The 288358-nt window shown below is 36.7% G+C and overlaps 17 protein-coding genes and 1 long non-coding RNA gene across 31 annotated transcripts in view; 10 read left to right on the top strand and 8 right to left on the bottom strand.

The window, feature by feature from the left end:
* Nucleotides 1–6897: 6897 nt before the first annotated feature.
* On the top strand, nt 6898–16115 carry LOC136847355 (uncharacterized). The gene is made up of 4 exons (XM_067118951.1): nt 6898–7163; nt 13575–14307; nt 14635–14748; nt 15320–16115. Exons 1-4 carry the CDS (start codon nt 7149–7151, stop codon nt 16027–16029), a joined length of 1572 nt encoding a protein of 523 aa, XP_066975052.1. The 5' UTR covers nt 6898–7148; the 3' UTR covers nt 16030–16115.
* A 7428-nt stretch (nt 16116–23543) lies between these two features.
* Nucleotides 23544–38181, bottom strand: Rab7 (RAS oncogene family member Rab7). 5 transcript variants are annotated; one of them, XM_067118945.1, is made up of 6 exons: nt 38062–38181; nt 32283–32468; nt 31263–31481; nt 30184–30228; nt 27191–27380; nt 23544–25486 (listed from the first exon to the last, which is right to left on the bottom strand). In XM_067118945.1, exons 2-5 carry the CDS (start codon nt 32460–32462, stop codon nt 27207–27209), a joined length of 618 nt encoding a protein of 205 aa, XP_066975046.1. In that variant the 5' UTR covers nt 32463–32468; nt 38062–38181; the 3' UTR covers nt 23544–25486; nt 27191–27206. The 5 variants fall into 5 exon arrangements, with proteins under 5 accessions (XP_066975046.1, XP_066975051.1, XP_066975047.1 ...); XM_067118950.1 differs by having other exon boundaries at nt 38113–38150; XM_067118946.1 differs by having other exon boundaries at nt 38004–38136.
* A 12074-nt stretch (nt 38182–50255) lies between these two features.
* On the bottom strand, nt 50256–68508 carry LOC136847343 (eukaryotic translation initiation factor 3 subunit A-like). Its single transcript, XM_067118928.1, is given in 22 exon segments — nt 50256–51119; nt 51391–51891; nt 52109–52409; nt 52821–53090; nt 53280–53464; nt 53894–54132; nt 54550–54726; nt 57960–58007; nt 59202–59387; nt 60115–60195; nt 60337–60417; nt 60725–60910; nt 61027–61202; nt 61994–62139; nt 62352–62532; nt 63334–63586; nt 63864–64004; nt 65250–65375; nt 65810–65983; nt 66447–66569; nt 66571–66644; nt 68341–68508. Coding segments are annotated over 22 exon segments (3873 nt in total). The 5' UTR covers nt 68390–68508; the 3' UTR covers nt 50256–50944.
* Nucleotides 68509–73293: 4785 nt separating this feature from the next.
* Nucleotides 73294–103486, top strand: LOC136847346 (RNA-binding protein 25). Of its 2 annotated transcripts, XM_067118930.1 has the most exons (18): nt 73294–73415; nt 75794–75879; nt 81899–81943; nt 82204–82241; nt 82382–82664; nt 82843–82980; nt 83737–84011; nt 85033–85116; nt 93727–94064; nt 94758–94872; nt 95745–95911; nt 96401–96551; nt 96836–97070; nt 98616–98738; nt 99006–99065; nt 99330–99460; nt 99856–100002; nt 100934–103486. In XM_067118930.1, exons 2-18 carry the CDS (start codon nt 75801–75803, stop codon nt 101027–101029), a joined length of 2505 nt encoding a protein of 834 aa, XP_066975031.1. In that variant the 5' UTR covers nt 73294–73415; nt 75794–75800; the 3' UTR covers nt 101030–103486. The 2 variants fall into 2 exon arrangements, with proteins under 2 accessions (XP_066975031.1, XP_066975032.1); XM_067118931.1 differs by lacking the exon at nt 81899–81943.
* Nucleotides 103487–107431: 3945 nt separating this feature from the next.
* LOC136847330 (splicing factor U2af 38 kDa subunit-like) lies at nt 107432–117747 on the top strand. The gene is made up of 3 exons (XM_067118908.1): nt 107432–107600; nt 111700–111850; nt 116832–117747. Exons 2-3 carry the CDS (start codon nt 111711–111713, stop codon nt 117424–117426), a joined length of 735 nt encoding a protein of 244 aa, XP_066975009.1. The 5' UTR covers nt 107432–107600; nt 111700–111710; the 3' UTR covers nt 117427–117747.
* A 1580-nt stretch (nt 117748–119327) lies between these two features.
* LOC136847331 (DNA-directed RNA polymerase III subunit RPC7-like) lies at nt 119328–122732 on the bottom strand. Its single transcript, XM_067118910.1, has 3 exons — nt 122680–122732; nt 122018–122103; nt 119328–120473 (listed from the first exon to the last, which is right to left on the bottom strand). Exon 3 carries the CDS (start codon nt 120461–120463, stop codon nt 119792–119794), a length of 672 nt encoding a protein of 223 aa, XP_066975011.1. The 5' UTR covers nt 120464–120473; nt 122018–122103; nt 122680–122732; the 3' UTR covers nt 119328–119791.
* A 325-nt stretch (nt 122733–123057) lies between these two features.
* On the bottom strand, nt 123058–126464 carry LOC136847332 (uncharacterized). Its single transcript, XR_010855711.1, has 3 exons — nt 126195–126464; nt 125695–125772; nt 123058–123125 (listed from the first exon to the last, which is right to left on the bottom strand). It is a non-coding gene; the product is annotated as an uncharacterized lncRNA (long non-coding RNA).
* A 2821-nt stretch (nt 126465–129285) lies between these two features.
* LOC136847349 (trans-1,2-dihydrobenzene-1,2-diol dehydrogenase-like) lies at nt 129286–164406 on the bottom strand. Of its 4 annotated transcripts, none has more exons than XM_067118938.1 (8): nt 164269–164406; nt 135119–135324; nt 133469–133632; nt 132916–133043; nt 132534–132657; nt 130755–130880; nt 130364–130511; nt 129286–129869 (listed from the first exon to the last, which is right to left on the bottom strand). In XM_067118938.1, the coding sequence occupies exons 2-8, from the start codon at nt 135312–135314 to the stop codon at nt 129763–129765; spliced, it is 993 nt and encodes a 330-aa protein (XP_066975039.1). In that variant the 5' UTR covers nt 135315–135324; nt 164269–164406; the 3' UTR covers nt 129286–129762. The 4 variants fall into 4 exon arrangements, with proteins under 4 accessions (XP_066975039.1, XP_066975038.1, XP_066975040.1 ...); XM_067118937.1 differs by lacking the exon at nt 164269–164406 and adding an exon at nt 136470–136772; XM_067118939.1 differs by lacking the exon at nt 164269–164406 and adding an exon at nt 136441–136550.
* On the top strand, nt 138436–146349 carry Cox10 (Cytochrome c oxidase assembly factor 10). Its single transcript, XM_067118936.1, has 9 exons — nt 138436–138887; nt 139895–140167; nt 140872–141093; nt 141677–141842; nt 142434–142619; nt 143153–143338; nt 144140–144319; nt 144477–144611; nt 145113–146349. Exons 2-9 carry the CDS (start codon nt 139937–139939, stop codon nt 145301–145303), a joined length of 1497 nt encoding a protein of 498 aa, XP_066975037.1. The 5' UTR covers nt 138436–138887; nt 139895–139936; the 3' UTR covers nt 145304–146349.
* On the top strand, nt 148591–153804 carry LOC136847351 (isochorismatase domain-containing protein 2-like). Its single transcript, XM_067118941.1, has 4 exons — nt 148591–148847; nt 150158–150273; nt 152527–152657; nt 153444–153804. Exons 1-4 carry the CDS (start codon nt 148655–148657, stop codon nt 153652–153654), a joined length of 651 nt encoding a protein of 216 aa, XP_066975042.1. The 5' UTR covers nt 148591–148654; the 3' UTR covers nt 153655–153804.
* LOC136847347 (uncharacterized) lies at nt 156229–170850 on the top strand. Of its 4 annotated transcripts, none has more exons than XM_067118933.1 (10): nt 156229–156633; nt 163518–163558; nt 164276–164431; nt 165011–165444; nt 166202–166380; nt 166706–166868; nt 167266–168179; nt 168632–168851; nt 169631–169730; nt 170480–170850. In XM_067118933.1, exons 2-10 carry the CDS (start codon nt 163540–163542, stop codon nt 170632–170634), a joined length of 2340 nt encoding a protein of 779 aa, XP_066975034.1. In that variant the 5' UTR covers nt 156229–156633; nt 163518–163539; the 3' UTR covers nt 170635–170850. The 4 variants fall into 4 exon arrangements, with proteins under 4 accessions (XP_066975034.1, XP_066975035.1, XP_066975033.1 ...); XM_067118934.1 differs by lacking the exon at nt 156229–156633 and adding an exon at nt 156753–157165; XM_067118932.1 differs by lacking the exon at nt 156229–156633 and adding an exon at nt 156760–157650.
* Nucleotides 170834–178597, bottom strand: LOC136847352 (FMN-dependent NADPH-azoreductase-like). Its single transcript, XM_067118943.1, has 4 exons — nt 178382–178597; nt 172955–173194; nt 172361–172455; nt 170834–171850 (listed from the first exon to the last, which is right to left on the bottom strand). Exons 1-4 carry the CDS (start codon nt 178497–178499, stop codon nt 171713–171715), a joined length of 591 nt encoding a protein of 196 aa, XP_066975044.1. The 5' UTR covers nt 178500–178597; the 3' UTR covers nt 170834–171712.
* A 2749-nt stretch (nt 178598–181346) lies between these two features.
* Nucleotides 181347–189007, top strand: LOC136847353 (probable ATP-dependent RNA helicase DDX20). The gene is given in 4 exon segments (XM_067118944.1): nt 181347–181483; nt 186421–187184; nt 187186–187902; nt 187905–189007. Coding segments are annotated over 3 exon segments (2424 nt in total). The 5' UTR covers nt 181347–181483; nt 186421–186500; the 3' UTR covers nt 188928–189007.
* A 3154-nt stretch (nt 189008–192161) lies between these two features.
* LOC136846938 (DNA-3-methyladenine glycosylase-like) lies at nt 192162–194198 on the top strand. Its single transcript, XM_067118193.1, has 3 exons — nt 192162–192324; nt 192594–192757; nt 193986–194198. The coding sequence occupies exons 1-3, from the start codon at nt 192162–192164 to the stop codon at nt 194196–194198; spliced, it is 540 nt and encodes a 179-aa protein (XP_066974294.1).
* Nucleotides 194199–195511: 1313 nt separating this feature from the next.
* On the bottom strand, nt 195512–220145 carry LOC136847344 (exportin-T-like). The gene is made up of 20 exons (XM_067118929.1): nt 219924–220145; nt 212352–212467; nt 211420–211536; nt 210710–210829; nt 206393–206554; nt 206093–206209; nt 205659–205759; nt 205039–205207; nt 204704–204783; nt 203309–203450; nt 202921–203127; nt 202213–202395; nt 201358–201558; nt 200749–200881; nt 199538–199722; nt 198852–198995; nt 198103–198291; nt 197445–197654; nt 196855–197001; nt 195512–196087 (listed from the first exon to the last, which is right to left on the bottom strand). Exons 2-20 carry the CDS (start codon nt 212409–212411, stop codon nt 195818–195820), a joined length of 2937 nt encoding a protein of 978 aa, XP_066975030.1. The 5' UTR covers nt 212412–212467; nt 219924–220145; the 3' UTR covers nt 195512–195817.
* Nucleotides 220146–222613: 2468 nt separating this feature from the next.
* On the top strand, nt 222614–237029 carry LOC136847342 (uncharacterized). Its single transcript, XM_067118927.1, has 10 exons — nt 222614–222784; nt 224834–224925; nt 225875–226294; nt 226845–226980; nt 228269–228380; nt 228872–229062; nt 229758–229974; nt 230576–230701; nt 231687–231825; nt 232071–237029. Exons 1-10 carry the CDS (start codon nt 222653–222655, stop codon nt 232345–232347), a joined length of 1842 nt encoding a protein of 613 aa, XP_066975028.1. The 5' UTR covers nt 222614–222652; the 3' UTR covers nt 232348–237029.
* Nucleotides 237030–243312: 6283 nt separating this feature from the next.
* Nucleotides 243313–288358, bottom strand: part of LOC136847338 (uncharacterized) — a 290868-nt gene continuing 245822 nt past the window's right edge. For 2 of the 3 annotated variants that reach the window (XM_067118918.1, XM_067118919.1), the window contains 4 exons: nt 248719–248898; nt 246834–247625; nt 245717–245932; nt 243313–245490 (listed from right to left, as the gene is read on the bottom strand). In XM_067118918.1, coding sequence (XP_066975019.1) covers nt 244048–245490; nt 245717–245932; nt 246834–247625; nt 248719–248898 — 2631 coding nt within the window. In that variant the 3' untranslated portion in view covers nt 243313–244047. Of the gene's footprint in view, nt 245491–245716; nt 245933–246833; nt 247626–248718; nt 248899–257169; nt 257203–288358 lie in introns of all 3 variants that reach the window. The other variant, XM_067118917.1, reaches the window with a different exon arrangement.
* Nucleotides 259026–266186, top strand: LOC136847340 (uncharacterized). The gene is made up of 2 exons (XM_067118924.1): nt 259026–259368; nt 263510–266186. Exon 2 carries the CDS (start codon nt 263567–263569, stop codon nt 265733–265735), a length of 2169 nt encoding a protein of 722 aa, XP_066975025.1. The 5' UTR covers nt 259026–259368; nt 263510–263566; the 3' UTR covers nt 265736–266186.

The raw sequence follows: 288358 nt of genomic DNA, 5'->3' as shown, positions 1-288358 counted from the left end.
AGGATTTCTTTGACATGTAAAGGATTTCATTATCTTTACCTTGGCAGTCTCCTGTCCCAAAGTCCTTAGATAGTTTGGGCCTGAATCTAGGATATTTTGTTCCTTTAAACGGTAGCTGTTGTTATAGATTTAGCTGGTCTTATGCCAGCACCTGCTCTCTTTTAACTTGCGGACATCCACATCAATGACAAACTCAAGAAGACATTCGTGATTTACCTCAAACCAAGAGCTCAGTCATTTTGTTCGTAACTTATTTCTAATCAAGATCGAAGGAAAGCAAGAGGTTTCTATTCAAGATCATGGGACAGAACAGAGCCAGTTCCCTGGGTAAGTGAAAGAGGAGAACCCGTCTAAAAACGAGAGAAGGAGAGAGAAACCATTAAATCAACTTTTCAACAAGACTAGAGATTTTAAAACAACAGAATCCTCAAAAACCAACGAAAGTTCTAACTGACCCAGAGTCCCACGGGAGGAATTTGACAATCGCAACCCCAGCCCCCGCCTCGAAGGCTGTCTTTCCTTCCCGTGAGAATGCGCACATTCCTCAAGTAGCGCTTGTGTGTTTTAGCACCTTAAACAACAAACTCACTTAAAACAAACTATAGCTCGAGACGGAAGGTGGGCGGGAAATTACGAAGTTATTTTTGCGCGAAAACCGTCACTCCCACGAAGGGCGTGTATTGTATAACCCCCTCCCTCCTCCAGGATCCCCTTCAGGCAAATCGCAAAGGGAAATATACGTATTAGCGGTCAACACCTGTGGCCTTCCCTTCAAGGTTATCCGAGTACGCACGAGTGACCTCGTGCGCAGAGACGGGACAGACCATCACTCTTTGCGAGAGAGAGAGAGAGAGAGAGAGAGAGAGAGAGAGAGAGAGAGAGAGAGAGAGAGAACATTTTAACAGGGTTAAATCTTACCAGATCATGAGCAAATTGTATGAATGGATTATGAACAGGTCTGTCGTTCCCCCTTAGTTGCAGGCAATGTAACATATTGTTATAAACGGGAAACGAGATATCAGCCAGAGAGAGAGAGAGAGAGAGAGAGAGAGAGTTCAGTCCTTTCCCTTGAGTTATACATAGAGAGAGAGAGAGAGAGAGAGAGTTCAGTCCTTTCCCTTGAGTTATACATAGAGAGAGAGAGAGAGTGGTCTTGAAACTGAAATTGTTTACCAGGCGCCAATATCAATGCCGTATGATCAAGGGTAAGTAAGTTACGCTTCTCGCTCGGGTTATTAAACCACAACAGCGAATGGTAGCTCAAATTGGCAACAGATTCCACCGTTGCTTATCTGTATATTATTATTATTACAAGCTTGACAGGTTATTCAATTCATACGCATTCGTCCACACCACTGAACAAATCGTATATATGGAAACTCAACCTACCAGGCAATTCATATCAACATGTCTTGTAAAATCCCCTCAACCGGATTATAGGCCTACGGTAGACTAGAGAACTATAATTATCTTCGGTTGATCAATAATTAATATGTCCATCGCCCTGGAATTGAAAACAGCCTGAATACTGTAGGATTTTTTAAGATTTAGCAAAGGCCTACTGTCGCGTCTCAAAATTTCAAAATCCTTATACCCGAGTCAGCACATACAGTACATCTCAACTGGTTAAAAAAAAAAAAAAAAAACTACTCAACGTTAGCCTGTAAAAGACTAGGCCTAGTATTCTTTACACTTTTATGTTCCTAATTCTACCACATAATTACCAATTACTGATTGGTTAATTTATGTTCCTTACTCTAACAAAGATTTACCCCTTACTGACTGACTGACTGATTAACTGATTTATGAAATTTAGGTTGTCAAGCCAAGCACTGGGGCACTTTCAACCATTCAGCGCTTAACCTTACAAGAAAAAAATTAATTGTAGAGGTTGGGCAGAAAAATAAAAAGATCCCGGGAAGAAAGTAATAGTCATTAGAGAGGCTGAACAGTAAAATTGAAGAAAGGAAGAGGGAATGAAAGTTAAAAGTAAATCTAGCCATTGCAAAGTGGAAGGTTAACAAGAAACAAAGCTTCTCCCGCCTTGGTCTAGGTCTATAGGCCTATAATTTTAAGAACGTCCTCATTTCCTTGACGTGAATGAATCAGGTATATTTTAACCACTGTAGAGTGATATGCCACCGATAAACACAGCTTCTCGAGACTGGTCTAAATATAGACCTATAATCTTAAGAACATATCCATTTGCTTAACGAGAATCTGTATCTATAGGTCTAAATAAATGCGTATAATTGCTTAAAAGCTGATAGACCTCCTATAACAACAAAAATTGGTAAAAATTCCTTTAAAAATATTAATATAATTGAGTTTAGTCCAGTTTACGCCAAGGCTCATTTGTTCTTGACCAAGAACTTTCGTCGACCTTGTCGTAAATGAGGAAAAATTACATTAACAGGCGAAAGGGGGAGGGGGCGGTCGTTTCCCAGTGTCCAAAGGGAACATAATTGTCCGAAATCACAGAATTAATACCGACTTGGCCTTAGAAACGGGGCCGGAAGTTGAAATATCTTTTCGGAAGCATTCTTTGAATAAATAACACGTTTCGTGTTTGTTTATATCGGCGTCATCTAGAGGTCGACTTACATTTCTTCATGTGGGAATTTTCACACAGATATGATTGCAATTCAACGTCCTTTTTCCCCTTATGCTGAGCACAAGAAAGTTACAAGTCACTTTTCATACTTAAACTGACCCACGTTTTTACAGTACACTTTTTGCCGAATTTGATTGACACTGACTTACAAACAAGTAAAAAATGCGCCGAAGTTTCTTCGGCGCAATCGAGTTTTTCTGTACAGCGTATAATCAAGGCCACCGAAAATAGATCTATCTTTCGGTGGTCTCGGTGTAATGCTGTTTGAGCCGCGGCCCGTAAAACTCTCAGCAGGCCGTGGTGGCCTGTCCTATATCGTTGCCAGAAGCACGATTATGGCTAACTTTAACTTTAAATAAAATAAAAACTACTGAGGCTTGACGACTGGAATTTGGTACATTTGATGATTGGACGGTGGATGACCAACGTACCAATTTGCAGCCCTCTAGCCTCGGTAGTTTTTAAGATCTGAGGGCGGACAGAATAAGTGCGGACAGCAAAAAGTGCGGACGGACAGACAAAGCCGGCACAATAGTTTTCTTTTCAGAAAACTAAAAACTTGATGGGTCTCCTCACACTGTATTGGTCACTTTTATATTTCAAATTGACCCAGAATTTTACAACATACTTTTTGACGTGTGCGTTCGACACAGACTTATAAAAAGTGGATGGGCCCACTTACACTACTGGAAGCAATTTTGGGGACATACCGTTTAAATTATTTATTTATCTCTGGTTAATTATAAAGTTACATCAATTTTCCAAAAAAAATTTATGTAGATGTCCCCATTTCAAATTCATTTATTTAATAGACTTCTTTGCCTACTGTAACATGACTGAACTTATCATTATTATCATTATTAAAGATAAACCCTTGTTCATGTGGAACAAGCTCACCACAGGGGCCATTGACTTGAAATTCAAGCTTCCAAAGAATATTATGGAGTTCATTTGAAGGAAGTTACAAAAGGTAACAGGAAATACAGAAAGAAGAGATCAGTTATTGGAAAAGAAAATAAAAAGATAAATTGATAAAATGATAAATAAATAGATAAAAATATTTAAAAATTATTAAAATACAAGATGAACTGTTTGAGGGTAGTAATGCATTGCATCTTCATTTGAACTTTTCAGGTTCTAATTGCCCAAAATCCCTGGGAGACTGTTCCATCTTAGCAAATAATAATGAAATATTTTAAACTCCTCTCTCTCTCTCTCAACTTGCAGGGTTTGAATCCATTTCTCCTTTTCAATTGCCCTCTGTGTATCTTGACTTTAATACCACCTCTCTCTCTCTACATGGAACTTTGCATTTAAGCATACGAGCACGCCCAAACTTCATGGGAACAAATTTGTCGAGTTAACAGACAAATAAAGTTCTGTTGTAACGCACCATTACATATAGCAGAAGGATGAGCTCAAAATCATTTCCTTTTACTAAAAGTCATTTCCTTTTTTTTTTTTTTTGTATTTTCCAGTCGGCATTCCAGTGACTGGTAATTCCAGCTTCCACTTCCGCTGGATTTTCACTGGACGGGAACTCCCTTTTCGCTTTTGTTTGACTATAGTTTTATACTCGTGTCTAATTATCGTTTCCCTTCGTTTTCTATTTCTCAGCTGATCCCTGGTCCCCTTTTCCTGCCCAGAACGACCAGATTCACTGAACAGCAGCAGCAATATGCAGTAGATGTTCCTCGCTGTCGAACTCCTTAGTTGCATAAGTCCTTTATCCCTATTCTCCTTGTATTTTTATAATTTCTTTCTTTCTTTTTTTAACGAGGGATCTCTTATTTCCGTATTTCCCTTTACCTTCTGTAACTTCTTTCAAATGAACACCACATTCTTTGAAAGCTTGAATTTCAAGTCAGTGTCCCTCGTGGGCTTGTTCCATACGAATACGGTTCATCTTCTAAAATAATAATAATAATAATAATAATAATAATAATAATAATAATAATAATAATAATAATTAATTAAAATATTATTATAATAATTAATTATTATTACTTATTGTCCTTTTATTAACTTATTGTCCGTTGAATAGTTGTTAGCCGACATCATCCTTTCTTGTTCTATATCAGCAATGTTGACATCTTAATTACATCCCAGCAAATTAATTACACTGAAGAGTACTCAGTCTTTTATGGAACATGTATCCAAACATGTATATCCATGTCGTCAGCTTCAAAAAAGCGGCAAAGTATCTCCACGTTGTCAACTTCTCCATTTCTTAGCGGCAACAAAAGAAAAATTATTCTGGTATTCCTCTCCGCTTGGTCGCTCGCCCGCGTAAGAGTCCTTTGTAAAGCTTATCACACGATTACAAATAATGTTGTTACTCTTGTCCCTCTCCCCGCCCTCCCTTCCTCAAGCTTATAAGCGGATGCTATTCATTTTACCTGACCTTCAAGAGTAGCGGGACAGGTCTGACATAATCTGCTTATCTGTCACAAGATTCTCTTAAAATGATTATTACGTCCAGTAGTAACCACTCGAGGCCAGAACTCAATTCATCAGCTTCCTCTTGAAATGTGGCCTGTCCTCTCTCTAAATCTGGTCTGTCCTCTCTGGATATCTGGATTGTCCTCTGGAAATCTGTGATGTCCTCTCTGGATATCTGGAGTGTCCTCTGGAAATCTGGGATGTCCTCTCTGGAAATCTGGTTTGTCCCTTCTCTAAATCTGGTCTGTCCCCTCTGGAAATCTGGTCTGTCCCCTCTGGAAATCTGGTCTGTCCCCTCTGGAAATCTGGTCTGTCCCCTCTGGAAATCTGGTCTGTCCCCTCTGGAAATTGGTCTGTCCCCTCTAGAAATCTTGTTTGTCCTCTAGAAATCTTGTCTGTCTTCTCTTAGGAAATCTGGTCTGTCCTCTCTGGAAATCTGGTCTGCCCTCTTTAGAAATCTGATCTATTCCCCTGGAAATCTGGTCTGTCCTCTTTGGAAATCTGGTCTGTCCTCTTTGGAAATCTGACCTGTCCTCTTTGGAAATCTGGTCTATCCTCTCTGGAAATCTGGTCTATTGTCTTTGGAAATCTGACCTGTCCTCTCTGGAAATCTGGTCTATCCTCTCTGGAAATCTGGTCTATTGTCTTTGGAAATCTGGCCTGTCCTCACTGGATATCTGGAATGTCCTCAGCAAATCTTGTCTGTCCTCTTTGGAAATTTGGTCTGTCCTCTCTGGAAATCTGGTCTATCCCCTCTGGGAAATCTGGTTTGTCCTCCCTGGAAATCTGGTCTGTCCTCCCTAGAAATCTGGTCTGTCCCTTTGGAAAACTGATCTGTCCTCTTTGAAAAACTGATCTGTCCTCTTTGGAAATCTGGTCTATCCCCTCTGAAAAATCTGGTCTGTCCTTTTTGGAAATCTGATCTGTCCTCTGGAAATCTGGTGTATCCCCTCTGGAAATGAGGTCTATCCCCTCTGGAAATCTGGTCTGTCCTTTTTGGAAATCTGATCTGTCCTCTTTGGAAATCTGGTGTATCCCCTCTGGAAATGACGTCTATCCCCTCTGGAAATCTGGTCTATCATCTTTGGAAATCTGGTCTGTCCTCTTTGGAAATCTGGTCTATCCCCTCTGGAAATCTAGTCTATCATCTTTGGAAATCTGGTCTGTCCTTTCTGGAAATCTGGTGTCCCCTCTGGAAATCTGGGTGCCCTCTGGAAATCTGGTCTGTCCTCTTTGGAAATCTAGTATGTCCTCTCTGGAAATCTGGCCTGTCCTCTTTGGAAATCCAATCTGTGTCCCTCGGGAAATATTGGCTGTCGTCTTTGGAAATCTGATCTGTCCCCTCTGGAAATCTGGGTGTCCTATGGTAATCTGGTCTTGGTCTGTCCTCTCTGGAAATCTGGTTGGTCTGTCTCTTTGGGAAACTTGGCTGTCCTCTCTAAACATCTGGTCTGTCCTCTTTAGAAATCAGGTCTGTCCTCTCTGAAATCTGATCTGTCCTCTCTGGAAATCTAGTCTGTCTGTCCTCTTTGGAAATCTTGGAAACATGGTCTGTCCTCCCTAGTAATCCGGTCTGCCCTTTAGAAATCTGATCTGTCTGTCCTCTTTGGGAAATTCTGGAAACCTGGTCTGTACTCCCTGGAAATCCGGTTCTACCCTCTTTGGAAATCTGGCTGTCCTCTCCTCTCCTACCGCAAAAGACGTCAGCATCCCCGATTTTCTCCTGTGTCGCACCCTGCCTCGTCGTCGTCGCTCCTCCTCGTCGTTGTCCTTGGCCGGTTGCGGTCGCAATATAAAACCGACGGCTTCGGACGCGACTTAAGTTATTGCGATCGCGCCGTCTGGTGTTGTGGGTGTGGCTCTTGGTAGCAAGAGAGAGGACTCGCGGACGGACAGGAAGGGAACAAACAGTCTCTCGTTGATTGGACGCGGTTGGCCAGAGTCCCGAGGTCTATACCAGGCTTCTTATACCCACTTCAAGACTTTAGTACGCTTAGGGCAGGCAAGAGACCGTGCTGGCATAAGGCCAGCTTCATCTAGACCAACCGCCTATCAAGAAATAGGATTTGTTGTCGTAGGACCCAGCATCCAAATGAGGACTTTTAAGGTGCTTATCCTATTCGTTTAATTCTTGCTTTGTTTTCTTTGCATGGACTAATAAAGTGATTTCAGCTTAATTTACTTATGTAGCTGGTGGTTAATGCAAGCTAGTGAGTCGTAACCAAGATGGATTAATCATAGCATGTTATATACTGTATAACATATATATAATATATATATATATAATATATATATATATATATATATATATATATATATATATATATATATATATATATATATATATATATATATATATAGTTTCGTCCCCACTTCGAAATTAATCAGCATCATAATATACATACTGTATATATATATATATATATATATATATATATATATATATATATATATATATATATATATATATATATATATAAATTGTGTATAATATATATATATATATATATATATATATATATATATATATATATATATATATATAATAATATATAGCTTTTGATAGGGGAAGATTAATTTCCAAAATATTATTATACAATATAACTACCAGCATGGGCTAATCATGCTTAAATTGTGCTGACTTGAATTAATATTATTATTATTATTATTATTATTATTATTATTATTATTATTATTATTATTATTCAGAAGATAAACCCCAATTCATAAGGAACAGTCATGCAGAGGCTACTGACTTGAATTTCAAGCCTACAAAGAATACGGTGTTCATTTGAAAGAAGGAACAGAAGTAATAAGAAATACAGAAAGAAGAGATCAGTTATTAGGAAACAAAGATAAATTACATTCCCATTAACTGAAGAACGCATAAGACAAGTTTCTCCTCCAGTTTTTCGAATTACAAAATAAAGATTTTCGTTACCAAGATCTTTATCTTTTTTTCTAATAACTGTCTCTTCTGTCTGTATTTCCCATTACCTTCTGTAACTTCTTTCAAATGAACACCATAATATTCTCTGGAAGCGTGAATTTATAATCGAAGGCTTCAATGGGCTTGTTTCATATGAATATGGCCTCTATGGCTTGTTTCATATGAAAATGGTTCATCTTTTGAATAATAATAATAATAATAATAATAATAATAATAATAATAATAATAATAATAATAATAAATACTGTTGTGTTTTGCTGTCATTAAGAGCAAGCTGACCTTGTGACAGCACTGCTCTTGCTCAGAACAGTTGCCAATCAATTCTTTGAGTAAATACAGAAAAGGACAGTTTTTTAAAATTTAGGCAGAAATGATGGACGTGATCTACGTGTTCTGACTAGCTAATCCGGCCTTGTGGTAGCATAGGCTCTTGCTCAGAAGAGCTGCCAGTCAGTTTCTTGGAGTGAAATACAGAAAAGGGCAGTTTTCACGAAAAACTGAAGCCAAAATGATGGGCGTGATCTACGCGCCCTCCATGAGAAGGGGAAAGTTATAGGCCCTAAGATTCGACGAGATTTATAAATCTGCTGGTTATTTTGATGCATTTGCTTGAATGCGCCTCCGGAAAGAGTGGTACGCAGAGACAGGATCTCAGCTTCGTGCTCCGATGGCCCCGAAGAAAATGGAAAGCAAGGGGGAAGGGTTGACGACTTTGAGGTGATTCCCAGAATTCGACGATCGTTTTTTCCCAACTTTCTGACGCATAATAAATGGTCTGTCACCGTGTTACTGGCTAATTTCTACGGTAAATTAACATTTAAATAATATAAAGCTTCTTTTACTTCTTCGTAATCATCAGTGCTTTGAAGTTTGAGAAGAGTCAGAATTCATCAAAGGTTTAGCTCCGAAAGCCACGTCGATCAAATATGTCCCTTTCTGAAGATCTGCACTGTTCAAAGTATTGTTAATGATAGTCTGCAAAGCCTGCTAATCCTTTAGCTGACCATCAGTGTCTGAAGAAAGGAGCGCCTTAAAATGACTGTACTACGACCACTGGACGATGAATACAGCTTCTAAGTAATTTTCTATAATCCTACAACCAGACACATAATTAGATGCTTAGGTCAGGAGAATCAAATCAGGTTCTAGTCGGTTCTAACTCTCCCAAGATTGAACCCGAGGATTCTCGGCTTGGAGCCTAGAGAGAATGTGAGTAAGGGTTACCTCATCGAGGCCTACTGATTTTACTTATTGACAGATTCCATTCTGACGAAACACTGAAGACTTGAGTTAGTATTTCTCTCTCTCTCTCTCTCTCTCTCTCTCTCTCTCTCTCTCTCTCTCTCTCTCTCTCTCCACTAATGAACAGGTACATAATTCAGATTGTTAAGGTAAACGGAGATTTACTGAAATTAAATAAAAAAACGCCCAAACTATCCCTTTCTCTTTCCAACCCTGGGGATTACGGCCGAGAGAGAGAGAGAGAGAGAGAGAGAGAGAGAGAGAGAGAGAGAGAGAGAGAGAGAGAGAGAGAGAGATTTAATCCATCCGTCTACCATACTGTCCACTGGCAGAGCACTGACACACCTCTCTATACAAGCTGGTCCCACAACACGAAAAGAGGGACGGAACTATGGATCAAGGTTTACGATCGAAAGAGTTCAGAGTGATATACGACATCCCTCATTCAAATGCAGTCGGTCCTTAGACAAAGAGCTGGGTTCCCTCTGTCGGAATAAAACGCCCATCAGCTTGAAAACGGACTGACGGTGATAATGACAGTGCTAACGAGTGAGAACGGCAGTGATTACGCTGTCACCATCGCGAGCCAGTTAACTTTAAACTGGGGAGTCCGGTTCCTGATATTGGTTCCTTACATTTTCCTCCTGAACTGAACTGGAAACTGGAGAGAGAGAGAGAGAGAGAGAGAGAGAGAGAGAGAGAGAGAGAGAGAGAGAGAGAGAGAGAGAGTCTGTTTGGCCAAAGGAAGCGGGGTCGTAGGTAGATTACATACCTGTATACATAAAGAGGGTGACAACAAAGTGTCACCATGTCCAATGCCGTTTGCTTCCTGTTCCAATTCTTTTGTGTTCTTGCATATTTCTTTGGGTTGCATTTGACACAGTGACCCTGAAGATTTAGATAGACAGATAAATGGATAGACAGATAGATAGATAAGTATAACGACTGCCCCTAACAGGGGCAGCTCCCAAGAAAAGGAAGGGCAATGGTATATAGTAGATAGATAGATAGATTAGTATACAGGCACTGACCACAGCAGGGGCCATCTCCAATGACAGAAAGGACAATGATCACCGCCACATTCAAGCTTGTAATGCTGAATTGGGGAAGAACCAATGTGCAGAAAATTTCCAGAACATTAGCCCCTTTATATCCCTCAAAAGAAGGCTCACCAGCAGCACGTCAAATTCCCCTGCAACGTTGAGTCATTCACCTCTAAATATCTTTTCCGCACTCTCTCGTTTCCTTGATATCAGGGGCCTTCCCTTTCAAAATCAAATTCCTTGCTCACTTCCCCTAATACTGGCCTTCAGAAACATTGTTTGCTCGACACTGTTCATTCCATACCAGGAGATGCTCAAGCAATAAGGATCTAAGGATCTATCTACCACAAGTCCTTCACAGTTCCTGATACCTACGACGCTCCAGAAGACACGAAAGTCTGTAGGTGTGAAGGCTGCCATCACCAGTCTATCGCCCTCATGAGGGCCCACACATCCCTAAGCACCTTCACTGAATTTGAATAAATGTAATGAAGGCCACGACAACAAATCACTCGATTGAAAAATTACTAGTGACTGAAATATGGCAATGCTTAAGACTGGCGAGACCTTGGACCGGTCCACGCCCTCTGGGGTATTACTCATACGGGGGAACTTTCCATTTCAGGTGCACTACCGAAACAAAAGCCTTGCGCCGGAAATAAACTCGTTCCCGTCTCTGGAGACGTATTGAATGGCGCAATTGGCGGTAATGTTTCTCGCCTTATTAGTTTGGTGTTTGTAATCTCTTTGTCCGTGAGGAAGGATTAGTGACCAGTTGCTTTTTTTGGCTACAGGTGGCGCGCCACGGGCGTTGTTGGCTGATGTAAATGAGAGAGCAAATTGCGTGATTTAAACGCTCGTAACCCTCACGGTGAACTTGAAAGCGTACGAACTGTTTCCGGGTTTTCCCCTTCTTGCGCGAGACAGAGTCTAAAGAATAGTATATTCTAGAGAATATTAATATTCTTCAGAGTATAATCTTTATTATCCTCATCTGAAAGATATCCTTTGCAAGTGACTGCTGCTTCATCGCATGTCGAAAGTTTACACAAAATTTCATATCGGCTGCGTTTGAAGATAACGAAAATCTTCGTTATATTTTCGATGCTTCATAGACCTACAAGAAGGTTCATCAGTAGTGCGTAGATCCCCTTATACATTCCAAACCATTTACCTGTATTACGTGGTGGCCCGAAGTTGACTTAATAATAGAGCTGGCTAACCGTTGGCTTTAATGGTATATATCTTGGTACATCTTGTGGCTACCAAATTTGGCGGGGCGTTCTTCTCCATCACAAAACCCGCATGCACCCGAGAAAAGCAGCACTTCAACATGCGCAATCTCCTACACAAGGTTAATACACAACAACCTGTATCTCCCATGAATTCTCCAGCTTACAGAACATCAAAAGGTCCTTTACTTACTAGGCAAGCTTCTACAGAACACGTGCACATGACAGCTAACAAATTAAGAAATAGGACTCTACCCGAGTTTACTCTCAGATAGGAGAACTATTTCGACCCTATAACACGAAAACCATATCACAGAAGGTTATGGCACAGCCCAATAAGAGAATGTGACCCCCAAGTGACCCAGCTTCCACAAATAATGTTGCGAGGCTCAAAGGCCATTTTCTGAAGCTGATAAAGACTCAGGTGTCAAAATCAGCAATGTGAAACTTACCCAATAGAAGCAGATGTTGATTATCCCCTTCTGTACCTAGATGGGACTATGAGAAAGGCTTCCCTGATCTGTATTGATCAAGAATTTAGTGTAGCATTTTTTTTTTAACAAAGAAATGTAATGCATGATCTGAGGACCATCTGTATTTGGTTGTTCATGTCTCCAGAGTAAATAATAATAATAATAATAATAATAATAATAATAATAATAATAATAATAATAATAATAATAATATCGAATCTTCCACTATTTTGAATGACGATACATCATCAAATTGGCTCGATATTCCCTGGAAAACAAAGAACTGTTCATAATTTTCATTCAATACTCTATGAAAACAATAACAATCCGAGTTTAAAAACAGCACGAAAAGTGGTAGCCTACTGCCTGGATCACAAACAGGCTACGTTTGTCAAAATCCGGATATTCTGACCTACAACTCTAATTCCCGATACTCTTCTCATAAAATATTCCTGTCTGATCTACGAAACGTAATGGATCAGAAGTTTTCGAACTGTCCTCGCAAGTATTAAAACTCCGTGGCCTTGGCAGGGCTTTAACGTCCCTGGCTTTCGCCTTCAGAGCAGCTAAAGCGTCCCCCTTCGGAGGATTCGCGTGGCAAGGCCAGAGGCCTCTTCCAAATTTATTTTAAATATTTCTTTGTTTGTCCCTGAACTGATTCGAATACCGCAGCGCCAATTCCAATTCTATTTTTAATATCTTTGTCTTTGTCCTTTAACCGATTCTTCTTCTTGAATTTATGGACGTTCCCCTTTAGTCCCTTTTCAGTCAATTTAACCAAGAAAATAATGATTTTCTGCTTCGATGCTAACCCTACCTCGTACTCCCACTTTCGACTCGATTATACACAAAAGTAGGGTGGTCTGACTCAATATTCTTTTGTAGGAAAGGAAAAGGAAGGTAATCATTATGATTAGACTAATCTTTGTAACGGCGCGTCTCGGCGAAGTTTAAAAAGGAAGCCATTACGCTCCTGTGTGTCCTAGTTTCCATTTTTAAAGCTTGAAAACGTCGGTTGGAGATCGACGGAAAATACGACGCAGCGAGTAGCTGTTTTATTCTCTAAATCTCGAGTCAATAGTAAGGTTAAAATCGATTTTCTTATATTGAATTGTTACTAATTGTCAGTTCAGTTTTCGAAGGCGTACGACACTTTCTGAAGTATACAAATGGCGAGATTTGCATTTGTGACTACCTTCTCTCTCTCTCTCTCTCAAACCCAAACCTTGAGACTATGGCTGCTCTTCAAGGAAGGTGAAATAAATAAATAAATAAATAACCCATTAATATCTATTTCCATACGACTCACTAATGCACTCAGCCATCAACTGAGATAGCTTAAGTCACTGCCACCAATGTCCCAACCCATATTAGGATAGGTCTCCTTACCATATATAATTCCCTTCAGGTTATTTACAACCCTGTGTGGCAATTTCACATATATATTTCCCATGTTTGACAGTTACCAGTTCAGTCTGTTGTGTACTTTCCTTATAAGATGAACTTTGGATTCTAAGTCCAATGAATTGTTTTAGGTGTCTTTATGCTCTAGAAAATTATAATTATTTTTTTATGCAGGTACTGTGCCTCTTACTGGTAGCTCTGACAGTAAGAGGTACTCCTGTGACAGAACCTAGCCCAGAAGCTAAGGGGGGCACAGGGCCCAAGGCTGCGTCCAAATCGAGTCCTAGTCCATTGCCAAAAACTAGCCCTAATGCGAAATCCGTTACCACCGAGTCAGATGCAGAAATTCTGACTCAAACCACTACTGACCAATTAACCACAACTAGCCCTGATGCAACATCAGATACAGAGCCTTCCACTGATCCAGGCACAGATCAGTCTGAGGTCACCACCCCTAGTTCATCACCAAAACCAAGTGCTGGCACTACAAAACGCCCCAAGTCTTCATCGGGTCCACGTCCAAAAACCGTTGGAGGTAACAGACATCGTGATACTGGCTCTATTCCAACTACTTCTCCAGAACCTGATACTGATGTTCAGTCAGACGCCAAACAACTTTCACCTGATTCAGGCCCTAAACCAGACCCCAGTTCAAAACCAAGAGAAACATCCTCAACGAAAACCAGAGATGAATCCAAAACCAAGTCACCAGCAGGGCCTGAATCTAAGCGACCCTTACTGCAGCCACTTGTTAACAAACAGAAGCCAGGTGGGCCAAACCCTGAATCAAAGTCTCAATTTGGATTTGGGAATGGTTTTGGGTTACCAGGGTCAGATTTTCCAATAAACCCAAGGCCAATTTTGACAGGTGCAGGGGAAACTGGGCTCAATAACTTCCCACTCTCAGGTAAGACAACATTACTGTAGTTGAAATAATGCATTTTTTTTTAATATTCCAACCTTTACTCAATATTAAAATAACTATATTATAATAATTATTTTCTCAAATTCAAAATACAAATGAGTGTAAACTGTTGAAGTATGTATGTATTACTAGGTGCACATTCATTAATGATGTTTATACTGAAAAAGATCTACCTTGAATCTGAGAGAGAAACAGTCTACAATACCGTAACACACTAAACTTAAAAGTAATAGACACTGTTATGAAAATATTTACCTGCACTCTTATTCAGTCGCATAATCAGTTAATATAATTTCACACCGGCCATAGGAGGCGACCCCACCTTCGTTGAACTTCCTTTCCAAGATAGCTTCAATAATCGTCAGCCATCAAGGGGTAACCCTAACAGTTTACAGCCACGTCCTGTATCGCCTACTGGAGAAGGTATGGTTGATTCTGTTAGTGTTTTGTCAGCAAAAATTAAAATAATGCTGACATCCCATGGAAACTTTTTAATATCAGTTTATAAGATTTTTAATTGAATCATCAAACATTATAGAATTTGTCAGCAAAATTGGTTATAAGGTACAAGCACCAACAAACTCAGTAGCATTTCAACTTTCCAGATGCCTTGAGGTTCTGACTAACAGAATCTGTTAAGTAACAAAGACCCTATATTACAGGCTAGACTTAAATATTTTCTAGATATCTTACAACTAACAGCAATTCCACATAGATCCTAACCACAATTAACTTTTGCATTACACTTCACGTTCATTTTAAGAGATTTATTTAAAAATGTCAGATCTATAACAGCAGCAGAGCAAAATATAATGGCAACAATGTAGCTGATAACTACAGAAGTCCATTAAGTTCAGGTGTTAATTAGAAAGATATACAGATAACCTGAATTGTGTGTGCCTGTTATCACATTTATCTTTCAAATACTAGTGTATTAAATTCATCTGTACTATCCACAAGAAAACTTGATAGTCTGACCACAATTTTTATCCAGTCTTTCCAGGTGCATTCGGTGTCGGTTCCCAGGGTCAAGGATTCGAAATTCCAGTGAACACAGGTCTAGTAGTAAACCCTCCAAACAATGTGCCTCAGAACACTGGCTTATTCGGAGTTCCTCCAAGAGGGCCTTTTGACTTTGGACGACCATTCGGCAATCCTACAGTGCAACGGCCATTTGTTCCTGGTTCTTCAGGGTTTCCCCAGGGTACCACACCACAACCACCTCTATTTTTCAACTCGAGACCAGGAGGTACTACAGGGCTCTTCGCACCAAACCCATCCAGCTCTCCACCTTTATTTTTAAATCCAAATATTGACAACTCCTTTGCAAGACCAACAACTCCTCAGCCATTCCCTCCAAGACCCTCTAATCCTCCACCGTTGTTTCTGAACCCAGTCACTCCAAACCCAGCATCGAGACCTTCGGTTTTCTTAACCCCACAACCTGGTAACCTGTTTATACCAGAAGATCGCATTCCTTTTTCGTCAAGCCCAAACGACCTTAATGATCCTTCGCCTTTCTTCAATTCTCTTGGTGACACAGGCTCAAACGACTTATTCCCTGATAGGCCTTCGGTACTTTTCCTTAACCCTGACAGAGACGTGCTGCCACCAAGAGGACCACCATCCATTTTCTTGAATCCTGAGGATTCACCACCAATATTCACTGGTTCAAGACCCAGACCATCCTCAGGATTTCCCTAGGAGCAACAACACCCTCAGGATTTCCTCTAGGAGCAACAACACCCTCAGGATTTCCTCTAGGAGCAACATCACCATCAGGATTTCCTCTAGGACCAATTTCACCCTCAGGATTCCCTCTAGGATCTACAACACCCTCAGGTTTTCCTCTAGGATCTACAACACCCACAGGTTTTCCTCTAGGATCAACAACACCCTCACAGTTCCCTCTAGGACCAACAACGCCATCACCTGCCATTTTCCCGCGACCAACAACCCCATCACCTTTACCTCGACCAATCACACCAACACCATTCTCACCCGGACCAACAACACCATCACCTCTTTTTCCTCAACCAACAACGCCAACATCCTTCTCACCTAGACCAACAACGCCATCACCCTTTTCACCAAGACCAATACCAGGATCCTTTCCCTCTCGTCCAGGGATATCCATTAACTCAAACGGCAGTCCATTAACGCCTACACCATTTTTCCCTCAGTCAACTCTGAACCCATCTCCCTTCTTCCCAAGTTCAACCCCAGCCCCTGGAGGACGTCCAGTTTTCCGTCCAAATTCGTTCGTTCCTGAATCACCAGCTCTTGGCCCGACTATTATTGTGTCTGATGTAAACAACAGACCTGCCCTGGTCACTCCTGTGCCCGTTAACCCAGGGTCAAACAGGTCACCGAGGCCAGCGTTCAGCTTTGGAAATCAGCAAGACAACTTCCCACACGAAAGTATAGGATCAGGAATTGCACTGCAACCACCCAAATATAATTATGGTGAGGTAAGGTGACAGGAAATTCTTTGAGCTTATAAAAGACTTTGCTATGAAATCTCACTTGCCTGCCAGTTCTGTAATCTTTAGTGATATGTCAGTCCTTGCCCTTCTCAATAAATCACATATTTTTCGTTCAATAGCATATAATGCCATCTACCAGATTTAACTTAAGGTTATTTGCTGACCGCTTTTGTTTCACTTATAGAGACCAAAATTTCTCATGAGTGTTTGCTTGAATACTTTTTTCAGAAAAACCTAACTCACTTTCTCACTTCAAAACCTTGGTACTACCGTACTTTTCTTCATAGGAGCTCATAGAAAAAGAAATGTTTTTGGTCTTGGAATTAGATATGGAAGCCATAACCACTTAGCCTTGCTATGAGAACAAGCCAAGTTTACAGACAATCATTAATATATTTTCTCTTCACTTCTTTCTTAAACTTTAATCAAGGGCCCAGCATATTCCTACGGCTACGATGTCAAGGACCCAGCAAGTGGCAATTTCCATGGCGCAGAAGAGGAAAAAGGAGCCGACGGTGTCGTCAGAGGCTCTTACCACTTACTTCAACCTGATGGAAAAACCCGGGTGGTCAACTATTTAGCTGATGATTACAACGGATTCCAAGCCGATGTGAACTATCTACCGCCAGCCTACCGCTAATCTGAACGAGCGTTTGTTAGTCAACTACCTGGATGTGCGTTCCCTTTAGACAACTAAAGGTTAACTCATTTTTCTGACCTTGTAAATTTATGACGGACTTTGTAAATATCTTGAAGGAATGCATGTTTAAACTTTGATGCTGTCCCTCTTAGAATCTTATTATCTTTAAAGTATTCATTATGGTTTACGTAAAACAAATTACCTACATAAAAAAGGTGCTCATACACTGTACAAAAAAAGCTATGCTGGCGTATGACAGATACCTCACGATCATGTTAACAGACATAGCTTTTCATTTTACATTAAATTATATTTTACTGATTTCTATCACAGAATACTTGGTTTTATAAAGAATTACCTCATAATCTAGGAACCCCATTGCTAATAAGTTTCATTTGTAAATCCATATGAAGTAGCTGACAGGCAAAAGTGAACAGACCAGTTAGGTTGACTTGGTAAGTATGTTTGGTTGTGCTATTTATCTTTCCAGCAGCTTCTGAATGAAAAGTTGCCAAAAATAATAAAAATATTTTCTGTGCAATTGTTTTCAAACTTTTACATTATTCCTTGTTATTTTTTACTTTGTGACAAATAGCGCTCTAATGAAGGAGTGTTCTGTGGGGGGGGGAAGCCTCACCAGAGCCTTACATAAGGTTAAGATTGAATGTACCCCTGTATTTTGCTAGTTTTCTTATTCACACACCAAGAAACCTGGGTCTCCCACTTGGGTCCCCCATAATATCTAAATGTGTGAGTATGGTTCTTTCTTTCTTTCTTTAAGTATTCAACTGAAAACCCTTATGGAATGAGTCAACAAACTATAAACCCAAGAGGGCTCCAAATGAAAATCAGCCTGCAGAGAGATCAGTTTACAGGAAAAGGTGATAAATAAATAAATATGAGGGAACAGAAAATAGAACAAATGCACCTGAACTCAGGAGATGCCAAAAGTAAGCAGGACTGAATTTACTCCTCTCTTAAACAATTGGAGGTCAGAAGATTCTAAAACTGCACCTGACAACCTATTCCACATTTTAAGGGGGCCATCCCAGAGCATTGGTATTGAAAGATTAAACCCAGTACAGGCAAGAGAAACCAAACTTCTACTATCAATTAGTTACACTGGATATCAAAGGAGGCTAGAACACTTTAATGTGTACCATAGAAAAGTGTTAACCAGGAGGCCAGTCAATAATACAAGCAGGATAAAAGAATAGAGACTATATATAACATAGATTACAATGTGGCAACCATACTAGATCCAATGAATGAAAGCTAGCAGCAAAAAGGTTTAGCACCAGCTAATGTGGAGCTTCTTTAAATACAAGATAACTTTATTTTTTAATAGAATACCAGCTGAGGCTGTGACTAGCACTGTACCTCTGCAAATCTGTTCTAATGTAATCATAATGATAATAATGGTACATTGTTTGCTTGATTCTCATTCAAAAGCGATTCCTTGGATGAAGTAACCATATCCAAGTAACTTGAGGATCAATAACAGGAGACCACAGTAAAAGTTCACGAGAGTTGCTCACATTATTTCTGCTGGTCGCTGCCTGGTTAAAGTAGACCAAAGACATATTTCGATAGTTGTGTAACCTAACCCAACCTTCCCTTAATGTAACTTATCCTATGGAGTCATGACCTGACCTGGCCAGAAGGGCCTGGATCCCCACCATGACACCATGCATACCAGAACAATGTGCACAACTATCCTGCAGTATTACTCCGCCCCTGCTTGGCAAGCCAGATGCCCTACGTTAGGTTAGTAAGGTAAAACGATGGGGCATGAGACTGTACATGGATGGTAGAATCTTTTACTTTTACTCGATATTTAATTGGAGAAATAACAAAAGATATTAATCCTTTAAGAAAACCTTTCAAAAGATTGAAGCTTCATTGACAAAATGTGCCATACGAAATAAAATAATCATGTGAAGAATTCGTAAAATGTGTGTTGAAGGCAACTTTGAATCCAATATGGAGTCCTCCCAAATACTGATGCAAAATGAGTGGCGATTGGACACTTCCTTCCCAGCGCTCATTTTACGGTGTAATGAACACTAATTGCGTATACATGTAATGTTTATAGATATTACTCAAGTTTATAGTTGTAATCAGCACGCTAAAACAACACTTTATTGCCTATACTTGTGAAAATATGAGACATGGAATTCCCGTCTGTGTAATGTGGTTGAACTGAAATGCATTTTTACCTTTAATCCGTGGTTTTATCCTTACTGACATCGCAACAGAAGCTCCACGGTACTTATCTGATTATAATTATGCACATTTTGTTCTTAATTCACTCACAATACCACTTAAAATACGTGAGAATGTTTGTTTACAGTACTTTACTCCATCAAAGTAGCGAAACTGTGGCGGGAACAATTTTCCAGCTTTATTGTACATCTGGCTGCCGCACACATCCGAGAGCGGACGAAGCATTAGTGAATTGTTTACGATAAAAATGTAGTATTTTGTTGTTAAGACTTTTAATTTATTTACGTCCATATTACTATGTATACTTCTGAGACATGTAATGTGTACATATGAATGTTACCAGTTTGGCAAAAATGTAAGAAAGTTGAGTAAGACAATTTATTTACAATTGGTACGAGAGTCAAGATGCCACGACGTCAAAATACGGGACTGAAATAAAGGCTTTAAATCCAAAATTATTACTTAAAACACCATATTTGACAAAACTTGCACTGTGTATGCGATATATATATATATTACACAGTATGTAATATATATTAATATATAAAAAAGATAAGAAAACGCGAAAAATAGCTACATCGTAATGTTCACAATAAAAGCGTTGAAATTTGTCTCAGGAATCTGGTTTGCTCCAACAACAAATATTTTCAAATGAATTATAATGAACAGGTAATACATTTACTCAATTTATAATCTTATTCTGGTGTTTAGCTACCTAGTTATTTAAATGTTATCTAGTGCTCTGGCGTCCCGAAAATTCGCTAGAGTTCCCCGTCCAAGCCCCATAGGCGCCAGCGTTTACCACTGATGTCAAGGAAACGGTGTCAGCGTCTATGGGTACATATATTTTGCAGCTTTAACACAGGAAATGGGCAGTTTGTTTACACAAGTGACTCGGTAAATATCGAGATGGCTTCACTCGTCCACTTTTCAAGTGTTTTAAGTAAAAGTTTCGAGAGCGTCATGGCCGGTAAGTTAGCACCGCGCACGTCTAAATCTTAACGAACCTCTGTTTCATCGGAAATATGCCATTATTTCGTAATTTGGGATTAAACTGTTACTACGATAGAAACGTAGCGGTCTCGGCGTGCTGTATAGAGGGGGCACAAGTCTCACTGATGCTGTTTATCCTAGTCAAGCAACCGAGGCTGCATTCGGGTATCACTCTATAATTTATAGCAACATAGGTCACGTCTCAATCTGAAAAACTATTATTTTACATCCGCACTACCTATAACTTTGGAGTAATATTGACCGAAAAACTTTTTGTTACTTACCATTACCCAAGTCCACCAGAAGCGATGAGTCTGACCTGTTTCCTAGCCTCTAGGATCATTTAAATCAAACATAGGCAGTATTTGGCAATAAAAAAACACCACTTTTTGCACTATTGCAAGACTACCATGCTGTAAATGTACATCAAGTGACATTACTATTACTTAAACATCTATATAACTTCAGTTATACTACAGAATACACAACATAATTCACACGGAAAACGAAAAACACTGTGTACAGATGACAATCAGCTTAAAGTCTGAAACTGCAACGTCCTCCGTTCTCTTTTTAGTGAAGAGTCTTACTACTGTTAATTTTTCGAGCCTCTTCCGATGTAAAGAGAAGACTCTTACCGGTATTGTAGTCTTTATATCTGTAAAAGTGATCTCTAGATAATTATATACAGAGTTTAGTTTCTCTCTGGTGGAAATGAGGGATTTAACAATTCCATTATTGAAAGACAAGACGGATTTTCTGGTGGGATTGACAAATTCGACATTCAAAACTAAACGTTTCTTTCGTGGTTTTATCTTCTTCCGTCTATTTGCAGGATTATTGGTGTCCCGTTACACAAAATTATATTCAACTACTCTTATCAATGGAGATTGTTCCAGAACTTTACAACACTTTGAATAACGTAATTATTGAATTTTGCTAAATGTGGCGAGTTTCGTAATTCATTGCTTTTATATATTTCATTTTCTCCGTGATGGTCACTACTTAAGCTGTAGTAATGAGGTATTTCAAAAATTCATTATCATTTGCAGTACTTAGTTTCATGCACGTTAAACCTGACCTATTTAAGATAACAAATTAGGTTCCTATTGATAGTTCAGACCGTTTGTTTCAGTTTGCTTAAACTGAATGAACGTCACTCTCCATCGAAAGTAAAGGGGAATTCGTTTTAAGCTGCGTAATTATTCAATTACAGTACCTCATTCTTAGACATTATAAGACCAGCTGAGACCAAATTGTGGGATGATCTTCCTAGCTGAATCATTTGGTGAGCAGAACACAGGAGCCGTTTTTGTTTTACAAATGAATTTTTGTTGGGAACACGGGAGCTGTTTGCACGTTTTACAATCTCCCTTGCAACTTTAATTAAAATGGTGTAGAATTCACAATGGCAGTCCGGGCTTGTGCTGATTGACTGTTATTAAAACTCGCTAATTACCTGGTATGTACGAGTTCAGATACTTGGAAATACTTCGAGGCACTGATAAATCAACAATGTCTTTGAAACATTGCTTCCAACCTTCTTTATTAGTACTTAAGTTTTCTCCCATATGCTTTCTATGGCCTCATATGATTAAAGATTTCATCTCCTCCTTAAGATTTACATCTGTTTTGTCTTGCCAACATTTTTTACTCTTTCTTCAAGCTGAAGGTTCTGGGGCCTTGTTGGGTGATAGTTTTTCATTTTCCAACGATTAGTTAAAGGTTACACCACTCCAAACCAAGAGTATCAAAACCCTATCACCGAGCTGAAATGTAATCTCGTCGTACATTGATCACCGAAATCATTTTTGTTGTTTCTTCACAAGTTACTCATTGTAGTTTTCTCCTTGATGTTTATTGCACAAGCAATACAAAAGATGAATGCCAGCTTTGCACAAAACAAACAATTTCGTGCTCTCCAGTTCTAATTATGTACACTCTTGACCCATCAAAAGTATACAAAAGGGTTTAACATATTCCTTGTATATTGTAACCATATTCCTAATGTTCACACTAGTGCACATTGGATATGCATGGTTTATGTTATTTATATTAGGCTTTTTCTTGAGACCATGTGGTTAGTGGTTAGGAAGTTTGCTAGGCTTCAGGGGTGGTACCACTGTACCTGTTTAATACTTGGTATCTGACATTCTCAGCGGGGCCCCCCCCCAATTGAAAAAAACTGGGTTACTCAGTTTGTTCTTATATTTCAGAGGATGTCAGCCTTAAATGTGACAGCACTTGCTTCTTCCTACAACAATGCTACACTGAAAAGCACGTTATATACACAACAAGGCTTTTAGAATCTCACAGGTCATCAGCATCCCAAAACAACTAGGCTAGAGAACTAAAACAAGAATTAAAATTAAAATTACTTACACCCCAGACAAGGGGAAGGTATTCTTACATTGTTCTCACACTGTAAATTAATTTCATTACTATTATGAGACTCACCAGGATAATTTCATCCACGTGTGAAAACTGGAGCAAGGTTAAGTTAAAACGGCTAATCATCCAGATAAAATACAGAGCGAGGAAGTGAAAAGCAAAACCAAATAGCAATGCAGCTGGGGGCGTAAGGCCATACAGAACCTCAAAGTACCATTTACAACAGCGCATGCAAAGATCCCCAGAGCAGGACCTGAACAGGTGATCTCACACTGTAATATCCCACATACATTCTGGGTTAATTTTTATCTTGAAAAGGGAAAATTAATCTCCGGTTTGAAACCTCCTAAAATACCATCAGAGTATCAAACCCATATGCAAAACGTCTCTTTGCATTCCATATTTCTATAATGAAGCTAAAGCTTGTACCAAATAAAAAGCTCACTCCTTAAAACTATGGAGAAAATAGTAATGAAAACATCTTTGCCAGTATATTTATTTTAATACATATTACAGATCTTACCACAGTTTTAAGTTGATATATTTGTAAAACCAATATTATATCAGAATTTAAAGTTCAACTTAACTTGACATTGGGAATGGCAACATAGGTGTACCTAAAGATTTATCCAATCAACTGGACACTTTAACACTGTACACAAATCTCATCTGTTCCCAAAACTAATACACAGAGGAACTATCAAATATATACAATGCAAAAAAACCTAATTCCTAAAAATGATTTCACTTCACTTCCATGCAAGTAATCTGAATGATGATGATAATCAATCCTTGGGAGAACAAGTGAATGCATTTCTGTGAACATATTAAGGTTGGGACAAGTTTCTCAATTCCAGCAGACCGTAAGAGCGTGGTCATGACTCAGCTACCAAGACTTCTTCTAGCCGCTTATCACTACAAATAAATATCATATAAAACCGCAAGCCAATTTCCATGGCAGGGAAGCAAAATGTTATATTATTCAAGTCTTGATGGAAATCTTATTCAATACACTGATGGTGTAATTTACAGTTATTTACAAATACAGTATACTATAATAAACTCAAGATCATAAAAAAACCATTCTGAACAAATGTAAGTATAAAATAAATAATCATTACAGCGTTCGTGCAAAAAGACGAAGTTCATCAACGGGGCAGGAAAGTCGACTTTTTGGAATTTCTCTTTCTAGTTTTCCATATATTTTCAAGAATTTGGGATTGTCCAAACCAAAATTTTATACAAGGGGGCCCCTCTCGTGGCTGTCAATTTACAAATGACTGTATGGAAAGTTCAACCAATCGGTCCTATTAATTCACAAGAAGATGGACCAGGCATAATGTACATTGCTCTGATTCTTGACTAACCCTGTGGTCATAATATTAAATACTTTTCTCTGCACTTCATCCTGAGGATTTCATCACAGATTAAGTCTCATGAGAAACTGAGGTTTGTGTCTTTCCAAATTTTTTCCCCCTGTAAGTCACGTCCTGCCCCATTTTTCCTGTGGTAAATTTCTTGCAAGTAGCTGCTTCAAGCACCAACCACTAAATTCTGACAAGTGTAATACTCTGTACATGTACCGTTATATTACAATGAGAAATGAAACTACACAGGGAAATTTACATTTCTACAGGCTGATGATTCGAATAAAAAATTGACCTTTTCCATGGTGAGCTCCCATCAAGATTTATCAATTCCCCAAAGTTATTTGAACTTTAATCATACCTAATTCTAAATAGAAAAAAAAAATTGGCTTTTTTTTTTACTAGGATATAATATATATACGTATAAACAGCACAATTGTTTCATCAACAAACAGAAGTGATAAGAAAAGAAAATTTCAGACCATAAAAATTTGTAATATCCTATATAAATTCCTTTGCAAGCAATATCATAATGTAATGAATAAAAATAGTCTAGACAACCTCACACACGCAAGATCTCCTGAAGAAATTTTGAAAGGAAAGGCCTTCCAATTAAGTGGTATTGCGACAGTTTATTAAGATAGATATCTAGTTAATATAAAACAATTATGGAAACAAAATCAAGACAACAGTGAAGAGTTGGGTCTATACTAACCTTCCATTTGAAATGGATGAATGGAAGAAAAAAGCTCAAGAATATTCAATTCCAAAAAACCATCACCCGAAAGAGGGACATCGAGTGGTGGCAATTTTTCGTGAAAAACTGGAAAATTAATGGATTTAACAGAAGAATTGCTCCTTCAGTCTCGGGAATCAAGAGTGAAATTCTAAAACTTTGATATTTATCAATGGGTGCACTCGGCTCTTTTCTCCATCATCGCGCAAGTGCTGCTTCAGGAACAGGTGACAGACCCAAACTCTCGCTCTCCTCCTCCTCCCCGCTTGATCCTTCAATATCACAAATGGAACCACGTGCTTCCGCCGTATGTAGAAAAAATCTGCCGGTTAGGGATCATAATTAATTCTTGTTTTAATCACAAATTGTAAAATTTACATGTGATATGCGAAGAGCTATTATAAATCCAAGACTAAAAGAATACATAAAAAACTATTCAATATAATATAATAACACTATACTGCACTGCTACATGTGGTGCAATGCAATATGTTTGACATCGAAATAGACAACCACAGGAAGATTACCATCAGAAAAGTACACTTAGTAGATATATCAAGTTTTGTAATAGAAATCATTGTATTAAGGAATACAAATAAAAAAAGGGACTTCCTACTATAAATTCCCCAATAAATTATTAAGAACACTGTAAAATAAATTTAATTTGGATAAAACAATTTAGCATCATCATTATTTCATTAAGGAAAATTGACATGCAGGGTTTGTTCTCAAAAGAAATTTGCATGTTCTACTGTAACTCCTTGAAAATTCAATGACTGGATAAACTGCAATTGAAGAGTCTGACAAAGTTTTTCCAAGATTTATTTCCATTAATATAAATTTTAGACAAACTTGGACAATCACTACAGATTATGTTTAAATGTCATGATCTGCATTATCTGCATTCTGGACTTAGGTCATCGAGTTATTCTTCAGTTTGAAGCTGGGCTATGATTATTCAATGTGGTTTTGATTTTGGAGGAAAAATGCTGCAATCAACCACTACCGTACTTTTACTGTTTTCATTTATTGTTAGATTTATTCCACAATGCCTGTCATTTACTAATGGTGACAGGTTTTTGATAGTGAAAATTACTGACAGGCATTGGTATATATGATCCTGAACTGTCAGTGATTACAGCACTGAATGTCTAATCAGTCTACTCATTTCCTTTAAAGCATACATGACCACAGACCCATCATATTTTGACATTTATTAAGATTTCCTATAATTTGTAGAGTGAAAACTGACCTGTTAGACATATGGATTTTTAGGACAATTCTGAAGGGCTTCTATAGCACTTCTAAAATCACCTGAATTATAAATGTCTGCAGTGGAATATTTTATCACTATGAACTGCTCACTAACTGCAGACCATTCTTCTGTGACAAGATTCATTGCTGGGTAAAGAAAATTGCTAGGTTCATTCTAAGATTCTCCAGCAAATCCTAAACCTGAGGAAGATTTGGCTCCTGTACACACTGCATAATGTGGGCCTTTACAACTTATATGTTCTACTCAACGATAGGTCTAGACCTGTATTATTATTATTATTATTATTACTATTATTAAACACTGCCTTATTGACCTGCTATCAAACAAAACCACTTTGAATGTTTTTTGTCAACTTTCCCCTTCATGAGTTAGGCATGAAATTTCTCAACATTTTTTGTCCTGTGCTCTTATTTACTAATGCTTCTCTGACACACTGTCCCTCATCATATCCAAAGTATGTGAACCTTTAGGACCTGAGTAGCTTTGCAGCCTTCTGATACTACCACTATACAACACGCATATCCTTCTAACATGATCTTCCCCGCCATACTCCAGATAGAAATCTTAACATCCTATGGTCAAATCTTTTCAAAATCTCTATTTCCCTTGTTAGTGTTCAGTTTCTCAGCATAGTGTAGTCAAGCCTGTGTACGTTATGGTGCTCAACATGAGCAAAAAGTGAAATGATCTGATTAACGAAGAGCGCTACATAAATACGATGTCTGATGTCGAAAAATGAACGGAACTTACCATTATAAAGTGATCATTAACAAGAACAGGCGTCTTGCTTTGTCTTGTTATCATTCGTCAGTTTGATCTGGTCTGGGAATTCGTGACCAATATCTACCTCCGATTCTTGAGCCAAAGCATTGCGAGCAATTGTCTGGAATGCCAACTCCACATTGATGGCCTCCTTTGCACTCGTCTCAAAATAGGGAACCTGGAAGAGAGATGCTGTTAGTGAGCTTTCCTATTACAATACAGTACAAAAAGGCTTCAAGACTTATACTGACTACAATAGTCACTAGCAAGTAGCAATGAAAACCTACGTTCACAAATAAATACTTACCTTGCCTACCCATCCAATAAAATGGTGGTTAACCACACTTACTAAGCTGTTGAATTACTTATCTGTATTTTCAACTGCTAAATCAGGTAGATGATCTAATATATGGTATTCTGTTATTGTCAGTTATGGGGAAGATGGTCACCTGTTCGGAGAGAATGTCATACCAGCTTCCTAGGGCTACTGGCTGTCCTTCCATCTAAGAAAACTGAAACCTCCAAAAGGGACTCACATTTTGTTCGTCCTACACAATGTGACTGCAATGTCTTATGTAAAGACATTAGGCTCATGCTGAACTCCTCTGAAGTCAGTAATTGCAAACATGCTTCCACAATCCGGAAGTGGACTGGTTTGCCACAAGCAAGAACCATCAACTTCCAGTGTATGTCTCTGAACCTGGAAATTCAGGCACAGCAAGAGATGCACTCCTACAAGACTGGAACAAATCCAGGACGACATACCTTTTTCCTTCACTGTCCCAGATTTCAAAAGTTTTGAACAATCTACTGGCTTTCAACGGAACCGCTTGCCTAGCAGCCCTGAATTAGCCAAATGGTCATTGGTTCTTTATTTCTTCAACAACAGGCAAAAGAACAGATTCCATTGCCATCCGTTCTATCCCAGAAAGGAGGAGGGGGAAGTCGTCTATGCATCCTCCTTTCTGAGCCGTGACCTTCACATGGAATTTTAAATCTAGTCTACTGTGAAGATTATTGCCTAACATTGCTAGGTACCTATCGCAACATAGCAGTCCTTCTGGGAAATGTGGTTAGATTACCTACCCCAACAATGAGAGCCCAGTTGAAATCTGTCAAAACAATTTTACATTTTATTCTTTTGAGGTCAAGTGCCTTGCTACTTCAACAATCATGGCATACAAGGCAGCACTGGTGGAACCCTTGCCTTATGGTTTGGAACTTATTCTAATATATAGAGACTTAATTCCATTCTTCAGTCTTTTACACTAAAAAGGTAAGTTCCTGCAAGATTTCCCATTACCTGGTGCCTGAATGAGGTTCTTAGACTTCTGTCATCCTCTCGATTCATGGGCCCAATACAACTACAACTCATTCACCTAGTTATCATTTGCTGTTGTCTCCTTGCCTATCATTCCTGGCCAAAAATGAGGACCTTTTAAAAGGGAAAATCCCTTTTTCTAATAAAGGAACTCAGCATTTCATATAAAATATTATGCCTTGTTCAAGCACTCAAGGTTCACCTAGATGTCACGGCAAACATCTCAGATGGTCCTATTTTTCCTACACCTTAGCAAAAACAAACCACTCTCTCTACATGGGATGAGAATTATTTTGGTGGCCCTCATTAAAAAGGCACACCCTTATTCCTTTCCTAGGTTGGAATACATCCACAAGGTGAGTACATCGTTAACTTTCTTCAGAAATGTTTCCTTCGAAGAAATCTTCGAGTGTACGGAGTGGTTATTAGCGACAGTCTTCCTGCACTGAAGGCGCAATAATCCTGCAGCCAAACCCGACATAATTAGTTAAGTCTCTGTGGATCCACAATGGATAATACATTTATAGGTTTGTCTCTCTCCTGTTCTTTACTGCCAGACCAGATTGGGTATCCAGAATAAAAAAAATAAAACTGTTGACAACCTGTAACTTTACCATGAATAAAAAATTCCTGAAACACTATTGCCATGAGAGTGGTAGTCATAAAGAGATATTGCTGGTGAAGGCGCAATAATCCCACACCCAGACCCAAAATAATTAGGTAAACCACCTTCGAACCATAAGAATAATACATATATTGGCTAATGTGTTGTTTCCTGTTCTTTATTGCCAAGCCCTATGGGTATCCAGAATAAAGAAAATGGTTAATAACCTGTGGCTATACGTCAGAAAAATTAATCTCAGCTGTTGAAATTTATTTGTTAGGAGCTAAGTCATTTCATCACCTGTCAATTTCTTTTGTTAGCTCCTTTGAAGAGGAACAGTGGCTATGGTATCAAAAAACCGGTTCTGACGTAGGAAAAACTTATTTTTAATACCAGCCGCGAGCCCTCAAACCCACCCACTTACCCTGACGAAGAGGCATGGGACTGGTGTGAACGTTTACCTTGCACAGCCCCGGCATGTAATGAACATGGACCGACTATAAGAGAATTCTTTGTAATTGGTTGGTCTGTCTTGTGGACCATGAGTGTAACTCCTTTGAAGAAGGACAACAGCTACCAAAAATAGGTTTTTCCTACATCAAAAACTGTTTTTTAACAAGGTCTTACAGGAACAGCACCGCTGGTCTTTATATATAGAAAAATAAAAATCACTAATCTAGATCTTCAACAATGATCACATTTTTATCTATAGCTTTCTAGCACCAGGACCATTTTTCCTGTCTACCCCGGGGCCACAGCTATTATAAGTGATGCTTACTTTGTACACTGGAAAGTGAAAAGTCATGCTATGAAAACCATTACTGTGTCCATTTAAAACACTAAAGTATATTCATAAATTAAAGGGTCAAAAATAGAGGTTGACACATCAATAATTCAACTGAACCAAAGGGTTAACAAATCTTGATTCTAAATAATCACAACCGTAAATTCATCACAACCAAACCAATGGTTTAAGAAAGCTTAATCATAACTAAATACCCTATTAATATGACATCACTATCTAATAAAGATATGACCTCATGCAGAAAGGCTTACCTCGTTTTTACTGTGACACCACTGCTGCGCTCGCTTCGTTGAAACCTGTGAAAATGATGATAATTAGTTACCAAAATAATGTATTACCTCATTTATAAGACAACTTTATATATTTACTTGATCTTTTTGAAATATATCTGCACAAAAAAACCCTACCTAAGAGACAGAGTATCCCAACAAACCCTACAAAAAATGTCTGGATTTTCTTATCTATTTAAAATTCCTATAAATACACTTCCATCAGAGGTAATCATTACCCAATTACATAACAATATGAGCCTTCAGACACATTTATATGAGAGGTACTTACTACCAATGTGTTTTCATACTAAAACAGCTGAACTTGTGGGTACAACATTCTCTGCAGTTCTTAAATACCTAGTCTATTGCTGCCATATGATCACTTAACCCTCAAGAAACATGACCTTAATAGAAGGGCATGGTACTAATGCTACCTGGTTCTCTATCTACATGCCACACAAACAACATTCCTCAAATGAGTCAATCCCAATTCCTCCAAGCCTGACCAAATAATAATTCCTCTCAACCATGCAAAAAATTGTTAATAAATTTTGCTATTTTCAGGCTGATACCCCTGTAAGGTATCTTCAGAGCTCTACTTCCTAGCAGTAAGAGCATAAGGCTTTACGTAAATAACATGGAAAGCATTACATTATTGGTGAGAAAGTCTCTTTAACATGGTTAGTTAAAGAACTGATCAATTCAAACTACAAAGAACTGCTTTTACTTTCATTTTTTTATGTATACAGTACAGGTGTCGTCTGAGTGCCTTGCTTGTCTATTTTCACTACTCCACTATTTTTTATACTTTATACTCCTTAAAAACTGCCATACAAACCCGCATTCAACTGGTAAAGACATACAGTAATTTAATAGCTGCTCATATCACCTTTTTCTCATTTCCCATTAGCACATGACAAAATTAACCAAATCTGGTAAAATTCAATTAAAGAACTCTACACAACATTACGAAACATGTTTAAAACCATCGATAACCAGCTTAACACATCCTACACAGCTTGGTGCATAATGACCAAACAAATTGAACTCATACTTACAGCTCTGTTTTCTAAATCAATCTTGTTACCAAGGACAACAAAAGGAAAGTGATCTGGATCCCGGGGTGATGCCTGGATCAAAAACTCGTCCCGCCAGGAGTCTAAACTTTTGAAAGAATTCGGAGATGTCACATCGTAACATAAAACGCAACAGTCAGCCCCACGATAAAATGCAACACCTAAAGATTGAAATCTCTCTTGACCAGCAGTGTCCCAAATCTGGAAATAAAGCAAGGGGTTGACACACTTGGCAGGTGACAAATATTCATTTATTACCAATAAAACGGTAATCCTTATTGGCTGATTTCTTTGAATTATCCTTCAGTATTCTAGCAAAGGTCAACAAAGTTGCAATTACAGGAAAACATTTGAAAACCCCCAACAGACAATTGTCAACACAGTTCAAGCAAGTTTAATAATAAGGTATAAACACAGCTGCGGAAATGTAATAAATGAAGGCATTCTTATTTTCGTGCTCCAGATTTATCTTGCCATGAGGGATTGGAAAAGTACAGTATATGTTGCAAAGAGTATCATATTTACTATAAATCCTAACTGTAAGGTGAAAAACCACTGATCAGAAAACAGGGAAAACATAAGGAAATGGTTACTTAAAAGCTCATATATACCTTTTTTTTTATCTGACCAATCTTTATTAACTAAAAATACTATAAAGTTTTCAAACAATTAAGCCAATATATTTTTTTCGGTCTGATTGTACACTGCAAATTTACATCAAAAGTTTATTCAATATTTATAGGCACAAATATGTAGTCTCTTCTTTAATAACTACAATAAACGATCCATAATTTAATAAATGGAATATAAAATTTAGGTCAAAGGCCAAACACTTGCATCTAAGAGGTCATTCAGCAATGAAAATGTTGAAAATTGTTAGGAGTGGGTGGAAAGTAAGATGAAAGAAAATACGAACAGGGGTACAGTAAAAAGAATAAAAGGGTTGCAGCTAGAGGCCACAGGGACACTACAAAAAACAAACAAAAAATCCAAATAACTCACCTGCATAGTAACAAGTCTATCATCAACCATAACTTCTTTGGTGAGAAAATCTGCTCCAATGGTTGCTTTGTATTGGTTGGAGAATTTCTTGTTTACAAACTGGTTCATTAGAGAAGTCTTACCCACACCAGAGTCACCCAGAATAATGACCTTCAAGAGAATCTTCTTACGAGAAGCCATAATGATCTGAAAAATATTTTAATGATTTTAATAATTCAGAAATACTTTCATGGACTGAAAATACAAATCGCAATGTACACAAGGTTACATTTTTAAACATATTTCTCTATCCATCCTACAATTTGAAGGCTTTAGCAAAGTACATACACATAAATATAATTCTCTAGGCCATGTCATGTATAAATATATTTCATACACAATAGCATACCTTCATAAAATTAAAAAAAAGCAATGCCTGTATAGTTTCACTAATATATACCGCTTCTTTGCACCCCTAAACACTTATTCCCAAAAACTAAGCTGCCACCAAATTCTGAATTCCAAATTAACAGATAAGGGGCTTTCAAAACGTTTTTGTATTTTGAAGTATCACACATCCAAATAACTGGGGGAACTGGTATATCAAAATGCTATGCAGTACAGGGAAATTAATCACCAAATATAGATACCAGTATGCAAAACACTATATTGATAAATTATTAACCCAGTTCATTCACAGCACAATAACACAGAATGTCAAGTGACTAATCACCCACTAACGTTATTACTCGGCTTTAATGGAATGTACCCCACCCACTAAAAGTTGATACTGTTTCCAGCCACACTCAGATTTTATTACAATGTTAGCTTTGCATTGTTAATTTTTTCCTGATCCCATACCCATGGCAGTAAGAAGCCAATACCTTTGCAGTTTCATGTACGACTGAGTTGTGTAATGCATTTGAATCAAACTCCTTTGGGAAATCAAGAGCTTTCTTGTATTTGTTGAAAATAACCAGAAGGATATTCATATCCGAATATTCCTACTAGGAGTCAAATTCCTGACGACTCTTCCAAAAATCCTTGCAAATCATCAAAACTAATCTCACAGGCAGCCTCACATCAAAGAAGACCTTTACTTGCTTGAGCCCAGGGGGGAAGTTGCGGACACTGTCCACAAAATCTTCTACACCCCCTTCTCAAAGTTGTGTCCTTGACTTTCCACCAGAAATATCCTAATGGACTGATGCTCAAAACTAACAGTGGCTCTGAGGAGTTGAAACATCACATATCACTGGTAACATACCTTGGAATAGAATATAAAATTCAGGCTAAAAGCCAAGTGCTGGGACCTATGAGGGCATTCAGCACTGAAAAGGAAATTGAAAGTAAAAAGGTTTGAAAGGTCCAACAAGACAAAAACCTCACAGTTGCACTATAAAACAACTGTTAGCAGAAGGTGGAAAATAAGATGGAAGAAAGAAAATATGAACAGAGATACAGAGTAAGGAATGAAAGGGGTTGCAGCTAGGGGCCACGGGGATACTGCAAAGAACCTTACACAATGCCTACAATGCACCACATGAGGTGCACTGATGGCAATACCTCCCTACCAAGATATGCCTCAAAATAGATCACATCTTAGTATATGGGTTGGTGGAGTAGGTATGTAACATTATAGGGCAAAACATCACCTTTGCATTTTGAGCAGTATCTGTCTCAGATATACATAGCTTGAGGTGCTGTCCATCAACAGCAGATACTGCAGCTCAACTGACTGGTAGCCAGCAACTATGTCAGGATGAAATGACTTGTGGATCAAGAATGACTCAACTGTATATTGTCCTCATTACCACCCAATACAATGGTGAAGCAATCCTTAGGTGCACCAAGATTATAAGCATTATACTTTCTTTTCTAATAATTACATGAACATTTAGGCCATGCAAAACACACTCAAGAAAAAAGCTATGGAACACAGATGACAGGCATTACTAATATTATGTATAAAGCCCATGTACAGTTATTTTAGAGAAATATTTGTCTCTAGCGGACGAGTACTTCGTAAATCACCAGACAGAGAGCAATTCAATTTTGAATAACTTCCTTTATGTTGCCAAAATTTTCATATCTAAAATGCATAGGATTCTCATGCTTATTCTCTTCTTTAAATCTGCAGAGAATTTTCATGACCCAGGAAACGTGTGGGAATAGAACTTTTGACCCAAATCTAATAACTTTAACCAACAAAACAAAAAAATAAATGATGTGGAGTCTCTAACATGCATAACACTAAAATGAGAAAGTCCTTCATGTAAATTAAATATTTTCTGACAAATCAATTATGATTCCACTGGTCTACAAGAATAATTTGGCATTTTCCCCATAAAATTACAAGGCGTGAGACTTCACTCCCTCAAAATGGACCCAATGCTTGCAAGATGAACTAGAACTACTCTGAACACTGGAAGACATGATTATTCCTAATGTTGGGAGACAGCAGAAGTGAAGGTTCTGGAAACTATCAAGTACCAAAATTGTTCATTAGTCAGGGGTTAAATGTGGAAGAGGTAGAACAGTGGTATATGATTTCCAGATACAGGCAGTCCCCGGGTTAGCCCAGCCTCAGTTTACATTGTTCTAAGGTTACAACGCTCTTCAAATATATTCATCACAAATTATTTCCATGTTTCGGTGTATGTCTCGGTTTTACATCACCAGTCCGACGGAAGATTGGAACTTTAATATGTCTCCAAAATGGCAGAATAGTCAAAATTTGGAGGTTTTATTATGAAAAGCTCAATCAAAATTCATGTAACGTTGCTTTCAAGACACCTAAAGGATTAAAAGTAAGGTTTTCTTATAATTTTTGATGATGCCCTGGGTTACGCCGTTTTTCGGCTTACGCCTCAGCGCTAGAACCCCTGTTGTAACCTGGGGACTGCCTGTACACAGAATGCTACCTCAGAGTTACAACAAAGGCAGGAAAAGTCACTTTACAAATGATAAAAGGATAATCAATATGTGGGTTTGGTCACTAACCAGACAAATAGCCTTTGTTCAGAGAGCCGTTTCAAACAGAGATGTGGTTAATATAAAGTAATATAGTGTATTTAGACTACGTTCTCTTCTATATTTTTCTTGGTTCTGTCCAAATTCTAGCATATATTTCACTGGAGTGTAAGTTCTCTGGCATGGATATTGAAGTTTTTGCTGTGTACCAACAGCTTATCATCCAGGATTACTAAGTTCCTCCATATCTGACTTCACATCGAACATTAACGTTCAGGTGACACATTACAGCCCCACAGTGGGAAACCATGATCTCGGTTTAGGGTAGGTGAACAGGGACTGCCTATTCCTTTAGCAGATAACCAAAAGACAACCTACAGCCAAAATGGGACCAAGCATCCTAGGTTACATTGTTATGAATGCTATGTTAGGATAAATCACTATGTATACATCACATAACTGTGCCTTAGTTAGTCTGGGAGGGGACAGCTTCTGAAGCAACCACTTTAGGCACGGCACAGCACTAGGCTAGGGTAGGAAGTGTTCAAGTATCTCTGTTTTTCCCTCATCCAAAATTATTGTTTCCCTCTAAACAAACTTTTTTTTAACTACAAGTCACTATCGGAACACAAATGATTTTTAAAAATTGCCTTGTCATTAATATGACATGATATTAATTTCATGTCTTGTCAGGAAGATGGGGGTAGCTTAGAAAAAAAAAAAGATTCGTTCCCAAAGGAATGTTATACAGACTGATCTCTATTTGAACATGCATCAGTATGTGATAACAAGAATTAATGGTTTTTCCAATAAATTACTTACACATCATGCTTTATGCTTATTCAGTAATATGTTTAAGTGCTGAAATATAAGAAAAGCGTATTTGGAGACGCTTATGTATTGAAACTGGTGAACTCAAGATAATTGGATAGTAATTTTATATGTGAAATGTAGCTTTCCTAAAAGTTTACCATGTGATTTTAACAAATTTGACCTTACCCACCAGCCTACTTTATTTAACAACAATGGGAAATCAGATTCCTTAGGCCTTAGAAGTCAGACTGAAAGGGGGGAGGCTATCAAAGAGCACCAAAAATAAATAAATTTATGCCATCATAAAATGCCGTCTGAATAAACAACCTGACTCAATTAAGTGTAAAGATGAAATCTAAATATCAAGATATGCCCAAATTCTATAACTATGACCTTAATGATAAACAAGACTACAAAATGGAGTAAGACTGGAGGCTACTAATACTACAGCCTGGTTTTTGCCAGGGTATTTCTAAGTACAGTAATAGGTACACGGCGGGTATTTAGCGAGAAATGGCAGTTTCTTATAGTATTTTGGTTGCTTATTTGCAATTTAACATTATTTTTGGGGGGTCGGCTGTAATTAACCTGTAATTAACCCCCTTAGTCCATCCAGCAAGGGGTTTCTATACGCGATCTTCACAAGAAAGAGCACGGCTACGTCTGTTTCGAACGGTTCATATCCCGTCTGGCAAGTGCAATACCTTGGAAACTGGTTTTTTCTACACTTTTAGGGCTTCTGACACTGGCAGTGCATTTGTTTGTTGTCGGCCAAATGGAATGTCCCTTAGCCGTGTTTAGTCCTGTCCCAGGGGGGGCAGTACCCATACATTAACAAGTTATTGCACTTGCTGGACGGGATATGAACCGTTCGAAACAGACGTAGCCATGCTCTGTCTTGTGAAGATCACATATGGAAACCCCTTGTTGGATGGACTTCAGGGGTTAATTACAGCCGACCCCCAAAACAACGTTAAATTGTTAATAAGCAACCAAAATACCATAAGAAACTGCTATTTCTCGCTAAATACCCGCCAAGTATCTATTACTTAGATCTACCATATGATATTTAAAGTCTTTCATGTTTTTCTGTTCATACCCCAGGGGGTTGGTGTGAAACAGAGCAACCATTTTGCACATAAACTGGTAGTTACCGAAACAGAGGGGGTGCAACAGCCTAATGGTCCTTAGTTTTAAACAAAGTAGCATGTAATCAAATATTTCTAATTTATAACCATCTACCAATACAATACGTTACTGTGGGGGATGGGGTTGGGGGTTCTAGAAATACTAGAAATACAAAAGTCCAAACTCTCCCATCACACAAATTAAATAACTAAGAATTACTATTCCAAAACTGGTTTAGGGGGTTAGTAAGCATCAAAATTCCCACTACCATCACCCAGCCATTCCCATCACATAAGGGTGTGTAATGGGTCAACCAATCAACGAGAGATAAAAGTCTAATTCGTCATGATCACATGAAGACTTATCAGTAACCATTACTTTCCTACCAGGCTATTATTGTTCCGGGATTTAATATATGGCCTTATATGGCTATAAGAGGCTTGGAAGATAAATATAATTATATATTTATATATTAATGGCTGCGAAGGTTACGATAAGGGGCTATCCTAGCCTAAGCCTGACCTAAGCCTTTTAGGCTATTCCATAAGACTTTTAAATGACGTCCTTCACCGTAATCACAGGAATAAAGTCGAGGAAAGAAGACCCACACATTAATCTGTCCTAAAAATCTGACATTATTCTACCTACAACGAAAATCGGGACCACAAAATGGGGCAGGGAATAAAATGTCCTTGTCCTTTTTGTTGTCGGAACAGCTGATGATGATGATATTCGTCGTCTCCACGAAAACACACAAAGTGACTATCTCTATATCTCCATTTTCTCTTCTCTCCCTATTCAGACGGGCAAAACAACTTAAGCACTCACTAAACGTTATATTGGAGCACCTGAATTATAATCTAGGACGAAGTGGACGGTTTCTCACCTGTGGGAAAAAATAAACAAGTGAACACTCGACCAGAAGAACGACACCTACAGAGTCAATATGGCGTTTGCCACTGCGTAGTCACGGGAACAATGACGTCACGGCGGTAAACAAGGCCGCGTTCCTTACGTCTGCCATGACGGCACGACCATATGTTCGGGTGTTCGGCTCCGACTTACTTACGTTTTAAAAGATAAATTATTTTAAAATGGAATTAATAAAGTAGAATAGGTTAAATAAATTTATAATTTAAACTAATATGTCTTTTATAGTATAAATTTATCCTATGGAGGAAATATGTTGCGCTTTACAAATATATTTATCGACGGTGTAAGTCAAAGCCATAAGTTTTTCGAAGGCATACTTCAATTTTCAGCAAAACTTAGTAGAGAACTTCTATGACTTTTTAAGTATTAAACCTAAGGTTATAGAACATTCCCTAAACATTAATCGTAACAATTTCACTTAGAAGTTTTCTTTGATTTTCGATGTATCTCAAGATTGGTTTTCCTTATAACCTCATAAATTTGCATAAAATCGAGTAATTTTAATACTGAAAAGAAAAGAGCCATGTCAGTGGGTAAAAGAGCATTATTGGAACTTCGTTGGTGTCCATTTGTTCGAATTGGTGTGAGGTATTCATCTCTGGCCACGGCTTTAGCTTTATTTTGGGCTCCATAATGTCACACTGGGCCAAGTGCCAACAATTTTTCACACTATTTCCTTCTACGCCGTTCAGGTACATCTCTTACTCGGAAGACGCAGAAATATTTGAGTTAATCTGCGCGTTGTTGTACATTGGCTCCTGACGAAACAAGTGTGGGCAATCACTGCTGTGAGCAGTTCTGGGTACCCACAAGTAAATGACCTTGCAGGCACCAATCCTCCCCCAAATTATTGCGTAATAGGAACACGTACCTATTGTACAGTAGACAGTTCGTGGTTAGTAAAGATTTATTGTCTTAATATGGCTCCTGAATAACTTTACGTCTTCTTTACTAGTACAATATCGCATTTTAACTCTGTGATTACCATACGTTTGGGTATGTGAAAGTTTTCGCTGGGTTACAGATTTATCACTAGATGAGGAAGCTGTAATTGTGTTGTCTTTTACACATACGCACATACATACACATACAAATGTGTGTGTATATATATATATATATATATATATATATATATATATATATATATATATATATATATATATATATATATATATATATAATTTATTCAATTGCTGGGATCCTACAGGATTGAAAATTGTCTCTTGTGTAACAGACGCATCAGCAGTTTCAGTGAGAGAGAAAGAGAGAGAGAGAGAGAACACAAGCAAGTTGTAGAGACGAATGAATGAATACTGCATTGTGGACAACAGGGTTGGAGCTATTATGTGTGAAGTAGCTAATGTTGTGGAAATGTTCTACACAGTGTAGGCCTATAGGCAATATATATATATATATATATATATATATATATATATATATATATATATATATATATATATATATTAATGTACAGCACAGAGAAAAACACAATGAAGGCATAAAGCCATAGCATTTTAAACATTCCATTATAGCAGCCTAAGCTGCTACTTGCAAACACCTAGGCCTACAGGGTAATCCTGTCTAATTATCATAAAACTTTGATCAGCTTTTGCTGGGATAAATTGTCAGACAATATCAGATTCATATTTGATTCTAACGTTAGCAACAGAGCTCAGGTATTTTGTGTAGCCTTAAGTTTTTATTAGTTCATCAGTAACTGCTACGTATAGTTTTACGTAGGCTTAATACTTTTCGATGTTCCTTATACTCAAGGTTGGCGCTGCATGGAAAGGTCAGTTCAGATATTCCTTAAGAGATTACGATGCGAAATCATGGGCCATCAAGAGCCACAATTCCTTTGTTTGGCTGTATCAGTTCACCCTCTACTTAGGTCTACATTAACACATTCAGTGTTTCATTCCAGTCATTACTTGACATATCCTTCATTGTACTACCGAAATTAGAAAGGAGAGCGCGGGGTTCTGGTACAATCATCTGTAGCTGTTTTTCCCATCAGTTAAGTGTTTCGAAATTGAACTGAACTCTGTCGTTCCAGTCATAAATCTGAGGAAATTTTATTTGCTTTGAACCGCCTGTCATATTCCCGATTAACTTTGGGCCGTGATAATGACATAACTTTATGACCAGAGGCTGATGATTAATCTTATCTTCGAATTATGTATTGAGAGATATGACTCTCCAGGGACGAAATAGTCAGTTGTATCCACAACGTAATCATATTGATAATTGTAATAATTCCTATCATAATGTTTAACAGATAATATCTAACGGGAAACTAGAAAAAATCATCGTCATATTATTAAAGTATTCTTCAGTTATCTATATATCAGTTTATACTATATATATATATATATATATATATATATATATATATATATATATATATATATATATATATATATATATATATATATATATATATATATATATATATATATATATATATATATACGTCCAATTTTTACTCCGAGATATGGTAACTGAAGGTGTTAACTTTTCGACCCTTTGCACACTTTTGGCGGTAATTTTACTAGACCTATACCCTCCTACACACTGGAAAAGGCACACCACATCGAACTAACTACCAGGTACATATCTTACCCCTTAAGTCGAAAACCTTAAACTGATATTATTTTAACTAACTGCAATTAAGTCTAATTCTCAAACCGAAATGATGATCTTATTCTGAGTTACGTAACTATATTATCGAAAAATTTTGTTATTTAAAGATATTTATTTATTTAAAGATAAAATATTTAGTAATTAAAATACTTAATTATTCAAAAAATAAAAAAATGTTCTAATCACCCACTACAGTAAGTTGGTTGTCATATTACAAGCCTCGTACTACGAAAGGAAATCAGAGTTCCCCAACAGAGTTGTCAAGTATTCTTATTTTTTCATTCACTCCAAGAATGACTCCCAACCATTCACGTACTATACAAGTTAATCTCTCTCTCTCTCTCTCTCTCTCTCTCTCTCTCTCTCTCTCTCTCTCTCTCTCTCTCTCTCGTGAGACAATCACTCCGGAAGAACGGTTGCTTGGTGTGTTTTTTTGTTGCTAATAACAATTTTCATAAACGACAACAAAGAGACACTCGTTGAATTGTTTTTGATTTAATTCAACACTTTTGTCTGACACTTTTCTTCAAGAGAGAATATTTATTTGAAATAAAAATGTTTATGGGGACTTCGGTCTAAATACTTACCAATTAACCATAAAGAATTGCCAAATAACTCGGTGCTTAATGTTATTAATTATTTACCCCTGCAGATTTCACTGCATTTTATTATTCTTTATTCTAACGTAAACCATGCACAAGGGCATAGGCCTATAGGCCTTACAGCTTCATCCCATAAGTAATTCCTATAACTTTTAACATAGTCTGGGAGTCTGATAGGAGCGGTAATGGTCTACAATGAGGCCGAGAAATCAACAAATTAAGCCTGTAATTATTCCCCTTTGGTGTTACACAGGCCTGTCCTGTTTTCCAGTGAAAATAAAAGCATCTGTTAAACAAAATCAAAACACACACACACACGCAGACCTTACCTTACAGACCTTACAATTCGTTCGGGTTGCCCCAGGTCCCTCAGTGTGAGGCGCCTTTGATGTCTACCAGAGAGTTGCTAACGCATCTTCCGGTATATTTTGCATCTTCCAGTCTTGGATGGTCTGGGATGCATCTTAGATATTTGTCGAGCTTATTCTTAAACACATCTACGCTCACTCCTGTTATGTTCCTCAGATGAGCTGGTAGCGCATTGAATAGACGCTGCATTATCGATGCTGGTGCGTGGTGGATTAATGTCCTGTGTGCTTTCCTTAATTTTCCTGGTATAGTTTTTGGCACTATTAATCTACCTCTGCTTGCTCTTTTTGATAATTTTAGTTCCATGATATTTTCGGTAATTCCTTCTATCTGTTTCCATGCTTGAATTACCATGTAGCGTTCTCTTCTCCTTTCAAGACTATATAAATTTAAGAATTGTAGTCTTTCCCAGTAGTCAAGGTCCTTAACTTCTTCTATTCTAGCTGTAAATGACCTTTGTACACTTTTCTATTTGTGCAATATCCTTTTGGTAGTGTGGGTACCATATTATATTGCAATATTCAAGTGGACTACGTACGTACGTTTTATAAAGCATAATCATGTGTTCAGCTTTTCTTGTTTTGAAGTGCCGGAACAACATTCCCATTTTTGCTTTGCACTTTGCCAATAGAATTGCTATTTGATCATTGCATAACATATTCCTATTCAACATCACACCAAGGTCTTTAACTGCTTCCTTGTTTGTGATTGTCTCATTATTAGGTCCTTTATATGCATATAGCATTCCTACTTTATCACCATAGTTCATTGATTCAAATTTATCAGAGTTAAATACCATCCTATTTATCTCTGCCCATTTATATATTTTATTTAGGTCTCTTTGTAGCGCGTTCCTATCTTCATCACAAGCAATTTCTCTACTTATTCTTGTGTCATCTGCGAAACTTCTTACTACTGAGTCCTTAACATTACTGTCTATGTCTGCAATCATAATCACAAACAGCAATGCAGCTAACACCGTACCCTGTGGTACACCGGATATTACCGTAGCTTCATCCGATTTCTCATCGTTTGCAATCACTATCTGTTTTCTGTTTTGCAAAAATTCTTTTATCCATCTTCCTACTTTGTCAACAATGTTATGTTTTCTAATTTTTTTCGCTAATATATTATGATCTACCTTGTCAAAAGCTTTTGCAAAGTCTAGGTAAACCACATCTGTATCTTTTCATTTATCATATTTTTATATATGCTTTCATGGTGGACTAACAGTTGGGTTTGTGTACTTTTTCCGGTACAAAACCATGTTGTCCTATATTGAACAATCTATTTTTCATTAAATGTTTCATTATATTTTTTTTTACCCTTTCATATACTTTCATAATATGAGATGTCAGACTCACAGGCCTATAATTACTTGCCTCTAGTCTTGAACCACTTTTGAAAGTAGGAGTAATATATGCTAATTTATGCTCGTCATAAATCTTGCCTGTATCTATACTTTGTCTTAATAATATTGCTAAGCGGCTTTATGATTGAATGAACCACTTTCTTTAACAATATGACAGGTACTCCATCTGGTCCTGCTGCTGATCCATTTTTAATTTCATTAATAGCCTGCACAATATCGGCTTCTGTAATATCTATATCTGATAAGTATTCAGTATTTTCATCTCTTATTTCTGTATCATTATCTTCATTTTCAATTCTAGGTGTAAATTCACTCTTATATCTTTCTGCTAATATGTTACATATTTCCTTTTTTCATTCGTTAATCGCCCTTCAATTCTTAGAGGGCCTATTTCTACTCTTATTTTATTCATCTTTTTGCATATGAATAAAAAATTTTAGGTTTTGCTTGATAATATTTTGTAGTGTCATTTCTTCTAGGTTCCCTTTTTCATTTTCTTTTGATTGTATAATCTTTTGTTCTGCATTTTCTATCTTACTTTTTAGTTCCATCACTTTCCATGCATTCTTTTCTTTTGCAAGAGCTTTTTTCCACTTTCTAATTTTCTGGAACAAGATCCTTCTGTCTCTTGGAATTCGTGACTGATGATTACTTTTTTTCTTCGGTATATATTTTTCCACTATTTCCTCTAATATTTTATATAATATATCGGTATTTACCTGTATATCATCACTTACAAATATATTTTCCCATTCTTTGTTTAATTCTTCATTTATTTTTGACCAATTTATATTCTTACTATAGAAATTGTATTTTCCATATCCTTCCAATTTTTCGTTTCTTGCTTTTCTCTGTTTTCATATGTTCTGGAACGGACTGTTAGTTCTATGACATTATGGTCCGAAATACTCGTGTTATATACTATTATTTCTTTTAACATAGTTCACCTCGTTCACAAATACTAGATCTAAAATATTATCCTTTCTTGTTGGTAGGTGATTTATTTGCTGAATGTTATGTTCTAGTAGCATATCTAATAGCTTTTCAAATTGCCTCTTATCTTCTGCACTACTATTGCTCTCTTTTTATATGTATAAATACAACCACAGTCTCCTATTCGTTCTTTCCATTCTACAAAAGGAAAGTTAAAGTCTCCGGTTAGGAGTATAGTCCAGTCCTTGTGATTTCTACATATTTCATCCAATTTTTCAATTATTATGTCAAACTCTTTAGTATTAGGGGTCTATATATTACAATGTTCACTAATTTTTCATATCCAAATTCTACCGCTATTAATTCACATTCTGTGTTACTATATTTCTCACAGATTTTTCCCTTGATTGGCATCTCTCCCATATATCGCGGTTCCCCCTTGATTTCTATTTTTTCTATCTGATCTATAAGTTTGGAAACCCTTTATCTGGTCATCATTACCAGTCTCTTGGGAATACCAGAGAGAGAGAGAGAGAGAGAGAGAGAGAGAGAGAGAGAGAGAGAGAGAGAGAGAGAGAGTAATTTCCCATAGAGGCATTAAATCAGAGGATATCCACTTTCGTCCATACAATGAATCATAACATGAGGATGTTATGATTTCATACAACTTCCCGTAGACAACATTTTATGGCGGACGAAATGAGACTCATTTCCCGTAAAATTTCTTCTTTATTTTTTATCTTGTTTCACTGGAAAGTTCCCTCGATATATTCCGTTAATTCGTTACTGCGAACTTACGAATACTTGCGCGTACGTAAGAAGAGGCTGAAGACCTGTAGGCCTATGTTTAAAGCTGACCGAATCAGAACGTCCAGATTATGATGTTTGTGACGATAATGAGGGGTGACAAGATATTACCTATTATAAATTAAAGCATTTATTTAATATTTATCTTGTATAGCTAAACAGTTCCTGCAGTATATCCCTTTCATCCATTACTGTCAGCATACGAAAACTCGCACACATGTAAGAAGAAATTGAGGGTATAGGTCTATGTTTAACTTTGACTGAATAAGGGCGTCAAGATGATGATACTCATTTTAAGTAAACTATTTCTTTACTTTTTATCCTGTTTAGATGAAAAGTTCCCACGATAATTTCCTTTAATATGCAGCTAAGATGAGAAAACTCGTGCATACGTAAAAAGAAACTGGGGAATTAGGCCTAGGTTTAAAACAGATGATGATATTCCTTATTTTAAGTAAAAATATTTCTTTACTTTTTATCCTGTTTAGCTGAAAATATCCCTTGAAATCATTATTGTAGACACGAAAACTCGCAAAAATGTAAGAATAAACGGAAGACACAGGCCTATGTTGAAAACAGACCAAACAAGGGCGTCCAGATTATGATGTTTTTGACGATGATGCAGGGAAAAAGTGGCCAATCTCACTAACAAATACGGACCCGACGGAAATCATGTCACCACGCCCCGCTTTTTCTGCTTCGTCGTGGCTTCAGTGAAGCGTGAACACCGCTTCCAACCCGTTACCCCAAAACCTTCCTCTTGGTTCCCAAGGGCGCCGTTATAGGCTTTTCCAAGAAGCCTTAAAGTGTCTTCAACTACTGCTTCAACTGTTGCTGCTCTCAGGTGTCTGATTCCAAGAAAGGTAGAAGAGCAGATTATTAATATATATATATATATATATATATATATATATATATATATATATAGATATAGAGAGAGAGAGAGAGAGAGAGAGAGAGAGAGAGAGAGAGAGAGAGAGAGAGAGAGAGTCATAATCACTTCCAACACCGTGTGACACGAAGGGTCTCTGTGAAATTCAGCCGTTCATGTCTTCCCTGTAGTTTATCTTCCACAAATCTAGTCTCATATCCATCGTCCCTTTTAGAAATACGTTAAATCTAAGTAGGTCTGGGCATTCTAAGTCTTCTGGTGGCTTCAGGAACCCATTTGACACTATCGTATACTAGTCTCCAAGGTGTTATGCGGAGGACATGACCAAGCCATCTGTCTCCCTGCTATCATTATCTCAGCTGCATATGGATCTTCCATCATTAATAATATTCCCTTATGTTATCATTATTAACTCAATCCTGCCACCTGACTCCTATAATAATATTCTTCTTAAAGCTGTACTTTCTCCTAAGGATATAAACACGTACGTACAGTAAATACACTTGGTGGCCTGAAGCATCTATGAAGGTAAACATGAGTACATGACTCACACAGATGTATTATTTTGAAGACCAAAACAAAACGTTTCTTGTTGTTGTTGTTGTTGTTCTTCTTCTTCTTACTGATACAGTCGCCCTTTTTGGGCTTCAGCTCGTCGTATCACGACCTAAAATACCTTCACTGGTCATAGGGCAGTTGACAATTCATTACCTCACTTATTAGACTGAAGTTCTTTGTCTAATTTAAACAAAATGACGAGTCATTCGGTCCCGCTACATTGGTCTCCTTAGCTTAAAACTTTTATTATAATTATTTTCTGTAATTAACTGTTTTATTGGACATAGTCTTTACGCAGAAAATGGGAAAGTTCAAGGATAGGTCTATGGTATCACTATTTCAGAGAGAGAGAGAGAGATGATTCTGGTCAGCTTAAAACTGATGTAACAAAAACTTTATGACTAAACTCGATTTCACATAATTTTCTGTAATTTCTTGTTTCAGCGTTCATAGACATCACGTGGAATAGTTGAAAGTTCTTGTATTGGCCTAAGGCATTACCATTTTCAGAGAGAGAGAGAGAGAGAGAGAGAGAGAGAGAGAGAGAGAGAGAGAGAGAGAGAGAGAGAGAGATGTATATACATGGACGAGTAGACATGTGTTCTGGTAAACACCTGGTATATAAGCTTACACCACCTGGTATAGAGAAGGCCGAAAACTATACACGCAAGTGAATATTCTTTACTACATTTACTACAAAATACAAGACGCCACATTCTAAAACACATGACGTCACCATTTAGCGTAAATTTTTCCCACTCAAGATGGAAAACGACAGGTAAAACTCAGATATGGTACGTACTATATTCAAAATGAGAGTAACCATAGATCGTTTTACCTGCATTAGTAAAATTAGTCCAGATTTACCTGTACGCTTCCTAAACAAGTACAGACACGTGAATTTGCTCGTTCAAATGGGAGAGAATTTTCCGAAATAATGACTTTGTTCAGTTCCACCGATTTATATTTAATTCTTAATATCAGCTTATTTTATAAAACTATACATACGTCGTGAAATTTTGCTCAATACTACGGAAAATGAAACTGACCTATTTTAAAAAAAAAAAAAAACACTTCGTTAGGAGCCGAGGTCTCACACTGAAGCACATGAAGTTCAAGGTCGCCACTGCTGCTGAGCGAGCGTCCTTGGACGTTTAACATTCGACTTCATTCGTTGAAGGACGTGCAACGTGAACTGACGTTCTCGCTACATTATTAAGAAGATTGAACAGTTATTTATCTCTTATTTTTCTGTTCTTCTAAGCTTCTTGTATTAAGAAAAATTCGATACTAGAGCCTTTCAAATTAGACGCATTTGTACAGTACAAAGGGCTGAAAAGAATCACAAATAGTGACATTATAAGCACTGGATCGTTTTTTTTTATCTTACAATAAAACTTCGAGAGTGTGGGCGTAACTATTGCCGATTCCTCACGTTGTTAACTAGGGCGAGAGAGAGAGAGAGAGAGAGAGAGAGAGAGAGAGAGAGAGATCCCAGGAATAAATGAATCACGAAATTTAAGCTACAAAGCCAAGCACTGGGGCGCTTTCTGCCATTCAGCACTTCAAGACCATGAAAAAAGGGAATTGGAGTGGTTGGACAGCAGGATAAAGAGAGCCAGAAAATAAATGCCAATAGCACGAGGATCAAAAGATGTAACGGAGAGAAAACTAAGAAGTGACAGGGAGGTTGGACAGCAAGATGGAAGAAAGAAAGCAGGGACGAAGTAACAGGCACTGGCCCCTTCCGGGAAACTTGTATACTGTAGAAACAACGTCCCTGAAGTGTGACTCGCTTTTCACTGATGATCTCTGAGCAACTCAAGATTTCTAGTACTAGTGAGACCAAAATCTCAGCTGATTCTCGATTATCACCCATAGTAGACAAGGTTTTCAAGGACTTTGTGTTCACACCATTTACTAACTCTGGACAGATCTTATGGTTGTGTTTGTGTTATCTGGTCATTCATTTGTTACAAGTTCTGTTTTATCTATCTGACCATGGATCAGATTTAGTGAGGTGTTCATGGCCACTGTTATCTTTGCTTATTTCAGCTGCGGTCTGTGCGATGACGTAACACTCTACACCATGTGTTTCCTTAATGGCTACATCTTTTATGAGTAAGACCATGAGTTTTTAGCTTTACAAATCTCCATTTTTCTAATCCAAGGAGGCCTATGTCTTGTAAATCTTCTGGTGCCCACAGAACTCGAAGAATTATTATTCCCAGACCTCAGCTAACACCACATATTGTTCTCAACAGCGCAAGTGCAAAATCTCACTTACCTTTATTATTGTTTGACCTGCAGATTTTGTTTTCCACTAATTGCAGCTCAAGTCATATTTGATGTCATTATCTCAAAATATTCTGACAAACATTAATCCTTTCTTCATCTGTTATTTAATCCCTTTGTACATACTCTAATTATTTGTTTTCCTAGATTTATGCAAGTTCCATCTCTCTAGACAGGTATGTTACACCATTGAGGGGCTTTGCAGATTCTATGGCCTTTTGTTGATTAAATCAACATTACTTGAATATTCTGTCATCACTGAAAGGTTATTTATCCTCTGAATTTTACCTTGGCAAATTTAAAAATTATAAGTCCTCATCTTTTCATATTTCAGGAAGAATCAGTTCCTTGGTTTGGTATGTTCAGGTGTTATGCTTTTTACTTTACAAGTACAGTAGGCCTAAGTGTTTTTGAAAACTTGTAATTGTGCTTTTTTTTGAGGTGCCTCAAACACACACAGGTTCTTGTTACGTTCAGGGGGGATTTCCTTTGCAGAAGATATCCTGACCGATTTTAATACTTGATTAGGACTCTTGGCTAAAAGCTAATGCTGAAACGACTTTCAAAATGACTGGAGAATTTTATTTAAAATTCTCATCTCTTTCTTCAAATTACTTTGGCCTTTTGGATGTATGGCTTAAATGTGTACTGAAGCTTCAGCCTTATGCCTGTTGAGAAGGAAATTTAACAAACCAATAAAAAAAAATGTCCAGGGTTGGTATCAACCCTTCACATGGGTACTCTCATGACCCTAATGTATATCTGCCCTGGGGAACCCAAGTGAATCTACACCTTAGGCTCAATGGCACGAGGGTCGTCAGTCTGTCGAGACAAGACCTCATCTGATATTCCAGTTCTATGGGAGGAAAGGCTGTCCAACTCCACCTCATATTACATCAAGTGTGTAGTCATAGCCTAGTTGATTTCTATACTGGTCAACGAGATGTCAGTTCCACTGCAAGGGAAGAATGGAAAGAAAGATGATCTGCAGAGGATCAGTTCTTGTCAGGGTGCTCCGAACTAGCCTTAAAAGGTAGGGTTGCACTGAGGTAGAAAACCAACACTACAGCCATCACCCACTTCCTTCCTGCACCATGCAATGTCACAACGACCAGCCTACTCAACCACCGACGGGTTGGTGAGGTGGCAAAATACGAACTTATACTGCAACCTACTTGAGAATAAATTGGTTTCTTGATCTCAATGAAAGGTGTTTTAAGATACGGGATGAAATATTTAATTTCCATGATATTAAGCGTGTCAGTTACTTCACTATATGGGGGATGAGCTACCTCATAACAGCCAAACATGAGCATCACATTGTATCAAAGAATTTAAGTACCTTATCTGAAATTCTATAATAGTAATAAAAATTCTAGACCATTGCTAGTCACTTTGAACACAAATTTTCATATACCTACTGTATACATAAATCTGGTGATCTATAATTTGATACCCAAGAAACAAACTCAAATTTCTTATTTTCCTCAATCTCTATACCCTTTTTAACTGTGACTGTCTTTTTTTTTATCTTCAACTTTGTGGAATCTGATTAAGAGAATTTAATGTACACCATACAGTCCAGAGCACAGAAAAACGAAGAAAAATTTGGCAACACTACTTCAGAAAATGCGCGAACATTTTGAAACAAAGTAGGAAGGAAATAATACATGCCAAGGGACCAATACCTTTATTGATGTGTATGATGTAATTTATATATATATATAAACATGGCTGGAAAATCACTGCTTAAATGTCACAGCATTTCCAAGAAACGAACTGCAAACAACAATTTCAAGTATGAGGCTCAAGTTTAGAAGGCAAAAATTCCTCAATTTCTTGGAAATCTTCCATTAAACTTTTTCTTGCTGAAAATAGGGAAAAAATACCAGAGGTAACAGGAAATTTTCCAATTCCAGAAACATCTGTGAACCTATTACCACCTATAGCCAAGCATGATTAAAGATTATGACAATGACTCCAAATTCAAGCAAAATTATTTAAAACATTAACTTAAGATTCTACTTACAACAAACCACTGATTGCAGAAACTAACTAGTAAATCCCGAATACGGGCTATCAAACCATAATTCACTGGTTATTTAGATCAGAGTGATGAAGCAACGAAATACTGTAATGGTGATTTCTAATGAAAAAGAAGTCATATAAAAATTTTCACAGCAAAATAGCACCAAACAACTCTGATGTAAATAAAACACACAAAAGCCTCTCTCCAAAATACATGAAAGTTAATCTAATGGTTATATATATAAAACATACCCTCAGTCTGAAGATGGAAAAAAAAAAAAAGCTATGAATATTAAATTTATCAAACGTGAGCACTGAACATGACACTTCAATGAGCTTAACGCCTAACAGTAGTCCAGCCTTCTTCATCAGGCTCTTCACGCGGTGGTCTGGTCTTCTCTGGACGTGGCTCCTCCTTGCGGCTGTCTTCTCTTGTTCGCCAAGCACTGCGCCTTTCCTCACGCCCTTCCTCCCTCTTCTCGCCACCTCGGTCACGATCGTCACGAGGAGGACTGAGTTCGTACAACAAATGTAAGTTTCAAGCAAAAATATTTCACTGTTTTACCTAAAGCTAATTAATGTATTATGTCCACATTTTCAAACAAATACAAGTAAAATTACTGAGATTGTCCAAACTGTTTTTTCATACACTAACAGCAATGATAAGGTTACATATACAAGAAGCAAACAATACAAACGAATTACATTATATTAAGAAAAGTTAATAAAGCAAAATTTTATTAATTTTGCTTTCACTAATTGTCACATTTAGAAATATCTTACCGTTCCCTTGTTGTGGGAGGAGCAGCAGTCCGCCAAGATCCACCCTCTTCAGATCGCGAGGGTCCACGGTCAGCATCTCTTCTATCATCCGCATCCATTCTTCGGCGGCCAAAGTCCCTATCTCTGTCACCTCTTCCAAAGTCTCTGTCTCTGTCACCCCTTCCAAATTCTCTGTCTCTGTCTCTATCACCCCTTCCGAAGTCTCTGTCTCTGTCCCTATCACCCCGTCCAAAGTCTCTGTCTCTTTCACGATCACGATCCCTGTCCCAATTTCCTCTGCCACCAAAGTCACGGTCTCTATCGCCTCGTCCAAAGTCTCTGTCACGATCACGGCCGAAGTCTCTGTCCCCACCCCGCCGGAAGTCTCGGTCACGATCTCTGTCACCCATGTCCCTGTCCCCACGTCTGAAGTCCCTGTCACCTCTGTCTCTGTCTCTGTCCCTGTCACCAAAGTCTCTCTCAGGTCTTGAAGGACCACGCCTCCAGTCTCCACCACTGTCCCTGAATAAAGCAATAAAAAAAAAAGTATGAGATAATTATAAACAAATGGGAGGAGCTCACAATTATCACTGGCTGTTTATGCCTAGTGGACAAGTTGTGTCTGGGGGAAAATATGATGGATTGATGCTAAACATTCAATATAGAGTACAGGCTCACAATACTGGCACCATCTTGACTGCGTCTTCTCTTTAGATCTTAGATGGTATCAAATACCCACCTGTCCTCTCGTCCGCCGAATCGGTCGTCACGATCCCGATCTCGGTCACGACCAAATCGGTCATCTCTGTCCCGCCTGAAATCTCTTGGCGGCTCATCTCTCCTGATGTCTCGATTTCCACGATCCCTGGGTGGCGGAGGAGGTTCATCCTGACGGATATCCCTATTACCTCGGTCCCTTGGAGGAGGTTCATCCCTCACTGGTGGTCTACTAACAGGTTCATCTGCATTGGGCCTATCTTCTCCTTCATCCTTTCTACGCCAGGCATCCAGTTTTTCTCTTTCCTTCTCTCGCCATGAACCTGGAAAAATATTCCAAGCATAAGCTACAGTATAGGGTCTTTGTGACTTGCCAAATTCTGCCCTACATTAGGTTAGACAGAAAACCATCTAAACTGAGGTGCTACTGTAGTACTTGTAAAACAATTCTAACATCAAGTAATACTTATCATTCAATTCACTAAAATTCAGATACTTTTTGAAGAATTTCAGCACCAGCATCATATCTTTGGGTATTTGGTATTTTTTTAGTACAATTACTTATAATTCACCTATTCCACCACATGACAATAGCTCAATAGATTGTGCCTCACTGCAGCATAAGAATTTTTATGCACAAGTCACTTCAGTGCCCATAAAAATACAGTTACATCATGTGCAGGAAAAAAGAAAATGGTAAAGCTTAATTGGTAAAAAAGATACGTTAAACATACCTCCACCAGCTCTCCATACTCCAGAGCGTTCACCACCGGCACCACCACCACCACCACCACCACCACCACTGCCACTACCACCGCCACTACCACCGCCACTACCACCACCACCACCAGCTTCTGATGCAGGCTCCTCCTGATCAGGCCGTCTTGGTGGAGGTGGTCCTTCCCTTCCTTCCTCACGAGCACCTCCTCGGCGCCATCCATCATCAGCTGGACGCCGAGACATCATCTCTTGCTTCTGTTTCTCCTCAATAGCCCTTTCACGTTCTGAATTGAAACAATAAACTCATAAACCTAAGGAAAAGTATTCTGATATTCCATAACAAAATGATTACCATATGCATAATGTTGTAATAAAACATGAACAATGACCATCATAAAAAAAAAAATATATCAAATGTAGAGTAAGGCAGATTGGAAATTCATAGCAAAAGCATAAAATCTTTGACAACACACCTCTCTGTAGCTCAGCCTGACGGTCAAGCACAGCCTTCCTGGCCATGTACTCGGCTTCCTCTTTCTCTCTCTGCTCGCGCTCACGTCTCTCCTCCTCCTCGCGTTGCTTTTTGAGTTCCTCGTCCTTACGACGCTGCTCTTCTTCCGCTTTGATGTGGTAATATGTCTCGCGTCTCTCGCGCCGCCTTGAAAGTGAATAATTCAGGATTATATTCAGGATTATGCATTGCATCATACATTATTCTTTTTCCACTTAGCTGTCTACATTTTTTTACTTTAACCTTGCCCCAATATTTACCTCTAATTTATAATAAATAAAAGTCTTTAAATATGACTTGGAATTGGAATAAAAAATTTTGGCCAAAGGTCAAATGCTGGAATCTATAAGGACATTCAGTGCACAGAGCAACGTTGAAAATTACTATGTGAGGGATGGTATGATGGAAGAAAGAAAACATAAATGGAGGTTAGTAATAGGAATGAAGAGAATTGCAGCTAGGGGCTCATGGGACGCTGCAAAGAACTGTATGTAATGCCTACAGTGCACTATTATTTAATGAATAACTGAAAATAATAAATTGAAAAAAAGTTTATCACGACCACACGTAACCTACCTCTGCTCCTTCCTTTCAGCTAGTCTGTTCTTCCGCTCCACTTCAAGTCGTGCATTGAAATCGTTCAACTTCTTCTCGATTTCAGAGCGCCTTGAGGACTTCAACTGGCTCAAGAACTCGTCTCGGTCCTCGTGCATTCGGAGAAGTCGTTTGCTGTGCTCGAGACTAACCTGGTGTTCTTCTATAAGTTTCTTCACACGTTCCTCTTCTTGGCACTTCCAGAACTCCTTGTCTCGTTCCTAAGTATAAAAGAACAAAACCTCTTTTAAAATGTAGTAGATCTTCAACTTAACAGACACTTTGGAGGTCTGGCTTTCTGATAAGTAACACATGTCCAACATTATCGGCTGCTCTTGAATATTTTCTCAGCGTCTTACAACTAACAGCAATTCCATATACAACAGTTCCTAACCTAACTGAAGTGTACTTTACACCTCACTGAATTTAAGAGATTTATTTAAAAATGTAAGACATCTAAATTGGTAGCCAAGCAAAAAATAACAGTACTGTTGCTGATTAGTACAGAAGTCTGTAAGTTGAGGTGTTACCCTATAACTTGGAATATGGTATCTTATGTTTGACAATGAACGTAGATACAAACTCCTTAAAAGACTCCCATAGTTCTAGCCACCAATACAAGAACACCAATTGCATACCTTCTCCTTTTCCAACATTTCCTTCAGTAATGGAATTTCTACGAGCCTCTTGGCTCTCTCAAAATAGTCAACCTTCTTCTCCTGGGACCTCAAACGTTTCTGCAAGTCTTGTCTCTCCTTCTCCAGTTCTTCTACCTGCCGCTGGAGGATTTCTTCAGCACCAAGCGTGATCAGTTCCTTGAAACAAACAAACAGGAGATTAATTAGGTAACTTGCACATTATCATTCTTGGTTAAATGTATACAAAATTAATAATAACTTCAAGGATTTAGGACTTTTTTCTTATTTCATGCCTCCACACGTTACAAGAGAAAACAAACGTTAGGTTAATAATGCCAAACACTAACCACAACATTAGTTTTGTAAGTGTACAACAACAGCCAACATGAATCTATTTTCTGTAACCATGAACCCAATGCTGTGTGATGTTCTTACAAGAGAAGTTTGTATCACAGTAACCCACTATGATGCCTAAAACAGAATACTCATCTTTTCACAAAAACAAGGCACTAGTCCCAGAGGGAAAAATATACCTTAATTCATTAAAAAATAAAAATAGAAAAACTTGAAACATTATACACCTGAACCACAGCTGGAATATAAACTTGGAATAAATCTTAAATTTATACAAACACTGGATAAAGTTATAATGCAAATTTCCTAAGTACTCACACACAAACACACACACACACACACACACACACAGTTAACAGTATTTTACCTAACATTTTATGGTTACAAGATAACAATTAATTCAACACTGTGGTTACAAAAGTCTTGAGCACTGAAATTTGCTCAAAAACTAAGTTTCCGCAATTCAAAACAAGTTTTTCTTACGAACTCATCAAACATATTAAGATCACTGAAGTCTGTGACCTTCCCCAAAACTCACAGCCTTCTTTTCACAAAAGTGAAGTGATCACGCTACTGGAGTAGGACCCAAGAGAAAACAATGTGACTGGAGAAATAACAATTCTGAATTATGAGTACATTGAACAAACCTTGAAAATACACTGGCTTTGTTGCGAGTTATTGGGAAAATTGGATGGGTGAGCTACTTGTATACCAGCAAACTGTACAGATGTCACTTGCTCAAATTTCACTACTTACATTACTAACCACAAAATGTACTGAAAATCCAGGAAGGTATTTGCATAATAAAAACACATAGGGAGCACTCTGTCAAGCTGCAGCCAAGGGGTAAAGTGGCACTAATGTGCTGGAAATATGTGCTGCTTCTTGTCAGTTATGGGAACCAGGCAGACAGTAATGATGGGCTTAATATAACTGAAAGGCTGGAATGTACAATGCAATTATTACCCTACATCAAACAGTCTGCTCCAGCTAATTAACAATAATTTAGTAGCCCTCCACTACAAGAACAAAATATGAAATTAAGAATTTAAACCCAATATTGAAAGAAAAAAGTAGTGGTTAACTCTCAACCTACCTTACAAAAGGTACACTAAGATTCTTTGAATAAAAGTGAATAAACTAGAAATTATGTTATATCTGCAACACCTTGAGAATAGTTAGTCAAGCATTCATAATTAACTAACAGCTAAACTTGGATGCAGGAACTTATCAATGAGGTGGTATATGAACTATCAGTATAAGACAGCTTGAGGATATATAATAAACAGTCTGACTATTCCAGAAAAACAACACACTACTGCAGCTCGGTTGTCATCATATATTTCAATTACGTTAACCTTCACCCATCTACATGAGCTGTCTTGACACCATGAGGCTTCTCATACTTTCATCCTTCAACCTTTCTGTATTTTCCCCTCCAATCTCAAGTGCAATTGCATACTTATTTCAAACCCTTACATTTAAATCTTCATTCCTTGAAATTTTCTATTCTGCTACAGTTCCTGACCTCACTGGGTTTTGTTTCTGTATTTGCACTGTGTAAGTTTGTATGTTTAAGAAAATAGACCAGTGACTGGAGGAAAAGAGGTCAAGAAAACCTAACAATGAAAACAGCCATAGGTGGTGAAAGGAATGTTGTACGAAGTCCTTCAGTACCACTTGTTTGGATGGAAAAGCATGTGCATGTACATGGAAAGATGCGATATCTTTTATGAAGTTCCTACATCCAAGATAGAAGCTAGTGGGGGATAATTTATTGTAATGCAATTACAAAAATCAAACTTCATATCTTAAACACAACAAAATCAAGAATTAACAATCTCTAAAACAACACATTGGCACAATATTTCTACACAAAATTTTCTGCAATTACCTTGAACAGCCACTCATCACAAGATATCATTAAAAGCTTGAAACATTTGATATTAAACAAACATCCCCTGTTTTGCTGAACCTTTCACCAAAGACACAACAGTTATCCAACTTGCACTAAAGAAAGTGGTTGTATTTTCATATTCCTTATGGCCTGGGAGTGGGATTACGAATATTCAAAACATTAAAAAAAATTATTGTCTACAAAAATAAAATAGGCCTTAGTTTGATGAATACTTTATCACCATAGATAGGAGGAGATAGATCTATGTATGTTAAATGCTCAGCATACCTTATGTTAGAACCAGTATTTTCTTAAAATACGGCAACCAACAAAATTCCTGAGCAACTTCTGAGCACCAACAGGATAAAGCCAACAAAATTATTTCAACCAGAGCCACGTGGAACTTCTCACATAAAAGGATACTAATGCAACTACGAAGCTGTCAAACCACCACTCCTACTCAGTCTGTAATGTCCAAACTGGGCAGTATTGTTAAGTAAAGGCTTTGGACCCAAACATTTTCTGTGACAAATGTCAGACCTTGGAAGCTTGCAAAAAAAAAAAAAAAAAAAAAAAAAAAAACCACACACACACACACACACGGTTTCATTCAAGTAAAAGATAACTTGAAAATGTCATCCAGCCTGTTGCCCAGGATTCTGGCTTCAAATGTCTTACCAGGTGACCAACCACATTAAATATTATGACTGCTAAACACCCATCTAGCTTTCATGCACTATGCAAAACAAAACCATGTTTCCCTTTTATAGCCACCCCTACATGCAAGAACTTGGAGTCTAAGGCAAGAATCACATTTAAATAAGAAAACCTTCTAAAGACAATTCTAAGGTGCACTGATAATAATTAGAACTCGTACAACTTAACTTTGTGCATTCTCTTGTACTCCGTGTTAATTTTTGTTTTTCCTTATGAAAATCACCAAATCTTACAAAATTTTATCGTCCACAATAATTTCATTCAATATTTTATTAAGTGTTAATAAGTTACAGTACAGGCACTGAGAAGTTAGAACCTTTAGTCAGATGTTCAGATATTTAAAACTAGGGTCTGTATCTTGTGGTAACATCCAGGCATTAAAAGTGGGGAGATATTGTGCCAACTAGGAAAAAACCACGCACACATCTAACAATGTCACTACCATGTATGAAGTACTGCTGGGTTCTGAACCCGAATACCCAACAAGGTTCTGAAAGGAAAAAGATCATATATCGAAATACAGAATCATTTCACCTAACACAGTTTTCAAAAATACAGTACATTAAAAGCTGAATTGCAACAACAGAACAAAAATAAAAAATAACAACCATTTCCATACAAGAGGACATGCAATGAATTATACTGTTTTTTGCGGTTTTGAAAAGATGAAAAGATCTGAACTTCTTGGCCAAATTTGGTGTCTGAAAACATAAATCTAATCCTTTCCACAGAGAACATGCAATGGACTATACTATATTTTGCAGTTTTTTGACAAGAATAGAGTCTTATCTTGTTGGCTACTTTTGTCTTCTAGAAATATATATAAATCCTATACTCGTACCTATGCTGCTATTCAATAGTTTGACCAGCCACTTGAGAAGAAATTCCCCTCCGCCCTTACACAAAAATGACACTACTATAATATGAATTCGTACATGCAGTAACAGCTACTGAGTTGGGAAAAGCTTCAAAAAGGCATCCATCCCTGCAAATCATATATTACTAATGGATATAAAAAATTAAATACCTGAAAGTTTCCCAATGAAAAAACTTTCTAGACTATCAGCTAATACCCTAATTATCCTAATACATATTAGACCCTTCATCTCATAGCATATAAGCTTTATCTTAGAGTACCTTCACCTTAAAGTAAAGAAGCTTCATCTTACGGTACCTTCACCTTATAGTACCGAAGCTTTACTTATAGTACCTTCACCTTATAGTACCGAAGCTTTATCTTATGGTACTTTCACCTTAGAGTACCAAAGCTTTATTTTATAGTATCTTCACCCTATAGTACCGAAGCTTTATCTTATAGTACCTTCACATTATAGTACTGAAGCTTTATGATACTAACCACAATGGCTCAAACTAAGAAATCAACCCCACAAGAAGCTGCAATGAAAAATCAGTGAGAGGAACAAAGGTCCCAACTTTAGCAGGGACAAAATACCAACATGAATTCATAAAAACCTACGCTGCTCATTCCACAGTATACGAACCAGCATCCAGGGGTCATGAATCTACAAAAATATAAGGTCAAAAACCCAGCTCAGCACTTAAGGTACAGCTTGTTCTGCCTAATACCTACTGCAAATACTACCTAGATGACTGCTAAATAAGCACAGATAATAATAATAATAATAATAATAATAATAGTACTTGACATCTCCGTGAGACTAACCTCATCTCCAAACCTCTCCATCATCTTCTGACCAATGGTCGTGTTCTTCATCTGTTCCAGGCGCTCCTTTATCTGCTTGGTGTGGATGATCTTCATCTGCTCTTCCTGTCGAGCTTTCTCGCGCCTGCTTGCTTCACGTTCCAGTCTCAACTGCTCCTCTTCCCTTTGTTTCTTCAGTTGTTCTTCCTAACATGAAATAAAATCACAATGTTAATTACTGATGCAAAATCACTCGTGACGCTTTCCTTACAAACATGACAAACTATGCGTTACTGCGGTTTCCATCTTCTAAAAGCTCTTTTGTAAAAAGTTTCCGCCTCTGCCTGCCCTTCTCTCTGCCTTACACTTTTCCTTCATTGACCAAGACTTATCCCACCAGCTTTCAATCTCCTTCAACTGTCTCTTGCTCCAATTTTTACTTCAAGCTTAGATTTTGACTCCTAGGTCTCAATAATCTACTTCAAAATAACAACAGCTAAACAAAAATATTTTTTTTACCAAGATTATAAAATGGCCATGTGGTATATAAAATCAACAATATTACAGTACAATGCAGTAACTGCACTATTACACAAAATTTACAAGTATCAGAGTAAAAGATGTTAAATTCTGCATATCAAAAAATCTTCACTGTCAAAGAAAAAGTCAGCTTTAAAAACACATTAAATACTCTTCATAGATTATACAGAGTCCAGTATCCAAATTGTGGTGTTACATCCAAGACGGTCCCAATAAAAGAAAATATCTAAATTGTGGTGTTACATCCAAGACGGTCCCCAAAAAAGAAAACAAGTTGCTTGTAGCTTACTCCACTTGGCAGAGGTAAATGTCCTGAATCACATGTTTTTTACTTTGTAAAGTGCTACCAGTAACAAAAACATCACAGAAACAGGTCATGCAATTGATAACTTACCTGAGCACGCCTGATGCTCTCTTCGCGTTCCAAATTCTGATTTTCCAACATTTCCTTCCTTTCTTCTATGATATGTTGTCGCTGAAATATAGCAAAAATAGTTTTAAAAAGAGTAAATGAAATTTTTAAAGTAAATAAAACACATTTTCAATCTATACCCTAAACAACACTATCAAAACAATTACAAGTAGAAGAATGAGTAGTGGTATCACATTTCCTCACCTGTAAGATTTTCATGTGATCTCGCTGCTTTGTCTGATTGTAGTACTGAATGGTCTGTGCCCTCATGGACTCCATTTCCTTCTGCAGAGGCAAAACAAAAAAAAAAGTTAAGAAAAATGTACAGTATAACCTAAGGATGATCCTTTGCCGAGTGTGATACTAATATGTGCCAACAATACCAATCATAACAGTCGCTGCTCTACCTCGCTCAAGATACCAATGACTGATATCGATGCTCTACACCCACCTAAAATTTATGTCAATTAATTATTCTACCTTAAATATCCTGTATGAAAAAATGCTACATGAATGTGTGATTACAATTCATTATTATATATTAGTTAAATATGTCAACTGACATCTGACCATATTGCAAAGAACTTAATACCTTTTTACTATCAGGAACAATAAGGGCTAAACAGGACTGCAAGGCCGATCCCATCTGAACTAGCTGGCAACGGATGGTTTCAGATGGCAGAGACTGAAGCATTGGCCCTTCAGGCAAATCCTCTCGCTGAGATTCACTCAGGTCAGCTCCAAAGTGTACGCACTCACTTCGATGATCAACTCGTATCTGTAAATTTAAATGTGATTTTCAAAATGGAAAAAAGGAGAACTACTTAAAATTCAACATGCCAATCTCTAAACATGAGATTCACGTGACTCAATACAATAATCACTCGTAAATACCTGGAGATCGTTGTGGCGAACCAAATCCACAAGGATACGTTCCAGGTGGAAAGCACTGACAAAAATGCTAAGTTCTAGCAGCCTTTTGAAAGTTATGCTCTGATACAGCTGGGACACTTGTTTCACTAAACGGGTTATGGTCATTTCTTGCAAGGCTGAGACATACTGTGTCAAACCTGAAAAGACGGAAGAACAATTTATGAAAAAGCTTATTCAAATTATATAAGGCACAAGGGATTCTTACTTAATCCCTGGGATGCATTCCAAATTTACAGTACCTGTCCCTTTAGCAAGCACGAAGACAGAATACCTTTTGTTTTTTAATGTGAATTACCATTACCTGATTACACAACCTAATAATAGTAGTTCAGAAAAAATATACACAACCTAATAATGATAAGTTTAAAAAAATATACACAACCTAATAATAATAGTAAAAAAAAAAATACACACAACCTAATAATAATAGTTCAGAAAAATATAAGTACTTCGCCAAGGTTCATTCTTGCTCACAGCAAGTAGCCTGGGGTCAAAGACAGGAAAGGAATGAGGAAACCAAGCTAATCCACAATCATGCAGGCTAGTGTACATGTCTCTACAAGTTTCTCATTGATAATTTAATCTCATCAACCTTCTTCCACCTACTCTCTTGTATAAAACATGAAAGATTCTGTTTTTCCATAAAAAAAAAAAAACTGGAATGACCACACTGACTACTTTTTTGCCATTTTACTTAATAAATTATGACCTACAACTATGGTCAGATAACATGGAGGAGACCATCAGATAAAAGAAAACTCAGAGACTTTTACTCTTGCTGAAATACCTCACCACAGAACACTTTAACAGCACTGTCTGTCTTGAAGCTTCACAACTCTTGACCATTTTTTAAAAATATATTACAGCACTTCCACACACATTCTACATTAAGAAACGTTTAAAATAAAAGCCCTTTAGTGCTACGTACCTAGTTCAGGGTGCTCTTGAATCCACTCCAAATGTGTTTTCATCTTATTGCAGAGATTGAGAGGATCAAATTCAACCTCCATGAGCTTGTAGAGGTTCTGCAGCTCCTGAGGTACAGCATTAACTACATTGAACCGGATGAGGTCTCTGTCAAAATAGAGATTTGTAAACTACACAGATCTGGCATTTACGGTTATTACTACATTAACAACTCTTACAGAAACTTCCATGCCTACTATTTATCATTAGTTCAACTACTGGTAAAATATAACTAAAATACAGAATATCAGAAGTACAAATGCATCAATGTGAACTGAAGTTCTTGCATATAATAATAATACTACAAGAGAAAAACCAACCTTATCAGCGATGCCCTGGTAGGTGGCTTTGGGAGAGACAGAAGTGTTGCCAGTTTGTCAATTTTTTCCAAAGCAGACTTCTCAGTTTCAATAAAACGATCGAACTCTGGATGGGCCGATGGTAAAGGAATGGCTAGGCAAGCAAGTAGGACTATGGATGCCCGTTTACTAACTTCTTCGGCTGTAAATGGAATAAACAAGTAAAATCCTGAACTGTGGAAGTACAAACTGCCACTACAACTTTCATTTCAATACTTCAAGTTCCTTTACTCATTTTAAACCAAAAACCTTTCACAATACAATTACTCGGCTCATGTTTCACTGCCGCTGTATTGACAAAAAACTCTCTTATACTGATATCAATAGTTTTCCAGGAGTATGCTGTGAGTTGTAAATTCACTGAACAAGCTATAAAACAATCAACAGCCCTTGGGAAATTACACTGACAATACAAAAAAATAAGGTAGTCCCATCATTAAAAATTTCCTTACTCAATCTAAACCAGTCCTGGTCGTTTCAGCCATAAGTCACTTAGGCCGTAACATCCAAAACAATGTAAGACGTTATGTTTATGGTATTTACCATTATTTTTCATGTTTTTACCATTAAGGGGCTGGTACTAAACATGTTTTTTGCACGTGGCGTGCTTACAGCCTCGATGATTTCTGGCTGGGATCTAATCCACCTGACCAGCAAGTGGTTGCTCAAATATTTTTGTGTATACAGTTATGAGGTACAAACCATTACTTTTCAATCATTAAGTATGTATGTAATAAATAAGTAATCATTAAGTATGTATGTGATAAATATGTATGTAATAAAGAGAAAATGGTGGAAAGTGAACCTCAGCCGTGTTTTAAAGGGTCAAGCTTGTGCTGCCTACTACTGTACTGAGAAAGGTGCTTGCACAATCATTATGACCATAACACATCAAATTCACTACGGAAAAATTTAGCTGCATTTGTAACCATTAAATATATACCTGTGATATTCTTCTTTTGATCCCTGAGAAGCTGGAACAACTTGAAGAGAGCTGCAGCATGGAAAAGCTGGTTGCCAGCCTTCCAGAAGACCAAACTCAGCTTCTGATAATAGGAGGCCATAACGTGTGGCTTGGGCATCTTCTTGGACTTGTTCATCAAGTCTGAGATGTCTTCGATTGCTTTGTATGCTTCTTGCCACAATTCCATCTTGATTGCATAATTGAGCTGCTCTAGTCTAGTTTCAAGATTCATCTGGAAATGAAGAGTCAATAAATGACCTAAAATACACGACTGTTAGGTGAGGGTGAGAAGTAAGATAGAAGAAAACAATATGAACTGAGGTACAGTAAAAGGAATGAAAGGGGATGTGGCTAGGGCCCTAAGAGACAATGCAGAGAACCTCAAGTAATGCCTACAGTGCACCGCATGAGGTGCACTGATGGCACTAACCCCTGAGGGGACCATAACTTGTTGATAATTGCATATAAAATACAATTTAACAGGACAAAAATAAAAATTTATATCTCACCTGTTGAGTTTCTGGGTTATTCAGATTAACAGCAGTTGCAGAACCCTGCTGCTTCTGGATGTGCGAAAGATGGGTGCGCAAGTTATCACAAAGCTTCCTGAATTCAGTCTTTCGACTGTACTTCTCACAAAACTTGAATGCCTGAAAGAAATGTTTCTAGTTAGTAAAGATTTGCAACAAAGTCAGCAAACACCCCTCAATAACATTACTTCCCAGTGGCAACAAATTAATGATTTTAAATTGCAATTGTCATCAAAGCACATACCTAAAAAAATCAAAGGCAGATTTTAATCTTCCTGAACCTATGACATTCTGTTGACATTGCAATTCCAATAAAATCTAACATTCCAATGATATATTTGCAATCCTTTAATTTCAATGGACATGTTGACTCATAATAAAGGAATTATTTACCATGCTTATAAAATGCAACAGTACATCCTAAAATGTGTTACATTATATGCTCCCTGTACATAACCAAGTAGAGTGCTGAGCGCAACACATTTTCTGTGTATTTTGCATGTGATATTTCAATACTTTCATATATCAAGCTGCAATAATCTATAATACTGCACTGAATTCACTTCGCCTTGCAAAAAAAAAAAAAAAGTACAAAACAGGGAATTTTATAAGTGCTCCTACTGTAACCTGGATTTGAACCAGTTCTCTGTTACTGTGATTAATCTAATTGTGATGGCAAATGGTAGAAATTTCTGTTATCTGCTAACTTTAGTCATCTGTTCATTTTACTTTCTTTTAATGTTCATTTTTAAGTATATTGCCTTACAAATAAATTCTTTCATGTTCATTTTTAAATATAATGCCTTACAAAATAAATAAGTTTTCTAATGTAGAAACTAAACTCACTTGAGGAAATGAAAATACCTCACTGCATTTTTGGGCAAGGGGAGAGAAACCTGACAGCATTCACTTCACATCAAACAGCATAAGTTCACCATACTTATGAAAATGAATACATCTAATGGCAGAGTTAAACCATAATCAATCACTATTTCTGACAAGTACAGTAAACCCCCTGTATTCGCGTTCTCACGACTCGCGGACTCATATTCGCGGGTTTCCCTGTGGAACATATCGGGCCATTATTCGCGGAAAATTCGCCCATTCGCAGTATTTTCATTGAGAAATATTCACTAAAATTACTGTATTTTTATATAATTTTCATGAATAAATTCACTTTTTGTGATAAACCTATTAAAATACTCTGGTATAAGCATTTTTACAGGGGTTTTCTTGTGTTTAAATTATCAAAATGGGCAGTTCTAAGTGTTTTTAGAGGGGTTTTAAGTATTCATGTGTGTGTGTGTGTGTGTTTTTTATCCCCCGCGAATACGGGGGGTTCACTGTATAAGCACCATACTTTACCTGTTTAGCAATATCATGATAAAGACGTTCCACACGAGAGTTGGTCCTCAGTAATTCCAAACACTGACGATAAGACTCCCACAAAAACTTCACCCATGGAGTCAATATTGTCCTGTCACTACGGTCCTGAAAGATGATACGACAAGAATGCACGATGAATAAGCATCACTGAAATATTTTTTTATCCATTAACTTTACAACTTATAATCACTTTAACTTGCAAAATACTGTACTCAAGAGACAGGATGTCATATCAAAGGAACATGTGATTACTTCAATTATGTTTTCGAACCATTGTACAACTAATTATTTTAACTTCAAATAATGCTTTTGAACTGTAATCATGAATATTGTATACCAAATAGCTACTAGTACTTGTCTGTCACTAAGTAACCCAAAACAATCATGGAAAATGGGCTAGATGAGGATCTAGGCCTGACGGAAGTCAAGGCACAATGCACTGACAGAAGACAGCTGAGAAACTGTCTTCATTCAACCATAAAAAAGGGGAAGAGTAGATATACAAATAGGGTTTATAAACAAAAGCATTAATATCTAACCTGAGCATCTTCTCCCGAGACAGCTGAAAGAAGGATTTCTTCTGGAGTCGCCAGCTGATCCAGATCATCAATATCGACGACTGCCTGGTGGCTCTCTCTTCGTGCTGCCTCAGTTCGTTCCTCAGCGAGAGATAAATAATGACGTACCACCGTTTCCAACGAAGACACATTCACCTGTGATTCAGGATATTTCAATACCAATCAATTCTGTTTGCTGTCCATAGTGATTCAAATATAATTAATACACAATACTGACTTTAATCCGTACATAAACAAACCTTTCTAATATTACCCTTTCTTGACTAGGATTGAACTAGGAACCTCTGACTTCATGACAGATAATTTTACTTATGTTCATGTAGCGAATAAAGCTTTTTTGTTTTTCAAGGAAAGGGACTCACAAATACAAACCACATCAGCATCAAAAAGTTACAGTTAGCACAGTTGCACCTCAGATTAATGGACATCTATACTTTTCAGCTACATTATCATTAGTTTTTGCTCTCCTACCATTTCAGATATCATACATTTTTTTAATAAATCTTGAATTGAATGCCAAGTATAAACCAAAAACACACTCCCAAATTGCCAGTGGCAGGAGACAACTATACTCACACTGGGAGGCAATTATACTTACACTCTGAAATATGTTTCGGTACTGATATAGACCTTCCTTGGCCAAGTGTGATTTCTTGAGGTCCACACACAACTCGAGGTACTTGAACATAATGGGTTCAAGCAACTTTTCCTGAGAAGGTGTTTCGCATCTTCCCGCGCTTGATGACCTCATAGAGGACCTCCAAGGCACGGTTGGGTTTCCCAACATCGATAAACTCTGTAAGAAAAATATAATCATCACGACAATATCCATAACAGAAATGCATTCAAGTTTCACATGCTTTTCTGTGTAGTGTACTGTACAATTCATCAGTATTTAGAAGGAAGAAAACTACGAACAATGGTTTATGTTACAAAAATAATTAGGCCTACATCTAACAATGCATTTTGCCTACCAGTGTTAATACAGTAACCACTACTAGAGAAAATCCAAACATACATAAAAATATTTTCACCCAATATTCATGTTAAAATATTTAGTCCTATTGGGCCTACCTATCATCAAAATGTCTCAGCATATGCTAAACAATCATTCTTAAATGGTTATAAACCTAATTTATGGTATAACAAAAATTAATCCTAATTTCAAAAAGCCCTCATTTGTTAAGACTTACGGTAGTGGGGGGGGGAGGAATGTAAGTGTCAACCACCCACTTCAAGAGTTAGAGCATAGAACATTTCTCAAATGTTTCATCCAAAAAGTAACCAATAAAAAATCCTTCGGGCCAGCAAACTGGTAATCAGCTCAGTGGTCTGGTAAAACTAGTTTTACTTTTTGAAAGGGAACATCAAGTTCCAAAAATAAAAACAAACTCACTTTAGCATTACTGCATTAAAAAGTCAAGATCAGCACACACATTTTTACCAAATATTTATTGAATCATGGAAAACAATGAAAAAATGAACTGTTTACCTGCTTACAGAAGCAGAGATTGTATAAAAACAAAGGGAATAAAGGGGGAACATAAACAAGTCTTAGGGGATACGGACCCATATAATTTTGAGAAAACTATAAATCTCTGGTTCTATAAGTGGATAACTGCTCTATTTATCTATCAATAAGTGGATGCTGAAGAGCTGTTTGCAAATCTGTCAAAAGAAAAAAATAGGATAGAAAATCATACACATGGGCGCAGTGAATTTGGACCCCTAAACTGCAGGATTACCAACAAGCTGTCATAAAAATTATTTCTTTGTTTAAAATAATTGTAGATTTAAAATTGACCTTTGACATTTCTTCAATTAAGAGTTGACTCAAAATCGACACTAACAGCATACGTATCCTAATTCCGGCAATATTCAACATCAAAATTTATTCAGCAGACGTGAAAATAACTCCGAGATAAAAACATAAACGGTCTAAATGTCTTAACACGTAGGGCAGAACCCGAAAATAACCCTAAATTTACCTAAATCTACGCAAAACCTAAACCTTTCAACCCGGCTTTCAACTACCGGTCAACGGCAACCCCCAATTTTCGTTTCTCGTAACCAATAATGTTAGATACAACGAGGTACAGTATAAGAAATGGCCAAGAACAGAATATTTTAAAAGTATTTTAAAATGGCGAATATGTAAAGCAGGCTATGCAGGTTAAGATAATCTAGCCCTTGGGCCATGAAAGCCTACCCAACCTGTCAAAAAATTATCGCACGGTCACAAAAGCAAAACCATTTGGTTGTGAAAAATAGCTCCATATTTCGCTTAAAAATGTAAACAAACCCTTAATAAAACACTACACATTTCACGTACATGCATATGGATAGAAAACTGATAAATCCCAGCCATTTATTAATAAATCCCCATTGTCTTGAGGCGGATTCCATCGGCAAATCACTGTTTACTTTCCTCCTAAAAACCATTACAGCCAAAGGCCTGAGTAACATGAACACATTTTCACTCATTTACTCACCACTCGCCCTCTTGAGGGCATTCTCGGGTCTTTGGTAGGATCGCGACATCCTGATGGCGTAAAGGTTTCACATTTAAAATGAGTAGATGCGTAGAAATAGCGGAATTCAACCAAAGTATTCACTTTGGTCGACACTCCACATGAGGGTTACGGGTCGGCCTCTGGAAAGGAAGTGACGAATGGTGGTGGGTGGTACATCTTTCTAATGGTGAATATTTCGCTATTTCTTCATTCATTATTCATGTTATGCATTGAAATTGTAACTATATAACTCATTAACCAAATAAAAAGTAAGTATGTACAAATTTAAGCATGGAAACTGAAGTAAAAATACGCCATACCTCATTAATCTTCCGTAAAAAGTTACTTATCCCAATCGAAAATGACGTAACTTGCATATATTAATTAATTATTATACACAAAATTAATCAATTACAAAAAATCAATGCAGTTTTGATAAAAAAAAGAGGTTTTTGGTACAGTTATTTAGGTAAGACAGCTTTGCAAAATATGTACCACAATGGCGCGAAATATATCCACCTCAATTAAAGTACAACCCGGTTATAGCTGTCATGACGATGGGATACACATAATAATGCTTATGGGACGTTTTATTGCTGAAATCAGGGTTGGAGTTGGGCCATCTGAACCCTTCACCTCAGAAACCCACCCCCAACAAATACAGGCAATAAACAAAAGTGAATATGGGTTAACTATACAGTGGTAATCCCTTGGAGCGACCAAGTAGATGTATAACTAAATAAGGTGCTCAGCTTAATCGAGCTCCCTCGGAGGCGAGGTGGGAGTAAAAAAGATCGTTTCTGTAGCGCAATAGCTTTAAAAAAAACTCGGTTCTCACACCATTCCCTGCGACTAATGAGCTGATTATGGCCAAATAAACTGCTTTGAAACAATCATATGAGGGTTAAAGAATACACAAGACGTTATCAGAAGAAATCTCTATTGAAAATAAGGTAAATCCTTAGTTTACTCCCGTCCCTTATCGAAGACTGAGTCATCTGTCTAGTTCTGGAAAACTGGAAAACAATCTTGCCTCTAAAATGCCTCTAGATTTACAAAAGGGAAAGACTACATTATCGAAACAATCCAGACTTCCTCTTCCCTTGCATCGCACACTGGATGGACGCATGTAAAAAGAATCACCTATTTACAAAGAATCCCACTAGTTCCTGACCACAGAGTTCTCCCTGTTGTCTTCTCAAAACTCTATAAGGGGAAACATCTGCAAGGGCATGCAATGAGCTGGAGTCCCTCCTCATGCCGTCACAGCTCGATGCTGAAGGGCAGCTACAGAAGATCGACCTCGCCAGGGAGATTTGACTGTGATGCCCTCCCTATGACTAACCCCTGTATTGACCTCCCAAATGCTGAAGGCATGCCCATTGTGGAACTACTGGGCTTCACAACACACTGCCCGCAACATCTGCAAGGCCAAGCACAACAATGATAAACAAATCATTGCTGTGCACTGGCAGTTGCACAAAGCGCAAGTGGATCGGAGTGAATGACAGTAGGTTTTGCAACAGCTGCCCGTAAAACACGTTACCACTCACACCTTCAGCAGGAGGCCCATAACACACACATTACCAATCTTGCCTAAAGCAGGAGGTTCCTGATGGATAGAGGCACATTCAAATCGAGATTATCTTCATTGAATGATGACCATCAGTGCCCACCAGACTCCCTAGTGACCACACCAGAGACTGGCCCATAGCATCGTATAGCCATTGGCACTTCACCCTCCACGGAAATGGAAGGAAATACATATGGGGGTTCATCCAGATACCCTGCTTGCTACCGATTTCCTCAGATTCTACGAGCTAGCTGCTGGTTGGCGTTGCTCAGGCTGCTCCAGGATACCAACAAACACACACACACACACAAATCCTACTGCCATTAGTGCAGAGGCTTAACCATGGAGACTGCATTCATCGACAAGGGCAACTGCCCTGACCAGAGGGGTTAATTACCATAGATCCTCCATGGCCTACACACCATCTTGGAAGAAGATATAAATGCCAATCTCATTGAAACGGTGTGCAGCGGAACCATTTGTGCATCAGATTATGTATTTCTTCTGAGTTGACAATTATGCCTGTAAATCCACTCCATACGGGAGCATTACCCAGTCAAGAGGCATCTAGACAAAGCACTCAGAAAACTACTACACGGTCACAGACTTCAACCAGCCTGCCCAGGAGGCAATGACACTTTTCTCAGCACCCTTTCCAAGTTTGGGCAGCAATATAATAAAGTGATCGGTGCGGCTAACAACTGATCAGTGTAAAATGTGGGTATCTGATTAAACCTTTTACTGAAAAATGTCAGCATTCTACAAAATCATTCTGTGAAAAAATGTATATGATAATATTGTTTAGTAGTATGATCACTGGCGTTAAAGTGTATACCACTTCCTGTCTTAAGTAATGATATATTTACACCCTTGTTCACATCTGTTCTTAGCAACTCAGTAGCGATATCAGCACTACAAACTCAGAGCTTAGCAATGGTGTGGAGCAATTGCACATTTTATCGTCAAAAGAACAGTTAACTTTCTTAATTTATTTAGTAATTTGCACTGATATGCGATTTCCTTTTATTTATTCTTATCTATTCTTACAAAATTTGTCCTTCACTCCCGCTGATGTTAAGAACATTCTGGATAATCTTGATAGCTGGGATGGAGAAGATCCTGACGGTTTCTTCCCTTTGTTTTCAAGAAAGTTTCTAGTGTGTTGTCTCCCAAGAGAAGCAGAATCTATAGATTTTCGTGTCGACATACTATCTTTGCAGATGAGCGCATGCTTAGTAATACAGTGCCTGTTCCAAAGAATCGCATATCTACAGACTGCATAGCTGCAGGCCAATTTCTAGTCTCCCTGTGCTGTCCAAAGTTGCTGAAAAAAAACGTATTTTTAAGCCATAAGGGAACCTTGATAGGGGTTTTGAGTGGCGAGTACTTCAAATAGATATTGGTGATGCTGTAGATTCAGTGAATCACGAGGCACTTATTTATAAACTACAGAATCTTGGATTGGGTGGATATGTTTTAGGATTACTTCAAGATTTCCATACAGTCAGGCAGTAGCATGTTGCTGTGGACGGGATCTTTAGTGAACCAACACCTATTTTGTCTGGAGTTCCACAGGGTAGTGTTCTTGGTCCACTGTTATTTTTAGTGTATACAAGTGATATGGTTGTTGGCCTGGAAAACAATATTGTTTGGTATGCCGATGATGCAACACTTGTGGGTATAGTAAAATCTCCACTTATGAGAAATGAAGCTGCTCTCAGCCTCAATCGGAACATGGACCGGATTAGTGAATGGTGTAGTCGGTGGGGTATGAGACTAACTCCAGTAAAACAAAAACATTATTGATTAGGAGATCTCGTACAGATTTCCCACCCCATCCTCCCCTTCAGGTGGATGGAACTCTACTGAATGAGTCTGAAGCTTTAACTATTCTAGGTTTAACTTCTGACTCACTTCTAACTTTTGAGACACATCTAATGAAAGCTTCAGCAAATGCCACGCGAAAAATTTGTTATTGTTCGTGAGGCCTCATATACTTTTAACAGTGATAAAATTAGTGCAACTTGTTTTAAGTCTTTAGTGCTTCATTTACTAGAATACTGTTTTCTGGTATGGATGCCTGCTTCTTCTGTCAGAGATTTATCTCTTTTAGATACAGTGGTTCGTGGTGGTAGGTTTCTGTTTCCTAATAGTAGCAGTTATGACTTTGGTCTCTTGTTTATCACTTTTTCTCAAGTTGTATTTCACCTTACCTGCCGAGAGCAACCAAATTTGCTGAGCAGCAGCACCAGTATGCAGTAAATGTGCCTCACTGTCGAACTTCTCAGTTCCAGAGATCCTTTGTTCCTCACACCACTGGACTGTAGAACAGCCTCCCAGAGGATGTCGTGCAATTGGAACTTCAGAAGTTCAAGCGAAGATGCAATGCATTACTACCCTAATACTATTCTCCTTGCATTTTAATACATTTTTATCTATTTATTAATTTATTTTTTTTTTTTCCTAATTAGTAAGATCTCTTCTTTATGTGTTTCCCTTTGCCTCCTCTTACTTCTTCCTCATGAACACCATATTCTTTGGAAGCTTAAACTTCAAGTCAGTGGCCCCTGTAGACTTGTTCCATACGAATAGGTTTCATCTTCTACTGAATAATAATAATAATCCTTTACTTTCATCTGTTCCACCACATTGCAAACATGTCTGTGTGGTGCATAAACGCGTGTCACTTCTGCCGTGTATTCCATCTTCTTTTTCTCTTTTGAGAGGGGAGCCCTATAAGCTCCACGCTTTGTTGCCGAACCCAGGTTTAACACCCAAGTTCGGCAGACAATCATGGGCTACCCTCTCTACCTTGTGCTTGCGTGTCACCGTCATCACCTGGGTCACCTCTCCACCTGGTCATCACTGGGCAGATATATAATAAGATATTATTCAGGGCTTTCTTTAGAATGGATATTCCTATTGGATAAGACGTTTATAGCATGAAAAAAACATTCGCATATTCTAATTCAACCATCCATAATTCTTTAATTATACCTATGATGCCCAAACTTATAATATTATTTTACTACTCCTTCAAAATCCCGAAAGGAAAACAATTTCGCTGTTTAGGTAGTTCAAATTGATCGATAATTTGCGATTTTAAAAATTATCAGGTTGCTAAAATAAAGATATGAAATCTTAAAACCGATAGTTAATTTTATAATATTGATATCCATACGTTTATACTAAATTTATTATTATAATAAATGAAAAATATTGATAACTTGCGATTTAAAAAAAAAAAGGCAGATTGGTAAAATGAGCCCATAGAATTTAAAGGCCCGAATAAAATGTCATCATGATAAATCTTATATCTTCATTGCTAAGTTTTTATTATAATATGACAAAACTCAATATTTTTAAAAGTTCACAATCGCAGTGTACTTACTGTGTGACTGTGATCGGCCATTTTGCCCCAGTGCAAAAACATTCGTTGCGGTAAACACTATTTATTGACACTGTGAATGACATAGACCTGGTAAGTATGATTGACCCGTATTTCTCCCATATTAAGCATTCCTTTGTAACAGATAGAACTTCCTATAAGTCAGTAAAATCGTATTTATCTAGAAATATTGGAGTTTGTCTTTCAAAGCGGCGGGGTTTGTTTTGCCGTAAGCTTATTGACGTGGATGTTACCGTCAGGCCTGACGGTATATTTAGCTCATTTGAAGTTAACCGTTTGTTAGATAAGGAAATACGTCGTAAATACATCAGGCAATGGCTTAGAGGATTTTGTGTTTTAACTTTAAAAGCGAAATCAAGTAGACATATGAAGCGTCTATTATCCTAGACCTATCTAGGCTTATGCTACCCTTATGTATGTTCCGTCGTAGACTATTTATTGTAATCCTTCCTTTATTCTTTAATCAGTATTGAACATCGTAAAAAAATGTTTTCCAACTTTTGATGTCAAGGTGTTTGTTGCATTTGTTCGTTCCTTGAAGGATGGACGTACCGAGCTTCACATTTTACCGCACGCGGATATATGGTAGGCCTATTGCCTAGGCCTATTATGTAATGTTTCACCGTATTCGTAATCAACTATTTTGTTTAACTTTTAGTGAGTTTTAAGCTTGAATGCAAATTTCTCGCTTGTTTTTTAAATGTCATGGGGATCATTTGTTCCTCATTTGTTTCTATCAGGAGAGGCATAGGCCTACGGAGCTTCGTTTTTACAGCATGTGGGTAAAGCTTTAGGCTGTAATAATAATTAATTTTTCTTTTAATCAGTAGTGTTTACAAAATTCTCCCGTATTTTTGACTGCCATGATGATTGATTGATTGTTTGTTCCTTTGGTTGTTCAAAGCAGGGTAGGCCTACAGATGTTTGTGTTTTGCTGTATGTGGAGATAGCCTCTAGGCCTAAGCCTTAGGCTTACTTCATCATTAAGTAATTGAAGCTTTTAATTAACTTTGAATATGGTTATAAATGTATATTGTATTTTTGACCATCATGATAATTTGTAGGTCCAGTTATTGGTTCCTAGCAGGATAGGCCTATAGAGCTTCATATTGTACCATATGTGGATATATCCTAGGCCTATAGGCTTGTAATAATCTCTCTTAATCTTTTTAATTAAATTATGAATGTGTTTACAAAGGTCTAGCCTAACATTTTTTTACTGTTGAGATGATTATGTTTTTAATATGTTTGTTTTTATTTTGTTTTACATTCTTCCCCAAGAGGCTGGTACTAAACACGATGCCCATTTTGCACGTAGACTGGTCGTTACCAAACCAGGGGGTTGTGTTAGTAGTCTTCATTTTTGCCTGAGATTCATGGTTGGCCTTAGTTTGGTGAAGCAGAGGCATTCTCCTCCTCCGTGCCCTTCCTAACTGTTGATCGTCCATTCTGTGCTTGCAGGGGTTTGGCAGGTGTAGGGGATGTACATAACCAAGCCTGTGTGAGGATGTTGGTCTATCGTAACAGTGTGTTCTGTCTGTCCTTTCCCCATAGGGGTTTAGTGCTGTCAGTGCACTGCATGTGATGCATTATTTAAGGTTCTCTGCAGTTCCCTTTGGCCCCTAGCTGCAACCCCTTTCATTCATTTTACTTTAAAGCCTTTTTACTGTCAGTTTGTTTCAGCGTTGAATGACCTCACAGATCCCTACATTGGCCTTTGGCCAAATTTTGTACTCTGTTCTATCCGTCCTTGCTTAGTAGGGCAAGCCATAGGTTATGTAGCAGGCTTATTACTCATCATAGCAATGGTGATATTTTCTACCAACCGGCTGCTGCTAGCAGAGAACCCGTTCCTATTTTTCAGTGAAAATTGATGTTAAGACAAAGGGAAGGTAAAGCAAAACCCCTGAGAAATGTTCAGGAGACTAAAGGGTAATTCTTGGGGAGAGATAGGATATGGTGCATATGATGCAGTACAGGTGAGATAACATGAGAAATTTACTGAAATGTGAGAAATTTACCATCTTTTGTTTATGTTTTTGTGATCATCCTTGAGGGGCTGGTACTAAACATGGCATCCCACAGAGCTTTTCTACATGAAAACATAAACAAAAGAGGGTAAGTAATTTTTTTTTAAGTTTTTCAAATTATCTCAGCTGTACTTCATCATACATACCCAGTCAGAAAATTTTAGTAATAAACAATAGGTCTATGTCAGTGCAGAGGTCTTCCTTAGAATTACCTACTAAAATACAGTACCTGTGAAGGTAAAAGTGAAATGATAACTGGAAGCCAGTGTCTTGGTCTTAACCTGTTATGAATAAATGTTATTCTGCCACTTAAAGAACTGGATGTGGTTATTGTTAGTACAGTATTAATCCTGGTTTTTAGTATAATGCATTGTATAAGTTTTGTCACCTTTTATGAGATGAAATCCTTTCTAATTTCAGATGCAACATGGCATTTCCGCCACGTCCACCTTTAATGCCAGGCGTGCCGATGCCTACAATGATGGGCGCACCTTTCACTCTAGCAAGTATGTAGTTTAGATGGTTTTTTTACCCCCTCTCCCTTAGAATGGACAAGTTTTTATATTTTTCTGCGACTCCTTTAATCATGTGCATGGCTTTATTTCTCCAGTACTGATTTCAGTTATTGTATGGTTTTCTGTAACAGGTTATGATACAAGAGGTCTTAACTGAATCCTTCCCTGCTGGGTAATTCTGTGAACCCCAACCATATTGGTTATCCTTTTGTTAGTAATGACTTGCAATAATGGATACTTTTTGGATGACTTTGGGTTGATGTTATGCAAAAATCTGCCAAAGGTGGCACTTACTTAGTTGTACCCTGTGTGAGGTACTGTAGACATTTTGGATAAGATTTTCATCCCAGCTACATTTCTTTATGCCTTTTACTTTTCGTCCATTCATTCATTGTCTTAGGTATCTCCCCTTCTAGTTGTTCAGCTTTTTGAACTTTGTCTTGCTCAAATTTTCCTCCTTCATTGTTGATAGGACAGCCATGGGAGTGGGCAGACTTCAACACCTCCCAAGAGCCATGAAATGGAGAGTAAAATCCTCTGGGGTTTTGTTTTCCAAGTACAGGAATCTTTTGATTGGACTGTGGTGCTTTTGTCATGCCCATCCATGATTGGAAAGATTGTATGACAAAAATTGTGTATGGGGAAATGTTGAGATCTATGGCCAGAGGGTAGTCCCAAAATTATATTTTAAATGATTACGTGAAGGAGAGATGTGGTGTCCAGCACATGGAAAACAGATAGAAAACACAAAGTTAGGGATGGCTTGGAAACTTGGGAAGGGATAAAGACCAGAGTCCAGGAAGCAAAACGTATGGATGTAGCTGGAAAAAGGCCCATAAAAATACCCGGGAAATTATGTCGAAAATGCGATGATTAAGACCAGATGGGCTTGGAGTTTAGGAAGAAATTCTCTTAGGGAGGGAACGGAAGAATTCATATGCACAATTTTTAGAGGAGAAATATGACATAACAATCTTGGTAATGATTTTGTCTGCAGAAGTGACAAAATGTTAAAGACAGCAGTTGAAGGATCAAATTATTTACACCAGAGGCAGCATTTTTTTCTTAAACTTTTCAAGGATTCCCTAAATTTAGATGTCCATGTTTAAGCTCCTTTTATTGTTATCGATGTTGTTGCTATTTTGTCATTCTTGTTAACACCTGTCCAGCATGTTGCTGGTTTGGTTTCTGCAATACAGTGTATTCCAAAGTCCAGTTACGTAATTGCTGATAGCTTTTTATTTGGCTGATTCTGTTCTTAATTTCTGTAAATTATGCATGAAAAGGTTGGGTTTTAAAGTCTCTCTCCTCATTCCATTCTTCATGCAGGATAGGGGACCAGTAACCTTGGTCCGTTATCCTGCCGTATATGTTACTCCTCATATAGACCCAGCCTGATCCAGGTATACGAGGGTAAGTCAAAAGTTCCAGGAAAAATGTTGAATGATGTATTTACACAGAATGAAACAACCCAAATACTTGGTAAACAATTATCTTGATGTAATCCATATACTTGATACCTCAGTCATCCTCTTGCTACTTCTGCTTCAGAAAAGTAACACCCATGGAAATAAAAATTTTGAGATGAGAGCTAACATCAAGTTCCTGATCTGATTGGAAACCAGGAAAAATTATTGAAGTTTGCAACAAGTTTATGAGATTCTTCTCCATCTAAATCAGTTGTTTATGATTGGATAAAACGATTTAAAAATGGTCGGGAGGACCTCAAAGACAACCCAAGAGAGGAAGACCATCGACTGCAAAAATGAAAGAATTGTGGCTTTGGTGCAGAATCAAGTGGATGAAGATCGTCGGATTACTATCGATTAGCTAATGAAACTGGGATCTCCCATGGTTCCGCATTTTCAATTTTAAATGAAAATCTTGGTTTGAGTAAACTTTCAACACGTTGGGTCCCAAAAGCGTTGAAGACCAACTGCATCAAAGAGCTGAACTTTCTCTTGCAGTTTTAACGACAAATGAATCAGAGTTTTTGACCGGATTGTTACTGGAGATGAAACTTGGATCCATCAATATGACCCAGAAAGTAAAATTCAATCAGCAATGGTTACCAAGAGGTTCAGCTTTGTGAAGTTCAAAGTGGCGAGATCTGCCCAGAAGGTTATGGCAACAGTGTTTTGGGACTCCAAAGGAGTTTTTGATTGATTTCTTGAAGGACAAAAACAATCACCGAACTACTACAAAGGTGTTTTGCAAAAACTGAAGACTGCATTGGCTAAAAACGTTGAGGAAAGTTGCACCGCCAGAATTTTGTTCCATCATGATAATGCTCCAGCACATTCATCAAGGGTTGCAAGAGAAGTCCTCACGGAAATTTAGGTGGGAAACTCTTCCACATCCTCCTTATAGTCCTGATCTTGCCCCTTCAGATTTTTTTCCTGTTCCCAAAACTCAAGGAACACTTAAGAGGAGTCCGGTTTGAATCTTTGGATGCAAACATGGTTTCAACATGGTTTAATAGAAAGGCCCCAAATTTCTACAAAGAAGGGTTGCAGAGGTGGAAACAGCTGTATTTAGATGGTAGATATGTAGAAAAATGATGTTTGAATTTCCTTAAATAAAGTATATTGAATTTTTCCTGGAACTTTTGACTTACCCTCGATTTTCTGTAACAGACACTGTTATCTAACAAGATCTGATAAAAGGGGTCCAAGGCTTAAAAAAAAAAAAAAAATTAGGAAAACGAAGACATTCTTAATTTTACTGATGGGTTCACTGAAGGTTACTTCTGTTACTAGCAATTTGTAATTCTGGAATTGTTCTTTGTCCCACATTATGGTTTAGTTTTGTTTCCTCTTGCAGTCGCGCTAACGATATTTTGCATGGCTTTATTTTCCCAGTACTGATTTCTGTAATTGTGTGTTGTAACAGAGGACGATGCAAGGCTTAATGAATGAACCTTCCTGTGACAGGTTGGTTTTAGGACAGCCTTAACGTATTTCTGGGTGATTTTTGTAAACTAAACTGTGTTGAAAGTTTTAACTAACTTTTTTTTTCACACAAACCCATTGATCATATCTTGCTCTATTTTCATGACACAGAAATCCAGGTCTCACTGTGCTCATATTAGTCAAGATTCTGGAAATTCACACTGCGCATTCTCCATCTTGCCAGCTGGTACTATTTCCATTTTGTTCTCACTTTTTCATGGAAGAGAGTACTCTGTATACAGTTAATTTTTCAATGAAAAACTAAAAATTTTTCTACAGAACTCTAGTTTTGTTTCATCACAACATTATTACAGTAATCACATATTGCCTGAATTGCTAGTTCACAGGAGGGAAGCTTCATATCTATCCCCAGGTAAGAACAGAATGCCATAGGACCCAGAAGGATCAGAGGCTAAACAGCTTGCACACTCATGCAAATGGGCTCATTGCTTCACTTGTTTGGAGCTTTCAAAAATTAACTGTTAAGTTACTCATACATGAAAACTTGAAAAGGGTTACTGTATGCTCAAGAAATACATTATTTTAAAACAAACAAGAATAAGATTATTAGCATAAAATGAAAAAAATATCTTATACCAGAAAGATGAACTATTCTACATTACTAAAGTACTGGAATGCAAATGCAGAGGATTGCAACAAAAAATGAATCAGCATTGAAATCAGATGAATCTTAGTAAATGACTTGACAGGCACTGTTGGGGGCAGTTGTGATTGTGGGAAACTGACGATGATGACTACGAAGGATGCCGTGAGGCCGGGATCAGCAGACAGGATGAAACAATGAGGATTTTCTCAACCTCTGCTAATATTAGTCTGGTTAGACAGGGATTTCCAAATCTTGACAATAAGGAAATATATGATTAATTGGTTTGTAATGAAACAAATATAAGTGAGAGGAAAATTGCTGTTTCATTAGATTTTCAAAATGTATGGCTTAAAGTGACCCTGAGCCTAAGTCATCCAACATTTGATGCTTTATAATTAGTTCATACTACACTGTTGCCATTTGAATATCATAAGATGGGCTGCTGTTGTTTATAGTGTAATAGTGCATACGCTAGTTATTACCAGTACATTACTCGAACAATTTTCTGGCCGCCTTCGATGTATTGATAATGAATCTTCACTGAATCATTTTGCAGTTGTAGTTATAAGCAGTTTGCATCACTCAGTCATATAGGTGTTCATGGGGGATTTTAGTACTGCCATGTACATATTATGCCAAGTAAACTTCTTGCATGGTAAGGTACAAGTTAAAAAATCAGGGTAGCTTGATAATGGGATGTCAGTAATCATGATGTTTTTAGTAACTTTGGTAATAAATTTTTATTTTATATTGATAGAGCTTCGTAACCAATTTTAAGCCAATGGTATGTAGACTAGGTTAAGCATCTCGATGTTGCAGAAACAAAATTAAAATGTTTAATAAGCTGAATAGATTATTATTATTATTATTATTATTATTATTATTATTATTATATTCAGAAGATGAACCCTATTCATATGGAACAAGCCCATGTGGGCCAGTGATGAAATTCAAGCTTCCAAAGAATATGGTGTTCATTTGAAAGAAGTGACAGAAGGTAATGGGAAATACAGAAAGAAGAGGTACTTATTAGAAAAAGGAAAAATAAATTAAAAATTGATAAAAAATAAAGAGATAAATTGTACTAAACATGAACATAAACATGGCTACGAATAACTGTGTACTCCTTGGGAAGAAAGAAACTCTTTGGAATTGCAGATATACATGTATTTTATTACAGTATTTTGTAGCAGTTTTGTGATGTAATATTTGTGTTTGCTATAGCTTCTTTTGTGTACGTGTCTAAAATTAGAGTTGTAGGTTTTAAAAGGTATGGAATTCTAGATTTTTTGTCCTTTTTTGTAGCAACACTTCTGTTCATAGCAGTATGGGCAGGTGTTGATATAAGATGCAAAACATTATACAGTAATATAGGAGACCTTTTTTATTTTTTTTAACTAGTCACGAGAAAGTTGTTAAATTATGTTTTACCAATTTTAACTTAGTCATTTATTGATTTTTGACGCAAGTATACTTCTGCTTTTGACTTTTCGGCACACTGCTGAATATCACAGATTGTGACCGCCTTTCATCCACTGTTGAACCAATATTCTCTCTCTCTCTCTCTCTCTCTCTCTCTCTCTCTCTCTCTCTCTCTCTCTCTCTCTCTCTCTCTCTCTCTCTCATGACTGACAGGTGAAGTTTTTTCCAGTCCATTTTGCATCTCCCACCATAGTTCCAATGTTCCTTTTCTCCAGAGGCAGATTTTGTATATACTTAACATTGGCCCAAAACTTGCCCACTTGACTAGTTCAGTTTGTTTCATTCATTATTATACCTCTGCCTTTGAATACAACCAATTTTCCTGACATGTGGCTTAATGACATGTGATAAAAACAGAGCATCTGAAAAGTCATCACATCTACAGTGTCCTAGGATTCTCCAAGTGAGGTGGTCTTGGTCCTCGAAAGAATAGGCTCAATTGTTTATCTTGACAGAATGTTGATGGTTAAGAAAATGAGGCATTACTTTTATTAAAACTTCACAAATGCCATAAGATGCAGGTGTTCCTCTCTGACTGATAACTTACTGTTAGTGCATGATGTAGACATTCACTGCAGATTTTGATTAACTGTGCAGCTTTTTCATTTAATTAGGCATAGACACTTTTTCATTAACTACATGTTTTTTTGAATTTACTTTTTCTTGGTTAGAAATACAAATAAAATGGCATTTACAATTTTGAGTACTGTCTTTTGTCAATTATTGCAGCTGTGTTTTTTATCTTAGTTTGTTTACAGGGATATGCCTTCTGTATATGGTCTCTAGTAAAAACAATCAGCTTTTGTTAATCATTTTATTCATGGTTTTCTTTCCAAAGATTTTGTTTCATTGTCACAACATTGTATAATAGATAAACATGCCATTTTATTTCATTTTTAAGATTCACTCTTTATTAGAATTGATTCCGAGATGGGCCCATGTGGCGTGCCACTTTTTCATTTTTTTCCAGGAGGACCACTTACAGCCATTGAACAGCATCCTTTGTCGACTCTTGGTAAGCGAGAAGAGAAGTCATGTTATGCAATATACTGTACTCTACCATCTGTTTGGTTCTCTTGTTCATAGTTGCTCTTGTTAAGGAAATAAAGTGCAGAATTTCCTGTGCTCCAAGTGAGTACAACTTCACTTAGGAAAAAATATGAAATCATTTCCAGGGAACCAATTGGAAGCTGGGTTCTACATTTGTTATATAATTTATTGAGGGGTGATGAAAGTTATTTTATGATTTCACGAATGTGTTCTTTTACTTTGCAGCTAATATCGTAACACCGGTTGGCATCCCCATAACCCAGGTAGGTGTGAGTTGAGCATTTAGATTATTTTTGTATATATATATATATATATATAAAACATTCTCCACGTGCGCATTGATTGTTTATTGACGTTCGTTTCTTCTTTTTGCATGGCTGTTCATATTTCTTGTACTCTGCAGGCAATCTCAAAGATCCCCACTCCGTTACCGAGCCGTCCTCCCCTTCCTCCTCACAATGCAAATAATTCACTAGGTAGTAAGACTCCACAGACGACATCAACCAATCATGGAATCAAGCCCCCGAGTTACTCGAAGCGAATAGAATCTTCAGGGCCCGCTGTAACAGTTTTTGTAGGTAACATTACTGAAAGGGCACCTGATGTTATGGTGAGATACATTTTAAACACCTGTGGCACTGTCCTCAGCTGGAAACGAGTACAAGGAGCTTCTGGGAAGTTGCAAGGTTAGTATCTGTAAAATGAGGTATACTCCATTTCTTTAGTTTATGGAATACCTAGATGTATGACAGAGAGGACTTAGGAGTTTTATATCCATATATAGTAATTGTTCTTATTAAAAGGAAATACAGAAAGAAGAGATCATTTATTAAAAAAGAAAAAAATCAACTCTATTCCTCTCAGCCTTTGGTTTTTGCGAATTTGGCAATCCCGATGCAGCGTTAAGAGCCATCCGTCTTCTCCATGACTATGAGATTGCAGATAAGAAATTAGTCGTGAAGGCAGACGCTAAAACCAAAGAAGTACTGGATGACTATAAAGGTAAATTCATTTATTAATTTTTTTTCATTATTGCAGGTAATTTCTAGAAACGGTAGAATGTGTCTTAGGGGATAGTACGACTCATGTACTTGTGATTGCATTGTACTGTACTTCCACAGAACACATGAGGATCGATTGATTGAATACAGATTATTTTATTAACCCATCCATCTAATATTCTGTACTTGGGGATGGAGTATACATGTGCAATAAGAATTTTGTGTAAATGTTCTTGAACTTATGAGTTTTTTGCTCTGTCAAGTTTGCCAGTCAGAGATTTAAATTTATTCTTAATGCATTATACAAAATATGATGGGAGAAGGAATGACAAACGTATATGTTTAGTGTATTTTTATTTCTGAAGATTGTCATAGTTAGAAAACTTTGGTGATGTTTGAATGTCTGGAAATAATTTTAATGATGTCTTTATTTTTACTGTTATTATTATTTATTTATTTTTATTGTTTATTATTATTATTATGATGATTATGATTATTATGATTATCATCATTATTATTATTATTATTATTATTATTATTATTATTATTATTATTATTCAGAAGATGACCCCTACTCATGTGGAACAAGCCCACAGGGGCCAATGACTGTACAGTACAGTAAATTCAAGCCTCCAAAGAATATGTTGTTCTTTCAAAAGAAGTAACAGAAGTTAAATAATGGAAATAAAGGAAGATGATCAGTTGTGCTTGTACCAGGTCATTTTTATGCTCGGTGGTAATGATTCTGGATTTTCAGAGAAACGGAAAAAGGCCAAACACGGCAGTGATTCATCACCTTTGCAAGATGAACTAGAAGAAGGTGAAGATTATCTTGATGAGGATATGAGAGTCGAAGATGCTGCAGCTATGGAGCGCATTAGTGCCATCCTCTCGGAGCACACTAAAGACATAGTCAATTATGTACCTCCTCACAGCAGGCACGAGAGGGTGGAGAAGCGCATGTCGAAAGTTCAGGAGAAGTTGGTGGCCTTGTCTAGTGGAGCTGATATTGCCAGCATCCCTACTACAACAGTAAGTGGATTTTAGTTTTTATCTGAAATTTTAAATGATTTGGCATTTTGTCAAATTTGGTTAAACTCGTTTATTTTGTTCACCTTCGTTAATGTTGTTGGTGTGCTGTAAATACAAGATTGACTAGTTAAATTGTCATACATGGATCACAACTATGCTCTGTAGTTGGGGTAGTGCATGCGGTGCACTGTAGGCATTGCTAACAAATTTTGCAATGTTCCTTTGACCCCTAGCTGCAGCCCCTTTCATTCCTTTTACTGTAATCCTGTTCATATTTGCTTTCTTCCATCTCACTTTAAACCTTCTCCTAACAATTGTTTCATAGTGCAGGTGTGAGGTTTTCTTCCTGGTACACCTTTAAAACCCTTTTATTCTCAATTTCTCTTTCAGCACTGAATGACCTATTCAGACCTCATAGGTCCCAGCGCTTGGCCTTTGGCCTAAATTTTATATTACATTCTATCACAGCTATGTCTTGGTGACCAAGACAAGTTAGTCACCAACTTTGTCTCGGCCACTTGCTTGTAAACCCCTTTATTTTTCTTTGGCTGCATTGAAAGTGCATATCTGGAGGGCAACTCTTGGTGATGACATTTTGCTCTTGTTGTTTGTTTTTGCTCCAAAAACACTTTGTTACTGATCCTACTGGTGCTGTAAAGTCTTCCACTAACTCTGTGGCTCTGATAGAACTAGCTGATTTTTATGAGAGGGTAGTGTTTCTTGTCTCAACCAAACTTAATTTTTGCTTGAAGAATACTCCTGCTTAGAACCTAGATGTCCTAGGAAAAATGCTGTTAAGAAAATTTGCATTTTTCGTACCGTTATGTTGGATGTGGTATTTTAAATTCTACTCAGCACTCCTTTTTTCATTGCCAGAATGCTATTTTCCGTCCATAACTTTTTCAAGTTCATTCTGTTTTGTTTCAGTCTGTAATTTACATACTTTTAATTATTATTGTATATATCCATTATTTTGTAATGCTATGTTTAACATCTGTTTTCTTTCTTTCCCTGTGTTTAGAATCTCGATGACATGGATGATGTAGAGGAAGGGAAAAAAGAGCTCATAACTCGAGAAATTACCCAGTTCCGAGAGCAAATGAAGGTAAGCTTTCCTTTACTCTCTAAAGTTCGCACTTAGGACTCTGGTAGGTGGGAGACAGCTGGTTCCTTGCTTCATCTGACAATCTGAAGATAGGCTTGAGGTGAATTTCCTTTTATATTGTTTGTAACGTTTTTCTTTCATGGGATTTTAAATGTTGAGAGTAATATTTGTTCAGTCATAGCTGACCACATTGACTAGCCTGTCTCCTGCTCAAAGTCTGAATTGATATATACAGACTTCAAAATATTTTCCATGTCTTTACACTGCCATTATATACGACACATGAACTTATATCAGCCTTATGGTGATGAATCCTAGTTTGTCATCATGTCAAAAGTTAGTTCAGTTTCAGTAATGTAAGGCTTTTATAAGTTTCTCCCTTGGCTGTTTCTATTATTGCAAGTTCTCCAACACACTTGATGTCCTAGTCATGATAAAACAGTAATTGTCATTTTTTTTTTTTTAATAGTCAGTGTATCATACACCACTAAACTTTTGATTTCCATGAGAATCTGCTCAGCTCTTGGATTAATCCAATCTAGAACTCAAGCCATAGAATAATACTTGACAAGGAAAAATTCTTAAAAAAGGCTGCAAATCAGTGCTTCATTGTCTTGAATGTTTGTTTGTGTCATAGTTAATGAATTTCATTTAAGACCTGATTTGCTGAACAGTGATTTGCAGCGGCTAGTATGAATTCACACAGGACTGTCAAAGAACACAACTCAAAAAATGTCCCACATCATCTAATCAGTCTCCATGACTGTCCCCATCCTGCTGCCTCTCTATTGTCATTCATTGCTCTTACTACCATTATGCTATTCTTGTAGACCTTTATTTTTTTTCCATTGCTTTTACTGTATAATGTTAAATCTAAATATTTCTAGCAGGAATAAAAAAGAATTTTTGTACATTGTAATCATTTTCAAGACTTGTATTTTAAGACCGTTGATTTTGTAAAATTGATAACCTAGTGTTTTTTCGAAAAGAAGACACAAACATAATATGTAATTCTCAAACATAGGCAGTCATAGAGTTCACACGCGGGCAGACGGCAACTGTCATGTATGTTTTGTACCAGCGACGGTGAGTACTGCATCTAATAAAGCACTTTAGTTTGTAACAGAAACAAAGTTATTTTTTGTAAGGCCACAGGCAAAGCTCTACAGGCAACTTTGTATCAATGGCATGCTTAGAGGCTGTGATGATGAGTTTCCGTTAGGAAGGACACTTGTTCCAAGTGCAAAGTATGGTGTTTGGTACAAAGTTGACCTGCTGCTGCTGGCAGTGGTCCTATTTTTTTTTTTTTTTTCTCTCTCTCTCTCAGATCTTGAATATCTGATCTAGCAGCCAATGAGGATGGGCTCTTGTAACATAGGGTTGTAGCTATCTGGATCCTGAGGTGGCTAGTTATAATTCTGTGTTGTGACATCCTCGGAGGTGTTTATCATTTATATTTTTTTTTACTTTATTTTTAATTAAGCAGACGTGTTAACTGTAGTCAGTGATCTACCTGCTTGGTCCAGCAACTTAAACCTGCTATCTCCTTGACCAGCTCCTGCCAGCACACTGACGCATCTCTATAGTTTATTTCAGTTCTAAAGAAGCACTCAGTCATTTTCCAACTTTTGTCACTTTGTGGTTGAAAGAGATATTCATTTTATGGTTGAAAGAGAGATTCATTTTGAGCTCTTAATTAAATCTTGCTAGTTGTTGTGTCGCAAGATGCAAATTTCAGAAGTTTAATGGCTCGCTGCACTTCTTAACAGAGTGCAGTGATTGGAAAATTTGAAAGAATTATAAAAAAAAAACACTAAATATCACTGGAACGTCTTCATACACTGGAAAATGCTGTCATTTTTCACAGATTAGTTTTCTGTTAGCAGTTCTGATATTCACATATCTCCAGTCAGTTTAGGATATATCATTCATACTCTTCTGTTTTGTCTCTACTTCAAGTGTGCGTTACATGATTCATGGGTGTTTTCAGTGTTGAATTTCAAGACTAGAGCTTGTGCTCAACATGAGCCATGGGTGGTTGCAGCTCTCATTTGTTGAGCATTGACAGTATGCTTTAAGGTAAAGTCCATCGTTATCCTAAGTGAAATATTCCTTGGCAAGATACAAGATAGTTGTTGTTGTCAGGGAATCTTACCTCTGGTAACTATGGAGTCCTTGATTTTCATTATTTGATTCAAACTGCTCTTGTGTGAACAGTAACACTTTGTCTCTGTGGACTGCAGACTTATGATGCTTTGGACAAATTGGGATGTAACTACAGGGCTTTTGTGTGTGTGATCTCAGTTTTGGAATTCATGCTAAATTTCCATTCATGTTTTAAACCTCTCTCTCTCTCTTTTTACCCCTTAAGAAGTTGTAAGATGCATATCACATATATATCTGGGGTCCCCTTCTTGTCCTCTTTATTATTATTATTATTATTATTATTATTATTATGATTATGATTATTATTATTATTAGCCTTTAGGAATAACTTCGTTGGAGAAATCTGTCAGTGTGACTTAGTTGAAATGAGGCCTTGTTCATATGATAAATCTATTTGCAAAGCATTACCGTATAGTCTTGGAAGGTTGTATAGCACTTGAGCATTTCATTGCCTCGTATATTGTACAGTAACTGTGCTGTGTCGGTGTCATTTTGGGGGGACACGTTCCTATGAGTGGTGTAACTGGCAGGTAAGGATGGCAATTGATTTATCATTGGTATATCTGCTTGTACAGTAAAATACACATTAATATACTTATGTACAAAGACCTTATGTGTTGGGAAGGAATATGAAATATCCTTAAGGAATCTGTTAGAAGCATGTAGTTTTTGTTTTCCATTTCAAAAAGGTATGAGAGTATCAAGGTTGAATAATATCAAGCATATGGATGAATAAAAATGTACAGTACACTTTTGGCTTATTTGTAGGTAGTAGTTTTATGAACTCCTGGAAGTACAATATACAGTATATGTGGTGTAACCTAACCCCCCACCCCATAGGTTTATATTTGGATGGAGGTTAATGGTTGTTTTGTCACCTAGCTCAACCTCTGGACATTTTTGCATGACATATCTCTTCTCTGATGTATGATTCACCTGTCTCCTTTTAAGTTAACCTTCTTGTTTGTTTACATCTTAGTTTGGCTAAGTAAATAGTTATGTAAATTGAAATACCCTACTTGATTTTTGTTCTGATCATTTGAGTACGCAGTTCCTTTCTATAGAGTGATAGTCAACCCCCCCCTCTATGCTTGGTCGCAGTTTTTCAGAAGGAATCATTGCATTTGTAGGTTGCCCCAAATATATATTTGTAAATGTAGATTTTTTTTTACTCTTTTATTCAAAGGGAGTAACTGCTGGGCATATTGTAATGCCTACATAAATTTCTTGATCAGGGTAATCAGGATATTGGGTAAGTACAGATTTGTAACGGAAGTGTAAGCACATCCATATCTCTCAAACGATTGGGTTTGATGTTAAAATCATTTGAATAAGCTGGGACAGTAAGTTGTATAGACCCATAGAGCCCTGGTCATATATGCTGTTTTATCTAAATAGATTTTTGCTGTTCACATTTTTTCAAGTAGTTTTTTGAAGTCACGTACTCACTCATTACAGTATTATTGCTTTTTTTTTTTTTTTTTTTTTTTTTTATTCATAACCTTCCCCAATTTTAACTTCTAGTGTAGTGTTTGTGTAGTCAGAGATGTTAATATTATTAAAGTATTGTAGATCCTTATTTCAAATCGCTGTTGGAGCATTTAATTCTTCAGTTTTACTTTCTAATATTTGTTTAGTCCGAAATCTCTCAGCTTCAGTTTTGTTTTCTGGTTCATAAGTGAATTGACTTCCTAACCATTCTTTCTTTTCTGTCACTCACTTGCTACTTAGCTAATTCAGACATTAGCTTCAGTATCCTAAACATTTTTATTTTCATGTTTATAGCTTTTCAGTAAATTGCACTTTTTATTTTTCCACTCCCATGTTAGGTCAGTTTTGGTGTGTAGTTTAAATGACTAGCTTTGGTGTGTTTTATATAATAACTCTCGAGGTTTGATCTTCATCCATGAAAGCAATGTAGACACGAACTTGTCTTTAGATACTGTTTGTATTTATTTTCTTTAGATAATTCATCCTAATGCTTGATGTTGCATGCAAGGTAAAGGTTTCTGACGCAGGTGGATTGACGTTCATTTTACAAATCGCTTCCCGCCCTGTGTCTCTGCCAAGCTCTTGGTCGAAATCTTTGTGTGATTGGTAGCAGTATGTCGAAGGGTTCCAGAGACCATCAGCACAAGGAGCATAAAGGAGTTTTGTAGAGATTGTGATTCACATGGTGATGTAGGGTACAGTATAAAAGTCGAGGTATAAAACTCGCTTTGTTATTTTAACTTAGACCCACACAGCATTATCCTCTGTTGCTTAAATGCTGTAGTAAGTGTATAAAATTCTCTGCTTTTGGGTTTAAATTTGATGCGAATTTAACTCTAGGTTACATATGATTCTTCTTGTAATTTACTATCTGTAGTTAGAGTAGTTTATGCAATGTATATGCAGAGCGATACAAGTTCCCCAAGAAACACTTGATAAAAGTTCTATTTAAATTTTTTTAGTACAATTGCCCAAGGATAAAGTACAGATATCGTCAACCTTTTTTTTAAACTGCAGTGTGCATTAAGCAGTGCATTGTAGGCAGGAAAGGATCTTTGCAGTATCCTTTTATCCCACCCCTACATTGAGCTGAATTCTTTTCTATCTTGTACTTTTTATCTGAATTTTGTAGTTCCATCTGGCCAAGCTATCTGAATTGTTTAATTTGTTCTTGCTCCACTTTTCATATCTAATTTAGTAATAAAGTCATTTGGTCCAGCCCCACAATTGTGTCTCATTTGTCTGATAAGTTACAGTATTCTCTTTCTAAGATAGAAGTTATTGAGGTTTATTACTAAAATTATTTTTAAAGAGACCTACTAATGCATTTATGATAATTACTAGAGCATTTAATATCATGTGTTATATATGCTGTGTTGGGTAAAAAAAAAATAGTTGAATAGATCCTTCAGAGAACATGAAGAATATAGAGGATTCCATGTGCTCTTTGGTCACGCACAGTATAGGGTGGAACCTGGTAGGAGGTAAAATCCAGGAATTTCATCTCTAGGGAGGCACTGCAGTGTGGGCGTGAGAAAGAACTGCCCCTGCGTTGCCTCTCTCCATCTCCCCACAACCCTGGACTTGGCTTGCCTTGTCCTACCTGACATCGACCCTGCAGTTGAGCTTTCCGCCCTTATGCACAAGGCAAGTCCTGTCTGCCAACGGTAGCATCTTGTTCCAATTTGGGAAGGAACGTGGGTTGGGTAGGGCTGGGCTTGGGTGCAGTAATCATTCACTGATCTCGTGGGGAATAGTAACTGGTTTTGGTAAATTACTGATTAACTTTTTAAAAAAGGGCTTTTATAAAAGTTGACAAGAAGATATAAGTTTTAGTTTTTTTTTTTTTTTTTTTTCATAAAGACCTTGCAAGAGCTATTTTGAGTTCTTAACGTTCATGCTGACTGCATTTTTACCAAATTGCATGTAGGGGACATGGATATTTTTGCTAGTGTTGTACTTCAGTATTTGATGACTGCGTGATATCATGGGTCTCCTATTTTATAAAAACTTGACAGTCTCTGAGATGTAGTGGAAAGTGTTGTGACTGAAATCTGTTTTTAATTGTTGGGTTGTACACCTAGGTGTTTGTGCAATTTTTTTATTATGTAAGAGTGAAAGCACTTGCACTTTGTCTGTTGGGAAACTGCTACAGAATATATTTCCATTAAATATATTGCAAGGGGCAGTGTTTTGCTTGATCAAATTTAAATGCCATGCCTCACAACACAACAGGTGTGTAACCCTTAGATGCTGCTGCATGTGCTCTCTCTCTCTCTCTCTCTCTCTCTCTCTCTCTCTCTCTCTCTCTCTCTCTCTCTCTCTCTCTCTCTCTCTCTCTCTCTCTCTCTCTCTCCTTCCTTATTTTCCTAGATTTCTCTCTTGTAGATTTCCTTCCTGAATTCCCCTCAGGCCCAGTTAATTCTTTATGATCACATGGGCCTTCTTCCTGGGCATTGGTTGTCTTTGCTTCCATATCTTTTTACTTCTGTGACCCTTTCCCTCAACTTATCAAATGCCCAGTTTCTCTCAGTCTTTGAAGTGTTTTTCTTTTAACTTAAGGACATCATCTTTCATCAATATCATCTTTAGTAATATTACTCAAGCCGTGTGTGTGTGTGGCCATTTCATAGTCACATCTTTTCAAAATGTTCATTCAGTTTTTTTAAGTGTTAATGTGTTGTGGGTTAGTTATTTTTCTTTTATACACATTACTGTATAAGTTTTTGCTCTGTTAATAGGATTCTCATCTACCAGTAGTCAAGATGTTTGTTTCCATCGTTTTCAGGAAGCAGTATTGAGTTCGCGCCTGTACCTTTTCTACAACAGCATTTTGTCATTTTCCTGTCTTGACTCTTTCCTTTGCTTTCTTTCCAGTTACCAGAAGATTTGTTTTGCCTATGTTGATTACGAGACTTCTCTCCATTCCTTTCTCATCTCTTAAACATTTCCACTGCCTCCTCTTCATTCTGCCATTAACCCTAGGGCATCTAGTAATGTTAAATATAGTTTAACCTTTCAGCTCTGCATGTTGTTATCTAAGGGTTAAACACATTCTAAATTGTAAAAGATTGGTTAAAGTTAGCATTTTGCTTTATACCTAAAGGAAGTACAAATTGGAAGCACTCAAGCCACGACTGAAAGAAGTCATACATGCAGCTTGGTAGAAATGCAAATCTCACCTAGTTTGCTTTTCAAGTTTGTTTGTTAAAAATCATTTGAGATGAAGAAATAATTAGAAGCTTTTTCCTTTCTTTGCTGAAAATAATACTGAGTAATGGATGCAATTTTGCATTATCTTTCATTTAAAGAAAAGTTTTTTGAATTTTTGAACTGGCAGAAATTGTTTTTGTTTTTAAAAGGGTGGAAGCCATGGAGATCCAAGTGAATGTTGCCTTATATTTTTTTTTTTTTGCAGCCAAATTGCTGAACAAGATAGTTATTTCAGTACGTGTTATAGTACAGTATATACCATTCTTTCTATGTAAGAAATTGAGCACCATTTTCAAATGTGATCATGAGAAATTTGATTCAAGATTTTGGGGGTTCAGGGAAATGCTGATTGCACAGATCATTGCAGCATTTGCCAATGATGCTACGGAAAAAAAAAGATAAGAAAAAAGACCAGTGGGGGGACTGGATGTAATGGAAGAATAAAGTACCATATCTCTTGTTTATATATTATATATACGTATATGCAGTATATTTATATACATATATATACAGTATATTGATCTTTGTCTTGAAAATTTTCTTGAATGTTAAACCTTAAGCTGAGAACTAGTTTTGTTATTAATTTTGTAATATGTAGTTTCCTATTAATTTGAAGTGCATGTACTGTACAACTTTTGCTTCATAGTCACTATTACTTGATTGCCCTTGGGTCGTAAGCGTCTGGAGGAACAGTTGTTTTGTCGGATGATCGAGGCTGGATGCACAGGTTACTAGAAATTACTTGATTTCTTGTGTTTCTTTTGAAACATTAAAATGCTTTGTCAAAGTATAGAGGTCTAATTTCATTGTAGAATGTCTCCTTTGCTAAACAGGGTACAAGTGCACTAATGGCATTTCTACCATAGTGATTCAGATTAGCAGACATCACATTTCTTAGGCAAAATCTTTGTATTGTTTCTTGAAAAACAGCTGATTTTCATTCAGCATTGCTGCAAAATTAGTAATGCTAAAGAAAACTTTAGTTTGCCATCATTTATTTATTGCAATAATGTCCCTGAGCTTGATTCTTCTTTCATTTAGCGATAAATTTTTAGAATCTTCTGTAGTTCTTTTGTTTTGCCAGTTTTTGCAAACTTAATTTCAACCAGTGCCCATTGAATAGTTGTGAACTTGGCCAGTGATGTTTATTCCACTCTCTCTCAACATCCATAGATGTTATATTTATCGGACCATTTTGTTTTTTAATATATTATTACCATTGGATTACCTCGTAACCTGTAGCTTCTGTACTTAAGTGTCTCTTTAGCATTACATCTTCCCCATTTAGTTCTTCTTGGATTTTTGTTTTTTAATTAGATATGTTTAGTTTCCTTTTTAGCATGTTACTGAGCAAAACACTGTGATCATTTTTAGTATCTTGATGATCCTGCTACTCTGGCAAAAGCTGTTCTTTTTCTGACACTTGTGACCCACTGTGTGCAAGAAGGGATTGGCTTTCTACAAGCTAAGAGTTTGTTATTTTGTGTATTAACATAATAGGTAAATAGCCACATAATAAATCTGGGAAGAATATCAGTAATTGCTTCACCTTAGTCTAGGGCCAGCTCCATCGTGATGGTGTGTGTGTGTATGCGACAATATGCAGCGACTTCTGAAGGTCTTTGCCTATTGCTCTGTGCTCTTTGGCTTTTTTGTTAGACTCAAATGTCGATTAAATGTCCATTTCATTCGAGTTGGTGTTGCTGGTCATGTCTAATTCCCGAAACGACACCCTTACAGAAACAGGAAGAAGAAAAGGAAAGGGAAAAGAAGCTGAGGGAGAAGGACAGAGAAAGAGACCGCGACAGAGACAAGGACCGCGACAGGGACAAGGAACGGGATCGGGACAGAGAGCGCGAACGCGAGAGGGAGCGTGAAAGGGAAAGAGACAAGGAACGGGAGCGGGAGAGAGAGAGGGAACGCGAGAGGGAGAGGGAGAGAGAACGTGAGCGCGAGAGGGAACGAAGGGAGAGGGAGGAGAAGTTGAGACGACGATCCCGGTCAGGCTCCCGTGGGGCTCCCACCAGAAGGTCAAGATCCCAGTCTGCGGAAGTGCGCCGGTCGAAAAAGGAGAAAAGGTTTGGTATCATTTCTCCTGTTGTCTTTCTATGCTGAATCTTTTAAGACTTGAAGTCTTTAACTATAAAAATCTTTAACTATAAAAGATAGTGCAGGGTATACAGTAGAAAGTTCCTTTGGCCTTCAGGTCTCCCTGGTGTCTTGAACATAACTTAACCACTTATCTTTATCTAGCTTTGAATTTTCAACCCCTTATTTAAAAATTAATCCTTTGAGCCGTTGAGCCCAGTAAAAGTCATGAAATATGATTCTTGTCCAATTGAGAAAGTCGCTTCCTTACATTGTTAAAATGTAATGTATAAGAAACCCAGTTTTTCAGTTTTTACAAAAAGTTTATGTATTTTGACTTAGGGTCAGGTTAAACTGTACAGCAAAGGGTCAGGTTAAACTCTACAGCAAAATGTAGTGGTCAGATTAAACTCTACAGTAAAATGTAGTGTTCAGGTTAAACTGTACAGTAAAAAGTAAACAAGTTAAACTAAAAATGTGATCAGATTAAACTATACATTAAAAAATGGTCAGGTGAAACTTAAAAAAGTAGTCAGGTTAAACTAAACAGTGAAAAGTCGTCAGGTTAAACTATACAGTAAAAAATGGTCAGGTTAAACTAAAAGTTGAAAAGTGTTCAGGTTAAACCATCAGTAAATTAACATAAGTACTGCACTTATGAAGTATTTGCCCCCCCCCCTCAGGTCACCCTCACCTGTAAGGAGAAGTGAGAGAGACATGCTGCGAGAGAAAGAGGAAGAGGACAAAGAACGTAAAGAGCAAGAAAGGAAAGTTCGGAAGAAGGAACTACAGTACCAGGTAATAAGAGACCTTTGCTATTTATACCAGGTGTAGTGATGTTAGTTATATTAATACTGCATTTAACGTAGGAAGGCTAGTTTAACAATATGACTGACTTGGGCCATCTCCTACAAGCTTAGTCCCCCTTTGGAACTTCCATATGGCCATGTCCCAGTACAAAAATCTTTAAATTCAGAGTTGCTGCTGATGCAGGGGCAATGTTTTTTGTGGTTATCCCAAATTCCAACCACAGTGAAAAATCAGGTCTTAAAAAAAATCTTTGTAACTTAGCTCAATGGTCTGGTTAAACTGTCGATGTCAGAGTAACCTGTTATCTTGAGTGTCTGTGCCCTGTAAAAGTCCCTAAATCTAACTACCTAGTTGTCATTGATTTCCCTGTATTTTGAAAGTGTTACCTATCCTTCCTGTTTATGCTGTAAAGCTGTAGATCTACCAGCTTTGGCTTTGATTACTTGCTTTGTAAATTGATGTCTAGCTTCTCAGGGGTTTTTCTGTTTCATGAGTTGTTCTTTTTGACACATTTACCATAAATGTGTGCATTTTGAGTAGTATATATTATATGTTATATTGCAAATTTTGGTGCAGATTGTTGAATTTACAAAAGTCCTTTTGATAGATTGATAAATTGTTTCCCAGAGTTGTATGGAAAGATTGAGAAGGAAGGAAAGATATGAAAGAGTGGAAGAATGGAGCAACACATGTTAGTGTCAGGGGGTATTTTACTGACACTTGTTCTGCTTTCCAGTAAAATTTTAGGAGTAAGGTTGTCTACAAGAAGCTGCTTAACAGTACTTTAGTTGATGTCTGATGGCACGTAAAGGCTCAAATTAGTGTGCGATTAAAGTAATTAAAATTGACTTCAATTTCAGGAACGCTTGAAGAACTGGGAGACACGAGAACATAAAAAACAAAAGGAACTCGACAGAGAAAAGGAGAAGGATCGCCTGAAGGAGCTGGAAAGGGAGGAAGAGGCGCGACGTTTGAAGGAGTTCCTTGAGGATTATGACGACGAAAGAGATGATCCAAAATATTATAAGTGAGTTGTTTAGAAATTATTTAGTAGCGTAATTTTATTTTCAAATTTTTTCTCACTTTAGAATTGTCTGTACAATTACACAGGTCACAATGCAGGGGTGGGAGTCATAATCTATGGTAAAGATTTTTCAGTTTTATAGTAGGAGAGCAGTAGAATTACATGACTAAGCAAGAAAAATTAATTAGTTTTAAAAATAGTTGTATACATCCAAATGACTGTGGGTTTTTACTCTTGACATTTTAAATATTAAAAAGTTTTCCCTGTAAAGTTGTTTTTCTGAATTGTACAGGTTAGTAGAACTGGCCAGGCCCTGGAAAGGCCCTTGTAAATCATTCAACATACGTAGACAACAAAATGTGATTTCTAATTTTCATTTTAATGCCTATTACCAAATCATAATCTGGCAGACAAGGTCAGGATATCCTAGTGTTTTGGTGTTCTCTCAGTGGTGTGGTCTTTCAGACTTACAATATGGCACTTCCTTTTCAGGGGACATGCTTTCCAGAGAAGATTATTAGACAGGGAACAAGAAAAAGAAATGGACACGAGAGACAGAGTCAAAGAAAAGGAGGAGCTTGAAGAGTTGAGAGCCAAAATATTGGCGGAAGGTCACGACAATCCAGACGCAGCCTTCCAGAAGGTTTGTTAATAAGTTATTGTTTTTCTGAGGTCTGTATGACAAAGAAGTTTGTAAATTTAGAAAGGAAGTGTCAGTGCTTACAACCCCTTGCCTTACTCGGTATTTACAAAATATTCATACTCTTGTGATCAATAATGATTTTAATTTGTTTTGAAACCAGTTTATGTGTGCATGTAGGGAACAACATGAATAATGCTCGTAGGAATTCTTTTTATAGTGAGACCTAACCACCTTCACTGATTGAGGACTTTAGTGTACAAATACCCGACATTGACATATTCTAGGCATGTGCAGAGAGAGAGGAACAGTATCGTCCCAAGTTGTTAATTAAGCCAGCTGAACGGAAGATTCCTCCTGTGACCTCGGTTCCTGATGAACCTCCACCAGCCCAGCCACAAACTCCGGATCAGCCGCCGTTACCTGTCGCACCCCCTGAATCGGATTCAGATTCCGATGGCCACATGTCTGATGCTCCTCCAGAACCTATGCCCGATATGAATGATGATTCTCAGTCAAGAGGTAAGGGTTTTTCAATGATGATAGGTAAATATTGTAAGGTGTTAGTAAAATTATGCATGGTTCCAGAATACCTTGGTCTTACATGATCCGAGTTGCGCGAATTCAGAGACATGCGAACGTTTCATTGGAACCTAACTAATTGTCATATGTGATTTTTTCACAGACATGTGACTTTGCAAATCCTCAAGAAACCCTGCAAAAGTGTTTGTTTACATTTTATGCAATTGATAAGTTTCCAAGCTTTTATGTGTAAATTAAATAACATTAAATAAGAATAGTGTAAATTAAATAACATTAAATAATAAAAATAATTTCTCTCTCTCTCTCTCTCTCTCTCTCTCTCTCTCTCTCTCTCTCTCTCTCTCTCTCTCTCTCTCTCTCTCTCTCTCTCTCTCTCTCTCTCTCTCTCTCTCTCTCTCTCTCTCTCTCTCTCATAGTTTTACGACTTATTATTTCCCTGTACATCTTTACCTGTACAGTAGGTAGTTTAAATTGATCTAATTTTACCTGTACCATCTATGAACTGTCAATGTGCTAGTGTGGCAAATACATTCTAAAACATAGAGACATAATAACCAAGTTGTATTAGTCCAAGTAAAAAACACTGTACTGTATGTTCATGAAAAACATTTTAGAACAAAGAGAAAGAAACGTAGAATAAAGTTCTTAAAAACAAGGTTGAGGAGACTTCTAAAAATAGATTAATCAGAAGGGGGAGAGAGAAATTCTCTTCCAACTCTCTATTTTTATGTCAGTCATTTATTTCTGTTTTTAAGGGTAATGTATTAAGCTAACTTCTAAATGAAGTTACAGTAACTTTAATAAACATTTAAAAGTTGCTGAATACTTTGGGAGCATAATAAACATTTAAAAGTTGCTGAATACTTTGGGAGCATGATTAGGGTCATGTTTAGTGTTTAAACTCTAGAAATAACCTTTTACTAGCATTTTTAGAGACCGTGCCAAACTTACGCAAAAATTCGCCTTGCGCGTGGGGTTCTGGAACCTAACCTTGCATAAGTTAGGGGTATGACAGTATATATTTCTTTAGGTATTGCAAATTGTGAAGAATTTATGATTTGACAGTATATTGAGATGCCAAAAAATTCAAGAACCTGAATAAAGTTGTTTTTGCCATCCCAGTTTTAATGATGGTTCTTGCTTTTTTGCTTAATTTTTATGCATTTTTATATCCTGAATGATCTCATTATATGATTTTGTTCAGAACTTGTGTACAGTATTTTGATGTTGACTTTTACCTTTTTATCACTTTTTCCTCTATGGGGTTGTTGTTGCCTACAGTGTGCCACATTTGTTATAATGTCCCTTTTTCCCTAAGTTTTAGGTTTTATGTGTACTTATTTCGTTTATTCTGTTTCCTGCCATCCCTGAACTCCTTGCCACCAAACCTCCCCATTCATCCTTGGCCTTACGTGGCACCCTTTGACTGCATTGCCATATCAATTTGAATATTATCAAAAATTTTGTATATTGGTTTTATATTTATTCAGGATATTTTAGCTTTTTCATGTTTGTCTCTTACAGATACCTTCCCATCAGCAGATGTTACCCCAACTCCACCTAAGAGAAAGAAGCTTGACGTAAAAGATGTATTTAATCAAGATGACGATGATTTACCTCAAAAAAAGAAAAAATTACCTCTTCCAGGTATGTTGGTTAAATGGGTGTTCAACAAAAGTGGATTTCAACCAAACCACTCCAAACCAAAGACAGTCTATTGTAAACTGATATGATAAGTTAAGGACGCTATAAAATCTCAACCCACTTCCTGGTCCCAGCTTTGGTTCTGCTTGCATTTATAGCTTCTGTGTAAGGATAGTTGTTCTTTGACATGATTTAAAATCATGATTATGAAAGTTGAATCCCAGCTCCAAATGTAATTCTTGAATTTATCCTCTTTTGTAATCATTTCAGAACGAACACTATCAGCCAAAGAAGACCCTCTTCAGAAGCTCCTAAGAAATACGGAATCAGGTACCTGTATGATTTAAATTTTTATATAATTAGCGTTTCAGTTCTGTTACAAAAAGGAGTTTATATGAAGGTTCCATATATATATATATATATATATATATATATATATATATATATATATATATATATATATATATATATATATATATATATATATATATATATATATATATATATATATATATATATATTATATATATATATATATATGCAGACAATTAATAATGCTGTTTTTTTTTTTTTTTTTTTTTCTTTAAATTTCAGGAAAGGATAAGAGTGGGAAGGAGAAAGGTGGTGAAGAGAAACGCAAGCATATAAAGAACATGATTGATAAAATACCAACGAGCAAAGATGAATTGTTTGCGTACCCCATTGACTCATCCCTAGTAGATAACGTGAGTTTCTCTTACTCCAGTGGATAGGTGTTCAATTCGAAAACGTCTGATTTGTGTAAATAGTATGCTCAATTTAAGTTGGGTTCTGAGGCAATATATGCATGGTACATTTCAAGTGTTTTAAGCTTTTAATCTCATGAATAAACCTAAAAAGTTTATTCGTAGTGACAGAGCTCATTTCATGCAGTTTTTTTTTTCCCCTCTGTTTCAAACTTATGCAACAAATTGTTTTGATACAGGATTGCAAGCCACAACACTGAGAATTTATAAACTTGTAATAATTTTGAAATGTGTGGCAGTTGATTTGTATTTTATTTAATAGTTGCCAGTGAATCAGTTCCAGTTATTTTCCTACAAGTGACCATAAATATAGACAGCTTTCTTTTATTTTTCAGGTTTTAATGGAGAAGAGAATCCGACCTTGGATTAATAAGAAAATTATTGAATACATTGGAGAACCTGAACCAACTTTAGTCGATTTTATTTGCTCCAAAGTTCTAGTAGGATCAGAACCACAGTCACTCCTAAATGATGTACAAATGGTTGGTCATAATTTCTTTCTCTTGGTAAACATTCACAATTTGTAGATTTTCTCTTTTTGGTTTGTTTTGCCCTGGTGTTTTCAAAAGTTGAATGTAACTAAACATCTTGGTAATTGAATGACACTGTGGAGGTAACCTTGTGCTATGGAATTATCCTTAGTGATGGCCATGTCTTCCCTTCAAGCACTAAGAAGTGTAAGTGGGCTATGTGGACTGATCGTACACTAGTACAAGCAGTGTCCTTGACAAGGCCTTATATCCACCAGCATTTACTAAAGTAGGCCATCCATATAGAGAGAATAAAGGCTAAATGTGAACTACTGAGGTACACCAGTGATGAGGAGGATTTTTCATATCTTTTTTTTCCCTGACTCATTATCTCTTCTTGAAAGAGCCTGTGATGAAGTGGTATCACAAAGAACCTTGAGCACTATTAGAAGTGCTTGACTCAGGTGCACTAAATGGTCCTCCCCCAGGTGCTTAAATCCCATGAACATAACACATGAGATAGCTTGATTTTCAATAGAAGTTGTGTAAAGTTTTAAAAATATAATTTCAAGGTCAGCTGTAAAAGCTTGTTAGTTCCATTGTGCTTATCTGCATTATTCATTGTTTTATAACCCCGTTTACTGATTTATCTGTCAGACCTGTCAAACTATTCTCTACCTCTTTTCAAATATCAGAAGCTTAGTGAAGTGGTGTGTCTCTCAGTCTGTATGACTTTTTGGTTTCCTTTTTTTGTGGCTTACCAGCAAATTTAAGTGAAATATCTTTTGTGTAACCAAGAAATGTTTGAGTCATATTAATGAATATTGCCATAATATGTTGAAGATATGATAAAACAAACCTGAATGTTTTGTGTAAGACACATCATATGAATTTCACATTATTCATTTGGTAATAAATGGTCGTATTTTTCTATCTTTTTCAGGTTTTAGATGACGAAGCTGAGGTGTTTGTTGTCAAGATGTGGCGATTACTAATATATGAAATTGAATCAAAAAAATTAGGAACCAGTAAAGCGTAATATTTTTGTAATAGAAAATAAGGGATATAACTTTTCTGTTCATATGTTCAAAGATATTGTAAATTAATTTTTCTATGAATAAGGTACTGTTTATATAATTTTTGTCTCATAGGTAAAAATGACTCAAGTGTTAAATTATCTTCATGATTCCAAATCACTTGCAAGTGTGTAAGAGAAGCAGTTCAATCAATCGATGCAGTTTGGACCAAAATAAGCAAATGGGTGTTTGATGTCTCTCAGATGTGATGTTAAAAATTTTCTCTCTCCTTTTGAAATTGTACTTCATTACATAAAAGCATTACATGGGAGATGCTTGAGAAAAAGGATCTAGATAGGAATAATGGTCTCTGGAAATGGATTTCACAATAGTAATGAATTTTTGTAGGTGTTCTGGAAATGGATTTCACAATAGTAATGAATTTTTGTAGGTGTTCAAGTCTTTGCTTAACTACAGCTTCATTTGTTCTCGTCAAGGTATAATCTACCGAAGTACTTAACAGCTTGATTATCCTAAAAAATTTCTCTCTTTTTCCTCATTGGAAATGATTGGGTATGTTTTAGTTGTCTAAGTGATGTATGTTTGTCACAGCAAATTTTTGTTTTTATTCTTACCATCCTGATAGTTTTTTTTATTAATTTTATAGTGAAACATTATTTACTAGTCATAAACATGTTCCACAGAATAGTTAATCATCTTTGATGTTGACAGTGCAGTGGTAAGTTTATTATCTTTATTTCAAGCTTAAAGCACTTCCATTGCCGTGGTGTCTATCATATTAGTTTCAAATGTATTTAACTAAGAGTTAAGTTTATTTTAACTAGAGATGTGTCTGGTTAAAGAGAAAACGTTATTAATCTGACTAGTGTCATTAGTAATTTATTGATCAGTGATTTATGATTTAAAATGTGTGTGTTCCCTTCTCGTTTGTTGATCTTTGTATGTAGGAACCGAAACTTTGCCCATAACGTATTTGGGATCGTGTCTTCGGCCTGTTACAAGTTGTCAAGCATTTCTTCGTTCATAGTTGGTTTTGTCCAGTGTATTTTTGAAAATATGTTAAAATTACTGTATGACTATATAATATTTTTTATACATATGCATGTGCTAAGGATGGTTTTGTGAACAGGTTACATGTAAACTTAATTTTACGTACCCAGATATCAGGCTACACTGCATGGTTCCTTTGTTCTCTCTTGAATAGTGGTTTATAAGGTTACCATTACTGTTTGAAATGTTTTCAAGGTAATATTGTTTTGTACCCCCTTGTGATGTCTTTTTTTTTCATTTACAGATTTAAGTTGCACTCAAATTTGTCATGGTTGTATTTTCCACACTTGATTATACAAGCCTCAGCCAGCTACCTAACATTGCTCAGGAATTAATAGCAAGAAACTCTTTCATTATTTATTAAACATGAATATCTTTCCACCCAGCTTAACACATTATTTGAATTTGAGTCACTTGTCAATGGATCAAAGGGGTTTGACTTGGTTTCTCAGTTATTTTGGATTTGATGCCTAACTAGATTTCTGTAACTATCGTACGTATATCCAAATGGGTTCAAGCTTGCATTTTTGTGTACAGTATTTGAAAAATTAGCATTGTTTCAGGAAGAAAAAGAAAATGAGTACTTTTATGTATTAGGGAAAGGGAGCGTGTACTACTCTATTTCTGCATAACGCATGTTTTTCCAGATTTTTTTCAGTATTGTATAAAAGACAGCAGTTCAATTCATTTCATGAAGAATGCTCTTTTATATTACATCACATGAAGAGAAATGTCGCAGCCCATTGAGTAAGACTTCATAGGTGAAGACCTAAGACCTGATGGGCAACTCAGACAGAAAGCACGAGGGTAGGGAAGAGTGGAGAAGGAAAGAACTTGCTTTATGTCTAACCCCATGAAGGGAGAATCCAACATCATAATATTTACGACGATTGAGTGAGAGTTCGCAGTTCTTGAATTTGGATCTTGTTTCTTTTTTGACACAAAATCTTGTCTGTGTGATCTTCATTCCATGTGTAAATAATCACTTGCACAGTTTCATGTGTGAAACAGTACCTGTATTTTTCTTGTTATATTTATTCTTTTTTTTTTTTTTTTTTCTACAATAGGATAAGAACTTAAAGTGTTGAAAGGTGGCGATGAGTGGTACTGAGAGTTTAAATTCTCAATGATCTGTTTTTTTTTTTTTTTTTTTTCCAAACTGAAATTATGGTTGCTATTCAGTTCCCTTCAAGTAAGGTGTGAATCATTTTGTATTTGTGGAAGTTGAATATCGAGTGAAAGGTTTTATCACATTCGTTCTGGACTTTAATTACCTACAAAATACTTTTTAAAAAATCATTTAGTTGAAAGACAGATCAGTCATGGTGCAAAACTCTCCTGGAGTCTAAGTATGTCAAGTTTTGTTGAATGAAGTGTGCGTGTGATTGTAAATAAAGACCAGTTTCAAAGTGTGTGTTTATTATCCAAATAATTTTTAAATTTGTTTAGTATTTATCTCCAGAGGTTTGGCCTTTTGCTGTGGATTGGTGTCTAGAGGTAGGAATTTACCTTCATGCACAAGCCATAACATTCTCATTAATTAGAAGTGCCTTTTGTTACCTGGGAATATATTAAAACACAAAGAAACAATGAGTCCTGTAGTCTCATGGGAACAGCTGTTTATGCATCAGGCATCTGATATAAAAAGGAAATCGTATCTAAAGATCTATAAATGAAACTACAGCCGAATGAAGAACAGGTTAAGATGGTAATTACTGTGTAAATAGTATGAAAAACCAATGTAAACAATACTTTAAACTTTCAAGAATTACCCACGTGTTACCTAGGTTTACAGCGGGTAACTGATTAACCTGTATATTGCAACTAGTAACGTAGGCTGATAAGCAATATGTTGTGACCTTCAGCAAAAGATGCTGTCAATACATGTTAGTGTTGGTTTTTTGCAGTGTTAGTGTAATATCAGTTTGTACTGATCCAGACAGTCGGCATATGGCAACTACACAGTGAGATTTAATCCTTACCAAAGATATTTTATAAAGAGTTTTGATGTGAAATGCCACTAACCATAATTCTCTACTCGAATAGAAAACTATACAACTCCTGCTAGGAAATTTTATATCTGTTGGTAACATTAGCCACACAGTTGTTCTTCAGCACAGTGGTGATAGGTTTGCACGAGATCAATAAGTACTAAGCCAGGGATGTCGACTTTTTGACTCCACAGAAAAGTAACGGGAACCACTTCCTTAGAGACTTGTCTGATGTCCATTGCATATTCCCTCCTGCATGAATAAGGAAGAGAAGTGAATTCTCAAGATGGCTGAAGTTGAGGAATACATGTAAAATGTTATCATGGGGTGTATTATGCCACTACCTATGGGGAAGATCAAGTATCTTGAAAAAATTTTTACTGTAGTTCCCTTTTTCTTGACCGGATTAAAATGAGACGTGTATGTTGGTCATGGGGAATTTGATTTGACTCGGATAAACATTTTTCTGAGTTCAAGGTTACAACTTTAACTTAGAAATCCCAAATTTTTCGTAGTCTGAAGTGAACCCATTGGTGAAATTATTCTGATTTTATGGTTTAACATGAATCCCAACCTGGAACAGTACTGAAGAATTCTATTCCTCCTTTACAGTGAAATTAATTTACTCAGAAAATCAGCCCAATTTCAGGTAACATTGTCGAGTATTTTTAAGTACCAGTTTCCTTATACCGGGAAATTAGAGTGCTAAATTAACAGAAATACAAGGTGATAGTTTGTGGTGTAATTTGTTAAGGTTATAAAACATTTATTTTTGTAATTACTTAAAATTCTAGACACACAACTCATCGTAGGGAGGTAGTTCCGTCAGTGCAGAGCAAGCGGTGCACTATGGGCATCACTCTTACAACCATTGCAACATCCCTTTGGCCCCTAGCTGCACCCCCTTATATTTATTTTAGTTTACCTCTCCCGTAGGGGGTTAGTGCCGTCAGAGCACCTCATGCGGTGCACTATAGGCAGTACTTAAGGTTCTTTGCAGTGTCCCTTCGGCCCCTAGCTGCCACCCCTCAAGTTTCTTTTACTGTACCTCCTTTCATGTTCTCTTTCTTCCGTCTTACTTTCCACTCTCTCCGAACAACTGAGTGATAGTGCAACTGTGAGGTTTTCCTCCTGTTACACCTTTCAAACCTTTACCGTCAATATTTGTTTCGGCGCAGAACAACCTCATTGGTCCCAGTGCTTGGCCTTTGGCCTAAATACTATATTCAATTCAGTTCATTTTACCGTGCCTCCGATCATATTCTCTTTCTTCTATCTTACTTCCCACCCTGTTCTGACAATTGCTTCATAGTGCAACTGCGAGGTTTTCCTCCTGTTACACCTTGAAAATCTTTCTACTCTCAATTTTCCTTACATCGCTGAATGAACTCATAGGTCCCAGGGCTTGGCCTGTAACCAAAGTTCCATATTTCATTCCATTCCAGACCCCAACTTGATAAAGGATTATTGTGTCGCGTAGTTTTCTCAACTGAAGGAATCACAAATGAATGGATTGTAGCAATTGAGAAAACTGTCTAAAAATCTCTCTTCGACACGGGATGTCTCCCTAGGTACGTACTCACTCAGGTACTCACTGATCACATTTGACCTAGAAGCAAGTGACTCCTACGTGACTTTAATCCAAAACTGGCCTAAACAAAACTTTTATTACACCCAGTCATCTTGAACGTTTAAAAGTAATTTACATAAACCTTTTCTCAAGACTAGAAAATATTTTATCGAGAGCTGATTTTCTCTATAAATTAAGAGCGCGAGTTAATATTTTTAACTGTAAACCAACCCTGACGCACCAATTTGACGCGGGAGATTACATACAGTTGTCTTTGGTGTGGACCCAGCCCCATTAACATACTTTTCCTTTATAACTTTGCATTAGTTTGTTAAGATCATTTTAAAGCTATCTCTCCTCTAAGCGGAGTTTCCTTAAAATTTAAATCTGTAGTAGAAAAGGTTATAACTTCAGAATTTCCCCAAGGAAGAAAGAAAGGAAATAAACATTCTAGCTTTCGCTGCTAGGTGGTACTAATGTCATTAGAAAGGTTGTCGTTGCTTGGTTATTCTGTAGCTGTGCGTTTGCTGGTTTCTGTAGAAGCAGAGAGGTCTACTGAACATTGGAAGGGAGGATAAAGGTAATTATGGGGAACAATTCTACTTCATCTTCGTAGAATATTTGGAAAATATGGAATTTTTTTCCCACAATCGGGACATCAGAGTGATCAGTCTCCCCACAACAAACAGGCGGGTGCCTGCCTAGTGAAGTGAGAGCTGATCTGATGAGATGGCCTCGAAGAACAAGAGGAAATTTTGTTGTGAAACACGTAAACATTTAAAGCTGGTATGTTAAGTCTTACTACAACAAGTAGTTCGTTTATTTCCTAAGGTGCATAGAAAAAAGATTTTGGTTTTTGCCATTTTAAAGGATGATTTGAGACCCATTGCATGCTCTATTTCAGCTTTAATTGGTCTGCATATCTAACTGTCCATGATTTTGGGAACGTAGACAATATAATGTGACTTTCTTTTATACTTTTAGCATTAGTTGTGGTATATATGAATCCAGCAACTCTTTCAACCAAGTGTTCGCTGCCAAAACTGCACGTTCCAACTTTAATCGGTCTGTATTATATTACTTAGTAAGTCCAGGATTTTTGGAACGTAAATAAAGTCATGATAATCCTATAATAATGCGAATCAAACCACTTTTTTTTTCCACTAAACGTTCGCCGCTAAAAATGTTTGTTTTAGCTAAGGTCTAAACCGTGGTTTCAGCTTTAATTGGTTTGTATATCTTACTCGGTTAGTCAGTGATTTAGGGAACGTACTTAATGTAATGATGTTCCTATAATATAATTCTAACATTAATTATGAAATATATGAATCCAGCAGCAATATCTCAATCAAGTGTTCGCCACCCAAAGTGTTATACTGTAAATCTGTAAATCAAGCCAGCAACTCTTTCCCCGTAAAAAGTGTTTGTTTCAGTTTTAATCATTCTGCATATATCATAAGTCCATGATTTTTGGAACACCTACAATATAATAATATTCCCATAATATAATTTAAACATTATTTAAGTTATTACAAACCTAATAGAAACCCTGTTAACCAGGTGCTCGCTGCCAAGTATGTCTGATGTGAATATACGCTTGGTTAAGGTCATGTAGTCACCCTTACCGGCAACCGATTATGTCTTACTTAATAAGTCCGTGATTTTGGGAAACTATGTAATGTAATGAAATCCATATATTTTGAACATTGGTTAAGGTTTGTATATAAGTCCTGTAATTATTTCCAACACGTGTTCGCCGCCATGCGTCTCTGATGGGAATATACGCTTGCTTAAGGTAACTGTCGTCGCCTTTACTGTACGACATTTGTATATCTGTTGGCTTCGCTTTCCTGTTGATTGTGTATCTGCGTACGTCTCCCAACGAAGTCGGGTCCCGAACTTCGTTTATTTTTACTTGTTTTTCGTCGTTGGCCTCGGTATTCCGGACCCTGCAGGGCTAAGGTGAGATGTTTCACTTAAAATCAAATAACTTAGATATAATTTAAGCGGTAAATATGGCGATAATGAAGGTTTCAAGTGGCGTGACTGAATCTAGGGTAGGCTTAGACTCTGCCTCATTTACCGGTGCCCGAAATTAAAATTTTGCCTGTTTTTCGGCAACATTTGTTTACTAAATTAACTCTAGAGTGTGAGGGGAGTATTTTAGAGTTTATTTAAAGGTATTTTAGTGAGTGTATTGAAGAGAAAGCTGTAAAATTAGGAACAAAACAAATCGGTGTATGCGTACGCGTAAGGCATGATAAACAAGACTAGACCCTTCTCGTTAGGCCTACTATTAACGTTTCCTATTCCCATAAAAATGTAATCAGTAAAACAAGGCTTTGTAGGATAGAGCTTACATAATGATTAAAATTTACTTCATTATTTATAATTGCATTAATTAGGCTTGTTTGGATGATGGTCATCGAAACTTCTGTAGGCCTAGGCTAGGTGTAAATGGTTAGGTTAGTCTAGGCCTATGGGTGCTTGTAAGTAAAAACAATTTGTTGCAGTAATTGTCATCAAGCATACCCTAAAAAAAGAGAGAGCAAGTGTGAAGGTAATGTGTTTTTTCAGAAATTGGTTAAATTGCAGCATAGGCAAGGCCAAGTTGTGGACGTGTTCAGTAATTCTAAGTATTAGCTCCATGCCTGTTTTTACGTTTTCAACTGGTTTTTTGTACACTTATAGGGCTTCTGTTACTGGCGGTGCATTTGTTTGTTGTCAGCCAAATGGAATGTCCCTTCACCGTGTTTAGTACTGGCCCGGGGGGGATGGGTACCCATACGTTAACAAGTGATATCACTTGCCGGACGGGATATGAACCGTTCCAAACAGACGTACCTGTGCTCTCTTGTGAAGATCGTGTATGGAAACCCCTTGCTGGATGGACTAAAGGGGTTATTTACAGGTTAATTACATTCGTGCAACAAAAATTAAAGGTAAATCCATAATTAGCAACCAAAAACTGTAGAAAAAGTGAAGTTAGAAGGAAATCGCTGCCGCGGAGCTACTACTTAGATCTATCACATGTTCTGTGTAGGCCTTTAGTGTGTAAAGTGGGTGAGGGAGGAAGATGGGTAATTTGGAGAATGATGCTTAGTCCATTGACTGATGTTTAGGCGTAGTGTTACTTATGGGGTTCAATGGGAGGTGAAGCACCCCCCCCCTTCCCCGGCCAGGTTGGGGCATGCCGCCTTAAGTGAGGTTGGGAAGGTAAGGTCTGGTTAAGTAAGGACATTGCATTCTAAGAAAGGTTGGGTTTGTTTTTGTTTGCGAAACCCGTTTCTGTTATACTGCACTCACCCCAAGGAAGGATCCAGAGGGCACCGTGCCCTAGGATAGGTTAGGTACCAAAACTGCAGAATACTACCTTAACCCTCACAGTCTGGGCTAAATATATATTAAGCACCCCTAGACCAAGCTAAATTTAACGATGGCCAATTTAAAAAAAAAAAAAAAAACTGAATGGAAAGAGGAAGATACGTATATGCACATGGTATTAACAAAAGAAAAATAAAAAAAAATTCGGTACCTTCCAGGGAAAGTTGAAAGTGAATATTTCCAATCTGGTGCAAGGGTCTTTTCAAAAAGACACCCTTGAAAATGTGCTAATTTTACCAATTTATAAGTATTTTTTCTAATTTTTTAAAAATTTGATTTTGTAAAATTATAATTACAGCTCACACAATATCATAACAGACAAGAACTAAAGGCAGTAACAAATTCTGAATGTATTTTTTGTAAAATATTTTACGAGGCGTCATTGGATGGGAATTTTGGATAACGTTCTCCTACAACATATCAAGGCAAACTGATCCCTCTCTGCTGTACCGACTAGGTATTAGAGTTGGGGCAAGAATTGCCATGATTCATTTATGGCCCATGGAAGTGATCTAAGCACTTTTCCCGCAAAATTCTTACAGATTGTATGGCACAAAATCTTGAACATATATGTGTGTTTCTTGGACTCCACCACAAAGCTATATGTAAACATATATGCATGTTACCCGACCACAAGGGGTTAACCTCTAGTTTCTTAATTAGGCCTATTGGTTTATGAGCTAATTGAGCATAATGTTTAGTATAAGGGTAAATCCTCTTTAGTTGCGCCGCCTGATTCCTGCCAGTTGTCGACTGGGCAGCTTCCTCATACATAAATAGACATGACCTTTTCCTTGACCTAACCAGATCTTACCTACCTAACCTAACTTAGGGTGACATGCCCAGATCTGTCCCAGTCTGCGACTGGCGGGAATCAGGCCGCGCAACTAAAGTAAAGTTTTACCAAAAAAAAATTGTTCCAGTTAGTGATCGGCAGGAATTGGACTCTGGTAGTTTGCGATTTAACTGGTAAGCCAACCACAACCAGGTTTGGGCACAGTGCCGTAGGATAGGTTAGGTTAAGATGTTTCCCCTTTGTTGTAAAGCATGGCACGACTAGGGAATTACCCTAAGTCTAGGCCCAAAAGGAGCAACTCTTTGGCAGTTTTAACAAGCTACCATTATAGTGTAAAACTGCAGTCTACTAGTGTGGCTTGATTCCCACTAGTCACATGCCGCAATATTTACCTCCTTTTGTTTATGTTTCTGATTATGGTACTAACCATCTTTTGTTTGTTTTTACCTTCAACCCCAGGGGGCAGGTACCAAATGTGGCACCCATTTTGCACCAAAACTGCGAGTTACCAAAACCAGAAGGGTGTGGTAATTGTCTTCAGGGTAAAACTGAAGACAATTACTGCAGCCTGATTCCTGCCAGTCGCCAACCAGGATCTTTACTGCCTTTTAGTTATGTTTTTGTTCATGTTTATGTCTTTTGTCATTACCTATGATAATGACTGTCTTTTGATACTTAACACAGTGTCCATTTTGCATGTAAATGGGTAGTTGGTGAACTACTGTAGAGGGCCAGGGTAGTAGTGCAGTTTTACCCAATGGGTTTCAGAGACTTCAAATATAGTCTGGAAAATTTGCTGGGAAGATAGTATAGATAGGCCTTATTAGATTACATTATACTGATGTGAGGTTACTCTTCTTCAAGGTGCAGTCAAATTCACAAACTTCAGTAGGCCAATGTCTAGTATCTAGGTTGGCCCAACGTGCTCTCTGAAACTCCAGTTCTTTATGATAGACAAACTTTGGTACAAGAAACAGTGAAAAATGAAATATGCAATTCATATAATTAGTATGAAATTAATATCTACTTAACCCAAGGTTAATTCACCATATAAAATAAGGAATAAGTGGAGGTTAACGTGGGCTGTGTTATACAGTTTGGATTTTTTCAGTTAGTATTTGTCTTATAGTAATTAAGAATGCCTTGAGACAAGATGCAGTGGTGTATTCAAGTTAAAAACCAGAGTAAAGCCAAAGTGGTAAGTTCCAAATTCATTTTTGATCCCAAACAATCTGATGAAATTGTTAAATGTCACCATTTACAATCTTCAATGTGATTGTGTATGGATTATGAAGTACAGCTCTATGTTATTGTATTGTATTGATCATGATATATGGAACAATGCTTGGAAAGGTGTTGTTGTATCATGTCTGTTTTCTGTATTAAATAAAACATCAGTATACATCATTTATAGTATAGCAAAGAGAACCACTTGAATAGTTAATGCTCTCACCAAACACCTTTTAAGGATTAGATGCAGTAATGTTATTACTTATACAATGTGTTATGAATAATTTAGGTAATAAAAAGAAGCAACCTTATTAACTATTCCGGGCCCCTGGCATGTTTTATGACCCATTGATTGGGAATCATTGGAATAGGGTGAGACATTAGAAAGAGTGCAAAACACAAGGTGTCTGTATGTATGGGGTGTTTTTTTGTCAGTAGTTGCATGAGAAGGAATGAAGGCCATAATTGAGGCGATAATGAAAGTGTGTGTGTGTGAGATTTCTCATATACTGTATATATATATATTATTATTAATTTTTTTTTTGGTATGTTATTGTAGCGTACTGTTGTGCAGAGATAACCTGATATGATGCATAATTGTGCTGTGCAGTTATAATGTATTTTTACTATGAATTTTTTTTTTTATCACAGAATCATTGAAGATGTCTATGTCAGGAGCAGAATACCTTGCTTCCATTTATGGAACGGAGAAGGATAAAGTCAACTGTTCGTTTTATATCAAAACAGGAGCTTGTCGCCACAGTGAAAGATGCTCTAGGAAACACAATAAACCCCAATACAGGTAAGTGCTGTCATAGTTTATCTTTGTTTTCTTTTTTGCTTCAGATAAACTTCCACATGAGGGCCTCACTTGGTCTTTCCATTCTTTGAAAGTTTACTTGGCAAATTGATGACCTCAGAGCTCGTTATATAAGATTGTTCATTTGTGCATATTGGAAATGATCTTGACCTGAGATACTTGATTTGGAGAATTCCCCATATGTAGAATGCAAACCCCAACCATCACCAGACACAATTTAGAGCACAGCCTTTTCCCAGTGCATACCATACATTTAATTCTGGAGTGTGCAATATAACCTTTCTTTGTACTCAAGTGTATTTAAGATTTTACATTGGAGCAGTCTTGTTTATTTGCTGTCAGTTGACAATTTTTATAGTAAAACATGTCAAAAAACCATAATTCGTGTCATAAGCAGTTTTTCTTTAGCTTTTAGCTTTAAAGTGTCAGACATGGAATGAGTTCTCTCCTGTCCTCTGTCATTGTTATGCTCCTCAGCCTCCAACAGGTCTAGGTCTTTATATGTCCCCTTTTTTCACAATTCCATGGATCTTCCCACATGTCTGACCTGCTATGTTCATGTCTTGCTGTTCTGGCTAAATTTTCCTTATTCCTTTGCATCACTTGCCAGAACCATCTAAGTCTTTGAATCTGTTTTTTGACCTCAGGACATAGCCTCTAACCCAATTCCTCACTCTTAATATTATAATCTCACCTCACTCAGACCATCAATCATTAGTATTCTGTGACTTAATGTAGTACAGGCCTTATGTACCATTTGGAGGTCTTTGGGCTCTCTACTAATCAGATGTGCATTTGCAGTTGTCTAGCTTTATCCCAATTCCATTGGTTCTCTCTCTCTCAGACCTACCTATCTAGTTGTATCTTAGAGTAACATCACTAGCTTAACTCCAGTACCCTCTGCCTTTATATTGCCAAGCTAATTATTTGATAATTGATGCATGCCTTTTCAAGAGCCACGAATATGTGGTATCTCTGTCTTTTTTGCATGAAGCTTTTCTTGTAGATTACTGGTACCTTTTGAACCTTGTGTATATTGTTGACCACTGGTGCCTTTTCCTAATCATCATAGGATGCTGAAGCAGTCTTGGTTCTTTATAATTTCCACTGCAATTCATGTACTTTCCTTATGTACACCATTAATACAAGTCATTTCGTGCTCTACAGGACCTGTCAAATTATCAAAACAAGAATAGTGCTTCGTAGATACATTTACATTCCTTTCTTACTATATTAAGTTGTTCCCAATTTAATTTAGATGTATTCCAAGAAGATACCAAACTGAGTGTCTTGTTATTAACTTTTGCAAAACCCATGGAAAATATTGAAAAGAATGGGGGAGATGAGAATGAAATGTGGATGTCTGGTAGAACATTAATGGTAAGTTTTTCACATATTTTACCTGCTCTTCAGCCAATAGATCAAAGGTGATTGAAACAGTATTTTCCTACCCATCCAATCTTAATACTTTTTCCTTATCTAGATAAATTTTTTACACTCACATTGAAAGAGAAATGTGAATAACTGTCATGTGAGGATTACAAAAGCGGCTAATGCAGGGATAACTTTAGTATGTAGATGTTCATGTGAAGTACAAAGCCATGAGGCGAGATTCAAAATTCATATACTGTAGTCATACTGTGTAGCAGTGCAGATCATGTGAGGCATGTACAATTGTATTTTTGTATACAATTTCAGTTTGTTTGATTTCCACATCATATTCATTTGCCCATTTTGTATTTACATGTTTTAGCTTTCACTTAATTCCAACTCAAGAGGATATGTACTGGGTGTCAGTGTTCCAGCATTAATCCTTTTCTTCATGTGTTATATCATCCCCATCCATGAGAATTTTTTTTTTGGTTATTGTTGAGTCCCACCTTTGATAATTGTGTCCTCTTCACAAGTTTTGTAAATCCTATGGTTGGTTGCTGAGTAACACAGCATCATTTACTTGGCAAGTTTGTATTGTTATGCCAGTCTAAACCTCCCCTTTTATCTTCAGCCTCCTTTGTACATTATAAAATCCATGAAAGGGTAAAGTGATGGTGGCTCAACAGTCCCCCGTAGCACCCCACTAGTTATTCTAGATTTGCTTCACAGGATTAAGTTTGAACATTAAACTTTGCATCTGCTTTTTTCAAGATTACAGTAAGAGGTTTAATGTAAACTTTGCATCTGCTTTTTTCAAGATTACAGTAAGAGGTTTAATGGACTAGGTTAACCTGAACTTTGTGAAGTATATTTTACAAATATTTTATTGTGGAACCATAAAGCAGTGAAGTTAAACAATAGAAAGTCAGTCATGAAAAGGGAATTAGCAAATTTGGACCATTTTTGTAATTCAGAGTATCCAAAGGTAGTGTATATTTGTACTGTATTTATATTCTAAAACTGGTAAAACAAAAACTTTTTGTAACGAAGTGATTGTTGCCTAATACACAATGCAGTATTTGTAAGTAAAGCAGGCCACCAATTAGTAGGAATGGTTTGCTGACTGTTTGCAAGTCAGAGCATTTATTTCACAGAGTGCTAAATTGAATAAAACACTTTTATGGAAAAAAATTTTTTGTAGAATGTAGTATCAGCTGTTAACTTATGTCTATAATAAAATTTTAATTAATTTCATGTTAACCCTTAAACGCTGAGCCTCTGTTTACAAAAATGTCTCCCGTATGCCGGCAGCGTTCGGGAGTTAGTGCCGAAGCGGAAAAAAAGTTTTTTTCAAAAAATCACAGCACACCTAGTTTTTAAGATTAAGAGTTCATTTTTGGCTCCTTTTTTTGTCATTGCCTGAAGTTTAGTGTGCAACCATCAGAAATGAAAAAAAATATCATTATATATAAATATTGAAATATATGACCACAAAAAAATTTTTTCATATATAATTTTATACAAATCGCTGTGAGCAAAACGGTTAAAGCTAACGGGTTATTTTGTTTTTCTTTGTATTGTACACTAAATTGCGATGATTTTGGTATATAACAAATTGTAAAACGATCAAAGCAACACAGAGAAAATATTATCACAAAATGATGCATGAATTAAAACGCACGGACGTAAAAAAGTTTTTTCAAAAATTCACCATAAATCGAAATATTGTGCTAGAGACTTCCCGTTTGTTGAAAAATGAAGCTAATTGATTGAATATTACTAGACTGTAAGTGTTTTAGCTTACAATTGCAGTTTTGGACCATTCCGGATCGAAAATTAAAACTGATAAAGCTGACCGAAAGTCGAATTTTTACTATTTATCGTGATTTATATGAAAATATTTCAAAACTGATAAAAGCTACAACCATGAGTTATTTTTGCTGTTGTATTGTACATGAAATTGCGCACATTTTATATATATAAAACTTTATGTAACGACTAATGTAAAACTGTGCAAATATTACGACAATGTGACGAAAGAATTTCTGAGATGTTCGGCCGAGTTACCGTGCGCAGACGTAAGGAAAAAGTTTTTTTTTTTTTTTTTTTTTTTTTTTTTTTCTCTCAGAAATTCACCATAAATCGAAATATTGTGCTAGAGACTTCCAGTTTGTTGCAAAATGAAGGTACATGATTGAATATTACTAGAATGTAAGAGTTTTAGCTTATAATTGCGTTTTTGACCATTTCGGTCAAGTTAAAGTTGACCGGTTGAAATTTTGGCAGTTATCGTGATTTATATGAAAATATTTCAAAACTGATAAAAGCTACAACCATGAGTTATTTTCTGTTGTATTCTACATGAAATTGCACACATTTCCATATATAAAACTTTATGTAACGACTAATATAAAACGGTGCAAACATTACGACAACGTGATTTAAAGAATTTCTGGCGCGGACGTAAGGAAAAAATTTTTTCAAAAATTCACCATAAATCGAAATATTGTGCTAGAGACTTCCAATTTGTTGCAAAATGAAGGTAAATGATTGAATATTACTAGAATGTAAGAATTTTAGCTTACAATTGCGTTTTTACCATTTCGGTCGAGTCAAAGTTGACCAAAGGTTGAAAATTTGGCAGTTATCGTGGTTTATATGAAAATATTTCCAAACTGATAAAAGCTACAAACATGGGTTGTATTTTGCTGTATTTTACATGAAATTGCGCACATTTTCATATATAGAACTTTATGTAACGGCTAATATAAAACAGTGCAAAAATTACGACAAAATGACGAAAGAATTTCTGAAATTTTCGGCCGAGTTACCGTGCGGGCGTAAGGAAAAAGTTTTTTTTCCAAAAATTCACCATAAATCGAAATATTGTGCTAGAGACTTCCAATTTGTTGCAAAATGAAGGTACATGATTGAATATTACTAGAATGTAAGAGTTTTAGCTTACAATTGCGTTTTTCGACCATTTCAGTCGAGTCAAAGTTGACCGAAGGTTGAAATTTTTTGTAGTCGACATACGGTACGTCCACTTGACACCCAACAGACAATTTTAGTTGGCGTATGATACGTCCAGTAGGTGTTTAAGGGTTAAAGAAAGAAGTAGGTTGTCTGTCTGTCTTCTTGAATTAAAAGCCTGCTTAGTTATCTTAAATGAATAATGAAATAGAAGTGTTTTATGTGAAACTAAACATTAGATTACCACTCCAATTTATATACAGTATCAATCATCCCAATTTGCAATTAGAAACACATGGCTGCCTGCATTTGAGATTTAGTTGCTTTATTACGTAGATTTTCACACTATATTTACTTTAGTACCAAATCTTCCTCAATTTCCTGTGGCATTTGCTTATGAAAATAGTTTATCAGTTATTGTATTTTCATAGGTATAAAAGACAGTTAAACAGTTAATATTTTTATGTAAGTGTAAGTTTACTGTATTATATTCCATAGAATTCATCATGAAACTGACGTCATGTTGGCTACAGTGTACGTTACTTGAACTTGTACCCAGTATTTTGAAATGGGTATTTGCATGATCATGATGTAAATTTCTAATTTTTATTTCCAGCCAAACTGTTGTGATGCAGAACATGTATGTCAGTCAACAAAATTCTGCAAAGTCTGCTGATGGATCACACTTGGCTAACATGAGTGACCATGAAATTCAAGAACAATTTGAATACTTCTTTGAGGATGTATTTTTTGAATGTGAGGAGAAATATGGAGAAATCGAAGAGATGTGTGTATGTGACAATCAATGCGATCATTTACGAGGAAATGTTTACATCAAGTTTCGGCAAGAGGAAGATGCTGTGAAGGCAGCAGAAGACCTCAACAACCGCTGGTACATGTTCCGCCCAATCTACTGCGACCTTTGCCCAGTGGCTGATTTTAGGGAGGCTTCTTGCCGGCAGTTTGAGATGGGACAGTGTGGTAAGGGTGGCTTTTGCAATTTTTGGCATGTGAAGCCAATCTCACATCACTTGAAAAACCTCCTTGCTAGGTCATCCCGATCCAGATACAGACATCGTTCGAGGTCGCGCTCCAGGTCACGTGAAAGGCACTCAGACAGGTATGGAGAGGGCCAGAAGTATCGCCGAAGATCTCGCTCCAGATCACGTTCACGTGACAGAGATCGTAGAGAGCGCAAGGGCCGCTACTGAGGGGGTTCAGTGTGGTGTCAGCTCGGTTCGAGCAGATCTAACTGATTATTTTAGAACACTTTGGTAAGATTTAAGATTTAAACATATGCTAATGACAAGCATGTTCATGATAGCTTAAGATACATACTGTAATCCTGCAGTTTAATTTACCAGGTTTAGTCAAGCCATATAGAGTACATGAATATTTTGATGACCAATGTTCTTTGGAGTTGTTTTTTGGTATTTTTAATATTACAATACTGGTGTCAAGTTTAAGTACTAGCATCCCAATATTAATAGCTGTAATTATCTTACACCAATAAAAGTTATAGACATTACCAATGTTGTGTATCATTCTGCACTTCAGTGTTATCTTTGATTTGGTTTTTTGAAGCAGTGGTTTGTTTTGATAAGATTGTGTGACTTTATGTAACTGTTGTTCCTGTGAGAACATAAAACTTCCATTTCCATCTTTCATATAAATAACCTCTGGCGACAGCTGGTTTGGTCAGTAACCCAGTTGCTTCTCCAGCAGCCATCAAGTCTGGAAGTTTCTATTGCTTTGTGGGTCAATGAACTTGATTTTGAACTTTTTTTCCCCCCCTTTTAGTGTTTGTGGTTGTTCATTTTATCAGGGATACTTGGAAAATTGTTATTTATACACATTTTCTTGCTTTTGTTGTGTTTGTCATTGTCAGGGAGACTTGAGCGACAAATAATTTTCTCTTGGTTTGGTAACCATGGTTCATACTTGGTACTAAATTATCTTTCCGGCAAGACTTGGGTTTGCTTATTAGAACATCAAAAAAGGTCTTGTACTTTCTTTTCCAGGTGCGGATTGTTCAGTATTTCCAGAGGAGCACCTGAGTTTGGCTTTGACCTCCTCTCTCCTTCCTTCTCAAAAGTCTTTGGACTACTAAAGAATAAGAAGCCCACATGGAGTCATCCTCTCAGGGTTAGCCTTCAAGATTTCCCTCGAGTGTTGTTCTCATATGTAGAAGAAACAGTCTGATCCCTTCTTGGGACTGAAGCTTCAGGAAGAGCTGTAGTTAGTTGTTAGACTTTCAGATCAACTTGGCAGACTTCCAAAAGGTTAAGCTTGCTTTCATCCCTGCCTGTGGGACTGTTAATTATGGACCAATGTTCCACATCCTGAGGTAACAGGATGATAGAGAGCTAAAAGTGGTGTAGTGTCCATCACATGAGCCCTCTCACCCTTCTTCAGCCAGATGTTCTCTTGGCCTTCTGGAGGCCTCTTCTCTCCTAACCCTCCCGAGTTCCTTAATGTCCCAAGACGTTTCGTGAGCATCTTCCAGAGCAGTGTTTGTGGTGCACAATCTTTGCTGGTTATTGGACTCCTGCAACAACCAATGGTTCTGTTCTCCAGGTTTTGGGTTTTTACTTGATTTTCTCCAGTCAGCCTCATATACTCCTAATTTGTATTGTTCCTGGCTGCTGCTCAAAACTCAGTCTGAGATAGTTCACTTGATTCATATGGGGGCTGTCTTGAAAGCTGGTAATGTGCCGTCACCTTACACCACCTCATGACCGACCCCAGGTATATTTGCCAGTTGCACAATCTCCCCGGCTCGGACCGAGATGGTACACTTGGTTCATATGGGGTCCATCCTGACTACTTCTATCTTCTAGTGGATGAGAATCTTCTTTCGTATGTGGTATGCAGTCAACACATATCAAACCAATGTGTCGAGTACTGCAGGGCAATGGTTTGTATGCACAAAAAATAATAGCTAGGCCGACTCGGGTCACATGGCCCATAAGCCTGCCCGATAGGATTTTTTCCAGTTAGTGACAGCCACAGCATGCTTCAAGTGAGAAACTCCATTTATGAAACTGCAGGTTTGTATTCCTGTAGGAACAAAATAATATTACATATTTTAACTAGGGAAATATACAAAGTGTAGTGTTGTGGTATTTAATTTTAAAACAATGATTTTCCCAATTTCATTAGCTTCTCAAAAATATCCCTTGTACTTGCTGACAGAAAACATACACAGCAATATATTGTCAAAATGACGCTAATGTGTTATGGTATTACTATACAGTGGTTTGGTAACCAGAATACCAGGTCAATATACTCTTATAAGGCTGTTCTGAAGTGTTTGTTCTTAATATATTGGATCTATGCTGAAGACTGACAAAATTCCTTTCAACGACTTGTTTCCGATACTTGTACATTTAAGATACAAGTGAATGAAGCATAACACACAAACATTTGACCGCAACCAACTAACATGCTAAAATATAAATTCAGTATCACATTTCGAAGTCAAAATAACTGTCATAACTTCCCACTCTTCACCATGTGTGCTTCATCGCCAAAGTAAAGCAATTTTCGAGTATCCATAGACAAAAAATGACACCTTCAAAATACACCACCTTCTTCAAGAGCATCATCCTCTTCATCAAGGTAACTTTCACCATTGTCAAAATAGTTATTAATGTAGTCTGTACCATCATCTAATTCTTCATCCACTTCCAACTCTTCATCAACTTCTTCAACTTTATTTTCAACATCATCATCATCTTCCCCTTCCTCTTCCTCACTTTCATTCCCCACTGCAGCTTCCTTCTCTTCTAACTTTTCTAATGTTTCTTTCACATTAATATCTTTTACTCTAGCTTTCTTTACATTGACATTAACTTTTTTAACCCTAGATTTCCTCTTGGTGGCCACTGCTGGAGTAAGAGGATGAAGCTCTTTTGGAAAGTGTGACCAATTGAGCATCAGTCGCCCACGATGGCTGGTAAGCACCTGGTACCTATCAGAATATCTTTCAATGTCAGGACATTTTACTTCTGGCTGGATAAAATACTGAGAATTTTGCATATGTTCTTGGAATTCCTTCTTGATACACAAAATGTATTCCTCGACATTCTCCTTTTGAGGTGGGTGGCAAGGGCGAAACTCTAGAGGTGGATAGGTTTCTGGGGGACCAACAACATTGTCTGGCAACACTTCCCCTCTCTGAACTCCAAGCTGTTCCAGAGTCATCCCCCGCCCTCTGCCTCTTCCGCCGCGACCCCTTCCTCCCATTTTGCCTTTTCTGGAAAATAAGAAGAGTTACAGACCACACGTTCACTGAAAAATCATCGGAACCACCTTTTACTTCTGGGAAATAGGTTAAATCTATCACCTTTTTTATTCAGGACTAATTGTCAGTGCATGGGGAGTGGCTAAACAAATATCTGCTGAACACTTCCTCTTTATCTGTGTTCCCAGTGATTTTTTCCCATCAAAATCAATTGAGAACAAGGACAATCTGAGTATAAAAATAAAAATGTTGTAATTTTTTGGCATAAAATACAAACCTTAGTTATTTTTCTTCTAATAAAATACAAACCTACGTAATTTTTCTGCTTAATAAAATACAAATCAATTGTTATACTTATGCCATACTAACTAATGATAAATCCTGGCTTCATTACAAACTTGAGAAGACAAAGTGGTAACATTTCCCAAAGTGCTATGATCAGAAGCTGACAAGAGGGTACTGCCAACAAAATAAGTTGGCATTTATGAAACACTAAAATAATTTCAATGTTTTGTGTGTTCATACAACATACCAAACTCAAATAAAGACCCTTAAAACTGGCAATATTTACCTGTAAATTTAATAAGTCTCTGGTAACATAAGGAGTCTCATATACCTTTTTAGGTGCCCACCTTGGTTGTGTATGGATATCCCTGATTTGGTCACAAATTCCATGAAATTTTTTTCATTTCTATAACAAGTAAACAAGACTACCAATTGTGCCCAAATGGGTTTTTATGAAATAGGAACATATCATATATGGCTTCAAAATTTTTTTTTATAAAACTGAACATGTATATTGAAGATTCTGTTAGTTCTAATTTGAAGTACACAAATTATTCTTCACTTAATGTTGCACAGCAAACTTTATAATCAGGAATTGGGTCTTGAGTTGTATCTACACCTTTCTTTAATGTCTACACTGCAAAGACAGAGTACTGTAAAGTACTTATACAGTACTAGATTAATAAAATTTGTGCAAAAAGTAAATGGTATGTTGGTCAAGAAATTTTTTACCACCTTCATGTACTGTAATTATGGAAAAGTAACTGATATGATGGAGGGAGATTTTTTTTTGAGAAATGGTCACAGCATGGCAACCAAATCACAGGGATGTGTACAACAGTTACAGAGAAGGAATAAAAAAGAACTAACCAAAATTACATTGACTTAGAGAAAAAAAACAAGCAAAAATTACAATAAGAGACACACTAGAGAAAAAAACAAGGCAGCCCCAAACAAACAAATGCACAGCAGACGATGGTGGCTGGCAAGAGATCCAGACTCAACAGAATGGATGTGGGAAAGCCAATAAGTAATACTGCAAATGGCAATAAAAAGCAAATGTGCAGCTGCAATGAGAGCTCTAGAATTGGACACATTGGAAACTAGATGTGCAAATGACAACGAAGGGTCTCTCCTGTTTTTATAACATCTAGTAAACGAGCTGGAGTAGATTAACTGCTATAGTAAAGTGATGGGTGTGATAAAAGAATTTACAAATACTGTGCCTATAACTGTACTTTTTGAGAATGAACTTCACAGATGATACTTACAGAATATGGACAAGTTAATGTTTTTCTAGCAGTTTCTCCTTAGACGTTTTTACTGACTCCTCCTCTTCATAATTAACAAAATCTTCCTGCAAAAATCAAAACGACTAAATTAACAAACAAGGCAGAAAATTACAAAAATAAAAACATTCATCACAGAATATGACTAGTCATCAAAGTTGATAAAAATTTTAAATTAGCTCCAATGAAAAAGTTGGTTACTAATCCCTATGCCATTACACCTGATACTGTAATCTATTTCAAATGCATACTGTTCAAAGTTAACAGAAGTAATGATAGATAATGAGAACTGATTTGTTTCATTGGATATGGCAGCAAATCCTACACCTGATACAGTTTTGAACCCATCAGTAAAACTTGCAAAGCATGAAATTTGTGCCTTACATATATTTTCTATTAAGCATTGTTTATGATTAGATACACACTTCTCCCTTCCAATTCATGGGGCTTGAAGGAATGCCTTCAAGCATCCACAAAAACAGGGAACTGTGCTGCACATTGCAAGAATAATGAATTTCTGGAACAATATTACAGTATACAGTATATGGAATTTTAGAAGAAATGCCTTGTAATAAACAAAGACATAACACAACTATCAATAACAAAGAATAGCAAGTACAAATATGATTAAGAGATGAACTTACTGGATCATAGATGACTTTAACGACAAGAGAACAACTTGGACAGGTTGCAACTTCCTCTCCTGCGGACAATTCTTCTTTAGTAATTTGGAAACGATCTCCACAGGGACATGGGTAATAGTAGGAATCGGTTTCTGGGTCGTAATCGAAGTCTTCAATTTCAATTTCGTCGTGATAAACAGACATACCTGTGAAAGAACATTGGCAAAAATTTAATATCACTTGTACATAAAAGTACAGAACAACATTTTAAAAATACATAATATAAAAAAGATGTTACTTCTTGTGATATGTAATATAAAAAAAATACAGTACAGTGCTTAATTCTTCCTTTAAAGTAACAGTAATGCATTATTTCTAGTAAACTCAATTTTCCTACATACAAACTTTGTCTTATACAGGAGTAACTTCCAGGTAAGCAACTCGCCAGACTGATCCCTCACTTCTTCCTTAGGTTATGGAGAAAAACATTACATTGGTTAAAGGTTTGCATGTCCAGGAAAATTGCAATGTTACTTTACAGAAGAAATAGCAGTTTGTTCATACAATGTATACAAACCTTTGTCTTATTTAGGTTATGCAATCATATGGTACAACATAATAAATGTTCCACTACAAGGCTGTGGGGAGCTTTCAACATTCTGAGCACGAGCGTACGGAAAAATTACAAGCAGTGCAGTCACCACCTTCACATTAGTTTCCCAGTAACATGTGATAACAGAGAGTAATGGGTGACCACTCTCTACCGCTGAATATCTAACTAGGAGTACCAGTTGATAATCTAACTAGGAGTACCAGTTGATGCCTGACTGAGGGTGTTCGAGGGGGCTGCTAATGTGACCCTAGAAGAGCAACCTTGTTGTTGAGGTATATTGATTAACCATGAAATTTTCATGGAAAATAAATCTCAAATATGTCACAATCGCATAAAATACTATGAAAAAAAGTCCCACTAATTTTTATGGACACGATTATAGAAAACTAGCCTATAAAGGATTCTTTTACTTCTTGACTAAACATATAACCTCTTAACATTGTGAAAATGTAACACACATAGGAACTCAAGGTTACTATTTGTACAAGAAGTATGACTACATGGCAAGAATGGATGCATCATACAAAGTTATTCATATTACACAAACCTAAAGATAAAGTAGGGAAACTGGCAGAAGAAATACTGTTACTTCATAAACGGAAGCAAATTAGAATTCGAAAACAAGAGAGGAATATTTATCACGAGCAACATAAGTAAGGTATTTGAAAAAGTGAGGATGGAATTAACAAACGAAATAAATCAAAAGATGAGCCAATTCCAATGTGGTGGCATAGAAGGAAGATCCACAGTTGATCACCTGCTAACCCTGAACGCAGTGATTGACTACAACACAGTGCTAGGGGCCCCGACGTACATAGGGTTTGGAGATGCGTATAAATGTTTTGATAAACTAGATCTGAAGGACTGCATAAAAGAGATTGGGAAAATGATAGGATGGAAAGATGCTCTGTTGATAAGAAAGATGAATGAGAACGGCAAAGTAGTCATAAGATGCCCTGCGGGAGAAACAAACGCTATCGAAATTACAGAAAATGTAAGACAAGGTACAATTTACGGCCCAAAGCTATGCAGCATAGCAACAGACAAAGTGAATGAAATAAGCAGGAAGAACATAACAATCATAAGAAATATAGAAATAGAGTCCCTAATACTTGTTGATGATATAATGTTCCCCACCAGCAGGAAAGAAGGTATAGAAATGGCAATTGGAAACTGTCGTAGCCTGGAGCAACTGAAGAGGTTCACATTTAACACTAAGCCAAGCAAGTCAGCAGTGCTGGTAATAGATAGAAGAACAAAGGGCCAGGCAGTCCACATAAGAACAGAGTTTAAAAACGGCCCAATTAGTAGTGTAAGCGAATATAAATACCTAGGAGAGTGGTACACACAAAATGGCTCAAAAGAAACAAGTATTAAACCGAGAAATCAAAAGGTAGAGTACCTTAAGAGAAATAAGAAAATATGGAAACGTAAAGAAAGTTGGAAATATGGCATTAGAAGTAAGGAAAAAGATCTATGAAACAGTAGTAGTCCCAACATTATTTGCCAACATAGAGACCTGGAGCAACTTAACAGAAAACGAGTCAAATGCTCTAGAGCAAATACAACACAGGATCCTCCAAGGAATGCATGAACTGCCGAAGGGCACGCCATACTGGGGAATTATAGCGGAGTCCGACATATGGCCAGTAGCCTATAGAGTTGAACACAAGAAAATAATGCTATTCCACAATATTATAAATTCAGACAAGAAAAGATTAATCAAAGAAATAGTAGACGACCAGTTAAGAGCCCCCTACGGACAGTGCTGGACAAAAGGCGTAGAAAATATAAGTAACAAGTATAATATAGATATAAATGGAATGAGAAAATATGCCAAAAAAGGACTGAAAAAGGAAATTAAGAGAAGAATAAAGCAAGATGTCGAAACGACATTGGAAGAAAAGAAGAAAGAAATGAAGAAGCTGAGAGTCATTGATAACTTTGAAGAAAATAAGCATCTAAGGGAACTAGAAACAAAGGATGCATGCTTAATAATGAAAATCAGGCTGAATATGTTGAACCTGAAAGCTAACTACCAGGGAAGATATAAGGACGAGGTCTGTGATAACTGCAGACTACAGGAGGAGGAGAACAGCACCAAACATTTGTTCAGGTGTAAAACCTTACAAAAAATAGAAAACTTAACATTAGAGACCCTGAAAGCCCCGAACAGAAAACTAGTGGAATATATAAGAACAGCCATGAAAATAAAGGACGTCACCAACCCAGAAAGCGACGGCACCAGTTAAAAAGTAATAGTAACAAAAAAGGGAGGAGTAATAAAAGTAAATTCGAAATATTAAGTAAAACATCTGGGAGGTTAAAGGGTAGGGTGCTAAATTAAAAAAAAACTGTTAAATGATATATATAGTAAAAATAAAATTGTGTAAAATTGTATTCAAGGGAATAAAGCTTCACACCTCATGAGAATCGTGTAGTGTGCCCGCAACTGTGTTTGTGGGGTGAGCGCTTAGGAACCAGGAACCATACCACTAGGGCTGTAACACAAAAAAGAACAGGCAGCATTAAGCACTAATCAAACAATGCATATTCTATAAAACACAAGCTGAACCAAACGGTATGAAGAGGAAGAGTAATCAGCGCAAGCAAAAAGAAGAGCAGTCATTGAACAGGGCAACCTAAATCTCTATTAGCCTATTGGAGATTTCCATAGACCTCTGAATAAAGTAAAATGGGGTTTATGGTTGACAGGAAGGTATAAACTAAACGAAAATAGGTTCCAAGTTAAAAATAATAAGAGATACGTAACTTATTTTACGTACTGAGTGAAGAATGGTGTAACCTGATGAGGGATTGAGGTAATCAAAATATCTAAAATTGGCCTAGACTTTCCATGATACATGCAAATAGACCTAAAGGCAAAAATAATAAGACTAAATAAGACAGCAACGAATCTTACCCGAGGATCAATCACTCAGTTCAATTATGCAAGATTCAACTCCGACGTCAGATATCGTGGTCGTTTCGCATGGCACCTTAAGCCTAGTCTGGCCTAATTAATAAGAAAAATACAGAATACAAATTTAAAACAAAATATATGGGTACTATTTGATATCGTTGTCTATTTCGGGGATTAAAAATTCTTCGGTGTGTCTCACTTCACAAGAATGTCACAGTACACCACCACCCTTTGCAGCAAGGTGTAGGAGTAGTAGTAGTAGTAAAGGATACATTCCTATGAAACGGCTCTTTGGGGTCCCTTTTTTTCACAGGTCACTATTAATTTTTTTAGGCTCATTATCCTTTTGGGATAGGTGCAGAGCAAATTGACCTATAGTTATTATGTTAAGCGTAAAGGAGACGGCCACAAGATAATATTTATTACTGTAAATTATTTACTAAACGATATAAAAAAGGTTAAATATAATGCAGTATAGGTGAGATAATTTGAGAAATTTATCATCATTTGCTTATATTTTTACATTCATTATTATATATATATCTTCCATAAAAATTCTACTTCTATACAATTTTTATAAAGAGCCTTTGTTAGTGTTTAGAGTTCAGGTCTCAGCATCAAGCATTTACTTCTTTTCACACCTTACCACACAGAAGGGTTGCCTTAGGGCAAAGGACCCACCAGTATTGACTTAAGGAAGTTTAATACAAACAAACCTGTCAAAAATCCCACAATTTCATTAGTATTTTCTTAATCAGAGTGGATTATATGGAGGAAGGACAGACTTTTTGTCCTGCTAAATGTTCATATACATTTAAGGGTTCACTAGACAATCAAAACGTTTGTACAATTCTCAGCACCTCAGCAAAACTTACTGGTGCAATATACTGTATATTGGGAAGAAAATAACTTTTCTTTTAACACAATTCTGTGTCAATATTTGCAAGTAACGTTTGGGAGCCCTACATTTTCGTACGATTTTACTTATTTACAAGACCACTTGCTCTACTTTAATTGTGCTTATGTACTTCTTAAGCATCCCAAAGAAGGCATTCTATTTTTTCTCAAACTAGCATCCCTAGTTCCTTCTTCTGTATATCATTCCCCAAAGTATTTGTAAGTACTGTCGAGCTATTTATCTCTTCCATGCTTCAGTAACTGCCTCTTGTTCTTGCTACTCCTTTTCTACAAGAGGGAAACATACCAACAAATATATGTACCTCACTGCTGTCTTGAATGGCTAATCTCATAATTTGCTTTGACTAATGCTTTATGTACTTTTGCCCTTCCTGATTCCAACTCCCCCCCCACATTTACCTGGGATTGGTATTGGCACAGAGTTGGGCTGGCTTGACCCAGGGTAGCTAGGTTACCTGCTTTAATAAGCTGTTGCTCGACTGGGGACCCAAAACATTATGTCCAACATTTCCTTGAATTTCTATACGTTCCATTATTCCAGCTGTGCAATCAACCCCTTTTCTATTTCCATTCTTGCTTCCTTCCAGCCAGTCAATTTCCTTTTGGATTTCTCTATTCATAGATTTCCACTAATCTTTTATGCTGTTTCTTCTTTGTACAGGGATACGGTTTCCACTTCATCTCATTCAGTGGGTAATGCGCTGCTTTCTAATTCCTTTCTAAGCTTTCCATCACATATCTAGCAAGATTCCTTTGTTATTGCATGAAGACCTTGTCATTCACAAGTGCATCCTGTAATTCATCAGTATTTGCTATATCCTGACATGTTGACTCAACAATCTTTCATTTTTAACACTACATACTTCTGTTATTTATTCATGGTAGACTATTTCCTCTGCTTTTCTGTGTTCATCACTGCTTAGTGCATCCTTGGTTACAAAGTTCTTGTGCTTTCTTTTGTCTTCCATTTTCTCCTCTGGTGTCGCATCATTGTTTTTTCCATTCTACAGAGAAGAAAACTTTTTAATAAAGATCAGTTAACTCTTTTCATAAGAGGAAAATTATGCATACATTCAATGCTATGCATCTGAGGATGTAAAAAAAAAAAAATAGCCAAATCATCCATTATATTTCAATTCCAGATAGTGAATGAATAGTAAAGTCATTATTCCTAAAACTGTCCATGTGGTTAACATCTTGTCCCAAGATGTAAAGATACAAAGCCATATACGATCACGCACAGATCATAATCAAATGCCCACCTGGGGATTCCTAGGTGAATTAAGGTACAGTTGTAAAGTCACCACATCGACGCTGCTTCAGGCGTCATTAATGAAGTCTCCGCTGAGCAAGTTTTCTTTGGTGAATTCCCACTTTCTTCACACTCAATTCGTCACGCCTAACGTGCCAGGTCACTGCATTTTCTACCATTTCATCTTTATATGTATTTGTCCAACTGTCATGAATTATGTATCTTATGTTTCTTTATTCGCAGGCATCAAGACTGTATCCATATTGAAGTTCTATGTTTTTGTATTGTAAATTGTACTTGTTCGCTGCATATTATTGTTAATTGTTTTTGACCTCAGGTCACGCTCAATGTCATTGTCTTCCGTGGTTTGGCGCCAGTCGGCTGCTATATAAACTTCCTGAATCTGTAATAACCCAGCAGTAACTTTTACCTGCTCGTTTCTTTTGCACCTCTTATACAGTATTGCTTTTCAGCTGTTCAGTTTGCAGGATGAAGTAACTAATAAAATTTAGGATCCTGCATTACAGGTAAATCTTTTTTTTAGGGTTTAAAAATTGTCCTTGAGTGTCAGAAGTAAGGGATAGGTTACTGTGCTGTTGCACAAGCTCCCAAGGACTGAAGGTCCTTCTCCACCCAAGATGCAACTAGGGGGAACCAGGCAGTGCCTACTGATGACTCAATGTAGAAATTTGCAATTGAGACACATGGACTCTAGATGACGTCCACTGGTGTAGGCTTAGGAAATTCTCTTATTATCTGAAGCTAAAATGCCTAAGGAAGCTGGGTGGCAAACCCTACTGAGAGTTATTTATAAACTAGTTCTGAAGTATAAGGCTAACTTCAGGTAATGCTGTATCTTGTATGTTGGGAACACAAATTATCTGTGAGAAGCAAAACAAGGAAAATTAATAAATTTGCTCATTTCAATTACAAACTACCTTTAATTAAGGCTAAATAATAAAGACTGCTGCACTTAGAACAAAAATTGCCTACACTATAAAAATCACAATAGTCAAACAATTACATGGCATGAGACTGCAAAGAGACGTGAGCTCTTATGTCAGGGAAGGAATGAAGAAGCTTAAAATGCAAAGCAAATGCTGGTCAAAATAATCACTGAAAGTGTCTGAAAGACAAAGCACTCATTTCATTTCCAAAATATTAATTTCAAAGGGTAATCCAAACAATTGATTAATCAAAGATTAGTGTTCATCATTCAGCGGCTAAATGATTCGTTACAAAAATACATCTTATACCCATTTGGTCTACAAACTACATTTCATGAATTCATTAAAATATTCTTTATAAAAGTAACAAAACTATCAAGGTATTTTTGAGCTGGCCATTACTGCTCATGTTACAGCACCTCTTCAGTACTAAAAGTACTACAATACCAACTTAGCTGTCCTGGGAATACGAGACACCAACTTGCTTCCTCATAGCTTCCATGATTTCAGCCAGAGTGAGAGTTTCATCCAGTGACATTGATGAACTCTCCAGTAATCCTGCAATAAGTAACACAGGCAGTCAATACAACACATTAAAATGTGCTGGTTTCCTCTATTATTAAATTATCAAGGCTGGCAATTTCTCAAAAAATAATACATTAAACTACAGTATACTATGTTAGCATTAATTAGTTTAACCAGACCAATAGTTTTATAACAAAACTAACTTGTTTCACTGCAAAACCCATAACTTTAAAAACGCCAAATCTTAATCAACAAAACTCTAAAGAACTGTCACTATTAAGCAAATGTTTGGGACACAACAAAGAAAGCACTTGGGCAGAAACTCTTAGGTGCTGCTGACAGACATTAATCAGGGAATTCAGTCACAATTCGGTGACTCTTATAATGTCCAAATGACTGCTTAGTAAACAAAAGTTCTTGGATCTTCTTGTCTAGTTTGTCAAGGAATTTGTTTCCTAGTATTCAAACACGATACATGCATACAAAAAGACCACTCAACCAGACTGAACAACTACTGTACCACCAACCTTTTTTCAAGCATTCTCGAACTTCCATTGCTTCATACATTAACCCTTGGCTGTTGACAAAATTGAAAGTTCGGCCCTTTGGCAGAGGGCTTTCAAATTTTCCTGATGGCGAATCAAGCGATTCTGAGCACCACATGGGATAATTCACCTGAAAAAATTCTTAGTAATGTAACACTTTCAATTTTTATTGTAAAAGACCTGTTGGCAATTAACTAAACATGGTATATCTTACAATGACATGGGGAACTGTAATACTAAAAAAGAGAAACTGGGAGGAGGAAGTGTATCGTTTAGTGCAAAAGAGCCCAGCTAATGCCAAGTTAAACCTATAAACCCTCACCATATATGCACAACATGAAATTAGTTAATTATGTACACAAACTACACTAACCTTCAGAGTTCCTTTGGTGCCAACAACAACACCCTCACAAGGCATAGCACACCTTAAAGAACACATCAATGTAGCAATGCGGCCGTTGGAGTACACAAGGGTGGCACTTGTTGTTTCATCAATCCCCTGAAGATATATGAGAATTATATTCCACTAATAATATGCTGGAAAGATGTTAAATGACTATAAAAACAAGCGAGAGTATGAATACAGAGGATGATGAGGAGAAGGATCTAGGGCTGTAAAGTTTAATATACATTCACAGTCAGTCAAATATTTTAAAAATAAATGATAAAAAGCTCTATCAAAATCAAAAGGTACTTTTTTCAGTAATTATTTAAAAAAATAAAAATGACCAAAATCAGAAAATTATATAATAAAAACAAATGGAAAGAAAAGTTATGGACAGAAATGTTAGGAATTTAAGTTACAATAAAAGGCATTCCCTGATGTACAAATGCTTGAGGCCCATAAACAATAATCATGCCATAAATGAATTGAGGCAAGAAATATGATTGGAGCCCCTGAAGTTCTAAGGAGGAATCCCCAATAAAAATAAAACAACTTTCTCATTTCATCAGACACATCATCCCAGTGCACCTTTCTGGTTAGGCACTGCCACAACACTTTATGATTACTGTATCCCAGTTTACTCAAAAACTATCAAGCTCACTGAATTGGATACAAAGACCATTGGAATAACTTCATATGCATTATCAATTTTGTATGTTAACACTGTTATAACAATGTATTAATGCTGAAACTTATATAGAAAATGAAGTCATTCTTTGTTCACCTAAACCCTACATTTGGGTCATGTGTTGACAATTTTAAAAAATGTACAGAGGTACTGCCATGTATATGCAGCCTCTCCATACAATTATAGAAAGAAAAATTTATAATGCCTAAAAATATAGCAAAATCTCCAAAGCTAACTTGATGGCAGGTAAACTAGAGAAAACCAGAATTCCTACCATTAAAAATATAAACTAATCCCTGGAATATTGGCAGATTTTTAAGAAAATTCCATCCTCAAAATAGTATTATAAAATTATAAATATTTAATCAGATAAAAGTCATAGTTAACATTTCCATCAAAGCTGACTCTGAATCTGACCTCCAGACCCACCTGGAAGTGGAAAAATCCACACTATTTACAAAGAGGCCCCTTCAGAGATGAAAAATAATTGAATTAGAATCTGGCGATGAATCCCAATGCTTCAAAAACTCCCTCACCAAACACAGGCTTCCTCTCTTGAGAGGGAAGCAATGAACTTAACAAAAGTCCCACAACAAAAGTCCACCTCAGAATCCATAGGTTAATTTTCATGATACAGTAGTTCTACTACCATGAATTCGATGTTACAAAGTTGTGTCTCTTGCCTAATCAGACCCATTTTGTGGGGAGTTTTGCAACGTAATTGCTCGCTTGCTTCTCTCTCTCTCTCTCACACACACACACACACACACACACACACAAAAACACACAGACACGCAACTTAAGTACTCTAATTACCCCCAATGGGCTATTCAGTTAGTCCACCATACTTGAAGCATAGCAGTCAAGCCTTGCATATGAAGGACCTACATTAGTAAACAAAGCATGTATGCAGTGTATTTATAAAAGATCACTCAAAATTAATGGCATCTAGAATCATAATACAGCAAACTTTTTTTTTACACTAAACAGAAAAAGGTAACAGGTTCTTACAAGTGAAACATTACTTAATTTCTAAAACCTAAGGCTTACCAGTAATTATAAAATATTGTACACCCTACCTCTGAATTCAAATGACCACCACCCACAACCTTCACAGGTTTTTCTCCACCCATCACAAGGGATGCAAACTGAACACAATAGATACCCAAGTCTAGTGTAGATCCTCCACCAAGGGACTTCTTCCTGAAACAGCAAATATAGTAATAACTCATTAAGTTCATAATTTGTACCCCTTCCCTTAACAGCTGCTTATGAAATTAACATGGCTAGCTGCAAGGAAGTGAATGAAAATTACTGCTAATTCTATATCACAGTACAATTTCTAAATATTTACTGTAGTCTATCCACCCCAAAACCAACTTACAGTTTCTCTGACATGAAAAATACTACTTAGGTATTAACGACATTCTCAAATAATTGACAAAACCCAAGACTACTTACGTAATACGATCAATATGTCCTATTGGCTGCCCGAAACTGGCGATAACTTGTATTATTTCACCCAGTTCACCAGACTTAATTCGCTTCATCATTTCTTTATATACAGGAAGATACCTTGACCAAACAGCCTGCAAAAAATTGACAGAATTTCACAGTTAAATACAAAAACATGTCATAAGCTGTATTCTAAAAGGTCTCAAGACATATCTTGTCATACAAATATGGCCATATGACCAGTTCATATTTCATATTAACTTTTAATGCCTGTGATATAAGTTCCCACTCCTCCACTGGCTGTCCCTGGTTCATACATCTGGCTATGCCATTGCAGTAACCTGGTTTTTAGCCAGCCACTGAACTAATAACATGAGTGTTTCAAATATAAACTATTATTCAATCTCTTTATGAATCCAAACTGACATTCTAATACTGTGTGCCCCTAAAATTCACTGCTTACAAGTTCCTGCATTTTTTTACTACTGTATATGAGAGAATCATTAACCCTAGCCAGTAAAATGTAAATGCCAAACAAAATAAATGAAAAGAAATTCACCTCCATCAAGAAGACCTTCTTTTCTCGAGCCAAATCCACAAGTTGCTTTGTTTCCTTGACATTCATACACAGAGGTTTTTCACACAGAACTGGTTTACCAGCTCTAATCATCATAGATGAAACAGACAAATGATAAGGATGAATGACCCCAACATAGACAACATCTGTAATAATACAAAAATTTATTAGCAAATGCAGTACACTGATACTAAAATGGCCATGCAACACTGTATTACATGGAAAGAAAATTTAAAAGTTTTTAGGGACAAAACCTTTTTAGATAAAAACTTTCAATTCATAATTGCCTATCTTATACTATCAGCACCCCTAAAACACATGCCAAAAAAAGAAAAAAAAAAAATCCATCTAGGCTGGTATGCATCTCTTGGCCCACTGACTGACACCACAGGGCCTAACTTGTTAGCACCCTAAGCACCTGAGGTGTCAGGAAATACCAAAGGTCTGTAGCAGGGTGTGTGAGAAGCACTCGTACCAGCAGAGTCTCCTGTCTTGCTGTCAGTCCTGATCTGCTAAAAACAATCTGAGAAGGTAAGTCTTTGGGATCTGTCAAACAGAACAACTGCTTAGCAATAACTGGAAGGATTACAGCCTGAATCCACTGTATGGTACCAGTTCTTCCAATGATGATAGATGGGCCTCAGTTTTGTCCATACCTATGCAGGAAGAAAAACTTTTGACAGATATACTGATCTCTTTGAAGGACCAAGTATGATTTCTCCTAGTTGAGGAGAAGACCTAGACACTGATACAGATTGAGGAGGTACTTTGCAATCAAAGTTGAGTTCTAGGACCCATGAAGCAGCAATGGCAACCAAAGGAATATCTACAGCACTTTAACAACTTCAAAAGCCAAAACCAGTTGTTGACCGAGATACTCCCTTTAAGACAAAAGTTTATAAAATGTAAAATTCATCAGAGGAAAATTAATTTGGCGCAACCAAACTGACACTTAACAAGTATTAGACACTGGCATTTTAAACTTACCTTATAAATCAGCAACAAAATGACAAACTATGAAAATTACAAGAACGACTTGTAATTCATCAAAAAGTCAGAAAAATTACCCACACCTAAGATAATGACAATACCAATGAATAGTGTGTGCAATGGAGAACAAATATACTTTCAGTAGCAAGAGCTGCAACAACGTGACACCAACAGCAATACACTTCCAGCCAAAGAAGGAAACCATTTGCAAATGAAATCTTACAGAATCTGAGAGAACTCACAGAAAACTGTACATGACAATATCACAAAAGTTTAAATATTTAAAACCAATTAAAGAAAATTAGAAGAAAAGTGGATAGTTATGATTCAATAAGCGGCCAGTAATGAGTTTTCCAGATGTATACCTGGGCAGGTGGAAGTGTTCTTCATCTTCTCATTTCTTCTTGGAGTGTGTCTGAGGGGTGTAGACCACACAGGATAGTCAATTGTAAATTGATGGGGTTGTGTTTTTTATTTCAAAATACTTGGAGAAGGGAACATAAAGTCATCACTTATCAAAATGGACCTGCAGCATTTTCATTACTCTGACTTACAGCTCTTTACTTTCCTTCCCAGAAATGTTGGCATGACACAAATTTCTTATATGGAAAATACATAAGATATAAATTTTACCACACTTACCTACATCAGGATCCTTAGATAATTCTTCATAAGAACTGTATGCCTTCTCAACTCCATATTTCTTTCCAAACTCTTGTGCCCTCTCCAGCGAGCGAGCTGCAACGGCAACTACTTTGTGGTCTTTGAGTTCCTCCAGTGCAGTTACAAAGTCAGCAGAAATCAGCCCAGCTCCAGCAATGCCCCACCTCGTTGCCATTTTGAATTTCCTGAAAGAAATATCCTGATTCAATTTTGACCCCTTAAATCATGCACATAAATGAGTACATTTATGTGTATGTTCATAACTTTGGTAGTGTTTAATTTGCAGATCTGTATTGCTGTTCAATATATGAAGCAAGTTCTATTATGTATTTATCAAAAGGTATTTTTTTCACAGATTTATTGACATTACAATTTATCTGATAGCTGAAAGAAATGTGTGAATTAATCTTCTTTCTCTGCATCTTCTCCCACTTCAAATTCACACACAACTGTACAAATTCAATTTCACAAGATGGTTTTAATGCCATAAAACCATAATTTTAAGCAGTTTAAAATAATGGGGGATGACTGTAGGAACCATATCCATAAGACCAGGGTACAAATGGGGAGGGGAGGCAAAAACAAGCAAATAGGCTATTCTTGCTTTATGGAACCTAAGTCAGCTTAGGGAGAGAAGGTCTTAGGAAGGTGGGGGGGGATTTGGTTAGGACCCCATGTTCTAGGTTAGATTAGGTGCATTCCTACGTAGGCTTTGGAGAAGGTATGGGCCTCATTTGACCGTTTTCCTCACCCTCTAAGTCTGCACCCAGTGCCCTAAGGTAGGTTAGGTTAAGATGCATCCTTCCTCACTAGGCTAGTTGCTCAAGGCCCATTCTGAAACCCCAAATCAACCTATTTCCCCATTAGCCTAATGTCTGATTTAGGGGAGTGTTGGATTTCCAACATAAATAAATATTTAATTTGTCCAAAACACATAAAAAAACTAGGCCTAGGTAACATAAAACTGTATTGTACACTCGTATTCAATTACGCCTATAGGATTACGAGAGACCTAAGGTATACCGTAGGCCTACGTCTAAGATTTTATAATTCAACAAAGTGTGATTACTGCTATTAAGAAGTATCTATGGATAAGTATAAATTCTAGGTTGATACACAGCCTACAGCACATGGTATATAGGCGTAGTCTAAATATTCAAGACTGACACAATACAGGAGGGCAGGCGCCTAGCAACAGACAACGGTCCTGAAAAATAAGTTATTTTCAACGTTTTCTGTAAATAAAAGGTTACGTTTATATATGGAATATATATGCAAGGTGGTTTGAGCTCTAGACGTACTTAAAAAATAGCAAATTAGGCCTAATTACCTAATATATTGCACGTGGCACAACAGCACAAATATGTCCCACTTGACAATGGTCGAATGGGAGTTCGTTTTACGTGGCAAATGGATGTTTTATCGTTCACTTGGAGATGAAAGACTCTTCTTATCTTTCACATAATCTATAATATACTATGAAAAACGTCTTATCAATATGTAACGCCTTCATGTTTTCTTTTACCCTCTGTGGTGAGCAATGTTATGATGGAATGCATGGACATTTTGACAACTGAAATTTGAACTTCGAAGATTATTTGCCGGGTGTGTCAACCACGCTTGATTGACAACTGAAAATATATATATATATATATATATATATATATATATATATATATATATATATATATATATATATATATATATATATATATATATATATATATATATGTGTGTGTGTGTGTGTGTGTGTGTGTGTGTGTGTGTGTGTGTGTGTGTGAAATGGAAACTGATCATGGAATGCAACTTTATCTGAATTTTAAGGTCATTAATCGACAGAGCTGTGGTAGATACGGTAAGATTTAATATATTCATTAAACACAAAATGAGTTAAGTTAAAACTGGTTTGTATGTATGATGGCTAACCCTTTTATTAAGGATAAAAAAGAGAAAAAGCCTTGGATTATATAAACTGATGAGTACATAAAAGAGGCAGATCTAAACCGAAGTAACTAGTCAAAGAAAAACCACTAAAAATTTTAAAGAACTGTGATAGAAAAATTATTATGGAAAAAGAGGAGATTTGAAAAGATCATGAGAGAACTTTGCTGAAGTTGATAACTAAGGCTAGACTAAACAAGCTAAAATTAACTGACGAGAAAAGATTAAAGATTTGCTCCTGCACTAAAATGTGGACACATTACTTCAGCTTGTGCAAAGGGTAGGTACCTATAGAAACTGCATCTGTATCGACTATATTCTGCCTTAACACCTCTTCCTCGATACTTCTTTAACTGATGTTCCAAGTTCCTTCAGCTTAAATGTTTTTATTGCTCACCCCCTGAAGTCTTAGTCAAATATATGCTCTTTATTATCACATTATGCATAGTTAATGTCTTCATTCTTGTTTTACATGATTTTATTTAACTTGACTTCTGCATCTCTGTCTGTCTGTTTGGGTCAAATCTTGTAACTCAGTTTTCGACTTGTTCCCTCATTTGACAGACTTGAAATTTTGTATGGTTACTCAATCCCGGTGACAATACAACTTTACATGATCAATAGGCCAGCAGTGACCTCTAGTGACCCTATAGTGACCTCTCCCAGTATAACAGGATTTGTATGAAAATCTTCGTATTTTTTATACCGTATTTGACTCGGTGGAGTTAATATCTCTATGGATTTTTCAAACCTTCTTTGGCTCGGCAGGATATCAAGTTCCATTTTTTTTTTTTTAGCTACAATCATAAATTGGTTACAATTTCTGTCAAAACTGAAAAGTATAAAGCAAAAAAAGTAAAAAAAAATGAAACGATTTTATTAAAATGTACTAAAATGTACAAAATTTTTTGAGACACACCAGGATTTTCTTACAATTAATCATGTCTACAAAAATAAGAAGCGTGGGCATAAACATGGAAGGAAATGCTACAAGAAAAAAAATATATATATATATATATATATATATATATATATATATATATATATATATTTGTTTTTTTTTGTAGCATTTCCTTCCATGTTTGGCGCCCACACTTTGATTTTTGTAGACATGATGAATTGTAAGAAAATCTTGGTGTGTCTCAAAAAATTATTTTGTACTTTTTAGTGCATTTTAACAAAAGCGTGTTTTAAATTTTTTTTGTTATTCTTTTATTATATTTGTGTTTAGTTCCAGCATCATCATTACATCCTCTTTTTGGAGAAACCAAATGTTGTCAATGTGAAGTGCGTGAAAATTTAAGAAAATAAACATTTTATTGCCCAGCATTAGAATCAGATTTACTTTTATGCAGCAACTATGCAAAGAAGATAGATGTGAATTAAGACTGTGATTAATATTAAAATTTTCAAGATCTGTCTATTGATGAAATTGAAAATAAGAACAAATTTATTAACAGTATACGACACCACAGAGTACAGATTTGCTTTAATGCACCCACTATACCAAAAATATAAAGACGAATTAATAATGTGATCAATATTTAACTTTTTAAAGATCTCTCTAATGAGGAAACTTACAATATAAAAGAATATATCAAAATCAAATGACACCGAAGAGCACTAAACATCCACAAGACATGGACAAAGAGCCGTTTCAAAGATGAGACCTTTAAGCTACAACTACTCTTCCTCTGATTGCGTATTCCTCGGTGCATTGCCAATGGTCGCCGAATTCTCAAGGAAAATTTCTAATTTGAGCGACTTCTCGGTGCATTTCCTGTTTATGCTGGGGCTTCACAAAAGGGTAAGTATTGCAGTGGAGGTTAATTTGCGTAAATTTAGAGTTGCACAAAGGGCACAGACGAGCCTGGACTATGCCCTTGGCTTCGTGGTTCTTGGTATCCCTTTCGATAGAGGTTAGATAATCCTAGTTGTGGTGTTCAGTGAACACCAACACTTGAGACTGTTTAAAGCATACGTAGATTAAAAAATAATTAATAAATGACAATTAATGTGAGTTAGAGATTTGAGGAGCTTGTAGAGGTTGGGACGAGAACGATGGTACAGGTTCCACAGGCGTATAGGCTATATAATGGCTGAAGCTTAACGGTATTAAAAAATGTCATACTTTAAATTCCCAGTCATTACGGATTTAGAAACGCTGAACAACTTTTATTCTATACAATTTTCCACTTAGAGGTCGTGTTAAGGAAACATATCCCAGGCCGGGTCTGTGGTTTGGCAGTGCCTGTGAATTGTAACAATATGTGGCTCTTTATGTCAGGTAAGGTTAGGGTGCTTCCCTGTAGCTGACCTTGACCCATATTTAAGCAGTATAATATAACATGTGATTGATGCTGGTCATTTACATGAATCTTGTAATGTTTCAACTCCTTATCTCGTGATTTATGTCATTTAAACCATTTATGCAGGTGCGGTTAACTCTTTTATTTTTGCATACCAAAAAAATCTCAGTTTAACACAATAGTCCCCAATAATTGTTATATATAGCTGGCTGCACTGACAGTAATAGCCTGGTCATAAATGCATAAAACATAAGGTAACTGATGTTAAAGTATATCATTACCATATATAGTAAGAAATTACTACCAGTACAGGCAGTCCACGGTTTTCAAATGTACTCAGGTTTTTACATATTGTACATGTGCTTTTAAAAATATCTTTAGTGAGATCTAATTAGGTACCGATGACAATTTTGAATAATTTTGTGATAGTTGCTGGCTTAACCACTAACTAAAAGTGAATGGATCCAGTTTTAGGAAGTAATTAATTCTTGATTTTATCTTCCAGATATGATATAGAAATGATGCGCAGCAGTGAATAGTTGCATCTATGCCTGGACTGATGTGTACTGCTTTGGGCCCAGAAATCAACCATTTCAGCCGGGCATTTGCAAGAAATTCTTTATATAGGCATCATGTCATAAGAAGATACTTCTCTCTACATAAGAACCACAATTGTAGCAGTAAAGCTGCTGTTTCTACCAAGGGATATGAGACACAAACCAGAGATTTAACTTTAACCACGAACAATGGGGGTGATAAGCGTGCATCCAGAGTGAAGGTAAATACAGAATTTTAGTTTATATTGCCTACTAAGCAAGATTCCTATGGTTGGTATTTATTATTATTATTATTATTATTATTATTATTATTATTATAATAATATTATTATTAACCATTTCTTAGTCATTTCTAGGTGCATAGCACGGGTCTGAATGATTTGTCCTTGATTGCAAGATGAAATCTGAGCCAGAGAAAGTTAGAAAAGTGGGATAATTAAGTGGAAAGAGACCAAAGGGAACAGATGAAAAATTAAATGAAGTAGAGGTTGAAAGATGAATGCAGATGGTAAAGAACTGTAAGGCACACTGTAGTCAGGAGAAATGAATGACAATCAGTGTTAGATCATATGAGACCAGGCAACAATTACCAGGAAGAAAAGGCTAGCTAAACATCAGACTGGCTGACTGATGTATTTATGAGTAAACCTGATTATCAGCAGAACACCAAAGAAGAGGGGAAGAAGAGATGTAAACCCATTATTTTTATCCACTGACCTTCTCTTCCAGCTGGCACAAATCTGTTGGAAGCTGAAGGCATAGAAATAGGCTTTTCTTCTGCCTTTATACCACTGCTTCATTCATGGCAAGTGGCAGTTCAATTTTTAGGTTATATTTGAAGCGGGAATGACAGCTAGGAAAAAGTAACACATTTATATTTAGAACACCAATTAAAAATGTTACTCATTTTCTCATTGGTGCTCAGGTTATCCTCATGCAGAAGTCACTTGTTTTGAAATCGTTGATGAGCCATGAGGGACCAGTTGTACATGATGCTCTCAGTGGTGCTGTTGTTGATGTGAGAGCAGACGAAGTTGTTGGGAAAGATGAGCTGACCCCAAGAAAGAAAGAGGTTGAAGTGAAATTACGGGTGGAGCAGTTGCTCACAGATGCGAAATTGTCAATTAAGAATGCTCCAGATTTACAGGTAAGAGGCTATGTGAAAATTTGGCATTTTCACTGTGTCACTATGAATCACTGAAATATGTTCAGCATTTTTAAAAAATTTTTGTACAAAAGTAATTAATTTCACAATTTCAACACAAAATTTGGTAATGTTCAATTACTCTTTTGGCTTTTGATGCATTAAGCTATCAGCTAAAGTTATGAAACATCCCTGTGTTATTTACTGGCCCAGAGATAACATTGAGAACTATGGGGGCCAAGTCTTTGGTTATACTGAATTTTGGGAAAATAGAAATCCCATTAGAACTGTAGCCTTTTGTCAGTTGAGTTGGTTCCAAGGGGTGCATGAATCATAGAGTACCAGGCTTCTGTCTGTTAGATAGGAGACTTTGTCTGAAGATATTTGAGGCTGGAAATGTGGGTGTTATGTGGACAAATATGTGATTGTTATTAAAACAGATCTGAAGTGTCTTATGTTTGAGTGATGCCTTTGAAAATGATTGTTATTAAAAGAGATATGAAGTGTCTTATCTTTGAGTGATGCCTTTGAAAAATTGACAAATTTTGAGAAAGATTTTAAATCATCATCTTTTATTTTTTTTTAGCCCTACGAAGATGTTGAATACGTAGAAGATCCAGAAAACAAGAAGAAGGTAAAACCGGAATTAGTTGGAGCGCTCAGCCCAAATGCATTGGACTGGAGACTACAAAGAATTGATCTGTCAAAACTAGGCTCATACTATGCGTCTTTATCAAAAAGCCGACTTACAGGTAATATGTTGTCTTTGACACTTCTCAAAACTCATGTGCTTGCATCTCTTCATAGGTTCATGTGATTAGAAATTTAGAGGAGATTGACCAAAGCTATTATTTGAAAATTGTATTGTAATGGAGGAGATTACATTATTAGGTAGTTTACCTGTTGGTTTAGAGATGGAATGAAAAAGTGAGAAAAAGTTAAGCAGAAAAGCTGAGTAACAGAGGAGTCTGCATTTGAGAGTTAGATTGTCAGACATACAAAAAAGTTTGAATTTGGGAGAGAAAAATGGGTTTGGAAAAATGTTTAACAATTTCTTTGGGTGTGTAATTTAGGGAAATGAGTTACTGATGAAAGTAACTGAAGGGCAAATAGAGAATAAGTGAAAGAGCAAGATGTGAATTTCAAGGAAATACAGATTGGAGGTAATAAGTATCAAGGTTTTACCTGAGGGTGTAACTCTCTAACACTGATGGAAGTAACTAACCAAGATTCTTGGTTTTTGTTCCCTCATTTTCGTACTATCCTTCCATTTTTTTTCAGATATTTTAGTGACTGTTGTTTTAAAGTATGAAATATTGACTTGAAGCTGTGTTTGATTCCAGGTCTGGTAGTTTTAACAGCAATGGCAGGTTATGCTATGGCTCCATCCCCCCTGGACCCCATAACCTTGCTGTATTGCTCAGTAGGCACTGGTCTTACTTCTAGTGCAGCAAACACAATAAATCAGTTCTTCGAAGTTCCCTATGATTCTCAGATGGATCGTACAAAAAATAGAATCCTCGTTAGAGGTAAGTGTTTGTTTACTACTTAGCATATTTTGCGATGTTGATGATTGTTTATGCAGTGAGCTCATAAAAATTTGTCCAGTAGAACCCAAGAATTCTAGTTGATGGTTTCTCTCATTCTCTCTCATTTAGATTGACTGAATTATTATTATTATTACTATTATTATTATTAATTATTATTATCATTCTTATTGTTATTGTTATTGTTCTTATTCTTATTATTCTTCAAGGGGCCATTGGCTTGAAATTCAAGCTTCCAAAGAATATGGTATTCATTCAAAAGAAGTAAGAGAAGGTAATGAGAAGAGATCAGTTATTAGAAAAACAGAAAAATTAACAAATTAATAAATAAGTAAAAATGTAACCACACATTTTTAGGTGCATTACGGACACATTCAAAATTAAAGTTAATGAATAACATTGTCGAGCTTTGCAGTATTTGCTAAAAAAATGTGGTAGGATATTTCCTCCATTTAGCTCATTCTAAGGAACATTGTTCTATTTGTATATCTGGTTTACATTCAATCTTTTTTCAGGACTAGTTACCCCTCTACATGCAGTGTGCTATGGAATGACGTGTGGGTTACTAGGTGTTTCGTTGTTGTATTTTGGGGTGAACGAATTTGCTGCTGCTTTGGGTGCACTTAATCTATTCCTTTACACAAGCGTGTATACACCCTTGAAGAGAATGAGTATTGTGAACACCTGGGTTGGCTCTGTTGGTAAGTACACTGAAGTTTGCTGAGGGTAACTAGAAATAAATTAGTTCCATGTGAAAAGACTAATAGCAATCTAATGTTTGCTTTTTACCATAAGAAAAGAATTGAGTTCTAAGAGCTTTTGTACTATTTTGTAACATTTTTGACACATTGGTTTTTAAATGTTGCAAAGAAATAAAATGTGAAAATTTAATCATTATATTTGTCTCTGCGTCTGAGTGGGGTATTATCATACTGAAGTTGAATTGGTCTGTGTCAGATTGCTTTCTTATGCTAACTTTATGAATGCAAACCTTACTGATTAAGATTTATGTACTTGTATGTCATTCTTGGAATTCTGTATTTTCATATGAATATATTGTTCTACCTTCAGTGAGTTTTTAACTGATGAACTGGCTTAAGAAATTAAGGCGATTTCACTGATGAAAATAATGTTATCTACATGACTTGCGTTAATTAAGTACAGCAGCACCTTAACAGACACTTTAGGGCTCTGGCTTTCTGATAAGCAACAAATTCATTAAGTAACAGAGTCTATTATAGCCAGCACAAGAATATTTCCTAGTTATCTTACACCTAACAGCCACTCCACATAGCTCCTAACCTAAAATAACTTGTACTTTACACTTTACATTCAATTTAAGAGATTAATTTAAGAATATATGACATTGAAATGGTAGACAAGCAAAAAATAATGATAATAATGTGGCTGATAAGCACAGAAGTAAGTTAAGTATTGGTGTAATATTGGTACAAGTTGATAACAGTAAAATGCCATATTATCCTTGAGAACTTTCTTTTCAGTTGGAGCAATCCCACCCTTAATTGGATGGGTTGGCTGCTCTGGTGAACTTGAAGTTGGAGCATGGATAATGGCAGCCATATTATATGGATGGCAGTTTCCTCATTTCAATGCCTTATCCTGGAACCTGAGGGCTGATTATTCACGTGCAGGTTACCGCATGATGTCGGTCACTAATCCAGGTAATACAGTGAGCATAATTGAGTGTTTTTGTTTTTACAAATTGTAAACTCATAATCATGAACTTTTTTCTGATTTTCCCTTCATGGAGTTATTTTACAATGATTTATTAGACATAAGCTTAGGAATTTGATATTTTATACTTTTTCTCTCTTTCAGGCATGTGCCGCAGAGTTGCCCTTCGACACAGCGTGGGGATGATTGCCATATGCACTGCAGCTCCGATGCTTAATGTGACAACATGGACTTTTGCGATTGATTCCTTGCCATTCAATGGATATCTGGCATACTTAGGTAAGGTTTGTGTTGTGAAATTCCATTGCAGATGAATGCGATTTTGCAGTATTTTTTATGTTGTTTCCTTTATTCCTCCTCCACTATAGGCAGTGTCCCTTCAGCCCCAAGCTGTAACCCCTTTCATTATTTTTATTGTGCCTCCATTCATATTCTTTTCTTCCATCTTACTTTTCACCCTCTCCTAATAATTGTTTCATAGTGTAACTTTGCAAGGTTTTCCTCATGTTGCACTTTTAAAACCTTTTTACTTTCACTTCCCTTTCAATGCTGAGTGACCTCTTAGATCCCAGCGCTTACCTTTGATCCAAATTCTATATTCCATTTCCATTTTATTATTCCTTTGTACTTAGCACTTAAATTCACAAAGTTTCTTACTACTTAGTTACACTATCCCTGGATTTCATGTACTTCTTATAAGCTTACACTTTGGAGTCTATAAATCATTGCCCATCCTTTATCAGTAATTATAAGTCTATTTATCTGAAATTTCAATTCCAGCCTGGCGATTCTATCAAGATGGCGACAGTAAAAGCTCTCGAAAGTTATTCATGTTCTCCCTCATTCATCTTCCGGCCATAATGATGCTTATGATCATCAGTAAGAAAAATTACAGTAAGAAAAATGAAGTTGAAAATGTGGAAAAAGATTCAGATGTAGTTATTCATATACCTGAGGGAACTGTTAGGTGAGTGGAATTGACTGTGCAGAATGTTATGGATGCAAATAGGAGGTACTTATTGTACAGTTTGTGAACTGTACATCAGATGCATGATTATACAGTAGTAGTTGATAAAAGTCCTGGGATATATGGATGGTACAACTGGTGAACAAGAGTAATTCTAAGGTTTTCTACTCTTTCATAGGTTATGAAATTCTACCTCTGCAGTCTCTTGAATTATTTTGGAAACTTTCTTTTTGATGTAAAAAATGAGCCCCATATTGCAAGTCTTTTATATGATGTTTAACAGATTCGAAGATAAGCATACTTGCTGAATTGCAAAATGATCTGTTTTGTTTAAGTGTATGATACTGAATACTGTTGTCTTGCAACTGGTTTGTTTACAATTGCATTACCTTAGACCAGTGTGTTACTTCAGGTAAATTTGAGGGTGTTTATAGTACTGTATGATAACTTTAAAGTCCATTGCAACATGCTTTGTTACCAAATATCAAAATATTTTACATTTTGTTCTTTAAGGTCAGTGTTTATGAGTTGTATATTGTAATGGAAAGTTGTGATTTTTTTCAATAGGACGACTGTAATTCTTGAATTGCATTTTATCCGAGATTCATAGATGGGAGACTTTTTCCCAATATATTCTCACCTGATTGTGAATTTAACCTCTGATTCCTAAGGGATTGTATTTGAGATGAGTAACTGGTTATCTGACATTGAGTAAAGAAAATAAACAGCTTGTCATGTTAAAGGTTCTTCTGTAAACTTGCCATTTGTATGTAAATTTTGGAAAAAAGGAGTATTTATAAATATGTAATATTTCATGCAATTTTGTATGCTAAAAACATTCCAGACTGCTGTGTTTTTACGACCATGCCAAGATATTTTATGAAATTGAATGGAAGTCCTTTAATTACTGCCTATTGTACATAGACACTGTTATTTATGAGGTTTTACCTACCTTCGTTAGTTTATGACATTATTCAGTTGTTTTTAATAAAGTTGCATAAATTAACTGTGTATAAAATTGTACATTTAATAAAAGAGAATTGAAGCCAAGTCACTTGTCATTATTTTTCAAGTTCATTTTCGTAGTAAGATCTTGTTGGAGGTAAAGCATACTAAGTACTTTGTGTGATATACTCCAGGTAAAATAGAGGCTCTTTATAGAGGCCCTTCCACTTTCCCTACAGAGCTTTGCAGAGTCCCATTGGCCCTAACTATAGAGCTTTGCAGACTCCCTTCAACCCTAACTATAGTGCTTTGCAGTCCCTTCAACCGTAACTGCAAAGCTGTGCAGAGTCCCTTTGGCTCTAACTACTGAGCTTTGCAAAGTCCCTTTGGCCTTAACTACTGAGCTTTGCAAAGTCCCTTTGGCCTTAACTACAGAGCTTTTCAGAGTCCCTTTGGCCCTAACTACACAGCCTTGCAGAGTCCCTTTGGCCCTAACTACAGTGCTTTGCAGAGTTCCTTCGTAACTATAGAGCTTTGCAGAGTCCCTTTGGCCCTAACCACGGAGCTTTGCAGAGTCCCTTTGGCCGTAACTACTGAGCTTTGTAAAGTCCCTTTGGCCCTAACTACTGAGCTTTGCAAAGTCCCTTTGGCCATGACTACAGAGCTTTGCAAAGTCCCTTTGGCCATGACTACAGAGCTTTGCAGTCACTGTGGCCCTAACTACAGAGCCTTGCAGAGTCCCTTTGGCCCTAACTACAGAACCTTGCAGAGTCCCTGTGGTCCTAACTACACAGCCTTGCAGAGTCCCTTTGGCCCTAACTACAAACCTTGCAGAGTCCCTTTGGCCTTAAATACAGAGCTTTGCAGAGTCCCTTTGGCCCTAACTACAAAGTCTTGCAGAATCCCTTTGGCCATAACTATTAAGCTTTGCAGAGTCCTTCAACCCTAACTACTACATAGCTTTGCAGAGTCCCTTTGACCCGGACTACAGACCTTTGCCGAGTCCCTTTAACCCTAACTATAGAGCTTTGCAGAGCCATTTTGGCCCTAAACTATATTGCTTTGCAGAGTTCTTTCGACCTTAACTTTAGAGCTTCTCAGAGTCCCTTCAACCCTAACTACAGAGCTTTACACACTCCCTTCAACCCTAACTATAGAGCTTTGCAGAGTCCCATCAACCCTAACTATAGAGCTTTGCAGGAATGGAACAGTGAAAATTTTAAGGTCAAGCAAAGTAAAGTAAGCATATACTAAACAGTAAAAGAATTGCTAAATGGAAAATTGAGGATGCAAAGCAAATAATTTCACTTAACTAAAGATAACAAAAATGATAACATCACTAACATGTATATATATATATAAAAAAAAAAAAAAAAAAATATATATATATATATATATATATATATATATATATATATATATATATATATATATATATATATATATATATATATATATATATATATAAGAGACTATACACAAGATGATAACCAGATCTAAATAACATATACTCCGAGCAAGCTAGTCATACTTGTCTCCAGCTAGCCAAAAACTTTCCTGAATTACTTAATTTCAGTGACTCCCAACACAGTAATCTAAAAGAAACTGAGGCAAATGATTTCATAGCCTGAATAATGAACCTCAAAATAGATGAGAGTGTAAGAGGTGCAAAAAAACGAGCAGGTAAAAGAGAACTGCTACTTTATTCAAGATCCAGGCAGTTTATATAGCGGCAGATTGGCGCCGTGCCGCGAGAGATAATGAGATCGTGAGTGAACTGAGGTCGATAATATAATTAACAATAATATACAGCGAGCGAGTACACTTTACAATATAAAAACAAACAATTCAAATATGGACATAATCTTGATGCCTGTGAACGAAGAAATACAAGATACACAATTGACAACAGGTGAACAAATATATACACATTTTAAATGATTGAATTCTTGTGACCTGGCACGTTAGGCGTGACCAATTGTACGGGCGAAGAAAATGGGACGCCACCACGGAAAACTTGCTCAGCGGAGACTTAGCGAATGATGCGTTCAGTGGAGACTTCGCAGACGGCTCTGTAGGTGCCTTTACAAGAGCAATTTCTCTAAAGAGAGAAATGTGAACGCAATGTCCTAAGCATTTTTCATGAAAAATAAACAAACCCTGACAATTTTATTGAAAATGATACGGTTATTTCTTCTGCCTAAATACAAAAAGACTGTTAAAAATCTACACCAATATACTTGATCTGCGGTGTTAAACCCCATTTATGAGACAAGACCGGTTATTATACAACAGAGAGCAAAGGTCAACCCTGCGCCCAGAATTCTCGACCGAGATAAGGAAGAAGTCGCTCAGTTACCGTCTGCTTGTCGTCGGCTGCTCCACCAACAACAACAACACAGCCTCCAACATGGCCGGAGCAATCCCTCGAAGAATAGGGAAACTCGTCCCCCAAAATACTTGCTTATTACTGTGTGATATGCAAGAGAAGTTCAGGAATAGCATCCAGTACTTCCCCCAGATCGTCGAGGTGTCCAACAGGCTCCTGAGGGCATTTAAGCTGCTGGATTTACCCGTGGTTTGCACGGAACAATATCCCAAGGGTAAGCATCCCTCTTTATCATGTAACGATTGCCAGAGGGACGAGAAAATCTTGTTTCCAATTGGGGTCCTTCTGAAAGAGGGGTAGGGGAGACACTAACACAATTGGTTTACACTTATGCAGTGTTGGCAAGGAAAAATGCACTTTTCAATAATTTGTGGGAACATAGTATTCTAGGCCTGCAATAGGGTAGGCACTTTGGCTACTTCCCGTAAAGTAATTTTTAAAAATCAAACCATTCCACGATCTAACTTGAACTATGGTAAACTAAGGGTAAAAATGAAGATGCTACTGCGGCCTGGTTCCCGCCAGTCGCCGACCGGCATATTTACTGCCTCTTTTTATTTTTGTTTCTGTTTATGTCTTTGTATATATTTACGATATTTACCGTCTTTTGTTTATGTTTGTACATTGATCCCCAAGGGCAGTTTCTGAATCAGAGGAGCACAGTAGTAGTCGATCACTTTTACCAAACTAAGTTTCAAAGACAAACCATTTGCTCTACCTTTGACAACTTCAGCAACTAGGTCAGTTACCCTGGCCATGCAATTGTCCTTAATGTCAAGTTAGGTTAAGCTAGCTTATTTCTATTAGCTTAGCCTCCACATCACTATTTAGGGTAATGCTAACCTCCAATATGCAGGTTGCTGTCCAATCCCAGGCTATTCCATAGGCTAGACCTCTCCTTGTAGACCCTTGCTGTGATAGGCTACATGCTGTGTTTTGCCAAGGTTTGGCTTAACTCAGCGAGGGTCCTATTGCTCTGATTCAGACAATCTGACTTGGCAAGGCTGAAGTTGCTTACTATCTTTTTCTGCTCTCTGTTGCATATGTGTTAAGATAATTGATAAATATTTGGAAAACTAAAAATGAAATAATTTTCTGACTGAGGCTGTTATACTTTACACAGTAAACTTTACCAGGACAGTTTAAATTTTATTAAAAGTTGAGTCACTTGATCCTTGTCAACCCACACACTTGAGCATATGATGGTACTACTGGTTGTTTACAACATGGCTGTGCCACCAAAGTGGCATAGGAAACATGCAGTTATTGAACACTTTCACTCATGTATGGGAAAATATATTTTAATCTTAAGATCAAAATTCAAAGTACTTTACAAACAAAAACTTTAGCGGGCCTCTTATACAACTAGAAGAGAAAATTTGATTTTAGTAAACAATTATATGAATTTTATACTCTTTGATCTTGTATAATGCATGGTATCATATATCCAAATAAAGGTTAGGTTGAGCAATTGATTGCAAAGTATCGTATTTTTCCTAACTTCTTTCACTTCATTTTTTCCAGGTTTAGGAAGCACTGTACCAGAGTTGGGGGTCACAGAACATGATGTTCCAATTTTTGATAAAACAAAATTTTCCATGTGCCTTCCACCTGTTCAGGAAATCATCAAAGATAGAGAGGTTTGTTGACATAAGTGTTTATTTCCTTCAAATGGCTAATTTTTTCATTGAAGACACTGTATTGATGTACCAAAACAAACCTTTGTTTTTACTAAACTTCATGTTTTCAAACTTTGTTAGTGTAGAACAATTGGGTGTCATGCTTGATGCAACTCTTCTGTGCCTCTGTCAGGTTGCAGTGTCTCCACTGGAGCGCTGATTCCTCTCCACATTGCCATGCAACTAGAGGGCAAGCTTGGCATTTTTTTTTAGACTGTCCTTAAAACAGGCACTCCAGTCTTCTATTGAGGGAGAAGACCAAACTGGAGTTGCACCTAACTCATTCATGGAGGATTTGTAGGCTTCTAGACTTTTTCCATCCCCTGTAGAGGTTGCAGGTGCCTTCCCCCTCCTTTGTGAACTTCCTAGCTTTTGACATTTCAGCTTGTGTTCATGCTGGTCTGACTGGTGTGAGCGAGCTACATAACTGAGCAGCTGTCTGAGGGTGAAATGTACAATTTTTTCTCTCTTTTAGTGGGTGGGTGTCAGTTAGGGCATTATCATTCATCCTTGCGATGAAATTTGCTACATATATGAGACAGGGCTCCCCTGACTCCTTCCCAAAGTATGGTTTGACAAGGTAAACCAAATTGTGCCAGAGGACCTTATCAACCTCTTGCTCTGGTTACAGGAGGTTGTATAGAATATTAACAGGAACCAGCCTTTCCCTTTTCATGAACATAACCAGAGAGCTGGGCATTTCCAGATGAAGGTGACATGGAGCATCTTTTCGGTTTCTTGTCATAAATACAGATTGTATAGGATGTGGCAGAGGTTTATAACTTGTCCTGATTTCCATCCCAGTAATTGTCCCAGCTTGCCAACAGAAAAATGGAGTGGGCAATACCTTACCCTTTCAGTTTCCTGTCACTAACTACAGTGTTAACTAGCTTCAGTTATTGAACCAGCTTTGTATACTTGGGAAAAATACAATTTTTTTCGTAAAAAATTCTGATGTTAAAAGCGTAAATCGTAATGGGTGGTACAATTAATTAGATTCTTTATGACATTACTGTAATGCTGATTGCTTTCTTTTTATGTCCTAGGCCACAAATTCTTCCATTGTCATGTACATTTTGCAGTGGGTGAAACAGCTAATTGAATTATTTAGGTTCTCCAACATATGGTAACTACTAACATTAATGACACTCAAATAGTTGGATGTAAGATCTTTGAGTGGTGTAATTTTGCTCATTGATGGATTCTTAATTTGTTTCTTGGTTGTAAAGAGAGTTATGTACAGTACTTACTAACAAGGCTCAGTTGTTGGCCAAGTACCTGATTTGGTGTAATCATTCAGTATTAATGATTCTAAACAAGAATTGGTATATGTTTATGTGGGAAAAAAATTGCAGTGAACCCTAAAAATGTTAGTATTTAGATACCTAGAAAAGGAAATTATATGAGAAGTAACAACACCTTTCTGGAACTCACTGATGTCTTCTGGTATGGATGAGGAATATCCAATTGTTGAATCTTGGATTACAGTACTTTACTTAGTAAATTTATTTCCCCAGTTATTGGATGCTGCATCAGCATCTCTCAGTACAATACTTCTTATGTCTATAGGATAGATCACCAAGCAGCCTAGACCTCCTGCTCGATTATGAGATGCAACGTGCCTGACACCTGACTCTGAAGTTCAAATTTTTATGTTTAATATGCAAAGGCTGCCTGTCTCCAGCCTCCATTGGTTTATTGAATACTTTCATTCCAATACAGTTTGGACTCGATAATAACCTTGTGTTGGTTTGTATACTATAAAATATTAAGTTCATAAAATTTTATATACTTTACAGGCACTTTGTTGCGAAATTAATGAATCCCTGACTGTTTAAGATGTTGGTGAGCTATTTTCACTCAAGCTTAAAACTGGCTTGGGGATATTCTGTTAGATGTGAAGGAATTAAACAGTTTTATCATCATATTTGTTAAATTTGCAGCCAAATGTTAAATCAAGTTTTATAATAGTTTTTGTTCAGTTACTGCAATGGAAGTTTGAGAAGAAAAGAGACTTGAATATCATTAAAGGAAGTAATGTTGGTGAGGTCATTATATATAAACCAATTCATTCTGAATAGTTTGCTGTATGGGGAAAAAAAAAGTGTATCAAGTCCTGTAATGGTAAATCCATTCCTTATTTAAGGTCATGCATTCTGTGTACGGCATGTCAAGATATGTTCTAATTCTCATTTTTTTTTTTTTTTGGTACAGGTAAAAGCCATTGTGCTCTGTGGTATTGAATCCCATGTATGTGTGCAACAGACTGCTCTTGATTTCCTTGAGGCAGGGTTAGATGTCCATCTGGTGGTAGATGCTTGCTCTTCTCGATCCATGGTAGACAGGTATGTGAGGACTGTCAAACCACTATACAAATTTTTCATTGAGAATTTCTTGTTCGTGATTGTGGTAGTTGTTAGGTGAATTTGTAGATAACCACATCTTTTACTCAGCAAACCTGATGAGATTCATAAAGCTTGTGGCTGCTAATCATCTTCCAAGATTGAATGTCTACCTCGGGTATGTTCAGAGCCTTTTGGGCCTTCAGCAATGATGACTGATGCCTGTTTGCAAGTTACAAACTCTTTCAATCCATGGATGACCTGTTGTGACTTTAGAGGTGGGATGACACCAATTTAGACCTCCTAAAATAAGTTCTTTCTTCAGTGTATTACATAATTTTATTCCTGTTTGTCCAAATTAACAACAAAAGCAAGTCATCAGTCATGAATCAACTGATGCTTCCAAATTGTTTTCCTCTTCCCAGCTTGTATGTTAGCAGTCACATGTGGCAGAAAGGACAGAATCTTGTATTTTAGCGGTTTGCATAAAGTGAGGCAAAGGGAATTGCAAGTGAGGGCAAAATTAAATATTTTTCCACAACACTCAGCTGCCATCCTAGCTGGGCATCAGTGCCCTGGTCATTGTGCAGTGATGCAGATAGGGGTTGGTCCCCACTGATGAGGACTGCTTTGGCAAGAATCCATGACACCTTTGATCCAATAAAGGGAAGAGCTGACATGAACATTAATGACGACAATGACGTTACTAACACTGTTTTAAGTTAAGAATATTGATCTTGTTACACCCAAGAAAAACAGCCTTGAAATTCAGTGTTTTGTTTCTTTCAGGATGTACTCATTTGAGAGGATGAGAGACGCAGGTGCTTTCCTTACCACAAGCGAGTCTGTGATTCTTGGATTAGCTGGTGGGTCCTGTCATCCATCTTTCAAGGCCCTACAGAAAATCATTTGGGAATCCGCACCGGATACTGGTCTTCTAGCAGCCCGTCAACAGCCACTTGTTGCTGCCATTACAGATGTCTGTGGCCCAAAACTTTGATTTTGTTTATGATAGAAATTTACATTTGTTTATGTTGTATTTCTTAGATAAGGGATTCATGCTGTCTAACTGAACAGATTTTGCATTATAATTGAAATGTTAAATCCTACAATTATATATATTTGCAAGTAAATGTATTTGAAATCCTTAGTGTGGATTTTAGTTTATCTTCCCTTTATATAAAAGCACGTTACCTATGCCCAGGGGGTGGAGATGATTTTGCCTTCTTCACCTTGTGCAGTGCACTGCAGACAATTCTAAAGGTTGTAGGAAGCATATCTTTGACCCCCATCCTTTCCCTATGCTATCGACTATATACGTTCCCCAGCTGTACAGTAATGGACTTTGTTCAAAATACACTCGTAATCAGGAGGGCGAGATGGGATGACAAATTTTGCCTGCAAAACTTAACCAGTGTGTCAAATAGGACCCTAATGGTGGGCTTCATCAACTCACCGGGGTTGGATCATATGAACTCGGACAGCCTAACACAAGGGGTAATGCTCGGTAAAAAACAGTTTAAAGTATTCTTGTAGGAGCAGATCTCTGTCAAGTATCCATCCTTCTGGCTTCACAAAATCTGTTTGTATATCAAGCCGTAATACTGAGGAACTTAACGCATAGGGCCTCTGTGAAATTACCCCACTCATGTCTTTCCTGTGCTCTTACACAACTCTCGAATCGTATCCAAGTAGGTCTAGGTCTTCCAACTACTTTGGTGCCTAGCCAATCCTGTTATGGTACAATTAACGAAAGCTTTGTGCAAAGGAAGTGTCCAAGCCATCTATTTCCCTTTTATAGTTATCTCGTCTACATATGGAACTTCTGTAATAACCTTCATGGTAATATTTCTCTCCTATCCCCTGATCCCTAATAATCTTCCTCACTCTATCTTGTCATGCGATCCCAAATAATCTTCCTGAAGCTTAGTTTTCAAACTGACAAGGTCTTACAGTTATGGTTTCAATGTTCATATAGCAAAACAGATCGTAGTGTTATAGTCTTATGTAAAAGTATAAACATTTTTGTATGAATTTCAGTCTATTTAATTTTCAAATCTTACTCACCCTGCCCCTGTTTCATATGTCTTTTAGTCTTGCAGTAAATTCTATCTCAGGAGAACCTGTACTGGCAATGTTCCTAGCCTAAATGTCTTAAAGATTCAACCTCATTAATCCTTTCTCAGTGTTTTTCATCCCTTTGTATATATTCTCTCCCCTTATTACGTTTTCCGTAGATTTATTACGAAATAAGAATATAAGATTTTGGCCAAAGGGTAAGTGCTAGGACCTGTGAGATCCTTTGACACTGAAAACAATGTCGAAACAATTGTTAAGGGATGAAAAGTAAGATGGGAAGAGAATATGAATGGAGGTACAGTAAAAGGAATGAAAGGGGTAGCAGTTAGGGGCCATAGGAACGCTGCGAAGAACCTATAGAAATGCCTACAGTGCACCACTTAAGGTGAATTGATGACACAAAGTCCCTACAGGATAGATATGTACTGAGCAGTTTGATATTAAGCTACGGTTCTTATAAAGTTAAGTACATCTGGAAATCTAATAACTAGACGTATTTGTGAAACACGAATGCCCTAACAGCAGCTACGTTTGGCAAGAAGGTCATAGTCATGGTCACAGAGTTACCAATCTTGATTTCATCTGAAAGGTTTCATTAGTACAATATGCAGTTCAAAACTTCTGTGCGAAATTAAAGTTTAAATAAAAAATTTGCGGAATTTGGAGCCATAATCTCACCCTTTGGTGAAGTCTTCACAAAATAAGTGTGATATACACTTTAGGACAGACATGAATTCCCCTTCATATAGATTCATATGCAATATATTCTACTTTTGCACCAAGTTTGATCGGAATAAATTCAGCCATGTAGGAGCTGTTCCGATGAAAAAGTAAAAACGACAGCCATACTGATGAACAGACTGATGAGTCTCCCTTCAAGCAAATCTGTACATGATGTAGGAGGGGTTGTGATAACAAGGTAAGTAATGCAGGCACATTGGCAGGCTGACAGACAGACAGACACACTGTCAGAGAGAGAGAGAGAGAGAGAGAGAGAGAGAAGAAAAATATATTGATAGCAACCTGCTGTGTCAGTATGGAGTTAAACTGAATCTTGCAACCAAAGATTCCTGTCTCATGTACTGGTATTTGGATCTATCAATGCTCTCGCTCTGCATAAGGAATACCCAAGTTATTCTAAATTATGAGAGAGACACTTTGATGCATATTCATTGTTATGACTTGGACGCAAAGGCTTGACTCTGTTGTATATAAATAAAACGACTGGCTTTTCAAAGGGCATAAACAAACTATCAACGTGCACCACTTACTGTAGGCCTAGTAAGCAAGAAAAATTTATTGCTTCTTATATGAAAATAAAATGTTCTAAAAAGCAATGCTAAATTGATTTTTAAATAATCTCATGTCTATTTCCTCTCTTCCGTTCGTGTAATAAGTTTTAACTGTGTATGAAATAGCCTGAAGAGTAAACACGAAGAATTCGGGTGAATGTAACTGTGGTACATTTATCAGGACTATTATTAAAGTTCCCTACGCATTCGGTAATGATTACGGTCACTGGAAGGAGAATTTTCTAAGTAGAGAGAAGCAACTATTTATCCTTCCTTAAAGCTTCTATAAATAGAGAAACAGCCATTTTCTGCTGAACGTAATCGTAAGTGCTACTGTGAGGTGCTTTTTTCGAACTAGTCATGGATATAGAAAATCATTATCACCGTCAGCGGATGTTGTGATACACTATATCCTGTCTTAGAATATTTAGAGTACTTAACATTAGCCGTGGCACAATAGTACCATGGCGTAAGACCCAGCTAAAAGGCATAAAATGTAGCGTTTCAGACATTTGCAATGACGTCCACAACCGTTTGCACGCGCCCGCAAAATGGTACAAGATCTGACCTGATGGCTGGCTGGGAAATCCAAATTCTACCATAAATTAGTAAGTGCGTTGGCGACAGACATATTAGATTATATCTGAATTCCGACCCCCCCACCAACTCCAGCCCAAACAACAACCCCTCCCGCTCCTAACAAAAATGAAATCCTCTTGGTTATCTCGTCCTTCAGTCTGATATGCAGTTTAGTCACTCCAGTAAAATATTAACGGAGTTCATCACAGCAGCTCCAGTCCGTCCACACACGTTTGAGTTATCAACGAGTGACTTTGTGTCTTGAGCAAGGCGCGGTCTGAGCAGACAGCACATACGCTAGCATTCATTAATAACTTAAATTATTTCTAGAATAAGTCTGAAGTGAAGGGTGGCAGAAAAATAGCAGATAAAGGATCGATGTACCGTGAAAGTGCTTGAAACTACTCCGGACGTGTTTCTAACGCCAAATAATTCATCTAGAAATTTGTCAATCCTGCCTCAAAAGCACTTATGACAAATTTTTTTCAAGTGGAAGACAGCAAGGGAATAATAGATAATGGATTAATAAACAGTTAAAGTGCTCTAAATTGTTCCTAAAAGGTTTGTGCCAAATAGTTCCATCTTGAAACCTGTCAATCAATCTTAGCTAGAGTAGTGACCCGTGCTTGCTTAATCAGTGGTTCTCTTTCTTCGTACAAAGATGAAAAGAAAAAAATGAAGTGAAAGATAGCAGCAACATTATAAATAAAGGACGAATCTACATTGAAATTGCTTGAAACTGTTCCTAAAGCGTTGGTAAATCGAAATAATTAATCTTGAAATCTGTCAGTTAATCCTCGCGAGTGCGGTGATCTGTGCTTGCTTCATCTGCGGTTCATTTGACCTCGTATAAGGAAAGAAAGAAAGAAAAAAACCATAAACAGAGCTAAAATCACGGACGACCACTAGATGAGATTCAGTGCTCTTCAGTTATTCGTGTCGCTATATATATACGATATTCATGTGCTTGAAGGAAAAAAATGACAGCGCTGATGTGATCGTCGACTGCGATTTGTGACCGCTAGACCGAAGCCACGATTTATGATGTAGGTCTAATTTTTACTCTTAAACGAATGGCTACTTTAACATTTTACTCCTTCTCTTGAGAGAGAGAGAGAGAGAGAGAGAGAGAGAGAGAGAGAGAGAGAGAGAGAGAGAGAGAGAGAAAGAGAGATTTCCCTCGCAATTCCCTCCCTCCGAAGCGACCATCTATGGTGTAGATATAATTTTTACTCTTAGGCCAATGGGTACTTTCGCTCCCCCTCTTGCAATTTTTACTTAGACGAATGGTTGCTTTTACTCCCACAACCTCTTTTGAGAGAGAGAGAGAGAGAGAGAGAGAGAGAGAGAGAGAGAGAGAGAGAGAGAGAGAGAGAGAGAGAGAGAGAGAGAGAGAGATACAATTCCTCTACAGCACTTTCCCTCCTTGCTGTCGATATATGAAGTATCAAGCGTAGGAGTCTTCATATATTAAACCAAACAAACAAATTCAAGGATGAGATATAAGAGCCACTGAGCAAACTCTCACTCTCTCTCTCTCTCTCTCTCTTTACGTCTTTTAGTCCTGTAGTAGCGGCTAATTCGTACAGGCCTATACGCATTCAAAAGCCAATTTACCAGTCATGGTAGGAGATGCAGATGTTATATAATAATTTGCATTGGTGAATACATAGATGGAGTATTGTGGAACGGTTTGGTCATGCGGAGAGAATGGAGGGTCAATACGGCGATGAAAATTACTTATAAATCATAATTATCAGGAAGAAAGAGGGAGAAGCACCAAGAAAAGTGGTTATTGGTCTAATCTTAAACTTGAAGATATCATTTCAGTACTTCGGATAAATCAGATGAATCATCTCGAGAGCATCGGATTAGAGATACTTGACTATCATACTTAATCCCGTTGTGTTATAATTAATATCTTTGTGCTATAAGATCCTTGAGGTGGGATTCCCAGTCGAGTCAAAAGTGAACGGAGTAACATTCCCTGGGATTTCCACACAAGCTGTGTCGTAAACTACTGTTGGGATTTCCTCTCACGACTAGTGGTTTAAACCGTACTGCATCGTCGTCGAAACACACACACACACACCCACACATACACACATACCTCCACACATACAATACACACACCCCCACATACAATACACACAAACACACGTATACTAGGAGCGCACGAATAGGATATATTCGCTATTATTATGTAAAACCTCCCCTCTCTCTCTCTCATGTGGAGGAATAAAGGAATATATGACGGAACATATATTTCTCTTTCTCTCACCTATATGAAGGAATAAAGGAATACATATGACTGAGTACAAATCACTTAAGTTCCTTGATCTCTCTCTCTCTCTCTCTCTCTCTCTCTCTCTCTCTCTCTCTCTCTCTCTCTCTCGTAATGCATTCTTTTCTAGCAAAACATTTAGCAATTCCAAATACGAGGTATAACATATGTTCTGCTTGAAGAAGCAACATCACGAATTGTCATAATGTATTACCATTCACGCCATTTACTGCTTCGCAGTTTTTTATGTAATTCCGCGTTTTGTTCTGTAATGTTGCTTGTTTTTTTCTCTCAAGACTTTCATTTGCTTTATCGTAAATATCGGAAGAGGAAAATAATAGACCTATAAGGAAAAAATTGCAATTCACTTGCGCTGGATAATAGCCTACGCTTAAACAGGAATAACAGATATATATAGGTAAACCATACTAATTTTTCCTTTATTTCCAACAATATACTTTTACAGGAAAAACAGATAGGCCTATGTGCAGGTAAACTCTGCTAATTTTTCCTTTATTTCCATTTTTTTTAACGGAGAATACATTTTCAACAATATTTTTCTTATTTATGGATAATCTCTCTCGTCAGCCAGAAATTAATTAGGTCTAGTTGTTGAACTATTAAGTGTAGTGGTTTAATTTTTTTCACCCGTAAACATCGGACAAGGAAACTGGTAAGCCTATAGGTTAGACATTGCAATTCATTTGCGCTGATCGGAATTACAGGCCTACACAGTTGCCTATGTAGGAAAATACACATAGGCCTATATTCAGGTAAACTTTTTTTCTTTCATTTCCAACAATCAATATTTTTTATCGAAATTATAGGCCTACATGTTTGCCCGGGTAATAACCTAAGCTTGAGCAGTAAAAATATAGATAGGACTATATGCAAGTAATCTCTATTATTTTTCCTTATTTCCAATAATATTTTTCGTTTTATTTATGGATAGGCCTAATCTCTTTCGTCAGCCAAAAACTAATTAGGAATAGTTGTTGTAAAATGCTGTAACGGTTTATTATGCAAGTCGGTCTTCCAAATAGTCCGTAGACAGTACAGTTACTAACTAACTTTAATGCGAACGCTTACGAGCATCTTGATAATGTCATTTAGTGACGTAATACCGTTACGTAATACTGTTTCAATGTCATGAAAGTACAGAGCCAATGTGACCAGCTGAAGGATTACAATGACATTTTACTGTCATTTGGTGACTTCAGATTATATTTTAGGAGCTTTATATATTCCTCCTGAAAGATGCGTACTCTGTGCCGTAAATTTCTAAATCCTCGAATTACATTGAACATAATTGTTTAGAATACTTCTTAGTCTGTGAGGTCCATTTGCTGAATTACATTTAATATAACTTTTCAGAATACTTCGAGCAACTTCTAACCGTATCGTCAGCTTGGGTACATCGTAATTTAAGACGAGAATTACAATAAGAAAAAATGAATATATAATTCTGGGTTCATTAATTTAGCTCACCATCTCCCTACACTACCAAGAGTTGGTTGGTTCAAACTTGTTTTTTTATTAACTGTAGTAAACAACCTCTAAGTTATTCCTGCAAGTTCTCTATGTATATCTTACAGGGTTATATATATATATACATAATATAAATAAATAAATTATATATATATTATATATATATATATATATATATATATATATATATATATATATATATATATATATATATATATATATATATATATTATAAACCTTTATATTCCCTAGTACCACATCCGACATCAGAATGTAATTCATCCCTAGCACAATACTCCACATCCACACTATAACTTCATTCTCCAGTACAACAATCCTACATCAGAACGATAACTTCATTCCCTAGGACCACGTTCAACATCAGAACGACCACTTCATCCCTAGTACCCTGCTCAACATCGGAACGATAACTTCACCCCTAGTACCACGCTCAACATCAGAACGATAACTTCATTCCCTAGTAACGCAGTCAATATCACAACGAGAACTTTATTCCAGAGTACCACACTCTCACATCAGAACAATAACTTCATTCCTATATAGTACCTTCATTCCTAGTACGACACTCCTACAACATAACAATAACTTCATCCCTCGTTACTATCACACTCCCACTTCTGAACGATAACCTCTATCTTTAATTGTTACATGTTAATCTTACCATCCTTCTGGCCCTTCGAGAACAATAAACGAGAACAATTTACTGATAAAAAAAAACAGGTTTGGTTTTCCTTCAATAGTCCGACAACGATCAGTCAAATTCTATATACTCCTATAAACAAGAACCTCACAAATTTGATCTTTAAACGAAGAACTACTTTGATTCGAAACAAAGCAGCTCTAAAAGTGCTTTGAAATACGCCTCAAAGTAGAGACAGACACTTGTCGATAACTGGTGTCCGTCAGGTCACTTCAGCACTCGAAAGATATGATTGCCAGTTGAACAGAGATAAGAGCATATGAAAAAAAAAAAATTTACCGTGGTGGTGAAAATCTGATCTTCGAAATTAGCGGTTAGGTAATCCTTTCCATTGGGCGCACATGAACTAGGCTAAGACCTTGGGTACGCTCGTTTTACTTTAGGGTGAGGCTACAAGCTATGTAAGTATTTGAATTGACTATTTAAGTATTTAACTATTGAAACTGACTTTAAGAACAAACTATTTAAGCCAATTCGTCCCGTGTAACCATTTAATTAACTATGCCTACTATCTATCCCCTCATATAAATGTAAAATATCTTGCAAAGTAAAGAAATTGTACCTGAAAACGTGTTATAAGTCAATAAATAAAAAATCCAACCGTAGTTTGAAAATCAATAAAAATTTTTTAACTATCTTAATACTGGACTGGTATCAAAGTATAACAGTACTAGCTATTAATTTATAAACTGCACATAAATATACATATATACATATATATATATTATTATATAGATAGATATATATATGAACAAAGTATAGCCAAGAAGGAAGGAGTGAAACAATGAGATGCTAAGTTGCTGTGACCATGTCTTGGTAATAAGACGAAAGCGCTTAGCATCTCATTGTTTCACTCTTTCCCTCGTGGCTGTAACTTCGTTCGTATAATCATCACGTTTTTACCTTTTCGTGATTTAAAATCAAACATATATACATACACACATATATATTACACATATTACAAATACATATAAACGTGAATGTAACTAAACTTGTAAACTTATATGTAAACTTGTAATCGATAGAAATCAAAACCAGTCGACCGATCTAGACAATATTTTGCACGTAGTCCTCACTTGACCCAAAGAAGGTTTTCGCGTGGGTTTCAAACCCATACCCACGCCCTCTGGGGTTCCTTATTTACTGAGGGTCCTGGGAAAGACCAGGCGATGGGATTACATTTTGAACTGGTGTAAGTAAGTATACCTTAGTTTTACCAGACCACTGAGCTGATTAACAGCTCTCCTAGGGCTGGCCCGAAGGATTAGACTTATTTTACGTGGCTAAGAACCAATTGGTTACTTAGCAACGGGACCTACAGCTTATTGTGGAATCCAAACCACATTATAGTGAGAAATGAATTTCTATCACCAGAAATAAATTCCTCTAACTCTTCATCAGCCAGCCGCGGGAATTGAACTCCGGCCCATTGAGTGACAGTCTGAAGCTCAACCGACTCGGCCAACAAAGGGCTTTTTGAACTGGTGTGAAACAGTGTCGGGAACGTTAGTTCGTATACACTTTTGTATCGAACATACAAACTAGCGGGCAGACGTGTGACTCGCTCAGTAGTGCGAGTTAGAAAAATTTTCCTGTGTCTCCTTTGAATTCTATTTTTTTTTTTTTTGTGAAAAGTATGTTTACTAGCCTATCATTAAAAATGCCTTTCTTTCCTGTGACTAATAATTCTGTCTAGAATTCATTGCTTTAAATAAACATGTTAAAAAAATTAGCAAGAGTCCTGAAATGGAGAAGCAAATCCACAGTTATGTATATGTACATATATCTAAAGATAAATCTGTATATATTTAAAGAAATTTGTACAGCTAAATCTGTACAGAGAGATTTTGGGAATCTGCTTGATCCCCTTTTCAATCAAACTGATTCCCAAAAGCTCTCTCTACAGATTTATCTTTAAATATATGTACATATACATAACTGTGGATTTGTTTCTCCAAACATGTTAATCAAAACCGCACCCACAACACGTGTTACTTCCTTTCTAAGGTAAATGATTGACTGTCATTGAGTTTTCTCGGGCAGCGCCGGGTTGGTCAGCTTATAATATATATAAAACTTACCTTTCCCTTCCTAAATCTTTCTTACTATTTTTGTCCTGAACTTTTTAATTAAGTTAATTCAGGCAGTCCCAACTATAAGGGTAGTTTCATGCACGGTTTTAGTCACACTGAAAACGCTTTAAATATGTCAGTTTTAGCACTTTAATAGGCCTGTCATCCACTCAGAGCAAGAGGGATGCTAGGACAATAAGCCGTCAGTCTCACGGGCGTATATTTTAACGTAATTAGGTGATACATATCATACGTTTATTTAAAATTCGATTATTTAATAACATATATCAGTAGACCTTCATTTGATAGTTTGTGCCCTTCACGATTTCTTCCTTTCTTATTTTACAGGCTGTCGGTGCCATGCCCGAGGATGTTACGAAGGATAAAAGGTTAGGAAACTACTTTCCTCATTTTTTTCTTTGCGTTGTCTGGCGCTGTTAAATTCGATACAAAAACAAAAATAAGATATATATATAAAATATAAATATATATATATATATATATATATATATATATATATATATGTGTGTGTGTGTGTGTGTGTGTGTGTGTGTAACTGAATCACGAAAATATGGAACGTGATGAATATATAAATAAAGATAAAATTCACGAAGGAAACGGAAACACTGTTTCCGTTTCCTTCGTGGATTTTATCTTCATATATATGTGTATATATATATATATATTTGTGTGTGTATGTGCGTGTGTGTGTTTAACTGACAGAGTACGTATTTGTTCCAAACTAGAACAAATGAAAAATGCAGTGACGTAACATGCTGCTGCTCACCCTATCAAACCTACGCACTAAATAATGACAGCAACCTCTGAACTCAGTTCTTTCATGATTATCATAGTCTGTAAAGCTTATTCAGTTTCCTCAAACTAGTGATAAGCCTAGGATTACAAGTAGTAGTACTAGGAATTTGCCTTTGAAGCTATAAATCGATCTGACTAATTTCTCCTTTTTAATGCGCCTAGTCTAGCACCCAGCTCTGGAACAGGACAGCCCGGGTAAAAGCTATATTTCAAATTCTACTTCCTTCATTTGAAATAACTACCAAAATGTTCATTTATATAATTGACTGGTTGTTTTGCTTACCTTTCAGGGCGTGGCTCATTCGTCGTTCTCTGTGGCTCGACTTTTTTCGGCGTTTTAGTCACAGTGGTCTACATTTCAACGTTGAAAGAATCTGCCCAACGCTCAGCAAATCCTTCTTTGACTTTTAGCGTAGATAAGGCGAAGCATATTGCTGGAAGCTTAGGTAAAACTATTCTGAAGGGTTCTTTTTTTCCATTCTCTTCTACGGTATGACATTCCTACGTCTTTAGTTTATGATTATTGTTGCTGTTTTTATCAGAATTATTATCATTGCTCTGACTGATTTCACTTCATTCTGATCACGTAACATTTTTATTATGCATCTGCACTTTTTCATAATGTTAAACGTATCTGCCATTAAAGGAATGCTTTTCTTACTGGAAATACAAAATTTTATTCCATAATGATTTTACTTTTCATTCGGTCAACGAATCAGAGAATAAACAAACATTCTTTATCAGGTGAAACTCATGTGAATTATCTGAATCTCTTACATTCCTTCAACCGTCCTTGCTTGTAAAAAAAACTCGGTCTATTTAACAAAATGACCATTCTTTAACAGGTGAAACTCACAAGAATTATTTTAATTCCTTCCACTTGTTCAACCGTCCTTGCTAGCTCTCGTAACGAACTCGGTCTATTTAACAAAATGACTATTCTTTAACAGATGAAGCTTAGTGTGAATTATTTGAATTCCTTACATTTTTTCAACCGTCCTTGTAACACCTTGGTCTATTTTCAGATGGTGAAATCGGCTCAGCTGTCTTGATCATCAAGAATGCTAGCAGTTTATTCTCAAACATAGAATTAGTCGACAGAACCAACAATATGACCACCAACGCTTCCGAAAACACCAGCAGTAGTCCCACATCACGCAGTAACGCCAACGAGAGTAATGTAGCCTTAGGCCGAACTTCCAGTGACTGTAACACCAAACACTGTAACCTAACAGACAAAGCCATACCCTCAAAATATGACAAGGAAACCACAATCCTGACGAGGAACCTCGCCAGCGCCTCCATGAAGACGGGTGACAACAGAACAAGGTCGTTCACCAGTAACTCTACCAACAGGGAACCGTCCCATTACCTGATTCAAACTGAAGGATGTAATATATTGGACTTTCCCTTGTTACACCCAGACATCGTCAAATATACTTTCAAGGAAGTTCCGGAGGTAATTTCAAAGTTGGGAATTTAAAATATGTTATATAATATATAATATATATATATATATATATATATATATATATATATATATATATATATATATATATATATATATATATATATATATATATATATATACATATATATTTGTTTGTGTCATACTCATATTTTAAGAGCAATTAGCCCCCTTATAAACCGGCACAGTAGGCTACTAATCACTATTTCGAACCGTTTTGAATTACACAATTTTTTGCCCACTAAGCTTTTGTCATTCATTCCTTATACATGACCAAACCACTCAAAAGGTTCTAATTACCTTTTACCTTTTTACCATTTCTAAGTATCTCCTTATTTCTAAGCCTTTCATCCCAACAGCTCCAATATCTTCCTTTTATTAGCATTCAGCATCTTCACACCTCGCTTCCATAAAGGAGAGCTGGCTCAACAATCCAATCTTGGCTTCTAAAGGCACTCCAAAGCCTTTTATAATCTTTTTGCAAAAACCTGATATCTTCCTTGCTTCACCTGTTCTGTGACTCGCCTCATCTCTCATGATATGTTTCATTTACTCCTAAATATATCTCTCACACCCCCTGTTTGTGTACAGATAATGCGATAATCAATACATAGGGAATATTAGTATATAACAACAGTTATCATCACATGAACAATCTTTTCAGGAACTGGTAACAAATCATCCAGTTCGAAAGCAAATACATCACATAACTTAAGAAACGAATCCAATAATATTCTTTCCCATACAGCTCGTTTGTTCCAACACTCCGCCCCTAACAGAAGACTCAGGGCTTACCCTAACATTGAGGGAGGACCGGATAGCAGATTATGGGTTAACTAATACTTCCCTCTCTTGCCATTATCGAGGTATCCTGAGAGTGCAGCAGGATCCCAATAATTATAATATGGACTGCGACAGGAAATTCAGGTGGGTTCATCCAATACAGAATGCTTAGTCTTACAATTGTTTGTTATTTTTGGAATTTTTTGTCAGTTTCAGTGTCAAATGGTACATTTTAACCATTTACAGATACAATGTAAGGTGCATTTTATCTACCATACAGTGTAATTTACACTGTATTAGAGATGTAAAATGCAATGCTGAGGTTTATGATGAATGCAGTTAATATATGTTTAGTTATCTTTGAAGGAGGCTACACACAGTGCAGTGTAGCGTGTATGTGTTTAACATTTAAAAATAACTTTATCACTACCACAATGTAAACAAGCAAAAACTTTCTTTCAATCTTCAGGTTGAAAGAGGAGATACCAATCTCCAGCAGAGAAACTCACATAGACGAGGACGCCATTCTGGTCACCTGTCGAAAACGAGACACGCAAGAGAAGCCCGTCTATCAGAACGTGCACTTTTTCATTCAGCCCAGAAGAGCCCAAAAGAAACGGGAGCACCTTCAGGTATTTGTGATCAGATCTTATGCAGGGCGAATGTTTTTTTCTTTTTTTCGTAGACGTGGGCCTACTGAGAAACATTAGGCTTACTCATCAATTTGATATTGTGCGTCCATTTAAGTCCTTAGCATTTTTACTATTCCTTTCATTTACCTGTATTTTTTCTTCCTTTTTTATTCGCAGACTTAGTCCTACTGAGAAACATTGGAGTTAGGCCTACTGAGAAACATTAGCCTACTCATCAATTTGATGTGGTGCATGCATTCAAGTCCTTAGCATCTTTAGTATTCCTTTATTTATCCGCCTTTGTTCTTCTCCTTTATTTATTTTTGGTAGGCTGAAAGGACACGTACTGAGAAATATTACTCATCATTCTACTGTATATCTTGGTTGTTTTTGGTAGGCCGAGAGGACCACGAAAGGAGACAGACCGGAGGAGAAGCTGAGTGTCGTCATTCTCGGTACAGACTCCGTCTCGAGGGCCAACCTCGAGCGTCACATGCCCAAGACGTACGACTACCTCACCAACCGCTTGAACTCCATCAGCCTGAAGGGCTTGACCAAAATAGCCGACAACACGCATCCGAACATCATAGCCCTCCTGACGGGCCTCTCGACGGACGAACTACTCCAGCACAAATGCAGGAAGGGCAGGAGGAAATCCAAATTCGACGACTGCCCAATCATCTGGAGAGACTTCTCGAAAAAGGGTTACGTCACGGCCTACGCGGAGGACACGCCGCACGTCGGTTCCTTCCACCACAACATGCACGGGTTCGTGGAGCAGCCTACGGACTACTACAACAGGCCGTACTACATAGCCGCCGAGAACTTCACCGGGCACAGCGGGAACATCAAGGGCTCTGTTGGGTATCTGTGCCAAGGGGCACGCAAGAGCATCTCCATAATCCACAATTACTCGCTGGCTGTCGCCCAGGAACTGCAAGACATCCCTTACTTCAGCTATTACTGGACGACCTCCATGACTCACGACTTCCAGAAGGCTGCCCTGAGGGCTGACGAGCCGTGCTACACCTTTCTAAGAAAAATGAAGGAGAAGGGGTTCCTGAATCACACCATCCTCTTCTTCATCAGCGACCACGGGATGAGACAAGGGGAGTTTAGGTCTACGTACGCAGGGATGCTGGAAGAGAGACTGCCTTACGCGAACGTTGTCTTTCCAGACTGGTTCTTACAGAAGTACCCAGAAGCCATTAAAAACATGAGAACAAATACTAATAGATTAACTTCCACGTACGACCTTTACGTTACGCTTAGAGATATTCTAGATCAAAATTACAAGGATCTCAGTACAATGTAAGTTATTATCAAGTCTTGCCTAAATTCAGTACAATGTAAGTTATTATCAAATCTTGCCTAAAGTCAGTACAATGTAAGCTGATATTATGTCTTGGCTAAAGTTTAAGGAGATACAGAAAGTTCAGAGTACCAAAAGGCCTTTACAAGGTGATATTTTATCTTGTCCAGTTATTGTTTATGCTGTTAGACTCATACTGGTGTCACATTAAAGCAAAATGATTGCGATTTTTGGTGGCATGCTCATAAAAAAGCTAAAACATCAAATTTCCTGTTAAAATCACAAGCTTAAAAGTGCAAAAAAGGACACTTCAGCAATTTATAACAATGTCTTGCTGGACACGAAACATTTCTCTGTTCAAAAAGCCGTTTGTAGGAGGGAGCTACCTGATACAAATACAAGATCTAGACAAATGATAAACAGTAATTCAAATCATTCCGTCTGTTTCCAGTACCCCGTGGCACAAAAAAGGTCTCAGCCTGTTTCAGGAGATCCCGGGAAGCAGGACCTGCCGAAACGCAGGCATCCCTAACCACTACTGCGCATGCGAAAGTACGAAAGAAGCTGACATTAAGGACATTTATCTGAAAAGGGCGGCAAAACACGCAGTAGCAAAACTCAACGAAGGGCTGACGGCATTCCCAAACTGCTCACAACTTCAGTTGGACCAGGTATATTAAGTTCATGTGGGTTCGTTCAGCTTGGCGTCTTTGCTTGGATGGATCGGGTTTTTCAAAGCATTCCAAGCAACTCTTTGGGGCTAGGGTTGCTAAATTTGCGCTTAAAATTACATTCTTGTTTGTAAACTTTACTAAGGACAAGAAATTTTTTATAGTGAATACATATATCCGGTTATAATTTACTAAGGCTCCAAGCAATTCAGAAGCTTGTCAACTTAGGTGCCACATGTGTGGGACTAGTGTCACTGATCTTGAATTTACAATTACGTTATTTTTAACTTTACTAACGACAAAAAACAGTATATTGATATATGTATATATATATATATATATATATATATATATATATATATATATATATATATATATATATATATATATATATATATATATATATATATAAAAGATTCTTACAACAGTATCTTCCTATATAGGTAAAAATCAAAATATTCTTAAACTGGGCTATAATTTTATGAAACCAACTCCAAGGGACTATGGTCACTGAACTTGCCCTTTCATTTACTTCATTTGTAACTTTACCATAGAAGAATTCACAATATTCTTCAATAAAAGTCAAAATACCCTTGAACTGAGCTATAATTATTACTTTATAAATCCTAGAAAACATATTAGCATTGCAAACATACAATCTATCTTAATTATGGCATCTTCCTCACGTTGAAAGTTCAACTGCTCTAAATCTAATAGGATATTATGTCTCCCAGCTGGTAAACTCAAGAGATACCTTCATTAATTTCTCTTTTCTTAAGATCATGAGAGGACGAGTTGGAACTGCCAACAGAAATACGAAGCCTAAAATGAGGGAGACAGCCATTACATCTTATATCGTCACCTTTTCAACCGTGCCAGGTACGTAAAATGACTGCAGAGTTGCTTCCTATTTCAGCTCTACAAAATGTACTGAATTGACAATGTTATTACGTATGTGTGAGGTTAACGAGTTTGTCACGATGATGTGTATAGCCGTATTTCAGTTCTAGACGATGCCCTTGAATTTGATATACACAATTTTGTGCGTATAAAGTTAAACGGTTCTTTAAAATTGTTACGATGGTTTGTATATGTCTATTTCTCTAAGAACGTGATAAGTTTGACCGATATTATTTTGTATGTATGAGGTTAAATAGTTCTTTAAATTTACTAAGGTAGTGTATATAGGTCTATTTCAGCTCTAGAAAATGTACCGGAATCTGACAGATATTGTGTGAAGTTAAATAATTCTCTAAATTAGGTTTATTTCAGCTCTGAAAAATGTACACGAGTTTGACAATGTCATTATGCACGTATGAAGTTGAATAGTTCTTTAAATATGTTCGTAAGATATGTTAGAACATCCTCCCTGTTACCTCACGTGTGTAGGCTCGAATCCCACGGCCAAAGGTTTCAAATCCTATTGCAAAAGGTTTCGAATCCAACTGCACACGGTTACAGCTTCTTCATCTTTTCCAAACAAGGATTCAAAACTCTCGTGATAACCACATCCCAAAATATGCAAGGGAAATGGGAAGAAGCCATTGTGGCTAGAAATATACACATATATATATAACTATAAATATACATGAATATTCTCCCTGACGTGTGTATATACCAATTTACAGGTGGCGCCATAATGGAGGCGTCTGTGAAACGACGAAAAGACAACTACGAAGTGTCGTCTGAAATCTCCCGGATCAACATGTACGGGAACCAGAGCCATTGCATAAATGATGACATCTATCTTAAATACTGCTTTTGCAAAGATCTGTTGAGATAACGCAACTCCCCCCACCCCCCCCAACCAGATGGGGTTGCCGTTGGGGTTTGAGTGGGGACTTGGAGGAATAATAAGTTACTATTTCTCCAAGAGTTGGGAGAAGAAACCCCCATTACGTTTATCAGTCCATTGATTGCTCAATATGAAATATTCAACGTGTAATGACCTAGTTTTTAAGAGGATTTTTAAGCAATAAAGATTTATTTTGTACCTTTATTTTTCTTTTAATTATACCTTCTCAAGGACCGTGGAAGGGTTAGGTTCTCAGAGAGAGAGAGAGAGAGAGAGAGAGAGAGAGAGAGAGAGAGAGAGAGAGAGAGAGAGAACGTATACCTTAGTTTACTTTAGACCACTGAGCTGATTAACAGCTCTCCCAGGGCTGGCCCGAAGGGTTATACTTATTTAACGTGGCTAAGAACCAATTGGTTACCTAGTAACGGGGCCTACAGCTTAGTGTGGAATCCGAACCACATATAGCGAGAAATGAATTTTTGTCACGAGAAATAAATTCCTCTAATTCTTCAGAGAGAGAGAGAGAGAGAGAGAGAGAGAGAGAGAGAGAGAGAGAGAGAGAGAGAGAGAGAGATGTCGGGTGTGGTAAGTTCTTAGAAGGATGGATAATACCCTATTAAGCTGCTTATGAAACGGCTATTCGCACGGAGAGAGAGAGAGAGAGAGAGAGAGAGAGAGAGAGAGAGAGAGAGAGAGAGAGAGAGAGAGAGGTATCTCAAAGGCACAAACTCTGAAGCTTACACAAATGTCAGCCTTTAATAACACATTGCCTGACCTAAAACGTTCCAAAACAATAAAGATATTTTAATTATGATAAAAAAATGCACTTTCATGTTTATCTTTCAACATTATCATTAAAATTGATTCAAAAAAGATATTTATTTTTTTAAAGCGTGCTATTTATATATCACTAGATGCAATTCCTATATCAATATACGTGTACCGAGTCAGTAACTCCCCTCTAATGCAAATCACAAACAATTAAAATCGTCCTGAACGTTTTATGTCGTAACCGTACCGAACGACCATTTGCGCATGCGCGTTTTACACAACCATGCCTTCCCTTCTATGAAGGAACACCCACTTTGCTCTTCATCTCCTCGATGGCTTGCCCGTACCAGGTAATCTCCTTCACCACCTTCTCCAGGTTGTTCTGTATTCTCTCGTCGGTGCACTCTCCTTCGTCGGTGAATTTCCCAACGACCTGAAGGATGAAAGAAGGTACTTATGAAAGAACGCTACACTTGAAAGAAGGTACTTATGAAAGAACGCTACACTTCCTACTGAAGCGAGAAAGAGGATACACGTGAGAAAAAGCCAAGCTTCCTATCGGAGGAAGACGAAATGAATCAATATAAATGATAAATCTCAAAGCAAATGGAAAGGATTAAGATCTTAATCCTTTCTTTTTGCTTTGAGATAAGGATATTAGGCCTATAAATATATATCTCCATTAATGAGTTCAATGGACATTCGCTCTCACACCGGTGGCTCTCGGAACTCGTGGTGGCCCCGGCAACTTGCACCAGACCTCTCCACGTTCCCCTTTTGAGTGTTGCATCTCGCCAGTTATTCTCAGGATCCTCCACTCCCAATTCTCTTAGATCTCTGAACACATTATCTTTCCATCTAATCCTCTGTCTCCCCACCGGTCTTATCCCTTCTACTGATCCTTCCATAATGGACATTCGGCTTACGGGAAGTTCTAACTTACCTGTGGTATGACGCAGACGGAAGGAGTGGATACCATTCCCAGCTCACTCAAGAAGGGCCTTGCAAAGGAGGCTGCTCTTATCCCGCCAAAGCTGCCTGAAGATGATAAGGATTATTAAGAAAAATTGGCCTCCTTTTTAACAGTTTATATTCTTGAGAAAAACAGACCTACTTTCCTTACACTTATATTCTTAAGGAAGACAGACCTACTTTCCTTACAGTTGTTATCCTTGAGAAAAATACCTACTTTTCTCCACTTGATTAAAATATACTGTTTCAGTTAACTGAAATATATTGTTTCAATGAAAAAGCCTTAGTGCACATGGGAGTTGATAACATTCTCTTAATTAAATATCTAAAAATAATTATACTCGTGAAGGGGTACCACGTGCAGTTTCTTTTGAAACACTGTAAACAGTAGACAGTTGCACCCTTTTCTGCCTTGTAATTTTCAACTTTTCCCCTTTTCTCTTGCCTCCTGTAAGATGTCCAACTTTTCAGACTTTCCATTTGTTATTTAGGACAGTCTACAGTGCACCATGCAAAGAGAACAACAAGTGGTACCCCCTATGACTGGAAAATACAAAAAGCGCACCCATGGAATAGCAGACGATCCCGCAAGGCTTGTGTCTGTAGGAAGCAGGCGGGAAGTTGTCCAAGATGGAGGTAAGGGCAGGGGGTAGTCCGCAGTTATATTCCGGAGTCACAATGACGTAAGCATTAGATTCGGCAATTTTGGCGTTGGTCGCGACCATCCACTCGGGGACCTCGTTTTGGTCTCTGTAGAAGTGCATAGGTTGGTGGACGTGGCCGTCGCCCCCGACCGCCAGCGGATCTGGAAAAAAATTTAGTAGTTGTAAGTCACTATAAAAGGTTTCACTGTATACTGTATAGTGAAACCCTGATGTCCTTAGTCTAAAAGGACTTCATTAGTACTATACGCATGTCATATATAAAGTAATTTTCCTTTACACTTCAAAAGTTAAGAGAGTTTAAAGTTAGGTACAAAATCTATCGAATTTAGACCCATATTTTCAAAGTTATGTCTGAGGCTCAAGTTATGTACAAATTTGATCGAATTTAGACTCATATGTCCACATTTTGGCAGGCTTTTCATAAATATGTCTGAAACCCCAACTCCCTCCTCAATGACAAGGTAACCGTGACAAGATACACAGACAGGCAGGCAGATAAGGAAGGAAAACCTTTAGGCCTATAGTCCCACGATTTTATTGATAAGGTCCTAACATTTCAACTCCAGATGTTCTCCCTTACGTCAGGCTAAGTCGGTTATAAATAAACCTTTAGCCATTTTCTGCATACGAATGAGTATATAAATCGTATTCTCTCGAACGCTTAATATTCATGGTCATACAGGGTTATATTCATCAGGAATACACAACTGGAAATTTACGAAGTTGCTCTTATGCAAACCTGACATAACATGGGTCTACAGTATAATTGTTAGAGCAGGGAGCAGTCAACAGAAGCTTGCAATATGTATGAGATTTCTTACGACTGTTGCTTACTGATTGGTCATTCAGCAACAGAATTACATACGATCGTACCATTCCTTGATTGTTGTTCATATCCTTTGCTGTCAATCTTTGTCATTCTCTATCCTTGTTTCTTCTGGTCTGGGATACAAAACGAGATTAGGATGTCCACTAAACTGGTCTCAGCGACTAGACAAAGAACAATATTATTCCTCAACTCGGCCTTAAATTCTCATCCCCAAATCTTTTATAACTTATTGCAACCAAATCTCTCTAGTTCCTTTAGCCACAGGCCCCCCACCAAAAAAAAAAAAAAAAAAATCTGCTTTCGTTGTGTGTGATCTTTTGCGAGTGATATTTCGAAATGCCAAGGATATATTGAGCGCTTGCATTCATTAAAAGACGCTCTATCCTTACTCGGGTCTTAACACAAAGTATAATCGTACGCGCTTTTTAGAAAAACGAGAAAACAAAACAAACAAATACACTGATTTGTCCCTCAGACAGCCATTTCATAAACAAATCACTTCAGGAAGAAGAAGAAAAAGAAAGGACGCCAGCCAAGACTACAGTAGGTCTAGTCTCACAAGGAGAGCTCTTAAAACATGGACCATCTGGAGGGTAACGCTTAAAAAAAAAAAAAGAAAATATGGTAAAAATGGTCGACCTTCACGCCCATCTCTCAGAGGAGCAAAATTCTTTTGCCAGGATGCCGATTCATCGAGGAAATGACGATAAGTCTTACAGTCATGATGACGGAATGTGAATTATAAAATGGTTATTTGCATGCATGACATAAGATCCTACGTAATATTTATCTGTGTATCTTCACTTAGAATTACTCGGAATTACTTTGTAACAAAGAAAACTGGAGCTTTCAGGCAAGATCAATGTATCTTACTTCAGACATAGCATTGTCTAGACTGAAATTCCTTAAGTAGCCTAGTCCTTGTCTGTCAGATTTTCGGTTTAATGAAAAACATGGTCTTTCTGATTCTGTAAAAATTGTTTATAAAAGTAAAATAAATAAAGTTCCCTAGTCTAACATACTGTCAGTCTAGAGGGCTTGCTGTGAGACAATGTAAAAATAGTTTCGTGCTTTAAAAAAACGGTGTCAGGTAAAGATAATCAACTAAAGTTTTTAAAAAGCAACAAAAAAGTGCAAAGATCAAAACCTGACTTATCCTGGCACTAAGCACTCCTACAGAAATTGTTATGCTATAATATGTCAAGTTTTAGTACAACATAAGTAGGAAAACCTGTCCTAGTTTAGGCAATCAAGTCTGTTGGGACATCCAGACTTAATCGGTGGATTCAGGCACAACTCTAAGCTTCTTGCAACATCTTGTCATCTGCAAAATTATACACTGCGATTTTTCCAACAGTTGAATATTTATAATAATTCCATGAATTATTCTTTCGCCAGGAATGACGTATATTACTAAGTGGTTAGGGAGAATAATCAGGTGGGAGATTGAGTTACATTTTCGCATTCTTTGAGTTCCGGACTTAGCCTAAGTCCCTCTCCCTGCTTTCTTTTTTTCTGCCCTTCATTCCTTTGCCACTGCTTTTTCCGGCTTTCTGTTTTTCCTTTCTTTGTCCTTGCTTTCTCCGACTTTCTGTGCTTCCTTTCCCTATCCTTGCTTTCTTTAGGCATGTGCTGAAATAGTCATTGGGTTCTCCCGTCACAGAAGCATTTACTTAAAAAAAAAGGCGAATATATAAAAAAAAAATATTGGAACAAATATAGACCTACGTACCTTCTAAGACACATTATATAATCGTGATTCATGCCGCATAAACCTATCCATACATGTTTGTCCTAAGTTGTGTAAGAGAGTAGACTAAAATATTCTGGCGGTAGGGTAGACCATCAGGTAGACCAAGGTAAATCATCTGCCCTTGACGGCAAACCAGTTGGAAACGATTCAAGGTCGGGTGCCGAGAAGCATTCAAGTGCATCCTTCGGGTAACAGCCTTTTATGACTTACTTTCAAATGCCTAAGCTTGGTTTGAAGACCCTTGGTGTAAAATGCTTTTAATTCGTGACTTCCTGGAAGAGCTAGGCCTACCTGGATATGTAAAATGATAAACAAGAAGGACATATGTTGCTGAATATCACAAGGGTCCTTCGCATTACCGGCATTAGAGGCCTAATTGGTATGTAGCAGTGGGGGGACCTTATTGTATAGACTGTCCTAGGTACGAGAAATCGTACTGGCATAAAGCCTGCTTACTTCACGCAAACAACACTGGGATGAATGTAAACCCTCACGACTAAACTTAAAATGAACTCAGGCGTTAACTCAAACTATGTCGACTGTTTTCAGCATAATTACAATATAACAGTGGGAGGACTTTGATATAGACTGCCCTAGGTACTAGTAACGGTTCTGGCATAAAGCCTGCTTACTCTATACAAACAGCACCGAAAATTACTTTACACTCTTAAAACTAAACTAAAATCAAACCCAACCAATAACTCAAACAATGTCAACGGTTTCGAATATAATTACAACATGGACTTTATTGTATAGACTGCCCTAGGTACGAGAAACCGTACTCGCATAAAGCCTGATTACTCTAAAGTCTAAACAAACATTGAGATAGCTTTATGCCCTCAAAACGAAACTAATGTTAACTCGTGCAATGACTAAAGCCTGCTTACTCTACACGAACAACAGAGGTGACTGTACACATCCTTACAACTAAACTAAAATTAACTCAAGGGTTAACTCAAAGAACACAAAGTCATTTATAATAATAATAATAATAATAATAATAATAATAATAATAATAATAATAATAATAATAACGTCCCAGAAACCGATATGCACTTCCATAAGTGACTAGTATAGAAAAGCACTCCCTAACATGACCTTGTAAACATAGTACTCCCGTATGAAAATAAGTATTGTTTTCAATCTTAAACGCATTATATTGTTAAAATTTTATTACTGACTCAAAAATATACAAATTTAAAATGATACAGTGTCATAATTATGACAAACTTCTTCAAAAAGAATACTTGAGGAACAAATTATACTTGAAATTCATAATTAAACATATTTGACATGGATATTTATTGAATACATAAACAACAGACAAAGAATTTAATAATAATAAAAAAATACTGACTTGCAATCGTTCCACAGAATCTGAAATGTGTCGTTTTGGTTTCTTTCTTTCCACAGAAATTCATGCAAGTTTAAAAATTCCCTTCTACACCAGATCATCCGTTTGAGTCATAATTTGCGTTTATACCAGTAACTCTCGGCTGTTTGTGTACGAACACCAGTGGTTCTGTCAACAAAATTTCAGCGGTGGTTAACAGTACGGTGAGCAAATCCTAGGTCCCTTTGGATGTCGCAACATGCTTTTCACTTATCACTGTGGATAGTTGTTCCTGGCATCACTACTTTTCTGATTATCGGTAATGGTGTTTCAGCATTGCGCGAGTCGTCTCTCTCCATATAACCACAAGCTGGTGACGAAGATGGATCAACAATCCCAAATACCCACAAAGGATTCCGAGAAGCACGTACCCTATGGTGTTTTGCTTATGGCTACAGGACGACTCAAAGACTTGCACTGTTATCCCTGGCCCTCCAAGCTTGATAGTTTTTTTTTATGTTTCTCACAAATTTCACGAAAGAAACTGAACATATCAGTAACTGTCACTTTCAAAACCGCCAGTAACTGTGTGGCCTGCAATACATTCAATTCCTGACACCAGTAAACAATACCCTATATCCATTTTTGCAAGTAAAGTTCTGAGCGATAAAAAAACGAATCTTGACGAGCTGGTTCGTAGTGATTATATTTACTACATTCTTTAACTAGGCACTTCCAGACGTATTTATCTTGAACTGAGGAGCGCTTAGTTCTCTTCTCTGAAGATTCTGCTGCTTCCCCAGTTAACAGCGGGAAGCGGATATTCAACCAACAATGTTTTAATAATTCGTTCATATAGAGAATGGTCCAAGTTTGGGGATTATAAATGAGATATATTTTCCACAAACAAGCAATTGTTTAACAAGTAAAGATAAGCCCACCCTAATTTGAGCAAATAAAGATAAGCACTCATTGGTTTCTGGCGAATGCTTATCTTTACTTGATCCCCGAACGCTTTCAACGCACCATATATATATATATATATATATATATATATATATATATATATATAAATATATATATATATATATATATATATAAATATATATATATATATATATATATATATATATATATATATATATATATATATATATATATATATATATATATATATATATATATATATATATATATATATATATATATATATATATATATGTGTGTGTGTGTGTGTGTGTGTGTGTGTGTGTGTGTGTGTGTGTGGCGAACCAAACCAATCAGGCTAAAAAAAGAATAAGTTAAAAATAATAATGTCCCAAAAAAACGGACGCCTCCAGCCCACCTAAAAATTTAAAAAATAATGAATTCGAACCAAAGCAATTTAAAAAAAGGGAAGAATCACTACTCACCAATTAATTCCACTTCCTGTTCGGCTTCTTTTAACATTCTGACGACACATTTCGCCACGTTCTCTCCCATTCTTCCTTCCCGAGAGGAACCGAGGAAAACCAACATTCTAAGGGCCATTTTGAACGAGCTAATAATATAACAACGGAGGTCCTTGTGGGTATGTCCTTAAACAGGTAAGGTATGTTCCTTACTGCAGTGTCACTCGGGTGATAAATAGGTGCTTGGTACCTGTGGGAAGGGGGAATGTGCCGGATGTTGAGTTGCCAAGTCTGTATTTGTAATGTAAGTTAATTTCCTTTATGAAGTGATTCATAAATTCAGAGAAGATAAAATATAGAATCATATATTTTATATATTATATTTACATTATATAAAATGAGTAAATTCAAACCAATCAACTATGGAAAAATTAATAAAAATTAACTATATGCCAAAATTTTCGCTTATAACCATGAATCAGCACTCGGACCCTAAATAACAGCGCGACCTTCAAATTACCTTTGGGATGAAGGATTTAAATCCTAAAAATCCTATTTTACCGATTTAAAAACGCGATAGCATCACTGCCGTTGTCTGTAAGACAGGAATAATTACTGCGTTATTGCATTTTGATTATTTGACAGACTTAGGTATCGATACAGAGAAAGTATATAGTATTCGGTAACTTTTATATAACATCCTACGGGGTTGCCAGCGTAAGATAATGTCTTCTGAAGGGTTAATGATGGTAATATCTTAGTGATGACTACAGATGTTAATTTTTTTTGTAATTTCTGTAAAGAAGCTATTTGTTACAGTTAAACACTACGTAAATAAATCGTAACATTATAACTAGTAGTTTCCCGAAGACACTTGTCAGTGATTTATTAACTAAAATGTAAATGAAAATTATATATATATATATATATATATATATATATATATATATATATATATATATATATATATATATATATATGTGTGTGTGTGTGTGTGTGTGTGTGTGTGTGTGTGTGTGTGTGTGTGTACGCAATGTGTGTGTATATATATATATATATATATATATATATATATATATATATATATATATATATATATATATATATATATATATATATATATATATATATGTGTGTGTGTGTGTGTGTGTGTGTGTGTGTGTGTGTGTGTGTGTGTATGTTTGTATGTATGCATGCATATATATGTCTGCATTATCAAATTTCCAGTCAAAACTAACACATTTATATCAAATTCACTTCTCTTGAGAGATATAGCTTACGCCCAAGGGGAATTATAATATGGTAAAGTACCCCAATCCTGACAAAGGATTCGAAGTTAACCTGCATTATGTTTGGGTTTAGACATAGGTGGCAGTTAGTTTATGCCCTCAGCTATCAAGAGAGGTTCGAATCCTGGTCAGGGAAGTTTATTTATATATAATTTCCTATGGGTATAAGTTAATCCCTAAGTCAGGTGAATTCAATTTCACCGGGGTAATATACTTAGTATTAAGAAAAGTATCTTCTTTTGTTTTACTGTTACTTATGTGCACAGTAAATGTTAACTTATACTGTTAAATTACTATATATTAAATTATTTCAGTAAATGTCTTCAAAGATCAATTATCAATTTAGTCCCGCGATTCATCATATAATTGTTCCAATTTCAATAACTGAACTTCACAGTAATTAACCAGGATCTTCTTACAGTGCATTGTGTGAATTCGGGCACCATTTTAAGGGACCGCCCCATCCGACCACATCCCCTCACCATAGAACTTGCTTATTGAGTAAAGAAAGCGTTTACAATCAACAGGAACTTTATATCTTATTTAATAAAAGATTTCTATAGATTATAAACTCGAATTGGAGTAAGCTAGAGGTTTTACCTTTACTGAGAGGGTCAATAAGCCTAATTTTATTTATTAATCTATCAGAAATAAAAATTTTATGCAGATGAAGATATGAAAAACGTTTTTTAAAAATACGTCAGTTGACCTGAGCAAAACCATGTATAGGAAATCTTATCAAAGATAAATGGTGACGTTGCTTTGAATCAAATGATGGAATTCAGTAAATAAAACAAATGCTCTGCAATTCCTTGGGCGCTAACCGAAGATTAGTTGTACCACATAAGCCTAATCAAGTGCATAGACTTAAGGCTTCCATTTTTCCCTGTTTGTGTGTGCTTCTTTTGCTTTTAATCGGAATGATAAATTCAATCAATAAAATAAAATTCTTTGCAATTTCTTGAGGGTGCTAATCAGTGGCGAGATTGGTTGCGACATGGTAGGTCTAATCCTAGAGCTTACTGTACATGTCTCACCCATTTATGCATATTTCTTTTAAGGATAGGTTTTTATATAAGTAATATATAATGCAATCTTACTGAGGCATATTTGAGTCAAAAGTCTGATTTTTCTAACATACTCCAAGTCCTTTAGTGAAAATGATGTATGGAAAGCTGATGTAGGCATATGACAGGTTTTCACATGGTCCATATGTTTAATTTCATGCCAATTTGTTACTTCGAAGTAAGTTGACACTTAAAAATTTTAAGGTATTTTATTTTTGTTATTAAAAAAAGACCTGAAGAAGCAATTACCGCCTGTTTAATTATTGAAGACAGGCACACACAAAGGCTACGACAAGAAGCGCATTCCTCGTGGTGTAAGGTTTTAAAGCAACAGCCAAAGTCTTAACAGAGTTAAACTAAGTGTTTGAAAGTTGCAAAGTGTCAAATGTAATTTTGAAAGTAAAAAATATAAAAAAATAAGACTTGAGGAGACAAAGACAAACAAGCACAGGTTACAACCCGGCGCACATTCCTTCTGCTATAAAGTTTCGAGGAACAATCAAACAGTGTGAAATTAAGCGTTTGAAAGTTATAATGTAAAAAATTAAATAATATCAACCAGAAAGAAACAAATTAAGTATTGAAAATTAATTGGATTTCCTATCGAGAATTAGAAGAGCAAACGTTGCTTTATTATTGCAGCGATCAGCGTCTGCCTAAGCGAAGCTTAGACCTACGTCGATCAAATTGTCCCCGATTTTGTCGTAATTGTCGGCTTGTCGTTTTGGTTGTCGTTATGCCAGCATTCGTCGTACGCTGAAGGGAAGGTACGTTAATGTCGCAATATATGTGGTTAAATATATATTGTGTAAGCCTTATATCTCCCACAGGGAGCAAGATTCGTCTAGGCCTAGACTTATGTATACTTAGGCCTATACGTATCGTAATCTAGGCTTAGGGTGTTTTTATAAGGCGTTGCCAGGAATAAGACGCCTGATGTAGACCTGTGGACTCTGGCTTTCCATCTAAAATGAATTTTAGACTAGGATCGTAGGCTAGCCTGGGTAGGCTATACCCTACGTGGCATTGATTTTGTGGGGGTTTGGTTAGGGGGTGTTCCCACTAGTTCCCTGTACCCCCAACCTTAGCTTAAGAGTCTTGTTCTTATATTTACAAGATTGCATCCTAACCCAACCTGTATTGGTAGAACTGTATAGTAGCTTAACTTTTTCTGCCTAATGGTGGCGACTGCCTTCTAACTTAACTTTTCTACAGTGTTTTGTTGCACGATTATGGGATTTACCTTTAATTTTTGGCGCTCGAGTATAATTAACCTTTGTAATTAACCCCCTGAAGTCCATCCAACAGTTGAAAGGTAAAACCAGGCGGGGTTTCCATTGAATTTACGCAGACTTCACAACCCCTCAAGTCCATCGAACAGAGCACGCGATCTTCACGTCAGAGCACGGGACATCTGTTTCAAACAGTTCATATCCTGTCCAGCAAGTGCAATAAATTGTTAATGTATGTGTACCCCCCCCGGTCAGTACTAAACACGGCGAAGGGACACTCCATTTGGCCGACAACAAGCAAATGCACCGCCAGTATCAGAAGCCCTAAAAGTGTAGAAAAAACCAGTTTCCAAGGTAAAAACAGGTGCGGAGCTAGTACTTAGAATTACCCAATATTTTACCAAGCAAGCTAAACTTGGGGTTTATGTCACACTTCTCATGGCCCCCTAACCTAACCAAACCCGTAATTTCTGGTTTTGCTCTGTGCTTTTGTGTCGTTGCAGGCTGCAGGAGGTTTTAACTCTCTTAATTATTTACAATTGAAACAAATATCAGATGCATCTAGATCACTTCAAATTTATCTCTAAACTGTAGCTTAGTGTACCTAGGCTACAGTTAAAATTAAAAAAAAATATGAAGCATAGGCTAGGGTAAAAGCTGCTAATTATATCTGAAAAACCATGGGCTAGTTTATAGTTATAATTGTTTTCAGTTTAATGTATAGCCTGTGCTAAGCCTATGTGAATTACTGTTGTGTACTTGGCCCCATATGCATAATATGGCATTTGTAGTTGATGCTAATTTTCTGGTTGGCTGTGTCCCAATCTGATTAGCGTGATACTTTTTGGACATGACATCATAGCTGACGCTTGCATAACAGGACGAAAATGAGCAAAAATAATTGCAACGTGCAGCACAAGAATTTATGAGATCAGGATAATCTGAAACAGATGTCCCCCCAATGTATCTCGATAAATTTTTATATATGGGTTATTTGATATAGACGGTAATTATCCTGAACTTGACTGAATTACTGTACTCGGGCCTGCTGTAATGAGGTCATATGACTGTATAATTTCATGCTGAAATCATGAAGCATATAGCCAAGTTTAGCCTAAGCCAATAGGTTAAGACTGTAACCATCAGCACCTTGGCATGATTTATACCTGCTGATTTTCAGTTTGCACTTAACATTTGCAGCAAAGGTTCTTTTTCCCATAAAAATGTAACTCACGTTTTTTCTGGGAGGTTTGATGATATTCTAACAGTTGTCCTTTTACTCCCACCGTTGAATATGTTTATTAACTCGTTTCCCAATAACTGAATGAGAGCCAAATGGTGGGAATTAGGGGTTTAGGGTTGGGTATGAGTTGAACAGCAAATGAAGCATTTAATGACAGAAATGAAGGTGAAATGGAAATATCACAAATCCTAAGAAACTGTAGGTTAACTCAGCAATAGACCAAACCCAGCCTTTCCCTATATCTCACAATCATTTGGGGACAGGGTCCATTGTTTGGGAAACCGAGGATTTAGGTCAGGGAAAAATAAAATCATTCAGGGAGTGCCAGCTGTTGTAGTAATATATGCTCAGAACTTAGGAGAAACAACAAGAAAAATGTATGTTGGATGCACGTGTTATACCAAATTGCTGGGTTACAGTCTAACTTAACTCAGCCTTGGGTGCTGTGTCCTGCCATCCAGTATGGCTTCAACATTTTCTGTATCCCCACAAACTTGAGTAAAATATGGTCAAATGTTATGTATGAGATGCATCTTAACCTAACTTAGGGTGCCGCTTTCTATTTTGCCTGGATTTCTTTGTCCATCTAGGAATCTTAACACCCCACAACCTTTGGTAAAATTGAGTGCTGGTACTTTTGAGTAGTATATCCTAATGTAACGTACCTGAACCTAGGGTGCTGCTTGCTGGAAAACTATACTTGCCCATAACTGGCTAAGTTATTTTGTGACAGATAGAATTCTGAGAAGTACACGATAAACATATTTTAACTATGTAAATACGTATTGTCTTTTAAAGTCACCAGCACAAATGATTTGATGGAGACATTTTATTGTTTTTTTTATATAAGTTCAGGTATTTCCCCATTTACGATGTTTCATTTTATGATAAATTGAGTTTGCAATTGGATTAGCAGTTCCGATGGTTTCAAAGTTACAAAGCAATACTGATATGAAAATATTTTATATTTAGCGGCACCACAGGCACAGGCAGTAGTGTACGATATGGCGTCATGAATTTCTTGGAGTTTAATGTTTATGATACAGCAATTCATATTTGATGAAAGGATATTTATGATCAGTACTGAGAGAGTGAGAGATAGAGAGAACTGAGGCATGGTTACATTAAAGCCTATTACAGCAACACACACGCACACACTCTTACACTATTTTGTTTATATTTTATGCTATAGTATTATTGTTTGTATTTTTACTGCATTTTCCCTTTTTTTTTTTAGTTTTATAAACCAAATTATAAATGCAATCAAGTTTGTAGGTTACGTACTTATGCACACACTCAATTCCATGCCGTCGGTGAACTTGGCACAACCTGTTGGTCTTTGTCTTGCCTACAAATGAAATAAGGATTTTAGATATTTTTATGGTGATTAGATATGAAATATTCTCTTGTTTACTGTTATGTGTGCTAATCATACTTAGAATAAACTAAACTTGTAATAGAAACGGTACAGTAAATCAGGCAAAGCAAAAAAAATATATTGTCACGTACTTACGTATGCACGCTCTTGTTCGAAGGCATTGCAAAGTTCTTGGAGTTTGTTTCGTAATTTTTTGTTCGTGGTATAGTAATTCATATTTCATCAAAGGATATGTGCAAAACTGAGAGAGAGAGAGAGAGAGAGAGAGAGAGAGAGAGAGAGAGAGAGAGAGAGAGAGAGAGAGAGAGAGAGAGAGAGAGATTACATTGGTAAACAAATGAATTGGCAGGAGACAGCCGTGATGTGATTGTGAGGAATTTAACTGATTTTACATTTATCATAAAGTATGTTAGTTTACCTTTGTATACCCATTTTACATTTATGTTAAAAAATCATAATAATTCCATTAGTACACTTGTTTCTTATAGCATCTAAAAAGATTTGTTTCCTAATTCTTTTGGTAGACATATTATAATGATAATCAATATAATAATGCAGTATAAATGGACTCTGTAAGTAAAATATCAGTTTCATTACTGTTACCTTTATCTTAAATACAGCTGTAATAGCCTATTTGACTTTTGCCAATGAATACTGTGAGTGTAGCACCTGTGCTAGTCCAAGTGTTTAGTTCATACACAGCCTCCATATTTTTATATCTTGTATGGTTATACAGTATGGTAACAGCTGATAAGGAAGTTGCTGTATAAAAATACATTTAATGGTCACAAAGCAATGGTAGGCTGTGGGAATATTGTAGGCTAGCTACTGTATATGTATAGATTGTACTGTATACCCTAATGTAGGCTAGGCTTATTTCAAGTTGCATTTTTTTTTTCAAGTAAAAATGGGGTTTTTGTAACCTAGCCCCATCGTCGTGGGGAAATACCTGTAGTTAAATACATTTTGTTGATTTGGATGCGATTAAAAGTAAATTAGTATTTGTTAAAGAGTGGTCTGTTCTTCAGATGAATAAAAAATGTGTACACTGTTTATTTGCCAGAAATACTAGCTATTGTTTTACAAGAAGTATCCTACCTTTTTCCTTTCAGTTGGCTAAAGGAAACCATCATATTCTGCAGGTAGCTGGTGAGAGGAGGCCTCTTATAAAGTGAGCTGCTTCATTTACTATTTAAGCACTAATTACAAAGCATTTTGGTATTTAGAACTTTATCCAGGCCGCTGAGACCAGCAGAAGCAGCATATGTAAAGAGTAAAGACATTTTCTTTTATATGGATAAAATAATTTTAGGTTATCTTGTTTAGTATTCTTCATAAAATTCTTTCAATTGAAGATGGTTTTGGAATGTCCTGTATACAAATTAAACTGTGTGAAGCAGTTTCATTACAATATCTTGGATGAGGATAAATATGACCTTTTTCTTGAGAGAGAATCTTTTTATATTGCTAAACTGCAATGAAAATCTTTATCAAGTAGGAACCAGATATAAATAATATGTTTATGTAGAAATTTTGATATAGTTTCATTTCTGTAATGATTAGGAAAGTGGTCTCTGTAAAGTTTAAGGAATTTAAGTTTATTTTAACAATACACAAAGATTACACACAAGAAAAGGGTCATACTTTATTTGCTCTTTGAAGAATGTGATTGTTCTTCATAGGCGTCAGGGTCTTTGATGTTCTTTGATATTTGTGAACACAATCATATTAGCAGTGAATGTTACAGTTCAGAATTATAGTGAGTTTGATGAGAGGAATAAATTTTCTGTTAAGAGATAGTTTGAGAAAAACAGTTGAATAGTGTAATAGTGAGTTTCCTCATTCTTTCAGGTACCAGCCTGAGGATTTGTGTTGCTGTTACATTCTGAAGAGTGTTGTAGGCTGCTAGCCTACAGGAACTAGATGAAAAAATGGCTCAAAGGAAAGCTCACATTATTGATGATAGGGAAAGAACTGTGGATATTCAGACTGAGGAAAATGTTGACTTCAGAAGCATGTATTTATCAGAGCATGTACTCAATGGATTAAAAGCCTCAGGCTTTGAAAGGCCAAGTCCCATTCAGTTAGCGGCAATTCCATTAGGGAGATGCGGTCTTGATATGGTAGTACAAGCCAAAAGTGGCACTGGTAAAACGTGTGTCTTTGCAGTTGTTGCGCTTGAAATGATTAGTGTTTCAGCCTCGACAACCCAGGTGTTAATTTTGACCCCCACTCGAGAAATAGCTGTTCAGGTTACTCAAGTCATTAGTGCAATTGGATGTAAAATACAGGGACTACGAATTTCTACTTTCATTGGAGGACTGCATTTAAGTTTGGACAAAGCCAAGCTCAAGTGCTGCCACATAGCTGTGGGGACACCTGGTCGCATTACACAGCTGATTGAGATGGGACTTCTCCGCTTGGATAACGTGAGACTTTTCGTCTTGGATGAGGCTGATCAGCTTTTGACAGGGCAGTTTGCTGATGGAATTGCTCAAATAGCATCAGGCTTGCCTTTAAATAAACAAGTTCTAGCTCTCAGTGCTACATATACCGAAGATGTTGCTAAGGTAGCAGAAGGTCTGATGAGAACTCCAAATCATGTCCGACTGGGAAAAGGAGTCCCCTGCTCTCATTGGTATAGGTCAGTTTGTGAAATTACTTCCGTACCATCATCAGCCACATCGCAGACAACAAATTAAGTTAGAGGAACTCATGAATATACTGTGCACAGTGACCTTTAACCAGTGCCTTGTATTTTCAAACTCCCAGTTACGGGCTGAATCTCTGTGCAATCAGTTACGATCAGCTGGTTGGCCAGCGGCCTTTTTGACTGGTGGTCAAGCGCAGCAAGATCGTTTGGTTGCTCTTGACGCTCTGTGTTCCTATAAATGTCGTGTTCTGGTATCAACTGATCTCTCCGCTCGTGGTTTAGATTCAGAGCACGTCAACCTTGTGGTTAATCTTGACCTCCCAAGGGACCATGCCACTTATCTCCACAGAATTGGCCGTGCTGGGAGATTTGGTTCTCGAGGAAATGCTGTTACACTTGTAACTGAAGGAGATGAATGGCAAGTTATTCGAGCCATTGCAACCTTGGCTAATGTTCGTATTGCTTTGCTCCGTGGTGACTTGACCTCTGATATTACCAGCAAAGAGGAAGAAAACCAGGAGTTTGTGGATTTTTTATCAGATGATGATTTTGAAAATTATTTAAATGTTGCAGGTACACAGGAAAATAATTTCGGCAAGAAAGGAAAGTATAAAAATGTCAAAACAACATTCCAAATGGTAATAAGCAGTCAGGTGATAGTTGCACAAGTGAAGAGTATGTAGAAAACCTTGCTCGTGGTAAGAATAAACAAGGCAAAGGTAATACGAAAGATAATTTGAACGTGAAAAAGTCATCACGAAAGTCCTTGCAGAAAGAGAAGAAATTAGAGTCAGATAAAAAGGCCGAAGAGAAGGAAGAGGCTCAGCGTAAATCTTTAGCTAGTGTCGTTAGTATACTAAAGAGATTAAATTTAGAACATACTTTTTTGCCAGTGTCTTTCAATGAAATAATGACTGACATATCCAGTAGATATGACAGTATATCTGCAGATGATAATCCTTTAGTTAACATACCATCCTTGCCAGATGCAGTTGAAATGTCAGAGAAAGACAAAAACGACCTCCTGTCTCACTGGAAATGTTTAGAAGACAGTCTTCAGAAAGTCATCCTTGACTCAAATGATTCATGGAAAGATTTCATGTTCACCGTCGAGAATGGTCTTCACAGTAGGATAAATGGTGAAAAGAACCCAATTGAGGGAATAGACAGAGGAGAAACCGTAGATACTAAATTACAAAATGGAAGTGGAGCAGCATCATACTCTGGCTCAGAAAAATATTCAAGCTCAGAAGAAAACCAATATGTCTCTTCAAAGCACCCATTTAAGGAGTCTTTAAGCAGCCAAAAGAAAAGTTCAGTAATCAAGCAAGGAGCACAAGCAGAGAGGAAAGCACACAAAAAGACTAGTAGAGTAAATAAGAATGAAAGTGTGGATGAAAATTATCCTTATTATCCTGGACATGACCCATGGTCATATTATGGTGCATATGCTGATGAAGAGATTGAAAGTTACAGCAGTAGTGACAGTCAAGTTGACAATAACTGGGGTTCTGTGGGTGACATGAAAAATGTACCTGATCCTATTTATGCAAATGCCTCCTTTGAAAACTACATGAGATTCAACTTCAGTACGTATCAGAAATATCTTGATAATGTGGAAAAGTTCTCAGCTATGATGGATTATGTTCAGACCATGGGAAAAATTAGTGCTAGGATTGCTAGGGACTATCATTTTGGCTCCTAGGATTGTTTTGCTATATACAATTTCACTTATATTTATACTTTTTTTTTTTTACTTTGGAAATAAAGTTTACTCTTATAAAATATTCTTTCAATAGTTATCCTCAATTTCAGATAGACCAGAGTTGCCAGTACATGTGGGTGGGTAAGTAAGCAGTATATGAACATGTCTCTACTTGTATAAGTCATGTAGGCGATGATGCACAGGAAATATGAGATGCTCAGAATCTGCCAGACTTGGTACTTGGAGCAGAATGAAATGACTTGCCAGCAATACAGTAAATCTTGAAAAATCCATTATAGAGTATTGGTACCAATCATCAGTAAACCCATTAGTTGATGTTAGCTCTAGACTTGTGAAAACTTGAACATAAGAAGGTGAACATAAGGGGTTGCTACAATTGCAAAATTAACACTTGGGAGTTTGGAAACATAAATGAGTAGCACCCAGCTGCTATTGTATATTTAATGACGAGTCAGGATTGATGTGTAGCAGTTAAACAACCTTGCAATAGCTGCTGGTTTCTTCCACTTCGAGTTCTTGTTTCTTATTGACAAAGAATACAGGTAACACCCTTTTTGTCTTTTAATTGTATATCAAAAACAGTTAACCACTTTCTAACTTCTTTGTGGAAATGAGTAGGGCCACAGCTACTAATTACTAATGGACATTACTTACAAGTACAATACCAACTGCAAACTGAATCGTTATACGATTGTTTTGTCCTACAAAGGTGCATTGTCTTGTCTTGTTGAACATAAACACTAATTCATGTAATGAAAATCCATAACTGGTTAATTTACACTATAAAGAGTTATTTATGCCTTTTATAATGTAATTTTGCTAGAGGTAGGTCGTTAACTATTAAGAGATTGATTATGTAAAGTAATGATAATCGAAGCATCATAATGGCTGAAGAATACAGTAATGCATGCAGTAGAAGGAATGCTTACAGTAAACAGACAATACAGGTCATATTGTTTTGATTGTTCTGAGAAATTCTGGAATGGAAATATCTTATAAAATGGAAAATAAGAAATGAAGAGAAATATATATTAAAAAAAAGCAAATATTCAGGTAGGCACTTGATGACATCTTCAGAAAACATATGTATGGACTCTTGTATATATTCATTGAGCAAGTTTTCCTGTAATGGAACATCTCTGTTGAAGTTGCTTTTCATTTGTACAGCATTTACAAACATTTAATTCTCCTTTGTGTTTGAAGAATATTACTCTAGCTGATGCTCCAGAAAATTTAGTGTTGCAGTGATAATACATGAAGTTTCAGTTTCAGGGTGTCCTCTTCCTCAGTAAATACTGAAGAAGGATATTCATCTACCTTTCATCCACTTTCAGTTATGGCAAGCCTAAGTTGGAAAGAAATGTTCACATGATGGGCTGAATGGTATCTGCTTTGACTGTATCTGAATGCTCAATTGCATTGTTGCAGAGTGTACATCTAGCTATGAAATGACATCAGAGAGTCCTTGTTACAGACAGGTACCTTACTCAACTCTCATTTTGTACATACCACATGGAATTGGTTTCATTCATTCTGTTATTGACGTCAGATGATAGAGTTTAGTCAAAGTTTCATGTATAAACTAAATTGGAAATGTTCCCATAGAATTTACGGTACTGCATGACCTTGGGTTTATTGTAAATGGGAGATGAAATGGTTTAGGTTTTAGTTTATAAAACCATTTGTTTTTATTTGTGGAAAAATACTGATATCTTTAAAAGCAATTTTGTTAGATTTTTACAAGTTTTTGTAATTTTTGTAATTATTGAACATTATTTGTAAGTAAAAATTGGGTGATGGCCATTTGCAGGTGAATTTTTGCCATGTTAATATAATTTCATGAAACAAAGACATTCCACTAACTCTGCCTTTGAATGAGAAGTTCTGGTGTTCATATTTGTTTTACTTGGCATGTTATTTCAAGATTTGTTGAATGTATTTATTTGTAATTACCTCTCGATATAAATTGAGTTCTGTTCTGCTGTCTAATTAATATTAGTAGTATTGATTAGTTGTCTTTACTCCTATAATTTCACCAAATTCTGTTTTTACACACGGCCTAAAGAAGAGAATTAGAATAAGCAATTCTGCCAATATGATTACCCAAAATGTTTAAAAAAATGGGACCCTTGATACCAACAAAGTAGACATATGAATAGTGACTTAAGAATATGTAAGGAACAAGCTGAGCCGATTATAAAACTGGTTGTTGTGAAACAAATGAAATTTTATAAGATGAAAAATACTTAGTTAAATTCACTATTTGTTACCCTTGGCTCACCAAAAGAATTCCTATGTAAGCTTATGTGGTTGTCATGCTATTTCTCCATAGCATGTTATTTTAAATGTGTTTGTGGTTGTCAGTTTTTTTGGTGAATGACAGTTTGCTGAAGATTTGCAGTGCTCAAAAAGGCAGGTTACCTTTGCTCTCATAATTTGCATTTCCTTTTCCTTTTAAAGGTACATAATGGGTGACGTAGTTAGCCCATACTTTGGTGGTGCTGATCCCAGTTGTAGCACAGAAAGTAGTCAGTCATGTTCAGATGAAGTCTCATCTTGTGGCAAGAGATTAGGAAAGAGCTTCTTTGATAAGGAGTGCACCACTTTAGCAAAAGAGTTGCTTGGTAAGTTTGAACATTCCCTGTTGAATTGTGAGTATTGACGAAAGAGAAAGGTTAACAAATCCTTCGGATAAAGAAATCTGCCTTGAACCATGTCACTATGGTCCTTTTGTACTGTTAATTGAAATGAACAAGTTGATTCAAATGACATTTTGATAGTTAATACTTGAAAGTGTTCCATTGTTACTGAAAGCCTAAAATAGAAAATACTTTGTAATTATAATTGTTTCATTGAAGTATACTAGTTCTTTGACTTAAATCTTGGTTTGAGGTTTATATAATTATAATTGTTTCATTGAAGTATACTAGTTCTTTGACTTAAATCTTGGTTTGAAGTTTATATTTTACTGTACTCTTAATTTTACTTAATAATAGATCAAGAGATTTATTCTGGTATTGTTACATATAATTGATCATAGACAGCAATAATATTTCAGTTTACTTTAATGAAATGTACCTTTTAATTTTACTGAAACATGTACAGTATAACTGGCAGTATAAACAACTTTCTTTGGAAAACTAATACTGTATTCATTCTTGTATTTAAGGTCAGGTTCTTGCTCGGAAAGTCAACGGTGTTATTTTACGAGGAATGATTGTGGAAACTGAAAGCTATCTTGGGGGAAATGATGTGGCTTCACACAGCTACAATGGAAAGAGAACCTCACGAAACGAGCCCATGTACATGGCACCAGGAACGCTATATGTCTACAGCATTTATGGAATGTATTATTGCTTGAATGTGTCAAGCCAGGGTAAGTGTGAAGCTTAGTGTATAATAGTAACTTTCTCTTCCTTGATTTCATGAATATTAAAGTAGACTGCAGCAGACAATTAGATAAGTTACTTATCCCATGTGTTGTAAGTAGCAATCACATCTTCATAATGCAACATCTGCAAAGAAATCTTTCAGAGTAATGCAGAGTGATTATGTAGGTAACAGTCGTGAGTAGATTTGAAAAGGGCTCCCTTAATATTAAATTCCAATATTTTTAATTCTTTTATATACAAATTTCTCCCATAGGCGAAGGTTCATGTGTGCTAATTCGGTCCCTAGATCCTGTAGATGGAATAGACGAGATGATTGCTCGACGATCTGTCAAGCGTACTTCTAAATCTAAGCCATTAAAAGAACATGAACTCTGCAATGGACCCTCTAAACTGTGTTTGGCAATGAATATAACAAAGGTAATTTTTCTTAAAGATTATCCAAACTGAAGCAGTATTTTATGTAAATTTAGAGTGCTGAGTATCAGTGTCATATGTGCAGAAACTTTTTTCTGATTAGCATAAATCCTATGTGGGGGCTTATTATTGAACATTACACCAAGTTGTTGAACCCTTCCTGGATTGATCCCAGTGGTAGGGAAGCTCAAAATATATCTTATCTCATGAAATTGCATGACATTTTCTTTTACTTCTAATACTGAAAACTCTTACTGTATTAGATCTCTTTGAGGTACTTCAAGTTATGGTCACCTCTACCTTTGCGACCTCTCCAACAATTTTAAGTATTTTGCTACTTGTGGCTCTCATGTCAAATTTTTTGAAGTGGTCTGCATGCTTTTGTTATTAGTTCTCTTGTAATAATTATTTCTCTTGGTGAAGAAGTGCTGATGTACCCCTTTCAATATATGGTGATATGCTTGAGCTGTCTCTTCTAAGAAAAAAAAAAAAAGTCACCATTTTTTACCATTTCCTTTTAATTTAATCTTAGATGATAAGCCTTTCCTTTCATCTCAGTTTGTAGACTACCAATTAATCAGTCTAAAGAATTGAAAAAGGCCTTTCAGCTTCAAGCCTTTGTTTACCCTGTGAATTTGCTGATCACGTGTATATATGTAACATTTTCACTTCCTCTTTGACACTGGTATTCACCTGTCTTGGAAGCATAACTGATATACCTGTTACCTTGTTGGGTGAGATCTGTAACTCCTCCAGTCATCATCATAAGTATTGTTTCTGCTTCTTTTTTTGTGCAAACATAAAATTACTTCTCTCCACTTTCCTGTCCTGTGCTCTTTCTGCCAGAACTCCCATCAGGTGTAGGTCTTCACTTATCCCGCCATTTCACCAAAGTGTTTTAAACTCTGCGCTCTGTTCACCTTCTAAAACACTTGGCATCTTATATCCATCTATGATCACCTGTGTGGATTCCATTATACAGTATTACTTGATGATCTCTCCAATACTTTTCTTTTACTTTTGGGCATCCTTTCTCTGGGCCTCTGAAATTTTTATGTTGCTTCAGTTATTTCTTAAGTATTTAACAGGGTCTGGCACAAATGTAGAGTTCTTCAATCGTTACCGATTAGTAACTGATATTGTTAAAGTTTATTATAACTGTCAGAGTTAAAAAATAAGTATTTTAACTAGCCATGATGCATGAGCAATAACAAGTAAATTTCCTTTGCAGGATTTGTGTAACAAAGTTGATGCAACCACATCGGAGGATATCTGGTTAGAAGAGGGGCAGTCTATACCAGAAGGTGACATTGTCATTGCGAAGAGAATTGGCATAGAATCTGCTGGTCATGAATGGGCCAACAAACCTTTACGATATTATGTATTCAAGAATAAAAATGTAAGCGTGAAAGACAAAAAAGCTGAAGCCAGTCTTTGTGACTGAAAAAACAGTTACTTAAATGAAGGGTGGAACATTGTAAGTATTGTAAATCTGTGATCAAACTTCATGTAGCCTTTATGAATTAGGCTACTGATTGTTTTAGCTGTTGTTCCCCCATTTATTTAATGAATTATATTCAGGGATCAAGTTTTCACTAGTTTCCTCTGTTTTAATTTGTACATATATCTAGAATTCCAAAAAAGATTATTTTTAAACTATTATGAAATATAGTTTTTTGTTTCCCAAGCCTGGTAAATGGGGAGGGTTGGAGCTAGGAAGGGCATCTGTCCATAAAACACATCAAATCATGAAATGAGCAGTTCAGTGCTATTAGAAACATCTGGAACAGGTTCATTTAATTTAGTGACCGTAACTATGCATTTATTTCAAAGTTATGAATATTGCTGTACTAGATATTTTGTAATACCTCAAATAGCACGTTCTTGGTGTGAAGCATTTGCTTCTTTTTTGAGGTGTCATTTTGTTGCAGACAAGTACAGTGTGTCACCAACTTAAGGCGGGGGACCCGTTCCAGCACTGTGCCATAAGTTGATTTCTGCTGTTAGTTAGTTTTTCACCGTTATTGGCGCTTACGGCACCGTAACTTACTGCAATATCAAGTTATGGCACCAAGATCGAATCTGCTGTAAGTCAGTGCAGCACTGTATTTACGGTTCTTGTTTTTTATTCACTTTACTGTGTAGATCAGCCTAACAGTTTGGCGAGTTGATGGTCACATTCACACCCAATGGGTAGTTATATTATATATAAGTTTGCATTTTTTGCAATAACCGCAACAACTTTTGGTGTCCTTTCTAAACATAATGTATTTTTGCACAATAAACATTTATAGTTTTATATTTTCTTTCAGAGCAATAACTTTTGGTGTCCTTTCTAAACATAAAGTATTTTTGCACAATAAACATTTATAGTTTTATATTTTCTTTCAGAGTACATTTCTTGTTTCCATTCTGCTGGCTGATAGTCCATAATAAAAGCAGCCAGAATCTCCCAACTCAGTAATTTCAAGATCCTGATATGGAAGAGGTGTTAGCACAGCTACGAACAATAAGGAAGTCACAGGTGACTTAGTATTCTGATATGTAATTTGGTACCTCCCATTGACAAGCTAAACCTTATGTTAGTGGTTTGTTTTGCAGTCTTTCAATCTCTATTTAAGTAAATGAAAGTTAAAGCACAACATGCTTTTCCATCTTGTACATTTATCTTCTCAACTTGTATGTAGTGAGTTTAACGCTGAAAGGAGCTGGTTAAAATATATTGATAAAATGACAGAAAGGATAAAAATATAGAAGTGAAAAGTCAGTAACAATTTATGTAAAATGAAGAAAATATATGGTCACTGGAAACATACAGTTTAAAATTGATTCTGACAATATTTATACTTGGTGGTGTCTTGTCAATGAAAATGGAAAAAACTAACATTTAGCAACAAGTCATTAAATAATCTCAACTTCATATATGACTAGAGATGTCACTGATAATTTTTCCCATTTCTCTTTGAGTAGATTACACTTTACAGGGCACAGGTAAAGAAGCAAAACAGCTGTAACAAAATACAAAAAACAATATTCTCTTTAATTAGAGCAAATGATTTACCCTCATGATTTAGCTCTCTGGAAAAATAATTTACTATAGTTTCGGAAAAATTTTGCATCTGAGGTGAGAGCCTGGCAATATTCATCAATGAGTTCTTGTGACATATCCATCTTGGGAAGGTACTCTGATTGCAGGTAGGTTATCAGTTCTTCCCCGCGCTTCTTATAAACCGACTGCAAACAAGTCACAGATTCATGGAGGGCAAGAATTGTTTGTGCATCGTTAAGGTCAAACGTTGTCTTTAGCGGGGCCAAAAAACATGCAGGCACAACCTGGAAAGCAAAATATCTTGGTATATCAGTTAGCTCAAAGTTATTGACTACATTCTTTGCTGTGATGATAAATTGGGAACTAAAAGTTCTTGGACATTCTCTATGTTAAACACAGCATGCACACAGTATTTACCACTTTTTCATGTTCTTGCTGAGTGGTAACCCCCTTCTGGGATAGATAAAAAAAAAAAAAAAAAAGTGCATGAACCAAATTACAATGTCTGAAATGTTACTGCATCTGCTCCTTTCTGTTATTACCCCAGGCAAGGAGGAATTTCTATGTGCAACCTACAAAATGAATTTTCAAAGCTGTTCTACACTAATGGAATCACTGATTTGATTTTGATTTCATTTGATTTTATCCCTTCATTTACTGTTAAATAACAATACCGCATTTACAGAATGTGGCACTGTCCAGCTGCTTGTGACAGAAAATACAAATGTCTGCATTTGGGTAATTTTGCCAATGGCATGATATTTGCTAAAAGAAAAAATTAAAATAAAGAAATGACCAGTTTATAGGACACTATGCTAACTTCCTCCTAACATTGTAAAGGAGAATGCAAATTATTTACTTGGGTAACTATGTTAATTGTCTCCTGAGATAAGGTGGGATCTAATTACATTAATGTTTCACTTATTCCTTAACCTATCATCAAAACATCTGTGCTCTAGAAATCCTGATATATAAATTTGACCATACCTGTGTATAGAGGAGCTTGTCTGACCATACATGTACATAGAGGAACTCAATAAAACCATCATACCTGTGTATAGAGGAACTCGATAAAACCAGGAGGATGGTCGTTCTTGTCACACCATGCTTCTGTAAGTCGTCGTAAAATCACAAAACAGTTCTTTTGAGCCACGGGATCAGGAAACTCTATTGCACCTTGGACTATTGACATTAACACCTGAGAGAAAAGAAAAGTACAATAAAAAAAAAAACAAATACGCTTATGAGCAATATAAAATGATCTACAGTATAATAGTCAAATACATGACTGAATCTGAAAGAATGCAGAACCAACTAATTTCAAGACAAGGAAGCTGAAAGATAGTGAGGCATCTAATAGAGGCTTAAGAAGATTTGTTTCTAAGAAACACATTTATTTGGTTGAATATATCGAATATATATACATAAAATCTTAGGTAATTACTGTACATTTGGTCTCTGATGATTGTTGACACAGAATACTAATATTTTTTTTTTTACCTCTCACCTTCCATTTACATATTCTGACAGCCAGGTCTACATAAAAACGTGAAATCTATGGCCTCTAATGCATACTTTGCTAGAGGCCATAACATTAAACAAGCAATATGGTAAAAAATAAAACAGTATTACATTACTTACTTGATGCAAGATATTGGACTCCAATGCAGCAATCACATCTATTAAGTTGTTGGAAATTATTGTTGTCAAAAAAAGGTAGTAATTCCTTTGTAACAATGTTCGTGTCCTCTTTTCCTCTTCATCGTTTTCTTCGATTGCTTCAGACAAGGCAGCAAATATAGCAGATACCAAAGGGACAAATATACTATGGAGAAATACACTTATTTCATTCTGTAAAGAATAATAACCATACTTTTTAACAATAGTCTTCAGCAGTACAAATTGCATACTTATGTGTACGAGTAAAATAATTACTATAACTACAATGCCTTAAACTGTAATTCCCATACAGAATGACTTTCTTCAGTGATACTGAAGCATAGTACCATCTCAACTAGAAAAGACACTTTGAGTGTCTGGCCTTTCTGATAAGTAACAGCCTTTCTGATAAGTAACAAAGTCCATTAGGTAACTTATATATTTTCTAGGTCTCTTACAGCTAACAGTTATTCCACATAGTACCTACCCTAAACTAACCTGCACTATACACATAACATTCAGTTTAAGAGATATCTAAAAATATATCACATGTAAAACAGCATGGGGAAAAATAATCATAATATCGTAGCTGACAAGCACAGAAGGTTGCTAAGTTGGGGTGCTACTATAGCTTCCTCACCTGGAATTTTGTAATGATTTGATTAATAAGTGGCAGATATTCCGTCAGCACTACAGAGGACGGTGTGTGCAAAAGTGCTTGGGAGGCAGGTGGCAGCAGCGGAAGTAGGTTTCCTCCGTCTAAACAAACCACAAGCCTGTGCATAAGTTGTCGTACACCAGAGCCTATAAGTTCCCTTTCAATACCAACCTGCAGGAAAGTATAAGAATTCATGACTATTTATGCAAATAGAAAACCAATTACTTTAATGGTAAGAAATAAAAATATTTCCTACATCACAATGGGTCACAGATGCAGGATAATCTATAAGATTTCATAACTACTATGGCTTTTATGTCCTTTTTTTAAATAAATTATCTCATATCATCACTTACAATGATCTGATGCTCATAAGGTACAGGCCTAATAGCCAATAGAACACAGCTACCTTCATTTATTGTCACAAGTATCATGCAATCTATTGTTATATTGAACAAATTATTAACACAAGTTGATGAATAGATACACTGCCAAAAATGAAACAGTTACCAACATTAAATTTATAGTTGGTAGATAATTAACCTGTGAAATACACTTATCATTACAGAAAGCACTAGACTAGCTGAAAATTATATATGAAAAAAATCAATAGATCACATTTATGACTAGAGTGGATGTGAAACATCCATTTTACCCTAATAGTCCTCAGATCCTTATATTTACTGTTAGACAAATATTGGAATCAAAAACTACCTGTATACTATACATACATTGAGGCAATTAATAAAAAGCTGTAGAGCATCAAGATACAACTGTACACAGCCACAAGCGCTCATAGTGTTCTGGTTAGAGAAGGCCTTAGACGTACGTGCAGTGACAGACATGGCATGACAGATGCCCTTGGCATAACTCATCTGAAAAAGACAAAAAATACTTTATTCATATTAAGATTAGAATAACCTTTTAAAGTGTAAACTACATCTTTTCACAATTTTTTTTTTTCAAATAGCGATAGAAATGTGCCTCAATGGAATGTGAAATTTAGGCCAAAGGCCAAGCACTTAGACCTATGAAGTAATTCAGTGCTGAAAGGGAAATTCAGAGTAAAGAGGTCTTAAAGGTGTAACAGGAAGTAAACCTCGTAACTGCACAATGAAACAATTTTTAGGAGCAGGTGGAAAGTAAGATACAAGAGAATATGAATGCAGGTGCAGTAAAAGGAATGAAAAGGGTTGCAGCTAGGGGTTAAAGGGATGCTGCAAAGAACCTTAAGTAATGCCCACAGTGAACCGTGTGAGGTGCACTGACGGCACTATTCCTCCAAGAAATTGTACCATACGATTGATTTCAATTCTGTAATGCTGACAAAGGGCTATGCTTTGCCCTTTGGCCTTCTCTCCGTCACGCTAAAGAGTGAAGTCTTTCCCATAAAATTTCCAAATACAAATCAACCAACCTGTCTCACTGGATCTTGCTCTTGTTGCAGTTTTTCCATAAGAAGTGTAACTTTTGCAAAAACTGGGGACAGTAAATTTCTCATCAATATTTCCTTGTTTGGTCCATCGGAAGTTCCAAAGACTATCAGCATTGCAGCAGCTTCAAACAAATATAATTGGTCATCATTTGACAAGAGTGGTGCAACTGCAAAGACAAAGAAGGGAGATCTGTAAAAAAACATTATTTCACTTCAACACATCACACTGTGTACTCAAAGAATCAGAAAATCATCAAATGACTTGTCCTTCCTTCCTTAAAAATGTCATTGAGAATTAAATAAGATGTCTGTAGAAGTAATTCTGACGTTCATCCAATTCCTGACAATAATGTCAATCTATCAGCACTTTTAAGTAGTTTGAAAAAGCCTCTTAGACAAGCTTAAAGCATTTTTGCTTATTTTTTTTATAAAGGCTACACAGTTTTCTTCATTTAAAATCTGGTAAAAGTAACTCATTTTTAACTCAACATTAAAATTATAATTTTTTCAAACATCCTTATAAAACACAAATGTCTAATTTTTGACTTGAGAATTTAAAGTCAACAAATGATCCATTTGTCAACCTTAGAAATAGCAAGATACAGCAAATCTTAAGAGTGGCTGACATTGGACATTGTACAATATATGACAAATTCATCTACATGAATATTTCTAACACCAGTAGGTAGTCCTCTAGTCACTGTTAAGATAAACAGGGTGTGCCAGAGAGTAGTTACTCTAGGAACTTCATTTTCTAACTTGAATATGGCTGAGTAAGTGCTGTCAATGCACACTTGGAATGTTCAAATGCATAAGAAGTTTTATATACTTCATAACTATGCATGAAAATCATTATACATATATAAAGGTATCTTTATATAAATAATTGGTTTTTATATGCAGAAAAAATTGTCTTTCTAGGATGTACAGAAGAAAGTGTCTTTCTTCTGTAGCTAATGACTTTCTATGATATGTGGAAGAGAGCAATGTCTATAAGAGCAATAATTACATTGTAAACTGAAAATCAGTTCATATATTACACTTATCTCATTTTACAATACTAATATATATTCAATTATTCCAGCATTAAGAAACTACAATAACAGAGCAATAAAAAGGTAAATATCTAAAAGAACATTAAATTACATGAAGATGTGAAAAATACCATAATGAATACGAGTTCTAGCACTTACTTTGACCATTATCTGGCGGAGCTAAAGCAAGGAGTTCTGTCAACTGGCTAAGAATATCTTCAGTATATTTGATAATGTGATTTTTAAGGCAGCGCACAATGCGAGAAAACAGGTAACTTGTTCTACTTCGAACCTGAAAAGCATAGAAAGGCTGTTGACATTTTTGTAGTACTAATGATAAGTTATTATTATTATTATTACTATTATTCAGAAGATGAATGTTATTCATATGGAACTGACCTACAAGGGCCAATGACTTGAAATTAAAGCTTCCATAGGATATGGCATTCATTTGAAAGAAATTACAAAAGATAATATGAAATACAGAAAGAATAAGTTATTAGAAAACAAGGATAAATTACTAAATTAATAAATAGACAAAAGCACTAATACATTATTAAATGTACAAGGGGAATTGCTTTAGCAAAATGTAAATAATTTTTTCTGCTTCCAAGGAGCCTCATATAAAATCTTAAGTGACAAAAAACTTTTCCTTCTGTAAATGAATTCATAATTAGAATTGGAGTAATAATAACAAAAAAGTACAACCAAGGTAAAACACACTACGTAAAACGATAATTTCAGAGGAACTTTTGCACCAACACCTACTCTCGGGGTTTTGTTTCTCATGCCACGTGAGTCGAGAAAGGCTGTTAAAATAGTTGGAATGTATTCTGGTTCACATGTGAAGAACTTTTCGTATCTTGCCACGCACTCAAAGAACTGAAGAGACACTGCTGGATGGCTATGACTCGACACGCCAGAAGTGACAAGCAAGCGCATCATTTCTTGCATTGCAGAAGTTTTCAACTGGGTAAAACAAAATATATCAAGAGCTTAAAATTTATCAAAACTAAGAGTGTTTAAAATATACTCATTCTGCTCTAACATAAGCACACTTAAATGTTCAAGAAAGCACAAATTTCTGTTTGAAAGTACCATATACCAACTCCTTAGGATGTATAACTTTTCTCAACATCTTTATACATATCTCTCTTGTTGGTTTATTTATTTTTATTAATTTTTTTTATACTTTCATATTACTCTACCCTTCAACTTTTTTTTCACAAATAAGCATTCTTTGGGAGCTTGCTAAGCACTGTAATGTCCTTTTTGGCTTGTTAATAATAGATCATAAAATAAAACTACTTAGAACATTGATTTAAAAAAAGTTTTGCAAGTTAAAATTCCCATTTCTCTCCCAAAGGCATAAAGCTAATCAGTTCCTGTCTTCACATAGTTTCTCACTATAATAAAGATCAATAAAGGTCATGAAAAAAAGTATTCTTTATAGCATTAAATAAAAAAAATATGATCTTTCTCTTGAAATAAACCAATAATATACATGTCTTTAGAACAAAAGACCCATCAACAATGAGTTTCTAGTGAAACATTGTAACAATTATTAGGTACTTGAACCAGATCACTTCTAACATGTGTAACTAACTTCTAAATAAACCATACCTTGCATATGCTCCCTTGCTGGTCACTAATATCATTTGGAGTATTTGGTAATGAAAAGTGGTTCCCATGAGAGGCAGGCAGAGCTTCCCCTAGACTATAAAACAAGGAGACCGCAGCTTCAACATCTTCATAAGATGAGGCTTGCCACCTGCTTAGAGTTGTTATTACATAGTCCTTGCTCACCTGTAAACAGAATTAACTTTGAATACTGATAACTGCTACAGTACTTAAAATGCTAATATTTACAATGTAAATTTTACAAAGTTTCAATTTTCTCATCAATACTTGCAAAGGAATTTAATAATTTACGATAAATGTACTTTAATAGCTTAATCTGGCTTAGCATTTCATCAAATGAATGACCATCTTTCACTCCACAGCCTTTAGTTGATTTCACGTCCTGCAGTCTGGAGAAGTCAACAATTAAAATTAAACTGAAAGTTGAATTAGACCTAAAAATATCAGCAATACAAAAGGAAAAGCTTATCATTAACAACTGCAAAAATGTATTTTCAGAAAACAAATGTCAGGGTTTCAAGAAAAATGTTTAGAAATAAGCAAACAACAGAAATGATACTGACACTAACAGTACTTACAAGCAATGGCTAGGAAGTTTTTTATCTGTATTAACCATTCAACTAGTTGTACTAAAAAATCATATGCCAAACCACGATGAACACAGTAAGCAAGCATAAATAAAATCCTTACTTTCAAGACAAGTTCTGGTACCAATGCTGCCAAGTTGTCAAAGACAACTTTCAACTTCTTTCGATACTCGTCAAACATTGCTTCTTCTTCTCCAGCTTGCTCAAAATTGTAAGACTCGTCGTATTTCGTTTTTGTGATGACAACAAACAACATGTTTTCCAATAAACCTTGCTCAACATTTGATATGCTTCCAGTCTGTTTAATAAGCTGGAAAAGAAAGGAACATGAACAAACTTAACACTATTACTCTGAAAAGTCAACACATGACAGTATTTCAATTCACCATTTCAAGATCGTCTAATGAGTTCACTCAAACATGATTTAAATTTTAAGAAAAACATTTCTCAACTAAACCACCATTGCCCAAGAGCCAAGAGAAGACTCATACCTGAATGTAGTCTCGTGCAAAATCAAAAACAGCCGCTGATATGTCATCATAATCACTTGCCAGGAAGGTGAGAAGCAGTGTAACTTTATTTTCAATAGCAGCTCGCACCATCTCTCTCTTTTCGTTGTCAGCTTTATCTAACCTGCAATCAAAGAAAAGTCAATCAGTTAATTATATTTAGTACATTTTAATAGATTCTGTGGTCCATTACATATTTCAAAAATTAATTTTGTTTCACAGACTCAAAACTATCATACATATTCCCAAAGCCTTTCTTAATAGTATTAACAGGTCATGAAACACATTGCATTCTAAAGATTGCAGAAAAGGAAACAAGGATTCGTGGAGAGTGGAACTGATTGCATATGAACAGGTAGGATTTGACATTTGTCACTGCCCATCTCGTCAAAAAAGGAAGAGATTTTGAAAATGTGAGACTATGGAATGCTATAATTCATGGCCACAGTGCAGAGGAAGAAACTGGAGGGAAATGTGGCATCAAGTGACTAGAAAATAAAGTGAGACCTCATAGACTGAGATGGTATGGACATGAGATGGTAAGGCATGAGAAACAGCTAGCCATGAAAGTGTATGGAAGAATAAAGCAGAACCACTAGGAGGCCCACAAAATAAATGAAAAAAGACACGGATCAAAACCTAGACCAGATGAGAAATCAGATAGAAAGTGCAAAAAAGTGAAGAGAGTTTACAGAGCTAACTTTACATTTAACTAAACAGAGTAGGAATCTGGTGAAAGATACTAATGACGCTAAACACTTATGGGATGCAAAAAGTTAAGGGAGACACCTCAACCCTGTGCAATGCCACTACAATTATAGCAAGGAAGATGTAGCACCATCACTTACAACAAATATGGCCTGATTTGTTAAGTGTGTGTGTGACCAAGTATATAGTAACTACCTGAACCAACTCAGGTCACTAAGAGGTCATATCTTCTATTATCCATAACACACAATCACATATAATAACAAAGAATAGGTCCTTACTGGTTATATCCTTGGGGGAAAGCATCATTTTAACAAATTCCTTATGCACTTATAACTAAATCAAGTCAAGGTTAACATCACTAATGGTATACAATATCAATATTTTTGAGTAACAATTCCTATTAAAAACTCAAAGGGTATACTGATAGTCCTATATACAACTATACCAACTCCTACAGACATCTTTTTACCAAAACGTACATGGTACTGTAATTATTCTAAGCAAATCTTGCTCTGTAAAGTACCAGTTACTTTCCAAATGTTTACATTCCACTGACTTTTCTTGGAAATCCCAACAGTGTTTAACATGCCAGGTTTGTTTTTTAAAAGCACCAGATGACGAGCAAAAAGGATATTTCCCCATTGGCTAAAACATTTCAGTACTTACTTTTGCCATGATAAAATGAGCTGTACACCAATGCCATTAATCAGTCTTGCAAGTTTGACGAGAAAATCTGAATCATCATCCTGAAATAATTCACAGAAATTTTTAACAATACAAATTTTCTGAAGGAAATGTGGTTTATGAATAAATACAAGAGAAAAATAATTCAGTCTTAGCTATCATCCAATATCAGTAAAACGTCCCACTTCTATGGAAGTAGAGAACTACTCTATGCAGCATACACAGGCACTTAAGGCAGAAGTTTGTCAGGAAGATTAAACTAAGGATTATATGCAAAACCAACCATATTTAGCAAATCTACTACAGTGAAAACTTACATCAACTGGCTTCAACACCCCAGCTTGATCCAAAACAGTCACAAAGGATTCTATTAGCTGAGTTTTAGTGACAGGGTCCATGCCTTTAGTGATAATTTCATGGATACAGTCTGCAGCAGCTTCTCTGAGTAGTGGTTCCTTCAGATGGTCTACGAGCTTACAAACAAATCTGAGGAACAAGAAAGAATAAATAAATAAAAACTGACATTTAATTTATTTTACCATTAAACAAGGCTAAAGTGAGAGAATTTGACAGGTGAAACCCAGTGATAATCTCCACTTCACTACTTTAAATGTGATTACCATCATTATCAATCATCTTTCCATTCATTATGAGCATTTGTTAGCTTTTCCCTTTATGTGGTCAAACATGAAATGAGTTCTATCTGATGGGAGTAGGTCTTGGTTTATTCCCTCTACTGTATACTGTACTATGATTTCCTGGGCCTTCCTACAGGTTGTCAACCTGCTCCGTCCAAAGCTACAGCTTTTCTGCCCAACTGTTCCTAATCCCTTTTCATGAATCTTTGAGCACCTGGATATTCTCCACTACAGAAAAATAAGTACAAATAAAATTATGAAGTCTGTTGTAAATACATTAAAAATTGCAAAGTACTTACCTATCATTGGCAATGAGGGAGATGTCAATCCATGCTATGTAGGCACCAATGACTTCATGGCACTGACACACTAACTCTGGGTTCGATTTCTCATACTTCACCTGAAAAAGTGGTTACATGACTTTCAATTACCCTTAGGGGTGATTAAAAATATCTATGCAATAACTTCCTCCAATGTTGGATTGGATAGAAAAGAAGTTTTTCCCCTGCATAGTTCTAACTATTTTGGGAGATTCTGTGAAAAGGAAAGTGAACCTTTATTAAAGTTTGATTTTATACCTCAAAGATATAACTCAATGACAAAAGGACACATAGCACTTAGGGTTCAATCTTGCAATCAGGCTACTCAAATATTACACCTAAAGCTAAACTAGAGTATTTCAAATGTACATAAAACTGTCCTCTCCTTAAAAAATGCATACAAAAAACCTTACCAGAATATTGTACCAAGAATTAGTTAAGTCCACTACACACTGTTCTCGCATAGCATCTTTGATAAGAGTGTTCCGGTCAGTTTCAGCCTGTGTGTGGATTACTTCTCGATCAACAACCTGGAAACAATGTTTGATATTATCAAACTACTAAAAACAATGGCAGATTATCTGCTGCCTGAAAATTTAGAAGTGCAATACCTTATCTTACTTTATTCAAATTCAAACCTACTTTTCCTTATGACTAGATATGGTAATACTGTAGTAAACTGATCTAATAAACATTTTGCAAAAATGCTATACCTCAGTGTCTATGGCTAACAGGATTCTTAGATACAAGTTGACAGCAGGAGGACCCATTTGTAACACTGAGAGGAGATCAGTCATGAAGGTAGGCCACCGTGTTGGGTAATCAATAACAAAAACCAGAGCCATAATCTGAGCTGTCTTATTGAGTATGAATACCTGAAAATAAAAATAACCCTGTCAGTTCAAAATAGTGAAAATTCTTGGCAAAAGAAATTCAATATTGTACCTTTTTAATGTAAACCATGCATTAGAAACTTATTACTGTATACAGTAACACACATATGGGTGACATTAGCAATGGTTGCACACATGACTCACACTGGAAGCTATGTGGTTTAATCTCAGCCTACTCCAACCTACTTTGCTATTCCTCAAGGCATGTCCCCAATTCATTTGGTGGTAAGTTTCACTTTGACTAAATACATATATGTAATCCATGCATGACACCACCTTGGAATGTTGCTATGTAATCCATGCATGACACCACCTTGGAATGCTGCTTTCATGTTCAATAAGAAACTGATAAGGTGCTGATTTGAAACCAATTTTCTGCTAATATTCTTAAGAACCCAATCACTCATAACTTATTTGCTTTTAAAAAATAATGATTTTTATGATAAAATCAGTTTTCTACATACTTACCCTCTATCATTAGCTTTATCTGCGGCTCCTTGGCGCAGGTTCAACAAGTTTTAAAATTGAAATAATCGTAAACGAAATAATCGTTAATGAACTCTCCCTTTGGAGGGTGGGGGTAAGACAGCAAATGTTTTGGTTGTCATTCTTCTCTTAATCTCTTAAAAGGGGAGGGAGGGCTCTCAATGATAGAGGGTAAGTACCAAACAAATTGATTTTATCATAAAAATCATAATTTTTGAGGTGAAACTTACCCTCTATCATTAGCTGATTATAACACTGAATGCTGGAGGAGGGTAACAGATTTCCCTTATAACCAAATTATCACATATTAGAAATATCCTCGTCACTACTTACCTGATGTATACGATCGCATGGCAAGTCAGATGATTATCTTCATGAGGTGAGGTCCAGTATTGCAAGGAAGTGGAACGTGGACCCTGAATATAACCATTGGTTGAGATTGAAACCCCTGGCATCTAAGACATAGGAACCAAAGGATTCTTTAGTGCAAAACAGGTTCCTACACTGCTTCCTTAAAGGTTAAGATTGTATGTATAAATCCCTACAGCCCTAATGGGGCATCAAAGAAGCTCATCTTCCTCAGGAGTCTCTTTAAAGTGGGGATAGAGAAAACTCTTGGAAGAGCACCGGTCTTGACATCATCTTAGCACGTAAGGATGCAATAAAAAAAGATAGTTCTTCTACAGTATGTGAACACCCTACAAACAATTATATCACATGTAACCCACTAACTCTTTTGGCCAAAGCCAAGGCCACCAGAAAGTGTTCTATGAAAGAGCCTTGGCAGAAGCCTCTCTCTGGGGTAGAAAAGAGGACCCCTAAGGAGTCTTACACCAACAAATGGGTTCCATAAAAATGGCTTAGCAGAACCTTGAGCAATCCAGCTGAAAAGCATGAACAGTTTCGCCTAAGTCAGCATGGATTTATAGTCTTGATGGAGGAAACAGACAATTCTTTGGCACCTCTCAAGAAGTGTAGTCCCTTATACATTGTTAATACTGTAAAGTGTTGTTAATATTGGTGAGAAGACAGGGACTGCCCCTGGACTTGCACCATAATCTTTACAGCTCTCACGATACTGAACAAGAAATTAGTGGACTTTCCTCTTGTCATTAGAAAAGTTCTTAGATGACTTATAAAAGTATCTGGAGCTCAGGAGCTAGACGACAGTTCTATGCGGTTAGGCAAAGCATTTTGATATTTCAGTAAAGGTTCCCTGTCCCTGCCTGACGAAGCAGATTTGTCTATGGAGGTAATGCCCAGAACTCTATTGATATGTGGAAGGACTGGGAACCAATGCCTCCTCGGCTACCACTGTGCGATTAGAAACATGGTGGAGTTCCTGGTAGTCCTAAATTCTAGAGTAGCCCCCCTCTACAGCGGAAACATAGGGAAGGAATACACGAATAGGTTTGTCCAATCTTGAATCATATTGTCTACTGCCAAGGTTTGGGGGCCCGGCACTAGGGAGACATACAGATGGAGACTACGAGTCAGCATGACTGCAAAGAGATCAATGAGGTCTTGACCAAACACTCTCCAAATTGCCTTGCAAACTACAGGGTAAAAATCAATCGCTGGAGAGTACCTGTCCTGGATAAATTAATGTGTCAACCAAACATACAGTCAACCAGGAAACAACTGTGGCATATGGACATTATTCATCCCCACTGTCCAGTGGCTAAAGTCCTGGTGGCAGCTACCAAGGTTTCCGAACTCATGCAGCGAGCTGGAAAACTGGCCGATAAACTTTTGCAAGGTGGTTATGGTAATAGCTACCGAAGTTAAGGGCGGAAGCACTGCCCACCAAATCGGTGCACATTCAATTCTACACAGTTTACCTTTTGGCCTATGTAAGAGAATGAGGGGTGGTAAGAGGTGGGCAATTTATGTACAGACCTCAGGTTTGTATGTTAGAAAAAATACAAATTACTTAGAAAATTTGTCATTTGTTCCTACAAAAATACAACCTCTCGGTCTTTACATATGGGAGATCTACTCTTGGAGGGAGGATTCTGAGTAAATCTCTGAACTGACTGGTAGTTCAGCTCACCTGGGTACTATATTCCTGGTCATGAAAGAGCAAAGGAAGGAGACCATACCTCTGATCTATTGAACAAGAGAGATGTTCAACTGCCAGACATCTGGGCATTTTGAACTAATGGAATGTAATATCCTTGATTTGAAAAGGTTTGGATGAGCCTGTAGGGCCCACACATGGACTTTGCTCACACTACATCTTGCCGGCCGTTACCCGGTGACAGTGACCCAGTGCACCAAACACACGGACGAAAAAAACACAGCATTTCACATATGATGACTATAATACATACCTCTTCGTTATGATCATTGTCCTATTTCATGTGCAGGCAGTTGGTTATCGGTGGGGTTTCTGTTCTGAGGGTGTGATAATAACTGAAAATCCCTGCTAACTGAAAATTGGTGATTTTCGTGGGGCTTATTGGCGCCGAAAAGTGCCGATTTTCGGCTACTGGCGCCAATAAGCGGAAATCATTAATTTTTGGTGCCGAAAATTGCCTATTTTCGTCGCTAGACAAGCGCTGTAAAACCGGATCGCCGTTAATCAGGGACTGCCTGCATTGTTACCACTGTAAGTATTGCACTGCCAGCTTTCCAACCATGTATGTATGAACTTCAGCCCGATATCCTGTACCATTTTTTGTGTGCATTTCTCTCCGTTAACAAACACAAATGCTTGTACTTAATCCCTGTTTCTACCTGTCCAAGGTCAGAATCTACGTTTTGGCTCGCATGGGCCCTTGACCTGTGTGAACGTTCTGTGAATAGCTGTGAACTCCGAACTTCATTCGTACCTGCCCTCACAAACCTACAGTGTCGGAGACTATAAAGCTAAGAATAACCAACTGGTTTGTTCATAGTCAGTTGGACTCAGTCCCTCTCTCTCTTTGCTAGAGAGAAGGGAGGATTTGCACCTACTAGTCCAAATGGAGCTAGATTATAGATAGGATACTCAGTTATCTAGATCACCTGCATGCATGCCCATCCAGCACGTCATGGCTCGTTGAATCCATATTTCCAAATAGAGACCAAAATCCAAACAATCCATTCGATAACCAAGAAAACAAACCCAAATTTTACAATACTTGTCTAAACGGCTGGCCATATTTGCCGACAGAGAAGAATGACAACCAAAACATTCGCTGTCTTACCACCACCACCCTCCAAACGGTAGGGGTAACTATTGAGAGCATTCATTAATGATTATTTCAATTTTAACATGTTGAACCTAAGCCAAGTAGTTGCTGATAAAGCTAATGGTAGAGGGTAGAGAGTAAGTTTCATCTCAAAAATAATGTTTACAGTGTTCAATATTATTAGCATTCAAACATCCCATAATCCATGAAAAGGTGGTACGGAAGAAACTACATGGACAATATAGCATATTTAATCTGGGCCTTCTACATCCACAATTATAAATAATTTTGGACAGAATTGGGACTTGGAGACTGTTTTCATAGGTTTGCCTTACAATTGTGAAAAAAATGTTTAAAAATAGTTAAATAATATAAGTAAAAATTACTAAAAAAGGCTTTAAATACAAGGCATGCCTAAATAAAAGGGATTAAAAATAGTTATGGATAGCATGACGTGCTTCGCTAACATACGTACTTTCTCAGGTTCATTACACATAAAGAGGGTTGACATCCAGTGAGAGAGATGTTGTCGAAAGATTTGCTGTTCTTCAACGGAAGAAGTTATATATCCTGCACGAGCAAAATGTTCCATCACCTGCAAATAAATCTTGGTAAAACATTTTTACTTCAAGAAGTATGTTAGCAATGTTAAGAAACACTAAAAACTCCACTAATATGGCTGGTGGGCCCTGGCAATGATTTTATCATAGCAAAATAGGTATACAATCAATAGCTTAGGCTAATATCACATCCCGAATTGGAGAATGCTCATATGGAACAAATCATAATACTAATCTTAAATATAATAACAGGCAATATGACTTCTCTAAAATAGAATAAAATAATGATTATTAATGTACTGAAATACTGCCTGATTAACAGGGATGAAGAACTTGACTCAAATACTATCATGATTGGTGTTCCAAATGGGGCATTTTTTCAAGAAAGAGTAGTTAAATGATGAATGACTAAGCATCTGATAATTCCCCACAAACTACTGAGGATAGCTCACTTTGTAATCACTGAGTTGAATATATCTACTTTCTTAACTATTATCTGGTTAAGGTGATATACAGTATAATAGAATAATGTGGCTCTTGCACTGCTTGGAAACACCAATAAACAATAAATACACTATAAACTAAACAGAAGTTATCCTGCTAACTTCAACAACGTAGCACAGACCTGAAGGCAAACAAACTTGACTTTCTCATCCAAGAGAGTTCCGCCTGTATTAAGTGTTGCTCCACACATCTGCCATCCGTCTTTACTTTCGCGAAGTTTCTGCAGGTATTCAAGAGCCTGAAATGATAACGACACATTATAAAAGTAAGATGAAGAATCTTTAAGTTTTGTTTCATCATAACACCAACAACCTTGCATATGCCACCATTTATGGTCTGTAATGCCCCCAGACCTTTTCTTTCCCTCTTTAGGAGATACAAGTGGGACTGATCATTAAAAACTAATTAACCACTTTGAGCCAATTCAACTGGGTGCTCCCCAGCCTGTTTTCTGTGGAACTTTTTCTGTGGAATTATTCTTGGTTTTTTCTCTTCTCATTTTTAGTTTTATGCAAAAGAAAACTATTGAGATGGCTTTGTCTGTCCGTCCACACTTTTTCTGTCCACTCTCAGATCTTAAAAACTAGAGGTTAGAGAGCTGCAAATTAGTATGTTGATCATCCACCCTCCAATCACCAAACATACCAAATTGCAGTTCTCTAACCTCAGTAGTTTTTATTTTATCTAAGGTTAAAGTCAACAATGATTGTGCGCCTGGAAACGATATAGGACAGGCCACCAGCGGGCCGTGGCTGAAAGTTTCATGGGCCACAGCTCATACAGCACTATACCGAGACCGCAGAAAGGTACATTTATTTTCAGTGGCCTTGATTATATGGTGTACAGAAAACTCAACTGCACCGAAGAAACTTCAGCACATTTTTACTTGTTTTATTTGAAGACAAAGTTTCACTATTTTTTTCACTACTTTTTCTTAATAGCAAGATTAATGAGTGACAGACATTGTAGAAATATGAATTCTTTACACTTTAGCAGGTTTTACTCGCAATATAAAATAAAATGTAAATGCCTCGTAAATATTCATATACACACCCTTGTATGTTGTTCGTGGCTCTCTGGAGCCCACAGGCCTTGGAGCATATGGGCATCCATTTTGTCTGGAAGAGGTTGGAACAAACTCCTGTGATTACTTCATTTAGGCAGTGATTCTGAAAGTATAGAAGATTTTAAAACATAATTATTGTACTCACATTAGATAAAACTTTTCAAGATGCATAAGCTAATGAAAACTTACCATATACATAGTTAGTGGTTTTATGTCCCCTACAAAAAACAATAAACTACAATATACAGTACTGCATTCCAGTTCAGTACTTGTGCAACTATGAAAATTACCCTCTGGTGGGGGTGTAAAAACACTGCCATTGTAGTCTTACATATCGTAAAATTCAACTAAAAGGATAACTGCTGCCTTGCAGACTGACTTTTTTAGTCAAAGGCTTGGCTCACCGCCAATAACTGTGGTTGGCAACTGCAAGGGCAGGTGGTCGTATAAACCCTTAGTCAAGTCTTCAAACCACTCTGGATGCATTCAAGAAGACTGACAGAAGTAACTGGAGAAGGCAACCAACCGATTATCTAAGGGATAATGGTAGTGATGACAATGACTTGTATAACTATGAAAGCAGAAATGATGATTAACGCACACACTTGGGCTCTCTCTCTCTCTCTCTCTCTCTCTCTCTCTCGAAGAAGAAGAAGAAGAAGAAGAAGAAGAAGAAGAAGACGAGGAAGAAAAAGAAAAAGGTTATTTAATACTGAGTCATAAACCTAATAATTTTTTTTAAAGTGACAGCTAACACACTTTCTCTCACACTCATTCAGTACTAGTACTGACTGAGGAACTTGCATGTATGGAATGTCAGGACCATAGCTCAAAAGAATTTGATACAAATGAGAGTAATATGCAGCCACAGGAAACTACAACTAAATAATGGGAAACTGTAAACGCTAAAATATTTCACTGTCAATGGAAATGGCTGAGTAATTATCTAAAACAATAAAACATATCAGAATACATTTTTTTTATAAACCCCTCTTTATCGTACCCTTTGGCTGTGTTACCTCTATTCCAGGCTCTAAAGTACCCATATCAAAAGATAATTGGTAATTTCAAGTTTTGTCTGACTTTACTGAACAAGATGGAGGAGTGGGGAGGCACGAAAAAATACATGTTTGTTTGTAACACATAGGATATTTTCATAATAAAATTAAGTTTCATATATACTTGCCAAGTAATTACATAGCTATAGTTTCTAACTTGCACAGCTTGTATTTAAAAAATTGCAGTAGCACTTTCATTGTTTAGTGTAGGTGACAGGCCCCGCCCACTACCAGGAATGCTGGAAACAACTTAGCAGATAGCCTCAATGTGTTTGTGCCCTTATGCCCACCCAAGGGAAGGAGGGCAGGCTCTGATTCTGTAATTACTTGGTAAATATATACGATACTTAATTTTATTATGAAAATATCATTTTCATAAGAGTAACTTACTAAGTAATTGCATAGCTGAATCCCACATTGAAAGGAGGGTGGGATACATGGACATATTCTTATTTAAAACATTAAGGCATGGCAGGGGTGTAGCCAGGAATTTAGCAAGGGGGGGGGGGCTACTTTTGTGGAAGATGAAGCAGGTGAGTGCAGTGAGCACCTACAGCTGGGGGTCTGGTAAAATTCTGATGCACATGAAATGTATATTTTTGACATCTCCATGAACCAGTATTAAGTGCTTCATTTGGTGGAATAATAATAAATTATTGACAAAATCAAGAAGAAAGTATCACTCATTGATGTTGCAATACCATGGGACACCAGAGTAGACGAGAAAGAAAGAGAAAAAATTGATGAGTATCAAGACCTGAAAATCAAAATAAAAAGGATGTGGAATATGCCACTGGAAATTGTACCCATAATCACAGAAACACTAGGCACGATCCCAAGATCCCTGAAAAGGAATCTGGAAAAACTAGATGCCGAAATAGCTCTGGGACTCACACAGAAAAGTGTGCTACTAGAAACAGCTCACATAGTGAGAAAAGTGATGGACTCCTAAGGAGACATGATGCAACCTGGAACCCCACACCATAAAAACCACCCAGTCGAATGGATGACTGTGATAGACCAAAAAAATATATACAGTATATATATTATAAAATAATAATAATAATAATAATAATAATAATAATAATAATAATAATAATACAGACAAGAGGAATATATGCAGTAGCTGAACAATAGTAATTCTGAACTTTCAGTATACAAAATACTAAAAATAAAACAATGAAGACACATAACGTCAATCAGAAGACGAAGACGATTCTTATGCCCAACAAAATCATCTATCACTTTGTACACATCTATCGTAACATCATTATAAATCTCCATAAGTGCTGACCCTTCCAACCGCTCCTCACTCATTGTAGATCTTATGTCCATTTTTATTCTCCTTAGTGCTGAAAATGAGCAATCCATACAGCAGGTCGTCACAGGTATAGTTGCTAGAAACTGCAAAAGCTGCTTAACATTAGGTAGCTGTGTATATGCCTTAAAAGCACCAATGGCAGTGGATGGTCTTTCATGGGCCAAGCTGCTTTTCCACCTTGTTTCCCACATTATTAATTCACTGCAAAGGGAAGTTGGGTTTGGAAGATCTTAAGTATAAATGTTGGCTGAAGAAACAACGATTCAGTATTTAGATCTTCAATCACAGATGAAATTAACTGATAAAGTTGGAGAACAGGATGATCCTTTGGAAACCTTGTTCTCATTTCTGATAGAACACTTGTCTGAGAGGGTTCATTTGGTGCTTAGAGGCCAAGTAAGGTCGCTCAATGAATGGGAACTAAGGAAAGCAGGTATCCATTGGATGCTGGACCTAGGAAGAGACAGAGGGATTCAAAGCAAAGCTGCAGGAAGGATGTGGGATGCGGCTGGCCTTTTAATACCATTAGACAAGAAGCGGAGAACGGCAACCGTTGTCTGTGTGTCTCTTCAGCAGCCATGAAGAATGAAGAAAACGTTGGGAGCACCTCAGAAGTGGTGCCATACTAGAAGATAATTGGTGCACATCCAATAAGATGCCTTTCCAGTCGCTGTCTGTTGAAACCTGGGTGTGTGCAAGGTTCGACTGAGGGGGCAACTACCCGTGGGCAAACCCCACCGGCCTCCCTTGGACATCTAGTATGTCTTCTCCCAGGTTCAATCTCTTCGGGGTCAGTCGGGGCTGGGACCTTTGTCTGCCAGGCGAGTTTGAGTCTCCAGTGGGATGAAGAGTTCCACCCCTATTTCTGGTGACAAACTTCATTTGTCACTTTAATGGAAAGTTCGGTTCCAATAAGCTGTAGGTCCGTTTTAAGTAACCAAATGATTCTTAGCCACGCAAAATAAGTCTAATCCTTTGGGCCAGTCACTAGTAGAGCTGTTAATTTCAGCAAACCTAGTGGTCTCTAAACTGGCAAGGCATCAGGTTTCCCAGTTCATGGGAGCCAGGACTGGGACCTTTGTCTAAAAGTAATAGGGCTAGATGCCACCCCCTCCACTTGAGAAACCATCATCACTTGTCACTTTGCAGAAGGAATGGCACCATCTGATCTTCTTTCCCAAAACACCTTCTGAATTCTACCTAACTCCAACACTGTTTCTTGTCACTAGTAGGTTAATTTTTTTGTCAAACCTAGACTCTAGACTGGCAATGGCAAGGTTTAAGTACCTTCTAGCCAGGCATGGGAGTAGGTGGATTAAAAGTAGGAGGATTCTCCTACTAAAATTAGACTACATTTACAGTAAATTGTATGAGAATCATATTTAAGATTTGATTAATCTGGTCTTGCAACTTTCGCTAGAATAGCAAAACTAATGAACCCCAAAGAACTACTAATGAACCTCAAAGAACTAGAGAAAATGATTCTGAAAGCTTTTAAGGCTTGAAGGCTACTCAAATAAGCATTAATACTTCACTGAAATCCAGCCATATAACTGAAAGTCAGCAAACAAAAGGTGCAGCAAAACCCCGATATTACTCAAAAGTTGGCTATCTGCCAAGTCATTTCCAGTATTCCTGGTGGTGGACAGGCCCTGTCACCTACAATAAACAATCAAAGCGATACCGTGATTTTTAAAATAAAAGCTGCAGTGCGAGTTAGAAACTTATGTAATTACTTGGTAAGTTAATTATATATATGAAATGTATTGTTTTGTTACAAAAATCCGATGCTTTATGATAACCTGAGTAGCTATTTCAAACAGTTAACAAAAATGATAAAAGATCTGATTATGTAAAGTAGGAAGTCCAAATGACACAAACAACTAAAATACAAAAACTATTTTAGAACCTAAACTAAAATGAGTTTTTCAAAGTATACTTTCCTAAAATGATAGCACCTGCAAAAAAAAAAAAATTGGCATTAATCAGTCAAAATAAAGTCAAAATAAATAATTTTATCAAAGTACCATCACCATACGACAAGAAAAGAGCAAAAAATGCTAAGTTTTCCAGACAAATGCAATTTTTTGTTAAAGAAAAGGAAAAGTGTGTAATGGTTAGTTCTTTGCAGAAAATCAATATATCTATGTGCTATGGCAGACATATTTAGAACAATTTTATGCCAGTGAGGGTGTTTTGGAGCCAGTCTGGGTTCTTCTGAGTTTATGTGCCAAAATGAAATTTTATCTATCCTATAAATGCTAATGTGTACAAAGAACAGACAAAACAGGGGCCAGATTAAGCATTATTTGCCACAAGCAGCTAGAAAATATAAGGAAATGAATTTATGGGAACTGCAATTTTTTACTAAATTCCAATTTTCCTTTGTCTTATAATAGTGCTTCAGTTAGTTAACATACACCTAAGATGAACTCAGCCTTTTTACCATCAAAATTCTCTGATTTTTTCTTTGAATAAAGTAAAGGAATTTAAAATAAATGAGCTTAATGACTATAGACTAAGCTAAATTCCTTTGAATAGGTATGCTAAATTTTCTCATACACCATACATGTAAAATCATACATCCAAATAACTGAGCAGGCATTGTTAAGGTCTTTCCCAATGCAAAACTCTATGTTAGGTAAAATAGAATACATATTCCCTTATACAGATTTTTAGATTCACAAAAATGTTTTATAATAAACACAGCACTATTGATTGTGTATTGATCATTCATACACTCTTCAAAAAATAGGATTTAACCCTTTGTAATTATGACTGACAAACTTTCATTACTATTCCCTTTGACTTTAGGAAATTCTTTATATTTAGACATTATCAATAATGAGTTACATTAAAAATATTAGTAAGCTTGTAATAAAATTATTCTTAACTTTGTTTACCATGTAACAAAACATTTTGCAATGCTGAGAATATGTACATTTAGTTCCGTCATAAATGCTTGGTTAATCTAACAAATACATTCATATATCAGACTTGGAACACTTTTGAAAGGCCACTATTATAATGTAATGTTAGCTTAACGGAGGTTCCAGGGGACCCCATCCCTAGTAGGTTGGGGTAGGAAGTTTAGCTTACTATATATATTATTTCTCATTAATTTTTGTTCCTTCTTCTCACCTTAGAATCCTTTAAAATAGATAGTGAGCCATCTATTATTGTCATATAGCCTATGAAGAGGATTAAAAAAAAATTTCTGAATAAAATGAATATAAAATTTGATAATCACATTATAAATTAGCTTTTAGAAAGTAATACTGAATTGTAAAAATTAAACTAAATGTACACCTTAAAAATATACTATGGTACAGCATGCAGCAAGATTCGTGTGACCCAATTTCAGTGATTTTCATTCAAAAGTCACTAACTGGCAACTCTTACCTTCTTCACATTTCTAATGACGCTAAGCTGCAATGATGAAACATTTTGCAACTTTGCTAAAAAAATGACACTGTTCACTAAGCATGGCTTCGAAGTACCAATGCTATATTTTTCATCAAAATATCAGCTATATCATTCTAAAAACATTAACACAGTAATTTTTAATTATGGTAAATATGAAAAGACGTAAATACTTAACGAATTTGACTTTTTAGATACCACATTAATGTATTTAATGTAAAGAATGTATCGGAGATGTAGTTGTGGGCGTGGTCTAACCAGATGTCAACTGTTTAAATGGCTCATGTTTCCTCCCCTCACCTTACCTGTAGGCCAAGTGCACTTCCCTCTTCTCGATCACATCACTCTTGTTAAGCCTATAGGCCTATGAAGAAAATAATGATGGAAGCATACCACACCAAGACTGTGCAGGAATTTCACAAATCCTACTTTATGGTCTTACAGACACCCTTTATAAGTTACAAAGATTTGATGCAAATATATATTGTACCTATCTGAAATATAGCCTAGTATGTTATAAGGCCAATAGCACAGGCCTAGACTCCACAGCCATACTATTATTTTTATTTTATTTGTTGTTGTCATTCTCCAAAACCTGTACACAACAGGTGTGGCTGGTAATGTCCAACCTGATTACTGTCTTCCATTCCTAAAGTAAAAGTAAAATAATAAAAATGTGGAATTAATTGTATTCTAATGGCGAAGATTGCTCTCCACCTTGCTTATTTATTTATTTATAATTTTTTTTCTTCAAACTGAAGAAACCAGTCACGGGACTACACCTATGTAGCCTTGGCTATAGCCTAAGTTATGACTTGTAATAACTTATTGCAAGTATTGAAATCATGATCCTGGCTAACATTTGTTCTATACACAAAACTACAAAAGCAAAAAGAGGTAATAACTTTGAATTCATATCCCAAATGCATCAATTTTTATCAATAGACTATGCTCTGCTTAACTTTTCTTTTTCACTCCATCGCAACGTCCTCTTTCACAGTTTCATTGTATCCAGACTGACGGTTCCATGACTTACAGGAGTCACGGTGAGCCGAGGGATTCATGCTATGGTAACCTATTTAGCTTTCATTCCGAAATATTTTTGTAGTATGAAATATTTTTGTTTTTCATAATCCAATATATTTCATTGATAAGATTCTACATAACAAGCGACCAATTTTTCCTCATACACACACACACATTTACAAAGTAAAATATAAAATTTAATAATAAGTGGCAACTTGAGAACAACTCTTGTCCAGTACAAAAACAAAAAAGTCGCACGAATTTTGCCGCACAGTTTGCTGTACAACATCAGCATATCTGATCTGCGGATGCGCTTTAAACTATTAATGTGCTGAATTCTATAAACTATGAGGTACTACAGTGACAAATGGCTAAACTAGGCCCAAAATGAACCAGATCAGGCCTGGGCTACCTCTACCCGGCCATATCACGGCCTTAGCTTCGTCCACCTAAAATAGGAGTGAGTTACCTTTAAGCTGCCATTAGCCCCTGTTATCTCAGTCTAGCCCAAATAGGTCTACGGTACTTTCAAAATCCCCAAATCCCAAACTGTTAGTTGACAATGGCTAAAATTTAAGAACTAGAACGTCAAAAGGTCAAATATAAAATAAATATTAGTAATTTGACACTTGACAGCGGAGGAGGCCCATCCGACTTTGCATGGCCTAGGCTAGAAAGTTGGCCAACGCGACCCCTCCACTTTTCACACACTTATTTACATATAAACTCACTTATAACTGTCCTCTCAATGGCGCATTACACATCTTCTCTCACTTTAGAAGTATGTTACGGCGTCTCCTGTAATCCGTTCGGAATTTCGTGTGCAAAAGTCGCGGAGAAATCGCCCGGAGTGAATTCCTCCAGAACTTCCAAGTCAGGTTGTTTGTTTTCTTCTTCTGGACATTTTCTGCTCGAGGCCGGCCAGCCGTCCACGACGTCGAGAAGGAACCGTTGCATGGGCTAATAAATGCTATTTAATGATGGTCTGTAAAGTTTTTATAGTTTAATTAATTTTAAATTTTCGAGATTTTAGTTATAAATATCTAAAGGTATGCGCAAAAATATACAGCATAAATGCTATGTTTGACCTCGGTGAGGGAACCGTTGCAAAGGCCAATAAATAGGCCTACTATTTAATGATAGTCTGTAACTTTATTATTACTTCATTTGTAATCAACGAGATTATAGATAGATATATTTATCATTACGTACAGCAAATATGCAGTATAAATGTGATTTTTTTAACTTGACTCAAGTGATATGGATATAAATTATTAAAATTGTGGGACACCAAATTTTTGAAGTTTACTTTGCTGTCATCTCTTACTCGTTATGACAAATTTAATGGACACTTATAAATTTTTTCGACGAAGTGGGCAGAAAATTAAAAGATAAACCAATAAAAACAGCAGTTTAATTCATTCTTGAGTTTTGATGCAAGTTGTGATGGAAAGAAAATTCGTTATTGCAAAGAAATAGGGAAAATACCTGTCTTCACTCAATCAGACTACAGAGTTGGTCTTAAATAAAAACGACTGCTCGATCATTATAAAAGGAACAGGGCTTTGAACTCCACCATACGCCTACACAGACGGCTCGTTAGCATTTCATGAAACTTCCCACCCACATTGCATCATTCACACATATGTTGCACATGTTTTTGTAATTCCTGGATACTGACCCTGCCTCTTCGGTAACTATCTAACACTATCTGTCGAACCATTGTTAAGTGTTCCTCTCCTCCTTCCCACAATGAGTCTGAATTATACACTCTTCACCTGCCCAAAACTTTTTTCTGTTTATTTTCTAGGAATCTCTGCATTCCTTACCATATTGATTTGTTTGGAAAAAGGATTATCATCTTTATAAACCTAGCATTAATGAGTTTTATTGCCCATCACCCTTTGACACTAGTCAGGTGTGGAGCTTTAGTCTTCTACAGTTGGTATGTTCGTCTGTATTGCCATTCTATATATATATATATATATATATATATATATATATATATATATATATATATATATATATATATATTGTGGTTTCTACCACTGTGTATCAGTCCTTCAGTAATTTCTTCTTTTAAATAAATTTTTACATGTCAGGGTAAGCAACACCTTCTTTGAAGGACTTTGATTTTTCAGCCTCGATCGTTGATGTTTTAGACCCTGTAACGAATGTTTATATGTATATTCCCAGCTATAGCAGCGAGGAGAACATATGGGTCGATAGTTCGAGAAGTGCAAGGTGTCTGTTATGTTTTTAGGATGTTGACGTGCTAAGTAAAACACCCATTTGCTTTCACAGTATTACATACGTAATCCTGGGGTGTCTACACGGATAGCTACTCTCTGACCGGGTCGGCTTTGAACTCTTTCCTATGAAGTCTGGATTGCTGCTTTATTTATAATAAAATTTTTTTCAATTATCATTTTATATATATTTATATATATATTCAGTTATATATATATACATATATATATATATATATATATATATATATATATATATATATATATATAATGCCAAGAAGGAAAGACTGCTAAGTAAAGGACAGTAGTCGATAGGCCTAGCACTACTCTGTTATTTCTCTTTCCTATGTGGCATTGCCTTTATTTATATATTTAATTATCATGTTCCATGTTTCCGTGATTCAGTTATATATACATACATACTGTATATATATATATATATATATATATATATATATATATATATATATATATATATATATATATATATATATATATATATATATATATATATATATATATATATATATATATATATATATATAGAGCTACAAATCAAATTCACTTCACCTGGGCATAACTTGCAAATACTTCACTGAACTCACTATATTCCTCCATTGCAAAGGATAATGAAAACATTCAAGGCAAGTGAGGCATTACACAAAATGGTCTGCAAGGTTCAGAAATTGTTGCTAAATTTAGCGCCAATTAATAACAGACATGAATTGTACAACTTGTAAATATGAGAGTAACTTTAGTTGTCAATTGAGTTTGGGGGATGGATAGGATTTGGGGTGTGGGAACTTCACTCTGCGGTACCCCTATGGACTTGACTTCTTAACTTTTCAAATTCTGATTTAATGCCCAGTACACAAACTAGATTAAATGCCTGCAATGTACGAGAGAGACACAGTTTCATCAGAGAAACTCCAGCTTTATGAAAATGACCAAGTTAAATGCCATGAAATTTGAATTATAGGAGAGTTTAAATGGAAAAAAATCTGATTGAAAATGAAAATATAAAATTCAAGATATGGTGATGGTATCCCTGGATGAAGAGGTAGATAAAGCTATCTCCAAAAGTAATAAAATAAAGGGAAGAAGAATTAATGACAATATTCCCTAAATATATAAAAAAAGAATGGAAGAAATGTATTAACGAGCAGTCACAACGCCTCAGATCGACGTTTACTACTACTTACCTTGCTGCAATGGAGGAGACTGAATCCCCGTCTAAATTGTCTCCTTTAGAGAAAGATATTCGCAAAATACGTAAGAAATTGCGACAGATTGAATCACTAGAACTGGTAGATAGAGAACTCAATGAAGAAGAGCAAATTAAAGTGAGTAGGCTAAGCAAACAGACCAGGCCTAAGGCAGGTCGTAGCTTCAGCCGCTTCTCGTCTGTCGTTTTGTAGGCCTAAGGTAGAGTTGCTCATTAAGCCTCGATAGGCCTTGTTGTAGACTAACCATGTTTGCTGAACTTGTTTAATGGAATGTAAGTTAAATTACTAATGTTATGTAGACAATAGATTATTTGAAAGTGGTATGACTAATTAAAGTATTACCCACTAAATATGACGAATCTCCAGGCTACGTAGGCTCTAGTCCTGAATCAGAATAGACTTACCTCAGTCTTGACCCTAGTTGAATTTTTAAATTGATGGTCAATATAACTAATGTTATGTTGACCATGGGTTATTTAAAAGTGAAGGTTGGTATGACTACTTAGTATGAGTAACTATGACTACTTGCTATGATTAGGCCTGTGGTCTTGAATCAGAATGGACCAACCCTAACCCAAGCCCATGAAGTTTTCTGGTTTTCAGATGGTTATTTTATGGCTTGTGAGATTTAAACAATCATTCGAGCGGCTGACAACTGGTTTATGGGGTTTTCTTACTGATGACACTTTTAGCAATTAGCCAGTGGGGGAATAGGCCTAGCCTGGACGTAACCCTATAGTGGTTAAAGTCTCATGTATCTTATCATCATCATCGCCTCCAAAGCTGTGTGACACGAAGGGCCTTCATGAAATTCCACCCTCACATCTTGCCTGTGCTTTTCTTTCTCTAATCTCCACTTATCTCCAGCATCCATTCTCATAATTGTCATCCAAGTAGGTTTGGGTCTTCTGAATCCTTCAGGGGTTGTTCAAAGGACATGTCCAAGTGACTTGACCAAAGAAAGGGATTGTGATGATCAATTAGGATATAAATGCCACTTATCCTAGTCAAAGTAATACATCCTCATTCTAACCTAACATTACCTAGGATGTAGTTCCATATGCCATGGGAGTCCCCTGGAACCAGACTAACCAAACCTTAATAAGGATTTAGTTTCCTACGCACTGTGGTAGCTCCCTTGAGCCATAGACTGTCAACCTTAACAATGGTCTTCATGTATAACAGAAGGTACATACAGATCCTTTTGCTCTTTAGTTGATTTTGTCAGTTGCCCCATTCTTGGCCCACCCCACTAGAGAAATGCTTTCTAGGGCTTTGTTTAATTCTGCCCTTCTACCCATCCCTTATTAATACTTCTAAGATTACATATGAAATCTGACTTGAGAAGTTGGTGATCCAGCCTTCGCAGCAGTCTTAGAGGCTCATGATATGATTCGGTCCCATGTCATGTATGCAGTTGGTCATCCGTGGGAAGAGTCTGTGCTAAGTGTGTTTCCTAACTTTCCTAGTTCTTTAGAACTGTTTTGGAAGGTCCATGCCCATGCCTGCCATCATCATCATCATCATCAGGTGCCATATCCCCAAGGACATCGGCAGTCATGGCTCGGCACTCCTCTCTATTTCCGGCTCTCTGCAGCAACTGAGCTGCAGACATTCTTCCTCCAGTCATTCTCACCAATGCCTGCCATAAGTCTCATAAACCAGAAGTCTAACTGTCCCTGTGTTTGTCTGTTTTTTGCCAAAGGGAAAGTGAGAGTTGACACTGGGGAATGGTAGTATACCCATTCCTCACCTGCCTGTTATTACTAAACTGCCCTGTTAACAAGGTTCAGTGTCTGAACAAGCTAGCACTGAGGTATATCCATATAAAATATTTTATTTTAAAAGTACAGTAACTGTATCGGATTTCCATTATCACTATATTTGTAAGGTTACTCATTTGAAGGGTATCATTAAAATTATATTTGTTTTTGTCACTTAATGATTATTTTGTTATCTTAACTGATTTAATGACATATCTATCTGGGTTACTTATGAATTTACCTAATATTACTTTATTTAAATATGAGCAACAAAACTTAAAAATTGCAATAAAAAAGAGAATAGTTCCCCATGAAGTTATTAGGAAACTTTAGGTTGATGTATCTGACAAAACACAAGGTCCTAGAATTTCATAATTGATAATTTCTGTTCTTCAACTCACAGGTAAACAGTAAAACCAGCCTCCGAAAAGAACTCCGTAGTCTTTTGGAGAATATCCTTCCAGAAGATGATGACGATATAATGAAACGTCAGAGGTATGTCACACTTTTGTAAACCTATGGTATACTCTCTTATGCTTTTGTTTCAAGAGAATGTTACAACTTTTTGAACATTATGTCAGTATTATTAGTTTCTTGTTCATACACAAATACAGTCCTATATTTTAAGAAAGCCTGTAATGAGTAAAGCTACTATATATAGGTGACAATCAGATTTGATGCTTTTGCAGTAATTACCTCACTAACAGCACTGTTTGCTCCTCAAGTCTCTAGTGGTTTGAACTATTCTGACATTGTTTCATACACAATAGTGCAGTGTGGATAAAAATGATAAAGTATGAACTTTGAGTACTTAAAGTAGTTAATGATTATTGAATTAATAGGGCTTTTCATCTATAAATTAACCTCATATTTTATTTAGGCTTATCACTGTGTAAGGGGTTAGCCATTAGATATAATAATTTTTGAAAGAAATAAGTTGGGTCTCTTTCCAGTTTGATTGTCAACAGCTATTGGAACCCCCTCTACCAGACATAACTACTTGTAATTCTACCTGTAATTCGTTTAAAAAATGGGAATACAGCTTACTTCCAATAATATTTACAAAAGACCTCTGGAACAGTGTTAATATACAAAGTGAGGAAGGTCAAGAGGGATAAATTTCTCTATTATCATTATCATCTGTCATACCCGTTTTATTTGTCTTTCAGTTATTTGATTAAGTCAGAGGAACATTGTTAAAGAATCTTGTATTGTAGATACCAATGCTGTACTTTTTGTTTTTTGTATTAATCTATTGTAATGTGACATGGGTGCTTGTTGGTTTTCTTCTGCAAACAGCTTTTATAATTTAAGCACCTTTGTGTACATTGCATAGGTTTGTGTTTGTTTGATACCTAAGAGAGGTCTTTAGTGAACATAATTGTTTGTCTCCTTCTGCAAGTCAGAATTTACAACAGGTAGTGTATTTATTTTTTATTTACAGTCCTTGTGCTGATTATTCAAACATAGCAGAAAAGAAAGCCAAAAATACTGTGGTTGTGAAATCAGAAGTTCCAGATATTACAAATCCTGATACAGGAAGAAAAGAAGAGGTTACCACCTTAAATACTAACATATCACGTGCTGATAACTTGGAGACATCAACAGCATTACGAGGAAAAGACTCCACTAAAAAGAAACGTGCTCAAGAAAATATTCCCATTGGAGTAAGTGAAGCACAAGGGAACTCTTTGTCTATCAGTGTAAAAGGAAATCCTAACCAAGTGAGACAAGAAAGTTTAACAAAGGCAGCACAAGAGAAGTCACTATGGAAAGATAGCAGCTACGAAGTGTATACCTTGGAAGGCCACAATGATATCATACTCTCTGTGGACTGTACTGATGAATTCATCATCTCTGCCAGGTTGGTGCAACTTTTTGGTAATCGTTCTCCCTTTTCTAATTTTTAACCCAGCTGTGCACAGATGCAAACCCTTGATATACACAATAATATGCATTCTATATTTGCACTCTTTACAAAGTTAAATGTGCTTGTGTTGTACTACAAGCTCCAGTAAGTTTTGCATTTAAGCATTCCTCATTCTGCAAAATTTCACATGGTTAGTTTTTGATAATTATGTTTTTCGTGTATGTGAACATCGAAATTGCTAAAAAGTGTAATAAAGCTTTATACAGAACTCTACTTTTTATAGTAATTTATTGGCTTTCATGATTTTTATGTCAGAGTGAACTTAAGCAAACCTTGATAATTGAGAAAGCCTCAACAAATTAGCTGATAGCAGTAATCACGAATGGCTTAGTTGTAATGTACAATATTGCAAATGTCAAGATTAGAAATGATGAGGCTGGATGTTTTTGAGAGCTTTTTTAGCTCCCATCTTCAACTAAAGATGTTGGAATAGTATGATTATTATAAATAAACAAATAATGCACCCGTTTTCTTTTTTTCTTAGCCGAGACACAACTGTGAAAGTGTGGCGAGTCTCTGAGACCAAAGAAGAACGGAGTTTGAGAGGGCACACAGCATCAGTTACAGCTGTGGCATTCTTGCCTGTGGAACTAGCATACTCTTTGCTGAGAAAATTTGAGGTAAATGTAGCTTTAATTTTGAGTCTTCCTTTTGAGCAACAGCTACTTGAGTTCCTAACATCAGAAGTGTTTTTACTCTTCGTAATTCAGGAGAAGTGTACAAATTATCTTTGCAGGTTGAATTGCTTGAAAATATTTTTGATAACAATATTGTTACAGTTTAAGTAGTATTGTTTTTAATTTCTTATCTGCACCAGTTACTAAACACTGGGAACTATTTTTGGTTTCTAGAGGTGCAACTGTATAATGAAAAAATCTGTATTTGCCTTTCTATAAATTCAAACCGTACCTTGTAGTTATTTCAAAGGAACTGGTATCTGTTGGCCTAAAAGGGAAACAAATCTCATCATGTTGACTTAAGATACTGACATAACTGAAGTTTTCATTGTTTACATTTCTGCATGAATTGGTTATGAGATTTTTGTCACTTCATATAGAATTAGTTAAATGTATCATGGGTATTACAGTATTTAAGCAAATGTTTTTTATTATGATTGAAGTGTAGTTAGAAACAGCTTAGGAAGGAGTTGTTTTGTGTATGACTCTAGCCATTGCTTAAGAAAACCTTGTGCTTAAGTTTGAAAGGAGTGAGTGTATCTAATGAAAACTATTGGGCAATGGGTGCCTTTGGTTACATCATTTTCTTCCTGCCTTCTTTTGTGGTGTGCTGTTTCCATCCATATTAATCTCAATATTTTCATTGGTTTCTCTTTGTCTTTGTATACTACTTAATGTATGTTTAATGTGTTTGTAGATATTTTTCCTTTGGTCTGTCCTGCAAGTACCAGAAACATATTCCACGAACTTGAAGTACATTTACATTCCTTAGCTGTGACCTATGATTACCATAAATATATTCCAAGGACACAAGACACATTCACATGCTTTACCTGGCTTCCTGCAATTACCATAACTACACTCCATGAACACGAAGCACACTAACCTGCTGTATGTGTAGTCTAGCACTCATATGATGTAGGTTATCTCTTGACACACATTTGAGATCACTGTACATTGCTGGATAAATCTTTAATCCTGTTTGAGTGTCTTTAGTGAAGATTTATGTAGTTTTCCTAGCCATGAATTAAAGAGGCTGGACCTCCCTGCTAAGGCATAGCTTGTGCATGCTTTTACATCTTTTTCATTTGTAAGTTCCTTAACATAATTTTCTTAAAAATCTTTAAATTACCCAACAGGAAGGACTGTCTTGAGAGACATGTTTACCGAGGATTGTTTTACATTCATTAACTATTTCTGATAAAGTAAAGAAAATTTTCTTTCCTCACAGGATGATCCAGAATCGATGCCATTTTCTTACAGTAAAGGATCTCCAGACTGCAGAGTTTTAGCTGTTTCAGGGAGCCTAGATTGCACTTTGAGAGTGTGGGATATTTCCACAGGTTAGTGAGAGTGTGGGGTATTACCACAGGTTAGTGTGATGGATGCAAATCAAGTTGTAAAAGTAGCCCAATATGGAGTAAGCGTAGAGAGATGAAGAATAAAACATAAATGTAATAACAAAAAAAGTGAATGAAACTAATTTGAGTGACTCAACAAAAAAGGTTTGCTCCCAGTCTGAACTGAAGTTCCAATGATGCAATGATGCTGCCAAGATCATCATTCCATGATTTGGTTACACCTTGAACAAAACTTGGAGACAATTGTGCTATTGGGCCTTACCAACAAAAAACCAAGACCTAAAATGAGCTGCACGTCTAGTACTGTATGGTAGATGATGTAGTCTGGGAAGATCTGGATGCTACTTTGGTTTGAAACTTCGTGAAATACACATATTAAAAACAGGTCAATTGTACTTCATGTATGATTAACACCGAGTTACATGGTTATATGTTGTCCTTAATAAGTTTTATTTGCTTTATTTCCCTCGAAGGTGAAAGTTTTGGCTCGATATACACTTACAATGGTATTACTGTGATGCAATGTGCAAACTGGGGTGCTGTTACTGGAACAGAAGGAGGAAAACTTGAAGTGTGGTGCCTTGTTAAAGGAAACCGTCATACTTTCACCAATGCATTCCAGTGCCAAGTCACAGCGCTTATATGTGAGTTCTTGCATTTGACAGTTTTCATATTTTCTCCATTAAATTTTCAATGTCACTTCTTTACTTTAAATTGTTTTGGAGATCACTCTCTTTGGCCATCTGTACCTGACAAGATTAAACATATCTGTCTTGGTGTTCTTACTCAAATACAGATCCTGGTATTTTGCATGTACTTTATATGATGCTCTGATTATTATTATTTAGCAGTTTAATGAGGCAAATGAAGGTTTATTTTCAGGTGGAAAATTGGTAAAGTGAAAGAAGTTGAACTTTTATTTGGAAAGAAACAAGCTGGAATAAATGAAATGTTTAACTTGTTCACAAATTGATGTCATTTTAATGTGGATATCATGATGGAAAGAAAGCACGCTTTTAACCAGAGTTTAGTCATTTCTTAATTATTGCTTGGATATTGTTCATCTTATTTTTAAAACCTCGAATTATGTAATGTATGGTGGACCTATTTAATTATGCTGCCTTTCTTGTTGACATTGAATATGATGTACTGGTCACTACATAATGTACTCCATTTGTTTCTAGATGCATAATGGGCAAAAGCCTTAATTTAACTCACGATAGGATACAGCTTATATTTAAGCACAGTATTTCATGATTAGGAAGTTCATGATTTATGTGATGCAAAGTAAAATCAAGATATGACACTTAATATTCTTGTTAGAAACCACATAAGATAATTTTTTTTTTTGGTTTGCAGATTGAAAATGATCACATTTATGCTGGAAGCACAGAAGGAGATATAGGCATCTGGCAATATAACACATCGTCCAGGACTTTGAGTGCTGTTTTTGTTATGGAATTAGAATCCGAGGCTTATGTTCCTCTTAAATGTCTCTCAACTCTAGTTGGCATTGGAGGGGTGCTGTTTTTGGGAGACAGTGGACCAAACATTAAAGTTTTGGATTGGAAAAAAGGTTTGTGATGACAAATACTTATTTTTCTTATCTTTTAGTGCTGTATTTCCATTATACTGAATGCTAAATATGTTCATGCAAAAATATAAGCTTCTGTTTTACAAGTATCACTGCAAAAGCTTATAAACAAATTGAGATGTAGTACAACTACCTGGTGGTACTTAGTGCCTATTGCTCTGGTGAATATCACATTTTCTTTTTCAGTTTACCATCAGGGAAAATCCCTGCTTCTTCCAAAGATTTTCAAAATTTGGTTATCTTTGAATTGTCAACTTAACCATGTGTTTCTGCTACAGAGTTCCCTTTTTTTTCGTTAATAATTGTTAATTTAGACAGAAAAGATCCATCTATTAATCATTAGAGGCAATGGGGACAGATGTAGATCAGAGCACCTTGGTCTTGGACAGATACTGATTTGAGTGGGAGCTTATAGAATTTTTAGTGGAGAAAGAAAGAATATCTTCAAGAAATTGTATATTTTTATTAAAATAAATCTCTTACTGCAGTTACAGATTTATGAAAATGACACAAAGTTGGCTGGTTATTTGTATTTTTTTGCCGTTGATCTATTTTAATTAAAGATTTACCCTTCTTTTTACAGGTAGTGTTACTCGCCTACGTAACCATAGAGGAGATATTGGGATGACCGATAGCATAGCAGTAGCAGCAGATGGACACTTACTCTCATCGTCTTACTGTATTGATACTGGACACTCTTCCATAAACGGTTAGTTGGTGTGTCTAGCCACATACAACTACCCATTCGCAAAGTGGCAAGGAAGGCTTTTTATCTTAGAAACAAGCTAGAAAAAATCAACTCATTACAGGCGTAGATTTCTGATGTGCTCTTTCCACCCTTTTACTATCCTGAGTACATTCACTCAGCATTCCCATACTGTTTGGCAATAGAACCCAGATGGAGTTAGTGACCCTGCCGCTAGTTCCAAACCCAAGCTATTATGTATTGTTATTATTTAACAAGATCAAAGTGTCACATTTGTAGACTCATAGATCTCCTTCATAAGATTTGCTTTTAAGCGAGAGGTGAAAATGCAAACAAGTAAATGTTCTACTGTCCAATCCTTTTAATTTTAAGACTAAAGGACATGTAATCTATATACTTCTGCAATTACATATAAGTGCATTAGGTTACTGCCTCAGACAGTTGTTCCAGCAATGCCTTGCCATTATTAGAAGATACATACAGTAGTTATTTCAAATACTGCATGAATCCCATGTAATTTTTCTATGTAGCTGATGTAGAACGAGGATGCAGTTAATTTAGGATGAGTGGGTTTGGGCAGTAACAAAATGCTTTTGGTAGGTGAGGAAGTCAGGATGGTGATTTTATCATGTGATTTTTTGGATGAACTATACTTTCTGTTTGGATACCCAGGCTCAACTCTTCATTCATTCCTCCAGAATAGTGATAGATGCCACATACCAAAGCTTCTGGAATTTTTTTTATATAAATTAAGCTTGAAGGATTTTTGTTCTAATATTTCTTTTTCTGTGTTAAACTCAAACAAGCTTGAAGGATTTTTGTTCTAATATTTCTTTTTCTGTGTTAAACTCAAACACTTTAAAAGTTAAAAGTAGTGTTATGTGTACTTAAAAGTGTAATCAGTAGTGTTACGTATACTGTACTTAAAAGTGTAATCATGCATTTGGCTTTTTATTACTTTATTAATAAATTTGTCTATATTTTTCAGTGCGGAAATCAGCGACAGGAAATTACATTTGCTCTCTTGTTGATACGGATGAAGGCCGTTACCTGGCCTTGAGATGTTCTCCTGGGATTATAGTAACTGGAGGACACCTCCTTAAAGTGTGGATACAGGGAGAGAAGAGGTGAATCTGGGAATTTTTGCCTTATACCCATTTCTTTTGGCATCTACCCACATAGTTGTCCATGTCATTATTCTGCTGTTTCCAGATGAAATTTTGAGAAAAGTATGAAGTATATGAGGAAGGAAAACAAAATTAAGACAACATTTATTAAAGTACTGCATTAAGTATCTTTTATTGTGTGGAGAAAGTCAAACCACATGGTGCTCAGATTAAATTTATTTTTTATAATTTTTTTTCCATTACAGGAGTGGGCAGAAGACTCATGGAAAGGAAGTTATTAATCCTAAATTTTATCAGAAACTCTCTGCCAAGGCAGCAGACTCAGCATCAGAAGATGATACAGACTGGGCATCATCTAGTGATGAAGACAGGGACCTTGATGAGGATACTTCAAAGACTGTATCAAGTGATGCCTATCAGCCTGCAAGTAGTTGGTGGTGCAGTATTTTTAATTTTCAGGTATTATTGTATATGTCTATCACTGCTTTTATTACTTGTAAATATTTTCATGTCAGTACCTGAAGGTATTTGTTCTATGAGACATGTAACTATTTTTCAAGGGAAGTACAGTATATGCAAGTGAAGGATTAACACAACTACTCAACTGTAGTTGACAATTTATCAGATATTCCTAAAAATTATTAAATCTTTCAACATATGAATGTCTTGGGTGTTAAACAGTATTTTCCTGAGTCCTTGACTTGATGTACATCATTTCTGTATACTACTTGCTCAAACTAACCTGCCATTTTGGTTGGCTGAAAAAATAAAGAAACATTTGAGCAGTGTGTACAGTATAATAATTTATAGAACAAATTTATAAAGAAATGTTTTCATAACATATATACATAAGGGACTCAAGTTACCTTTGACTAAAGTTACCTTTTAAGGGAAAAGCACTCAAGATCCAGATATGAATTTTAGAGACTACAAAAACAGTAAGCACCAGACAGGGCTGAAATAAAATCATCTTCAGTTACTAACATATAAAACTAGTAGGAGCCATTTGCCCTCATTATGAGCTAATTAAAAGACAAAATTCTGAAGCCAGTCTTTGAGCCGGCATTTGATAATAACTGGGAATCTGTTTCACTGTATCCCCACTATTCATGTATGCCCACATTTGTGGTCTTCAGTTGTCCTCAGACTTAGAAGTCTTTTGTCTAGCAGACAAAAGAGTAGTAGTAGTAGTAGTAGTAGTTGTAGAATGCATGTCCCACCTTTCCATAAATCTGAAGTGTGGTCCTCAGTGCTAGGTTGCCATTATTCACCATCATTCCTTTCCAGTGCCTGCTTCCTTGCTATCAAACACTTCTACCTGTTACTTTTCAGTTTAACATGGGAGCTTTCTCCTAGTTCTCTCTTTAGGTTCAAGTACTTAATTTCCTTTATTTTCTGGATCTCTATCTTGCCGTCTAACCACTTCAACTCCTTTTCACTGTTGTAATGCTGAATGGCCAAAAGTGTCTTAGTTCTTGGCTTGACAACCTAAAGTTTGTAAATCAGATCAAATTCCTTTCCAGTCCTCTCCTCTTTCTCTTAGAAAGTAAAATAAATATGATTTTCCACATTTATCAGGTACTTATCCATCCTCAGTGCTTACCTCTGACCTCAAGGTGTGGATAACTGTGGTAGTTGAAATTTAATTATCCTGTGAACAGATATTTCAGCATGTTTTTCATTGATTTGTGTGTATTTTCATTTGCCTGGATTCTGTAGTTTTGTGTTTTGTTGCCAATGGTGATGAGGGGAAGGCAGCTGATAATCACCCTCAGCCCCTTAAACAAGTTCATGCAGCAGACTTCCTTCACGGTGGAAACAGCAGCTTTGATGTGGTGATTTAACAAGAGGGGGGAGTTCCTTGCATCCCTGGTCGTTAAGAATGCATGCTTCAATGTCCCAGTGCATCTTGCTTTGAGGAAATACCCTTTGTTTCAGCAGGGAAGGTGTTTCAGATACGAGTCCTGTGTTCAGCAGGGAAGGTGTTTCAGATACAAGTCCTGTGTTTCTGCATAGCAACTGCTTTGCAATCTTGTTCAATTAGAGGATCCTAAGTGGCTGAAGGATCTCAGCCAACTTTTATAAGTTCAGTTGGACCTTCTATCACTGGAGTATCTGACATTCACAGACACGTTGAGTCGAGGTTGGGGATAAAACCTACTAGATCAATTGGTAATTTCTCAGGAAGAGAGGCAGCACAACTTGAATTAAAGGCTGTTGTTATAGACCTCCAAGCATTTGCTTGGCTCTACATGGAAGGTTGTAGGTCTGGTGAGTATTAATTCTAAAACAGTAGCTTGCTTGAAGATTGGGGGTGTCACTAGATCCGAAGCACAAAATCAGATGATAGTGGACATCAATTATGGACAGAGGTAAGCAGTGTTGGCACAGTACCCCAGTCTGTTCCAGGGAAGCAGTTTCCTCCATAAGAATGTTTTCTGCTTCCAAAGATATCCAAGACTGTTTGCAATAGGCTGCAGTTGCAACCTACCAGTATACATACCAGCCCAGTTGAACCTAGCAGTCTAGCAATTAAATGCAATATTGCATCCCTTGGACAATCTGGATGAGTATGCCTTCTCACAAGTGGATTCAGTCAGGCTCTAGAAGAGCTCCAAATGTCCAGGAATGTGAAGTTGACATTGAATGCTCCCCTTTGGTTGCAGCAGAAATGGTTTGCATGAGTTGTACTACTATTGCTAATCTTGTTCTATCTGTTATACTAACGAGTCTTTGAGCACAGTATTCAAAAACCACAAATGTGAGCATATATTATGAGTGATGGGTTTTTATGAAATAAATAATTTTGTATTATAAAAACTTAGATTTCATGTATTACAGAAGGTAGAGGATCAGGTTATCCTGCATAGTAATAGATTTCAGAGTACTGTATTTGTCCAACCATATGTGTTTATCAGGTCACTTGGATATTATTTGTAACCATTACTCAATAAGGGTTAATATGTACTTCATCAAAGTTTGTAGCAACTGCAAGAGCAATAACTATTTACCGATATGTGCCTTAACTTAATGACATATTTTAACTATACAGTAAACAGAAGTAGCCACAATAATTGACACCTTGAGATTATTTCTCTGGCACAGAAGTGGTAGATAATTATTGTTAGGAAGTAGAAGTATTGTTTTTAAATAAAGAAACCTCTTTTGAGCCTTTCTGAATGTAAAATTTGTAAACGGTGTTATTTAAAATGAGTACTTGCTGCCAGCAAAGTTTTTTGTCCAACAGTAGCTTCAGTAACAAAACTTCCTGCTGGAAGTATTGATGCTAATGAGTGGTTTTTGTCTTTCACTTGTGAATGCCTGAAATTGACTGGTTTGGTATAGCACACTCAACATAGGCAACAGCCTCACTAACACTGTTTTAAATAACTTAAAAGCATTTGTTTTAGCCATTGTATGGTTGCACATAGGTCCATGAAGCCGTGGTGTTTCTCTAATATTGATTATAGTAAATAACACGAATTTATCCATTTTAGTGTGGTTTTGGAGTGTTGGGCATTCAGACTACGCTGTAATAGTATGGTATGCATAACCTTCTAGTGCTGATATACTGTAGATGGTTTTTTAAAATGTATTTGTAATGTTTAATTGACTTATCATTTGTAATGTTTAATTGGCTATTTAAATTTTTTCTTAATTCTTTGATTTTAACTTTTACGACAAGGATTATAAGCCATTGCCAGTAGCAGTAGGTGTACAGTACAGTGAAACCTCTCTTTAATGGACTAGTAGGTGGGGAGAAGGTTGTTTGTTAAAGTGAAGCATTGTTTTTTCCTGCCCTAAGTGATGTTTATCGGTAGGCCAGCCTCGGTCTAGGTGTGATAACCACTGACATGTATGAAAAGATTCACATTATGAAATAATTGATAATAAAGGTATTAAACCATTTTCACCTTATATATTATTGGCATATCTTCATAATAAATAGCCTATTCAAGATATAATTCAATGTCAGTGAAATCAACTTTTATCCATGAGAGGCCAGCTGACAAAATGTAAATGAGTTATATGGTTGCGTTCACAGCAACCTTTATCTTTCGGTAACCTTTCAAAAATTTTAATGGTAGTGTAATTATAGTAGTAATAACATTTAGGATAACATAATATTCATTTTTAATTAAATTTCTTTATCATTTTGGTGGTAAATAACTTTTTAGAACAATGCAGTCATATGAACGATAATTATCATACATTATCGCATTGTTGTTTGTGATTGGCGATGAAACGTAAGCATAATAAAACCATTTTTACCTTATATATTATTGGTATATCTTCATAATAAGTAGCCTATTCGAGGAATAATTCCAAATCAATGAAATAAACTTTTATCTATGCAACGCCAGCTGACAAAATGTAAACATCGAATTGTGGTAGCGCTCACAACAACGTTATCTTTCGGTATCCTTTCAAAATTTTAATGGTAGTGTAATTACGGTAGTAATAACGTTTAGGATAATATTAATTTTTCACTAAAATTTCATCATCACTTTAGTCATACGAATGATAATTATTGTACATTATCGAATTGTTAGGGGTTTGTGGCTGGTGACGAGACATAAACAAAACAGTGTTTCCCTTTTAGGCGACATGTTTAGAAAAAACATGATATAGAACTGGCTTGTTATTTTGTTTATTTTGAATTTCCAAGGATACAGTAAGTAAAACTGCAGGAAAATGGCATTTGTAATATCTTTACATAACCAATTTTTCTTAAGATACCTGTTGTTGCAAAAGCTAGCCTATACACAGAGGGTTTTGTAATTTAACAGTCGTCTTGTACTACCCTTGACCGGATTTTGTTTGTTAGATCCGATGTCCATTGGTTCTGGGTCCATTAAAGCGAGGTTTTACTGTGTACTGTACCTCAAATTATCTATTTACCATAAGTTATTTGTCAACACTCGTATTAATATATTTTTGATGTATAATTTTTTATACTAAAATGCCTATATATTTTGAAACATGTTTATTCCTCTTATTACTTACAAATTCTGTAAATTATCACATTATTATCCATATCTATGTCCATAACCAATGGATATGCATTGTCCAGCTAAAGTACCTTGTTCGCTCTCAAGTCATTTTTTATACTACTTGAAATGAATGAAAGAATCTTCACCTATTTAAATAATCTTGTAGAGATCTGTATTATTCTTGTATAAATGCTTTACTTTTTGTTTTTATGAATTTTGTTTGTTTTTCCTCTCGACTAAAGGAATTTTAATCCAGATATCAGGTCTTAGCCCCATCTGGATTTTCCAGATAATTACTGAAAAGATCTGGAACTGGAATTTTAACATACATATTATTGAATATAGTTACATTTTTACTATGTCTGTAAGGAATTCTGCTACATCTACAAGCACACAAAAATTCAAAATTGTATATTAAGGACCGTGATCTCTTCATCTGCAGTAATGATGTTCTATACCAATATTGTCAATTTGATATGATACTAAGTATTTTATAATTCAGTATCAGTAGTACGTACTTGTGTACTAATATTGGTTCTTTTCAGTACTACTTTGCTAATATTTTTCTAAAAGCATATAAATTTTGATTCTGTACTGGGTTGTTTTTCCCTACTGGGACCTTGGGCTCGCAGCATTTTGCTTTTCCAATTAGGCTTGTAGTTTGGCTTGCAGTAGTAATAATAATAATGAGAAGCCTTATTTGTGTTTTTCTGTAAAAAAATGCATCAATCGTAACCAGCCCAAACTGCATCTGTGATGCCCTCAAAATGCTACTTCTGTTTCACTTGCTTTGCCCTTTTTTGCTCAGTGTTTCAGTGGCTTCCTCAGCAATGGCAATTCCCATACCTAACTCTCACCTGCTGTGCCCTTTGAGGGACTTATGGGCTCCTTTGTGAGACTGGAGGACATCCCACTCCAGGGGCCTGATTTCTCAGGGTGGGAAAGACTACTCAAAGCTCCTTATCAGCATGGAGAACTCCACTAAGATGAGAGATCCATGGCTTTCAACTAAGACATCTGGCTCAGGGTTGAGTGGTAGCCCTTCACTGCAGTACTAGAGAGGAGCTTGTCTTGCTGCAAGATGACTGGGGAGTAGGTTATGCTACCTCTTAAAGAGTGGCTCCTATTGGAGAAAAACCTCACCCACAATACCAACCACAGATCTGCTGAGGATTTGACTGTCCCCAACATCTACAGTACAACCCTGTACAAAAAGTCTCTCTCACAGGAGTTATCGGACAGTCACCATTTGTGACCCATGGGAATCTCTTTCGGTGCATTTGCAAGAAAAGCTAACAGAATGGGGTACCACTCAGCTTCAGGCCAGTGAGGAGCCTCTAGGATCACTGTGAGCCATGGGATGACCTACACTTGGCTGATCACCCAACGGATAAAGTGAGACCTATCACAAATGAAGAGAGGGGATTGGTTGTCCATGGTTCTTGATAAAAATTTGCTTGGAATAAACAGCAAGGAGGGGGGTCCCATTGGAAGAAGTTAGAGTCCATGTAGATGGCACCAATAAAAGGCATAAGAGTGAAGGGATGTGTTATCTTCTAATGACACCAATGGAGTCTACTTAGCCCTCTTCGACATAAGGACCATACTTCAGCTCCTAGAAAAGTGACCAATCCACAAACTCAGGGCAGGCAAGATTCCTAGAAAAAAAAACAGGGGTCTGCAGAGATAAACAGGTACTGTATAGCTACATGAAGCAGCCACATGTATGCTCTTGGCCAGCACATCTATACTGCACCGTTCTACCTTGCTTCCCATCATTGCATAAGCAAAAACAAATACCAAATACATAATAGCAGCAAAAATGAATGTCTGAGATTAAGAATTCAACAACTACAATTAAAGTTCCACAGAAGCATTAGAAATCTGGTAACACCAGGGCAGCCAAAAAAAAGTAGTTATGCAGCAAGTACAAGGGTAGGTACTTGTCCCAATCACTCACCTGCTACCACTTAACTGTAACTATCTTGTTAACAAACTTCATTGACCAAACCAGCTTAAGCCAAAGATGTTCTTATACAGGCCTCAATGAAAAAGGTTTGTATTCCCACAAGAACAAATGATTGTTGGGTTTTTGTAAAAAAATGTTTCGTTACAAAAATTTTATTTGCAGAAACCTACAATAATAAAAGACAAAACTCTAAGAGTACAATTAAACAAAATGTTTTAGTTGAAAATTATGAAAACCCGTCGATAATTCATTTCATGTTTAGAATTTTTTAACACAAAGACATAAGATTCTAATATTTCTTCACTAACTTCCAAATTATTTCGAAGTACTTGCGCAATCTAACACATTCCCCTATTATCAACAGACCTGACCAATGAGATAGCAGCAATTCCTCCCCTCTCACTGCCATCAACCTTTCTGAGATAGGACAACCCAACTCTACAGATGAAACAAGCTACAGTATTCTAATCCCATTTGAATATACAGTAATTACAGCAGTGGAATTTGCCAATGAAGTAAAAGGACTGCACTCAATAACTTATCTGTATCAATACACCTCAAAAGGGGAGATTCCACCTGGAAGTATGCAGTGAAAATAATACTTAAACTAACACTGAATAAACCCCATGATTGCAGAGACAAAATAAATCCAAGACATGGATATGATGAACATTACAGTTTGAAACAAAGCAGGTACTCAAGAAACCTATGGTATAGTGACACCACTGGCCCAGACGGTAAAAAATACTGACAATGCCACTGGCCCAGAAGGGAAAAAATCCTGACAACACCACTGGCCCAGAAGGTAAAGAAAAATACTGACAAAACCACTGGCCCAGAAGGTAAAAATTACTGACAAAAACAACATTCACCAGTCGCTGCAAAACACCATGATAAAGGAGAGAACGCAACAAGTAATGAATGAATGGGTCACATTACAAAATGCAATAAGAAGCTAATTCTTGGGGGAGTAGCTAAGAACCTGTCTGCACACAACACAACCATTCTGAGGAATGGCATCCCCTGGGAGAGCACAGACTTTTATTTTTAATTTTACCCTCTTCAAATTTGTTTAGTTTGAGAACAAAGCCCTTGGGCAAACCCTATGCTAGAACAGCAATGTGAATTAGAGGTCATGTTAACAGCTTTGTTATAATACTGTAATGCATTAACAGTTTCAAGTTTATGACTGGTACTTGCAAAAAAAGACCATATTACATAAAGAAAACTGAATTTTCCTATCTCGAAATACTGCAGTAAATTCCTAACCACCAGGAGATTTCTACCAACCTGTATACAGTACAATGCATTGTATAATGAAGCCCAGATTATCTGTAATCATTATACTAATGTTGAACATACATTCAGTACTCTGTAAAACTGATGCAGTATACAACTGTGCAAAATCATCCATACAGATACTCTTAGCTCCAAATAACATTTGGCAGTTGATGTAATTTAATACCTAGAAGAATTGAAGGAATATTGTCCATGTGACCTTGACCTCTTAGGCCTTATAAAGAGCTTTGAAAAAACTGACCTTGTATATCACAGTTGCACCATGATTTCAAGGCAAACCCCATTGTAAAACAGCATTCCCTTAAGAATTCCAAGCTTTGAATATTACTCTCGTTGCACAAAAATTTTGTCAGACAATCTCATAATACACCAAGGAACATTTGCTCCACAGATACTATGACTAACTTGACTTGAAAACTAGCCTTCTGGATGTTTCCATGTCATGCACATGTAAAACAAACAAAGAGCTTGTCAGAGAGACAAAACATCCCTAAAGCCACCTGTTGGCTACAGGAAATGTCATAATTATGAAAAAGATAAGACATGGAACCACATATAACTGTGCAACTCCTGAAAAGTCGTTGCAGATATTATAGGATGGAAGAAAGACAACAAAGCTGCATTGAGGATGAAAGACCACATAATACCTATTCAGCCACTCAGTAAAATTCCTAGACTTAATGTCTGAGATAACTCTCGATTGGAAAACTTGTATTGCACATGTAAAATCTATAAGAAAAATGCCCAAACCTTAATATTATTGTTATTCAGATGATACCTATTCATATGAAACAAGCCCACAGGGGCCATTGACTTGAAATTCAAGCTTCCAAAGAATATGGTGTTCACTGGGAAGAAGTAAGAGGAGGTAAAGGGAAATACAGAAAGAAGAGATCCCACTTATTAAAAAAGAAAAAAGTTAATAGGTTAACAAATACTGTACATAAAAATGTATTAAAATGCAAGGAGAATAGTATTACGGTAGAAATGCATTGTACCTTCGCTTGAACTTCTGAAGTTCCAACTGCATGACATCCTCAGGGAGGCTGTTCCAAAGTCCAACGCTAAGAAGAATAAAGGACCTCTGGAACCGAGAAGTTCAACAGTGAGGCACATTTACTACATTTGCGAATCTGGTTGCTCTTGGCAGATAAAAAAGATTCGGGGATCAATTGTGAATGTGTAAGACCTCTGTTGAAATACAACTTATGAAAAAAGAATAAGAAAAAATAATTTCACACAACTTGGGGTGCTGAACATTAATCCTAAATACTCTTGTACATGCAGTTAAATCAGTAGAGATTAAAGGAGGTAACACACCCTTTTCCTTAAGCCACATACAGTACTATTTGGAATACAAAACCGATGCAACTGACTCATATCCCGGAAATTATTTGACCTGAAGGATGTTTTCACAACCACTTGTTGTCAGTTTGCCTCTTACCAAAGCAAATTCATTAACTTAGCTTTAGGTCTATGCAACCACCCCTTCAACTGGTGAAATTCCTCCTTCTACAATAATGCATAAAATCTGAATACAGTACCTTGATTAGGATACTGTACATCCCTGTCATCCTCCCCAGCTAAAGTTCCGCATGGTGGGAAGGGGGATGTAGTGTGGTAAACATGCACTTCCAAAAGAAATTGTGGTAATTTTTTTCTACACTTTTAGGGCTTCTGATACTGGTGGTGCATTTGTTTGTTGTTGGCCAAATGGAATGTCCTTTCGCCGTGTTTAGTACTGGCCGGGGGGGGAGGGGGTTACCCATGCGTTAACAAGTTATTGCACTTGCCAGACAGGATATGAACCATTCCAAACAGACGTACCCATGCTCTGTCTTGTGAAGATCGCATATGGAAATACCTTGTTGGAAGGACTTCAGGGGTTAATTACAGGTTAATTACATTCGTGTAACAAATATTGAAGGTAAATCCATAATTAGCAACCAAAAAACTATAGAAAAAGTCAAGTTAGAAGGAAATCACCGCTGCGGAGCTACTACTTAGATCTATCGAAATTGTCAAATTAGTCAAACCCACTACAAATACTATTAATCAAATCTAAAGTATATTTTAAAGGCGACTGCAGAACTGTTGGTAGAACTATACAGTAGCTCCGCGGCGGCGACTGCCTTCTAACTCAACTTTTTCTACAGTTTTTTGGTTGCTAATTATGAATTTACCTTTAATTTTTGGCGCTCGAGTGTAATTAACCTGTAATTAACCCCTGAAGTCCATCCAACAAGCAACAAGGGGTTTCCATACGCAGTCTTCACAAGACAGAGCACGGGTACGTCTGTTTTGAATGGTTCGTATCCTCTCCGGCAATGCAATAACTTGTTAACGAAAGGGTACCCAATCCCCCCGGGCCAGTACTAAACACGGCGAAGGGACATTCCATTTGGCCGACAACATACAGATGCACCGCCAGTATCAGAAGCCCTAAAAGTGTAGAAAAAGCCAGTTGAAAAGGTAAAAACAGGCACGGAGCTAATTTATAGAATTACCAAAAACTCCCCCAAAACTAAATATATTCTAAGTTAATGTTCCCTTGACCTAACCTAACCTTGGGCATTGTGTCTTCACTTTGCAAGAGTGGGGCTAATGGCCCCTATGCTTCTATAATATTTTCAGTCATTTCTGAGATAGTTTACACCCCTTGACTGCAGTAAACCAGTGTTATTCAATCATTTCAAATAAGTTAAAAGTAATAGTTGCCCTAGCCCTTTGAACTGTAAAGAATTTACAGTGCCTAGTTTGTCATTACTTTGTCAAGAGTATATATATATACAGTATTATACTGTTTATATTTTGCTTCTAGCCTAGGCTATGCAAAAGGAAACATTTTTCCTGTTTTTGAATGAAAATGGGTTAATAGTCACCAAACTGCCACGTATCCTGAAATACTGACTGTATAAAATAACCAAATCTTGCCTACCTTAAAATACCGGTGACTTAACACACACTGCATGACATAAGATACGGATGTCTACGCTAATGAGTTTGTTTACATAGAAAAACTCCACCTGTTATGATCTGTAAAAAAAAGTGTATTTTTCAAGCAATAGTTTCTATCTATGACAATTTTAATCGTCTCGTGAAATACAAATTTATATATTTAAATTACATACGATTTTTTTAAAGAGTTAGAGAGTCGCATCAAAATTAGAAGTAATGTTTACGAAGTCATGTTGACGCGAAAGGACACTAAAATAAAACACCGTAGCCATAGAGATGTTTTTTTCATACATAAAATAGTACATTACACAATTGCGGCAAAAAAAGGTTTTATTCATCTTTGCACATCAATGAATTTCATTGTTATATTTTGTCAGGTAACTCATGAGTATTTTCCAAATGAAGGACTAGACTGCATTGAAAGCACCACCTCACGATGAAATATATTCCAAGTTTTTTTTGTTAATGTTTCCTTGCGTTTAATCTTTTCAGAAGGAAGACTTCAAAAAAGAAAATGGCATTTTTGATTCATAACAATGGAAATATACTAATAAATGGTTAGCATGAGTTTGTAAATTGAAGTTCGGGCTCTGGATCTTGAAGGAATCATCATTATTTGACTAGTTTACACCATTTAGTAAAGGATTAATGAGCATATTATTAGGTTTTTTACATAGTTCCGGTCATGGAATACATCCGCGTACATTGCAGTGAAAATGAAGTTACACTTCCTTAAGTTATCGACTCGTGGGCATCAGTAGATTCCACCTGAAACCATTTTGAAATAAAAAAAAAGTTTTTCTTAAACAATAATGCAGTTGGCAATACATCATGACACGCGTGCAGACATGAAACACAAATCCTTAGGATTAAATTACAACTAGCATCTTTTTTTGGTAAAACAACTAGAGACTCAGTTCACAGTAAGAACTATTATTCATGGGAATTATACATCGTTCCGAGGGAGAAACACCAGTGTGAGTTTTAAATGACTGAGTTGGGCTACGTGTCCATGGCGCCACTAATGCTCTTCGCCCTCGGAAGCTGTTTGGACCCAGCCACTTCCACTGAGAGGCCGTGATAGGACCTGTTTCTCATCATGCTGGAAAGCCAGCCCTTCCCTGTCCTTGCACATTTGCTTTTCTTATTCTCGTCTTTTTTACGCAACATTTTTGGTAGGTATCTGTAAAACTCCTGAGTTAGGGGAGAGGACTCGTCCACTGTTGCCTCGTGTTTTCGAGGCTGTTTAGGAGTTTCCTCCAACCTCACGATTTCACTCTCTTTTCTTATAGCATCACAGTTATTGGTACTTTCGTATTTACCAGTCGAACTCGAGGTAATGTTGTCGTCAGTCCCGTTGGGAATCTGAGACATGTTTGTTTCAGAAGCTGCTAATCTTTTGCCGCTGCTTGAGTTTATGGAATGGTCCGTTCCATTTGGTTTGTTTTCACGTGTCAAGCAATTTTGACTTAACGTTGATTCACTAAACTTTTTGCCATCATCAGTAATACTGCGTTCAATGTCACACATATCATGGTCTGATAAACACTTGGCTGGTCCCAAAGGGCGTTTGTTTTCACTGTCTGCATTTCTTCCTACAGGCCTATTGTACATGGCCTCACTTGTTATATTTCTTGAATAAAATGAAGTTTCATCTCCACCAGATGCAGAACTAAGTTCAGTGGAATCAGCACTTTTCTTTACAAACTCCAAAGAACTCTCTGCTGTTAAAGGGGTCGTTGAATTTTGAAAAGCATCTGAGAGAGGAGTTATGTTTCCAGGTGGCAACTTGGAATCATTTAGCTGGAAGGTAGGAATGACTCCCACGTGTTGATCAAGTGAATCATCTGTGATGACAGACAGCCCATCACTGTACTGATCAAAACCAACGACAACTTCGGTGGGGTCCGTGGCACTGAAATTTATAGTTACAGCATCTGATGATGAAGAAACTGTTTGGTGCTCAGTGATTTCGCCACCACAAGAATCGTGAGTTAAAGTCAGCAAGTTGGACGCTGAGAGCAAGGGCTTCTTCAGACACGCCTCTTCTGCTGAATGCACAGAGGCTGGCGACGTGTGTGAGGTAATGGTGGCCGCCCTCGGTCGAGACAGCGGTTCATCTTTATCCTCTGGAGTTTTACCCAAAGACGTCGTTGAGGACACGCCTTTCGACTGCAACCAGTGCCCGTAGCTACCAAGAGTTGACGAACGTGACCTGATGCCACTTGGGGTCCCAGCAACTGGAGATGGCGAGCTTTGAATTGGAGTGTTGTGTGTATGTGGGGTGTGGAAGTTTGCGAGCTGTGGAGAACCACCGCCCACAGCCACACGGTACAAAGTCGAATGGTGAGGGGACACCAAACTCCTATGGGAAAGGGGCTCAGAATGCAACCTCCGTCTCAGTATTTTCTCTAGGATGAACGCCTTCAGAGCGTGACGAAAATCCTGCTCACGAAAGACAAGACATATCAAATGAAGGCTGTGAACATACACAATGAATTTCAGAAATCTAGTCTGTTTCATTCAGGTACATTAGATCTCAAGTAAGTATCAGCACTATTTACAGATCATGCACAAAAAATGACAATAAAAATTATAATTCATGTGACACAAGACACTTCTTCAATGATGCAAAAGTAATGTGCTTGCCAACGAAACTTCTGTCACTGACCTTCATGTGATAAGCGTAAAGGAAAGGATTGACAGCCGAATTGACATGTGTCAGGATGATGGTGAAGTACATAAATTCCGGCGTAACTGGACACGTTTCGCAGAATGCCTGGACGCAGTTGATGGTGTACAGAGGAAACCAGCAGATCAGGAAGAACAGCACTATGATGCTTAAGCTCTTAGCAGCCTTCACCTCACGTTTATTGGCGTGGGTCACCTGGAAGTCAAACAAAACGTTAGACATCTTGAGCTTTGCATAGAAAACTGGGACCTGTAAAGATTCATTCCTAAAGGAGATGTATTTTTAGATATAAACTCTTATTAATTAATTCTAAGCTCAGGGACAATAGGAAGCTCCTCAGATAATCAAAGTACAAGGTCACAGGTCAAGACTTAGAATGACTGGAGTTCAGGCAGAAAGTGTACCTATTCCTAAGAAAAGTCTGATCACTGTACAGTTGGGAAATTGTAATCCTTTCTATAAAAATCAGTTATTATAGGATTTACACGCATGAAATATCATACTACAAGAGGTTATTGTGGCTATTGCTGGTTTTACTGTATTTCCATGCTTGCTTTATTGTTTTTCATCAAAATTTAAAAAAAAAAATAAAGGGCCTTACCTTTAGTCAACCAAGTGTAGATAACCAAAATATTTATTACATGAAAGAAATTTCCGAATAACAGGACCATTGTCATGAAAGCAATTTTAGCTGAAGAGTCCTCGCCAATCGCGTTTAGATATTGTCATGAAAAAGTTAGTAGAAAAGGCATTCAGACTCCCAAAGATTTGAAACCTGAACTGTATCCAATAAAAAAATAATGTTTAGATAGTTCTAGAACTGATTAAAATTAGCAAGGATACTCCATAGCATTTCAAAAATCAAAAAGTAAAAATCTTTGTCAATACTTGAAGAAAAACCAAAAACAACCAGTGACAACCAAACCAAAGTAACATTCAAAACAAACCTGCCACCAAATGGGTAAGTAAAAATAGCTCTTTGGTTAATTATTCAATTCCTTTCCTTTTATTTACCGGAGCGTCGTTTGTCATGTTTGTTTCCTTTAATTACGCTTTCGGAGACTTTATTTAGCTCCCTTTGGTGGGTCCTACTGACCTGGTACAGTACGTATGACAGTGTACTGCTTCGACGGGATCCCGCGTCTTCGCTCCTTCGGGGACCTCGAGAGCCATGGTGGTCTTTACAGGCAGATGACTTCTCAGGAGTTCGGTCGGTCAAAAATCTCTTCGTGGGCTTGTCGTTCTTGAAAGGTCTCGCTGAGGTCAGGTCATCTGAAGGGGTTCCCAACCCTTCAGCCTCTGGTTTTACTTTGCTTATCCTGATCATGGGTGTCATGGCACAGAGGTCCTCATCTTCCTCCTCTCCAGCATCTTCATCCTCCTCACCCAACTCCTCCTCCTCCTCCTCCTCCTTCCTACTCATATTCCCAGAGGACTCTTGTGAGTTCGACAACAAATACCTTCTTTTCTCGGTCCCGTCGGGGTTCTTTGCTTCCTCTTTTCTGAGAGTTGTTCTCTCGTCCTCTGCTAACGTCCTCGTGGACTTGCTTCGTAATTCCTCGGAGCTCCTCTTCAGAGCCCCTTCAAAATTGTGGCGGAGCAGGCTGTGGTGGAGACTCTCCTCTTGTTGATTGCGTAAATCAAAGAGCGATGAATGTTGTTGGTGGTGGTGGTGGTGGTGATGATGATGATGGCGATGGTTCGAGTGAAGGAGGGTTTGACAGGAAGGAGAAGTGGTACGGAGAGTAGTGTCGGTGGTGCCCTCATCACTGGGTGATGTAGGGCCCAGGTGACGCAAAGAAGTGTGCTGGAAAAAGTCTAGGGGGTGGAGACAGCGGCGGGTGAAGGATTTAGGGGGCCAAAGTTTGGAAGTCCTCGGGATTGGCAGCTAAAGAGAAAAACAAGCAAGACAAGCAAGTCAGAAGCTGGCATGAGTTGAGTGCGTCAGTTCGTGGATGGTCAGCTCGCTTCAAAACATCCAGAGGTGCAAGAAACAATACTCATTAAAAGAGCTCAAAAATACTCCACAGCACAGCATACAACTGTACGGAAAAGTTATATCGTTTATGCTTGTAGCCGTTACACCTTCTACCGGGAATCTTTTTAAAAAGGAGTAGTTATTACATAGTCCCTTTATATTAAACAAAAAATACTAGGAAGGCACTGTATTAAGATGTATTAAGAACTAACTAAAGGGGAATTGCAAGAGCTAAAAAGGGTTGAAAAAGTGATTTCCCTTGCAAGCTGAGCATCCAAGAGCAAAAAGCATGTTTGTGGCGTTAAAGAACACTTAATTTTCAGCATTCAGCTTTTATTAGCATAAAAAAAGTTACAGGAAAAAAGGAGATATAGATGATTAGCTATGGAAGAAATAGCTGAAGTCTGTCTTACGTTCCAGCAATTATTCAAAGATCTACTTTATCTGACTTTGCTTTCAAAGCTTTTTTTTTTTACAATGTTAGTTTTATTTCATTGGTGATTAGACATGTTTTAGAATACCATGAAAATCTAAGAGGACATCTACACTGCAGTAAAAAATGTCAGAGAAACTAAACAAACGGCAGCAAATCATCTTCTACATATCACAAACAAGTTGCATATAAGTCGCAGACTGTAGATGTGGGCGAACTTTAGGCTGACAATGGAAAATCCATATGAAGCACTGGTTAGCACTACCAATAAGTCATCGACTAGTATTCATCATGTTTGTGATGCGTGTGCAATAAGTTACCAACGTGTTTACGACATGTTTTACTGTGGTGTGGACGCACCATGAAATGACAGCGGGAAAGCGAAGGTACGAAGAGTCACAGGAGCATAGCATTATCGGTCTAGCGACAAACAAGTCCTAGCGACAAACAAGTCATTTCACGAAATGATTACACGAATGGTGACCTCTACAGTGACAGATACAATGCATGAAATGACAATGATAAATGTTTACAACAGATAAACAACAATACTGTCGAAGAGCTCCTCACCTGGTGGACGATGTTGGTCGAGGTACTGCACCTTCGGGAGTCACACCTGTTGACCTCAGAGTGGGAACGGCTCTGGCTTCGACTGATGAGGAAGTGAGGCCGCTGCCTCTGGCTGCCTCCGTGTTGGGTACAGACCGATCCAGCCTCCGACTGAGGTTCCTGGGCCGCTATCTGTCGAAGCTGTGGAGGACCAGAAGAGCAGGGGGAGAAAGAAAACAAAAATATAAGTCGTGATAGTGCTGCGTTTAACATGAATATTTTGTCAAATGTAACTAGACTTCGGAACTTCTCCAACACAAAGGGTACGAGAAAGTGACATCATAACTAAAAAGATTTGAGAAAGGAATACACACATTAGCTTGGAAACGTAGCATTCACTGTTGTGTAGGGGGAAACGAAAATCTAAAAACCCACAATGGTGCTTTAGCAATACAAAACCGTTAATTTATGTACAGGCAAACGTTAAAATATTGTTGAGAGTCTTCGTGAAGGCTTGACTAATTTCACCTACTTCTGTATTTTTTCACTTTTCACACCATTGTGAATTCGTGCACGTAACGACTGTGCGTGTAATTTTTAAGGGAGCCACAGAACACCAGAAACATTTATAAGATTTACAAAAGGATGTAATGTTGAGTTTAAACGGAAAATAAATATTTATCATTTACCCAACCCCTAGTTACGCATGAGGCGACAAAATCTCAATAAAACCTATTAAACACTGATATATCAGTACTTTAGAGGACCTATACTAGCTAGCTATAAATGTAATTTATATATATATATGTATCATATATATATATATATATATATATATATATATATATATATATATATATATATATATATATATATATATATATATATATATATATATATATATATATATATATATACTATTCATGCACTTGGAGAACAGCAAAGAACAAATCTAACCAACAAAAAAATGTTCTAGAGCAAAAATTGACTGTAAATCATCAGAAAAAATATCTTGACAAGAAATAATTCAGAAGTATTTGAATGAGATTCTAGAAAGCTGAATTAGAAACCACAAAATCTTACGAAACTGTTTTTGTACATTTGTGCTTTGCAAATGTACCAAGTCTGTTTATTGAAAAAATCCTTGGTGCATCCATTGATCTAAGAGGTGGATTATGTATCTGCAAGTTAGATGATTGTGGCTGGTGGCAGCCATGTTGCAGAAGGGCACGAGACGATTCACCTCATGCAAAAAGAACCACTTACTAAGGACTTGAAAATTAATACCTTTTGAGGCCATCCCTTTAAAGGGGGAAGTAGAATAAAATATGTATAATGACCTTACAATGACCTTAAAACCTCTCAACTTCCTATTATTGTTAAATACATTTTCAGTGAGTACCTCGAAATCTGAAATGGAAAATGAAATGAAACTTTCCTTTCATTCTAAGATTCGAACTGAGGTTTAGGGGCAGCCAATGTGTTAAGCTTGCTATCCCTAACTTCAAATTAAATCCTAAGGTGAAGGAGCTTTCTCATACTATTTCATATCATATTTCAAGGTTTCCATTGGAAAATGTATTAATATAATGAGAAACCAAGAAGTTCAGAGTTAACTGAATGGCTACTGTATTTACATATTTCTGGTGAACGTGACAGATTCTTATGGGCAAGAATAGCCACAAGAAACTGTAATAAACAGCTCTTGTGTTTGTTTTAGACTGTACTGAGCATGATGGGAAATGTCAAGTGGATTTCGACTGGGATGGAAAGCAAGAATGAGCAACTGATTCTCATATCCAGGAAGCCAATGTGGAGGGATAAGCGACTGTACTTTAGAGGGTGGGGAGAATACAGCAACCTTACCGAACCTAACCTTAACTTACCCACCTGGAAAGGCCCTCCGAAATCCCCAATTTATGTCATGTGCCCTCCCAAACAAACTTGACCTAAACTAATCTTACCCACCTGAGAAGTCTCTCCGGAATGCCCATTATAGGTCAAATACCCTCCCAACCAAACTTTACTTAGACTAATCTACCCTAACCTAACTTCCCCCACTTGAAAAATCCCCCGCGAATCCCTACTGTATGTCAAGCGGGGCACACCCAAACAAACTTTACTTAACCTAACCTTAAATTCCATCTTCTTAGAAGTCCTTCTTGAATCTCTACTGCAAGCCAAGGTTGACACGCACGCAGGGTGGCGTACAAACCCAAACGAACCCTACCTAAACTAACCTCACCTCAACTTCCTCCAACCGAGAAATCACCCCTAAATCGCCACTGGATGTCAAAATTAAGGAGGGAAATTGCACTGCACTCAAAGCATCCACATATAAAAACTTACGAGTACAAACCACAGAATTAATAACCTAGTTTAGTCTCTCAGGAAACTTCTTTTTTTACAGCTGTACGGCGATTTCAAACTGTCAATTCCTTCAGTCAACTTGCGTTCATGTGTCTATTTTGATTTGTTTTCGTGTAAATACATTGTTAAATATTTTTGTGATATGTATATGAATAGCTTAGTTGGCGAATTTTTTTTATTCATGAGATACTTTATAATCTAATTTAGGACATTAATCAAATTCACGAGATTCTTTATAACCTCATTTAGGACATTAATCAAATTCACGAGATTCTTTATAATATCAGTTGGGACATTAATCAAATTCACGAGATTCTTTATAATCTAATTTAGGATATTAATCAAATTCATGAGATTCTTTATAATCTAATTTAGGACACTAATCAAATTCATGAGATTCTTTATAATCTCATTTAGGACATTAATCAAATCATGAGATTCTTTATAATCTAATTTAGGACATTAATCAAATTCACGAGATTCTTTATAATCTCATTTAGGACATTAATTAAATTCACGAGATTCTTTATAATCTCATTTGGGACATTAATCAAATTCACGAGATTCTTTATAATCTAATTTAGGATATTAATCAAATTCATGAGATTCTTTATAATCTAATTTAGGACACTAATCAAATTCATGAGATTCTTTATAATCTTATTTAGGACATTAATCAAATCATGAGATTCTTTATAATCAAATTTAGGACATTAATCAAATTCACGAGATTCTTTACAATCTAATTTAGGACATTAATCAAATCCACGATATTTTTATATTCTAACTTAGGACATTAATCAAATTCACGAGATTCTTTATAATCTAATTTAGGACATTAAAAATCAAATCTAATTTAGGACATTAATTGTTTTTATAATCTTATTTACAAATCATAATTCTTTATAATCTCATTTAGACATTAATCAAATTCATGAGATTCTTTACAATCTAATTTATGACATTATTCAAATCCACGAGATTCTTTATAATCTAATTTAGGACATTAATCAAATTCACGAGATTCTTTATAATCTAATTTAGGACATTAATCAAATTCACGAGATTCTTTATAATCTGATTTAGGACATTAATCAACTGGTTTTGCGAATAAGAAATAAGATTTCTACCAAAAACTACTGCTGATACCACCATCTACAGATCTGTCGACTCATTCTGTACCTAAGGGTTAGTTTGGGTTTGCACTCCACCCTGCGTGTGTATAAACCTTAGCTTACTGTAGAGACTCAGGAAGGACTTCTCAGGTGGAGGAATTTAAGGTTAGGTTAGGTCTAGATCTTGTATATGATTTACAAAAATTCATGTCTATCAGTTTTACCCAGAACAATACCGTCGTATTTTTAACTAACAAAGTGCAGCTTTTAATCTACCCAGTTAGTAAAAGGACAATGATTTACATAATGGCACTGAAAATGAAGGTAAATTATGAATATACCGTTTACATAGCCCCACTATAAGTAATGGATAAGGCACTTAAACCTGTCTTGTTTTGAAGGTGATACGAACGGAATGGAAGGTAAGCACAAAAGTATTTTTTTAACAAATTTACGGTATATGTGACAAATATATGCAGACATTTTTATTTTGTTACTGTTTGAAAATACAAAGAACAGGTCTATAAAATCACATATCTCACCAAAATCAAGTCTGCTGCCTAAGCTTAAAATCTTAACGAAAAAAGAATAAGTTATTCCGTGTCAGTTGGTCTCACTGACTTCCACCATACTTTAGAATTCTCACAAAAATTGAGGCATTCAGAACAAACCACAAAAAATTCTTTTAAATCATAACTCTGGAAGCAGACTTATAATACATTACCAGTAATCATACCAATTACAGGTACAAGGGTTTATTAGCCATCACTCAAATAACAGTTTAGAAAAAAAAAACCCTGTGTCTCCATTTGGGTTTTCCATTTTGTCGTCAAGAGCAGCTGAAACTCAAGTTTCCTTTTAGAATTCTTGTTCATGCACATTCTCACGATACAGTTTTTTTTAAAAACTTTTTTTATGCAAATTTGTGCATTTCTGACGATCCAGGGACTTTCAACAAGATCACCACTGGCTTCCAAAATAAGCTTTTTACTGGAATCAGGACACACCACGATGCTCGATTATTTCACTTCGACAAGACAAGACAAAGTGACTTCGAATCTCAAACGTGATTATGCAGAAGAAGAAAACTTGAAAGTAACAAAGTGTCATGTATCGATATCTTGATGAGAAAAGTCATGCAGCAATTTGCCTGAGAAGAAGAAGAAGAAGAAGAAGAAGAAGAAGAAGAAGAAGAAGAAGAAGAAGAAGAAGAAGAAGAAGAAGAAGAACCAGTAAAATAAGAATTGGAAGGCAAACATTTTGTTAACGTTCTCCAGAAAAAAAAGTGAAGAGAAGAAGAATGTCTTGTTTACATTTGAGTCAGAATGTCTCTTGGATGTCTATCAGGTTTCTTGATACATACATACATACATACATACATACATACATATATATATATATATATACATATATATATATATATATATATATATATATATATATATATAAATATATATACACACATACATATATGGATATAAATATCATCTCGATACATATATAGGCTATATATGCTGTATATATAAATTTTTTATGTAAAAAAATAGAATATTCCCCATGAAAACAATTATACCTTTTTCCTATATCATGAAACATTTCACTCTAAAACAAGGTCCATGAATAAGACAAAGATTTGACCTTATGACCTGACACATTCAAATCTCCACAAGAAGATTTATTTCCTAATTGAAAAATACTTGATTCGTCCTACCCTTGAGTGTAACGTTTTATGGGTTTTTTGAGTTATTTATTAATTATTACCGCGTTTTTGGCACCTGTCGAGATTAGTGTAAATTGTATAAAGGTTTCTTGGTAGCTAGAAATGGTCACAAATTTATAAACTTTCTTTAAAACAGAATCATGGAAGATAGAAACGATGGTGATAAGTCCCAAGTTTTGGGTGTAACTTCATATGAATTACTAGGAGCTTTGAAATGCCCTATTCTATGCATTTTTAAAGTTATTCATTAGTTACTATCGCATGTTTGGCACTCTCTGAGATAGCATCAATGATATAGAAGTATCTTCATAGCTAGATTGGTCACAATTCATTTACAGACGCTTATTTTCAATGAGTTACAGAGGGAAGAAATAATGTGATATATCCAATCTGCCTGTGATGAATCTGTGGTCTGAACACATCTCGACCTCTTTCTTGCTTTCTTAAGTTTGCTAAATCCGATTTTTGGACAGCAAGGACCAAGAAACCGGGTAACCTTATGTCTTTTTGTAGCCCAGGCTCGTAGAATATAAGAAACAGGAAAGAAAAGGAAGAAGAGTGTGGATCTAAGCCACTAATTAGTGAAAAAACAAAAGAAGGAAAGAAATTCTGAAGCTTAGCAGAAGAAGGAGAGAAACAGTCCTATGAGGGTGACTGGTTTCCCCGGAGTAAATACGAGAGGAGGTGTCCTGGCAGGTGATACAATGCAAGGTTATTTGTTATGAGGGTAAATCAGTATTAACGAGGCTATGCCATAACCAGTACGGAATCTAATTACTGGAGAAAAACGAATAAAAGTTTGTTTGATTTTCCAAAAGTGTCTATAACGAAGATTCTCTCTCTCTCTCTCTCTCTCTCTCTCTCTCTCAAAAAGATCTAATATCATTTAAGAAGGAAAGGTGTACCATTTGGACGCTATAATGAAAAGTGATGTACCTTACATGTTGCCCAAGAAGCAAGAGTCAGTGTCATCATGTACCTTGCTTAAATTCCAGAATTTACCTGACTTAAATTCCAGCATTTACATAACTTAAATTCCAGAATTTACCTGACATAAATTCCGGAATTTACCTGACATAAATTCCTGAATATACCTAACTTAAAATCCAGCATTTACCTAACTTAAATTCCAGGATTTACCTGACTTAAATTCAAGCATCTGCCTAACTTAGATTCCAGAATTCACTTGGCTTAAATTCCAGCATTTACCTGGCTTAAATTCCAGAATTTACCTGCCTTCAGTTCCAGTATTTACCTGGCTTCGATTCCAGTATTTACCTGACTTAATTTCCAGTATTTACCTGGCTTAAAAAACAACAACAGCAAGTGATGTATTTATGCAGTACTATAGTCAAGGAACGTGATTGAATTCTACAAGCGGAGAACTTTCGTAGAAATCAGAGACCAGACGAAGGTGACGTAAGAGAACGTAAAAGAGGAAAGGCTAAATCATTTACTTTGCTTTCTGTACAACTGCAGACGAGGAAGTCATAAAGTGCTCAAGTGCTTAAGTGCTCTAAAACTGCCTAAATAAAAGAACAGCAAAATGATAAAACACTAAATGTAAACGATTACTCTGCTTCTGTCTATGGCTAAAATGCAACATGACAAACAATCGAGTGGGCTACACAAATTTGAACGTGACAAAAGGACACAGCTTTTGACTGATAAGCAAAGGTTATCTGAAGCGAGGGAGAGAGGCCATATATATATATATATATATATATATATATATATATATATATATATATATATATATATATATATATATATAAACAAATCTAATAAAAAGACTACTCACTAAATTCTAAAAACAGTGAAATGCAAAATGGGAAATGCTTTATACAAACAACTACGTGTACAAATTTGGCTGTTATTACAAAGCTTCAAAATATAGAAAAAAATAAATAAAAAGGCCAGTTAAGAAAATTAAAATTAAAAACAGCTCGTTTTATACCATAACTGTAGCGGTGTTGGCGTGATCTACACCTCTCCAGGTATACAGGAGGGCGATCTACACCTCTCCAGGTATACAGGAGGGTGGTTTACACCTCGCCAGGTATACAGGAAGGCGGTTTACACCTCGCCAGGTATACAGGAGGGTGGTCTAAACCTCAAAAGGGTGCACAGGAGAAAAAAAAAGCAAGATAACTAGAAGAATAAGCCAGTTCAAATAAATCAGTTCATGTCAGTTGTCAGGGACACGAATACGTCAATATTTTATATATAATAATATGTAAAAACAGAAAACGAAAAAATTAATATGAGGTTGATTTACCAGAAGAAAATAAAGGAAGAGAAAAAGCAAATCAGTAAAAATCCGAGAAACAATACAATTATGAAATAAATAATAAATAAAGATAAGAGAAACAAAACCAATTTGAGATCGTATTTCATGAGGTGTCCATTTAGGTCTAATGAGTCAGTCCAAGATAGAGGAAAATCCAATGAGGTCGATCTATTTGAAAGAATTATGGATGAAATGGAGTATTTGTTACTATGGAATTATCTGATGGATAATATTTTCATTCATTTGTATGAATTTTAATTCTGTACAAGACATCATACGGAGAGAAGTTTCAATACATTTAAATTCTAGTCTTAAATGTTCACTCTAGTAGTGAGAATATAAAAATAAGTAAATAATAAAAGCACGAAACCCCTTATAGCATTTGTCGAATTTAAATTTAATTTTTTAAAATATTACTTAACTTATTATGAATTTTAAGATACCTTTTTAGTGTGGAAGCATGAGTAAATGTATTTATTGTGTGCATGTGTTACAGTGTGAGAACGTGTGCCTATGTGGTATTTTGTTCTAATCCTTCGGGCCTGCCCTATGAGAGCTGGAAGTTAGCTCAGTGATCTGGTTAAACTACTTTAATATTACTACTTCACGTCATTCGTAAGTAGAGACAAAACAAGTGAATCACGTTTCAAAACAAAAGATCAGAAGTCAGACAGAAAAAGCCAAGAAGGGGAGATAAACTGAACGTAATACAGGAAAAACATCCAAGCAAAATAAGAACGTTAAGTGTCTCTATGAAACCTGCAAATAAAGACAAATAAATAAGTAAAAAAAACAAAATTCTTTGGTGTAGAGGAATCGGTACATGAGGAGGAAGGGGAAGGGCTTATTCAAGGCCCCGCCCCCCTCGCGCATTCAACAGTGACAAACATTCCGGAATAATAATACTGGTCAGGCAAAACTCATCCTTACGAAGTCATACATTAAGACTCACTGTCTTTTTTTTTTCTTTGGCTTACCGTCCCGTGCTCCGATTTGACGGAAAGTTTCGTCTGAAATTATGAACAGCAGAACTTGAGGATCGACAAAAAAAGGGTAGTAGTAGTAGTTTTGCAATACAGAAACACAGAAACATAAACATAATCTTAGGGTTCGCCTTCGCCTGTAAATATCATGAAATACTGAGCTGACGATGACGCCATCTGCAAGGGAATATAATTTAGAAAATAATTAAGACAAAGCATTATTTTCACCAGGCTCTGATGGCTAAATTTAGTTTGATCAATTGCGACCGATATCTTTGTCGAAGATGGTGACGGACGCTGAAGCTTCACAAATCAGTCAGGTTCCTGGTTTTTATGTATTATTAATTCTAGAACACATATCCATACTGGCCACTTACAGACATTTGTGGAAAGCATCTACGTTCTCTCGGGAGGGGTAGTTGAACGTCAAAATCAAGGTGACAAGAAGCCCCCCAATAAATAAATAAACAAACAAATAAATAAATAAATAAATAAATAAATAAATAAATAAATAAATATATGAAAAATAAGTAAAATGGGAAACTGAAACATAACTTGATTAATCTATAAATAAGATGACATATTATATAACATATTACGAATTCACCAAAGCTAAGCCACACAATAAGTCTAACTTCAACAGATCAGACCTGTGGAACACAAAAGTTCGCCTAAAACACACTGACACACACGTCCCTGCTGGTTTGAGAGTCCAGAAGTCTACACCAGGTCACTTAACCCCTTCAACACCTTTCCACACCTGACAGGCCTTCTTAGGGTATTGGCCCCTTGCTGGCATGAAGCCTGCTGAATCTAGATACCCCTAATCATTTTACAATATAAACTGGGAAATCACATAAAATAACAGAATTTCAGTTAAACAAACTGAGCAATAAATATGAGAAATGAAAATATAGAAAAAATGAAAATGAGAAAAAAATTAAAATAAACTGATATCAATATATTAAACCCAATGTGTAGCGTAACGTTCATTTCTACATGTTACACTGATTGTCCACGGGTAACAAACTCCACATTTAGACTTGCCGTCGTCCATCCCAGGGTCAGCCGTTCTCCCAGTGACCCGTAAATATGAATTTAGACCAAAGGGACCTTGTCCAAGCATTAGAAGAGTACGTAATGTCTCTTTGGCCAAGACTAGCCCACTCGACTCTCTCTTTTGTTAGCGTCGTTTTGATAACAGACGAGGAGGTAATGAACAGATTATGATAAAAGAGCAAGGGTGTTTTCAAGTTTTCTGTATTAACAGAAAAACCTCAGACTTTTCACATTTTTCTGACACAAACTAAGGGATAAAAACCTCTTCTTGTAAGCCAATGATGGGAATAAGGCCACTAACCAAAAGCAGAAATAACATAGGATTACTTAGGAAGTTAAGACTGAAAAGTCTTTGGTCGACGTTTCTTGAAACGAGTTTCAGATCCAGGCGCCTATTTGGTTTGCTTGCTGTTTCAGGCCGTTTCGAAACGAAGAGTGCTTTTATTCTTGAGTAAACAAGGCTGATACTTAATAAAAAAAATGGTCAGAACCCGATTCTCTGTGGAAATTATTTCTCCTCTAATAGTAAACACAGCTGATATTCCATTAAAAATGGCTAAATTACCTTAATATAATATAATATCCATTTTTCCCGCTCAGACATTCATCACGTAATAAGGAACTGTTAATTGATTTCTAAATTCTCAGAACCTCAAAAAAAAAAAAACTATTTATAACTCAGTAAGGTTTTCAGTGAAGTGTGTGCTAGTTGGTTTCTTCATATCAAGGAAATACCTCTGACGATCCTCTCTTATCAACGAGAGATTAAAAAGATAAGGTAACCTCAACCTGCAATAACCAGGGTTGATAAGGACACTGCTGGACAAAGACTGCGGCCATTACTCAGTACTCTAAGTGACGACCCAAGTCCCCAGTACAGAGCAGACATTGAAGAAGAGTGGAAAGGAGCCACTTTTGCCGCCCCAGTACAGAACAGACTGTGAACAGAGTGGACAGATTCCACAACTGACAGATTAAGAGTGAGCAGTACGGAGCAGACAGTGAATAAGAGTGGACAGAAAACATCTCTGCTGCCCCAGCACGGAGCAGACAGTGAATTAGAGTGGACAGAAGCTACGGTCTTTCGTCGACTTTAGACAGTGGAAAATAGCCGTTCATCAGCGCCATGACGAGGTAACCATCTTTGAAAATAAATCATACTATATGTGGTGGAGTGATTTTTCAATGTTCAATGTGAATATCCTGGCTAGAGTCTAGCCTTGCGAATGTAGAATTCATTAGTGAAAATAACTAGCCATTGGTATTATTTGGTATGTTTATCATCAATATAGCAAAGAACGTTAGTAGGCCTGATCAAGTTTTCAACGCACAGTAATCATTGCGTTATGTGAAGATATAATGCCTTTCAGAATAACACAGATAGTTCTCCTGTGTATATAGTATTATATCCGATAATATACTGTTAATATCAATATTATTATCACTATGCTTGCGCAAGATACAAAACAACACTGGAATTACAGAAAAATGGTTATCTCATCAACGGTAAAGATATTGATAAGAACATTGCACCCAGTCATTTCAAGCAGTGACTGCTAAAACAAAATGGAGTGAAGAGGAAGGCATCCTTTTCAAACATTTTCATTGTACTCTTCTCCACTGAATAAGTATTTTTTAGGGGAATATCTATATTCAGCATTTGAATGTCAGATGATAACATCAGTAGTAAGAATTTCCCGCCCAGTGAGTATTTGCGGGGCTTTCAATAACTTTTTTCTTCTTATCTGTTGCTGATAACCTTCCTGGAGTTGTTATTTAGTCGTTCTAAGATATCAGAGTTTTATTTGGGAGGAATGATCAAGTAACGAAGGTCATTTTTAAATTTGTGAAAAGGTTAAGAAATGAATTTCTTGGCAATAAAGGAGCACCCAGTCTCTGAGCTGTACTGAGGTTCGTTACTCACAATTCCAAGCTTCCTTTTAAGCGCTGCCAGTGCAAAAGCAAGAGCACATTTTGCAGAAAATCTATAGAAAAAATATTAAAACGTGAATCCAGAATCCTCATAGACTTGCTCTGAAAGTTAAGACAAACTTAAACCCTAAAAAAGCGGCAGGACAGTTCATGAAAAACAGACGAAGAGAGCCATGTCCCTCCTTTCAGGCTGCTCCAGAAGCAAGAACCCGCGTTGGTATAAGGCCAAATAAATCTGCAACCACAACAACAACAATCTTGTTCTTGAAACAGCGTCTGAGAGACTGTGAATCCTGATTAGCCACAGCACAGGAATCGGTGCAGGCATAAAGTCAAGAAGTTATCGAGAGTACAGGTGAAAGTAAAGTCTTACAAGAGAGGTGATGCGAGTCCACACTGGATTTAGAAACAGAAAGCCTTAGACTTAGAGTGCTAGATAAGAGAGCAATACTACACAGACATATGAATAAGTCTGGTATATCATCTGAACGCGTTGCTCCAGAGGTGAACAGGCGCTGCCTGAATTTACAAAGGACCTTTTGAGCTATGTTAATCATTCCGTCAACTACAACAGGAATATACTTGACAGGAAATAATTATCGACTGTCAAAAGCCATTAAATGCCTCAAGGAGGGATAGTTACTCAGGAAAGGAAGAAAAGGTGGTATTACTACCCCTAAAAAAAATAGTTTTTAGGCAGTACAGAGGAGCAAAAAAAAAAAAAAACTTTTGCGTTCTCTTTAGGATTAAAAAATTAAGAAGCAGAGGCCTTTTGCAGAAAGACGCCAAAATAACTAAAGCATTGGTCCATGTTACGAGCAACTTCATGCATTTTTCTTGCGCAGGTCTCATGGTAAAGAAAGAAAGGATTCAGGAAAAACAGACTCAGGAGGAGAAATCCAAAGTTTGAAGAAGAGGGAATGAAACGGGCGTGCCAGTGGACCGTGTAATCTCGGGGATTACTGATGTCCATAGCATGATATAAACTCATGACGTAAACTTAAATCATGAAATAAGGTAGCAAGTTCCACAACGGAATAATAGTTCTGAAAACGAACTTCGATTGGGAATCCTTGCTAAACGTAACTTCCATAATTCTGATCTTCATATGAACACACGAGCGACCTAAGTGAAATTTACTAGTATTTTTTCTTTTAGCACTGTCTATAATTAATGATCAAGCCTGCCTAAAGAACTGGCGTTATGCGTCGCAGAAAAGAGACTGAAACTGGAAAGTTTAACATGAGCGTGATTAACTTGCAAAACCCATTCTGCAAGAACTTAATAAATTAGAAAATGCGTAGAATGAATCAAAAAGCATTTAACAATCCAGCAAAAAGAGGCAGTCAATAACTATTTTGAATGCGGGAGAGAAAAACTTTGTAATTCAGAAGTTGCTCGACGGCGATAAGATAAGCACTTACCACAAGATAACATTTTGTGTGAGGACAGGTCTTTGTAATGAGCACAGCGCATTTACAAGGCTTTTATAAACCAGCTAAAATGTTAGTTTACTCATTAAAACAATTAGCAACAGAAGGCAAAAAGGAATGCTGTACGAATCTTGCTCGGAGAGACATGTGACATCATGTTTACAAGGGGCCTGACATATTTACCAAAATCTCGGAGAATATGGTCGTCTAGGCCTATTCGCTTCCTTTTAGGCACAAACCAGATAAAACCAGTCGTAAACTTATAGATGGAAGTTGTAAATACTGACGGGCCGTCATTTTTAGGCAGATAATAGTTGTTTTGGGCCTAATTTTACATCTTGTTTACATAATTCCTCAAGAAGGGGAACAAATGATGTCAGTGGACTTACAAGAATGAGTTTATTTTTTGATGGATATAAATTGGCCTCCAAGTGAATCTATAAAAGACAAGACTTTTCTTTTAAATTCATAGTGAAACTCTTTTTCTTTGCACGATTTTGATCAGAAGGAATTTTATAAAAAAAAATCCCTCCTTGATGTCTGAGCAGTTTTAGTTATCTGGTTCCAAAAGACTGATTACTTATCAACAAAATGAACTGATAGCTATGTTAATGATCAACACAATGAGTCATGAAACTACTCTCTCAAAAATGTATATAAAAAATCTGTAATACCAACTGCCTGTAAAGTTATTCACATCTTGAAATGAAATAGTGAATCTAGTGTCTCATGCTAATTCAGAAACTCCCAAAAGAGTATTTTTCTGAAAATGTCACTTCCAAAGCCCTACTATAAATCTTTTGACTTGTTGGGAGGTGTGTGTGTGTGTGTGTGTGTGTGTGTGTGTGTGTATGTATGTGTGTGTGACAGAGTTCATCTAAGAACTAGGTACCCAGTGACACACTTTCAATATACAACAGGGCTAGCAACTTCATCCTATCTTTACGGATTAGGCTCTCTGTGATGTGAGAAATCATGGAAAGGACAGTAGATGCAGGTGTAAAGTTGGACAATACACTAATTGGGGATAGTGAAGAGAAACCTCAAAGATTAATGACAAGACTCGAAAGTGTTTACGAAAGAAGGAAGTCAAGAGCAAGCGTGAGCAAGAGTAAGAATGGCAACAGCTGATTTGTATAAATATTAAGGAGTAAACACGATTGATGACGGTAAGATGAGAAAAGGAGCCATAGAATTGGCGACGTAATAAAGGCAGCATTGTGCATCGGTGCACCAAAGCACGACTGTTCGAAGGGATTTGTTGAGCCAACTCCTCTCCAGCGTAGCTGACTGTTCTAGAAAGAAAAGCCGTTGAAGCAGTTGAGATGAACTGTTTATGCAGTATATTTGGTGTGACAAGAAATGATAGGGTGAGAAATGTGGACATGTAGAAATAGAAAGGTTGGCGTGGGTAAAAGGATGGATTTTGAGGTGGTCTGGTCTCCTGGAAAGAATGGATGACGCATGCAAGATACTGATGCATGGCGCAATGTGCATAAGGAGGTTCGATGCAGTGCTAATGAGCCTCCTGCATAGGTGCATGAAACAGCCAATGGTGAGTTAGTTTTCTTGCACAGGGGTTCATCCATCTTCAGCTCTTAAAGTATGCATATGAAAGCGATTTTTGTGTTGTTTTTCCCTAGTGCTAACCCCTGTCAGGGGAAAGAACTCAATGTTGAAAAAGATGGACTATACACTATTTCTAACTGTCTGTAAAACATAATTCATAAAAGTAAACTTTGTTTCTCACATAACAGTTATACTTTCAATATTACAAGGTGATGATATAAAAAGCGAAATTCTAAGATACTGATGGAACGAGCAATCAAGTCTAAATTTAGAGTTTTTATTTTTAAGACTAATTCTGTCTTAGTCAAAACTAAAAGGACATTCTCTATCATTACTAACAGGTAACAGCATGATGGCAGAAGTCGCAAAGCAGAAGTAATGCAGCTTTCAGCTGTATCATGGGCTGTGGAAAGAGTAGGCATCCGGCACTGAAATCACTGGGAATAGGAAAAAAGAAAAAGGTTCAGAAGTTATCAGAGCTATTCCAGCCAGCAAGGACTGATTTTCGATCATCATTTTCAGATGTGGAGCAATACACAAAATCTCTCATAGGTCAGGACACTTTGCCACTTTCCAAGACCCTTCAAACTTCTGCTGAAGAAGAGCAGCATTTATTTGACGATTCTAGAACTGAATCCAGTAGTCTCAAGTCTCAAAAAGATCAGGAAACGTCTGAGAAAGAGGAAGTAATGGAGACTATTTACAGGTCTCAAAGTATGCCAGTCCCTGGAAACCAAAGAATAACAAAACCTCAACAACCAGTGACAAGCACCACGAATAATAAGAAGACAAGAGAGGAAACAGAGAAAAAGGAAGTGGCAGACAGTGTTTACAGGTCTCAAAGTATGCCAGTCACTGGAAACCAAAGAATAACAAAACCTCAGCAACCAGTGACAAGTACCACGAATAATGGGAAGACAAGAGAGGAAACAGAGAAAAAGGAAGTGGCAGACAGTGTTTACAGGTCTCAAAATATGCCAGTCACTGCAAACTACAGACAAACTAAACTTCAAGAAACGGTGACAAACACAACGATTTACAGAAGGGCAAAACAGCCAGAGGTAGAGGATTCTCCAGTTCATAGCCAATCCAACAGCCTCAAATCTCTAAAACAGGACGACACTTTAGGGAAAGGGGAACTAGCAGACAAAATTCATAGGTCTCGAAGTCTGCCAGTCACTGCACACCACAAACAAGCTAAACCTCAAGACCCAGTGTTAAATACTCCGATCAACAAACAGACAAGAGAGCCAGAGGTAGAGAATCCCCCAGTAAATGTAGAGAAAGCATCACAATCAGCACATCATCACACAGAGACCCCTAAAGCAGCCTCTGACATAAGTTTTGTTGCTAATGGAGACTTGGAAGGAGATGAGGACCATGATGAGTTTGAGGTGAAAGAGAAGCGTCCGGTTCACCGAGGGAGGCGGCTGAAGGGGTGTCGCGGTGTAATGGCTCGCAAGTCATCAGATATTGTTGTCAAGTATACGAGAGTCTATGGTGAAAGTGATGGGGCATACAAAAACGACTCTACACCTAGGGGTTTGGTTTTCATGGTCAACTTCACCAATTATGATGGGGACAGCTACAGTGAAAGAGAAGGTTCTATTAAAGATTTCAACAACCTGCTAAATCTCTTTCAGCAAATGGGCTACGAAACCAGCCACAAAACTGCCAATTACTGTAAATCAGGGTACATAACAAAACACAGATTCTTGAAAATGCTCAGGGAGTTCAGTCAGGAGCAAAGACATAGAATGCTATGTTCTTGTGTTGTTATCATCATGAGCCATGGTTCGGGACCAAAAACCTTTGTTACCTCTGATAACCAAGAGGTTGATCTTATGGAAGTTTATGCCCTGCTTGACAACATGTCCTGTCAGAATCTTCGAGGGAAGCCCAAAATTTTCATCCTCCAGTTCTGCAGGAACACCCCGAAGACTCTAACAGATTCACTCAACTTGACCCCAAGCTCAGACCAAAGCTTTCTACGAGCTCTGATTCGACAAGAAATTCACATGGCCATTGCAGAACAGCACGAGAATAAAACTAAGTGGGGTGATATTGACGTACGCAGCCCAAGATTCAATAGTTTACTGCTGAAAAGTGAGAACTCATTGACTTCGTTCAGGTTTTCAGAGAATCACGCTGGCGCACAGAATAATGGTGACTCATGCTGTCAGGGAAACAGTGACGAGGACTCTACTGACAGAGAATACCAGACAGACACCAAACATGTTCCGTCGCCTCCTCCATATGAAGGGATTCAGCGTTTCTCTGACATGTATTCAATCTTTTCCACAGCCTCAGGAGAGCTCTCCCACAGAGACCCCAAGAAAGGCTCACTTCTGATCCAGGCTATCTGCCATGTCTTTGCTGAATACGCTTATCAAGACGAAATAGACATTCTCGTGAGGAAAGTATCTTTGTACATGACGAAGACATTGCAGAAGGACGATCCAATTCACGTGCCTCGACAAACTTGCGAAAGGACCAACAATGGACTGGATAAATATTTCTACTTTAATCCTGAGTATATACCTCACTGCAGACATGTAACTATTTGAGAATAATGCGTGTGTAGATGGTGCTCGGTGCTTTTGCTAATCTTATACTTGATTTTCCATGGCTGAGTGGTGATATATTATCGGGAAGAACAGCATCTTGACGATTCAAGATGTAATTATGAAACCGGCTCTGTTGGTGCATGGACCCTTTCAACCTTCATCCAACAGAAATTTCGACTGAAATCTGGTTGTAATGTGAGATGTGACTTCTTGAACGATTTGTTCTGAGTCTCAGCATGACAAAGACTTTTGCCTCGGCGAATACGTCACGATTGGTGTTTTAAGATACGTGCGAGGTGCAATTCCTCAGTCTAGACTCTTGTCTGGTTAATGTACTTCATAAATAAGAATGTCTTTCAGGATGCAAAACTCTGGTAAGGACAGTTTACTAGTTTACTAAGTTAATTCTTTGTTATTGTCATTTCGTTAGCAATAAATAGAAGCCAATGGATAGTTGGTTTTCGTAACCAAAGCACTTTCGTTTGTTTGCGGTTAGTCATTTCGTTAATCCCTTAATATAAGGATAAAGGATATACTCTGGATGTCGGCTTATCGCTGGACTACAAAAAATGAATATTAAGTGACAGTAAAAAAAAAATTGCCTTGTATCTCAAGATGGTTTGTCATACAAGATATTTTTAGAGGATCTGGGAATATATTTAGCTCTACGAAAAAAAAAAATATATAGTTTTCTCATGCCAATAAATACTATTTTTCTAACGACGGGGCAAAATATGGAAATATTCCCTGCTCCTAACCAAACCTAAAATCATTTAAGATTTTAAAGACTATTAAAACAAACAGCACTAAAAAGAAAATACAATCACCTACACAGAAGTAGTTCCCTGCCAAAAATAATTTCAGAATTCAAGTGCCACTGTGAAAATGATCCCCACAAGCAATAATCCGTGAAATTGGGCAAAATCGTCTTCTATTACTCAACGTCTGGAAAATAGAAGACGCCCTTCATGATACGAAGGAAAGCTCTGACTCTCACAAAACTTGCATACTGTGAATAACAGGAGACCCAGTAAATAATATTACGAAAATTATATCTTTTTAATAAGTGAGATCTCTTCTATTTGTGTCTCCGTTTACCTTCTCTTACTTCCTAGAGAACACCTTAATATTCTTTGGAAGCTTGAATTTCAAGTCGACGGCTCCTGTGGTCTTGTTCCATATGAATAGGGTCCATGTTCTGAATAATAATAATAATAATAGGAGCCGGGCTTGTTCCATATGAATGGGGTTCATCTTCTGGATAATAATAATAATAATAATAATAATAATAATAATAATAATAATAATAATAATAATAATAATAGGAGCCGGGCTTGTTCCATATGAATAGGGTCCATCTTCTGAATAATAATAATAATAATAATAATAATAATAATAATAATAATAATAATAATAATAATAAGAGGAGCCGGACTTGTTCCATATGAATGGGGTCCATCTTCTGGATAATAATAATAATAATAATAATAATAATAATAATAATAATAATAATAATAATAATAATAATAGGAGCTGGCTTGTTCCATATGAATAGGGTCCATCTTCTGAATAATAATAATAATAATAATAATAATAATAATAATAATAATAATAATAATAATAATAATAATAATAGGAGCCAATTTGAATAGGGTCCATCTTCTGAATAATAATAATAATAATAATAATAATAATAATAATAATAATAATAATAATAATAGGAGCCGGGCTTGTTCCATATGAATAGGGTCCATCTTCTGAATAATAATAATAATAATAATAATAATAATAATAATAATAATAATAATAATAATAGGAGCCGGGCTTGTTCCATATGAATGGGGTCCATCTTCTGAATAATAATAATAATAATAATAATAATAATAATAATAATAATAATAATAATAGGAGCCGGGCTTGTTCCATATGAATGGGTCCATCTTCTGAATAATAATAATAATAATAATAATAATAATAATAATAATAATAATAATAATAATAATAATAATAATAATAATAATAATAATAGAGCCGGGGCTTGTTCCATATGAATAGGTCCATCTTCTGAATAATAATAATAATAATAATAATAATAATAATAATAATAATAATAATAATAATAATAATAATAATAATATTAGGAGCCGGGCTTGTTCCATATGAATGGGGTCCATCATCTGAATAATAATAATAATAATAATAATAATAATAATAATAATAATAATAATAATAATAATAATAATAATAAGAGGAGCCGGGCTTGTTCCATATGAATAGGGTCCATCTTCTGGATAATAATAATAATAATAATAATAATAATAATAATAATAATAATAATAATAATAATAATAATAATAATAATAATAATATACAGGAGTAATAAGCTTGCACTGTCGCAAGCAACGCCGTACTTTGGAGAATTACGATAAAGCCTTATCTTCGTTATATTTTTCCTTATTTTTATCTACAGGTCGAAGGTGAGAGACTGCTGAGGGAATCTTTAGTAAAGTGAAGCAGTTTACGTTTGTCGAAAAGTCACATTGGCATTTTAGTTGAGAATAAAATTTCCTTTGAAAATGGTCTGTTTAATTCTAGTATATCTTCGGGATGAAGAATGGACTTCATTTTGGTCAGTTTTCTCTCTCTCTCTCTCTCTCTCTCTCTCTCTCTCGGTAGATAGATAGATATCCCAGCTTCAAGTAAAATCACTTGAAGATTTTTATCAACTTAAAATGAACCATTTTCTCCAGGAAAGAAAAAGTCTCTCTCTCTCTCTCTCTCTCTCTCTCTCTCTCTCTCTCTCTCTCTCTCTCTCTCTCTATATATATATATATATATATATATATATATATATATATATATATATATACATACACACAGTGTGTATATAATGACACGCTGTTCTCCGGTTTCGTCATCCTCGTCTCCCAGGCTTCGCTATCACTAGATAGGACGCGTATCTGAGAAGTACTTCTGTTGTCACTTTCTGAGGGCTGCAGTCTTATCGCTTGTCATCCCTGTTCTACGAAAAATGACCAGTTCAAATAATGTTTCTGTGTTTAAGTGCGTTAGTTTCCATCTCTGTGTTTTGAGAGTTTAAAAGTGGCTGCCAAAATAAGCCATTATATCCATAACTCTTGCTTCCGGCCAAGAGTGGACTGGTTTCTATCTCTGTACAGTGGGTTCTACTGACATAATTACATGATTATTTTGGCAGGAGAATTGCAGAAAACAGCATAAATATAAAGAGTTTATTCATCTTCACTATTTGTACTAAAAATAAGCAAAGTAGCCTGATAAAAATCTTGGGAAATAAAAGAAACTGCGAAGTATATGCTGAGTTTACAGCAATTTTCCCTTTACCGCCTTCCACTTCCTAATGAGTACCATATTCTTTGGAGCTTGAATTTCAAGTCGGTGTTCCCTGTGGGCTTGTTTCCTATGAATAGGGTTCATCTTCTGAATAATGAATGAAAATCAACCTCCGTGAACAGGGCATTCGCTCGCTGCAGTCACTTGACATCTACCAGAAAACTGTGCCTGAATAACTGGCACTGGGACAGCTTGTCATACAGAAATGGAAGTCTAGACTATTGCTAATACTAAGAACCTGGAAGATGCCAATATAATCTGCCCCAGAATACACTAGAACGCCACTTCCAGGGAAGAAACAGAAGCATCAAAATTAGATCTATAACTTCTGGTGCCCCAAACGAAAAAATGTATCCAAAAATCGAATATTTTGCTCTGTTTGTAACTTCTGGTACCCCATACGAAAAATGTATATCCAAAAACTGAAGATTTGATCTGTTTATAACCTCTTGTACCCCGTGCGAAAAAATGAGACCCATACTCATCACACAACCAGACTAGACGTCATCTATTGCATTAGGAAATAATGTATCAGGTCAAAGAGTTATGGAATTGACGAAAATCCCTCAAAGTCAGGCACGTTGACAATGCTACCACAACTCGAGACGTCCACATTTCTACAGAAAATTGCACACAACGAATGGAACGTAGTAAAACAACTTATACAAGGAACTCCAATAATTCATATAAGGTTAAGATTTGACTTTCCCGTTTTACAGCTGAAACTGTTTTTTTATTAAATTGGATATACATATATATATATATATATATATATATATATATATATATATATATATATATATATATATATATATATATATATATATATATATATATATATATATATATATATATATACACATATATATATATATATATATATATATATATATATATATATATATATATATATATATGTGTGTGTGTGTGTGTGTGTGTGTATATACAAATATACATACATTATATATATATATATATATATATATATATATATATATATATATATATATATATATATATATATACATACACATACATACATACATACACAGATATTGAAAGGACATACGGGAAAGGCCTCGAAAACGCATGACGTAACTTCCGCTAACGCAATGGCGCCAAACGACGCGTGAACATTCCGACAAATCGCCGAAGTGACGTGACAAATTACAGGTAAGTTGACGAACAGGTGAGCCATTACCCGGAAGCCCATCAGATAAAGAGAACCATAAACGATTTGGCGTGATAATGCTCGGCGCGATAAGGAATGTCCCTCCTGACGGTGGGTTAATTTTGGCGTCGCCCCCGAAATTCGGATATCCGGGTGGACGAGGTCATACCCAAGGAAAGAAAGTTGGGTTGAGTGAGTGATATCCCTCTGGCGTCGCGGTTATGGGGTTACTGACGCTGGGTAGGGGAAGAACGTTGCTCAATGAGCATATGAATGAATGAATGGATGGATGACTTCCCTTCTTCATTCATAAAAAAGAGACGAGACGGTGGCGATGTGTGGAGATCTTTAAAAGTGAAAGCACAGGACAGGAATGATTGATGGAATTTCACAGAGGCCTCTTGCTTTGCCCGTTTCGAAGACAATATCGTGTGATATTTTTTAATCTTATTAAGTCAGAAGCTCAAAAACTAAAAAAATTTCTAAACTACATAAAAACTTTGAGTCAAAATATACCAAAGATATATTTTCCCTCACGGTAAAACAAAACCTACGTTTTAAGAACCAAACATCTACAAAGATTAAAAAAAACAATACGAAAATAAAAAATAAGATTACTACAGTATAGAAGTAAGTGTTGGATTTACGAAAGATTCCATAATTAAAAAAAAACTTTAATTACATATAAGCTTAAAGAACCAGACCTGTTTTTATTAATCATCCTTAATCCCTTAATGCAGACAAAATCACGAAAATGTTATCTATCATGCAGTGATGAGATAACCATTATTAGTACTGACTATTTTGCAAGATAATAATGTAATAATGTAAATACATGGTATTCAACTACTCACAATGACTTGCGTCACTACAGAGAAAATTACAGACAATGTCGTTGGAGTGATTAAGTTCTAGCAAAGCACATAACAAGACTAAAGACTGAGTCACGAACGCCAAAATCAACATTAGGCATAGTTCGGATACTTCACTTGAAATATCAAAAACAATACCTCATGTTGATTTCAGGGCTCGTGTTCGTCCTTACTTACTCTTGTTTAAGCTTTGTCAAGAACTTAATATCTCAAACGACATTGTCCGTAATTTCCTCTGTAGAGAGTTAGTAACTATGAGTAACTGAACAACGCATACGTACATCATTGCAAAACAGAGTCAGTTCTAATACTGGTTATCTTATCACTACATGACAGATAACATTTTTGTAGTCTTGTCTGCATTAAGGGCTAGGATGATTAACAAAGTTAAGCTGATTCTTCAAGCTTAATGACGGCCTTATTCGTCCATGTTCGGGGAACTGCTCACAAAAATATGAAAAGGGATGATTTTAAAGTCGAGTGGGATTCATGATGAGTCACTGACCTTTGGTGAATGACCTTTGCTAGGTCAGGAAATGACCGCAGGGTTAGAATGTACGATTAAACGCAATAAAGACCACAGGAAAGAACAAACAGCAAAACAATGCTGAACGAGCAAAAAGCAGAGAAAGAAGTCATTGCAAGCAAGCAAAAAGTATTCTTGGAAAAGGCCTGTAAAGTAATTATTCCTAATCAACGCCTTTGCATCCCACGACGTACAAAGAAAACCTCATTCTTAATTCAGCGTATTTTCAACTTCAACATAATTTTTGACCAAAATAGGTCACTCTTAACATTCTTGGGGTTATCCCCTAACACAGTGGTTCTTAATCAGGGGTGCTCGCACCCCTATGGAGTGCGAATCCGGTTCCTAAGGGGTGCGAGGATGGCTATGAATAATTAACACAAAATATATTTTTATATCCGCATGTTATTTTTTTTTATGCAAAAATTAGAATAAAATATAGCAAAATAAAAATAATAATAATAATAATAATAATAATAATAATAATAATAATAATAATAATAATAATAATAAGGACTGAAGGGATAAAGCTACAAGATGGGAATAGCATCAAACACATAGATGAGACAGGATACAAATACCGGGGAATAATAAAAGGAGAGGATATAAAACACCAAGAGATGAAGGAAACGATCAGGAAAATATATGCAGAGACTTAAGGCGATACTCAAGTCAAAACTCAACGCCGGAAACATGACGAAAGCCATAAACACGTGGGCAGCACCAGTAATCAGATACAGCGCAGGAGTAGTGGAGTGGACGAAGGCCGAACTCCGCAGCATAGACCAGAGAACTAGAAATCACATGACAATACACAAAGCACAACACCCAAGAGCAAATACAGACGGACTATACATAACACGAAAGGAAGGGGGGAGAGGGCTACTAAGCACAGAGGACTGCGTCAGCATCGAGAGCAGAGCACTGGGGTAATACCTGAAAACCAGTGAAGACGAGTGGCTAAGGAGTGCATGGGAAGAAGGACTGATAAAAGTAGACGAAGATCCAGAAGTATACAGAGACAGGAGAATGGAAAAACAGAACAGAGGAATGGCACAACAAACCAATGCACGGACAGTACATGAGGCAGACAAAAGAACTGGCCAGCGATGAAACATGGCAATGGCTACAAAGGAGAGAACTCAAGAAGAAGGAAACAGAAGGAATGCTAACAGCGGCACAAGATCAGGCCCTAAGGACCAGATATGTCCAAAGAACAATAGATGGAAATAACATCTCACCCATGTGCAGGAAGTGCAATTGAAAGACGAGACCATAAACCACATAGCAAGCGAATGTCCGGTGCTTCCACAAAACCAGTACAAAAAGAGGCATGATTCAGTAGCAAAAGCCCTCCACTGGAGCCTGTGCAAGAAACACCAGCTAGCTTGCAGTAATAAGTGGTACGAACACCAACCTGAGGGAGTGATAGAAAACGGTCAGGCAAAGATCCTCTGGGACTATGGTATCAGAACAGATAGGGTGATACGTGTCAATAGACCAGACGTGACGTTGATTGACAAAATCAAGAAGAAAGTATCACTCACTGATGTCGCAACACCAAGGGACACCAAAGTAGATAAGAAAGAAAGAGAAAAATTGAAAAGTATCAAGACCTGAAAATCGAAATAAGAAGGATATGGAATATGCCAGTGGAAATTGTACCCATAATCATAGGAATACTAGGCACGATCCCAAGATCCCTGAAAAGGAATCTGGCAAAACTAGATGTCGAAGTAGCTCTAGGACTTATGCAGAAAAGTGTGCTACTAGAAACAGCGCACATATTGAGAAAAGTGATGGACTCCTAAGGAGGCAGGATGCAACCCAGAACCCCACATTATAAAAACCACCCAGTCGATTAGGATGACTGTGATAGACAAAAAAAAGAAAGATAATATAATAGTGAAAATAACAATTATTATTATTATTATTCTTATTATTATTGCTACAGCAGTGCTCTGAGCTATAGATAAACCTTTGTATTTTAGCTTTTTTTTTTATTTCAGCAATTCAGGGGGTGCGAGAACTGACTGATGATTTGAAAGGGGTGCATACAATGGAAAAAGTTGAGACCCACTGCCCTAACAGGAAATATCCTATTTTTTTTTCTTTTCGAAGATCAGAGCCAATGGGACGTGAAATTTTTCGCCAAGAAGTGACAGACAAACTCAAAAGTCACAAAACCGAGGCAGGAAGCGACTTCCAAAGCCTGGAAGTACATGAAACGAAGATGATTGAACTATGTAATTCAAGGATAACCGATTTGCTACATTTTATTTATTGTCCTTAAAATGGACAATAACAATATAAAAAATTCTGAGGAAGGGAAGTTTGGTGATGAAACGCCGATAGATTCTGGCTTACAAAGACTGAATGTTTGGGGATGAGTCTTTTAAAATATGTACATTTAAAGAAAAACTAATTTTTTAGTAATATACATATTATTCTAGCTTGTAAACACCGCCAACTACTGAATTTTTTGTGCAAGAATACTTTTAAAATGTGTACATTTAAAGACAAAAGCCCAGTTTACTGATATTATACATATTTTTCTACCTTGTAAACACCGCAAGCTACTGAATTTTGGGGCAAGAACACCATTAAAATTTGTACATCTGAAGACAAGCTGACTGACTGGTAATATAAATATTACACAGTTAATTATCAAAGCCTTGGAAATCACTTCATGACATCACTTTCTGAGGAAGGGCACTCCGATGATGAAACCCTGATGGATTCTGATTTGTAAACAGTGGATTTTGGGGCAAGAATAACTTTAAAATATGTATATTTACAGACATGCCAATTCTCTGGTAATATAAAATGATGAAACGCCTAAAGATGCTAGCTTGTAAACAATGAATTTCCGTGCAAGAATACCTCTAAATTATGTACATCTGAAGACTTGTCAGTTAACCAGTAACATAAATATTTCATACAATTAATCATCGAAGCTTTTCAAGTCTTTTACCGCCTCCTTCCAACATCTCCACTACGCCATCGTAATCTGGTCCGATTCCCTCCTTCGGATGATGCATTGCAGCCACGTCGAAGAAACGGGACTCGGAGGTCAGTCCCCCTACCCTTCCTCCTCTCCTCCCTCCTCCCCCCTTTATTTCCCTTCCCCCCTTTGGCATCCCTGACATCCCCTTGGCAGCAAAGCCCTGGGGATGTCATTGAAGCGGACCTAGAGGGGCGCCATTGGAGAGCTGACATCCAACACCGACTCGAAATGACCTCCTCGGCCTCAAGCCTCTGGGATGCGGGTTAACTGCGTCGTGGGTCTTACGGTTCTGTGGGTCGTTATTTTTCTACTCACAGGAACTCTCGGGCAAAAAAATAAAAACTTTTAGGTAACAGTTCTGTGGGTCTGTGGGTTTGAGTGAGCGTTCTTTTAATCGTTTAGGTACTTATTCTGTAAGTCTATCTCTCGTTATTCTTTTACTGAGAGGAGATCTCGGGCAAAAAAAAAAAAACTTTTAGGCAACAGTTCTGTGGATCTGTGGGTGTGAGTGTTCTTATTCTGTAAGTCTATCTCTCGTTATTCTTTTGCTCACAAGGGAAATCTCGGGCAAAAAACCTTTAGGTAACAGTTCTGTGGGTCTGTGGACCTGTGTACCATTTCCCTCTTACTCCCAGCAAGAAAAAACGACTTAATAAAGAATAAAAATAAACGCCATACTTGAAAGCCATTCCCGATGTAGTTATTAAATTCTTACTCAAGGGAAAATGTGGTTAAAAACGACGTTTAGTGAACGATATAATCAACAACAAAAATAAATGCAATGCTAATAAACCACTCATAATCGTGATTTAATCCTTGTTCATTAAAAACCCGCAATTATATAAAAAAAATTGTGTCACTGACAAAAGTTGACAGCTGAACGCGTGTTTTTAGTTTTCACATTTTGGCAGTGATTAGTTTGTTGATATAAATTGCAGATTTTTTATGAAGAGTAAATGCAATGATGTATACTCGTGAATTTATTTAAATTGAAATGTTGTCACAAGAATTAAAAAATGAAAAATCTGAACGTATAAAAAGATTAAAACCTGAACGCATTCAGGAGAAAAAAAAATGAAAATCTGAACGCATTCAAGAAGGAAAAAATGAAAATCTGGACGCATTCAAGAGGGAAAAAATGAAAATCTGAACGCATAAAAAAATGAAAACCTGAACGCATTCAAGAGAGAAAAAAATGAAAATTTGAACGCATTAAAAAATGAAAACCTGAACGCATTCAAGAGGGAAAAAATGAAAATCTGAACGCATAAAAAAATGAAAACCTGAACGCATTCAAGAGGGAAAAAAATGAAAATCTGAACGCATTCAAGAAGGAAAAAAAGAAAATCTGGACGCATTCAAAAGGAAATAAAACGCACAATCATTCATAAACAGTTACAACACATGAACAAGTCATTCAGGAAACCCATAAAATGGAACCGACAAAAAAAGGTACCACTCTGGTGAACCGACGGTTCTTTATTATGGGCGAACCTAACGAAAATTGAGGATATAAAACGCGTAATCATTCAAAAACATAGTTACAACACATGACCCAGTCATTCCAGAAACCCATAAAATGGAACCGACAAATGGGACGAGCCTGGTGAACCCACGGTTCTTTCTAAAAAGTGGGCGAACCGAACGAGAATCAACAGACTATGAAACATAATCATTCAAGAACGGTTATGACATATGAACCAGTCAATCAAGAAACCCGTGAAATGGAACCAGCAAAAAATGGAACCATCCTGGTGAACCGAAGGGGAAAACACCTAAAATGAACCCTGACGACTGTGAGTGTAGTCCGTGATTTGTTTCCTTAATTAGCCCTCTCAGATAGAGCTTTCTTCCTAGAAAGACAAACCAAGGGTGATCAGGATCTCCGCAGAACGTTGGAACTGGAGTTAATTAGGAGAATAGATATAATTAGGAAGATATAATTAGCCCAGATAACGAGCTCAGCAAGAAGGTTCCGCTATAACTTTCAACTTGAGATGTCTGTTGGGACAGACCGTTTGCGTTTTATAACATACTATCTGACAGATGACTTGGAATGATAATCTCTGTACCTCTTTCTTTAGGTACGCTGGATTCGACTCCGTAGAGGAGTAGTGCCATTAGTGCACCTCACGCGGTGCACTGTATGCATTAGTTAAGGTTCTTTGCAGCATCCCTTAGGGTCATAGCTGGAACCCCTTTCATTCCTTTTGCTGTACTTCAGTTCTTATTCTATTTCTTCCGTCTTACTTTCCTCAACCCCTCTCCTAACAGCTGTTTCATAGTGAAACTGCGAGGTTTTCCTCCTGTTACACCTTCAATGTCTTTTTACTCTCAAGTTCAATTTCAGCGCTGAATCGGTCTGAATTGACACAGGCATTTAACAGAAAAAATTAGCCAAAGATTTTTTACTACTATTGGACGGCAAATGATATCTAAAGTGAAAGATCATCTGCATAAAATCATTTAAAAAAATATTGTTAAAAGATGACGGACCACATTTTTTAGACGCGCCTTGAAAGATATTACAACAGAAGCAACATTATTTTGTGACGCGTGTTGAAATATATTAAAAAACGTAATTACATAAAATACTTAGATTCCTAGTGAACTTTTATCTTGTCTGGAATCTCCATTAAAACGAATATTACAATTTAAATTCTGTAACTCAGAAGTCACAGATCTGATACGAAATTGTTCATGCAATAAAGTTTTAATCACTGGCGCCAAAATAATTTTTAAAAAGTCATTCGCTCTTCAGAGTCGGTCAAATGACAATTCTTCTTTTTATCACTCTGCCTTTAAATTTTTATGGTTGAAATGGGGTCACGTATCAGAGTTATTGCTGTGAGGTAATGAATTTCATATGAAATAATATTCAACTGTCACTGAAAGGGATATGTATGAATGGTAAAATGCCAAAACATTTTATTACAAAGCCTTTCAAATTTTTCTGTGGCTAAAACAGTAGCATAAAAGCTCACTAAACCAGGCCAAAAGGAGCCAACGTGATTATCAGTAATTAACTCTCTTACTGTACATAAAAAAAAAATTCTAAAATGATCGAGAGATAGTTCATAGTTTCCCTACCAGATTGCAGTAAAAATAGCTATGCATGTCAATCATAACTTTCGACAGATAAGCCAGGATTTTTCTGTTTTAGTTTCACAGAAAGAGTAAAAAATAACGTGACGAATACTAAAAAAATTTAATATCATATAAGTCATTCTCCTCTGGCAAATAAAAAAAGGACACATTTTTTTGTAAAATAATCGATAGATGTGCGTTTTTTGTCACTTTACCAGAACGCAACAAAGATACCACTACAGGATTTGAAACAGACAAGCATGAAGTCTCTCTCTCTCTCTCTCTCTCTCTCTCTCTCTCTCTCTCTCTCTCTCTCTCTCTCTCTCTCTCTTTCTCTGACGAAAAAGCAACGCCAATAAGCCCTAATGGATCTGCCATTCGAGTTCGTAACGACATGACATCACCTTCTCTTGAAGTTCCTCTGGCAAGATCTTCGTTTACGAGAGACTTCAGTCTTTGCTGAAAGTCAGCTCAGAAGAGTCTCTTAGTTGCACCCCTAAACAGATACTCGGTTCGACCAATTGAGAGGGCTGGCAACTACTGTAACTCTCTAAAACACTGCAGTATTCCTCCCCTTAAACTTCAGACCAGTGGTTCTCAACCCGTTTTAGGTCATGGACCACCCAATAAAATAAAAGGAAAAGAAAAAAGATGTTGTGGGCCATATCTTTTTTTGAAAAAAATATTACTGACCATATCTTTTTTTGAATAAAAGCATTGACAATAAGCATTTTCGATCGAAATATGTTTCACACATAGGAATCACAATCTGTAGAGTTTATATCTTTTTTTGAGTGACGATTACTAAAAGCATAAATATTAAACAATTTGGATTTAAATATATTTCTTACACGAGATTTACAACCTGTAGAATGTATATATATATATATATATATATATATATATATATATATATATATATATATATATATATATATATATATATATATATATTTTTATTTTTTTGAAGAATAATACAAATTGTTCTTACCGCATTTCAGTAAATTAATCTCCAGTTTATTACTAAACTTAATGAACGTAATGTGGACCTCCCAAAATGTCATCATGGACCATTGCTCGAGAGTTTAAGGGAACCCTGATAACGAGTATTTTCGCTATTTTCACAAATGTCCAAGAATCATATATTTTACATTAAAATTAATACGAATTTCATTTTGTTCGTTAAGTGGGAAATTGACGTTCAAATTCATGAGAGCAGTTAGTGGTTCTAACCTAAATTATGTTGAGCTCAAGTGAAGACTGAGTAAGCGAACAGGATTGTCACAGGCTTAAGATTCCCTAGAAATCTTGTCCTAATTGGACAGACACCGTAGGGGGGTAGCGCCGTCAGTGCACCTCATGCGGTGCACTGTAGGCATTACTTAAGGTTTTTTGCAGCGTCCCTTCGGCCCCTAGCTGCAACCCCTTTCGTTCCTTTTACTGTACCCCCTTTCATATTCTCTTACTTCCAGCCTACTTTCCACCCTCTCCTAACAGTTGATTTATGGTGCACTTGCGAGGACTTCCTCCTGTTTTCCTTTCAAACCTTTTACTGTCAATTTCCGTTTCAGCGCTGAATGACCTCGTAGGTCCCAGTGCTTGTCCTTTGGCCTAAATTCTATAGTCAATTCAATTCAATTCTAATTGGACAGGGGACACGCTGTCTCTGCTGGCAAAATAGGAAAATAAAATTAAGTCATAAGTAGATGTAAAATTCAATAAATATATCTAATTATAAAGTTGATGAATAAAACTAAATGTAAAATAAATAAATACATGAATAGGTAAATGAATTCACACAGTGCACACTCACTGTTTGTAGTTAATTCATCGAAAGCAGTAAATATTTTTACTAATGTTGATAAGAATGCCGAGCTAAAAAAACCTTACATTTCTGTTGAATGATTGCTCTCTCTCTCTCTCTCTCTCTCTCTCTCTCTCTCTCTCTCTCTCTCTCTCTCTCTCTCTCTCTCTATATATATATATATATATATATATATATATATATATATATATATATATATATATATATATATATATATATATATATATATATATATATATATATACATATATATACATATATGTATACATATACAAACTTAAACACACACACATATACATATATATACATACATATATATATATATATATATATATATATATATATATATATATATATAAATATATATATATATAATATATATATATCATATGAAACTGCACACCATTCATTTCAGTAAACCCCAAAACAGCCACAATTCCACGCCAATATGGCGGAATCACCCTTGCATATCGCCTCTAATCCTAATTAAACAAGCAACTGATTGACTGATTCCTATCATTTGGCGACAATAACACCGGTAACTGGAAACCTGGACATTTTTGTTTTCCAGCATTGCCTCTGAGCAGCCCTCATTAAAAATGCCGACCGGAATCGCCTAATTGCCTCTGATTTCCAAAGGGATCTCATTATTCCACAGCAGATGTCACTCTTGTACAGTGCAAATTATGTCTAATTTCTGGGAGATAATTAATTAACTGTCTATTAATACTTGGAACTGTACCTTCCCTATTTAACTGTCTATTAATACTTGGAACTGTACCCTCCCTATTTAACCGTCTATTAATACTTGGAACTGTACCTTCCCTATTTAACTGCCTATTAATACTTGGAAATGTACCTTCCCTATTTCGCTGTCTATTAATACTTGGAACTGTACATTTCCTATTTAAGTGTCTATTAATACTTGGGACTGTACCTTCCCTATTATAACTGTCCATTAATACTTGGAACTATACCTTCCCTATTTAACTGTCTATTAATACTTGGAACTGTACCTTCCCTATTTAACTGTCTATTAATACTTGGAACTGTACCTTCCCTATTTAACTGTCTATTAATACTTGGAACTGTACCTTCCCTATTTAATTGTCTATTAATACTTGCAACTATACCTTCCCTATTTAACTGTTTATTAATAATTGGAACTGTATCTTCCCTATTTAACTGTCTATAAATATTTGGAAACGTACCTTCCTTATTTTTTCGAGATTCTCTCCATAAAATTTTACTTTGGGAAACTGACCAATTTTTTGACAGGTGCTTGTAATTGAAAATTGGAGGGGGTGGGGGTGGATTTCTGTCAAGCGTGGTCAGGATGGTAGTGCGACCTCGTTGTGATACTCAGGATGCGGGTTCGATTCCTGTTATGGAAGTCAGAGTTTCTTTGCATTCTTCCGTTTGGATTCTAAGGCTTTCTAGTGATGAGCATTTCCGGAAAGTGTGAAGAAACCCAGAAGTTATGTGGGTAATGTGGTTATTGCAACTACATACGTATGTGGTGAAGTGTGACCAGTAGATTATGTATGTGTATGTGTGTGTACATACATATATATACATATGTATAATATATATACATCTATATATATATATATATATATATATATATATATATATATATATATATATATATATATACAGTATATATATATAAAAGTTTACTCTAACGTCAATGGAATATCTAAGGATTTCCTGACACCGAGACGGGGGATCCTACGCTTGCTGTCGGATTGGGCTAATCCCTTCCTGAGGAGTCTTTGAAAAGACAAAGAAATCCTTCGAACATTGTCAGGGCTCTGAAAATATGAGACTCTTGCCAAAAGACGTTCGTAATTTTTTTTTTTAAGATGGGAAATATTACTTTTATCTATACATATTTCTACAAAAAAAGTTGGGATGAAACTAATATAATGTACACACACAAATATACTTATAGATACGTATATATATATATATATATATATATATATATATATATATATATATATATATATATATATATATATATACATATATATACATATTATATATGCAATTTCTATATGTAATTTTAGAATATGCTGGACATTATTTAATTTTTTCTTCAAGTGAAGATATATAACCTTACTGTTTTCTAGAAATAATTCTGGAAATAACGTATTTTGAAGAGGAAATGCAGTAAAAATTCATCCGCATTATAACTGTTTACCTCACGTACCCGTATAACACGCGTATTGTACTGTTTCTGCATTGTCTATCTCAGTATACGTCCCTGGGCAGAAATAAAGGATATTATTATTATTATTATTATTATTATTATTATTATTATTATTATTATTATTATTATTCATCCCGTTAAGAAGACATTTAATATTACCTTCAAAGCTTTGTAATCGTCAATACACTTCTTTTTAATAAAAAAATTACATAAAAAAAATTCATTAAGAAATTTCCTCACTACCTCAACATGACATCTAAATATCTTGTTCCTTATTCTTTTAAAAATAATTCACAAATTCACTGATTTATGAAAACTTCAAAATGTTAAATAAAAGAAAACATTTCAAAATTTCAATGGCGGGTTGAAACTAACTTCCTGAACGAATTCTTTTTTATATATTCTATTGTAACTTTTATTATAACCATACATTTTCCTTTATATTTCTGTTATTATAACAGATATTATCTTTCTTTATTCCCGTCAAACTTTAATAGTTAATCTCTATGATTTGTGGATCTCAGCGAGTCAAGTTTGGTTTAAATAGGCTGTCATAAGTCAGGATGATTGCTCTTCTTCTCGTGAGTTCAGAAATGAATTATGTTGACGGATATTTCAGTCTGGGAAGAGTTTGCGGGGAGGGGAGGGGTAGGTTACTGGGTGGGTAGTGGGAGAGGGGTGTAGGTTTGTCTACTGTTGATGCTGCTTCAAGTCAGGAAATTTCTTTCCTCATTATCTTCGTTATTCTTCAAGATTATTTCATGTTACTTATATTCAAGAATGTTTCTAGGTCACTTACGAAGATGCATGAAATACATCTACGAAGAACGAAGGGAAAATAAAGTGATTTCCTGATAAATTATGAGAGGAAGACAGAAAATAAAGGGTGAGGGACGTAGATCTGATGAAAGGTTTGCAAACGCTGTCAAAACATAAGCAAATTAAACGTGGCCCCTGCAATGACGAAGTTATCCCAAAAACAGCTGCACTGAACGCCCCAAGACGCAGGAAGACAGCTAAAGACTTAGAACGAAAAGTATTAAAAAGAATTACCGTCTTTATGTCACCAGTAAAATTTAAAAGCAGCAGTTTTGGCGGGAAAGCAGAATGTCGACGACTTAATGGGAAACACGAAACCACTAAAGCCACAAAAATAAGAAAGATAACTGATGATTACGGAAATGTGAAACATACCCAAAATGAAAAGACATAGGAGAAATATGTAGTAGCAACCAGCGGTATCATGTGACTGCCAGGAACGAAAACAGACGAAAGGGAGATAAGAGTACTTCGGATAATCCAGAATTCAGTAAATAGGAGAATGTTGGGGAGAACTGAGGTATGCAATAACATGTTCATTCCAAGGGAAGGGAGGAATGCTCTAAATGAAAAGCGGAGGAGTGGAAGGAGGACCGAGCGGAAGGCGTCAGTTTATGAGAAGCAGAGAAACGAAAATGGAATGACAAGTGGATGAAAGTGGATGAAGGGAAACATAAAAAAAATAGAATTTCAGCAAAAGAGAAGATGATTAAGTGAGCAACACGAATATCTCTGGAATTATTTTGATTCTGGAAGAACGAAATCAAATAAAAGGAATTGTATTTTAAAAAATGAGATGAATTTTTCAAATTATACGTGGGCAAAATCGTTGCAGGAAAGAGAGAGAAGGAAAAGACACTTTATACAATAAAGAACTGGGCAGACTTTGTTTGATCAGCACTGAAATTATCTACAAAATCGTTTTCACATTCAGAAATAGCAATAGTGAAGTCACTTTCATTATTTGAAAGCGATGCGAAAATTAAATTTAGCCCATGAAATTCTCCAAGATCCCACTAAAAGGAAAGGAATTTACTAAAAAGGTCCTGGTGCTTTGAGAGAGAGAGAGAGAGAGAGAGAGAGAGAGAGAGAGAGAGAGAGAGAGAGAGAGAGAGAGAGAGCAAGTTTAGATTAATACTTCAAATTACACGGTCATGGTTTAACCAGGAGTACAGACCGTATCAAAAACAGTTAAAATACGTAAAACAACTTAAAGGAGTCCTCTCACGTTTGGAAAAACAATATCAACTGTCAAAGAAAAAAATTTTTTTTAAAGAGAGAGAGAGAGAGAGAGAGAGAGAGAGAGAGAGAGAGAGAGAGAATCACTGGATTTTATCTTATAAACTCCTGTACCTAATGATGCAAGAAATGACAGCAAAATTTACATAATTTGGAAACTGGATCGTTACGTCTCCAAAGTAGAGCCAAAAGGAACCACGAACACCCGAAAATAAGGCGTGGGAGGTGGGCGTGGCGACGAAGGTGACCCAAAGAGGGAAGACCCATCTCTCTCTCTCTCTCTCTCTCTCTCTCTCTCTCTCTCAGTTTGTGGCAGATCTTGTGACAGGTCCGGCTGAGGGACCTCTGGAGAGGGCGTCCAATAGCTAAATTTGATACTCGGCTCCTTCAAGAGATCAATAAAATGATGAAGTCTGGCAACTGCTTATCTAAGTCGACTTGGAGAGGTGATTCGATGTTCTCTTTTTTCGCTGCGAGAGATCATTCCACTGCCTGTGGTTCTGCTTCTGTTGTCAGAGTCATTAACGAGCCACCTTACCGTAGAGGGGAGGTGCCGTCGGTGCACCTCACGCGTGCACTGTATGCATTACTAAACGATGTTTGAAACAGCGTCCCTGCGGCCCCCTAGCTGCACCCATTTTAAGCCTTTTACTTTACCTCCATTCCCGCTTCCTTTCCTCAGTCTTGCTGTCCAACACCTCTAACAATTATTTCCTAACGCAACCGCAGAGGTTTCTCCCAGTCCGCCTCTGGACCCTTGTACTTCATCTCATTTATTTTCAGGATCTCTTTATCTTGCTGTCCAACCACTCCAACTCCCTCTTTTCATTGCCTTGAGCGCTGAATGGCCGGAAGTGCCCCGGTGCTGGGCTTGGCATCTTGAATTTCATAAAAATCAAATTAATCCTCTAGTTAATTCACATTTCTGCGCTCATAATATCAACTTTATTTTTACAAGGCTTAATTATCTTAATTTATTCAGACATTTGACTATACGGCAAATCTTTAATAAACTATAGATAATAAACTTAGCTTTTATTAATCTATTGTTTTCTGAAGCCGAAGTAAGGTTCAGATACTTCTAGGCTATTGAAAAGCCAACACGTGAGAACACTCAATTACCTTCCACAGTCTAAATTAACCTGTGAATTCACAATTCGAAAATTTCAATAAAGCCGCATTCACAAAAGCACCGCTGGCTATAAAGAAAAATCAAATTCTAATTTGAATAAATATAAAATTTGATAGACCTCGCTTTTGTGCCTTTTAGGGATGCAAAAAATGAACTGCAATAATTCTATTGGAGTCCGGAAGAAAACCCAATTGTGATTTGGAAGCCTCGAAATGATAAAATGATTAAAATTGATAAAATCAGCCGATGAGAAATTTCGTTCAAATTTTGATCAGAAACCACGGGAACATGTAGAAATAAGTTGGTATAATAAAAGAAAAATCCTCTGTAACGGGGTGGTGCCGTCAGTGCACCCCACGCAGTGCACTGTAGGTATTACTTAAAGTTCTCAGCAGCGTCCCTTCGGCCCCTAGCTGCAGCCCCTTTCGTTCGTTTTACTGTACCTCCTCCGTCTCTTTCTACTCTCTCCTAACAACTGTTCCATATCGCAACTGCCAGGTTTTCCTCCTGCTGCACCTTTAAACCTTTTTACATTGTTTCCCTTTCAGCACTGAATGACCTTAGAGGTTACAGTGCCTGGCCTTTGGCCTAAATTGTATATTCCATTCTATTCCATTCCAATAAAAAAAATTAGTAGGTAAACTGAATCTAGACTATATATACAGTCTACAGAGTATATCTGTTTCATTTGGAAAGTTCCCAAGCCGCGGATAAAGTTTATAGAACAGAGTGAAGTTGCTATTTGTATGACTTAAATAATATTATTGCGCAATAGATGTTCGTGAGATTATTGGCATCACTTGAAAGCTGAACTGTTAGATCGAAGACGCCAGAGGTCAAAGGTCGAACTGAAACGTACCCAATAAATATACCATCAGGAATGTCCTCACTGATACATCACTCTTACTTAACTTTCCAATACAGACTTCACGAATAGACGCAAAGTCCCCAGTTTACCAATAATGCAGTTTCATTCTCCACGTCACGGGATTGACTCCAGCGGGGAGAAAGTGCGTCATCCGAAAGGAATCGCAGAGAGAGATTACGAGAGATTACGCAGCGAGAGTTCTGCGGCAATTTCCTCCAGAATCCTTTCGGTTGTAATCATTATCTTTTATCTCCTGAGCCGAGCAGTTAAGTCTCACACCATTTTGTCTTCGAATTCTGCTGTCAAATGAACGTTTCATTTATATGTTTATTTATATATATATTTATTTCTTTTTTTGGGGGAAGGGGAAGGGAAGGGGCCGGGTTTAGGGGTTGGAGAAATTCATATAAATGTTCTATCCAGGACACAAACGCATGGAATATAAAATTTAGGCCCAAGGCCAAAGTCCAAGCGCTGGGATCTATGTTAAGGCCATTCAACGCTGAAAGCGAAACTGAGAGTAAGGGTTTTAAAGGTGCAACAGGAGGAAAATCTTTGCAGCTGCACTTTGAAACAATCGTTAAAATAGGGTAAAAAGTAAGACGGAAGAAAGAGAATATGAACGGAGGTACAGTAAAAGGAATGAAAGGGGTTGCAGCTAGGGGCCGAAGGAACGCTCCAAAGTACCTTAAATAATGCCTACAGTGCACAGCGTGAGGTACACTGACGGCCGTACCCCACCACCACGGGCCCAGTAAAGAAGTACTATTTGAGAAAATGTTAATTTAACTTTAGCATTCCACAAGCTACGGAAATAGGGGCTTTTAATAAACATTTATCCTCTTTGTGAAGAGTATAGATATCGCTGTTTGAATTCACGCCACACGAGGAAGAGAGAATATTGGAACCACAAATATCTTCTGAAGAAATGAAAGAAAAAGAGGAATCTTCATAGTGATCGATTAAATAAATGTGCGTCTCGAATTTTGTTGGAACGACTGCTGATCAACTCCGGAAGTTTTGAAACTTCAATTTGAAGACAGTCAGCAAATGGTGTCTGATGCAGAAGGCGTGATGTCTCATTAATGGATTCCACGAAATTCCTCTGGAATTGTCACTTGACTTAAATTCACAGACACTTCTGCATTCTCTGGTGAAAATCAAAATATGGATGTGACCCTAAACAATCTTAATCAGATATTAATTTGCGGAAAGTTCAATGCAGAGATTTACAATATACCAAGCTTTACGGGTATTTGAGGCTTCAAACTGTAGAGCAAGGTAAAAATCAAATTCCTGTTGAAATGTTGAAGCAGATCTTGTATGTTATCAATGACGAACGTAGCAAAGAAAGCCGTACAGATTACTATGTTTGTCTTATATCTGCTTTTAATGCAGGACATGGGGAAAAAGGAAAAGAAAATAGATAGCGAACAAAATAGCTAGATGAACACACACACACACACACACACACACACACACACAGAGAGAGAGAGAGAGAGAGAGAGAGAGAGAGAGAGAGAGAGAGAGAGAGAGAATTGGTAAAGATCATCTTTGTCAAATACAATTAAGGTAGCGTAGAATGCTTTAAAAATTAGATGTTTGTCCGTTTGTCCATACAGTATATTTATTCTAAATGCAAAATGAACACATACACACAAACAGAAAGAGAGAGAGAGAGAGAGAGAGAGAGAGAGAATTAATCATCACACATAACCGTTTTACGACCTCCTCTTACAATACGAGACAACCCATACACACAAACACGCAGCTTTGCAAAACCAATCCATATCTCGCGCCGACCCAAAACCCACTTCCGGGTCAGGCCTCATCTCTCGTCATTAACCTTCACGCCATCATTATACCTTTTGCATCCCGCCTTCCTTTCCTGCACCTAATCAGCAGATATGACCCTCCCATCACGATAATGACCTTCGTCCATTGACACGCCTGGCCATTAAGGGCACCGAAGTCACTGGAGAGCGAAAGCGGACCTCCAGGTGCATATGGGCGATGTTCTGATGGAGGTTCTACGGGATTACCGACCATCCGGGAGATTGTACCGTCCGTGAGGCCACATTATCTCATAATGGTTTCATTACTCTTCATTAGGTTTTCGGAGCAATTCATTATAATAAGAATACTGTGGGCGTCGCGTCATCAACCTGCTGACGCCACTGAAGGGGGCCAGTGCCGTCAATGCACCTCACGGGGTACGCTGTAGGCATTACTAGAGTGTTTACAGCGTCCCTTCGGCCGCTAGCTGCACACGCGTTGTAGCCATTTACATTACCTCCTTTCCCGCTCCCTTCCTTCAATCTTGCTGTCTAACCTCTCCAACTATGCATTGCTTCTTAGAGCAACTGTGGGGTTTGTGAGGTTTTCTCCCAGTTCTACCTTTGGGCCCTTGTACTTCATCTCCTTTATTTTTTGGATCGAGTTATCGTGCTGTCCAGCCACGCCAACTCCCTCTTTTCACTGTCTTAAGCG

The sequence above is a fragment of the Macrobrachium rosenbergii genome, chromosome 16, assembly GCF_040412425.1.
Source record: "Macrobrachium rosenbergii isolate ZJJX-2024 chromosome 16, ASM4041242v1, whole genome shotgun sequence".
In the NCBI taxonomy this organism is placed as follows: domain Eukaryota; kingdom Metazoa; phylum Arthropoda; class Malacostraca; order Decapoda; family Palaemonidae; genus Macrobrachium; species Macrobrachium rosenbergii.
This window is presented reverse-complemented; position numbering and strand designations above follow the sequence as displayed.

Coding starts and splice junctions, on each gene's coding strand:
- LOC136847355 (XM_067118951.1), top strand. Junction 14,308..14,634: donor CAATAACTTCCCACTCTCAG/GTAAGACAACAT, acceptor CACCGGCCATAG/GAGGCGACCCCACCTTCGTT. Junction 14,749..15,319: donor TGTATCGCCTACTGGAGAAG/GTATGGTTGATT, acceptor ATTTTTATCCAG/TCTTTCCAGGTGCATTCGGT.
- Cox10 (XM_067118936.1), top strand. CDS start 139,937: ATGCCTGGACTGATGTGTACTGCTTTGGGCCCAGAAATCAACCATTTC. Junction 140,168..140,871: donor AGCGTGCATCCAGAGTGAAG/GTAAATACAGAA, acceptor ATTGGTGCTCAG/GTTATCCTCATGCAGAAGTC. Junction 141,843..142,433: donor ATCAAAAAGCCGACTTACAG/GTAATATGTTGT, acceptor GTTTGATTCCAG/GTCTGGTAGTTTTAACAGCA.
- LOC136847346 (XM_067118930.1), top strand. CDS start 75,801: ATGGCATTTCCGCCACGTCCACCTTTAATGCCAGGCGTGCCGATGCCT. Junction 94,065..94,757: donor CGGTCGAAAAAGGAGAAAAG/GTTTGGTATCAT, acceptor CCCCCCCCTCAG/GTCACCCTCACCTGTAAGGA. Junction 98,739..99,005: donor GAAAAAATTACCTCTTCCAG/GTATGTTGGTTA, acceptor TAATCATTTCAG/AACGAACACTATCAGCCAAA.
- LOC136847342 (XM_067118927.1), top strand. CDS start 222,653: ATGGAGGAGACTGAATCCCCGTCTAAATTGTCTCCTTTAGAGAAAGAT. Junction 224,926..225,874: donor GATATAATGAAACGTCAGAG/GTATGTCACACT, acceptor TTTTATTTACAG/TCCTTGTGCTGATTATTCAA. Junction 229,975..230,575: donor AGTTTTGGATTGGAAAAAAG/GTTTGTGATGAC, acceptor TTCTTTTTACAG/GTAGTGTTACTCGCCTACGT.
- LOC136847349 (XM_067118938.1), bottom strand. CDS start 135,314: ATGGCAACGAGGTGGGGCATTGCTGGAGCTGGGCTGATTTCTGCTGAC. Junction 130,881..132,533: donor GTGGTCATTTGAATTCAGAG/GTAGGGTGTACA, acceptor ATATATCTTCAG/GGGATTGATGAAACAACAAG. Junction 129,870..130,363: donor TCGAGAATGCTTGAAAAAAG/GTTGGTGGTACA, acceptor TACTTATTGCAG/GATTACTGGAGAGTTCATCA.
- LOC136847340 (XM_067118924.1), top strand. CDS start 263,567: ATGGGCTGTGGAAAGAGTAGGCATCCGGCACTGAAATCACTGGGAATA.
- Rab7 (XM_067118945.1), bottom strand. CDS start 32,462: ATGGCTTCTCGTAAGAAGATTCTCTTGAAGGTCATTATTCTGGGTGAC. Junction 30,229..31,262: donor TTGATTTAGAAAACAGAGCT/GTAAGTATGAGT, acceptor TCATTTTCACAG/GTTTCAACGAAGCGAGCGCA. Junction 27,381..30,183: donor GGTGTCACAGTAAAAACGAG/GTAAGCCTTTCT, acceptor TCTCTCTTCCAG/GTTCCCTATTTTGAGACGAG.
- LOC136847352 (XM_067118943.1), bottom strand. CDS start 178,499: ATGGCCCTTAGAATGTTGGTTTTCCTCGGTTCCTCTCGGGAAGGAAGA. Junction 172,456..172,954: donor GATCGTCTGCTATTCCATGG/GTGCGCTTTTTG, acceptor TATCATCTTCAG/GCAGCTTTGGCGGGATAAGA. Junction 171,851..172,360: donor CCGTCTGCGTCATACCACAG/GTAAGTTAGAAC, acceptor TTCATCCTTCAG/GTCGTTGGGAAATTCACCGA.
- LOC136847351 (XM_067118941.1), top strand. CDS start 148,655: ATGGCCGGAGCAATCCCTCGAAGAATAGGGAAACTCGTCCCCCAAAAT. Junction 148,848..150,157: donor CACGGAACAATATCCCAAGG/GTAAGCATCCCT, acceptor CATTTTTTCCAG/GTTTAGGAAGCACTGTACCA. Junction 150,274..152,526: donor AAATCATCAAAGATAGAGAG/GTTTGTTGACAT, acceptor TTTTTGGTACAG/GTAAAAGCCATTGTGCTCTG.
- LOC136846938 (XM_067118193.1), top strand. CDS start 192,162: ATGATTGTGGAAACTGAAAGCTATCTTGGGGGAAATGATGTGGCTTCA. Junction 192,325..192,593: donor CTTGAATGTGTCAAGCCAGG/GTAAGTGTGAAG, acceptor TTTCTCCCATAG/GCGAAGGTTCATGTGTGCTA. Junction 192,758..193,985: donor TGGCAATGAATATAACAAAG/GTAATTTTTCTT, acceptor TTTCCTTTGCAG/GATTTGTGTAACAAAGTTGA.
- LOC136847331 (XM_067118910.1), bottom strand. CDS start 120,463: ATGGGAGGAAGGGGTCGCGGCGGAAGAGGCAGAGGGCGGGGGATGACT.
- LOC136847330 (XM_067118908.1), top strand. CDS start 111,711: ATGTCTATGTCAGGAGCAGAATACCTTGCTTCCATTTATGGAACGGAG. Junction 111,851..116,831: donor CACAATAAACCCCAATACAG/GTAAGTGCTGTC, acceptor TTTTATTTCCAG/CCAAACTGTTGTGATGCAGA.
- LOC136847347 (XM_067118932.1), top strand. Junction 164,432..165,010: donor GCATATTGCTGGAAGCTTAG/GTAAAACTATTC, acceptor GTCTATTTTCAG/ATGGTGAAATCGGCTCAGCT. Junction 165,445..166,201: donor CTTTCAAGGAAGTTCCGGAG/GTAATTTCAAAG, acceptor TTTCCCATACAG/CTCGTTTGTTCCAACACTCC.
- LOC136847344 (XM_067118929.1), bottom strand. CDS start 212,411: ATGGATGCCCATATGCTCCAAGGCCTGTGGGCTCCAGAGAGCCACGAA. Junction 205,208..205,658: donor TCCCTCATTGCCAATGATAG/GTAAGTACTTTG, acceptor CTTGTTCCTCAG/ATTTGTTTGTAAGCTCGTAG. Junction 203,451..204,703: donor CTCATTTTATCATGGCAAAA/GTAAGTACTGAA, acceptor CTTTGATTGCAG/GTTAGATAAAGCTGACAACG.